General features: G+C 43.4%; 3 protein-coding genes across 9 annotated transcripts; 2 read left to right on the top strand and 1 right to left on the bottom strand.

Annotated features, from left to right (window-relative positions):
* The first annotated feature begins 2960 nt into the window (after positions 1-2960).
* SOX30 (SRY-box transcription factor 30) lies at positions 2961-85092 on the top strand. Of its 3 annotated transcripts, none has more exons than XM_070793926.1 (5): positions 2963-4293; positions 5865-6104; positions 7379-7555; positions 18681-19173; positions 83113-85092. In XM_070793926.1, the coding sequence occupies exons 1-5, from the start codon at positions 3285-3287 to the stop codon at positions 83126-83128; spliced, it is 1935 nt and encodes a 644-aa protein (XP_070650027.1). In that variant the 5' UTR covers positions 2963-3284; the 3' UTR covers positions 83129-85092. The 3 variants fall into 3 exon arrangements, with proteins under 3 accessions (XP_019819239.2, XP_070650027.1, XP_019819238.2); XM_019963679.2 differs by lacking the exon at positions 83113-85092 and adding an exon at positions 44147-45981; XM_019963680.2 differs by lacking the exons at positions 18681-19173; positions 83113-85092 and adding an exon at positions 44147-44391 and having other exon boundaries at positions 2961-4293.
* Positions 85093-89855: 4763 nt separating this feature from the next.
* Positions 89856-181758, top strand: ADAM19 (ADAM metallopeptidase domain 19). 4 transcript variants are annotated; one of them, XR_011567776.1, is made up of 24 exons: positions 89856-90106; positions 92763-92848; positions 97502-97572; positions 124802-124880; positions 130272-130348; positions 140732-140915; positions 141719-141784; positions 148949-149020; positions 154009-154175; positions 156080-156164; positions 156919-157058; positions 158975-159152; positions 160885-160974; positions 163326-163521; positions 164752-164860; positions 166097-166301; positions 167273-167350; positions 167469-167577; positions 168604-168748; positions 169553-169637; positions 169929-170153; positions 177126-177278; positions 178224-180386; positions 181413-181758. XR_011567776.1 is itself a non-coding variant. In XM_019965310.2 (23 exons), exons 1-23 carry the CDS (start codon positions 90040-90042, stop codon positions 178275-178277), a joined length of 2721 nt encoding a protein of 906 aa, XP_019820869.2. In that variant the 5' UTR covers positions 89856-90039; the 3' UTR covers positions 178278-181758. The 4 variants fall into 4 exon arrangements, 3 of the variants coding, with proteins under 3 accessions (XP_019820869.2, XP_070650025.1, XP_070650026.1); XM_019965310.2 differs by having other exon boundaries at positions 178224-181758; XM_070793924.1 differs by lacking the exon at positions 89856-90106 and adding an exon at positions 90210-92628 and having other exon boundaries at positions 178224-181758.
* Positions 181759-182358: 600 nt separating this feature from the next.
* Positions 182359-198242, bottom strand: NIPAL4 (NIPA like domain containing 4). Of its 2 annotated transcripts, XR_002181156.2 has the most exons (7): positions 197918-198242; positions 194513-194752; positions 190962-191018; positions 189231-189321; positions 186465-186625; positions 183232-185080; positions 182359-182742 (listed from the first exon to the last, which is right to left on the bottom strand). XR_002181156.2 is itself a non-coding variant. In XM_019965312.2 (6 exons), the coding sequence occupies exons 1-6, from the start codon at positions 197952-197954 to the stop codon at positions 184452-184454; spliced, it is 1215 nt and encodes a 404-aa protein (XP_019820871.2). In that variant the 5' UTR covers positions 197955-198242; the 3' UTR covers positions 182359-184451. The 2 variants fall into 2 exon arrangements, 1 of the variants encoding a protein (XP_019820871.2); XM_019965312.2 differs by having other exon boundaries at positions 182359-185080.
* Positions 198243-219417: the final 21175 nt, after the last annotated feature.

The raw sequence follows: 219417 nt of genomic DNA, 5'->3' as shown, positions 1-219417 counted from the left end.
CAGACGTATATGCCTACGTATTATGTGATTCCATTTATATGAAATTTCTAGAAAATGCAATATTATAGAGACAGAAAGCATATATGTGGTTGTCTGGGGTTGAAGATGGGAGCAGATACCGTTTGCACTGCTGTCACAGAGGATTGTCAGATCACTTGCTTTAATTTACTAATTCAGACTGGAGTGTATGAACCAGTCTTGCACAAAATCTAACATGATTCATTTCTCTGCCTCTTTCATTAGCCTTTGTTTTGTCAGTGGTTCTCAAAGTGCAAAGCTGCCCTAGTGGTTCAGCTGGTAAAGAGTCTGCCTGCAGTGCAGGAGATGTGGGTTCAATCCCTGGGTCAGCAAGATACCTCATCAAAGGAAATGGCAACCCATTCCAGTATTCTTGCCTGGAGAATCCCATGGACAGAGGAGCTGGACAGGCAACAGTCCATGGGAACATAAAGAGCCTGACATGACTGTGCAACTAGCTTGGTCAAAGTGTGATTTAGGGATGGACTCTTTCAGAGTTCCTGCAAGGTTAACACTACTTTTATAATAAGTCTTAGACAATATTTGCCTTTTTTACTTCATACACTCATGAGTGTATAATGAAGCTATCTAGAGCCTGTATGACCTGAATCACAACAAACTGAATGCAGAAGCAGCCATGAGAATCTAAAAAAAAAACCTAAGTTAGACATTAGATTCACAATTCCACTCTTCTAATTTGGGGGGGAACATAGTTTTATCATGAAAATGTATTATGTTAATATGTAATGGGTTTATTATTGATACTTGAATTGATAACTATTTTTAAGTCCTCCAGTTTTTATTTATAATATGGCAAATATTGATAAATAAAACCACATAAATAAAGGTCTTTGGAACCTTCATTTTTGTGGATATAAAGGTTTCCTGAGATAAAAGTTTGAGAACCACTGCTCTTATCTACTTTCCAGTTGTAAGAACTCCTCTTTGCCACATTTGACGACAGGGTATTAGAAAGAGAGCTGAGTTCAGGTCTTTTTTGACAGCTAACTTGTCCTGGTGACAAAATAATTATCTGCTTCAAGATAAATCTATAGCTTTTGGTCAGGACATCACTTAGAAATGTAACAAATGTTAATACAAGATTTCTTTCTTTTTCTTGGTGATATTTAAGGGAAACAAACACAGCTCTAGATAAAGAAGAGGCAAAAAGAATGCAAAGAACTTGAACCAATGCCTAGATAAAAGTAAATCCCTAATATAGATAGTGATTATTATATTATTAGACTATGCTGCTGCTGCTAAGTCGCTTCACTCGTGTCCGACTCTGTTCGACCCCATAGACGGCAGCCCACCAAGCTCCCTCGTTCCTGGGATTCTCCAGGCAAGAACACTGGAGTGGGTTGCCATTTCCTTCTCCAATGCATGAAAGTGAAAAGTGAAAGTGAAGTTGCTCAGTCCGACTCTTCGGGACCCCATGAACTGCAGCCTACCAGGCTCCTCCGTCCATGGGATTTTCCAGGCAAGAGTACTGGAGTGGGGTGCCATTGCCTTCTCCGATTATTAGACTATGGCAGTCTTTATTCATTCAGCAAGTATTCATGGAATGTCTACTATACACCAGGCTCCATGACCGGCGTTGGTGATTCAGAAATGAACAAAACACAGTCTGTCCTCAAGGAGAATACAAGTCCCCTACACACCAACCTTCAAGTTGCAAAATTTTAAAGATGCAAACGTGTTTTTGCATGTCCAATCACGGAAGTCACAAGTGAAACTGCAGCTTACTCTTTGTCTCCTGTTGCTGACAATACTGCAGTTCTACAACTTCCCACTTTTCCTGTTTATTCCCTTGATGCCAGCCCCTGTATACCAATCTTCACACTGTTCTACCATACTTTTCAAGGTACACTACTGTAAGATTAAAAATGTTTTATTTTTGTTTTATGTATCGTTGGGTACCTAGGATACCTCTGCTGGGTATCTCTGCTGGACTTACAAATTCAATTTATAAAGGTGCTCTGGGAACGTTCCTATGCACGGGGCTTGCTGTAAAGCAAAGTCGGGGAGGCAGGACAATAATGACAAAGAGATACATAATTACAAATTGTGGTAAGAGCTTTAAAAGAAGTGATAGAGATTTGACCTTATTTTCCGAGTCAGAGAACATGTCTTTGAGGAAGTGCTAGTTGAACTATTTGAAATGCCAGAAGGAGATGTTAAGGAGACACAAGGGGAAAATACAACTGAGGGCATATTCAAACATCTCTGAAGTAGTAGAAATGATGAGAGGTAGCAGTAGCTGAAGCTGGAGCTAGAGTGATTAAGTAGGAGAACTAGAGCTCAAGCCATTTGAGGCCTTATGGATTCTGCCAAGAATATTAAACCTTTATTGTCTGACCTGTGGAGTGTCCTGAGATTTTGGGGGGCCGGGGCAGCGAAGGTTATGAGAAGACTAGAGTTGTGTTTTTCAGATTCTTGGCAACTGGAGTGTAGTGGTACCAAAATGAAAAGCAAGAAAACTATTTACTATATACAGCTATAGCAGTATCCAGGTGAAAAGATGATGTAAGATCAGAAAGGAGTAATGGGAAAAACCGAAAGAGGTGGAAGAATTTGGGATGTGTTTTGGAAGTACGAGTGGTGTATTTCTGCCCACAGGATTGGTGATTAAAGTCTAGCACTAATGGTTAAGTCCAACACACTCCCCTGCAAGATTAAGTAATGAGGTTATTGAGACGTTGCAAAATTTGCCCTTTCCCGTGGCATAAATCCAAAGTCCCCCTTGAGGGTCGGGGTCCATGGGTTATTCCGGAAGTGCAAACTGCGTATACAAGGCCAGGATCTCCAGCTCTAGTAAATAACTCACGAGACTTTACCCCTTGGAGGTCAGTGGCTTCGAACAGCTCTGTTTCCGGGCAACGCCATTGTCGGGCGCTCTGGGCGGGGGAGGGGTAACTAAGGACAACGGCCGGAAGAGAACTCCGGAAGAGAGGGAGAGTCAGACGGGGAAAATAGGCAGCACGTGTCGCGGCCCAGGCCATCAAGAGTGATTCGAGGGCTCCGCACGAGAGGAGCGCGGAGGTCAGGCGGGGCCGGAGAACGCCCCTATGATTGGCGGGCCGGGGTACCAGAACGCTTGTGATTGGGCGAGGCCAAGACCAAGGACTGCTTTTTGAACCGCGTAGGGTTCTGGGTAGCAAAGACCTTGGAAGGGTCTTAACTGAAAGGGGTAGGGGGAAGGTCGCCAACAAACGGCTGAGCTCACAATCCGTCCTGGGACCAGGCCGGGGCGTCCCCCTCCCCCCATGGAGAGAGCCCGGCCGGAGCAGCCGCCTCAGCAGCGCCAACTGCCGCGGGCTACCCCGCCGCGCCCGCTGCGCCCTGCTCCGCCCCCGCTGCCCGTCGAGGGCGCCTCCTTCCGGGCAGCGGCCACTGAGCCCTCTCCGTCGCCGCCCACCCCGTGCGCGGCCGCCATTGCGACCGTCGCCTCGTCGTGTGGGGAACCCTCTGCGTCGGGCGTCCAGCCAGCGGCAAGACGGCTGCTGCAGGTGAAACCGGAGCAGGTGTTATTGCTGCCACCCGGGCCACCACTGCCTCAGGCCCGGGAGGAAAGCGCCGCCACCTCTCCCGCGCAGGCGCGGCTGCTGCAGCTGAGGCCCGAGCTGCTCCTGCTGCCGCCGCCGCCCCCCGCATCTGAGGGCATCCCCTGCAGGCCTGAGTTGCATCCGTTGCAGCCCCGAGCGCTGCACGTTAAGGCGGAGAAGCAGGAGCCGGGACCCGGCTTGGATCTGTTGGCTGGGCCTCGGAGGGCCGTCGAGGCGTGCCCTAAAACCTCCAGGACGGTGAAGGCAGAAGGCTCTGGGCCCCTCAACAGCCGCCGAGGGGAGGAGAAGAAGGGCAAGTTGGAGGCGGAGGAGATCGTAAGCTACGCAGCAAAAGGCGAAGAAGGCAAAAGCCTGGCAGTCCTCAGAGAAGGAGTCATCAAAACGGAGGCGCCTGAGAGACTTCGAGAGGACTGCAGGCTCAGTACAGAGCCCGCGTCCAATGGCCTGGCCCATGGCAACAAGGATGTCATCCTGACCCAGCCGTCCAGTGCCTTTGGGCCACATCAGCAAGACCTCAGGATCCCTTTAACTCTTCACACCGTACCCCCTGGGGCCCGGATCCAGTTTCAGGGACCTCCACCTTCAGAGCTGATACGATTGACCAAGGTCCCGTTGACACCAGTGCCTATTAAAATGCAGTCCTTACTGGAGCCTTCTGTAAAAATTGAAACCAAAGATGTCCCGCTCACGGTGCTTCCCTCAGATGCAGGTATTAGACAGCAGGGGAATCAATCTGGTTTTCAGACTTCGTCTATTGCCCATAGCTGACATATCAGCTGTTGAGAAGCCTAAACTAGAAAAATAAAATCATGGATTCAGGGCAAAGTCTGCACAGGTATCACTTCTGACTTGTACATATACCAGTAAAATACACTAACACGTTCAAGATTCCCAAACATTAAAAATAACCTATGTTTTTAAAGGTCCATTAAATGAGATTTAGGTGTGACTAATGCTTATACACAAAAATGGAAATAGTCTTTCTAGGTAAATACAACATTTTCAGTTTATATTGCTGCAGATAATCAACATTTTAAAATGTTATATGATAGTAGCTCAGTGTTTTTACGTGTATTGATAGAAAAAGTTTTAAGAAAAAGGAAAGTTTATACTGGATTTATAAATGATTTATCTTTTTTAAAAACGAAGAGTAAGCATTTTCTAGGAGAAAAGACTACATAATTAATTGTAACAGTATTCTAAAAGCTAAGGACTTACAGAAATACAGAAAATGAAAGTAGAATAAAAGTTTTCAAATAAAGGACCATAATTATAGTAGTAACAATTAAAAGTAGATATCTTATTACTATCCATTATTTCCAAATACATAGCTAGAAAATTCTTTAAGATTTAATTCAGACAGACTATTATGCCTTAAATGTGGAAATTCACATTAATCTTTATATTTTCATTAATTTTATATAAATGTATTAATGTATTCTTATTTTCTTTATTGATTCTTCCTTCCCTCCCCCCCCCCTTGCTTTTCACTTTTAGTAACTTTTAAATTTTGTTTTCATTTTCTAAAGGAGAGAAAGGGAAAACTTTCTTTATAATACTTGTTTCATCCTTTATGCATTTAAAAATTTTATATGTCAAGTAAGCTTAAGATAAAGAGAATATATGAAATTTATAGACAGTGGCTTTTGATGAATTATATAAGAAATGTGACTTTAAACAGCTTCCTTTATTATAATTTCAGTTGCCCCTGTGACTTTCAAAAAGTCATCTTTATTATTTTCCTCTTTTTTCCATGGGACTAGTATTAATGACCCACCTTGGCAGGTGCTTCACTTTAATAATGAAATATAACTAACACTATAATATTATAAGTATTTTTGCTTGAATGGGCACTCCAGCGGCATGTAGGTGAATTCCTTTAAACTTTTAGGGTACACCCACCTAGTGCTAGGATTATAGTCACGAATAAGTTATAGTTCCTGTTCCCCGTTAATAGAATATTTTTAGTGGGAAATAAGCCAAATGTTAATTGTTGTTAGAAGCATTAATATAACTCAAGGAAGTAATAAGACAGCATTTTACAGTGTCTTCAATAATAATAATCTTTCTGAGGAAAAGAACAATCATTCTAAACCACAGTTTAGAATGCTGAGTTCAAGGGTTATGAGGAATTCTGGAATACTGGCAGTTCTTTGGCTATATTGAAGTGAATATTTTCTCCATATATTTAAAAAGTAAATATAGTTGGAGGTGCACTTCACTTTAAAATTGTGTGTGTGTGTGGCACATTAATTTAGTCTTTTAATTTTTGTCATGTAGGAATACCAGATACTCCCTTCAGTAAGGACAGAAATGGTCATGTGAAGCGACCCATGAATGCATTTATGGTTTGGGCAAGGATCCACCGGCCAGCACTAGCCAAAGCTAACCCAGCAGCCAACAATGCAGAAATCAGTGTCCAGCTCGGGTTAGAGTGGAACAAACTTAGTGAAGAACAAAAGAAACCCTATTATGATGAAGCACAAAAGATTAAAGAAAAGCACAGAGAGGAATTTCCTGGTAATCAAATGAAATGAACAAAGCCTCTTTCTAATTTCTTTTAAATTTATTTATTTAGGTAAAGAATAGGTTAGGATGAGATTGAAAGACAAAATGTAATTTTTTTCTGGTCTGATGTGTACAATAGAGAAAATTATGGTTAATATTATAGTAATGATTGAATTGATATTGGACATAGTTTTCTTAAACAGAGCAAAGTAGAACAATATCTGGTCTCATATTTGCCAACCAACGCAAACCTGATCTGGTCTTATATTTGCCTACTAATGCAAACCTGGGGATATACAGTTTTACAGTGGTTTTGATTTAATATAAAAATATAAATTTAATGATGGTGAAGCTCCAGAGTTCTATGCTATGATATTTCAAATATATTAGAAAATGAAGTGTTCAGCTCATAGCAACAGAAAAAATATGCAGTGCACACTGCAGGCATTAGCACCAAGCTCCATTTTAATATTATATGGTTATCAGAATCTAGTCCTGCCTCCTGCCTGATAAATTTATCCTCATCATGACATAGTTTGAAATAAATTCTGACTTTCTCCCCAGCAGTGAAGACATTGTTACTAAGCTTGGTAAAAGCTTAATATGTATTGGTATGACCAACACATTGTGCGTGGAGGGAAAAGAATTTTTTTCCTAAAGTAATAGCAGAGAGATTCAGACTGGGAATGGTCAGAGTAGTGGTTACAGGGAACCAGTGATACTTTTGGTTGTACAGTGGCAAAAACTGCCATAACTCTGTTTTTCTGAGTTTAGAAGGAAACTGGGTGGTTTGTAGATTTGGAGACTGCCAAGTCTAAGAAGGTGACTTTTCCCAAAGAAGGCATAAAAATAGTGACTGGTCATTAATAACCGCTTCATTGAAAGACATAGATAATTGTATCTTACAGAAAGTAAAAGAAATGGGAGGAGACAAATAGCGTCTTACTGGGGCTTTTTTTTTTTTTATAATGGGTAGAGGAAAAACTTTGGAATTCAGACTCAGTGCCTTTAATGTTGATTTTACTGTAAATTCATTATGTGTCTTTGGAGAAAAGACATTTACTCTTGGTCTTCCTTTGAATTATTAGTTACAACACTGGCCACTAGCTAGGAGCCATATGGATAGATATGCTGAAATGCACAAAAATAGTTATCATAAAAGTGGAAAAGATACTTTAGATAACTAAGACTTAGAAGTGTTTTGGACTTTTAATGTGAAAAGAACTATTTAAAGGCTAAATAGGATTTGTAGGTTCAAATTAAAAATGGTTAATCTTCTTCTCTAGGTTGGGTTTATCAACCTCGTCCAGGGAAGCGAAAACGCTTCCCTCTAAGCGTTTCTAGTGTATTTTCTGGTACCACACAGAATATCATCTCTACAAATCCAACAATTTATCCTTATCGCTCACCTACCTACTCTGTGGTAATTCCCAGCCTACAGAACGCCATCACTCATCCAGTTGGTGAGTTGGTTTTATTGTAGATTATAATTTTGTAATGGCTTGTGTGATCATTTTACCTCTCAACTTGAAATTTTGCTTCTGATAGTTTAAGAGTTTAAACAACAATATTAAGAAAAAAATCAAAAGTGAGAAAGTGAAAACATTAAATCAGAGAAGGAAAATTTTCAGTAGACATCAAAGTCCTTGGTTTGCCAGACCAGCAAATATTCCATGTCAGACCTTTTAAGCAAATCAGGATGAGTCCATAGATTATGCAGATAATGCAGGAAATGACTGAGGTAATTCAGTAGGAAATAGGAATATGTTTTTAGTGTTAGCATAAAAGAATGCCTTGCTGATGAGGTATGAGGCATCCTGTTCTGGAATTTAATAATGGTGACTGACCTGTTAAGACCTTTTTTTTTTTTTGCTGCTCTAGAAAAAGCAATGGAAGTAATCTATCTTCTACCAGATATTTGGTTCATTACATTGTCTTTCCCTAAAATTTCTCCTCTATTATCAGTTCTTTACAACATTCCTGTCTTTTGCATTTAAGAACCCCAAATTGAGAATTTAATATCTTAAGAACTTTTATAGGGCTATCCATCATTAGTTTGTTCTTCCAGAGCCTATTTTAGTCATCTCTTAGGCAGAGCTTTGTACATTCCCTGCTTACTATCACTTGTCCTAAAACTGCTGTTCTTTCCAGTTTTAAAATTGACTTATTAGGAACTTAGGCATTTTCGGTTTTTCCCCTGTGTATTATTATAGTCATAAATACCAACAAGGCCACATCAAGGGTATCCAGACTCAAGGCAAAGAAAGCTGATCCTATCACCCTGTTCTTCTCCCAGTACTTTTGCTATTTTGTAGTATCTCTTTTAATTCTGTATTCAAACTGGACTTAATTATGCTTTATTTTTTCAAAAAAGAACGTGTAATCTGTTATGTTATTTAAGATTTATGCTTTTATCATCTGTGTTTCTTCTTTTTACACCTTTTTCTAAAGCTTTTCTTCCATGTCAGTCTATCCACAGTTAAATAAATGCTGTACCTCATATAAAATGGCATAGTATTTGCTTATAACCTACACATATCCTCCCGTATGCTTTAAATTATCTCTAAATTACATATAATACCTCAGTTCAGTTCAGTTGCTCAGTCATGTCCGACTCTTCGTGACTCCATGAACCGCAGCACGCCAGGCCTCCCTTGTCCATCACCAACTCCCGGAGTCTACCCAAACTCATGTCCATCGAGTCGGTGATGCCATCCAACCATCTCATTCTCTGTTGTCCCCTTCTCCTCTTGCCCTCAATCTTTCCCAGCATCAGGGTCTTTTCAAATGAGTCAGCTCTTCGCATCAGGTGGCCAAAGTATTGGAGTTTCAGCTTCAACATCAGTCCTTCCAACGAACACCTAGGACTGATCTCCTTTAGGATGGACTGGTTGGATCTCCTTGCAGTCCAAGGGACTCTCAAGAGTCTTCTCCAATCCACAGTTCAAAAGCATCAATTCTTCAGTGCTCAGCCTTCTTCACAGTCCAACTCTCACATCCATACATGACCACAGGAAAAACCATAGCCTTGACTAGACAGACCTTTGTTGGCAAAGTAATGTCTCTGCTTTTGAATATGCTGTCTAGGTTGGTCATAACTTTCCTTCCAAGGAGTAAGCGTCTTTTAATTTCATGGCTAGGAAGCCTTTTAGAACCATATACAAAGTAATCAAATCTAGGTATTTTTTTGGTTGGCTTTTTTCTTTTTAAATTTCTCTTATTTCTTCTTAGGTAGTATCAGTAAAGATTTGTTTCTTGGACCTCAAATTATAAAAATCATTATCTTTTAAATATAAAATTTTGGAATTCTTTCCCCAGGTATATATATAGTTATATATAGTTACATATATATAATTGTTATACAGCAGTTATGATGAGACTTATTGGCTGTTCTGCTGCCCAATCATACAGCTTTTGAAATATGTTCTTTTAGTTTTACTCATCAGCTTGGCGTATAGTACTTTGAGGAGTTGGTATCAGTTGCAAATTTGGAAATGTCACTGTATATTTTACATTCTAAATCATTTATAAAACTCTTAAATAAGAAAAAATTATAGCACAAATCCCTCAGAAAATCTACTTTTAAAATTTACCTTTAAATGCTCATTATCTACAGATACAAATGTTTATACCATTCCTTTTTTTTTTTTTTTTTGTTCAACCAAGTTTATATTCTAAATATGAAATCATGGTAATTGTGTTTTTCAAACTTGTTTATTTCCATGGAAGAAAAATACCAAATTAGTGAGGTATCAGTTTAGTTCAGTTCAGTCGCTCAGTCGTGTCCAACTCTTTGCAACCCCATGAATGGCAGCACGCCAGGCCTCCCTGTCCATCACCAACTACCAGAGTTCACCCATCGAGTCAGTGATGCCATCCAGCCATCTCATCCTCTGTCATCCCCTTCTCCTCCTGCCCCCAATCCCAGCATCAAAGTCTTTTCCAATGAGTCAGAAACAATTTGCTCTTTTTCTAGAAAGATTTGTATACAAATATATTGTATAGATTTCACCAGCTTTTCAAGTGTAGAAAATTAACTCACCAAACTATGGCTCTCAAGTAAACTTACTATTTCCAAAAACAAGTTCACTACTTCTGATAACCTGGTATTATGTTGACTTTCCAAAAATGCTCTGGATTGACATTTTTGGCAGAGAGACCATTTGTATCTACTTCATCCAATATTTTCTCGTTTCTAACTTTTGAGTTTCTTTAAAGCTCTTAGGTTAATGCCACCTAAGATCTCATATATTCATTTTATCAATTTGGATTAGAACATTCTGTGAACTTGCCATTATACTGTATTTGATGTAATATTTTTAAACTATCTGCTGTGAAAATGAAGTAGGTTCAGATATCTTCTTAAGGTCTTTAGTAGGAAGTGGGTTTTGAGTCTCTCCATTCTTTCAATTGACTTGTACACCGTAATGACTATCCCATTGATTCCATTAAGTCTCTTCTTTCTGTAAAAGTATTTAAAAAGTCACTTACTATTGATTTTAAGGTCCCACAGATGTAATTTCTTCAATTTTCTTTTAAACTGTCTAATTTTTACTTGCATCTCACTTACACACTTTGGCTTCTCTTTTACAGATTTGGACGAGCTCTTCATTTTAAAGACATCTTTCCTTTCTGTGGGTACTCTTTAATTTGGTCAAGCTTCCCTGGTGGCTCAGACGGTAAAGAGTCTGCCTGCAGTACGGGAGACCTGGGTTCAAACCCTGGGTCAGGAAGATCCCCTGGAGAAGGAAATGGCAAACCACTCCAGTATTCTTGCCTGGAAAATCCCATGGACAGGAGCCTGGCAGGCTACCACCCATGGGGCCACAAAGAGTCAGACGCGACTGAATGACTTCACTTTCACTTTGATTTGGTCAGTTAGCCACAACAACTTTTTGATTTTTAAGGCACATTTTTTTCCTTCTAGGTTTTTAGCATTATCATATAAAATAACCTTCATTCTTCTATAAACTTTTTATTTTAGTTATCCCTATCAGCCTTATTTTCCTACCCCATATTTGTAGTCCAAAAATCTAATTTTGTCTCTCATGTTTAATCCCACATATTGAGCTTATCTCCTGTTTCCAGTTTCTGAAAGTACTTACAGCTTAATAGTCCAGAATACTTCTTAGATACTTCCCTTTATCAAATGTCTTTGATGCCAGTTACACCAACATTTTAATTTTATATTAAATTCAATTTGGTTCAGTCGCTCAGTCGTGTCCAGCTCTTTGTGACCCCATGGACTGCAGCATGCCAGTCTTCCCTGCCTATCAGCAACTCCCGGAGCTTGCTTAAATTCATGTCCATCGAGCCAGTGATGCCATCCAGCCATCTCATCCTCTGTCGTCCCCTTCTCCTCCCGCCTTCAGTCTTTTCCAGCATCAGCGTCTTTTGAAATGAGTCAGGTCTTCGTATGAGGTGGCCAAAGTATTGGAGCTTCAGCTTCAGCATCAGTCCTTCCAATGAATGTTCAGGACTGATTTCCTTTAGGATGGACTGGTTGGATCTCTTTGCAGTCCAAGGGAATCTCAAGAATCTTCTCCAACACCACGTTCAAAAGCATCTATTCTTTGGTGCTCAGCTTTCTTTATGGTCCAACTCGCATATCCATAACATGACTACTGGAAAAACCATACCTTTGACTAGATGGACCTTTGTTGACAAAGTACTGTCTCTGCTTTTGAATATGCTATCTAGGTTGGTCATAACTTTTCTTCCAAGGAGCAAGCATCTTTTAATTTCATGGCTGCAGTCACCATCTGCAGTTATGGAGCCCAAGAAAATAAAGCCTCTCACTGTTTTTATAGTTTACCCATCTATTTGCCATGAAGTGATGGGATCAGATGCCTTGAGTTTAATTTTTTGAATGTTGACTTTTAAGCCAATTTTTTCACTCCTCTTTAACTTTCATCAGCAGACTCTTTTTAGTTCCTCTTCACTTTCTGCCATAAGGGTGGTGTCATCTGCATATATGAGGTTGATGATATTTCTCCCAGCAGTCTTGATTCCAGCTTGTGCTTCATCCAGCTTGGCATTTTGCATGATGTTCTCTGCATATAAGTTAAATAATTAAGGTGATAATATACAGGCTTTATATATTTCTTTCCTAGTTTGGAACCAGTCCATTGTTCCATGTCTGGTTCTGACTGTTGCTTCTTGACCTGCATACAGGTTTTGCAGGAGGCAGGTAAGGTGGTCTGGTATTCCCATCAGTTTAAGAATTTTCCACTGTTGTGATCCACAGTCGAAGGCTTTGGTATAGTCACTAAAGCAGAAGTAGACGTTTTTCTGGAACTCTTCTTGCTTTTTTATAATCCAACAGATGTTGGCAATTTGATCTCTGGTTCCTTTGCCTTTTCTAAATCCAGCTTGAACATCTTGAAGTTCACAGTTCACATACTGCTGAAGTCTGGCTTGGAGAATTTTGAGCATTGCTTTACTAGCATGTGATATGAGTGCATTTGTGCGGTAGTTTGAACATTCTTTGGTATTGCCTTTCTTTGGGATTGGATAGAAAACTGACCTTTTGCAGTCCTGTGGCCACTGCTGAGTTTTCAAGATTTGCCGGCATGTTGAGTGCAGCACTTTAACAGCATCATCTTTTAGGATTTGAAATATCTCAACTGGTATTCCATCACCTCCACTAGCTTTATTTGTAGTAATGCTTCCTGAGGCCCACTTGACTTTGCATTCCAGGATGTTTGGCTCTAGGTCAGTGATCACACCATCATGGTTATCTGGGTCAGTAAGATCAGTTCAGTTGCTCAATCCTGTCGGACGCTTTGCGACCCCATGAATTGCAGCACGCCAGGCTTCCCTGTCCATCACTAACTGAGACTCACGTCCATCGAGTCAGTGATGCCATCCAGCCATCTCATCCTCTGTCGTCCCCTTCTCCTCCTGCCCCCAATCCCTCCCAGCATCAGAGTCTTTTCCAATGAGTCAACTCTTCACATGAGGTGGCCAAAGTACTGGAGTTTCAGCTTTAGCATCATTCCTTCCAAAGAAATCCCAGGGCTGATGATCTTCAGAATGGACTGGTTGGATCTCCTTGCAGTCCAAGGGACTCTCAAGAGTCTTCTCCAACACCACAGTTCAAAAGCATCAGTTCTTCAGCACTCAGCTTTCTTCACAGTCCAACTCTCACATCCATACATGACCACAGGAAAAACCATAGCCTTGACTAGACAGACCTTTGTTGGCAAAGTAATGTCTCTGCTTTTGAATATCCTGTCTAGGTTGGTCATAACTTTTCTTCCAAGGAGTAAGCATCTTTAAATTTCGTGGCTGCAGTCACCATCTGCGTGATTTTGGAGCCCAGAAAAATAAAGTCTGACACTGTTTCCCCATTTATCTCCCATGAAGTGATGGGACCAGATGCCATAATCTTCATTTTCTGAATGTTGTGTTTTAAGCCAACTTTTTCACTCTCCTCTTTCACTTTCATCAAGAGGCTTTTTAGTTCCTCTTCACTTTCTGCCATAAGGATGGTGTCATCTCCATATCTGAGATAATTGATATTTCTCCTGGCAATCTTGATTCCAGCTTGTGCTTCTTCCAGCCCAGCATTTCTCATGATGTACTCTGCATAGAAGTTAAATAAGCAGCGTGACAATATACAGCCTTGACGTATTCCCTTTCCTATTTGGAACCAGTCTGTTGTTCCATGTCCAGTTCTAACTGTTGCTTCCTGACCTGCATGTAGGTTTCTCAAGAGGCAGGTCAGGTGGTCTGGTATTCCCATCTCTTTCAGAATTTTCCACAGTTTATTGTGATCCACACAGTCAAAGGCTTTGGCATAGGCAAAAAAGCAGAAATATATGTTTTTCTGGAACTCCCTTGCTTTTTCCATGATCCAGCGGATGTTGGCAATTTGCTCTCTGGTTCCTCTGCCTTTTCTAAAACCAGCTTGAACATCAGGAAGTTCACGGTTCACATATTGCTGAGGCCTGGCTTGGAGAATTTTGAGCATTACTTTACTAAAGTGTGAGATGAGTGCAATTGTGTGGTAGTTTGAGCATTCTTTGGCATTGCCTTTCTTTGGGATTGGAATGAAAACTGACCTTTTCAGTCCTGTGGCCACTGCTGAGTTTTCCAAATTTGCTGGCATATTGAGTGTAGCACTTTCACAGCATCATCTTCCAGGATTTTAAATCGCTCAACTGGAATTCCATCACCTCCACTAACTTTGTTCATAGTGATGCTTTCTAAGGCCCATTTGACTTCACATTCCAGGATATCTGGCTCTAGGTGAGTGATCACACCATCGTGATTATCTTGGTCGTGAAGATCTTTTTTGTACAGTTCTTCTGTGTCTTCTTGCCACTTTCTTCTTAATATCTTCTGCTTCTGTTAGGTCCATACCATTTCTGTCCTTTATCGAGCCCATCCTTATATGAAATGTTCCCTTGGTATCTCTAATTTTCTTGAAGAAATCTCTAGTCTTTCCCATTCTGTTGTTTTCCTCTATTTCTTTGCATTGATCACTGAGGAAGGCTTCAGTAAGATCTTTCTTGTATAAATCTATTAAATTGATCACGTTTATTTTTTTAAAGGTTTCTAGAAATCTGGTAGAAGCAATATTTATTTTAGCCTGGCTTTCAAATGTCAGTTTTATATATTTATGAATTTTCTGGTGAGATTATTTCATTCTTTACATTTTATTACTGAAACCTGAAATGAATTTTCCTTATTACATCTAAACTGAATTGATATCTTTTACTCTTCTGAATTCATACATTTTCTCTAAATTTTGACTTTAAAAATGTTTACTACTATTTTAATTTTTTGGTAGTAGACATATAATATCATTTTGGTTTATCCATCTCTTCTTTTTTAACAGAAATAACACAAAAAACCTCCAACATTCTAATATTTTTGTAATCCAAAAACAATCTTATCTTGTCTTTGTCTAAAGATCAGTTCTTGCGAAGTTTTATGTTCAGAAGAAACAAAGATATGGCTTGAAAATTCCTTGAAAAGTGATGTAGCTCATTATTGTGGGTTTTCTTGTGGAGCAGAGGAGGAGGAATCACATGGCTCAAACTATACTAAGTCTTCTTAGGACTCCTCTTTACCATTTCTCTCCCCAAAGCCCCACCGTCCTTAGCACTTATCTAACTGTTCTTCCCAAGCCTCTATTTTCCATCTCTGTCTCTATGTCTCTGACTCTTAACCCTATTTCTCTCTCTCTCCTCTCCTCCTTTTTCTGCCTCTGTTTCTCTCTTCTTAGCCGTATGCTGGTCTTCCTATCCTTCTTTCTACTTCTTTACAGCTTTTTCTTGTACAGAAATTTGGTCTGTCCTCAGTTTCTGCCATTCTCTACTCCTTTCTGTTCATCCCAGTCAGGCAGCAAAAGCCTGGTTACATCTTTCATCCATTCAGCACAGGTAGTAGAGTGTTCTTCTTTAGGAATGGGTGAGAGGGATTTGTCAAAACTATGGACAGCTATTAATAACTAATTTTTTCCTTTTCTTATCATAGTGTAGTATAGATCTAAGTTTCTGCTCTTTACTTCATGTTACAATTAGATAATGCTAGCTGCTTGAACTGTCTCCTAAACATAATGGTTTAAACAGAATCATGGTTTACATTTTTACCCATGTAGAGTCCAAAATAAATATCTCTGGCTTTCTTCCAAGGGATTCATAGACACAGATTTTTTCTACCCTATGGCTCTTCTGTCTTTGATATGTAGTATCCAAGTGTGCATGAACTTGCAGAAGAGAAAAGAGCATGGAGGATTGTACATGAGAGTTTTTTCTGGTCCAGTCTCAGAAGGAGTATACATTGAACCACATGACCGCTCCTAACTGCAAGGCAGGCTGGAAAATGTAACCTAGCTGTGAGCTAGTAAGAGAGAAACCAAGTGACTGGATAGTCTTTTCCATACCTTATCTACAGTGCGGTATATTAGATCTCTGCCCTTTCCACAAGTCTTCCCTATTCACTGAGTTTATCAGTGATGATTAGGTGTTGGAGGCATTAAACTCTCAGTGTAACAACCTGAATTTTTACATTTAGGACATCTTTATTATACTTCCATATAACTCTCTATGCATCTGATTTTTTACCTCAGGTCAAAATGTTAGTTACTTGGTAAATGTTTGTTTAAGTAAATGAGTGCATGGTTTTATCACCTCATGCTTCACTGGTTCCCCTTATTTTATAAAAAATATCTTTGGTAGAAAAGAACATTTGGTATCAGCTAAAAGACTGAGTCCCTTTCTTCTTCAGTAACTGAAGTAACTACAGCTCCTATAATTTTTTGTTTCCTTTGCCTAAAAAGAGCATATTTCTTTTTTGAGGACTAACAGCCTGGAGGATTGTGCATGAGAGTTTTTTATGGGCCAGTCTCAGAAGCGGTACACAACACTTCTTCTTACTTAACTTCATACTGCGCAGGAAAAGAAAATCTGCATCAGAGGTAGATTTTAGGAGCAGATGTCTTGAGTGCAGTGATAATTCAGTGAATAAAACTTTGAGAGATTTTACAAGTCAGCCTGGTGTAATACGCATTTAGAGGAGATTTTTCTGTACAAGATCAGAGATAGAGGTTCTGTCATCTGTAAGCTTGTTTGTTTTTTCTTTCATCTAGTCATACATAGGGAGAAGGCAATGGTACCCCATTCCAGTACTCTTGCGTGGAAAATCCCATGGACAGAGGAGCCTGGTAGGCTGCAGTCCATGGGGTCGCTAATAGTCGGACACGACTGAGCGGCTTCACTTTCACTTTTCACTTTCATGCATTGGAGAAGGAAATGGCAACCCGCTCCAGTGTTCTTGCCTGGAGAATCCCAGGGACAAGGGAGCCTGGTGGGCTGACGTCTATGGGGTTGCACAGAGTTGGACACGACTGAAGCAACTTAGCAGCAGCAGTCATACATACGTTTCTTAACTTATTAACCAGGTTCTGTGCAAAAGATAATGGGGCTACTACTATGAATTAAACTGTTCCTGCTCTTGAGCTCCCAGTTTTATGGTAAGGGTGGCAGACCTGCAAATTTACACTATTTTTATAATATGTGATAGATTTATAGTTTCTGAAGGAACATGAAAAGGGAGATTACTTTATGCTTGATTAATCAGGAAGGCCTGAAGCCTGTGCCTCACATATGGGAAGGCTAGTCCATTTAACCCCATTAACTGAGAATCATGACAGCTTCATCTGTACACTGCTCTGTGTTGCCTCTATTTCACTGGGTCAGAGGCCATCTTGAAGCAGATGGGTATATCTCTTCATTCCCTACCTCCAGGTTTAAGGGTGATAGTTATTTGACTTACCTGGAGAGAAGGAAGGAGAGGAATGTGTTACCTGGCCAAGACTGAGAGAAGATTGACAATCTTTTTGGCCTCTGACAGAAACATTTCTAACCATAGAGTCTGTTCTTGGACTGCATCTTCTATATTAATAGAGACGTAACTGCACTGAAGTAAACTCGATCATGAATCTATTACTTTGGCTTCTCTCTGTATTTCTTTGGAGAAGGTTAGTTAAATTTAGGCTAAATGTGTCTTTTGAGTAACTTAGTAACTCAGTCAGCGGTCCTTCTTCTTCAGGATCAAAAAGATAAAATACATGATTATTTTAGTTGCCTCTAAAAATTCTGCTATCTCCATCTTGCCATGCTGGAATAATATTCTTTCCTATCTCACAAATTGCTGACCGATGGCAAGTCATAGCCTCTTTTGGGAATTTCCTTATGTATTCACACTGGATGCAATAATATAGCAAAATAATTTTACTGATGGTTTCTTTAGTTTTTTTCAATTAAAAAATGTCATTCAGACCTCCCGCCCCACAATGCAAAGGTCAGCGGTGACGTCATCCGGAGAGCGTCCGGGAGGCGGCGGGCGGTTTCCGCCGCCTCCGGCAGCAGCTCTGCTACCTGAGAGACTGCTGCGGCCGCTGTCGACGCCGCCGCCAAAATTTAAAAAAAAATAAAATAAAAATAAAATAAAAAATGTCATTCATAATTTAGTTTATCATAGAGTATACAAAATTGAAAAAATGACCCATACTGTTATGATGTAACCTCTATTAATACATAAAATTGATATATTTAGAGAATAGAAAATTCAAATGGTCCCAATAGGTATAAAATGAAAGTCTGGCTTCCCATGGCCCTGTCTCCTCTTCCAGATGACCGTCTTTTAAAAGGAACTACTATCAATAGTTTCATATTATTTCTTTTAGAAATATTTATATATATATATTCCAGCATTTGTATTTCTTTCACTTAGACATTTTATTCATTTATTTATTCATCCAAAAATATTTTTTTTAAGGACCTATTCTGTGTCAGGCAGAATTTTGAACCCTGGGGATACAGTAATGAACAAAACAGAAAAGGTCTCTCCTCTTAGGGCATTTAGAATCTAGGTGGGAAAGAGAGACAAGAATGTAAAATAAATGAACAAGATGGCTTCAGTTTGTCAGGATACTATGAAAGAAATAGAGTGGTGATGTTCTTAGGTAAGAAGGTTAGTGGAGGCTTCTGGTTATACAGTTCATTAAGTTCTGCTGAAAAAAGAAAAAATAGTGACTCAATTCATGCCTGACATAGGCTGTTTTTATTTCTGAAGGTGAATCTCCACCGACCATCCAGCTGCCCACACCTGCAGTCCAGCGTCCAAGCCCCATCACACTTTTCCAGCCCAGCGTCTCCAGTACTGCCCAGGTGGCTGTCCAGGCTCCAAGTCTGCCCCTCCGTCCAGCACTCCCACCCCAGCGCTTTGCTGGGCCCTCCCAAGCGGACACTCATCAGCTGCATTCTGGAGTCAATCGCTCTGTGAAGAGACCCACTCCTGTTTCTCTGGAGAGCACCAACAGGATTCCGACTAGTGCAAGTCCTGCCCATTCCAGATTTGCAACCTCAACCATCCAACCTCCCAAGGAGTATCCCAGCGTTTCCACTTGTCCGAGAAGTACTCCAATTTCCCAGGCTCCTCCTATTCCACACTCACACATCTACCAGCCCTCTCCCCTTGGCCATCCAGCTGCATTGTTTGGGACACCACCAAGATTCTCTTTTCATCACCCTTACTTCCTACCTGGACCTCACTACTTCCCATCAAGGTAAATGAATAGTTTATTTCCTTTCACCTGAAAGTGCTTTCACCTTTCACCTAAAACTATTCATTCATAGTTAATGAATTTTTACCCCTGAAAGCCTCTTATTTACTGAAAAAGGAACTTCCTCAATCCTGTTTTGTATCTAATTTAGTTTAGTGGCTAGACAGGGGCCAACCAGTTGATATGAGTATATGGAGGGGCTGGATAGGAGCCAAGGAGAGTGCATGCCCCATCTTAGGGGGCAGTTGCTACTGAGTTCCAGCCTACTGTTGCCACATGAGAATACAGGCTCCAATGTTGTCAGATCTGATTTCTCTCTTAAAAAAAATCATCAGTTGTAAGTGACCTTAAGATCATTTAGTCCAACCCCCTTACTGAATAGTAAGTGTGGTTCTGAAACTTCTGTATGTATATAAATCACATGTGATCTTAATAAAATGAGATTCTGAGTCAGTAGGTGTGGGTTACAGTAGGTTCCTATACAGGGTTACAGTAAACCGGATATTCTGCATTTCTAACAAGCTCCCAAATGATGTCAATTCTGTGGTTTATGGAATACTTTGAATAGCAAGAATATAGAGAGCACTGGCCTAAGAGGTTGAATGACTTGTCCAAAGTTATTTACCCTCTCAGGACCCTTGTTAATAAACCAAAAAGTTTCTTAGGTAAATTATCAGTAAGAGAAATTATTTTCACAGGGATGTATCTAAGGAAAACATTTGTAACTTTTCATTTTGGAGTGATAGAATTTAACTTTGAAAGCATTTTGATAGAGTGGCACTAACCTCTACTTTTCAGTTGCTGTTAAATGTATAAACAGAGGTGGTTTCTGTTGAGACTGTTTAATACCCATCTTTTATTGTTACTTATTTAGAAAGTAAAACTACTGCCTACTTGGGTGTACCAAAGCCTCAAAGAAGTTTTTTTAGCGTATATTATGTTGCTTCAAATCATAGTGGAATTGCTTGCTTTCAAGTCTTTAGTACAGAACTAAAAGAAAGGGAAAATAGAGGATCAGATTAGGAGAAAGGGAGATACTGCTGTTTGTGGTTTGTTTTGTTTTTCCAATGGGCTCTTCTTTAACAGCTTTCAGAAGTCTTTTGGTTCAAGAAGTCAGACTTTAAGAGACTCCTAAGGCTAGGATCCGGAGAAGGCAATGGCACCCCACTTCAGTACTTTTGCCTGGAAAATCCCATGGACAGAGGAGCCTGGTAGGCTGTAGTCCATGGGGTTGCTAGAGTCGGACACGACTGGGTGACTTCACTTTCACTTTTCACTTTCATGCATTGGAGAAGAAAATGGCACTCCAGTGTTCTTGCTTGGAGAATCCAGGGACGGGGGAGCCTGGTGGGCTGCCGTCTATGGGGTCACACAGAGTCGGACACGACTGATGCGACTTAGTAGCAGCAGCAGCAAGGCTAGGATCTCTTCTCATTGCTATCTGTTAGGGTCTGAGATTTTATAGGAATTTTAGAGAATTTTACAGTGTTGTTGTTTTTTTTTTTTAACATATGAGAAGAGTGCTAAGGACATAGCTGGAATTTAATAAATGAGTAGGTTTGAAAGATCATTCTTAGTTAGAACCTTGAGGTTCACAAACTTAAAATTGGTGAAATTTTATCTTTGTTACATAATTCATTTTGTAGTACAAGAAAGACTTGAACAGTACTTACATTAAAGTTGAAGAAGAGGCATCTAGAATAGGTGTATAGCACAATCTTACTTCAGTTGTTGTTGTTTTTTCTTTTTAGCATTTTGAGAACTTGGTATTTTTATCTAAAATTCTCAGAGTAATCCTTTGTTTTTGGCATAATTATCCCTTTACTTTTTCAGATAAAGAAAGTGATCAACTGTTAGATAAATAGCTTTGTTAAGGTCACACCTTTCACTTTCATTCATTGGAGAAGGAAATGGCAACCCACTCCAGTATTCTTGCCTGGAGAATCCCAGGAATGGGGGAGCCTGGTGGGCTGCTGTCTGTGGGGTCTCACAGAGCCGGACACGACTGAAGTGACTTAGCAGCAGCAGCAAAGTCACACAACTGGTAAACGGCAGAGCCAGTAGTCAAACTTAGATTTGCTGTATGATTTTTAATTCGGTGTTTGTTTGTTTTTTTCACTGTATCACTAAGGCTTCTCAATATAATGGCTTCTCTTGCTTGGTAGATGTTAGTTGCTAGAGGAGAATCACATGGAAAATGCATCCTGTATTTTTGAATGGAAAAGTAGTGTAGTCAAGTAGACTTTTGGACAGGAAATTTTTTTTTTTATGCAATAAGTAAATAAAATCATAGGAAATTTATCTTCCTTACTCATGACAAGACTTACAGGATTTGGCTGTTAATTTACAAACCATTGATAGCTTAAAGAACATTTTGGAAAGAAACTCTGGAAAATATGTCATTAGGAGACAGAAAATATATCTCCATCTTGAATGGTATTATTGCTAATTAATAATAATGGTATTAGATGAACCAAATGAAGTGAGTCAGCAGTATTATACTGAATTTTATTTCATGTAAGAATGTCAAAGAACTATGTCAGCTGTAAACATGAAGCCGAATATAGTTTTCCAAAACAAGACCAGCCTTATAAATTATAGTATTGTCTAATTTCCTTTATAACTTCTACCTGTAATCTGTGCAATGGTAATTTCCCCAGGGATATGGGTAATCTTATTTATGTTTGTTTACATAATATACTTCAGTAAAATCCAGTCTGGCTAAATAACAGAATTAATTGATTCCTTCTCAATTTTTCAATTGGCTCTTCTCCCACTAATAACAGGATCATCTATAAAGATATTTCTTCCTTAATCTAATCAAATTACATATGGAATTATTCAGCCATTCCAATACCGTAATTATAATGACATTTGATATATATATTTGGTAAATATATACCAAATATACATATTTGATATTTTGCCCTGTGTATCTAGAGTAAAAACCACGGAGTTTAGGCATTTTAATCAAGGAATCATTTTATGAAACAGAGAGGCACTTAGAAATACTGATCCCTAGGTCTGGGACTAAATCCTCCTGCCTTTGTATCGTAACCATCTTCATACTATGCCTATTAAGACTCTCTCTTTCTGTACTATGTTCAGTTCAGTTCAGTAGCTCAGTCATGTCTGACTCTTTGCGACCCCATGAACTGCAGCATGCCAGGCCTCCCTGTCCATCAGCAACTCCCGGAGTTCACTCAAACTCACGTCCATTGAGTCAGTGATGCCATCCAGCCATCTCATCCTCTGTCGTCCCCTTCTCCTCCTACCCCCAATCCCTCCCAGCATCAGAGTCTTTCCCAGTGAGTCAACTCTTTGCATGAGGTGGCCAAAGTACTGGAGTTTCAGCTTTAGCATCATTCCTTCGAAAAAACACCCAGGACTGATCTCCTTTAGAATGGACTGGTTGGATCTCCTTGCAGTCCAAGGGACTCTCAAGAGTCTTCTCCAACACAATTCAAAAGCATCAATTCTTTGGCGCTCAGCTTTCTTCACAGTCCAACTCTAATATCCAAACATGACTACTGGAAAAACCATAGCCTTGACTAGACAGACCTTTGTTGGCAAAGTAATATCTCTGCTTTTGAATATGCTATCTAGGTTGGTCATAACTTTTCTTCCAAGGAATAAGCGTCTTTTAATTTCATAGCTGCAATCATGATCTGCAGTTATTTTGGAGCCCAAAACAATAAAGTCTGACACTGTTTCCACTGTTTCCCCATCTATTTCCCATGAAGTGATGGGACCAGATGCCATGATCTTCGTTTTCTGAATGTTGAGCTTTAAGCCAACTTTTTCACTCTCCTCTTTCACTTTCATCAAGAGGCTTTTTAGTTCCTCTTCACTTTCTGCCATAAGGATGGTGTCATCTGCATATCTGAGGTTATTGATATTTCTCTCCTGGCAATCTTGATTCCAGCTTGTGCTTCTTCCAGCCCAGCGTTTCTCATGATGTACTCTGCATAGAAGTTAAATAAGCAGCGTGACAATATACAGCCTTGAAGTACTCCCTTTCCTATTTGGAACCAATCTGTTGTTCCATGTCCAGTTCTAACTGTTGCTTCCTGACCTGCATATAGGTTTCTCAAGAGGCAGGTCAGGTGGTCTGGTATTCCCACCTCTTCCAGAATTTTCCACAGTTTGTTGTGATCCACACAGTCAAAGGCTTTGGCATAGTCAATAAAGCAGAAATAGATGTTTTTCTGGAACTCCCTTGCTTTTTCCATGATCCAGCAGATGTTGGCAATTTGATCTCTGGTTCCTGTGCCTTTTCTAAAACCAACTTGAACATCTGGAAGTTCACGGTTCATGTATTACTGAAGCCTGGCTTGGAGAATTTTGAGCATTACTTTACTAGCGTGTGAGATGAGTGCAATTGTGTGGTAGTTTGAGCATTCTTTGGCATTGCCTCTCTTTGGGATTGGAATGAAAACTGACCTTTTGCAGTCCTGTGGCCACTGCTGAGTTTTCCAAATTTGCTGGCATATTGAGTGCAGCACTTTGACAGCATCATCTTCCAGGATTTTAAATCGCTCAACTGGAATTCCATCACCTCCACTAGCTTTGTTCATAGTGATGCTTTCTAAGGCCCACTTGACTTCACATTCTAGGATATCTGGCTCTAGGTGAGTGACTACACCATCGTGATTATCTTGGTCGTGAAGATCTTTTTTGTACAGTTCTTCTGTGTCTTCTTGCCACCTCTTCTTAATATCTTCTGCTTCTGTTAGGTCCATACCATTTCCGTCCTGTATCGAGCCCATCTTTGCATGAAATGTTCCCTTGGTATCTCTGATTTTCTTGAAGAGATCTCTAGTCTTTCCCATTCTGTTGTTTTCCTCTATTTCTTTGCATTGATTGCTGAGGAAGGCTTTCTTATCTCTTCTTGCTATTCTTTGGAACTCTGCATTCAGATGCTTATATCTTTCCTTTTCTCCTTTGCTTTTCACTTCTCTTCTTTTCACAGCTATTTGTAAGGTCTCCCCAGACAGCCATTTTGCTTTTTTGCATTTCTTTTCCATGGGGATAGCTTTGATCCCTGTCTCCTATACAGTGCCACGAACTTCCATCCATAGTTCATTGGGCACTCTATCTATCGGATCTAGTCCCTGAAATCTATTTCTCACTTCCACTGTATAATCATAAGAGATTTGATTTAGGTCATACCTGAATGGTCTAGTGGTTTTCCCCACTATCTTCAACTTAAGTCTGAATTTGGCAATAAGGAGTTCATGATCTGAGCCACAGTCAGCTCCCGGTCTTGTTTTTGCTGACTGTATAGAGTTTCTCCATCTTTGGCTGCAAAGAATATAATCAATGTGTTACTTTCTTAGTTATCCTTTTTACCCCCACCTTTTCTTCTATTCTTCCTACTTCTTGCAGTATTTATACTTTCACATACAAAGGAGATACCTAGAATCTTCATTCTATTGGCCATTGAGTAAATATATGTGTTCAAAAGTGTATTGCGATTAGGGATATAGAATGTATATGAATGATAAATTGGAATTTATTAGCTTGAAATCGGAGAAAGTAATGGCACCCCACTCCAGTACTCTTGCTTGGAAGATCCCATGGACAGAGGAGCCTGTTAGGCTGCAATCCTTGGGGTTGCTAAGAGTCGGACACGACTGAGTGACTTCACTTTCACTTTTCACTTTCTTGCATTGGAGAAGGAAACGGCAACCCACTCCAGTGTTCTTGCCTGGAGAATCCCAGGGACGAGGGAGCCTGGTGGGCTGCCGTCTGTGGGGTCGCACAGAGTCGGACACGACTGAAGTGACTTAGCATAGCATAGCTTGAAATATATAAAACTATAATCAAACATATCTATATATCTTTTAGGGAAGTTAAGTCCAAAAATTCTAAATTTGTGGGAATATATAGCATCTTATCTGTAAGATTTTGGACAAACAGATCAAAAATTACAAAGCAGTTATCCTTAATCCTTGTTTGGCTTATAGACCTATTAAAGAATTTGATTGAGGTTTTGGACCTATTTCCTATTATAATGTACATTTACATACATATACAATATTTTGCCTAATTCTTGTAGAGGATAGAATTTATAGTTCCAAAACAAGATAGATTCAGCTAATATGGAATACCTTCTGCTATAACTATTATAAATGTTGAATTTAAATATGAACAATTTAATACCTAGCTGAAATCAGAAAAAAGGAAAATAAATCCCCCTTTGTCAAAATGACCAATAAGCTGAAAACTTGTACAGTGGTTGTGGGGATAGTTTGCAGATTCAGAAATAGTCTCAGCATTTATAAACTTGGGTTTTAATGCCTACATAAAGAGAGAAAATGAGGTCTTGACTCTTCTCAAGGTGAGGAGGTGAAACTTAAAACCTCTTCATAAAGCTGCTGTTGCTGCTGCTTTGTCACTTCAGTCATGTCTGACTCTGTGTGACTCTATGGACTGTAACCCGCCAGGCTCCTCTGTCCATGGGGATTCTCCAGGCAAGAATATTGGAATGTGATGTCATGGCCTCCTCCAGGGGATCTTCCCAAACTAGGGATAGAACCCAGGTCTCCCGTGTTACAGGTGGATTCTTTATCATCTGAGCCACCAGGGAAGCCCCTTCATAAAGCTAAGACCGTAAAAAGGCCTCTCAACCTTGATAAAGGAATAGAAGATTTTTTTATCACTGATCCAGACAAAGCACAAAGGAAACTTGTTTTTATCCAGGGCTATATATGGAAAAAGGTCTTCTGTTAGATATAAAAACTCCAGATTACACTGCACACTGATTAAGAATCTAAAATCACCCTATCCACTTGATAAACTAACACACAAATTAGTTCTGGGATGACTTACCTGGGACAACTATTCTAAAGGAGATACCTCAACCATTCAAGCCACTTAGGAATTACCAAAGGGAGAGAATTATTATTAAAGGTGAGCTTTAGCATATAGAACACAAGGAAAGGATTCATTAAGAGCAAGAGTCAATACATGCTACAAATAGTAAGAATAATATCCAAGAATCTGAAATAAGTGAATATCAGTTCAGTTCAGTTCAATCGCTCAGTCGTGTCCGACTCTTGGAGACCCCATGAACTGCAGCACGCCAGGCCTCCTTGTCCACCACCAACTCCCAGAGTCCACTCAAACCCATGTCCACTGAGTCGGTGATGCCATCCAACCATCTTATCCTCTGTCGTCCCCTTCTCCTCCTGCCCTCAGGCTTCCCCAGCATCAGGGTCTTTTCAGATGAGTCAGCTCTTCATTAGGTAGCCAGAATACTGGAGTTTCAGCTTCAACATCGGTCTTTCCAATGAACACCCAGGACTGATCCCTTTTAGGATGGACTGGTTGGATCCTCTTACAGTCCAAGAGACCCTCAAGAGTCTTCTCCAACACCACAGTTCAAAAGCATCAATTCTTTGGCGCTCAGGTTTCTTTATAGTCCAACTCTCACATCCATACATGACCACTTTAAAAACCATAGCCTTGACTAGATGGGCCTTTGTTGGCAAAGTAATGTCTTTGCTTTTTAATATGCTGTCTAGGTTGGTCATAACTTTCCTTCCAGGGAGTAAGTGTCTTTTAATTTCATGGCTGCAATTACCATCTGCAGTGATTTTGGAGCCCAGAAAAATAAAAGTCAGCCACTGTTTCCCCATCTATTTGCCATGAAGTGATGGGACCGGATGCCATGATCTTAGTTTTCCGAATGTTGAGCTTTAAGCCAACTTTTTCACTCTCCTTTTTCACTTTCATCAAGAGGCTCTTTAGTTTCTCTTCGCTTTCTGCCATAAGAGTGATGTCATCTGCATATCTGAGGTTATTGATATTTCTCCTGGCAATCTTGATTCCAGCTTGTGCTTCTTCCAGCCCAGCATTTCTCATGATATACTCTGCATATAAGTTAAATAAGCAGGGAGACAATATACAGCCTCGACGTCCTCCTTTTCCTATTTGTAACCAGTCTGTTGTTGCACGTCCAGTTCTAACTGTTGCTTCCTGACCTGCATATAGGTTTCTCAAGAGGCAGGTCAGGTGGTCTGGTATTCCCATCTCTTTCAGAATTTCAGAACTGATTTCAGATTTCAGAACTGAATATCAGGAAGAGACTAAAAACCATATTTCAAATAATTAAAGAGGACTTCTGTACCAGCCAAGATTAGGGCTGAATCTACCCTCATCTGAAATGATTTAAAAAAAAAAAAGGCAAAATATATAGTTTTCAAGACACTGTTTATCAGCAATGAATATGAAGATCCCTGAGAGAGAGAAAATAAATGAGGTAAGCCTTGAAATCTCCCCTGCTTACTGGCCTGGAAACCATGGAAGGAGACATGGAAACAGGAAGGAGAAACACAAGGAGATCCTTGTAGACTTGAAGAGTGGAGGACATAGAACCGAGAGTCCAGTGAAACCAACTCAGCTAGAATTCTTGGGATAGAGTACTTGAGAGAGGAAGGTTGCACAATGCAAGAATTCTGGATCTCTGCATAGGTTCCTTTTTGAGTATTCAGCTGAATGCTGATCAGCTGATGCATGTGAGGAACATTACCCAAGATTGTTGAAAAAACTGTCCAACAAATCAGAGACAGCAGTGCCGAACACTCACACCAGGCTGGGAATATTTCTTTTTCTAACCAAACAAGATTAGAAAACCTTGATGGGATATTGACTACTTGGAGAGTCTTGTTTTAGCTAGATCTAGACTATATGTTGGCTTAAAGCTCATCATTGAGAAAACGAAGATCATGGCATCTGGTCCCATCACTTCGTGGGAAATAGATGGGGAAACAGTGTCAGACTTTATTTTTTTGGGCTCCAAAATCACTGCAGATGGTGACTGCAGCCATGAAATTTAAAGACACTTACTCCTTGGAAGAAAAGTTATGACCAACCTAGATAACATATTCAAAAGCAGAGACATTACTTTGCCAACTAAGGTTCATCTAGTCAAGGCTATGGTTTTCCCTGTGGTCATGTATAGATGTGAGAGCTGGACTGTGAAGAAAGCTGAGTGCCGAAGAACTGATGCTTTTGAACTGTGGTGTTGGAGGAGACTCTTGAGAGTCCCTTGGACTGCAAGGAGATCCAACCAGTCCATTCTGAAGGAAATCAGTCCTGGGATTTCTTTGGAAGGAATGATGCTAAAGCTGAAACTCCAGTACTTTGGCCACCTCATGCAAAGAGTTGACTCATTGGAAAAGACTGATGCTGGGAGGGATTGGGGGCAGGAGGAGAAGGGGACAATAGAGGATGAGATGGCTGGATGGCATCACTGACTCGATGGACGCGCGTCTCAGTGAACTCCAGGAGATGGTGATATACAGGGAGGCCTGGCGTGCTGCGATTCATGGGGTCGCAAAGAGTCGGACACGACTGAGTGACTGAACTGAACTGAAGTGAGACTAAATGTTGCTATGGTTTTATCTAAAAATTCTTAAAATCAAGACCTGAAGTGATCAAAGTTACTGTTTTCAAGTAACTAACTGTATCCAAAACAAAGCTTAAGGATAGAAATAGTATGATACAAGGATAAGAGAGAGGGAGTTTCCTTTCTGAAGTGGCAGCATGAGGAGTTCTGTGAACCTACTCCCAAGCAAAGAAGCATAACTGGTAAAAACTATTTTTAAAGACCAACCACTTAAATTCTCTGGCAAATGTCCTAAGGGCATATTGCAGATAAGGAAACATTTATTCAAGAATACACCCTAAAACTTGGTAAGAAGAGCAAGAGTCTATGACCCTTGGGCCACGAAAAATACTATCCCTCACTGAAGGCAATGGCAACCCACTCCAGTACTCTTGCCTGGAAAATCCCGTGGATGGAGGAGCCTGATAGGCTGCAGTCCATGGGGTCGCTGGGAGTCGGACATAACTGAGAGACTTCACTTTCACTTTTCACTTTCATGCATTAGAGAAGGAAATGGCAACCCACTCCAGTGTTCTTGCCTGTAGAATCCCAGGGACTGGGGAGCCTGGTGGGCTGCTGTCTCTGGGGTTGCACAGAGTTGGACATGACTGAAGTGACTTAGCAGCAGCAGCAGCAGCACCCTCAGTTAACTTGATGGAATCCAACTCTGAGTGGCCAAGAAGATAGCTTTCTCTTCCCTCAGCTCCTAATCAAGAGATACAATATCTTAGAGATGTAGCATTTCTCATCCTCTCCAGCTTAGTTAAAGAGGTTAAATTCATGGGGAGTGTGACCAAGAGGTTGGGGGTTCTTTTGCTTTGTTCAGCACTTACTAACAGGGTAACTGTTCAACTCTTAAGGATGACAAACAGAGAGTACTGTGACCCTGAGCATCCTTGATCCAGGTCACTATTAGAAGAGATGTTCTATGCTGGCAGAAGAAAACCAGAAATTTTGCCTTAAGAATAGAGAGCTCAGAAACTCTCTCCAAAAGGAATTTGACTTTTCATAAACAGTGTGGGGAAGTTCATACATAAGGACATTCTTGAAAACAAGGAGATTCTGGTGGTAAGCAAATAAAAGAGGCATCACTTAATCAAAACTAAGAAGCTAGGGACTTCCCTGAGGGTCCACTGGTTAAGATTCTGGGCTTCCACTGCAAGGGGTAAGGGTTTGATTCCTGATCTGAGAACTCAGACTAAGAATCTAACTGTATGCCAGCTAGTACACAAAAAAACTAGGGAAAGAAACACTAAGAACCCTCCTGCAGTCAGAACAAACCTCAGAGACTGCTCACAATTGACCCCTGTCTGAATTTAATTGGGTCAGACTGTGGAACAATCTCTGCCCCAAGACATTTTGAAACCTTGGAGCAATCAGCCAGCAATGAGTATAATCCTCAAGCTGTATGTAATGGCAAATGAGTCAAAGAGCTTAACACAAAAATCAGAGAAAGAGATAGAGTCCTGCTAAAACCATTATCATCCTAGGGTGACTGTATTCATGTCCAAATCTATGCTCTCTAAGAAGTGACAGTCAGGGTTTACACTGCAGAGGAAATACACTTCACTAAAATTTCAAGTCAAAAAAAACCAAGCAAAAAAAACCCAAACAACTAGACCTAGAAAAGTGAAAGAGAGTTGTCCTGAGTTCCTGAAAGTTATTACTCCTGAGTTACTGAAAATATCCTGTTTTCAACCAAAAATTATGACATGCAAAGAAAAGGAAAGTACCAATCATACATGGAGAAGAAAAATAAGCAACAGAAGCTACCTGTGGTAGGTAGCTCGTATCTCAAATTTAACATAGGCTTCCAAGACTTTATAACTATATTCAAGCAATTAAAGGAAACCATTTTTAAAGAAGTAAAAGAAGTTGTGATGATGATGTCTCTTCACAAATACTATCATTAAAGGCATAGAAATTATAAAAATAACCAAATGGAAATTCTGGAATTGGAAAGCACAGTAACCAAAATGAAAACTTTACTGCTGCTGCTGCTGCTGCTAAGTCGCTTCAGTCGTGTCCAACTCTGTGCGACCCCATAGACGGAAGCCCACCCAGCTCCCCCGTCCCTGGGATTCTCCAGGCAAGAACACTGGAGTGGGTTGCCATTTCCTTCTCCAATGCATAAAAGTGAAAAGTGAAAGGGAAGTCGCTCGGTAGTGTCCGACTCTGTGCGACCCCATGAACTACAGCCTACCAGGCTCCTCCATCCATGGGATTTTCCAGGCAAGAGTACTGGAGTGGGGTGCCACTGGCGCTCAAAAATAAACTTGAACTGACATGAGAATGAATCAGAAACCTTGAAAGTAGACTGGTAATGATTATATAACCTGAAGAATAAAGAGAAAAAAGAATGAAGAAAAATGAACAGAGCATCAGAACTGTCATTATTAAGTGCACCAATGTATATATAAAAGTATCAAAAAGGAGGAGAAGAAAAGCAGAAAGTATTTGAAGATATAGTAGCTGAAGACTTATCATATTTGATGAAAAATATTATACATTTAAGAAAGCCAGGAGATCCACAGAGGGCCACATCATAGTAAAATACTGAAATCTGAAGCCAAAGAGAAAGTGAGAGAGTCAGGCAGATAGACACTCGTATCATGTACAGGGAAACCCCAATAAAATTAACATCTGACTTTCTATCAGCAGCAATGGAGGCTAGAATATATATTTGAAGTACTGAAGAAAAACCCCAGTCAACTAAGAATCTTATATTCGGTGAAGCCATTTTTTAAAAATTAAGCCAAGGTAAAGACATTTCTCAGATAATCCAAAACAGATTGCTAGCACATTTGCATTATGAGAAATACAAAGGGAGTTCTTAAGGCTGAAAGTAAATGATCTCTAATGGTAGTTGGGATAAAAACAAAGTACCGAAGAGCCCCAGTAAAGGTAAAAATACAGTTACAAAAGATAGTATCAGTTCAGTTCAGTTCAGTTGCTCAGTCATGTCCAACTCTTTGCGACCCCATGAATCACAGCACGCCAGGCCTCCCTGTCCATCACCAACTCCCGGAGTTCACTCAGACTCGCGTCCATCGAGTCAGAGTGAACTCCCGGAGTTCACTGAGACTCGCGTCCATCGAGTCAGTGATGCCATCCAGCCATCTCATCCTCTATTGTCCCCTTCTCCTCCTGCCCCCAATCCCTCCCAGCATCAGAGTCTTTTCCAATGAGTCAACTCTTTGCATGAGGTGGCCAAAGTACTGGAGTTTCAGCTTTAGCATCATTCCTTCCAAAGAAATGCCAGGACTGATTTCCTTCAGAATGGACTGGTTGGATCTCCTTGCAGTCCAAGGGACTCTCAAGAGTCTCCTCCAGCACCACAGTTCAAAAGCATCAGTTCTTCGGCGCTCAGCTTTCTTCACAGTCCAACTCTCACATCTATACATGACCACAGGAAAAACCATAGCCTTGACTAGACGAACCTTAGTTGGCAAAGTAATGTCTCTGCTTTTGAATATGCTATCTAGGTTGGTCAAACTTTTCTTCCAAGGAGTAAGCGTCTTTAAATTTTATGGCTGCAGTCACAATCTGCAGTGATTTTGGAGCCCAAAAAAATAAAGTCTGACACTGCTTCCACTGTTGAGATAGTATAGGAAACCTAAAATGATGTAGATATATATATACATATACATATATGTATAACTGTTTCACTTTCCTATATAGCAGAAACTAGCTATAATTTACAAACAACACTGTAAATCAACTATATTCTAATAAAATTTAACAAAAAATACTATAAGCATAAAGGCAGTATGAATCTTCTTTTGACTGGTTTTAAAAGCAATTAATTATCCCAAAGAAAGGCAGTGCCAAAGAATGCTCAAACTACTGCACAATTGCACTGATCTCACATGCTCGTAAAGTAATGCTCAAAATTCTCCAAGCCAGGCTTCAGCAATACGTGAACCGTGAACTTCCAGATATTCAAACTTGTTTTAGAAAAGGCAAAGGAACCAGAGATCAAATTGCCAACATCCGCTGGATCATGGAAAAAGCAAGAGAGTTCCAGAAAAACATCTGTTTCTGATTTATTGACTATGCCAAAGCCTTTGTGTGAATCACAATAAACTGGACAATTCTGAAAGAGATGGGAATACCAGACCACCTGACCTGCCTCTTGAGAAACCTGTATGCAGGTCAGGAAGCAACAGTTAGAACTGGACATGGAACAACAGACTGGTTCAAAATAGGAAAAGGAGTATGTCAAGGCTATATATTGTCACCTTGCTTATTTAACTTATATGCAGAGTACATCATGAGAAACACTGGGCTGGAAGAAGCACAAGCTGGAATCAAGATTGCCAGGAGAAATATCAATAACCTCAGATATGCAGATGATACCATCCTTATTGCAGAAAGTGAAGAGGAACTAAAAACCCTCTTGATAAAAGTGAAAGAGGAGAATGAAAACATTGGCTTAAAGCTCAACATTCAGAAAACTAAAATCATGACATCCGGTCCCATCACTTCATGGCAGATAGATGGGGAAACAGTGGAAACAGTGACAGACTTTTTTTTCTTGGGCTCCATAATCACTGCAGATGGTGACTGCAGCCATGAAATTAGAAGAAATTTCTTGCTTGCTCTTTGGAAGAAAAGCTATTACCAACCTAGACAGCATATTAAAAAGTAGAGACATTACTTTGCCAACAAAGGTCCGTCTAGTCAAAGCTATGGTTTTTCCAGTAGTCTTATATGGATGTGAGAGTTGGACTATAAAGAAAGCGGAGCACCAAAGATTTGATGCTTTTGAACTGTGGTGTTGGCAAAAACTCTTGAGAGTCCCTTGGACAGCAAGGAGATCCAACCAGCCCATCCCAAAGGAAATCAGTCCTGAATATTCACTGGAAGGACTGATGCTGAAGCTCCAATACTTTGGCCACCTGATGCGAAGAACTGACTCCTTGGAAAAGACCCTGATGCTGGGAAAGATTGAAGGTGGGAGGAGAAGGAGACGACAGAGGATGAGGTGGTTGGATGGCATCACCAACTCAATGGAATGAGTTTGAGTCAACTCTGGGAGTTGGTGATGAACAGGAAGGCCTGGCGTCGCAAAGAGTTGAACACGACTGAGTGACTGAACTGAACTGAACTGATTCTTGCCTGAGAACCCGATGGACAGCATGAAACGGCAAAAAGGTAGGACACTGAAAGATGAACTCCTCAGGTAGGCAGGTGCCCAATGTGCTACAGGAGAGCAGTGGAAAAATAACTCCAGAAAGAATGAAGAGACGGAGCCAAAGCAAAAACAGCACCTGGTTGTGGATGTGACTGGTGTTAGAAGTAAAGTCTAATGCTGTGAAGAGCAGTATTGCCTAGGAACCCGGAATTCACTGGTTCATGAATCAAGGCAAATTGGAAGTGGTCAAACAAGAGGTGGCAAGAGTGAACATTGATATTTTAGGAAGCAGTGAACTAAAATGGACTGGAATGGGTGAATTTAACTCAAATGACCATTATATCTACTACCGTGGGCAAGAATCCCTTAGAAGAAATGGAGTAACCCTCACAGTCAACAAAAAACACCTAACGTTATACTTAATGGCAGAGACTGGAGATCAGCAAGATCCAATTAATATCAAGAATAAGATACAGATGTACATTTTTGTCACTTCTATTCAGTATTTCTTTGGAGGTTTAGTCTAGGACCACTGGGCTTCCCCTGTGGCTCAGATGGTAAAGAATCTGCCTGCAATTCAGGAGACCTGTGTTTGATCTCTGGGTTGGGAAGGTCCCCTGGCGAATGGAAAGGCTACCCACTCCAGTATTTTGGCCTGGAGAATTCCATGGACTATACAGTCCATGGATTCTCAAAGAGTCAGACACGACTGAGTGACTTTAACTCTCACTAGTCTTGGACAATTAGACATGAAAAAGAAAAAGTATAAAAGGCATATAGAAGGTATCTAGATTGTAAAAGAAGAAGTAAAATTGTATTTATGTATCACACAATCTTATGTTCAGGAAATCTTGAGGAATCCATAGAAAGGCTATTACAAGTAACAAGAATTCAAGTTTTCAGGATATAAAACCTGTATATATATAAAAGAATTGTATTTTTATACAGTAGCAATGAATAAACAGAAAATGAAATTGAGAAAACAATTCCATTTACAATAAAATGAAGAGTTTAAAAACTTTTGGAATAAATTTAACAACATAATCTCAAAACTTTGCAAAACGTGAAATACCGTTGAGGTAGAATGTTACAAAGAGTTGCACAATGGGGATCTCTAAGAATCTACCTCTCCACTGAAGCAATACTTACATTGGCAAAAACAGTGTCAGAATCATCTGAAGAGGTGTTTAATGAAGAAAGAAGCTGCTGAATTTTGATAAGATAGCATTGTGGAATTTTTGCCACAACCATCCCTGGTTATCTTGTTCAGTGATGGCCAAGGAGATGGTAACTCATGTTCCTCGTGTGACTTGTTGCTATTAGAGGAGGCAACACAGACCTTATTCTTAAAGAGAGCGTTGTGATTATGCTTTTTGACCTGTCTGGTAGCTTCCTGAGGAGTTGGCTCAGGGGGAACCTTAATTTGACTCTCCTAAGAACTCCCTTAGGGCTGGGGTGGCCTCCCAGCTTGTGTTTGTGGAAAATATTTAAAGGTGTAATACTGTCCACAGCTGCCTGGGTTAAGGGACAACGGACAGGACAAGCAGCAGACAGACTGAAAAAGCCTAGAAGAAACTGGGGGAAAAAAATCTTACCTGTAAGAAACTCACTTTATTAAATAAACATGGTAGTGCTCGCTTCGGTAGCACATACACTAAATAAACATGGTACTCACTGAGCAGATTTTAACTTTTTTTGGTTTTGGCCACACTATGTGGCATGTGGAATCTTAGTTCCCTGACCAGAGATTGAGCCTGTGCACCCTGCAGTGAATGTGCAGAATCCTAACCACTGGACCACCAAGGAATTCCCAGAAAGAGACTCACTTTGGATCCAATGACACAAATAGGTTGAAAGTGAAAAAACAGAAACACATATTCCACGCAGCTGAGATGGCTACAATAATATTAAACAAAATAAACTTTATGTTAAAAATTGTTACAAGAGACAAAGTCATTACGTATTTTGTTTCTCTCTCTCTATTTTGGCTATGCAAGGTCTCAGTTCTTTGACCAGGGATTGAACTCAGGCTGCAGCAGTGAAAACCTGGAAACCTAAGCGTTCGGCCACCAGGGAACTCCCATATATTTACTTTAAAACATTAAAAAGATACAGCAATTATAATTACATACATACATGATAACAGTACTCTAAAATACATGAAGCAAAAATTGACAGGATTGAAGGGGAAAATCCACAGTTATGTAATAATTGTTGAAGACTTACTACTTTATTGAGATATAATTGACATTAGTTTCAGGTATAAAATGTAAATTTTTTTTTCTTGTGATGAGAATTTTAAGATTTAATCACTTAGAAACTTTCAAAAATACAATTCAGTATTATTAACTGTAGTCCCTGTGCTCTACATAACATCCCGAGGGCTTACTGATTTTTTAAACAAAAAGTTTGCCTATTGGGACCACCTTTATCCATTTTGCTCACTTACTCCCAATCTCTGGCAACCACCCAACTGTTCTGTATCTATGAGATGGGTTTTTTTGTTTGTTTGGTTTTTGTTTTTAGAGTCCTCTTATAAGTGAGACCAAATGGTTTTTGTCTTTCTCTGACTTACTTCCCTTAACATAATATCCTCAGGGTCCATCCATTTTGTGGCAAATGGCAGCATTTCCTGATAGCATTGTGGTGTTAATTTGTATTTCCCTGATAATAGTGATATTGAGCACCTTTTCTTGGACCTGTTGGCTACCTGTGTGACTTCTTTGTGAAAAAAAAATTGTCTATTTAGATCCTCTGCCCATTTTTAAATGAGGTTTGTTTGGGGTTTTTTTTTTTTTGCTATTGAGTTATATGAATTCTTCATATATTTTGGATATTAATTTTGTATTAAATGTTTTGTATGGTTTGCAAATGTTTTCTCTCATTTGGTAGGTTGTCTTTTCATTTTGTTGATGGGCTTCCTTTTAGTATGGAAGCTTTTCAGTTTGATGTAGCCCACTTGTTAATTTTTGCTTTTGTTGCCTTTGCTGTTAAATCCAAAAAAAAATCACCAATTTGGATGTCAGGAGCTTATTGCCTATGTTTTCTTCTAGGAGTTTTAAGGCTCCAGGCCTTATGTTAAAGTCTTTAATTCATTTTGACTTGAGTTTTGTATATGATACAAGATAGAGGTCCAGTTTCATTCATTTGCATTTGGCTATCTTAATTTTTCTAACACCATTTATTGAAGTTACTGTCTTTTCCCCATTGTCTGTTTTTGTTAATTAATAGCTATGAATTAATTAGCCACATAGGCATGGGTTTATTTATACCTCTCTTTTCTGTTCCACTGAGCTTATGCATTATTTTTATGCCAATACATGCTGTTTTGGTTATTATAGTTTGAAATCAGAGATTGTAATGCTTCTAGCTTTGTTCTTCTTTCTCAAGACTGTTTTGACTATTCACTGTCTTTTGTGTTTCCACAAAAAAATTGGGATGATATGTTCTGTTTCTGTGAAAAATGCCACTGGATTTTAATAGGTTATTTCACTGAATCTGTAGATTGCTTTGGATAATACAGACATTTTAACAATATTACTTTTTCTAATTCATGAGCACAGAATAATTTTTCATTTATTTGTGCATTTTTTAATTTTTTTCATCAGTATCTCATAGTTTTCAGTGTATCAGTCTTTCACACCCTTGGTTAAATTTATTTCTAGGTATTTTATTCTTTTTGTTGCAATTGTAAATGGGCTTGATTTTCTTAATTTCTTTTTCTGGCAGTTTGTTGTTAGTGTATAGGAATGTGACTGATTTTTGCATATTGATTTTGTAGTGTGCAGCTTTACTGAGTTCACGAATTAATTCTAACAGGTTTTTTTTGGTTGAGTTTTTAGGGTTTTGTAGATATATTATTATGCCATTTGCAAATAGAGACAATCTTACCTCCTTATTTCCAATATGAATTCTTTGTGTTTCTTTTACTTACCTAACTGCCCTGGCTAGGGCTTTTGGTACTATGTTGAATAAAAGTAGCAAGAGTAGGCATCCTTGTTTTGTTCCTGATTTTAGAGGAAAAACTTTATAAACTATTAACCATTGAGTATGATGTTAGCTATGAATACTTTATATAACAATGGAAGATCATTCATCTAAAAATGGATGAAGGGCAAAAAGGAAATAGAAGACTCTATGAATCAACTAGATCTAACAGATATATATGGTCTGAACCCAACAACAGGCTATAGATTCTTAACAAGTGAAAATGGTATATTCTGTAGGATATGCCATATGTTAGATCACAAAACGAGTCTCAGAAATTTTTTAAAGTTTGAAACCATACAAAGTTTCTTTTCCAGCTATGATGGAATGAAACTAGTCATCAATAACAGAAACTGAAAAATTCACAAATATTGGAATTAAACAACACACTCTTAAGCAACCAATTGGTCATATAAGACGTCATAAGGAAAATTAGGAAATACATTGAGATGAATGAAAACACAACATACCCAAACTTAAGGAATTATATAACAGAAGCAGTGCTGATAGAGGAATTCATAGCTGCCCTAGCCTACATTTAAAAAGGAAGATCTTAAATTAACAACCTGGTTTTATGCCTTAAGGAACTAGAAACAAAAGAGCAAATAAAACCCAAAGCTAGTAGAAGGAAGGATGTAATAAAGATTAGAGATAAATGGAGTAAAGAGTAGAAAAACAATAGCTTAATGAAACAGAAAAAAAAGTCAAAAAAATTACCTTTTTGAAATGATAACAAATTTCACAAACTTTTATAGCTAAGCTAAGAAAAAAGACATAAATTACTAAATTTATAGTAATGAAATCTATAGAAATGAAATCAGGTACATTATCCTGATCTCATAGAAATAAAAATGATTATAGGATAATAATTATAGAATAATTGTACACCAAGTTAGATGACCTGGATGAAATGGACAAGCACACAAGTTACCAAAACTGCCTCAAGAAGAAATAGAAAATCTGAACCAGACTTATCAAGAAATAAGTCTTGACTAAATATATCAAGAGATTGAATATATTAAGAGATTGAATCAGTAATTAAAAACCTCCCAAAAAAGAAAAACCCTGGACTAGATATCTTCACTGGTGAATTCTACTAAAGTTTTAAAGGAGAATTAACACTAATCCTGCTCATATTCTTCCAAAATATATAAAAGGGAATGATTCTAAGGCCAGCATTACTCTGTTACCAAAGCCAGAAAAAGACATCACAGGAAAGAATATTGCAAGTCAAAATGCCTTTTGAATAGAAACATATGACCAACAAAATACTAGTAAGCTGAATCCAGCAGTGTATTAAAAGGATTATATGCCACGACCAAGTGGGATTTCCCTCAGGAATTCTAAGTGTGGTTTAACATCAGAAAATCAATCAGTGTCATATTCAATACACTTCATTAAAACAATGAATGAGCAAAACCATCTGATCATCTCAACTGGTGCTGAAAAAACATCTGATAAAATCCAGCACCTTTTCATGATAAAAATTAATTCCTGATTTCAAAACTTAGCAAAATAGGAATAGAAGTTCTTCTATATGATAAAAGACATTTATCAAAAAACCGACAATTAGCATTATACTCAATGATGAAGGCCCAAAAGCTTTCCCTCTGTAATTTGGGGAACAAGATAAGGATGTCTGCTTTCACCACTGCTATTCAACATGGTACTGAAAGTTCTAGCCAGAGCAATTAGGCAAGAAAAAAAGATATTCAAATTAAAGACATTAATTCAAAATTACCTCTTTTCACACATGATCCTATATATGGATAATCTTATAAATAGAAAGTCCTAAAAAACCCACAAAAATTTATTAGAGTGAATGAATGAATTTGGCAGAGTTGCAGGGGTAAGATCAATTTACAAAATTCAATTGTATTTTAGTACACTAGCAGTAAGCAAACCAAAAAGGAAATTGAGAATGCAATTACTTTTTATAGTAGCATTAAAAAGAGTAAAATATAGAGGAATAAATCTCACCAACGAAGTACAAAACTGGTAAACTGAAATCCATAAAACACTGCTGAAATAAATTAGACTGAAGTAAATGGGAAGGTATTCATGTTTATGCATTGACAGACTTATTATTAAGATGACAATACTTTCCGAAAGGATTTGCAAAATCAATACAATCCTTTTCAAAATTCCAATGACTTTTTTCCAGAAATGGAAAAGCTGACTCTAAAATTTATATGGAATTGTAAGCGATCTGGAATAGTAAAAAAACATCTTAAAAAAGGAAAACAAAGATGGAGGACTCATAATTCTTTGCTTCAAATTCCACAATGCTATTTAATACTTAGTGTCAAAAAATGTGTTATCAAGAGGATGAGGGGACAAGCCACAGACGAGGATAAAATATTTCTGAAAGATGTATCTGATAAAGGACTGTTATCTACATATACAAAGAACTCTGAAAACTCAAGAAACTGAACAACCCAATTAAAAAGTGGACAAAAGACCTCATCAGGTACCTCAGCAGAGAACATAAAAAGATGACAAACATAGATAAGATGCTCCACATCATGTATCATTAGGGAATTGCAAATTTAAACAACACTGAGTAATCACTATGGTAGTGCTTTTCCCACTACACCACGATGCTTCTGCAGTTATTCATTTTCATCTATGTAACCGTTTAGGATTATTCTTGTCTTTGTTCTCCAGATATAATACTAACTTGTTTTAGCACACCAATATAGCCATGTGATGTTTGCATTACAGCACACTTTAGCACATATCAAGTATATACTACTTGGATTTTAGATTTTTTTAAATTAAATTGTCCACTAAATCTTGTGATTTGGTGTCTTGCCTATACTGAGTCCTGAAAGACTAGTTAGTAGGTGAATTTTTTCTAGCTGAAGAGAAGAAGGCTTTGTGGAGGAAGTTGATTTGAGTCCCCCCTTGTAATATTTGTTAGTTGTTTAGTTGTGTTTGATTCTTTGAGACACCCATAGACTGTAGCCTGTCGAGCTCCTCTGTCCATGAAATTCTCCAGGCAAGGAAACTGGAGTGGGTTGCCATTTCCTTTTTCAGGGGATCTTCCTGACCCAGGGATTGAACCTGGGTATCCTGCATTGTGGACAGATTCTTTACTGTCTGCACAACCAGGGAAGCCCAGAGGTTCGTGACATGTACAGGAGACAGTTAGCAAGACCATCCCTAAGAAACAGAAATGCAAAAAGGCAAAATGGCTGTCTGAGGAGGCCTTACAAATAGCTATGAAAAGAAGAGAAGCGCAAAGCAAAGGAGAAAAGGAAAGATATACCCATTTGAATACAGAGTTCCAAAGAATAGCAAGGAGAGATAAGAAAGCCTTCCTCAGTGATCAATGCAAAGAAATAGAGGAAAACAATAGAATGGAAAAGACTAGAGATCTCTTCAAGAAAATTAGAGATACCAAGGGAACATTTCATGCAAAGATGGGCACAGTAAAGGACAGAAATGGTATGGACCTAACAGAAGCAAAATATATTAAGAATAGGTGGCAAGAATATACAGAAGAACTATACAAAAAAAGATCTTCATAACCCAGATAATCATAATGCTGTGATCACTCACTCACCTGAAATTTGAAGTCAAGTGGGCCTTAGGAAGCATCACTACAAACAAAGCTAGTGGAGGTGATGGAATTCCAGTTGAGTCATTTCAAATCTTAAAAGATAATGCTGTGAAAGTGCTACACTCAATATACCAGCAAATTTGGAAAACTCAGCAGAGGCCACAGGACTGGAAAAGGTCAGTTTTCATCCCAGTCCCAAAGAACGACAATGCCAAAGAATGCTCAAACTACCACACAGTTGCAGGCATCTCACATGCTAGCTAAGTAATGCTTGAAATTTTCCAAACCAGACTTCACAGTTCGTGAACTGTGAATTTCCAGATGTTCAAGTTGGAGTTAGAAAAGGCAGAGGAATCAGAGATCAAATCGTCAACATCAGTTGGATCATCAAAAAGCAAGAAAATTCCAGAAAATCATCTACTTCTGCTTTATTGACTACACCAAAGCCTTTAACAGTGTGGATCACAATAAACTGTGGAAAATTCTGAAAGAGATGGGAATACCAGACCACCTGACCTGCCTCCTGAGAAATCTGTATGCAGGTCAAGAAGCAACAGTTAGAACTGGACATGGAACAACAAACTGTTCCAAATCTGGAAAGGAGTACATCAAGGCTGTATATTGTCACCCTGCTCATTTGACTTATATGCAGAGTACATCATGAGAAATGCTGGACTGGATGAAGCACAAGCTGGAATCAAGATTGCCAGGAGAAATATCAATAACCTCAAATATGCAGATACCACTGTTAAGGCAGAAAGCAAAGAAGAACTAAAGAGGAAAGAGAAAGGGAAAGAGAAGAGTGAAAAAGTTGGCTTAAAACTCAGCATTCAGAAAACTAAGATCATGGCATCCAGTCCCATCACTTCATAGCAAGTAGATGGGGAAACAGTGAAAACAGTGACAGACTTTATTTCCGTGGTTTCCAAAATCACTGCAGATGGTAACTGCAGCCATGATATTAAAAGACACTTACTTGGAAGAAAAGTTATGCCCAACCTAGACAGCATATTAAAAAGCAGAGAGAGATTACTTTGTCAGTGAAGGTCTGTCTAGTCAAAGCTATGGTTTTTCCAGTAGTCATGTATGTATGTCAGACTTGGACTATAAAAAAAGCTGAGCACCAAAAAATTGATGCTTTTGAACTGTGGTGTTGGAGAAGACTCTTGAGAGTCTCTTAGACAGCAAGAAGATCCAACCAGTCCATCCTAAAGGAAATCAGTCCTGAATATTCATTGAAAGGACTGATGCTGAAGCTGAAACTCCAGTACTTTGGCCACCTGATGCGAAGAACTGACTCATTTGAAAACACTCTGATGCTGAGAAAGAATGAAGATGGGAGGAGAAGGGGACAACAAAGGATGAGATGGTTGGATGGCATCACCGTCTCAATGGACATGAGTTTGAGTGAACTCTGGGAGTTAGTGATGGACAGGGAGGCCTGGCGTGCTGCAGTCCATGGGGTTGCAAAGAGTCAGACGCAACTGAGGGACTGAACTTGGTGGAATATTTGTGAAATATGAAGTATTTGTGGAATCCAATAGATGGAGAGACATAAAGGTGGAAGAGCTAAGGAGCCAAGTCATAGTGTTAGTAACTTCCAGTACTATGCATTCAGTACATACATATTAAATTAAAATGCCTGAATGAGGCTGTGGCAGTAAGAATGGAAATCTGGAACGTTTCAGAAGCCATGCTTCATCTTTGTAGTATTGAACCTGGGTCAAGTCTCTAGCTCTGAAGATTTGGGTTAGAACACCACCACTGAAGAAACCCTGCATTTCCAAAGAATTTGAGATTGGAGTCTATTAGTTGTACTTTTTTTTTTTAAAGAGAAGGAAACAAAGTTAACCTTTAAAAGAGAAGTGGGAGCATGAAATGAAACACCCACTTGTCTTGGGTTTTGTTAATGAGCATGGTAATTATATTATCTGTCACTCCTGGAGGAGGAAATGGAAGCCCACTCCAGTATCTTTGCCTGGAGAATTCGTGGAGAGAGGAGCCTGGTGGGCTATGTATATATAGTCCATGATGTCACAGAGTCAGACACTACTGCGCGACTAATGCTTATCTGTCACTAGGTGGAGTCCATGAGTCCAGGCAAATTTTGGATAGTCTTTTCTGTATATCTCTTCCTATGATTCCTGTTTTGTGCCTTTGAAGTGGAGAGTAATACTTAAAAAAAAAAATCGACAAGTAAGCTTGAATGGCAGAATTTTAGATTTGCCTTAAAAGAATAACCATTGGTTTGTAAAACAGCAAGATAATCTTTTCAGTTCTTCATATCCCCATTCTCCAAATTTTTTTCTTTTTTGAGAAACAGTCTGAAAAATTACAGTTGAATATCAGTTCAAGTCATTCTAGTATTGAGTGTTTTTAATATAATTCATTACTGAATGTGAATTTAAAAGTTAAATTTTTATCCTCTGAGTGCCCTCCCTCCACCCCCAAGAATTCTTGGTTTCAACCAGTTTCACATTTCCCACACCATAAGGTTTGTTTCATTAGTAGTAAAAACAATTGTTACACTGCTTACCAAGTGTCAGTTTTTAAGCAAGCACAACAGGTGCCTGCATTTCTAAAACCTTACATGGCATAAAGCGTTGTGAGATAAAGGACCAAATAACTGTTAATAATTTTTCTTTTATCGAGGCTACCAAAAGATACGAAGTCTGAGGCTGATGAGAGATAATAGTTACAAGCTTACTTTGCCAGTTATTTCATGTTAGGGCTAGGCAACATGTGGATGAATACATGAAGTGGTTGCAAAAAATTATCTTGGGAGCTCTGTAAGCTCCAAAGATGGTGTAGTTAAACTTGCTCAGTTAATTTGCACACAAGACAACATGTGGGCAATGTATGATATAATTCCTTTTTTGTCTTTCTGCTACAGCACGTGCCCTTATAGTCGGCCGCCCTTTGGCTACGGAAATTTTCCAAGTTCAATGCCAGAATGCCTTGGTTATTATGAAGACAGGTACCAAAAACATGAGGCTATGTTTTCAGCTTTAAATAGAGACTATCCTTTTAGAGACTACCCAGATGAACGTGCTCACAATGAAGATTCTCGAAGTTGTGAGAACATGGATGGGACTTCTTACTATAACAGTCATTGCCACAGTGGGGAAGAATACTTAAATCCCATGCCTCAGCTGGACATTGGAGCCTTGGAGAATGTCTTCACAGCCCCGACATCAACTCCCTCTAGTATCCAGCAAGTCAATGTCACTGACAGTGATGAGGAGGAAGAAGAAAAAGTGCTCAGGAATTTATAATTTTAAAACAAATATGCACAGAAAATAAACATTTCTTAAATATATTCTGGGTCACTTGGTGTGAGAAAAAAAAGCCTAGACTGCTTTGCTGAGAGTTTTCAGCCATGATTTGAGGAGTCAAAACCAAATGCAATTTATGCCTTCATAAAGTTTTGATTAGTGAAACTGGAGTCTGATGTTTCATCATAGGAATATTTAAGATATGAAGTAGTTTATTTTTATGGCTGAAATTTGCATCAGCATATATTATCATTACTTTATCTTGGAATGTGCAAAATACCGAATCCTCACAATTATATGTGAGAGGAAAGGGAGTGTATAATTTGTCTTAAGTGTGATTTGTATTTTATCTCAGGATGCATTTATTTTTCTTTATATGAATTTTTTGTTTGGTGTTTATGTAATATGGATATTTTAGTTTTTATGTAACATTTTGAAAATATTTTGATAACTTTTAGTAGTAAATTGGGACTCAGTTACTAAATTTAATTTACACTAATAACCAATTATAAGTTGCAAATGTGTTTTAATGGAACCTGATTAATTCCTTCAGCTAAATTAGTCATTTCTGTTCCTAAACATTTTTATCATCTTTTTTGGATATATTTCCATTTGGTGTGCATTGTTCTACTTTTGTTATAATTAAATAAACATAGAGAAAATTGTTCTTGTTGGATGTTTTCTGTTGAGGGTATAGAAGTAAGTAAATGAGTATTTTTCAAATGAGAATGGTGTCCATACCACATGCAGAATTTATTTTTACTTAATAGTCTGTAGAATTGTACAGATCCTATTAGCTTACTTGAAGTTGTATCAATGAAGATGGTGTGCACATATTCTGGTGCCATTTCTAAACTCTTTACAGATTGTACCTATAACGTAAGCGCTCCCCTCAGTGGAAGAGCTCTTCCAAATTTGGTTCAGGCAGTTGTCTTTAAAACCATAGAGTTTATTTAAGAGCACGTGGGATTTGTTTAATTCACAGTGAGTGAAAGAATTCTGTTTGCAGTGTGACCTCTTGGTAAATACACACTTATGAACAGAGAGAACCATATTAGAAGTGGATCAGAACGACCAGAGCTGGGATCAGGGTAGAAGAGATCTATTAATACAAGACACAAAGTGAATTGATGATTAGAAGTAACCACAAACCAATATACCTTTCCCTCAATGATCTGTATAATTTATGCAAATTGAGTTTTTTATTTACTTAAAACTGCTTGGAAGTTGTGTATGGATACCTGTTTTAAGCTTCCAACTTCTTCCTTTGCTAAACCTGTATTTGTCCCTTAAGCAAAGGCTGTTAATGTAATATATTTCATCAACCATAGACTTATTGTATGTAGCATTTCCTTTTCCCAATAAAATTTTTATTTTCATATTTTATATTATTACTCTGTGCAGTGTTATGTGAATGTGGTTAAGGACCAAAACTTGAATTTCTTGGTAGAGAATGAACATGTAACTTCATGTTGGAACTACAGCACATTTAATGTCTACACCTGGCAGATATCTACACCATTGTATGTGAGTTTGAGCCATTTTATCCCATCTCATTTTAATAACACCTTAGTGACTAAACTGGGTTGAGAGTAACTTATTCTTTTTTACTGAAGTATAGCTCATTTACAATATTATACTAATTAGTATTAGATGTACAACATAGTGATTCAGTGTTTTTATAGATTATACTCCATTTAAAGTTATTATGAAATACTGGGTATATTTGTTCTGCACACTATATCCAGTAGCTTATTTTATACATGATAGTTTGTACCTCTTAACCCCCATCCCTATTTTGCCCCTCTGCCAATTCTTCTCCTCACTGGTAACCACTAGTTTGTTCTCAATATCTGTGAATCTATTTCTGTTTTGCTATATTCATTTGTTTTATATTTTAGATTCCTCATGTAAGTGGAAACATACAGTATTTGTCTTTCTCTATTTGACTAATTTCATTAAGCATAATAAGGAATTACCTGACAGTCCAGTAGTTAGGACTGTGGGCTTCCACTCCAGGGGGCATGGATTTGATCCCTGATTAGGGAACTAAGATCCTGCATGCTGCATGGCACAGCCAAAAAAAAAAAAAAAAGCATAATACTCTCCACTTCCATCCATGTTGTTGCAAATGGCTAAATTTCATTCTTTTTTATGACTGCATAATATTCTGTGTGTGTATGTGTGTGCTTGTGTATCCTTATCCATTCATGTATTGACACTTAGGTTGCATCCGTATCTTGGCTATTGTAAATAATGTTGCTGTGAACATTGGGGTACATGTTCCTTTTCAAATTAATGTTTTCATTCTCTTTGGGTACATACGCAGGAGTAGAATTGTTGGGTCATATGGCGCCTCTATATTTAGTTTTTTGAGGAACCTTCATGTTGTTTTCCACAGTGGCTTTACCAGTTTACATTTCTACCAATAGTGTAGTATGTGCTAAGCTGCTTTCAGTCATATCTGACTCTTTGTGACCCCATGGATTGTAGCCCACCAGGCTTCTCTGTCCATGGGATTCTCCAGGCAAGAATACTGGAGTAGGTTGCCATTTTCTTCTCCAGGGAATCTCCCTGACCCAGGGATCGAACCCGCATTGCTTATGTCTCCTGCATTGGTAGGCGGGTTCTTTACCACTAGCGCCACCTGACTAGGGTTTCCTTTTCTGCACATCTGTGCTAACATTTGTTATTTGTAGACTTTTTGGTGATAGCCATCCTGAGAGGTGTGGGACAGTATTTCCAGCAGAACTTGTTCTTAAAAATTGGTTGGGGGAATGCCTTTGTAAGGCAGTGGAATAATATAGAGCATGGTTCAGTATTTCTGAACTATCTGTCTTTAGGCTAGTCCTGCACTGCAAATTCTAACCCCTCCATCTTCATTTTAATGACTGTTGAGTCAGGGCAACCCTTTTTAAATTTTCTCCCTCCTCTTCCTTAATGCTAGGAACAGAAGTCAGTTAGATGGTTTATAGATCTACAGTATAATTTGGGCTGGGAAATATGGGTATTTCTTAGGTGAAACAATATCCAGTAGCAGTTAAGCATGCCTAGAAACAAATGCCCATATCTGCTCATTTATAGCTCTTCAAACCATTGTTAGCTCTGACTAGAGACCCTATAGACAAACAGAGTGCTGCCCTAGGAATGAATTCATTTGCCTCTCCATGTTGTCAGAGTGAAATTCTCCAAGCTGGAAACCACAAGTGCATTCTAATAGGTTTCGATGCCTTGTTCATTCCTATTATAAATTGGAGCTACTTCTCTGGTGTTCAAGTGGTTAAGAATCCACCTTGCAATGCAAGGGGCATTGGTTCAATCCTGGTGCAGGAGGATCCCACATGCCATGGAGCAACCAAGCCCATGCACCAAGCTACTGAAGCCTGCACACCTAGAGCTCATTCTCTGCCACTGAGAAGCCACTGCAGTGAGAAGCCCATGCATCACAACTAGAGAGTAGCCCCTGCTTGCTTCTCAAAAATCTTGCCATGAAGAACTATGTTGACCTCAGTTTATCTTGTGCTTTTCTACCTTAGCTTGAGTATACTTTTTTCTATTTGTTTGTTTTAACATAATGTCTACTAACAGAATCTACTCTGGAAAATGCTACTTATAGTTGGTTGCTTCAGTTTTCAATTGCTGGCTTCCAATTTGGTTTTCTGCATTAACTGGAAAAATCCTTAAATCCTTTGCTGAAAGAAGGTGGTGGCTCATTAAACTGTTTCTGCATTAAGTATCTGATGGTCTTAAAAGATTGAAGAGCTGAAACTTAGAGTTATTATAAATTTCGATTGTCCACTAAACTGGCTTTTTAATGAAAGTTGATACTGCATCCAAAGCTTCAAGTGGACAAACGTATTAAATTCCCATAAAAGTATATTTTTCACAGTGAAAACCAGCTGTCAGATGGATTATTTCTGAGCCAAAAATACAAGTACTTTTGAAAGTACTAGTTTGGAACTTTTATCATTTGATGTCAAAATGAAGTTCTGGGGATTCTATGCACAACTTGCAGTATCTTAAAGAGATATAATTTTGAGGTGAACAGTGTTAGTCTGAAAAAATCTAGCCTATGTGTTAGGATAGATTCTACTGAGGAACATCCTTTTCTAGCATTCTGAATCATCTTTTTAGGATTTTAGATTCCAAGGGCTTCAAGTATAAAACTACTTTTCTGTAAGCAAGTTACTTTCTAATTCTACTTGATGAGAAGTTCCATATCCTCTAGACAGATTTACCCTTTATCTCTACCTTCTTCCTTCTAACTGCCTGACCTAACCCTACATGTCTTCTTTCTGATGCGTAACACATAGAAATCTTAACTTTTCACTAAATGATGAATGCTTGCAGAAAAAGCAAGGAGATGAAGATGTAGGAGGAGAACTGTTTGGTATACTTTTATACCTCTGGCTCCTCTGAAACCACTTCAGGAAATGTTTTGTTTCTAAAAAATAATGAACAGCATTTTATATGTATTGTTTTTTCAAAGGAAGAGCTTCCAAAAGGTATATTTTCGCCTGTATTACATTGGACATGGTCTGTGGAGGCTGATAACCCGTCCTGGAAAGGACCTTTCCTTCTAAGCTGTGCATAATTACTTGGGTCACATAGTGGAAATGTATAGGATGACCAATGGTCCTGGTTTGCTCAGAACTGAGGGGCGAGGTTAGGGGGGAGGGGAGGATCTAGGACCAGTGCTAAAACCAGGAAATTCCTGGGCAAATTGAGATAAGCAAATAAGTGAATATTGGATCATCTGGATCTATGTAGATCTACACTTACTCATGTTGTGCTACGCAGTTGTAGAGTTTGAAATCACTGAACCTCACTCAAAACAGCAGATTATAGCTGAACTTGTGTCAGGCCTATTCGAAAGGCGTGGGGTAAGTGCCAGGATGCATAGAGCCTGTAAGAGAACTGGAGACACATAGCTATTAGTATGGGGTGCTTTTATCAGACTGCTTCAACCTTACTTGGAAGACAAAAATGATCAAAGCTGTACCTTTTAGTGATATTTCACTTTATAAACCAGAGTGAAAGCATTTTTGTGAATATGGAGTCTTAGACTTTTTTACCGTTTCCCCAAGAATGATAGTGGGATATTGGCCAGAGTCTTATGCTGTTGTTCAGTTGCTCAGTTGTGTACAACTCTTGGTGATCCCATGGACTGCAGCACGCCAGGCTTCCCTGTCCTTCACCATCTCCTCGAGCTTGCTCAAACTCATGTCCATTGAGTCAGTGATGCCATCCAACTATCTCATCCTCTGTCATTCCCTTCTCCTCCTGCCTTCAATCTTTCCTAACATAAGGGCCTTTTGCTCCTCCGTCCGTGAAGTTCTCCGGACAAGAATACTGGAGTGAGTAGCCATTCCCTTCTCCAGGGGGATCTTCCCGACCCAGGGATTGAAGTCGTGTCTCCTGCATTGCATGCACATTCTTTACCATCTAAACCACCAGGGAAGCACCCGCCAGAGTCTTTAGTACAATGCAAATCTGGGCTGTTTGGGCACACCTAATATTCTAACTCTATAGTTTTTTAAACTATCTCTGAGATACTAGCTATGATGGTGTTTTACAGATGTGGTCAGTACACTGCTTCCAACAAAATAATTTGGGATCCTTGTTAAAAATGCAGCCATTCCCTATATCTATAGAATCAGAATTTCTCTGGCTAGAACCTGGGAATATTCATTTTTAATAAGCTCTTCAAGTTATTCCTAAGCAGTTTTATCGTTTACACCATGTAAAGTTTGCAAGGTATTTAAAATTTTGCCATGAAAACAATGTAACTGTGCTAAAGAGAATTTTCAGAGAAGAAAACATCTGTAATCCATCCAATAATTGTTTTTATTTTATGATGATCTTTCTATATTTGCCCATATACACACATTTTCACACAATTATAATCACAACACATACACAATTTTTGCAGATTTTTTTGCAAATTTGCGTTTCCTCAGTATTTTATCATGAGCTGTTTTTCATACTGTATAGCTTCATAAATGATGACCTTTCATGTTTGCATAATATTGCTTCAGACAGATATGCCATAATCACATGAAAGGGTTAGGATTGCAGTTTCTTCCAAATTGGTTTCAGTAATCTGTCCTAGTAAGGTTCAATGATAAGATTTCAGAGAGAGCACTTTTACAGACTAGGGGAATGGGTACTCTGAGCAGCCATAATAATTTCAGTGATATGTTGGGTTTTTATGTCATTTTAGAGGTCATTTTACATCAGAGGACTGAATGGCTAAAGCAAGCAGTCTCATTCCTAGATTGGACTTTGGGTCACAATGCAAAGGATGTTGAACAGAGGACATGGAAAGCAAAGTGCTCCACGGTGACCCTTCCTGCAAAGGAAACGCACTGGTACCTCTTTCTGGACAATTTTTGCAGCCTCCCATTTTAATTGCTAATCATTCTTCATATCTCAGTTTCAATATCTGTCAGTTTTCTCCTAATGACTGCTTTTTTTTTCTTTTAAAGTAATAGAACCCTGTAGTTTTAGCTGTGTTTCATCTCTTGAAGCAAGGTGTGGTGTGAAGTACCTAAGATTCTTGACTATAAGATGTCAATGGAACTTTCATGTACAACTTCCATAAAATACCCTCAAAGAGAGACGTTAGCCCTTTCTTTGTCCCTTTTTCGTTTCTACTGGCAGGAATATGCAAGTGATGGCTGGAATCTGAGTAGCCATTTTGGACCATAGAGACTTCATGCTGAGGTTGGTAGAAAAGCAAGAGAGAAGTAAAAACACCATACCAGCACTAAATTACTTTCCTCAAGGCTTTTATGTGAGGTAAAAGTAAATTTTAACTAGTTTAATCTGCTGCAGTGTTGTGTTTTGTATCACATGCTGCTGGACCAAATTCTAGCTCATTCAGAATACTTCCACTCCAGAAAGTTTTCTCTAATCCTCAGAGACTTATTGTTTCTGCTTTATACAACGCCTTTATTTATATCTCCCACTACACTCTAAGTTCCTTGAGAGACAACGAGAGCAAATATTCTAGAAACGAGAAAAATAAATACATGATGGCCAAAAGAATAACAAATACAGCTCTGTATTCACAGCTTCATATTCACGCAAGCATTTTTCTAAGAGGACATGATAGAGCAACTTTACTTTTTTTGTAGAAAGTTTTCTCCAAGAATGTAGCTTTGGAGCCACCATGGCCATGTTCTCTTTATTTTGGGTAAAGCTTATCTTTTGTAGAAGCACATGATGCCAACAGGGAAGTAGAGACAGGATGACATAGAGAGAACCCACACTCAGTTTGGGGTTCCTTTCGCTACAGAGCACAACTTCACACCTGCACTGCTCCTTGAGCCAGTTAGCTAGTTCAAGCTTTTTTTTTTTTTTTTGCTGTGGTAGTGGATTTCTACATTTTACAAATTAGTCCGGACAAACATGGGGACATATAAAGAGGTGCCTTTCTGGGATGCAAGGAGCCATCTAACATCTTGAAACCCAGGGAATACTCTTGACATTGCTCAGTTTTTACCTCTAGTGATGCCATAGAGACTAGTGTTTAAGAATTTCTATCAGTTTTGGGATCAGGCATAATTGGGGAAGAGGCCTGGCTTTGTCACTTTGGAGCTATGTTACATTGGGCAAGTAACTTCACCTCTTTGAAACCTCAGTTTTCTGAACAATAAAATAATAATTGTGTTTTTTATAATAACAATAAAATAATAATAGTCTCATAGATTATTGTTGAGGATTAATGACTGTACTCAGTGATGTGCATGCTCAGTCAGTCATGTCCAGTTCTTTATGACCCCATGGACTGTAGCACATCAGGCTTCTCTGTCCATGGGATTATCCAGGCAAGAATACTGGAGTGGATTACCATTTCCTCCTCCAGGGGATCTTCCTGACCCAGGGATTGAACCCATGTCTCCTGCATTGGCAGGCAGATTCTTTACCACTATGCTACTTGGTAAGCCCATACACAGTGCTGGGTGCATATTATTAGCAGCAGTTGTGTCTTAATGTTTCCTTCTTGTGTTTTCAGCAGCACACAACACCCGCTCCCCATTCTATCTTGTCTCTGGGACATCCATCTTGAAACCTCCAAGTTACTATCATGAGGCCAACTTGGAAAAAATGGGAGAGAAATTAGTTTTATCTTACTCAAGTGTTCACCTGCCTGCCGTGTTTAGCTTTTCTTTTTCCTTAAGATGTGATGATACAATTGTTAGGAGGGGACCAGCCACTTACTACCTCCTCACATTTGTATAAAGCCTTTCAGTACATTTGGATCTCTCCTTTGAGCACATGAAAAACATAAGTTAAAGCTGAAGAAACTGAGACTCAGTGAGGAGCAATTGACTTGTCCCACATCAAGGAGGTGCTCCATTCAAGAGCAGAAATCAAGTCTACCAGGGAATGGTTCAACTTCATACAGAGATAGAGTACATAAATTGGTAGTTATGACGTATTCAAACATTTTCTTAAAATATCTGTAATATTATGATTTATAGCAATAAATATAGATTTTGTTTTTGTTTCTGGCACAGAGCTTATAAAACTCTTGGAGTTTCCAAAGTGATTAGAGCACTAGGAATATCTTTTGGTGCAGTAGTTGGTCTTTGACCCTGGTTCCTGATACAGGGTTCCTGAAACCCTTGTAGTTTCCTGAGTGATAGGAGTGTCTTTGTTCTGATAAAGTGTCTCTGTGTGGGTTCTTGGATGATTCCTGGGTAAGGGCTGGTCAATCAGAAAGACCAAGCCATGATTAGAGGCTTTGAGTTTTCAGCCCTATCCCTGATTGTCTTGAGAAGTGAGAAGTGCTGAAAATGGAGTTAATGATCTATCATGCCTCTGTGATAAAGCCTCCATAAAAAATCCCCAAAGTATGATGTTCAGAGAGCTTCCAGGTTGGTGAATACATGGAGCTTCTGGGAAAGTACCTTGCCTTAAGAGGATGTGGGAGTTCTCTTCTCTTTTCCTCATACCTTGCCTTGTTGCATGTCTTCATCTGGATGGTCCTGATGTATCATTTTATAATAAACTGGTAATCTAATAAGTAGAATGTTTCTCTGAGTTCGGTGAGCCACTCTGGCAAATTGGCTGAACCTTAGGAGAGGGTAACTGGGAAGTTTCAGTCTATAGCTAGTCAGTCAGAAGCACAAGTGGTAACCTTGGCTTAAGACTGGCATCTAAAGTAGGGTGGAAACAGTTTTGTGAGACTGACCCCTTCACCTGTGGGATCTGACATGAGCTCAGGTAGATGGTGTCAGAATTGAGTTACATTGTAGGATGTACAGCTGGTGTCATGGAGAATTGCCTGTTGGTGGTGTGGGCAACACCACCACCCCACCCCACGTTGAACATGGTAATCAGAACCATTTCAATGCCCTAAAATAAAGCTGGCATTTCTTTGTTCTAAATTTTTTTCTATAACAAATTTTACTTTTTTCAGTGAATTAGGAAAACACAAGAAGGCACCAAATCCTAGGACTATCTTTCTGTAACTTTTCTGTGCAAATTTAATTATGTATATATTTTTTTCTTATTCAGTCTCTCAGTCGTGTCCAACTCTTAGTGACCCCATGGACTGACTGCTGTGCATTACATCAGGCTTCCCTGAGATATAAAATTAGAAATATTTTTTTTTCTAATTTTAAATATATTCATTGTCATTTTATGCTTGTAAGAATAATGATTATTGTAAAAATGTATAGCAGTGAACATACTAAAAAGTATAAATCACTGTAATTCAGTCTCAGAATTAATCATAGTTCATCAGTCATTTTGGTTCATATAATTCTGCAGACTTTTCTGACATATACATAGTTACAAAAATGAGATCATAATGGGACTTAAGATGCAACCCCCTCTTTTATGTAATATGCCGTAAGCATTTCCATGATACTAGATTTCCTCTACAACATGATTTTTATAAAGTTAGTATTATGAAAATTTTAAAACTATATAAAAGAGCATAAATGCTATTGTAAATTTTCTACACCTATCACTCATATTCAATAATCACCAATTCTGTACTTCTTATTCTCCTCTGCCATGGAGTTTTAAAAAACAAATTGCAAATATTATATTTTATCCATAAACATTTCAGTACTAAAAGATTGGGACTCTTAAAAAAAAAACAACAAAATTGTGATCATTCATTAATATCACATGCCCACAGTATTCACCTTCTCCAGTTGTCTCATAAATGACCTTTTAAAAAAAAATTGTATATTTGAGTAAAGGATTCAGGATTCAAGGAAAGTCTACCCATTGGATTTGGTTCACATATATCTTAAGTCTTTTTCTCTATGTTCCCATTTGGTCTTTTTTCCTTTCTTGTATTTTTTTCTTGTTGGAGAATAGACTAGATTTGTGTAGAATACTTACATTCTGAATTCTGATTGCATTGCCTTGCTGTCATTTAACATACTTCTCTGCCTTCTGAATTTTCTATAAATTGGCGATTAGATCTAGAGGTTTGATCAGGTTTGAACTTCTTGGTGGTGGGTTATATTTCTATAAGGAAGTGCTAATCTAGAATACATTTTTAATGGTTTACTTGTATAGGTATAATCTCTTTAACCAATCCCTTTCTACTGGAATTGAAATTATTTCTGACATGTATTGTGATTACCAACACTGAGAGTACAACAAATTATTTTCTTTAGAATAGATTTCCTGTAAGTAAATTCAGTGCCAGAGCTTTAAAAGTATGATCTTGTAAAAGTTTCCATGAGGCTCTCTTTTAAGAGGCTCTCTTGGTTCCTCTTGAAATGAAGGTCCTTTCAACGGCCTTTCAAGGACCCTATGGTCCTTGTACCCCATGTCCTCAGCCTGCTTTCTTAGAAAAAGTTCAGCCAAAGAGTAAGTTTTAATCATAGTAGTCATTTTAATGACTTTTCCATAGAAAATGCAAAAACAAAGGAAAACAGTCAAAGGAGACCAAATAATAATAGTTTAGTCATTAAGCATAATCAAGGACATTTAGTTCCTTCTTAAGTGAAAGTGAAAGTTGCTCAGTTGTGTCTGACTCTTTGAAACCCCATGGACTATATAGTCCATGGAATTCTTCAGGCCAGAATACTGGTGTGGGTAGCCTTTCCCTTCTCCAGGGGATCTTCCCAACCCAGGGATCAACCCGGGGTCTCCTGAATTGTAGGCAGATTCTTTACCAGCTGAGCCACAAGGGAAGCCCAAGGATACTGGAATGGGTAGCCTATCCCTTCTCCAGCAGATCTTCCTGACCCAGGAATTGAACCGGGGTCTCCTGCATTGCAGGTGGATTCTTTACCAACTGAGCTATCAGGGAAGCCCCAGTTCTTTCTTAAGGACTATATAATATTCTGAGCCATATCCTGTGAGCTGCCTTATAGATACTGAAACCGTCACCACATGGGAGAAGTTAACTACATTATGACCAGATTGTAACCATGACATAAGCTGTCACAGTTCTGAGAATTGGCCTCAAGGAAATGGGAACAAACAAGCCAGACAAGCTGTACTTAAAACAATCAAGATGACGCTGGTCAGACCACCAGTGACCAATTTCAAGATGACTGTCAGAGCTGACTGTACTGTTTCTACATGTAGCCTGCTTCCCTCAGTCTATAAAAGCTCTAGCCCACTGATTGTTGGGGGAATAGGATGAGTCAGCCTTTGGACAAGAGTCTGCCCACTCTCCCCCAGTTGCTGGCATCTAAAATAAAGCAAACTTTCCTCTCCACCAACCTTGCCTCTTTATTGGCTTTTGAGCAACAAGCAGCTGGACCCCACTTTTGGTTACACTCTGGCTAGGCCAAAGCACAAAAACCCCACAAAGATTGGGTCTAAGGATAAGTTCCATTCTACTGAGGTGGCTCTCACTTGGGTTCACTGTTGCCCATGCCAGTGAGCAGTACAGAGGCTACACATAGAACCAGGGCTCCATGATGGAGAATGAAGCCATTCTCTACCCCAACCCAGGCCTCCCTTCTTCTCAGGCCAGCTGCCCACACATCTGAGTCCCAGCACCTTTATCACACTGAGTGAAAAGACTCAGCATGTGGAGAGAAGGGTCTGCCAGGTCAGAGGAGTGCTCATTCCCCTGGGTCCTTTGTTAGGTTTATAATGCCTTGATTCTGGGTTCATCACTTCTTGTGACACCACAGGTACTGAACTTAGCTCTTCCCACGCGATAACTTGTTTGCCATTGGGCCTAGTCAAGGGGTCAGTGCAACAGGCAAGCTAAGCCTTCCCCACAGATTTTGTTGGGAATCAAAACATCTGAATCATTTTAGAATCTAAAAGCTCAGTTTTTCACCTTGTCCACTGTGGTTTGTTGGAGAATGTAGGGGTAACCTCCACCCCACTACCAGCCTGGGAGTGTTGAACTCTTGTCATATAATTGTGCAAATCTGTACAAGGCATGGTAGGGAAGGTCAGCTTCTGACTCCCCTTGGCCTGAAAAGACAGTACAGAGCCCTGATGAAGACAGAAGCACTTCCCACTTGCAAAGGATCTTACTGAGAAAGCAAGAAGACCAAGCAGGTGACTTTAAGGAGCAGGGAGAGAGGACTTGAACAGAGGCTCTCTACTCCTGCTGCCTCCATGCGGGGTGGGACCACACCTTGTAACAAATGGACAGGTGTCAGAGTAGATCTGGAATTAGGTAAAGATGCTGAATATAAACAAAAAGGGTAAAAGAGACTGCCAATTCAGGACACTGAATTCTGCTGCCTCAAGAGGAACTTTGTAACATTCCAGCCATGTTTAGCTTATCAAACCTGGATGGAGCAAAAGCCTTAGGATCCACTCACTCCATCAGAAACAAGTCTGAACAAGCCAGGCACTGTCCATCAGATACCCATGCATTTTGACAGTCAGTTCTGACCACAAGCCAAATGTAAATTGAGAACTCCAAGTCATCCATCATGCTTTAGCCATGCGTGAAGTCAATATCCTGTCTTTGAGAAGCACACAAAAGACCGTTTGAGTAGGAAAGTCCCACCAAATCCTGCTGAAACACATAGCCCACATTTGGATCATCTTTCTGAACAGTGTCTTGATTTGGAAGGCACAGCTGTTGCTGAGATCGCTGAATACAGTATGCTGTTCTCTGTGGAAGTGAGGGTAGATTAGTGAGGTTAACTTGAGATGCACTAAAGCCCTCCAGACTGCCCCTTTCCCCAGATAGCCAGACTGCTGGCAGCCAGATGCTGGTGTTTGCCATAGTATCCATGTCTGCTAGCCAGTGGGCAAAGCTGGGTGGCAGCTGAACTTTTTGTAGGACTTTAGGAATGTCAACACCCCTCTTGGGAGTTTGGTTCCATTGAACCAAGGCATGGACAGACTCTGCTTCACGCTGGAAAGTTCTCCTTGGAATCAGCACTCAGCACTTCTGTTTTCTAGAAGGATGATGATTAGGAGAAGTCGCCTTCTCTGACTCAACCCCCAGAAGTGTGGTTTTTAGGGACTTCCATGAAACATGAGACATGGACGAAGGACAAAACCAGAATCAGGTTTATGCCTCTAACAGCTGTAGTTTTCAAATTGTTTCACATTGAAGAAGTTCAGACAACAGCTGCAGATTTATTCCTTGTTCTTGGAATGAGAGGTGATGGGTGCAAATACAATGGAAACACAACTGCCATGACTATTTTCTATGTCTGTAAATCCCAAGTCCTGTCTTGGGTTCTGTGAAATTAGTGACCTGTTACAACCTAGCTAAACAGAATACATGGAGTTAGGTACCCCAAACCCCTGTGACTTTGCAAACTCAGACTAATATTTTCTCTTAAAGATGCCCCAGGCTCTTGGAGTTCTAAGAGACCTTAAAGTTATCTAGTCTATATGCAGGAATGGCATGGTCCTCCTATGTCACTCCTCATTTGTATGTCCAGACAATCGGACAGATTGCTTTATTAAGGACAAACGTGTTTTAAAGGCTTTTGATACACACTGACAAATTGCTCTCCAATAAAGCTCCAAGCAGGGGACCAGCAGTATCTGAAAGACTACAATGCAAGTTTTTTAGGACCTTCACTAATGTGAAAGTGAAAGTCATTCAGTCACGTCCAACTCTTTGCGACCCCATGAGCTATAGCCTACCAGGCTCCTCTGTCCATGGAATTCCCTAGGCTAGAATACTGGAGTGTGTAGCCATTCCCTTCTCCAGGGTATCTTCCCAACCCAGGATTGAACCCAGGTCTCCTGCATTGCAGGCAGATTCTTTACCATCTGATCCACCAGGGAAGCCCAAGAATACAGAAGTGGGTAGCCTATCCCTTCTTCAGGGGATCTTCCCGACCCAAGAATTGAACCAGGGTCTCCTGCATTGTAGGCGGAGTCTTTACCAGCTGAGTAACCCATGAGATATCATTACTTCTGTTGTTCTTTTACTATTCTGCTGTCTTATGTTTTGAGTATCAAAATTAGGTACAGAATTCCTAAAAGCAAAAGCACACTTTTGCAGTCCCTGTGGTAAGAGGCATACTGAACACATAATAATAATGAACTAACATTTACTGAACATTTACTAAGTGCCAGACATTAAGCATTAGCTCTTAGGGTTCACAAAAACCCGTTTCATCAGGAAAGCTCAGAACAGCTGAGCCACTTGCCTAATGCCACACAGGGACCAAGCTTGGGTAAGTCTGACAAGAGCCTGCATACAAACTATTTGCCATGCTGCTTCCACATAGTTACTACAAATAAATATTTGTACATAGGTTGATTAATTGGTTGTTTTCTTCTGGTAGGACAGACTTGAGCAACTCAGAAGGGAGTAGCCATAAAAATGGGCCAAAAATGCAATCCTAGTTCTCCTAGTCAGTCCTGACTGGAATAACCCCAGTGGATTTCAGCAATGTTAAGCTGAGTTTGAGGGTATGACCTGAGGTAATATTTTTTATTAAGAATTTCTTATGACTGGAAACTCTAAGAAGGAAGCTTGAATTATCCCATATAAAAATATAGCCATCTAAGATCATCAGTGGCATTTCCTTTTTATAGTGTGTGGTGCTAAAAATAGCCCCAAACTCCTCAACCCATCTTTCCAGCTTTTTAAAAGAACAGTACTTATGAGGCTGTCTGAATGCTTGTGACTGGTAGGATTTATTCCATCCAGTGTTTCCTGTGGCTTGCCTGAAGAAGGTAAAGGGTTCAGAACTGATGGCTATTACAGTCTCTTTGCTGCCCAAGGATCTGTGAGGGGCCTCTGGCTGCCAAGTGAGAGCCAGAGAGACAGCCCTCTAAGGAAGTGAGGCGGGAATGTGAGGCCAGAGGAGGGGAGAGGCCATGAGGGCTTATATGGAGAACTCAGAATTAAGTCAGATGATCCATCCTAGGTTCAGTGGGCTGAGAGGAAAAAACAGACCCCTTTCTCCATATGTTAATAGCTGTCCTGTGGGCAGTCCTGCTCCTGCCAGCTCGGCACTCCATGTCTGATAGGACCTGAGGAGGGACTTCAGCTTCTAGGAGTGTGAAAGGTCAAAGTGGAGAGCGATTTTGTAAACAGAATTAGTCCCTGAAAGTTTCTGGCCCTTGCCAGCTCCTTGTCTTCCACAGTATGTCTACCCTTCCTGCTATGGTGCCTGTGGAAAAATTCACATTTCAAGATTTCTTTAAAAAGTTTCTGGAGGTATAATTTACATATTGTAATATGTGACCATTTTAAGTGTATGTACAGCTCAATAAATTTTGAGTGAAGTGTGCACCCATATGAGCTTCCCATATGGCTCAGTGTTAAAGAATCCACCTGCCAAACAGGAGATGCAGGTTTGATCCCTGGGTTGAGAAGTTCACCTGGAGAAAGAAATGGCAACTCACTCCAGTATTCTTGCCTGGGAAATCCCATGGACAGAGGAGTCTGGTGGGCTATACAGTCCATGGGGTCGCCAAGAGTCGGACACGAGTGAGTGACCGAACAGCAGCAGCAGCAGTGGTGCACACTATAACCACCACCACAGTCAAGATTTAGAACACTTCTCTAACCTCAGAAAACTCTTACCTGCCCCTTCCAAGCAATCCTCAACCGCCGCCCCCACACCCCAGGACACCACTGATCAACCTGCTGCTGCCGTAGCTTAATTTTGCCTTTTTCAGAATCTCGTATACATTGAACCGAAGAGAATATAGTATTTTGCTCCCAAACTTCCTTCCCTCGGCATAAAGTTTGTGAGATTCATCAATGTTGTTGTATATATTAATAGTTCTTTGTTTGTTGCTGAGTAATATACTGTTCTATGGATGTACCATGATCTGTTTAGCCTTTGAATTAGCCATTGTTTGATTATTTTGGATGAAGTTTCTGTGCACATTCATATAAACTTTTGTGAGTGTGTGCACTCATTTCTCTTGGGCAAATACTTAGGAGTGGAATTGCTAGGTCATAGTATAAGTATATGTTTAACTTAATAAGAAACTGCCAAACTGTTTTCTAAACTGGAATATCTGCAAGTTCCGGTGCTTCACATCCTCAACAATACTTGGTATTGTCAGTCATTTTAGAAGTCATTCTCCCTATGATTCTCAGAGTTTCATACTGAGTGAAGTAAGTCAGAGAGAGAAGGAGAAATATCATATGACATTCCTTATATGTGGAATCTTAAAAGAAATGATACAAATGAACTTATTTACAAACAGAAAGAGACTCATAGACTCAGGAAATGAACTTATGGTTGGTGGGGGCGGGAGGGAAGGGATAGTTAGGGACTTTAGGAAGGTCATGTAAAAAAATAAATTTAGTCAATCTAAAATGAATAAAAAGTGGTATCTCACAGTGGTCTTAATTTGCATTTCCCTGATAACCAGTCATGTTGAACATCTTTTCCTGTGCTTGTTATCCATTCATATATCATGTTTTATAAAGAGTATATCCAAATCTTCTGTCCATTTAAAAAGATTGAGTTACCTTCTTTTTATACATTCTGGTTACAAGCCCTTTATCTGATATTTACGTTGCAAATATTTTCTTCTAGATTGTGGCTTGCTGTTTATATCTTTTAATAGTATCTTTTCTTTTAATTGGAGAAGGCAATGGCACCCAACTCCAGTACTCTTGCCTGGGGAATCCCATAGATGGAGGAGCCTGGTGGGCTGCAGTCCATGGGGTCGCTAAGAGTTGGACATGACTGAGTGACTTCACTTTCACTTTTCACTTTCATGCACTGGAGAAGGAAATGGCAACCCACTCTGGTGTTCTTGCCTGGAGAATCCCAGGGATGGGGGAGCCTGGTGGGCTGCTGTCTATGGGGTCGCACAGCGTTGGACACGACTGAAGTGACTTTTCTATACTATTTTTTAATAGTATCTTCTAAAAAATGCAGAAGCTTTTTTTTTAATGAAATCTAATTTGTCAGTTTTTTCTCCTGTGGTTTATGCTTTTGTGTCCTGTCCATGAAATCTTTGCCTCCCTCAGTTGTGAATACGTTCTGTGACTCTTCTAGCAATTTGTAGTTTTAACTTTTAATTTTGGCTCTATAATAAATTTCAAGGTAATTTTTGTATACAATGTGAGGTAAAGGTCAATATTCCCTTTTTTCATACAAATATCCAGTTGTTCCAGTAATTGAGAAGATAATTTTTCCCCCTTCCGTCAAAACTCTCTTAAACACAAATGTGAATTTACTTCTAGTTCTGCTACTCACCAGCCTCATGACCTTAGAGCAAGAATTAGCCTCTCTGCGTCTCCGTTTCCTTATCTGTAAAGTGGGATAATAGTGTTTACTTCTAGGGTACTTTTTTTCCCTTCAAAGGATATATATAAATGATTTGCCCCTGATATATGTATGTATAAATGATTTGCTTGGCTCAGTAGGTCCTAACTATGGAGTGAATACTAGTATCAATTATATATACAAAGCTGTTTCCATTTCTGAAGCACTTTTGAATATATTACTTGGTATGATCTTGTCCAATTCTTCTATTTCATCTTTTAAGACCCTGTAAATAAGACAAAGAACCACAAGATAGTCATCTTTACACTTCATCTGTACTCAGTAGAAGATGTAGCTGTAATTTCCAGAAAGGCAGAGGCTGTGTTTGCTTTACATTCTCTCCTGGTAACTAGGCAGTGCCCAGCCACTACCAAACGGAGTGATAGTGTGATTTCATTTAGTGGGACAAGAATTTATCTAAGTTCTTCTTGAAATCAGTCATGTTTCCAGTCTTTTCTCTCATCTCTTTTTGCCTCTCTAGAGATCTCATGGGTTCTGAACCACCTTTGATAATCAGCCTGTGACTCCCACATCCCACCCTCAGCCTGGCTTGACTGCATCCTCCCTTGTGTTTTCAGCACCCTCACATTCAATATGCCTAAAGCTATACACATTGGCAGTATCTGAATCAAAGCTCTTTTGGTTGCAAGAAGCAGAAACTCATTCAAATTAGTTCAAACAGAAAGCAGTGTTTATTGAAAGCCTGTAGGGGGAGTCTCACACAAATGAAGGGTAGGAGGCTTACAGGAAAGCTTGCTTGACTTGAGTGACCAAGAAGAGTACCATAGAATAATAGCATTTGAAACAAAGTCAGGCCATATTTGAAGAGGTGAACATGGTATAAGACATCTTTTCCAGAAGATGAAACAGCTTGTATAAAGTCAAGAAGATAGGAATGTGTACTTATTCTTGAATTCTGCTTGGTACTGTGGTTATTTGGGAATCCAACTCATTTTTCCAACTGGATTCTGAATATGAACCTGATTTTGCATTTCGTTACATTGCATTAGAACAAAATGATAAAGATTATCACCACTACCACTATCATCATCATCATTACTACCACAACTATTTGTCTACCACATAATGTGCCAGATACAGCACTAAATTCTTTTCTACACTTTTTTCCCTAATCCTCAGAGTATCTTTGAAATTATTTTAAATTAATTAATTTTTTAATTGAGGATAATTGCTTTACAGGGTTTTTTTGTTTTCTGTCAAATCTCAACATGAATCAGCCATAGGTATACATATATCCTGGAGAAGGCAGTGGCACCCCACTCCAGTACTCTTGCCTGGAAAATCCCATGGACGGAGGAGCCTGGTAGGCTGCAGTCCATGGGGTCGCTAAGAGTTGGACACAACTGAGCGACTTCACTTTCACTTTTCACTTTCATGCATTGGAGAAGGAAATGGCAACCCACTCCGGTGTTCTTGCCTGGAGAATCCCAGGGATGGGGGAGCCTGGTGGGCTGCCGTCTATGGGGTCGCACAGTCAGCCACGACTGAAGTGACTCAGCAGCAGCAGCAACAACATACATATATTCCCTCCCTTTTGAATCTCCCTCCCATCTCCCTCCTCATCCCACCCCTCTAGGTTGATACAGAGCCCCTGTTTGAGTTTCCTAAGCCATACAGCAAATTCCCATTGGCTATCTATTTTACATTTAGTAACATAAATTTCCATGTTACTCCTTCCATGCATCTCACCCTCTCCTCCCCTCTCCCCATGTCCATCAGTCTATTCTCTATGTCTGTTTCTCCACTGCTACCTTGTAAGTAAATTCTTCAGGACCATTTTTCTATATTCTGTATATATGTGTTAGAATATGATATTTATTTCTCTTTCTAACTTACTTCACTCTGTATAATAGGTTCTAGGTTCATCCACCTTATTAGAACAGATTCAAAGGCATTTCTTTTTATGGCTGAGTAATATTCCACTGTGTATATGTACCACTACCTCTTTATCCATTCATCTGTCGATGGACATCTAGGTTGCTTCCATGTTCTAGCTATTGTAAATAGTGCTGCAATGAACAATGGGATACATGTGTCTTTTTTCAATTTTGGTTTCCTCAGGGTGTATGCCTAGGAGTGGGATTGCTGGGTCATATGGTGGTTTTATTCCTAGTTTTTTAAGGAATCTCCATACTGTCTTCCATAGTGGCTGTATCAATTTACTTTCCCACCAATAGTGCAAAAGTGTTCCCTTTTCACCACACCCTCTCCAGCATTTATTGTTTGTAGACTTTTTGATGATGGCCATTCTGACTGGTGTGAGGTGATATCTCATTGTAGTTTTGATTTGCATTTCTCTAATAATGACAATGTTGAACATCTTTTCATATGTTTGTTAGCCATCTGTGTGTCTTCTTTGGAGAAATGTCTTTTTAGCTCTTTTCCCCACATTTTGATTGGGTTGTTTGTTTTTCTGGTATTGAGTTGTATGAGCTGCTTGTATATTTTGAAAAGTAATCCTTTGTCAGTTTCATTTACTATTATTTTCTCCCATTCTGAGGGCTGTCTTTTCACCTTGCTTATATAGTTTCCTTTGCTGTGCAAAAGCTTTTAAGTTTAATCAGGTCCCACTTATTTACTTTGGTTTTTATTTCCATTTCTGTAGGAGGTGGGTCATAGAGGATCTTGCTTTGATTTATGTCATTGAGTGTTCTGCCTATGTTTTCCTCTAAGAGTTTTATAGTTTCTGGTCTTACATTTAGGTCTGTAATCCATTTTGAGTTTGTCTCTGTGTATGATGTTAGGAAGTGTTCTAATTTTGTTCTTTTACATGTAGCTGTCCAGTTTTCCCAGCACCATTTATTGAAGAGCCTGTCTTTGCCCATTGTATATTCTTGCCTCTTTTGTAAAAAATAAGGACCCATAGGTGCATGGCTTTATTTCTGGGCTTTCTATCTTGTTCCATTGGTCTATATTTCTGTTTCTGTGCCAGTACTGTACTGTCTTGATGACTGTAGTTTTGTAGTATAATCTGAAATCAGGAAGGTTGATTCCTCCGGTTCCATTCTTCTTTCTCAAGACTGCTTTGGCTATTTAGGGTCTTTGGTGTTTCCATATGAATTGAGAAATTTTTTGTTCTAGTTCTGTGAAAAATGCCATTGATAATTTGATAGGGATCACATTGAATCTGTAGATTGAGTTTGGTAGTATAGTCATTGTCACAATATTGATTCTTCCTACCCAGGAACATGGAATATCTCTCCTTCTGTTTATGTCATCTTTAATTTCTTTCATTAGTGTCTTATAATTTTTTGTGGACACTTCTTTTTTCTCCTTAGGTAAGTTTATTCCTAGATATTTAATTCTTTTTGTTGCAATGGTGAATGGGATTGATTCCTTAATTACTCTTTCTGATTTTTCATTGTTAGTATATAGAAATGCAAGTGATTTCTGTGTATTGATTTTGTATCCTGCAACTTTGCTTAATTCGCTGATTAGCTAGTAATTTTCTGATACTATCTTTAGGGTTTTCTATGTACAGTATCATGTCATCTGCAAACGGAGCTTTACTTCTTCTTTTCTGATCTGGACTCCATTTATTTCTTTTTCTTCTCTGATTGCTGTAGCTAGGACTTCCAGAACTATGTTGAATAATAGTGGTGAAAGTGGACACCCTTGTCTCCTTTGAAATTTTATAACTGAGAAATTTGAGGTAGAGAGGCATGTTCTCTAACTTGTGCAAAGTGATTACTTAAAGGGCACAGGGGAGAGACTGAAATCCAACCTAGGTCTTGTTCCCAAAGTCCTTTAATCTTGGACTTTACTTAGCTTTCAAAAGTTGTCTTAATTCTTGGCTTACTTTTTGAAGGAAAAAGTTTCTATGTGATTGACATTGGAAATTCTCTTCACAGTCATATGTGCATGTGTGCATGCTGTGTCACTTCAGTCACGTCCAACTCATTGCGACCTTATGGACAGTAGTCCTCCTGGCACCTCTGTCCATGGGATTCTTCAGGCAAGAGTATTGGAGTGGATTGCTGTGCCCTCCTCCAGGGAATCTTCCCCACCCAGGGATCGAACCTGTGTCTTACCTCTCCTGCATTGGCAGGCAGGTTCTTTACCAGTAGAACCACCTGGGAAGCCCTCTCCTAGTCATCTATAGCTATTAAACTTTTGTTAGTGCAATCCTGAAACTAATGATCTTTAATGAATACTTTGTTCATCAGGAAGGTTTTTGGCTCTTTGAAAAGAACAGAAACCCATTATTTCTTCTGACTAGCCCTTCTTCAAATGGGATCCTAATCCTTAAACCTTGCAGGAATATTGATGCTGGGAGGAAGTAATTCTCAGCTCCCATTAGTGTTGCTAATATTTGGGAAAACTGCTCCTTTTAAACTTGCTTCTTTGGCTTGGCTTTTCACTTAGAAAACTTTGGTTACAGAGAACATAAGGAAAGGGCCTTGCAAATGATACTGATCAATAAGCTTCAAGAGGCAGGGAGGATATGATAGGCTTAAGTGGTCCCTGGTGATTCTCCCTGAGCCAAATGCACTTTCAAGATATCTAAAGCAGTGACTTTAAAAACCCAGGTCCCTATTCAGTGAAAAAGACTACTTTGTACCTTTGATGAGAGAAAATCTTCAAATCCTCTCATCTCCAGCCACTGAATCATGGTCTCCATATGCCACTGAAATTACTCACAGTCTGTTAAAGAGGAAGTGTGACTGTGGAGGGGGACCCTGGTTCTGGAAATTGTATGAATCATTCCAGTGTGGTGAATGGGGCACCACTGACTGTTGGCATTATATCCCAATTCTACTGTGCCCTCAGCATCCACTGCCCACTCTGGTGATCTGACATACAGTCTCATAAATCCAACTTTTAGTTGGATGCTAACAGCAATTGTTTGCATCTGTGTAACTCTTTGTAGTTTGCAATGCATTTTGAATCACTTACTGATCCTTCCATGTATTCATTCATTCAGTAAACACATAGTAATAAGTAATATGGGCCCACCGTAGGTCAAAGCATTGTGCCAGATATGGAAGCTATAGTGATGATCAAAAGAGTCTACAGTTTTGGTCACTGCCATTGTAGAGCTGATAGAGTAGTGGAGTGTTTTGCTCATTTTAAACACATTTCAGTGAAATCCAGTTGAATTGTGATGTATAGGTATTTCTTATTGTGGGTCATGGTCAAAAATGTGGAAACATACTGGTTTAGTGGAGGCTATCATAAAAGATTGCTCAAAGTATCCTCCTCACAGCCACTGGAGAGTTCATGAAGGCATTTCAGGAGACAGAAAATATTATTACTGTTCTTGCTTATCAATCAGGTATTGTACCTTGCAAGGTAAGCAAAGGCGATCAGACACATTGGTCCTTGCCTTCAATTCTTTGGGGGCTCCCCATTATCCTCAGGATGAAGGCTCAACACCTTAGGCTGATACAGAAGCCACTTCTGGATCATCTGGTCTCTCTGGCTCCCTTTACCACTATTCACATCACTCATTCCCTCCTCCTCCTCAGATACCCTTTTGACGCCAGATACCTGAGAACACCTCCTCACCTTTGGACACTCAGCTCAGGTGCCATGTTCCTCCAAGTGAAACTGATCACTTCTTGTCTCGTCTTTCACTGTCTCCTTTCTTATCCTCCTTCTTCTGTTCATGGCACTCTTTTTCCTTTGGGAAGATCCCCTCTCCCCAACTCTCCATGTGGTGCTGATGACAGGCAAAGTCCATAGAGTAGACTCATGGTCCTGCCCTAGAACCCCATATTCTAGATATCGCAGTTGGTCCAAGGATGGTATATAACCAAAGCAAAGCCAATCACAGCCCAAGAGCTTTTGCATCAAGATGGTTCAAATTGTGTCTCTAAATGATCATGAATGTACAGTCTCTAACTTTATATTCTCTTGTTTTTCTGCAGCTGTCTCCTCCTATCACCTATAAATTCCTCAAGGCAGGGACTTTAATTTAAATAATAGGTATGTACACATTTGTGTATATAAAAGTAACATGTTCTCTATGTAGGAAATTTTTTGCCATTGTCTCTGTAGAAAAATTTTAAAATGCACAAAAAGGTTGTTAAACACTTGTGGTCCTTCCTTCTCTCAGAGGCAATTTAACACCATTTTTGTAATGCAGATCGCTGGTGGAGAGGACGGGGGTTTCATCCCTGGTCAGGGAACTAAGGTCCCACATGCCAAGGAACACCTAACCCTGAGCGTGGCAACTGAACAACAGAACAAAGAGCCTGCATGCTGCAGTTAAAACCCAATGCAGCCAAAATAAAACAATTAGGATATAATAGAACATATGATTTTATAAATCATTTTTTCACTGAGTTATATATTGTGAAAACTTTTGCATGTAATTAGCTATTTCCCCACATGATTTTTATTGGTCATCTATTTTTCTGTCTAGTGGATAAAATGTATCATAATCTATTTATCAAAAATCTATTAGAAATTTGGGTGGTTTCTTCTTTTCATTATTATTTAAAAAGCTGTGTCTGATTTATGCCAGACGTGACACTGCAAAGAGTGGTATTTTCGTTAAATGAGGCTGTTCAATGTGATATCCACATGGTGAGTGTATTAGTTACCTATAGCTATGTAACAATATTCCTGCAAATGTGTACTTTAACACAGTACATACTTATTTTTCTTTTTGTTTTTGACTGTGCCACATGACATGTGGGATTGTAGTTCCCCAACCAGTTCCCCTACCCCTGCAGTGGAAACTCCAAGTCTTAACCACTGGACTGTCAGGAAATTCCCAACACACACTTACTGTCTTAAAGTTTTGTGGACAATACTAAGCTATGTTAAGACATAGCTTAATTAGTTCCTCTGCTTCAGGTTCTTACAAAGTTGCAATCAAGATGTTGTCTATGGCTGCAGTCTCATCAGAGGCTCAACTGGGGAAGGATCTACAATCAAACTCATGTGGTTATTGGCAGAATCCATTTTCTTGCAGGCTGCCAAGTTCAGTTGAGTTCAGTCGCTCAGTCGTGTCTGACTCTTTACGGCCCCATGAATCACAGCATGCCAGCCTCCCTGTCCATCACCAACTCCCAGAGTTCACTCAAACTCACGTCCGTCGAGTTGGTGATGCCATCCAGCCATTTCATCCTCTGTCGTCCACTTCTCCTCCTGCCCCCAATCCCTCCCAGCATCAGGGTCTTTTCCAATGAGTCAACTCTTAGCATGAGGTGACCAAAAGTATTGGAGTTTCAGCTTCAGTATCAGTCCTTCCAAAAAACACCCAAGACTGATCTCCTTTAGGATGGACTGGGACCTCCTTGCAGTCCAAGGGACTCTCAAGAGTCTTCTCCAACACCACAGTTCAAAAGCGTCAACTCTTCTGTGCTCAGCTTTCTTCACAGTCCAACTCTCACATCCATACATGACCACAGGACAAACCATAGCCTTGACTAGACAGACCTTTGTTGGCAAAGTAGTATCTCTGCTTTTTAATATGCTATCTAGGTTGGTCATAACTTTTCTTCCAAGGAGTAAGCGTCTTTTAATTTCATGGCTGCAGTCACCATCTGCAGTAATTTTGGAGCCCAAAACAATAAAGTCTGACACTGTTTCCACTGTTTCCCCATCTATTTCCCATGAAGTGATGGGACCAGATGCCATGATCTTTGTTTTCTGAATATTGAGCTTTAAGCCAACTTTTTCACTCTCCTCGTTTACTTTCATCAAGAGGCTTTTTGGTTCCTCTTCACTTTCTGCCATAAGGGTGGTGTCATCTGCGTATCTGAGGTTATTGATATTTTTCCCGGCAATCTTGACTCCAGCTTGTGCTTCTTCCAGCCCAGTGTTTCTCATGATGTATTCTGCATATAAGTTAAATAAGCAGGGAGACAATATACAGCCTTGGTGTACTCCCTTTCCTATTTGGAACCAGTCTGTTGTTCCATGTCCAGTTCTAACTGTTGCTTCCTGACCTGCATATAGGTTTCTCAAGAGGCAGGTCAGGTGGTCTGGTATTCCCACCTCTTTCAGAATTTTCCACAGTTTATTGTGATCCACACAGTCAAAGGCTTTGGCATAGTCAATAAAGCAGAAACAGATGTTTTTCTGGAACTCTCTTGCTTTTTCAGTGATCCAGCGGATGTTGGCAATTTGATCTCTGGTTCCTCTGCCTTTTCTAAAACCACCTTGAACATCTGGAAGTTCACGGTTCACATACTGCTGAAGTCTGGCTTGGAGAATTTTGAGCATTACTTTACTAGCGTGGGAGATGAGTGCAATTGTGCGGTAGTTTGAGCAACTGCGGGCCTATTTTTTTGCTGCCTGTTGGCCTGAAGCTGCCCTCACTTCATTGCTGCATGCTTCCCTGCATGGAGTAGTTCACAAAATGGCAGCTTCCTTCTTCAAAGCCAACAAGTGAGAGAGAGAAAGAGAGGGACTCCTTTGAAGTTGAGTGTTACAATTTTAAGTACCATAATCACAGACACATAATCACATATATTTTATCACCTTTGCCATATTCTATGGTTAGAAGCAAGTCACAGGTCCATTGTACACTCATGAAGAGGGGAATCACACAAGAACATAAGCACCGGGGTGGGAATCATGGGACTGCTCTATACTCTGCCTCAGTGAGGGTCTGAAACTCCCCCCCCCGCCAGTTTTATTTATTTGTTTGTTTATTTGTTTATTTGGGGTTGCTCTGGGTCTTTGTTGCTGCATGCAGGCTTTCTCTAGTTGTGCTGAGCTGGGTCTACAGGTTGTTGTGGTGCACAGGCTTCTCACTGCCATGGCTTCTCTTGTTGCAGAGTATGGGCTCTAGGGCATGGGCTTCAGTGGTCATGGCACAGGGGTTTGTTTAGTTGCTCTGCAGCATGTGGGATCTTCCTGGATCAGGAATAGAACCCATGTCCCCTGCATTGGCAAGCAGATTCTTAACCACTAAACCACCAGGAAAGTCCCCAAAACTTTCTTGATACATAGCACCTTTAATGTCTCAGTCATTTTTTTTAATGGCAGCCCTAGACCTAAATGTATATATCTAACAATTCTGTGTGTTAAGTAATTAGATCCAAGCAACTTAGTAAGTATTTATATAATATACATAAATTAAAAGAAAAGATAATATTTTATTTTACTTTTAAGCAACCACAATGTTTGCTAATGGACTTGTGCTCCTGTTGGGCACCGCAGACCTTATCAGGTGTTAGAATCTGATTGAAAACCATTACTCTTGTCACCTTTATGTCACAGGAACTTTGAAAAACCCAGTTTTACAAAAATATGATGTTATTGAAGAGAATATAGTACAATTCAATATTGAAACTATGAACTACTTCAACTTAGTAGTTTATATGGTGCCTAATGGATGTCACTATGCTTCACTCAAAAATGAGAAATATCCCATGCCACCTGTGTGAATTTACTGTGGTTCACAAGGGTGACTTGTTACACAGCTTGAGAGCCATGGCCAAATGGAAGAAGTTCCCAGGACCTCTACTTCACACTATAAGCAAAGTCAACTTCAGATAAATTGTAGATCTAAATGTAAAATAAAAAGAGTAAAACTTTTAGAGGAGAACATAGGACAACATTTTTCTGATCCTGGGGTAGGGCTCAAAAGGTACTAACCATAAAAAGGATTGATTAATTTGGATACATTAATAGTATATTAAGAATTTCTTTTCATCAAAAGTAAGTGAAAAGACACTTTGTAAAGTGGAAGCTGATATTTGCATTCATATATTCGACCAGGCAGAGAAGGCAATGGCAACCCACTCCAATATTCTTGCCTGGAGAATCCCAGGGACGGCAGAGCCTGGTGGGCTGCCGTCTATGGGATCGCACAGAGTTGGACACGACTGAAGCGACTTAGCAGCAGTAGCAGTAGCATCCGACCAGGGGGTTGTCACCAAGATGTTTATAGAACCCCTGTAAGCCAATAAGATAAAGACCAACTACTCAGTAGAAAAATGGAGAGTAGTAGACTTGAATACACTTTAGAAAAGAGGATATCCATTAGCTAATAATCATATAAAGAAGTTTCAATCTTGTTAATCATTAGGGAAGTGAAAATTGAAATAATTGATACCACTACCAGATGACTACGTTGTTTAAGAGGGGAAGTATCAAGTTTTATTGAGGATTTGAAAACATCCAAATTGTATTACAAAACTAGTAAGGGTGTAATACATTGCTAGAATCATTTTGCTAAAGTGTTTAGCAGTATTTGCTAAAGTGGATCATATACTCTGACCCAGCATTCAATGGCCAAGCAATGTCACTCCTAAGCATATACACCAAATAAATGCAGATATACAGTGACCAAAAGAATGTTCACAACAGTCTCAGTCCGGGAACTATCCAAATGTCTATAAATTGCAGAATAGACAAATAACTTGTGGCACATCCCAGTAATGGAATATTGTACAAAATGAACAATCTATACGAACAATGTAATAGAATCTGATGAACACAGTGTTAAGCAAAAGAAGCCAGGGCATCCCGATAATCCCCTTCCCTCCCCTAGCTACAAACCACATCCTGTGTGATTCCATTTATATAAAGTACAAAATGAGGCAAAATCAATCTATGCTGCTGCTGCTAAATCGCTTCAGTCGTGTCCGACTGTGTGCGACCCCATAGATGGCAGCCCACTAGGCTCCTCTGTCCCTGGGATTCTCCAGGCAAGAATACTGGAGTGGGTTGCCATTTCCTTCTCCAATGAATGAAAGTGAAAAGTGAAAGTGAATAAGCCCCTCATATTGCTGACTCTCAGCTTAAAGACACGCAACTGAGAGCCTTTCTCCACCATGCTGTCTGCATAGTTCTCCTGTCTTATCCTCTATTTTAGCTGCTTTTGTTTACAAACCCCAATGTGTGATAACTATGTTTTATTTATTTGTGTAGTTGCTTCCTTATTACCATTCTCCCACTGGACTCTAAGTACCACAAAGATAGACATAACATGTGTCTTGTCCACTATTACAGTCCCAGCACCTTACAGAGTGCCTGGGATGGAGAAGGCCTTTATATTAGTCAGACATTTTCAGACTTCTAACTAAGACAAGCTTAAACAAAAAAGAAAATTTTGGTTCATGTAATTGAGAAGTTCCAGGGGAAGGTTCACCTCAGACATAGCTTGGTCCACAGGTTCAAATATTATTAGCTAGCTCCACTCCCTCCCCCACCCTCCATCTTGGTTTTTCTGTCTCTTGTCACTATTTGACTTAATTTTCAGACAGGTTCTTTCCAGACATGGTAGCAAAAGAACTACCCACTTCCTCAAATTTACTTTGGTCACCGTCTCAGAAGAACAGGAAGCAATTTTTGTTAGGGTTGTCAAGAGTCTTGGGAAGGATGCTTATTGGTCCAAATTAGGGCCACATACCCAACAATGAGCCAAACACAATGGGTCTGGGGATGGAGTTGTACTCCCAGGCCTTGGTTCCTTGACTGGTCTCTACAGGGGTAGATGGGCAGGAGAGGAGGCTCCACCCTACTCGAACCATAAGCAGACGTGAACAGGTGCAAGACCACCTGGCGCTGACTTATTTGCCTGTCTCCTAGTTTAGCTTACCACTCGGTCAGCTGCAGAGACTCAACTCTCTTACTGAGTGTATGCAGTCATTAACCTAAAACCAGAATGAGACCTACAAGTAATCCAGCTATTTTCCAGCTAAGTGAGGCCAGCTGAAATTAAGTGCCTCCTTGAACCTTGATTGCCATTTTTAATCAGGCAGTGTGTTGGCATTTCCTGAATACCTTTGCCCTTTGTAATTCATTAGGGGTTTAGGTGGATGTCTGCTCTTTATAACAAATACAGTGATGGAGTTCATATATAATGTTTTCCTCTCTTCCAATCCTCATCCTAAACTGGATCTGTTTATAGCATTTTCTTGATCAATTTAAAGATCACACTCCCACCCTTCCATTTTATCTACCTCTGTCTCCTTTAATCAGATCAACCCAAAGTTGACCGAGCTAAGTGACAAACAGGCATTTTCTCATTGGTATGCAGAGGTACCTCAGATACATAAACTCACTGGCAGCGTTAGTATTCACTGCCTTGCAGACTCATCACTTTAGACTTCCAATTTGGCTCCTCTTTCAGGATTTGTCCATGACCTTGAGGAATTCAATTCCTTCCTTCTGGACCTTGGTAGCTATCACTATAAAATTAAATAATTACCTTGTCTGCTGCACCAGATAGTTTCTGAAAACCCTCTCCCCTGAAATCTCTGATCTTGAAATCACCTTTCCATCCTCCTTAGCAATCTGGTGATGAGAAGGTTAAGATTAAGTGTGGGGTGGCTGCAGAATCAGCCACATGATTTGTGGGTCCTTCTACAAAATGAGAATGCAATTACTCTTGTCCAAATTTATTAAGAACTTCAAGATAGCAACAGCAAGGTATTAAGCAGTATGAGGGCCATTTGAGACTGGAGTCCTATGTAACTGCCTGGGTCATACTTCTGTGAAGTCAGCCCTGGTGTCTGAATTAATCAGAGAGGATTAACCAGCTATGCTCATGCCTGTCCTCAGAAGTGTACATTGTGTCTCCACCATCTTTTCCTGGGATAGGAAATCAAATGCCTTTAAAATAAATGGATGATGTGACCAGGGGAGAATTTAGGCTGATTATTGCCCAACCTTCTAATTTTTGAAGGGAAGCCAGGATCAAGACTTAGAAAAAAGGCTCCTGATTTTTGGGGACTGTTGTTACATAAAGTTTATTGTCTTGTACACCTTTAGAAGTAATATGTACTCATTTATACCAAATTAACAACATGAAAGATACTGGTGAGTGACATGTGATCACACACAGGCCCTGGGCAAAATACATACATTTTCTTGTGTATGCTCTTTGCAAGTATTGATGGATGAGGAAACCAAGGCACACAGAAACTGAATAACTTACCCAGGTTTGTACAGCTTTGAGCCAAGATTTGAACTCAAGTCTGACACCAGAGACTATGTTCTGCATTTCTACCCCATTGTGGCTGCCTGCATGACAGCCAGTCTGAACTCCTGCAGTTCCCTTATTAGCCCAGAGCCTAGCTGCTAGTGCGAACTCAGTAAAGGTTGGTTGAAGGAATGTTTTTTTTTTTTAGTGAAGACTTATTCACACCACTGTGCTTTTATAAATATTACTTTCTTTTCTTGAAACATTCTTCACTCACAACTACTTTGTCTACCTGGAAAATATCTACTGATTCTTCAAGATTAATCTTAAATATTATATACAGTATGAAAAGACTTAACAGAACACTCCCCTTCCTGCATCCAGTGGACAGTCTTAAACACTTTCTCCACATTTTAAAATATTTTTTATGGCATATCTCTTTGTGTATCAGTGATTTTTTTTAATATAAAGAGATTTGTTCTGAAATGGAATAAAGGTTCAGGCATACAGCATGGTGTCACAATTTTTAAAGGTTATATTTCATTTATAGTTATTATAAAATAGTGGCTATATTCCCTGTGTTGTGCACTATAGCCTTATAGCTTACTTTATGTATCGTGGTTTGTACCTCTTATTCCCTTACTCCTATTTTGTCCTTCCCTGTTTCCCTCTCCCCACTTTTCTCTATATTGGTTAGTCCATTTCTGTTTTTTTATATTCACTAGTTTAATTTTTTAGATTCCACATGTAAGTGATATTATACAGGATTTTTCTTTCTCTGTCTGATTTATTTCACTGAACATATTACCCTCCAAGTCCATCCTTGTCGTTACAATGGGAAATTTTCATTATTTTTATGGCTAAGGAGAAATATAAATAACCTCAGATATGCAGATGACACCACCCTTATGGCAGAAAGTGAAGAGGAACTAAAAAGCCTCTTGATGAAGGTGAAAGTGGAGAGTGAAAAAGTTGGCTTAAAGCTCAACATTCAGAAAACGAAGATCATGGCATCCGGTCCCATCACTTCATGGGAAATAGATGGGGAAACAGTGGAAACAGTGTCAGACTTTATTTTTCTGGGCTCCAAAATCGCTGCAGATGGCGACTGCAGCCATGAAATTAAAAGACGCTTACTCCTTGGAAGGAAAGTTATGACCAACCTAGACAGCATATTCAAAAGCAAAGACATTACTTTGCCAACAAAGGTCCATCTAGTCAAGGCTATGGTTTTTCCTGTGGTCATGTATGGATGTGAGAGTTGGACTGTGAAGAAGGCTGAGTGCCGAAGAATTGATGCTTTTGAACTGTGGTGTTGGAGAAGACTCTTGAGAGTCCCTTGGACTGCAAGGAGATCCAACCAGTCCATTCTGAAGGAGATCAGCCCTGGGATTTCTTTGGAAGGAATGGTGCTAAAGCTGAAACTCCAGTACTTTGGCCACATCATGTGAAGAGTTGACTCATTGGAAAAGACTCTGATGCTGGGAGGGATTGGGGGCAAGAGGAGAAGGGGACGACAGAGGATGAGATGGCTGGATGGCATCACTGACTCGATGGACATGAGTCTGAGTAAACTCCGGGAGTTGGTGATGGACAGGGAGGCCTGGCGTGCTGCGATTCATGGGGTCAAAAAGAGTTGGACACGACTGAGCGACTGATCTGATCTGATCTGATCTGAGTATTCCATTGTGTGTATGTACCACATCCTCTTTATCCATTCATCTGTTGATGGACACTTAGGTTGTTTCCATATCTTGGCTATTGTAAATAGTGCTGCTATGAACACTGGGGTAGATATATCTTTTAGAATACGTGGTTTTGTTTTCTTTGGATATATACCCAAGAGTGGAATTGCTGGATCATATGGTAGTTCTGTTTTTAGTTTTTTAGGAGCCTCCATACTGTTTTCCACAGTGGCTTCACCAATGTACATTCTCATCCACAGTAGACAATGGTTCCATTTCCTTCACATCCTCACCAATATTTGTCATTTGTGTTCTTTTTGATAATAGCTATTCTGACTAGTGTGAGTGACAGCTCATTATAATTTTCGTTTGCATTTCTCTGATGATTAACAATGCTGAGCATCTTTTCATGTACCTTTTGGCCATCTGTATGCTTCTTTGGGAAAATGTCCATTCAGGTCTTCTGACCATTTATAAATCAGGTTGTGGGGTTTTTTTTTTTTTTCATACCTATCAGATTTGGTGACTTGAGGTTGTAAATCTAAGGACTTGTTTGTTGTTTTGAATTCTTAAGGGATATTTTTCCCCCTCTCATTCTTTGTATACATGTTGGGCAACACCGTTCTCCTTTCAGCTTCCTGGAAATTAGTGATGGGAAAGCTTGTTGATTTCTTTTTCTTTATTCACTTATGGCTGTGCTGGATCTTCCTTGCTGAGCACTGTGGAGATCAGGAGCTACTCTGCATTGCGGTGCACAGGCTTCCCATTGTGGTGGCTTCTCTTGTTGCAGAGCACAGGCTCTAGACAAGCAGGCTTCAATAGTTGTGGCTCACTGGCTCTAGAGCGCTGGCTCAGTACTTGTGGTGCACGGGCTTACTTGCTCCACAGCATGTGGAATCTTCCTGAATCAGGAATTGAACCTGTGTCCTCTCCATTGGCAGATGGATTCTTAACCACTTGACCACCATGGAAGTCCCAGGTTGTATTTTTGATGTTGAGTTGTATGTGATGTTGAGTTGTATGAGCAGTGCTTGTATTTTGGATATAAATCCCTTATTGGCCATTTTATTTGCAAATATTTTCTCTCATTGTATAGGTTGTGTTTTCATTTGTCGATGGTTTCCTTTCCTGTGCAAAAGTTTTTAAGTTTAACTAGGCACCATTTGTTCATTTTTGTTTTTATCTCTTTTGCATTAGGAGACATATCCAAAAAAAAAAAAAAAATTAATGGTATGATTTGTGTTAAAGAGTATTCTGTCTATTCTTAATGTTATGGTTTTGTAATGTTGATAACTATTGAGAAAAATTATCCAAAAATTGTAAATGAGGCAAAAGGATAATTACAGTTCCTTTCAGTGACATCCAAATACAGTGGCTCTCAGAACGTGCTTCAGCATCAATATAATCTGAGAACAAAACATCAGCAACATCAGCATATGTGTGTGGGTGTATGTGTATCTTTACTTTTCTCCTTTGCTTTTCACTTCTCTTCTTTTTTTTTTTTCTAATTTTTTGGGGGCCCCCACGGCAGGGCACCAGGCCGCGGCCCAAACTGCCGCAGCCTCTGGGCTGCCCCCAAAAGATTCGAAGAGGAGACTCCTTAGCAGTTGGACGCCAAGTTCAGCCGGGCACTTCTCTTCTTTTAACAGCTATTTGTAAGACCTCCTCAGACAACCATTTTGCCTTTTTGCATTTCTTTCTCTTGTGGGTGGTCTTGATCCCTCTCTTCTGTACAATGTCACGAACCTCTGTCCATAGTTCATCAGGCACTCTGTCTATCAGATCTAATCTCTTGAATCTATTTTTCACTTCCACTGTATAATTGTAAGGGATTTGATTTAGGTCACACCTGAATGGTCTAGTGGTTTTCCCTACTTTCTTCAATTTAAGTCTGAATTTGGCAATAAGGAGTTCAGGATCTGAGCCACAGTCAGCTCCCGGTCTTGTTTTGGCTGACTGTATAGAGCTTCTCCATCTTTGGCTGCAAAGAATATAATCAATCTGATTTTGGTATTGACCACCTGGTGATGTCCATGTATAGAGTCTTCTCTTGTGTTGTTGGAAGAGGGTGTTTGTTATGACCAGTGTGTTCTCTTGGCAAAACTTTATTAGCCTTTATCCTGCTTCATTCTGTACTCCAAGACCTAGTTTGCCTATCATTCCAGGTGTTTATTGACTTCTTACTTTTGCATTCCAGTCTCCTAGAATGAAAAGGACATCTTTTTTGGGTGTTAGTTCTAGAAGGTCTTGTAGGTCGTCATAGAACCATTCAACTTCAGCTTCTTCAGCATTACTGGTTGGGGCATAGACTTGGATAACCATGATATTGAATGGTATGCCTTGGAAACGAACAGAAATCATTCTGTCATTTTTGAGATTGCATCCAAGTACTGCATTTTGGACTCTTTTGTTGACTATGATGGCTACTCCATTTTTTCTAAGGGATTCGTGCCCATAGTAGTAGATATAATGGTCATCTAAGTTAAATTCACCCATTCCAGGCCATTTTAGTTCACTGATTCCTAAAATATGGATGTTCACTCTTGTAATCTCCTGTTTAACCACTTCCAATTTGTCGTGATTCATGGACCTAACATTCCACGTAGGGAAAAGAGTATGTCAAGGCTGTATACTGTCACCCTGCTTATTTAACTTATGTGCAGAGTACATCATGAGAAACGCTGGGCTGCATGAAACACAAGGTAGAATTAAGATTGCCGGGAGAAATATCAATAACCTCAGATATGCAGATGATACCACCCTTATGGCAGAAAGCAAAGAAGAACTAAAGAGCCTCTTGATCAAAGTGAAAGAAGAGAGTTAAAAAGTTGGCTTAAAGCTCAACATTCAGAAAACTAAGATCATGGCATCTGGTCCCATCACTTCATGGGAAATAGATGGGGAAACAGTGGAAACAGTGAAAGACTTTATTTTTGGGGCTCCAAAACCACGGCAGATCATGACTGCAGCCATGAAATTAAAAGACACTTACTCATTTGAAAAAAACTTATGACCAACCTAGATAGCATATTTAAAAGCAGAGACATTACTTTGCCAATAAAGGTCCATCTAGTCAAGGCTATGGTTTTTCCAGTAGTCATGTATGGATGTGAAAGTTGCACTGTAAAGAAAGCTAAGTGCCAGAGAATTGATGCTTTTGAACTGTGGTGTTGGAGAAGACTCTCGAGAGTCCCTTGGACTACAAGGAGATCCAACCAATCCCTCCTAAAGGAAATCAGTCCTGAATATTCATTGGAAGAACTGATGTTGAAGCTGAAACTCCAATACTTTGGCCACCTGATGCAACGAGCTGACTCATTTGAAAAGACCCTTTGATGCTGGGAAAGATTGAAGGTGGGAAGAGAAGGGGATGAGAGGGAATGAGATGGTTGGATGGCATCACCAGCTCAATGGACATGAGTTTGAGTAAACTCTGGGAGTTGGTGATGGACAGGGAGGCCTGGCGTGCTGCAGTCCATAGGGTCGCAAAGAGTCAGACAGAACTAAGTGACTGAACTGACTGACTGTGTGTGTTTATACACATACATTATATATATATACATATACTTACATGTAACTGAAATGAATGAAAGCAGTGATACAAGGGAAGAGTTAGTATTACTTTGTTATTATAATGTACTCACGCTACCTATGAAGTGGTATAGTGTTATTTGAAAGTAGACCTGAATTAGCTGTATATGTGTATGGCAAACTCTAGAGCAACCAGTAAAAAAAAAAAAAAAAAAGATAACTGATATGCTAAGAGAGAAAATGAAATCATATCAGTTCAGTTCAGTCACTCAGTCATGTCCAACCCACTCCAGTGTTCTTGCCTGGAGAATCCCCATGGATAGAGGGGCCTGGCGGGCTACAGTCCATAGGGTCGCAAAGAGTTGGATACAACTGAGCAACTAAGCACAGCAGAGCACACTTCAGGTTGAACCATGTTATACTGCCAACATTTGATTCTTTATGACCTTCAAAATCAACAATACCATATGGTTTACCCTAAAATCTCTCATGGGACTCTCACAAGAACTGCATGAGATAATATAGGTACTGTGCTCAGCACCATTTGAGGTGCTTAATACATGATCAGATCAGATCAGATCAGTCGCTCAGTCGTGTCCGACTCTTTGCGACCCCATGAATCACAGTATGCCAGGCCTCCCTGTCCATCACCAACTCCCGGAGTTCACTCACACTCACGTCCATCGAGTCAGTGATGCCATCCAGCCATCTCATCCTCTGTCGTCCCCTTCTCCTCCTGCCCCCAATCCCTCCCAGCATCAGAGTCTTTTCCAGTGAGTCAACTCTTCACATGAGGTGGCCAAAGTACTGGAGTTTCAGCTTCAGCATCATTCCTTCCAAAGAAATCCCAGGGCTGATCTCCTTCAGAATGGACTGGTTGGATCTCCTTGCAGTCCAAGGGACTCTCAAGAGTCTTCTCCAACACCACAGTTCAAAAGCATCAATTCTTCGGCGCTCAGCCTTCTTCACAGTCCAACTCTCACATCTATACATGACCACAGGAAAAACCATAGAGAGAGAGACTTCTCTCTCTCTATCTTAGAAATCTTTGTTTTGGTGAAAGTGAAAGAAAGTGAAGTCTCTCAGTCGTATCCGACTCTTTGCGACCCCATGGACTGTAGTTTACCAGGCTTCTCTGTCCATGGGATTTTCCATGCAAGAATATGGAGTGGGTTGCCATTTCCTTCTCCAGGGGATCTTCCTGACCCAGAGATCGAATCCAGGTCTCCTGTATTGCAGGCAGGTGCTTTACCCTCTGAGCCACCAGGGAAGCCCTTGCAAAGGGCATATAGTAAATGCTGTTGGTTAAGTAAGTGAGTCTGAGAACTTTATGGGTTTCCTACAGGTTAGGGGGATATTTGCATTTTCTGTGGGTAAAAACTCAAAATTAGAGATGAAAACCTTGTTTGGAGCTTTCACTGTCATGGGCCTCGGTTCAATACCTGGTTGGGAAACTAAGATCTCACAAGCAGTGAGGCTTAAAAAAAAAAAAGAAGTACTAATATGTGTAACATTATGGCTGAATCTTAAATGCATTATGCTCAGTGAAAGAAGCCAGACTCCAAAGGCTACATTCTGTATGGTTCCATTTATAGAACATTCTAGAAAAGGCAACACTATAAGGACATGGCTTCTCAGGTGGTGCTAGTGGTAAAGAACCCGCCTGCCAATGCAGGAGACATAAGAGATGGGGGTTCGATCCTTGAGTCATGAAGATCCCCTGGAGGATGGCATGGCAACCCACTCCAGTATTCTTGCCTGGAGAATCCCATGGACAGAGGAGCCTGGTTAGCTACTGTCCATAGGGTCACAAAGAGTTGGACATGACTGAAACGACTTAGCACATATGCACATAGGAGCATAAAACAGATCAGTGATTGCCAGGGGTTAGAAGTGACAGGAGACAGGAGTGTGATCTTGATTGTGGAAGTGGTTATTAGATTATATGCATTTGTCAAAGCTAATAGCCATGTGTACTAAAAACAAAAAAAAGGAGAATGTTAATGTATGTAAATAATACTAGAATAAACTGAACTTAAAAAAAAAGTTGCTGGGAAATGGTTTACAAAGGAAAGCTATCATAGGGCCAACATTATTTTCACAGTAAGGGCCCATGACGACAGTTCTTCTATGAACATCTTGGAAGTTTGTCCTGAACCAGAGTAAAAGAATTATTATTAGTTACTTAATTTATTGGAGAAGGGAATGGCAATTTACTCCAGTATTCTTGCCTGGAGAACTCCATGGACAGAGGACCCTGGTAGGCTATAGTCCATGGGGTTGCAAAGAGTCAGACACAACTGAGCAACTAACACACACATTTAATTTATAATTAACTTAAACATTTATTGTCTGTCTTCCAAATGTGGATGAGAGAAGGAAAAAGTCCAGCTCCTGTTCACAAGGTACTCACAATGTAGTGGATGTGGGGTAAGAAAAAGACAATTATTAATACAGCATAACATGATAATTATCTTTGATAATAATTAAGGAATCAGTATATAATTAAATTCTTCACACATTATACAACTAAAAGCACAAGCTAAACATTATGAGTATGGTCCCCACCCCCACATTATTAACAGTAGAATGAGAATAATTAAAATTAGCATGTGTTAACTGCTTACTATGTGAGAGGTACTAGTCTAAGCACCCATTTCAGCCTCACAAAAATTCTATCGTTTAGGAACTATCATTGTTAGCATCTTTTATAGATGAGGCAACAAAGTCACAGAAAAGTTTATTTGCCTATGGTCACACAGCTGCTAAAGAAAAGAAAAGGGATTTAAGCCATGGAAGCGTGGCCACATTCTAACTATGATATTGTGCTTTTACTGTAGGTCAAAGGTACAGTGACCTGGTTTACCTGGACTCCTGAAATCTGGAACTAGTGAGTCTCACTCTGCCTCAGTTTCCCTAACATCAGAGGAGAGAGTCAAGCTTGTGTAGAGAGGTCAAGTATGCAAAACTCTCTTAATAAGACACCAAGATGAACCATTATTCCTTTTGTGTTTCTTTCCTGTGTTTATCATTTATCCACCCACCCCTACTGCTAAAGTTACACAGTAAGTACATAAGTATTGTAGAAAATAGAAGGGGCGAAACAAAAACAAAAAATGATGAACAAAACCCCCCAAAACCAAACCAAACAAAAAACCCTTCATCCTTCCATAGTCTCACCATCCAGAGGTAACTGCCACTACCATTTTGGCACATTTCCTTCTAGTCTTTTTAAAAACTTTTTCATTTACATAGCTGAGATCAGACTTATATTTGTAATTTTGGACACTGTTTTGTTTTGTTTTGTTTTTCACTTAAACATAACTTTTTCACTTAAAGCATAAACTCTTTGCAAACACTATTCTAAGTGGCCACATAGTAACCCATCATACAAATATTCTATAATTTATTAACTGTCCCGTCACAGTTGGATATTTAGGTTGTTTCCAATATTTTCACTATTATAAATAACACTACTATTAACATTCTAGTCCATAAATCACAGATTATTTTTTTAGGCTAGTTTCCCAGAAATGTAATTACTAGGTTAAATGGCGTGAATATTTTAAAGATTAGGTAGAGATGTAGTATTCTTTATAAATAACAAACACATTCTTTATAAATAAATGGAAAGTCTTATGGGGGGGTCAAAAGTTGATGTGTATATGTTTGTTTCTCTATATAAGTGTGGAAGGGGGTAGATGAGAGACAGAATTGGAAATTTCTTATTTTTTGGTCAGTGCAGAGACCACCAAACTTTTTCTCTCGTGAGCTACCTCCCAATTTTCAGGTACCTACGCTGATGAAATATTGATCAACTGAGGGTCAGGAAATGGGAGCAAATTTCAGGTATGGAGCTTGGATGCCTTTTGCAAGTAGACTGTCCATAGAATGAGTTAGACTTGATCCTTTAGCATTTTTTACCTGGCACAGCACTTTCACTACCATTATCTCAGTAACTTCTCCTAGGTCCTGAGTGAGATGGACTGGGGTGACTATTACCACTGGGCTATTTGTCAGAAACTCAGGCCCAGAAAGGAGAAGTATCCAGAAGACCTACCCAGAGTCACAGAGTTGGTTGGAGAGAGCTGGGTCTAGAATTCTAGTGTCATGTTTCTAGGGCTAGAGCCCCGGTTCTGGACTAAACTGTATCCTCCCCACCCCCATTCATAGGATGAAGCCCTAACCCCAGTGTGACTGTATTGGAAACAGGGCCTATAATGAGGTAGTGAGGTTAAATGAGGCTATACCTGATCGGATAGGATTAGTGTCTTCATAAGAGGAAGATTAGAGCTTCTCTCTCCGCATGCTCACACAGAGAAGAGGCCATGTGAAGATACAGCAATAAGGCAACTGTCTAGGAGCCAGGAAATGAAGTCTCACCAGAAAACAACCCTGTTAACACCTTGATCTTGGACTTCCAGCCTCTAGAACTGAGGAAATTATTTTCTGTTGTTTAAACCACCCCCTGTCAATGGTATTCAATTGTGCAAAGCCCTGGAGACTAATACAGATTTTGGTACCAAGAAGTGGGGTCCTGCAATAACAAATGCCTAAAAATGTAGAAGTGACTTTGAAACTGGCTACTAGGTAAAAGCTGGATAAGCTTAGAGGTCCATGCTACAAACAACCTAGATTGCCTTGAAGGGGCTGTTGGTAGAAATGTGATGTTAAAGGCAATTCTGGTGAGTGTTCAGGAAGAAAACAGAAGTACTACAAAGAAAGTGACTATCATTTTCGAGAAGACACATATTATGAAGAAACCATTGATAGAGCTATGAATGTTAAAGGTGATTCTGGTGAGGTCCCAGATGGAAAGGTAGGACATGTTATTGGAAACTAAATAAAAGTGATCCTTGTTATAAATTGACAGAGAACTTGGTTGAATTGTGTCCTACTGTTTTGTGGAAAGTGACATCGTGCAGGGCCCAATGGGGCTTCTGTGCACAAGGCCTTTCTGGAACCCTATTTCTTTGATTATAGGAAACAACCTTCATTCAGCCTCATGACTTCCCCTGAGTTCCAATGGGCAGATTCAAGCAGTTGTTAGGGAAGGGAGGGGATGCCAGGGCCTTCCAGGTGGTGCTAGTGGTAAAGAACCTGCCTGCCAATGCAGGAGACATAAGAGACACCGGCTTCATCCCAGGGTTGGGAAGATACCCTGGAGGAGGGCACGGCAACCCACTCCAGTATTCTTGTCTGAAGAATCCCACGGACAGAGGAGCCTGGTGGGCTACAGTCCCTGAGGTTGTAAAGAGTCAGACATGACTGAAGTGACTTAGCATGCACACACGGGGATGCCAGACCAGGGAGAAACAAACAGCCAAGAGCAGCCTTTGGGCAAGGTCCTGTTTCCCATCAAGGTGTACACACAGCAATATCTTTGAGCTATTTTGCATATACTGAAACCCCCTCCAGGTGGGAGAAGTTAATGGTATGCTGCCCACAAGCATATAGACCCTAGACTAGTTGGACCTGAAGGTTGATGCTGACTCCCACTTACCTCATTGCTAACCCATCAGAAGAATGTCCACAAGCTGATCACGCCCTCTTTGAACAATTATTATAATAAAACGTCTCACTATCTTTCCCAGGTTGGGACACATGTTTTTGAGGGCATTAGCCGACTGTGTCCCCTTTGCCTAGCAAAGCAATAAAGCTATCCTTTTTTCATTCACCCAAAACTCTGTCTCTGAGATTTGACTCGGCACCCATGTACAGAGAAGCTGAGCTTTCAGCAGCAAAAGTAGAAATTCCAAGCGATGAACTTGGATATTTGGCAAAGGAGATTCCTGAGCAGAAGTAGTCAAGGTGTGACCTGGTTTCTCCTTGTTGCCCACAGTGAAATATAAGAGGAGGGAGATAAACTGAAGGGAATCTAAGCAACAAGGAGCCAAAGCTTGAAGATTTGGAAAATTCTCAGCCCAACATTGCCAAAAAGGAGAACACATGTTCTAGAGAGGATACAGAGAGTGTGGCTGGACACTCACTCTATATGGAGATGACTCAAGCCATTTATCAGCCATCTCTGCAGCTACCAGAAATAGAGATGTGCTTATGCTAGCAGAGACACTGCCAGTTTGGACCAAGGAGAACAGAGATAACACGAGGGCTTTTGAACTGCTGGGACCCATAGGACAGGCCAATACAGCTATTTGGTTGTGAATATGTTTTGTCCTTTAAGAAAAGGGGAGAACAACCTGAAGGTGATTCAGAGAGCATCAGGACTGCCATTCTCACTATTTATAGAGCATACATGCCCAGAGGGCAAAGGCTATTTCTTTCTTGGTTTCAGAGTATGGGACACCCTCTTGGTTTCAGGGAGCCAGTCCTCCCCTGCTCAGTACCTCAAGGGAGGCACAGGGTGGGGCTGCTGCCCAGAGCACAGGGGGCAGGGCCACTGCCTTGGGCTGTGGGGTTGACACTAGTGCCCCAGGGGGCTGGGAAGGCAGAAATCCTGCCAGAGGATTAGTCTAGAGCTTTAAGATCTAGTGGGGACTTCCCTGGTGATGCAGTGGATAAGAATCCACCTGCCAGTGCAGGGGCACATGGGTTCGATCCCTGGTCTGGGAAGATTCCCCATGTCTCAAGGTAACAAAGTACCTGGGCCACAACTACTGAGTCCATGCTCTAGAGCCTGTGAGCTGTACCTACTGAAGCCTGTTGGTTTAGAGTCTGTGCACCAGAACAAAGAGTAGCCCCTGCTCACCACAGCTAGAGAAAGCCCGCAGGCAGCAACAAAGACCCAGTGTAATCAAAATAAATAAATTTAAATTAAAAAAAATATCGAATGGAATCTGCCTTGCTAGGTTTTGGACTTGCCTGAGACTCCTTTCTTCTTTCTCTCTTTTGGAATGAGAAAGTCCTCCTAACCTGTATTTTGGAAGTATATAACTTGTCTGGTTTCACAGGTTCACAGATGGAGAAGAATTTTTTTCTCAGGATGAATCATACCTTGAGTCACCCCATACTTGATTTAGATGATATTTAGACGAAACGTTGGGCTTGGAACTGATGCTGGAATGGGTCAAATCTTTTGGTGTTGCTGGGATGGGATAAATGTATTTTGCATGTATCAACTACCAATTGCCATTTCCCTCTATAAGAATGAAGTAAGTCACTAGCTGGGCTTCCCCTGTGGCTCAGTGGTAACGAATCTGCCTGCAGTGCAGGAAATGCAAGTTCAATCCCTGGGTCAGGAAGATCCCCTAGAGGAGGGCACAGCAACCCACTCCAGTATTCTTGCCTGGAGAGTTACATCGACGGAGGAGCCTAGCAGGCTACAGTCCATGGGATCGCAAAGAGTTGGACACCACTGAAACAACTGAGCACACATGCACACAAGTCACTAGCCACTGCAGCAGCTGACCTTCAGCACTCCCTGAAAGGAGGTAAGGGTGGAGACCAAGAATGAGGCACTCTGTGCTCTGCGAAAAACTGGCAGAACAGGCCTTTAGAGAGATAGTTAGATATTTTTAGGAGAAGATTTTATGAGCTCAGATTCTTGCATCTCCTCATATCTACAAAAGCACTAAAATCATTAAGGTGACATTTGCTCCTCGTGACTAGCAGCAAGCATCTCTCAAAATGTGTGCTTGACTGCATGCACACCACCCCTCCCCCACCCTTCCCTAAAATCATATATAATTCTGACCTGCCCTTTCTTTGGAGCAGCTCTTCAGAGCTACCTGAAATGCTGTCTCCCAGGCTATAGTCCTCATTTTGTCCCAAATAAAACTTAACTCACAACTCTCGTATTGTGCATTTTTTTCCAGTTGATACTTGTGAGACGGACATGAATTTTGGGGACCACAGAATAGAATGTTACAGACTAAACTATGTCCCCAAATTCATATGTTGAAGCCCTAACCACTCAAATGCTGTGTGACTGTATTTGGAGATTATAAAGAGGTAGTAAAAATTAAAGAAGATCATAAGAGTAGGGCTCTGTCTGATGGCATTAGTGTCCTTAAGAAGCAGAAGACAGCAGAGCTTGCTTTCTCCAAACAAGTAGAGAAGAGGTCATGTGAAGCCACAGCAAGAAGGCAGCCACCTATAAGCTGGTAAGAGAGGCCTTATATGAAACCCAACCAAGCCAACACCGTAATCTCAAAACTATAGAAAAATAACCTCCTGTTTTCAAGTCACTCAGTCTTTAGTTTTTGGTTATGGCAGCATGAACAGACTAATATATTTTATTTATGCCCACTGGTTTCAATAGACATACCTACTAATTTTCAGGTATGCCTTTTCCTTCCCAAAACAGCATCTTGTTTTAGCTGTACAACCCTGAGTTTGAAGGAGACAGAGTGGAAGGAATAGATAACAACAGATCTGAGGCTCAGACTTTGCCAGGGATCTTAGGCAAGACAGGTTTGTTTGTTTGTTTGTTTGTTTTTCTGATTATCAGTTTGTATGTTAGTTGCACAATTGTGTCCAACTCTTTGCAACCCCATGGACTGTAGCCCACCAGTCTCCTCTGTCCATGGAATTCCCCAGGCAAGAATACTGGAGTGGGTAGCCATTCCCTTCTCTAGGGGATCTTCCTGACCCAGGGATCAAATTCCGGTCTCCTGCATTGCAGGCAGATTCTTTACCATCTGAGCCACTTGGGAACCCCCAGTTTATTCATCTGTAAAATAAGATGTGCTGTAAGAAGCTCTGGAACTATTCAGATGTGGACTTGAATCCAGCCTCAGACTTTAGCTGTGTGACTTTGAGTAAATTACTTAGCCTCTCAGGTTTGGTTTTCTCATCTCTAAACCAGGATACTGTTAGTGCTTACTTTAGGGGTTTATTGGGCTAATGAAAAGATACGATGTATACAAAGTCCCTGGAAGATTTTAAAGGGCAATAAAAGGTAATTCTTCTAGATTAATTAAATAAATTGACATATGTAAAGTGCTGAGAACGGTGGAACTTAGGAAATGCTGTATAGGTCTTAGTTATTATTTTCTTCTTCTAGCAGACAGCAAACCTTCAGTAAGTGACAGTCATTATTATTATTATTTTCAAGTCTCCTCTCCCTCCAATTTCCTTCAAACCCCTAAATGCTAACCATCCCAAATGCCGGTTTCCCCCAATTCAGCCCATGGGCTTTCCCGCCCTAGTCCGTCTATTTAGGGTTTTCTGCTCCATTTCGCCTCCTCCGGAGCTCAGATCTCATCTCCTCTGGGAATCCTCTCTTCATCACCCTGCTCCTCCCAGTCAGATGGAAAGGATCCTTGATTTGTGTCCTGCTAAGAAAACAACTCCGTGTAGCACTTAGTTCTCTGTGCCAGGTTAACTCTTTCGGAGCCTGCCTCCAAGAGTGGAGGCCGGTGCTGGTGAGCAGCCTCTTGAGCGACACCCAAGGCGTCTAGCCCAGCGTGGGACAGAGAAAATGGGCTGTGCAGAGAAGGGTCCAGTTTAATTCCTACAAACTCGAGCCCCCAACCCTCCTCAGGCAGCGCCCACCGTGAAGAATCCCTACCCTTCCTCGGGCTCGGAGTCTCCCTCCCTTGATCGCCGACACCTGAGCAGTTTCCCCAGCCCCTGCCCCACCCCCGCGCCAGGCTCAGGGGTCGCTCTGGCTTCCACCCAGCCTCCTCCTGCCCCTCCTCCAGCCCCCGGTGGAGCTGAGGGGCGGAGCGAACGGTCAATGGCTGGGAGCGGGCTGGGAGCTGCTGGGCGACCGCGGTGGATTCCAGAAGCGCGGCGGCCTGGTTAGGGGGCTGGCATGGCCGCGTGCTGGTGAGCGCTGACTGCGCGAGGGGCCAGCTGCCACCATGCCCCGGGGCGTGGGCATCGCCCAGCTCTGCCTGCTGGTGCTCGCCCTGCCTGGATGGACGAGAAGTAAGTAGCGGAGCGGAGCGGAGCGGAGGGAGTGGGGGTGGGTGACGGGGGCTTTGTAGGTGGGTGGACTGGGGGACCTGGGTGGACTGGGAGACCTGGGGACCCCCAGCAGCAACTCGGAGCCGCGCCCCTGCTGTCTTCTAGCCCAGGAGCCCCGGCTTTGTTCCCACGTTGTGCGCCCCTGGAGGTGGTGGAGATGCGGGAGATCCAGAGCAGGCAGAAAACAGTGGGTCCCTCCCCGGCTTGCCTCCCTCTCTCTCCTTTTCCTCTGTTTTTCTGGCTTTTCCGCTGCTTTCCGAGTCTCTCCTCTTTTCTCCAGTCTTTGTGTGTGTGCCTATAAATACGTTTGGATAAAATTGGAACCATACCATATGTACGGTTTTGTGTCTTGCATATTCCACTTCACTTTATGAGCATTTCCACATCGTTACATTCTCCAACAACATGGTTTCAATGATTGTAAATTCCGCCAAGAAATCGCAGAAGTACAATTTTCAGAAAGTTAAAAACACGACTCATACAAATATAGGATGGAAGATTGGCAAAGATTGATCTGATTCTTCAGAGAGGCAGTGAATAGAATGGTAAAGCTAGTTTAAAGCACTAGAGGAAAGAGGAGTGATACGGGCATTGGAGACAGTGTTGAAATCCTGTACTGGGACAGATACAAAAGTGGTCAGTGCTCCATGGGACCAAACAACCATAATTCTTAGTTATCTGTCTATTACGCTGGAGTCATTTGCATCTCTACCAGACTGAAAGTTATAGTTAACACAGATCTTCGCAGAGTATGTAGCCTTTAATTACTAGTAAATAAAGGCAAACAAAGGTACATTTCCCTAGATAATTCACTAATCTGTGAAAAGGCCTGCTAACCAATGCTCCAAATGTGATATTGAAAGGACATCCTATTTGCTCTTTTTGCTTTATTTCCAAGGTTTGAACAGTTTTTCTTAAGTTGTACTGTATTTCTCCATTACTGAGCCTAGCTTTCCATAATTTTTGCAATCATAAAGATCATTTCATTCCTTTAAATGTTCTATTAAATATCATAATTCCTTTTTGTTGCAAAGAATCTAGATTTATCAGAGCCGCTAGAGCAGAAACTGTCTTTCTGATTCCCCAGTGAGTATCTGACATCTAGCATAGTGTTTAGCCTGTGGTTAGGCACTCAGAAAATGTGTAAATGAATGCACTGCTTCTCATTTTTACTAATATAATGACACTAATGTAGTCTAATGACTTTTTTTTAGGATATATTTTGACTGAGAATGCATCATATCAGTAATCTGAAACGGAAGTTAATTACTCATCATTGGGCCAGTGTAACAGAACAAATATGGCCATCTTCTATGTAACTCATTATATTCTATGCGATTCATGTGGTTAATTTAGAAAGAATAGATTTTTGGAGTCTTCACTTAGGACCTCAGAAGTTCTATAGATGTGGCCTATTCTTACCAGAGACTAATTTACTTAGGTCTTGAGCAATTACCACTTTATTAAGATTGTCTGCAACCAGTGTTTGAAGTCTGCCCTGCCTAGAACAAGTCTGTCCGCAAACAGATTTCAGTTCACCTTTTCTTCAAAAACAGGAAGCTTGTTACCTATCTCCCAGGGTTGTGCAGAGTACAGAGATCTGGGTGGTGAGAATTATTTGGAAAGTAGGAAGTGCTATGCAAATGCAGCCTTGCCCTTAGGAAGTTCAGGTTAAAGCAATGATGCTTTTGTGGACCGGGAAGCACTTTCACAATAACTCTCCCCATTAATGATGTGAGGTGGGCAGGTGGGTATCATTTTACAGATGAGAAAACTGAAGCACAATGTGAATAATACCCAGGGGCTTGCCCTCCTGATATACCCAGAACCCAAACACTTCATTCCTCTCCACTGAGGTCATTCTAGTCTGAGTTACCAGCAACTCTGACCAGGGCTCCCCCCGCAAGGCTCCATCCTTGCCTTCCCGCTTCTACTCTCACCCCTGCCTCTACAGCACTTCCACCCTTTCAGTCTCCACCCAACCTTCAGAAAGGTCTTTCACAAACTGAATACAGATCATGTTGCTCTGTGTCTAAACCCTCCAGTGCCTTCCAAGTCACAGGATTTATAATAAAATCCAGACACTTTCCATGCCCTCTGTGATAGCAGACCCCCTATCTGTCTTGCTGACCATATCTGCCAATTTCCCCTCTCATTTGCTCATTTCTGGCTACTTCTAACTTCTGCTTATTCCTTAAACAGGCCAAGCTGTTTCTGCTCTTGCTGATCCTTTTTCCTCGGATACTCTTAGACCCCTAGATTGTTGCATCTTCTTTCCGGTCCCTCAAGTCTCAATTAAGTGCTATCCTTGAAGATCATCCTAAAATAGGTACCCCCTCTTCAGTGTCTCTTTATTTTATGACCCTGTTGTACCACATGAGAATATTTGTGTCATCCTCTTCCCATCTCTAGAAAGTAAGCCAGTGAAGTATAAACGGATCTACCACTCTATTATCAGCACCTGGCAGAGTGCCTGACCCATAGTAAGTGCCAAGAGCCTGGAATCCACAGGTCTCCTAACACCCCAATGTGGAGTCTTCCCTGTTGGCACTGCATGCCTGGCTTAGCTAGGGTACAGAGGTCTGGGATTCCAGTGACGTGTTTGCTGTATTGGCAGGAGGAAGTGGGGAAGGCAGCCCCCAGCTGCAGCATGAACTGATAATACCTCAGTGGAAGACTGCAGAAAGCCCCATGAGAGAAAAGGTAAGACTCAAAGCATCTCATTTTCACAGGCAGAAGCTAACAACTCTGTTCTGTGAGGCTTGGGGGTCACCTACTTAACTTTTCTGGAGGTGCTACTGGTTATCACCATTAGTTCTGTTTCTGGCCCACTCTGTCCTCTGTGTACTCCAGTTTTGGAAATCCTCAACGGGACTTTCCTTTACTGTGTGACAACCTACTATAACACTTCCAGATGCCAGTAGTTGAGGAAACGAAAATCCATGTTAATGCCGGCATAAGCTAAATGCAAGTATGTTTCACAAAAATCACTGACTCTCAATTGGGGTTGATTAAATGTCGTTAGTTTTTTTTGCTCTGCATAATATGTGGCTCACTTTATTGATGAGATGATATACTTGGAGAGAAAAATGACAATCCAAACTATTTTTAAAATAAGAGGCAGGGTAGGGCTTCCCAGGTGATTCAGTGGTAAAGAATCCACTTGCCAATGCAAGGAGACGTGAGCTTGATCCCTGCGTCGGGAAGATCCCCTGGAGGAGGAAATGGTAACCCACTCCAATATTCTTGCCTGGGAAATCCCATGGACAGAGCAGCCTGAGGGGCTTCAGTCCATGGGGTCGCAAAGAGTCGGACACGACCGAACAACTGAGCACACATGCAGGGACCTAGTACTGCCTTAAGTCTGTCTTAAAATCCAATAATCTTAAAATTCAGTAGGCTCCTTGGGCCACAACACCAGCAGAATGGATAGGCCTCATCGAGGGGATTGGGAATAAGACAGAAAACATTATCCCGTTCTTGCAGGAAGGACCTGTGCATCTAGGATAGTCTTTGGTTCTGGTTCTTATAGCTCAAGTGAGACAGGAAAGAACTAGAAAGGAAGATGTGTTTGCTGTGAGCCAATAACCAGCTATCGGACCTTTCACTTTCTGAGCGCAGTTTTCTCATTTAAAAAATAGAGCTTAGAGGGGATAAGAAGGAAGAGGACTGGAGAGGAGGGGTGCTTAATAAGAGTGCTTTGGGTTCAAATGGTCAGTGATTTATTGGGCAACATATAACAGCAAGATTATAGTAGGAGAGAGAGGAGAGAGCAGTGTCAGGAAAGATTTCAGACTTCGAAGTCCTTGAGTCTGGAAAGGTAAACGGAGGGTAGAAATGCCCAGAATCTGTGAAATTATGGCTGGAGGAATGCAGACATGTCCAAAAAGTGCTTCAATTTGGAGGAAACTTACAGCAAAAATATTAGGACAAATGAAAGCAAATAATATTTTATCCTAAAGATAATAAATGCATGGAGTTCATTTCATCCAAAACTAGGAGAGACTGAAAATAGCTTCAGGAAAAGTCTAGACAAATTAATGGATGGACATCCTAGGGCAGGTTATTTTTAAAAATTAAGATCTTGGATATCCCAGCCTATCCATTATTGTCCGAGGAATGGATCTGATACTTTTATAGATGCCTCTCTGTTCTCTCCAGATGTGGGATGCCGGGCATCCTCAGGAAGGGCCTGAGAAACAAAGTGGAGCTCAGATCCTGTCTTTGTTCCCAGCCATTGTCTGCCTAGGATCTGCCCAGGTCATTGTCCTTTGTAGGACTAGCCTGGCACCGTAAATATTTGTTGAACAAATGAATGAATGTCAGAGGGAGAGGAGAGGTAGGTCTCAGTCGGGCATCTTATTCTCATTCACGTAATTACTTCATTTAGCAAATGTTAGTTGAACACTACATACTAAATATACATATACTATGTCTTAAGGGGAATGTAGACATGTAGTATAGATTTCCAATACCCTGTACAGCTGAAGATCTATTTAATCTACCTCAAAAGAGAAAGGCATTTAAAACCCTGCCCTGGGGAAGTATAAACAGTGGGTCAACTCCCTTCACTTCCTAGGAAAGGTGATGTCCCCCCTTCCTAGCACAGAGTAGAGTTGCAAAAGAAAAGTCTGAGTAAATCTGGACAGGGAAGCTACATGAATCTTTGTAGTGCTGTTTCATTGTTTTGGTTGAAACATCTCCTGGAAACAGGAACATCATATTAAATATCAGTGTCTGAGCATCTTCCAGACTAGAGAGCAATAGTTTTGGATTAGCCACTTAAGTATTCATACTCAGGCTGCAACTTGTATCTCTTTGGGGGAGAAGTGACAGTGGTTTGATTTGTGTCAACTTTCCTTCTTTGTGTGTGGACTCTAGGCCACCTTCCTCTTGGAAAAGGGAATAGATACAGCTCTATTGCTGTGTGTGTTTTCCTCAAGTGCCCACTTGGGACTGTGTCCCTGATGCTTAATGTGATTGGGCAGGGCCCTTGGTCCATAACTCCCCAGAGTAAAGCAACAAACCAGAAATAGGTATGGGTAGAGCTGAATCCGGGCATCAGAAAATAGAGAAGTGAATTTCTTTTTTTTTCTTTTTTTTTGAGAAGTGAATTTCTTAGTGCAAGTTTTTGCATAAACATCCCTGTCGCTTCCTCTTCCCGTGTTTTTGACATGTCCCTTAAGAGAAGTGAGTAGGATAAATTTGCAAAACAAAGCAAAGGACAGGGTTGCACAAGCATCCGAGATCACAATGTTCGGACCACATCAGAGCCCTTGGTGGCCAAAAGCCTCAGGGATGCCCAGGACCCTAATGGGAAATGGGGTTTGAAGCTGATAAGAAGAGAAATGTGCTTAGAAGAGGCAGGCCCCCCCAGAGGTGGCAAAGCAGGTGACGTACTTGCTCCTACATGCCAAAACTAAGTTTTGAGGCTGACCTTAAAAGGGATAGAGGCTTTCCTCTAGCAAGAGCTTCATGTGAATTGAAAGAGACTTCACGAGTTTATCAGTTCCTTGGTCCCAAATTGGAGAATGTGCATCTAAAACACCCGAAGAATCGATCCTTTTAAAAATGTTTAAATACGTAAATACCCTGTTTTAATTAAATAATTTCTGCCTTTAAGAAAAGTTCAGCTGTGCTAAATTGAACTTTTGTTAAAGCATGAAAGTTTATGGTGACTTGGATTTCTAATGTCTTTGAAATTTTGCACAGTAATTAGATAAAAGGAGATTAAAAGTCCATTTCTGAAAATAAGGCCATTATAAAAACATGGGAAAGTGCACAAAATAAAATTAAATTGAATTATGATCTCACTGAGCTTCTCTGGTGGCTCAGTAGTAAAGAACCCAACCTGCAGGAGATGCAGGTTCAATCCCTTGGTCGGGAAGATCCCCTGGAGAAGGAAATGTCAACCCACTCCAGTATTCTTGCCTGGAAAATCCTATGGACAAAGGAGCCTGGTGGGCTACAGTCCATGGGGTTGCAGAAGAGTAGGACATGACTGAGTGACTAAATAGCAACAAATGACTCACTAACGAGAAGCAACTATGGTAACCTTTTGGTTTATTTCTACTTTTGTCCCTTTATAAAAATATGTATGAATAAAGCATACAGTGTTATGTTTTAAACCTTTGTGCTTAATCGTTATCATGTGTACTTTCTTGATAATCTAAAAATGATTGAAAGCCATAATTTTGAATGGCTGTCTAATGTTTTGTCATATGAATGGATTATTGGTTATTTAACCATTCTCCTACATTTGGATTATTTGGATTCTGTTTCATTAGTTATTATTGTAAGTAATGAGCATCCTTGTGTATAAACCATTGCCTGTGTTTCCATTTGTTCCCTTCAGATAGAATCTTCTATAGGGTTTCAGGGTCTAAACATTTTTAAACTCTTGGTTCATACTGTCAGATTATTTTCTGGTGAGCAGGTATCAGTTTAAATTCTCATAGGTAGGGTGTGAGAGTGCCCATTCTATAGTATACTCTGCTGCATTGGGATTTATGTTTCTGTTTTTTTTTTAATCTTTGTTGCTTTGATTTTTTAAAAGATATCTTAAAAAAATACTTTTGGGTGGGGGGCAGTTACCCGTGATGCTGAACATGTTTTTAATGCTTATCGACCATTTGTATGATACCTTAAATGGTCTATTCTGGGTATCTAGCTACTTTGGCTCTTAGTAAATTTTTTGTGTAAAATGTATCTTTTGGACCTTTAAATCCTTACTTGGAGGTTCTTCCAGTTGTCTCCTCTGAGAGGATTGAGGGGTATCCAAACTGAGAGCCACTGTAAAATGAGTCCATGATGAAGAGGCTTTCCCTGGTATCTTAAGTAGCAGTCAACATGTAACAGGGGCTTCCTGTGTGCCAAGCACTATAATAAATTCTTACGTTTACTTTGTCACTTAGTCCTTACAATATTCCCACAAAGTTGACTATTACTTCTGTTTTACAAATGAAGCTGAGCTGTAGGGAGGTTCAGTAGCATGTCTGATTCCACGGCTGTAGTGTTGAAACCTACACTTGATCTCAGATCTGACTCCACTCAAATTTGCTGTCCAGAATCGCCTGTCTTAGGGTTTGCCTTTACCAGGCCTGCATGCAGGCACTTACACCACATTTAGGCTTGGAGTTTCTTTCCTTTGTCTTTGAGGAGAAGGCAGATGGGGGAGAGAAGTGGGTCCTTCTGGGACTGAAGTTATTTCACATTTGGGCTGCAAAGGCAGTTGACCCTTTCTCATTCACTTCCTGTGGCTCCATCCATGTCAGAGCTCTGGCTGGATCCTCTGCCTCCTCCCTGGGAGCCTCGGCCTCCTTTTCGGAACTGACATTCTTTCGTTGTTTCTTTTAGCATCCACTCAAAGCGGAGCTCAGGGTGATGGCTGAGGGGCGAGAGCTGATCCTGGACCTGGAGAAGAATGAGTAAGTGGACTTCTCCTTTGTCTAAAATGAGACAACCCACTTGTGTGTCAGCGCCGGACGCAGGTGCCACTGGCTTGGAAGGAAGTAGTTAATGAAGTGACCCAGGCTGTCAACCTGTAGTTCATTTATTGGGAGCATTTTTGCAAAGCCTGCACTTCCACCATCTCTTGACTTGCTGTGAAATTACTGGACTGTTTACCGTCTTCCTTGAATTTCCTCAAGCTGGGGAAATTTTTGGGGCCTCTTAGGGTTCACTGTCTGTGTGTGTGTGTGAGAGAGAGAGAAACAGAGAGACACGAAGGAAGGGATGGGCTGGAGGACTTGGGCAGCTGTCTTACTCGCTCCAGCACAGTGCATGGCAGGAAGTGAAGGAGATGAGAGGAAAGCAGCAGAGAGGAGAGAGGCGAGGTGGGGTGTTTGGGGATTTGACGCTCAAACCCTGACTGCTCCTTCTCTTCTGGGTCAGCTACATCTGAGCTTCTGCCAATAAGGGCATGGTCAGCAGTCTCCTGGCTTCATCAGCCTGGTTCTTCCATATCCCCAACCTCATTTGTCTTGGGTGGCTGCCTCGCTCAGAAATATTTCCACATTGATTTGCTGTCAAGCACAGTTGTATCTTGATTGATGTTATTGAGCAGGTAAATAGACATAAGGCATGGCTGCATGTGTTGCCCATTTTTTGACCAATCCCAGTCTGTTTTGGGCACTGGAGAGCTTTCCTTACTTGGCCAGGGCCCTCTGAAGGCTTCTGCTGTCTCCTCATCAACAGTCCTGCTTACATTCTGCCACACAGACCTTGCAGATAAGGCTGCATGGCTCAGCGAACTGCCTGTCTCCTCTTGGCAGCCTGTGGAGTCCCCTGGAAGCAGATGAGTAATCACACACATCACTGCCAAGAAAGGGATAGATAGGGACCTTCCCATATCCAGAAGGATGGGAATGACTGCTCAGCTTGGGTGGAAAGCAAGAATATAAATTATTCCAAATTTGGGCTTTTTGGACACTTGCGGAGGAGGATGCGTGGTGTTGGAAGTGCATTATAAGCATGACTTGAGCAGTGTGTGCAGTGCTCATCCGTGTCTTTTCTTTGCCTCCAGGATGCGGTGGCCTTTAGGAAGCCAGAAAAATGGGCATCTCAGTCATTTTTGCTGCTTTCCTCCTTGGAGTGAAAGCAGTCCTTTCCTCGTGCCTTCGTCCTGAAGTAAAACCGGCCCAGGAATGTGTTCTCTCTGTTCCACTTCCCTGGAATAGACCTGGCTGGCTGTGTTTGCCGAGAGCCTAGGCCCTGTCTGCCTGGGATTTCTCCTTGCATTGTCTTCCTCTGGTCTTGCAGGGAAGTCTCTCAGAGGGTGTGTTCTTAGTCTCTCTCAGGTCCTATTTCAGTTTCGTACAGTCCCAGCCCTCTAGCTCTAAACTAAAGGTTTCCTATTGCTACCTCCATCTCAGCCGTCCTCTCCTGCCTCCATTTAGAGTGTGTGACTCCTCAGCTTCCTCTGAGCTGCCCATGTGATGGGGTTGGTGTCATGGACAAACTCTTGGGAGTTGGATTGGCCAGGCAAGGACCCCGAGACTCATCCTTCCCTCGTATTTTGTAATCTTTATAAGAGGTCATAGGAAGTTAGGGCACAAAAGTGCCTTGGAAAACACTGAGTGCAGCGGTCGTGTGCGTGGGAGCAGAAACTTCAGCTCAGAGAAGGAAAGGAACTTGTCTAAGGCCACAGAGCAAGTAAAGGGGAGAGATGAGATAAGGATCATTTGGGTCACAGAAACCCAGATTCGGCTTACTAGCTGATTAACCCGGGGACACATTGCTGGGTCTTTTGGAGTCTCAGTGTCCTTACTTATAAAGTGAGGATAGTAACACCGGCCTCATAAGCGTGGCTATGAGGGCTAAATGCGGTGATGTACACAAAGTGCTTACAGAACACACAGTAGATAATTGACTACTAGTGTGTTTTTTTTTTTTTTTTTACCATCCCATTCTGAGGTTCCAGAGGAGAGCCCGGAAATGTGGTTCAGTTGTCTGCTGCCGGGAGCAGCTCTCTTGTTTCCCAGTGATCAGCAGTGGGCTGGATATGGTTCCTGGCCTCTTCCAATTGGCAGAAGGCAGGAGGTCTGACAAAAATGGAAGCAGCAGAGCCAAGCAATATGACCTCACCAGGTATCCCTAGGGAAGGCTTCCTGCTATTTTCGTCTAAACTGGGCTTTTTGTTTTTGGACATGTGTTAGCAAGCGGAACTCCAACTGCACACGACTTCCTAGTGTGTTTACTTCCCAAAGCCCTTTCATTCATGGTGCGTGCGAGCCTGGATTCAAAACAGATTGGGGGGGGTGGGGAGGGGTTTGGAGGAGGTGCGGCTTTTCTGATTTTCAAATCTTATAAAAAAAAATGGTAAACTTTTTATCATCCTGTGATATTTGAGGGGAAACTAGGCCCCGTGCTAAGGGATCCTCATGCTCTGATTCTTAATATCCTCAATTGATTCATTCATCTTCCTCATCTCGGATACATCTATAGCATTCTAGGCACCAGAGCAGGTAGTGCAGATCCAGCTGTTGGTAAAATAGGTCTACCTTCTTGGAGCTTGTATTCCAGTAGGGGTGAGCAATAAATAAACAAGCAAATGGTGACAACTGCTATGGAGGAAACAACGAAGCATTAGGGCTCTGAAGAGGGAGCGAGGTGCTGTTTGGAACGGCAGCCAGAGCCAACCTTGGTGGTGAATTGATATTTGAGTCCAGACCTGAAGGAGCTGAGGAAGTGAGCCACATGAACAGCAGGGAGATGACGGTTCCAAGGAGCAGGAACAGCTGCCGAGTTCAAAAACGCTACTAGACTATGAAGGTTTCCCTTCCCAACCACATTCCCCCACATGTTAGATTCTCAGGCCTAGACTATGAAGGTTACCCTTCCCAACCACATTCCCCCACATGTTAGATTCTCAGGCCTCCCAGGAGCAGTGGACAAGGACTCCTGGAACTGTGAGGGCAGGGAGAGGACATTTCTCATTTCTTTCTCATCATCCCGAGGTGTCTGGCCTTCTCTCATTTAATCAAAGTCCAAGTGCTAATGCGTGGCCCAAAATAGCTGTGAGCCAGCCTTTAATGGAATTCACACGTGGAGAGATTGCCAACAATGGTGAGGATGCAGGAGTGTGGGGCTTGGGCCAGGAACCAGGATAGCAAATGGGTCTTCAGCTCAGGCAGCAGACGCCCCAAGGTGCCTCAGTTCCATAGCGTGGCCGGCGGCAGCCTTTTTCCACTGTGAAGCCGCTCAGGATAAACGGCCGACATTCCCACGGGGGACACACACCCTTTCTCCTACAGATTGCAGGTGGAAAAGAGTGACATCACAAGGATAATCTGAATGTGGCTTCCATGTGGGATCCTGACCCTGCCACTTACTAACTGTATGTCCTTTTCAAGCCTCAGTTTCCTTATCTGGGATATAATATATCTGAGTTCCACACTTAGAGCCATGGGGAGGACAAAATGAGATAGGGGCCAGCGTAGTGCCTGACTTGTACTCTGTATACCCTGTAGGAGGCAGCTGCTATTTTTTTCTTGCTTGTGGTTTTTTAATTGCAAAAGCAATGCATACTCATTGTGAAACTTGTAGCAATACCAAAGTATAATGAGTAAAAGAATGAAAGCCTCCTGCCCACAGGGCCCACCATGGACCTGTTCTCTGTGAGTGAGAGCATGCACATAGATACGCACGGGCACAGTCACACAGAAGCACAGCCAGGCTGCTACTTTTGTGATGACTCAAGAGCAGAAATGAGACTGTACTGTACATATTGCTCCACACTTATCTTTACAGACTCAACTGAAGTGATGAAGGTAGTATTCTGCTCTAATAAAATATATGTTCCATTTTGTTGTTCAGTTGCTCAATCGTGTCCGACTCTGTGACCCTGTGGACTGCAGCACTCCAGGCTTCCTGTCCTTCACAGTCTCCCAGGGTTCGCTCACTCATGTCCATTGAGTCAGTGATGCCATCCAACTATCTTATCCTCTGTCGCCCCCTTTTCCTGCCCTCAATCTTTCCCAGCATCATTGTCTTTTCCAGTGAGTCGGCTCTTTGCATCAGATGGCCAAAGTATTGGAGCTTCAATTTCAGCATATGTTCCCTACTGCTGCTGCTGCTAAGTCGCTTCAGTCGTGTCTGACTCTGTGCGACCCCATAGGCGGCAGCCCACCAGGCTCCCCCGTCCCTGGGATTCTCCAGGCAAGAACACTGGAGTGGGTTGCCATTTCCTTCTCCAGTGCATGAAAGTGAAAAGTGAAAGCGAAGTCGCTCAGTCGTGTCCGACTCTACGCAACCCCAAGGACTGCAGCCTACCGGGCTCCTCCGACCATGGGATTTTCCAGGCAAGAGTACTGGAGTGGGTTGCCATTGCCTTCTCCTAGTTTTATGTTTATTCACACCTATACTGATCATTTGCAAATGTTGGTGCATAGCTGTGGTTAGCAGAACCTGACTTGTGACTGGGACTCTGTGGAACAGTGGACAGAGTACTGAGCTCAGAGACAGGTGATACAGAATTGGTCAGCAAGCCAGTTGGCCCTGCTGGGCTTCCACCTTCTCATCTGTTGTATGGGGGTTTTGTCCCATTTAGGCTCTACGAGCCTTTCCTGCACTACCTGTTTAAAGGACACTGCATAAGTGGAAAATGAAAAAGAAGTCCCTGCCTCAGGGCATTTGCTCCCCAGTTCTGGAGACATTCCTGGAAAGAGGGGGCAGTGAGATAAAGGCAAATACCCCCAAAACCACAGAAGCTGAGGATGAACTGCTAACTCAGGACCCATTGTTTAAGCAACATAAACACAAGGAAGAAAATTACAGGGAAGAAATTACAGGCTGCTATTTTCATAACCCACAATTTTGAGGCATAAATCCATAATATTTGTCTTCCGTGTAATTTCCCCCAGACACTGAGGACTGCCTCATCAATCCAGAAACCATACTGGACAACAGCTTGTTTGCTGAAATCAAATGGAGTCTTTCTTCACTGTAGGCATCTGGACATCTGGATGCCTCCAGGAAGATATAGGCCCTGACTCTCTCCCTTCTCACTTTTTCCCCAAAGGAGGGCACACTGAACTGTTGAACCTGCTCGCAGGATGCTCAAGGTCATCTTCAAAAGCAGATAAGCAGCCCAACCAGTGGGCGCTATGCCTAGAGGACCTTCGGCCACCTACTTCTCTCTGCTCATCCCTTAAACACGTTCTGGAACTGTCATCTCTTCATCAGACTTCCTCCCTTCAGTCTAAATGATGCTAAGATTTAGATTTTGGCTTGGGAAAGGGAGAGATCCCTTGGTCTCACCACAGCCCTGTTAGCGAAAGAGAAACAGAGTTTGAACAAGCCTGACTTATAAGAGTGGATATTTGTTGTCTTTTGTGTGTATATCTACCTCCAGACCTCAAGGGGAATAGTAATTGTCAAGGCAGAATTTAGGTATTTGGAGGTTTACTGGTTATTGTACCTACTACTACTTCTGACTTTCATCTCTCCTTGTATCTCTAACTTCTTTTCAGTTCCTCGGAGATATCTTAGGGATGGAGACGTTTTGTTATCCTGGAAATCAAGCTGCAGCCTGGAAAATGAATAGCTGTTCACTGCTAATGGAGTGATCCAGCTCCTTGTCTCTTTTTCTTCAACCCTATTTGAGTTGTATTTAATACTGGAGAACCCAAGAAGGGGAGAAAGGCAGAAGAGGAGTTTTCTCAGCAATAGGTTGGGTGGGTTAGTCACCACTGCTTACCATTGCACTTCTCTTCCAAGGAGGCCTGGTGGTAATACTGATACATAGTTGATCTGGAGCAAAACTCTGCATACCAGCCAGACCACGGACCTCTTCCCGGCTCCCTGCTTCCTTGTGGGTGAGGAATAGAGTTTAACATCTTATCTAGGATAAAGGACAGCTCTCTTTGACCTTCTCTTGTCAGGAGCTTCATTTATTGTTGGCAGAATTCAATTTCCTGGATCAAAGAGAAGCTTAAGAAAGGCTTAGGCATATCCCAGCACTCTCGGTAAACCATGCTTCACTGAAGTGCATTTAAATGAGTCACAGACATATGGCTTACATTTCACTTAAAATACACATGGCTTAAGAAATTGGAGGATATCGTTCTTTAACCAAGTATTTGGCAGATCCAAAGTATTCAAAATGTTTTTCCAAACTCAGCATACAGCTGGGCTCCCCATTCCCTGCAGCTGAGATCCTATAATTCCGTTAGACCAGTGCTGAGGAAACCGTTAGATAGATGGGTGGGGACATCAGAATTTGCAGAGAGCTGCCTCCAAGTGGCTGAAATTTTCTTCAAATATATATATATATATTTTTGAAGTACCAGGAACTGGAATTAACCCTGCTGCATTGACTCTGAGGCAGTGAAGGCATAAGTGGATTTAAATTCTAAGTGCTAGGTTAGGCACCTTGCCCCAGAGAGACCACATAGTCCTGTCTGAAATGTAGCTTCCAACTGTAGCTTTGTAGATGGAGATTGATCTCACGATTCCCATGTTGCCCAGAACCCCTGGAGTTGCAGACTGGATTGCCAGCCAATGTGATGTGGTCTTTCTAAAAGCTAAATTCTCAGCCCCACCCCTTAAGCAGGGGCTCCATTATTTCTGAATCATTAGAAACATGATACTGCTTTGTTAGGGTCCACTGTGTAAACTCAGTCTCAGTAACTGGAAATGGTGATCTGCGTGGATGCAGCTAGACAGTAGCTGGAAGGGAGTATCAGGCAGCACCCACAACTGTAATAACCTAGATGTGTTGATTTTTTTTTTTTTTTAATTTTTAACTGGAGGATAATTACTTTACAATATTGTGTTGGTTTCTGCCATACATCAAAATGAATCAGCCATAGGTATACATACATCCTCTCCTTCTTGAGCCTTCCTCCCACTTCCCACAGATGTGTTGATTCTGAAGGCTGTGAGAACGTAAGGCAAAATGCCTAATCCATAGTAGGATAGGCTTGGGTCTTGGTGCTGGAAAGACCCAAATTCAGTCCCGAGCACTGACACTGTCTGGTTAGGTGGCCTTCAGCAAGTCACTTGTCTTCTGAATGTTGTTTCTTCTTTGGTAGTCACCATAATGCTCACTCATTAGTGAGCATTAACTGAGGGCCACTGACTGTGCAGAGGCACTTCACATACCATCTTATTTAATCCTCGTGGCAACCCTTTTGAGAAGGTATGAGTATTATTCACATTTTATAAATGGGGAGACTCTCAGGCGGAGCCAGGAGTCAAACTCAGGTCCGTTTGCTTCTTACTATACTTTACCTCCACATAGAAAATGAAAATAACTTCATTGTGGGTAAGGTAGGCTGAGAAATGTTCCCTACCCCCCAAAAGACCCACATTCTAATTCCTGGAACATGAGACTATACTGCCTTATGTGGCAAAAAATAATCTTTCTAAGTGTGACTTAATGAAGGATTTTGAGAAGAGATGATTCTGGATTTTCTGAGTGGGCTGTAAATTCAGTCACTAGTATTTGTAAGAGGAAGGCACAGGGAGATGTGCTCACAGACCGAAGAGGAGAAGGCATTGTGACCACCGAGAGGGCAGCGATGCAGCCACAAGCCAGGGAATACAAGCAGCACTGGAGGGTGGGGGAGGCCAGGAATGAAACCTCTCAGACTGAGTCCAGCTTTGCTAATACCTTGACTTTGCATTCTTGACCTCCAGCACCCTGAAAGAATAACTTTCTGTTGTTAAAAAAAATTTTTTTTTCCTGGTTTCTTTTTCATCTTTTTTTCTCTTTTCTTTTTTTGGCTGGGGCAAGTGGGATCTGAGTTCCCTGACCAGGGATGGAAACTGTGCTCCCTGCAGTGGAAGCATGGAGTCTTAACCACTGGACCACCGGGGAAATGGCTAACTTTCTATTGTCTCAAGCCACCCAATTTCTGGTAATTTGTTACGCACTGGGCACAGGAAACAAATCCACTATGTTTGTGAGCCTTAGAGATAATGTATTACGATGTGCTTAGTATCATTACAGTGCATAAGTAAGCTGGTTTTCAGTACATGTTAACTTTCATTAATGTAAAATCATGAGCAGATGTTTTCTAAAGTGTCTTGGTGATGCAAACCATTGCATATGGCCCCTGTGAGTGTTTTCAAGTAAGAATGACAAGAGAAAAACATGTTGAGACATAGCATGTGTGGTTACAGTTTGTCAGCGTTTCCCGAGTTCTGGGTCATGTTGTGTGATGCAGTCTGCCTTCAGGCAGCTTCTGGCTGAGGAATGATCGTCAGAAAGGGATAATGATATCGTCAATCATGGTAACAGCTACAAAGTAGGAGATGCCTTTATAGCAGGCTCTGTTGTGCAGTCTCTACATAGTTCATCTAATGGAATCATCACAGCAACCCTGTGGGTTGTCGTTACCTGTGTTAGTCCTGTTTGGCAGATGGAGACCCTGAGGCATGGGACAGCACGAGTTGGTCACAGTCACCTGGGTGGGAAGGGTAGAGCTAGATCTCTTTGACTCCAAGCCCAGGCTCTTAGCTGTGGCCTCAGATTGCCTCGTGGAAGCCCTGTCCTTACTCAGTATGCTCTTCGATGAACACTTGGTGTTCTCTGATATTCTGCCTGCCTTCTTCCCTTTCCTTCTGCCTTCCCTGGTTGGATTTGGATTTCGGTGGATTGTAATGATGTAACCTCGGCATGTTAGATTCAGAGTCTGGCTCCTTGTACCTACTGGAGGTGTAAGCTTTGACAAGTTGCTTTACCTTTGCAAGTCTCAGTTTCCTCATCCACATGATGGGGCCAAAAGTAGTGGCCACCTTGTCAGATGTGGTGTGTTATTCGATGATGCAGTGCTCTTCGAGGACTTACTCTGTGCCTGGTGCACTGTGAGAGCCCAAGAGTCGCTATTATTTGTATTTTGCAGGATGAGAAAAACATTTAAGAATGTAGTAAGAGGGAATTCCCCTGAGGTGGTTTCCAAATGTAATTAGGAAGACGACCTTAAAGTCCATTGCCCTTGGGAGGAAACTCACTTCTGCTCCCCTGCTGTGCCCTGTTTGACCTAACTGTATCTCCAGAATACAGCTTTGCAGGGTTGTCCAGTCGGCCAAACTGTACCTCTTGTCTCTGCCTGCAGAATCTGTGCCCTCCCTAGGCGAGGCTCTGAACTGTCTGATAAGCAGGTAGAATTTGTTCACCATTTCCGGCTCTATCTCCTTCCAGGGACCTGCAGCCAGGGCTGCCTGTGTAGCCAGGAAGGATGTCCATGGTTTTCTTTTGTCTCAAGCTTATTTCTCCTGGCAGCCCTTCAGCAGGAGCACAGGGTAAAATGAATGGAAGGAAGCTGTCAACTGCCCTGTTGGCCTTAGATGGACCTTTGTCAGAGCAAAGGGAAGCTGTGTATTTGGAGGAAGTCGGGAGTTGATTCTTGAGTTTGAGGAACCCTTGACCATCAGCTGTTTACCTTAAGATAACGATAGCTGACATCCAATGAGTGAACATTTACCATGAGCATACTATTTTACATAGTTTTTTTTAACCCTGTATATATTTCCATGTAAATTTATCCAAATGGGGTCATACTATAGCTTAAGTTTTATTATCTATTTAAAAAACTTTTTTGAAATACAGCATAAGAATCATCAATTATTTTTTTAAAAATTACAGAAGAAATTTTTGGAGTGTTTGAAACTTTGACAATAAAATTCTAGAAAAAATTACACAAGTAATAAAGTTTTGGGCTTCCCAAGTGGCTCAGTAGTAAAGAATCTGTCTACCAATGTTGGAGACTCCGGTTTGATCTCTGGGTTGGGAAGATCCCCTGGAGAAGGAAATGGCAACCCACTCCAGGATTCTTGCCTGGGAAATCCTATGGACAGAGGAGCCTGGTGGGCTACAGTCCATGGGGTCACCAAAGAGTTGGAAGCGACTTAGTGACTGAACAACAAAATAAGGTTTTAAAATAAATGAGATCATACTTTATGTACCATTCGTAATTTTCTTTTTAATTATTTGGCTTCAATACCCTTCCACATTAGCTTATTTATAGACCTATTTCATTCTTCTTAATGATGACAAAGGATTCCACTGAATGGTTTCTCGCTGTTACAAGTAATGCTGCCATAATAGTCTTATGCATAATCTTTAAACATATTTGCAAATATTAGTGTAGGATAAATACCTCACAGTAGAACTGCAAGGTCATATAGCATATATGTCTAACATGTTTTAACTTTTGACTAATTGTGCTTCCCATTCCACAGATTCCTCCTCAAAGGCTGTACCACAGTTTGGGAGTCTCTTATGGATATATTTCTATGTAAATTTATGGGATCATTTTTAATGGCTGTATGATAGTTCATTTTATGTGTATGCCATAATTAACTTTTAAAATTTCTTATGATGATTTTGGGTAAACTCTGGGAGTTGGTGATGGACAGGGAGGCCTGGTGTGCTGCAGTCCACGGGGTCGCAAAGAGTCGGACATGACTGAGCAACTAAACTGAACTGAACTGATGATGGAAAATTATCAAATGCACACAGCAGTAGAGAGAATGATATAATGAATCCCCATATACCCATCATTCAGATTCAGTAAAAATCAGGATGCCATGATTAATTTAATCACCCATTTTGATGGGTATTCAAGCAATTTTTTCCTTTTGTTTCTCCCCCCACCCCCATTTTTACAAATAGTGCTAGAGTGGACACCTTCATGTTCTTTGAGAGGCATGTCTGGAGGATCACTTCCTAGATGTGAACCACTGGGTCACAGGGAATTTACACAGAACATGTGGGCAGATAAAGGCACTTTGCTTTTGGCTTCTGTGTAAGAAACCCACTGCCTGTGTTGAGAGAAGTTGTTTCACATGCTGTCACTAACTGGTTAGTTGCTGAGCTTGGGCAGTTGCTTTAAATCCAAACTTTTTTACCAGCTTTATTGAAATGTACCTTACATACCACATAGTTGATCTGTTTAAATAAGTATGCCATTCAGTATTTGTTAGTTTATTTACAGAGTTGTGCAGCTATCATTATATTCTAATTTCTGAACATTTTCATCACTCTAAAAAGAAGCGATTAGCAGTGTTACAGGTTGAATGTGTTCCCCCAAAGTCATATGTCAGAGTCCTAACCCCTTCTACATCAGTGTCCTTATTTGGAGATAGTCATCGTGGATGTAATTAGTTGGGATGAGGTCATCCCGGAATAGCACCTAATCCAGTATGACTGGTGTCCATATAAATAGGGGAAATTTGGACACAGACGTGCACAGAGGGAGAATGCCATGTGAAGACTAGAGTGAAGTTATGTGGCCACAAGCCAAGGAAATAGTAGAAGCTAGGAGAGAGGCCTGGAACAGATCCTTCCCCAGTATCTTCAAAGGAGCATGGCCCTGCCAATGCCTTAATCTTATGTTTAACTTTTTAGAACTGTGAGATGATAAATTTCTATTTTTTTAAATCTCTAAGTCTGTGATACTTTGTTAAAGCAGCCTTAGCAAACGAATGTAAGCAGTTACTCCCCACGTTTCCCCAATGCCATCAGCTCTAGGCAACCACTAATCTGCTGTCACTATAGATTTGCTTACTCTGGATATTTCATATAAATGAGATTATCCAGTTTTTTTTTTTTTTTTTTTTGGTGACTGGCTTCTTTCACTGTGTAATGTTTTTGAGTTATTTCCATGTTGTATAGCAAGCATCTGTATCTCATCCCTTTTTATTGCTTTATAGTATTCCATTGTATGAATGTACTACCCTGTGCTTATCCATTCATCAGTTGATGGATCTCCTGCCTTTTAAGCCAGAGCTTACTTAACTCCACTCTACAAGTTTGATTTCAGCAAATTAAAAAAAAAAATTGAAGTACAGTTGGTTTATAGTGTGTTAACAGCTGTAGTACTGTAAAGTGATTCTGTTATATATATATTCTATTAATATTCTTTTTATTATGGTTTATCAGAGGATATTGAATACAGTTAAACACCATTCTATATATAATAGTTCACTACTGCTAACCCCAACCTCCCACTCCATCCTTCCGCCAGTCCCTCTCCTTTGGCAACCACAACTTGGTTCTTTGTGTCCACAATTCTGTTTCGATTTCATAGAGAGATTCACTTGTGTTGTATTTTAGATTCCACGTGTAAGTGATATCATATGGGATTTGTCTTTCTCTTTCTTAGTTCACTAGTATGATAATCTCTAGTGGTACTCATGTTGCTGCAAATGGCTTTATTTGGTTCTTTTTTATAGTTGAGTAGTATTCTATTGTGTATGTATATATACCACATCTTTTTTTTCATGTTGTTAACACTTATTGACATACATAGTTCTTTTTAAAATTAATCTTTTAATTTTTTTTACAGTATACCTTGTTGGTTATATATTTTAAATATAGCAGTGTGTGCTACATCTTCTTTATCCATTCATCTATTAATGGACATTAAGTGTTTCCATGTCTTGGCTGCTGTGTATGTATCTTTCTGAATTATAGTTTTGTCTGGATCTGTATCCAGGAGTGGGATTTCTGGATCATATGATAATTGTATTTTTAGTTTTCTGAGAAACCTCCATACTATTTTTCATGGTGACTGTACCAACCTTCATTTCCACCAACAGTGTAGAAGGGTTTCCTTTTCTCCATGTTCTCACCAGCATTTGTTTTTTGTAGGCTTTTTAATAATGGTCATTCCCACTGGTGTGAGATGGTACCTCATTGTAATTTTGATTTTCATTTCTCTAATAATTAGTGATGTTGAGCATCTTATCATGTACTTTTGGCCATCTGTATGTCGTCTTTGGAGAAAAGTCTGTTTTGGTCTTCTGCCTACTTTTGAATTGGGTCGTTTGTTTTTTTTGTTGTTGAATTGTATGAGCTGTTTGAATATTTTGGAAATTAAGCCCTTGTCTATCACTTCGGTGGCAAATACATTCTTCTATTCTGTAGCTTATCTTTTTATTTTGTTTGTGATTTCCTTTGCTGTGCAAAAGCTTATAAGTTTGATTGGGTCCCACTTGTTTATTTTTACTTTTACTTCTATTACTTTGGGAGACTGACCTAAGAGAAGATTGGTATGATTTATGTCAGAGAATGTTTTGCTTATATTCTCTTCCAGGAGCTTATGGTGTCATGTCTTATGTTTAAGTCTTTAAGCCACTTTGAGTTTATTTTTGTGGGTGAGTGGATGTGTTCTAACTTCACTCATTTACATGCTTCTGTCCAAGTTCCCCAACACCACTTGCTGAGCCTTTTTTTCCATTGTATATTCTTACCTCCTTTGTCGAAGATTAATTGATGGTAGGTGTGCGGGTTTATTTCTGGGCTCTCTGTTCTGTTCTGTTGATCCACATATCTGTTTTTGTGCCAATGCCATGTTGTTTTGATTACTGTATCTTGGAAGTACTGATTTCAGCAAATATTGATTGAGCATCTCTGTGTAAAGTCCTGTGCTAGGTGTTCTAGGGAGTAGATGCAAAGACCATATCCTTGCCCTCCAGCTATTTACTCTCTGTGGGAGAGAATATACTCACACAGCATAATAAGAGGCTGGTTATGGATTTATTTAATAGAGTTAAAAGTAAAGCGCCAAGGGAGCCATAAGGAAGAATTTCTGGTTGGGGGCTAGAGAAAGCTTCCCTAAGGAGGATTCCTTGGAACTCTGTCTTGTGGGAGCAAGGAGGGGAGGCTTTGGGTGAAGGAGGGAGGAGAGATGAGTGGAAGAATGAGAAAGGAATTCAGACCGAGAAATTAATATATAAATATTTGGTCTGGATCTAGAGGAACCAAAACCGTAGTGCTAATAAACTCTTAGGAATTCAGTATTCCAGCTAGCCAAATCATTGTATTTCAGAAGAGTGGTATGTGGCAGTGGGGAAGGGGTTTCTTGCCCTTCCACAGTTGGGCTACCTGAGGATTTGAGTGACTTAGAGTTTACTTTTTTTTTTTTTTTGGTCGTCTTATTTTTGACCTTGAGTTGGGTTCTCTCTTGCTTCTGGTAAAACCACATGGTCAGAGAGGTAGGTATGATATTTTTAGGGAAGAGGCTTGAGGTGCAATTTAAAGCTGAGCTGTATTTCCTACACCTCGATGAGTAGAAGCTCTTTCTCCACCTCTCTCCATTGAAGGGAAATTTGGGGTGAGCTGAATGAATGGAGATGGACCTGGTGGATGGAGCCTTGGCCTGAGAGGGGCTGGTCTAAGGCAAATATAGCTTCTTCCACAACTCAGAGTGGGTGGGTGGGGTCTCCTGAGAAGCAGGGCCTGGAGAACAGGATGCAGATTGATGTATGCCTATGCATTTGGATTTGGGGGATGTGCTTAAAGTCCCACCTTACAGACCTAATTTTTCATCAAGGATGTGCCTAGATTATTCATCCAGATTCTGTGTAAGCTGGAGGATATCTCTGCTCTTCAGCATTTGTGCTTAGGAAATGGAACATGATTATCTGGAGAAGAGTTCTCCTCTATGGGAGGAGGAGGCCAGTTCTGAGGCTTCTGGACTGGTTCTGTCCTGAGATTTAATCTGATTTTAAGAAGGTAACCTTTACTCTTTCTCTATTTAGAACTCAGTGACATACACACACCTTTGGTTAATACCTTGAATACTGAATGAACAGGCTTTTGGGTACCCTGGAGCAAATTGCAGGTCTTGCTCAAACTTACCTGGAAGCAGTTATTGGGTCAGAGAATCCCTGGTTTTACTAACAAGAGTCTCCAGTGTATTGGGCTTCAGTTATGGATTACTCATTGGGAATTCTTAACTTCCTGTCTCTCTTACTTTCTCTTCCTTCATTTAACAAATACTGTGAGTACCAGCTATGTGGCTGGCATTGGGCTAGGTCCTAGGTGTTCCTGGAAGAGTAACAGCAAGCAAGACACTGTCTGCTATCTTGGTGCTTGCTCAGTGGAGGAGAAAGATAAGCCAATCATTACTGACCAGTGTGGGGCATGCTATGATGGGGGGAAGTAGAAGGTACTGTGGGAGCATGGGGAAGGGGACCCTACCCTGGCTCAGGGGTTGGGGAAGCCTTTGAGGAGGCAGTAAAGTAAAAGGAAGAAGTAGGGTGGTGGTAGAGGGGTGGTAGAGTTGGTTTATACAAGGGGGTGAGTTCCACCCAGGGCCAGTAGCAAGAACAAAGGCCTTTGTTGATGATGAAATTAGAAAGCAAGAGGAAGGAAATGGTCCAGGTGGGTAGGGGAGAGTCCTTGAAGGGCCTTGTCGCCTCATTAAAAGGGTTGGTGTGTATCTTGAGGGCAACAGGAAGCTGACAAAGACGATTTTAATAGCCATATAGTGACAGCATCCAAAGCATGTAAGAAAGATTACTTAGACTGAAGTTTGGAGGATGGATTGAAAGGGGCAAGACTGGCAATAGTAATCAGACCTATTCAAAAAGCTTAGAACCTGAGGGGGAGATGATGGTGATCTAATTTAGGGAAGAAGTTGCAGATACAGGCAAAAGAGGTCAAATTCCAGAGATGTTTATAGGGTGGCATCATGGAGACTGAGAGATGGCTTGAATATGAGCTGAGGAAGAGGATGGCTTCCAAGGCCAATCTGAGGTTCCTGACTTGAGAAAGTAGCAGGACAGTGGTTTGAGCCCCAGGGTTTGTCCTTAGCTGGGAGCAGAACCTTGGATAAGCCACTTCTCTTCTCAGATCTTTAGTTTTCCCATTAGTTGAAGGTAATAACCCCTAGTCATCAACTTTGAAGGCTTGTGGTGGTTGGGAATCCACTGATAAAATCTATGTGAAAAGTAGCATCCTATACTCTTTCCATGACCCTAAAAGTCCTGGCAGAAGCGAAGTATGTCCTTACCCTGGTTATCTTTATAATTTGCACTCTTTGTATATAGACTTCCCCCCTTATCTACAATTCTAAGCACTTGGTCTCCCAGGAACTGGTAAGGCTTCGCTGAGGGCCTCCTTGTGGATTCTCAGATTGACTTTTGCTGAAAACAATGATATCATTGAGTGGGTGGAGCTGAGCCAGACTCCTCAGCCAGTTTAAGGAGAATTGGGGTCTTTATGACTTCTGTACTTATGGCTGTCTTCCAGGCCCCTCCGTAGCACCCATGTGCCCCACTGCCCCCTTTTCCTCCTCCTTTCACCCTCCTTGAGGTTACGGGTTTGCAGAAAACTGGCAGTCCCCATGTTTTCTTCTCTTGCATCAGTCTCCCTGGAGAGAGATCCAGATGGGCCACGGGGTAGAATGGCTGTATTATATCAGGCGTGGTTTCTCTTTCCAAGTCCCCCTTCCTGGGAAAGGAAGGACGAGTCTTGGGAAGGGATTCCCTTGGAGAAAGACTGAAGTGCTAGAGAAAGAGGGGCTCTAAGTGTTGGGAGAGATGTTAGATTCCTTGTATGCTAAAAGCTCTTTATCTGGCTTTAATGCTGGATTGGGGGCTTCGGTAAGAATGCAAAGGTAAAACTGGCCTTTCCTTTGTGTGATGACAGGAATATGGCTGTGGAAAAGGAGACCAGCAGTGTTGAGGATGGTGAGTCCCTGACCCCTAGGCAGCTCTTCTTCTCTCTGCTTTCCACACACCCACACTCGTGCACAGGCACCCCTCCTCCAAAGCTGTAGGCAGCTTGTTAGGGGAAATTGGGAGTTGATTGCTGCTCTGGTTTGCAGTAGTTCTAGCAAGGAAGGAAGTTTTTGGCCAGCCCGATAGGTTGTAAAACAGAAACTTGGTTTCTAGGGACCAACTAGTAATATCTACCTTCTGTGTGGCCTGTTGGTGTTTTCAAAGTACTTTCACAGATGGCATTGGAAAGAAAGAAAAATCAATTTCTGACTACCTGTTCAAGTTCTCAGCTGTAACAAAAGAGATTAGCAAGAGAAAAACAGAAGTTTATTAAAGTGTATACATGGGAGATACCCAGAGAAAAATAAGCGGCAGTTGGCAGTCAGGATTCTGTAGCATCTTCAACAAAAGACAATAAGTTTGTAGAGAGATGGTAGGAAAAAGGAAAGAGGTTTTAGGCTTCTAAAGGCAGTTAACTGTGGGAAGGTAAACATTTGGGAAATACACGGTAGATAAAGGCTGGTTTGTAACATTTGTTGTGTAGATTGCTCTGGTACCGTCTCCAGGCTGATGGGGCCTAAAACTGTCTCGGATTAGCTTTTGTCTTTCCTGGTAGAGGACCGAGAACTGATGTCTCGTTTTTTAGGCAAATGGAAGGAGGACAGGGAACTTTCCTTGTATCTGCTTCTTCTCAGTTGCCTTCAGCTCAAAATGATCCTTTCACTAAAGTTGCACATCCGGGCTGCCATGATCTGCCACCCCTTCAGCCTCCTCTAATCCTCATGAGCGAGTTGCCACGTGGAGGGCAGGAAAACAGTGCTTGCCTCCTCTGCATCACCTAGCACAGTGCCTGGCACATGATTGGCCTCAGTACATATTTGTGGAATGACTGTTCCAAAGAGGCCCTGCAAGTGCGTGGCCTGAGGTTCTGAAGAGGTACCAAGAGTTCAGAGCAAGTACATGATGAATTCAAGCCGGGAGGGACTTGGCCTTCCTGCGGTCATGTGCCCTGTAGTTTGTACCATATTATGCTGCTTAATAAGCATTCATTGATGAGATTTCATGAACATCCTTCCTCTCTGCCTCCTGGCAGTGTCTGGATGGCCCAACTCTTGGATTATCTACTGCTGACGATTAGCTAACTTTATTTAGACTGATGAGTTTTGAAGCAAAATACAATTGTGTGATGTTGGTAGGTTGCTTTTGTTCTTTTTCAAATTCTACATTGGTGAGAGTAGAGGGTGGGGTGAGGGGAAGCACTGAACAGAGAGCCTGATTATATAAAGATTTTTTTTGTTGCTGTCTGAAATTTATTCACCAATCCCCCTCCTCTCCAAAAACTGCTTTATGAGCAGGGTATGAGGCAATAGAGTGAGGGAGAAGCTGAAGAAGTAAGGCTTGAAAGGGTCTAGGAAGTCGGGTGGTCTCTTCTGGTGCCACCAATGGTGTGTCTCAGTTCCAGTCATTTTCACCAGGTGTCACTCATCTTGAAATTCAATGAAATGAGACCTGAGTGTCCTAGTTTGTTATGACTAACTCCAGGTGACCCAACTCAGCACGCAGCAAGAGGGGAATATTTCTCTAAATGCAAATTTGGCACTGTTTTCACAGGAAAATGGCAGAGATACTGGGCAGTCTAGGATGACACATGTCCACTGTGATCTAGGAAGACTTTCCAAGTTCAAACCTTCTTGACGTGTACATTTGCTGTGATTTGTTCTTTAGCATGCTGAAAAACACTGGGCAAGGTTTATCAAAGTTACTGGGATATTTAATCAGAGCCTAAAAGGGACCAGGAACTCACATTTAGGGCAGGTGCGTTTGTGGTCTTCACTTTTTGTTTGTTTGCTTTTATTCATGGGATGTCCTATCTACTCCCTTTTTCTAAGCATATTTTCAGAGGTCCTGTGGTCTTAGAGGTTTCTTTTCTTCTCTTGCCCCATGTCTTATCCCCAAAGTTTACTATACAGTTTAACCATTGCCTCTTGCATTGACTTCCCTTTGGGTTAATCTGGTAACTATGGTTATTTACCAGAAACTGTTTGCTAATGCACTAGTCACTTTTTTTTTTTAGCTTTCTCAGAAGTGGTAAACTTCTGAGTAGTACCCCATTTCCCCGAACTCTTCTTATCCAGTTCCCTAAGTGCCTGTATGGGTACTTTACGGGACACTGCAAAACAAACTTATAAACTCTTCTTGAGTGAGCCATGCTGCAGGCCTCTTAGGTCCCTGACAGTTAAGCATCCCCACCCCAAGAGGTCAGCCCTGTTTGCACAGACAGGTTATTCATCGTGGAGGCAGCCAAGAGTGAGGCCTGAAGAGGATTAAATGAAGGCCCTGCTGGCCAAAGGAGTAAACAGTGTTCATCCAAACATCCTTCGGTCAACAGCACAAAAGCCAAACACAGGACCAGGAGCTGGTCGGAGGGTGCCAGGTCTTGTAGGAACTGGGAGAAGATGTAATGAGATGCGATCCGTGAAAAACAGTGTTGATTTAATGCATTCTTTGGACACTTCCTTAATAGGAGGAAAGGCAACATGCTTTGGCTTTACGCCAGGCTTGTGGGTGGCACCATCTTGCTTTGTGGCACTGCTTCTGGAGCTGGCCCTCTGGCAGCCACGATGCTTGATCCAAGTGAGTGAGTGCAGTAGAGGAGATCTCCTACTCTTTACATCAGAAGCAACCTTTGAAGACCCCCCTTCCTTGGTTTTCTGTTCCCTCAAAGAGAAACACCTCTGCTCAAGGAGTGCCTCTGCCTGTGGGCCCCTTATTTGGCTTTAGGTCCTTGCCTTTGGCATGTTGCTTTGTTTCCATTCCTTTGGAGTCAGAGGTGAAATGAGCACTGCTTTGGAAGTCTTGGTTCTGAGACAGATCGAGCTCTCTCCTCCCCTTTTATTTCTTGCTCTTTGAAAACAAAAGACAACAAAACACTACTTACTGAATCTGTTATTTTGCCCCAAATATGGACACTAGCCATTATACTAGAATATCACTCTCTGCTTTTCAAAAGCTCTTCCCAATGTGTGCCTGTCCTGGGTATCACCATTTCCATTTGAGAGAAAGGGAAACTGAGGCTGGGGAGCTTGTGACGTGCTTATTATTACCTCTCTAGTTAAAAAAAATATGAATATAGAAATTTCCAAACATACCCAAAAGGAGAGAGACTAGTATTATTAAAACCTCAGAAACTCATTGTCTTGGTTTGAAAATTACCTGGTTTTACTCCATGTGCCCATATATATGTGTGTGTGCACACAGTCACTTAATTGTGTTCGACTCTTTGTGACCTCATGGACTGTAGCCTACCAGGCTCCTCTGTCCAGCCAAGAATACCAAAGTGGGTTGCCCTTTCCTTCTCTAGATCTTCCTAATCCAGGGATTGAACCCAGGTCTCTTGCATCTCCTGCATTGGCAGGCGAATTCTTTACCAACCGCACCACCTGGGAAGCCCATGTGCACTGCACAGAGCTCAGATCAGATCAGGCGCTCAGTCGTGTCCGACTCTTTGCGACCCCATGAATCACAGCACGCCAGGCCTCCCTGTCCATCACCAACTCCCGGAGTTCACTCACACTCACGTCCATCAAGTCAGTGATGCCATCCAGCCATCTCATCCTCTGTCGTCCCCTTCTCCTCCTGCCCCCAATCCCTCCCAGCATCAGAGTCTTTTCCAATGAGTCAACTCTTCGCATAAGGTGGCCAAAGTGCTGGAGTTTCAGCTTCAGCATCATTCCTTCCAAAGAAATCCCAGGGCTGATCTCCTTCAGAATGGACTGGTTGGATCTCCTTGCAGTCCAAGGGACTCTCAAGAGTCTCCTCCAACACCACAGTTCAAAAGCATCAATTCTTCGGCCCTCAGCCTTCTTCACAGTCCAACTCTCACATCCATACATGACCACAGGAAAAACCATAGCCTTGACTAGTCCTGGAGAAAATGTTAGCAATGATATCGGTAGAAACAAATACTTTATACTTTTGCTTTTGTTCATTTTATTAAGCAGATATTCATAGATACTTTTCTAACTTTGTATAACAATTCTATGAAGTAGATTCTATTATTTCCCCATTTTATAGATGAAAAAACTGAGACTCAGAGAGGCTAACTGCTGCTGCTGCTGCTGCTAAGTCGCTTTAGTCGTGTCCGACTCTGTGCGACCCCATAGACGGCAGCCCACCAGGCTCCCCCGTCCCTAGGATTCTCCAGGCAAGAACACTGGAGTGGGTTGCCATTTCCTTCTCCAATGCATGAAAGTGAAAAAATAAAGTGAAGTTGCTCAGTCGTGTCTGACTCTTCGCGACCCCATGGACTGCAGCCCACCAGGCCCCTCCGTCCATGGGATTTTCCAGGCAAGAGTACTGGAGTGGGGTGCCATCACCTTCTCCTAGAGAGGCTAATTAATTTGTCCAAATTCACAGAACTTAAAAATGTCATAGCTAGTATTTTGAATGTATTTTCTCATTTGATCCTGTCAGTGGGGCTATGAGATCATAATTATCACATTGTTTATTTGCTGTCTAGGAAACAGAGTTTAGGTGGCTCAAGTGAAAACATTTCTTTTTTTCACTAGTGAGCATTTGTCTAAGTTTTATTTATCTAATTAATGAGGGAACCAACAAAATGATAAAACTGGTTTAAAAATTGGATAGATAAGGGAAACATGTATGTGTATATATACATATATATTTCAATAGTGGACAGAGAATGGTGAGATAACAGTGCTAAATTACATATAAAATTGGTTAATATCCTAGGGGCAATAAAATCATAACCTTGAGGGTTATCTTTTCTGTTAGGTGGAAATCCTTTGCATCGATGTTGTATCTTATTAAGTTTTTACAAGTTAACATCTACTCTTACAGGGTTTTACAAGAGCTGCCTTAATTAATTGTAAATAGTCTTTCAAAGCTACATTTCCCCCCACGGAGTCCAAAGAACCTCAGTCAGGCTTCTCAGAGTCTGCAGTTTGTCAGTGCTCTTGTATAACATTGAAAGGCACCACCGTGATCTTTTGCCTCATTTTCAGGGTTTGAAATGACAACTGGAGAGTTCAACTGGTACTGAAACCAACCCTGTCTGGGCCCTGGACTTGCCCTCTAGGCCGGGCTGGTGTCATCTTTAGATTTTGAGAGGGTGCTTTAGGAGGCTAGAAATGAGAAAAAGAATTAAGAATGTTAAAATTGGTACAATGGAGTAGAATTCCCAGAGCCTGAAAAAGCATCACCTGGAAAAACTATTAAAAATATAGATTTCTGAGACCTTCTCTAGAGACATAAATTCCCAGCCTGGGGTTTTATATTTGTCCACAGCATTTCCGGGTGTTGTTGTGTTACTGTGGCGAGTCCCATAATGACGGCATTAGGAATATGAGTGAGAAATGAAAGAGCCTGTGTTATCAGCACCACAGGTGGATGGGGTAAGGGTGCAGCTCCCCCAGAGAGGAGAAGAGGGGCCAGCACAGCTTACCTCCCAAGCACTACCAGTGTATAAGTGCCCCAGTACTCCTGAAAGAGCCAGATACGAAACGAGACCTGGGAGAAGGAGGTGTCAGTAAAAACAGCCACTGGGATGAGCAGACTAATATTTGTTTATGCTGAGCTTGTCTGGGTAGCTTGTTTTTCAAGGTAGTTTGGAAATTGTTATCACTTTATCTTCACTGATTTGCTTATCTATGGTAGCAAGGTAGGGGGATTGAACTCAGGAAGATGTTTTGCAAATTTGTTTTAGTCCTGTCACTTCTCTTTCCCCAGAAGGAGTTTTAGAGAAACTTAGTTCTCTAAGTTTCTAAGAAGAAGTTTCTTAGAAGTTTCGAAGAAGCATTTGAAATTGGTCTGACAAGTCCATAGCCTTTAAGGGCTTCCCTGGTGGCTCAGTGGTAAAGAATCTGCCTGCCAAGCAGGCGATGTGAGAGTTTGATCCCTTGGTGGGGAAGATCCCCTGGAGAAGGCTACTCCCTCCAGTATTCTTGCTGGGAGAATCCCATGGACAGAGGAGCCTGGCGGGCTGCAGTCCACAGGGTCGCAAAGAGTCTACACAGCTTAGCGACTAAACAATAACATATAATCATTAAAGGGACAGTTCTGGATTTGAGGGCTGTGAGCCTTGGAAAAGGTGAGTCAGGGCTGTTGCAACTGCAGCGTGTTTGGGGTCTGGTCGAGTGTACAGTTTCCAGGCCACCATGTGCAATTCTGTTGTCCTTCTCTGAAGAGTGACCTTACATTTTATGTCCAGTAGTTGGAGGACAGTTTATTTTCCCAGTTGGGTTTCAGAAGATGCAAAGAGTCAGGAGATTGCTTGAGGACTTTGGGGCCAGGGCAGCCAGGGTTCCTCCCAAAGTGAGCACTGTAGTGAGCCTTGGGATGGTGTGTAATCTCTGCCTGCCAATGGGCTTGTGAGCCCCGAAGGCAGGGGTGGGAGGCACTTCTTCAGAAACTGCTTTTCCATCAAAGCCAGAAAAAGGAGGGGGCGGGGTGGGAAATCTTGGACAGTCCTTCTCTCTTCCTGGACGCACATCACTCACAACTCGTTTCCTGAAAAACCTAATACACTCCAGTGGTGAGAGACGGCTTCCTGCAGATCTGCTGAGCCAGCCCCTTGTCAGAGAGGAGATGAGAACAAGATGTGGTTGGAGAAGAAATGGCTGGGCTGAGCTGGGCTGCTCAGGGGCTCTGCGGCCCCGTCTCTGAGGGGATCGTCTTTGGTGCTTAGAGCAGTGCCAAGGTACCACCTGGGCATGGGGGCATAGATGGGCCTAGCTTGGGGGCATTGGGGAGCATTTAAAAGCAGGGTTTTATGAATCAGTACAATTGCACAGATGGTAGTGATGAAACATGACCCTTCCTTTTGCTTCTAGAAGGAAGGATGACCTTCCTGGCTAATATTGCAACCCGATTTGGGGAAAGGATTATTGAGAAAAAAAGCAACTGAAATAGCGCTGAAGTCCTTACATGTCCATCCTCTTTATCTTGCCCTGTGCTTTGCTACCCCTTTTCTCTTCTCTGCATATATTCTCACATCTAAGAGCCAGGAGCCTCCTTTTTGTGGCATCACATGTTCTCAAAACTGCTGTCATCACCATGAAATTGTTCCTTGGACTACTGCTGACAATGTTTTCATTTTATGCTTCTGCTTTCTAATATGCTTTTTCCTCCCTTGGAGAAGGAAATGGCAACCCACTCCAGTAATCTTGCCTGGAGAATTCTATAGACAGAGGAGCCTGGCAGGCTACAGTCCATGGGGTTGCAAAGAGTCAGGCACGACTGAGCAACTATCACTCAGCTATCACTTCTAATAGAGACAGAGAAGACAGCTGCTTAAAAAGTGGTCTGGTCGAACAGACTTGGCTTTGAAACCTGCCTCTGACACTGTGCTGTGACAGCTTGGACAAGTTACAGGTCTTGAGGTCGCAGTGTCCTCAGAGGTATGTTGTGAAGGTGAAATGATTTCATACTTAAATAAATACACATGAGCTATTTTGATGGCAACTTTTTGGGGTTTCTTTAGCTCAGAAAGATACAGGGTGTGATGGATGAGACAGGTGGATATTTCTGAAGTTTGCCTGCCTTAAAAATATGTTGCAAACTTGCGGTCTAGGGTAGTGGTTCTGCATGAGAATCATTCAAAGAGTTATTACAACAGATGACTGGGCTCCAGTATCAGTTTCTGTGATCTTCAGGCCATCTGGGATGAGGCCGGGCAATCTGCATTGTTTTTTTTTTTTTTTTTAAACAATCTGCATTTTAAACTAGTTCCTAGGTGATGCTGATGCTGTTGATCCTGAAAAGGGCAGTTAGGTGGAAGAATTGTTTCGTGTAGACTCAGAAGACAGAATGAGGCCAGTGGGTACAGATTACAGAGAAAGGTAGCTTTTGGTTCAATGTAACAACTTTCTCTAACTACTGTATGTGGTCAGGAATGGAGTGGGTGGTCTGGAGATGTTCAGTGCAGGATGGCTATTTGGCAGATTTCTATACAAGGTAAAGGATTCATTTGTTTGTTCATTTATCCATTCATCCACTTTTTCACAGAATAAACCTGCCTGGTGCTAGGAGCTGAGGAGAAGCCTTGAACAAGGCAGCCGTGTGCTCCCTGCTCTCAAGGAACACATAGTCTAGCCAGTTTGGCTTAATGATTCTTGAGGTCTCTCTCAATGCTGAGGCTCTGAGTGACAGAGGCAGAACCTCAGAACAAGGAGGTGTAGAAAGATGCTCACCGTTCTGAGGACATGTGGCTGAGAACCGACAAGAATTTGGACTCCTCTGAGGTTGTCTGGATTGCTCTCTTTTTTGGATCATCCTGGTGTTACTAGATGAACATTCCACCCCACCCCTCAACTCCCAAGATGTAGAAGAGGCTGAGGATGTGTTTCAGGAGTGCACTTACTGTGGGAACATTCACGTCTGGCACCGGGAATGAACCATTAGATTCTGAACTCCTGACTGGCCGTCCATTATGCAGTCTGTGAAGTAGACCACAGAAATGAGCTGCAGGAATGAGCTCATTGTTTTCTCGCCTCTTTCAAGTGATACACTGGGGAGTTAATGGCTGGGGGGAGTTGGAAGGAAATAGGTAAATTCCGCCAGTTTTTCTCAGTTCTTCCCATCACAATCCCTGTTGAAAGCAATTGTGATAATCACTAACGTTTCCTGAGCTCCACTCTGAGCCAGGCCTGATTTTAAGTTCTTTTCATGCATTATGTCATTTTACTCTGATGACAAGTCTGTTGAGCAGAAGGGTTTTTGCAGAAGAGGAAACAGAGGTTCAGAGAGGTAAAGTAACTCCCTCCTGGCTATAGAGATAGTAAATGTCAGAGCAGGGGCTGAAGCTTAGTCTCTCAGATTCCACACCATGCCCTAAGCTCTTAGCATGCTCAGTGACTACCTCCTTCACTCACTCATTCATTCATTCAGTAATTAGTTAACACATCCTTCCTTTGAGTAAATGTTAAGCATCGGTATATACCGGTGAGCAAACAGCTTGGCCTGTGTCCTCCTGGGGCTTAGAGTTTATCTCCTTCAGACAAATGAGTGACTCTTCCCTTAGATCCTTGGCTGGCTAGATGTTAAGGAGAAAGAGGAAGAAAGAATCTGGCGATTTAGCTACTGACCCAAACTTGCCATGTAAATTGGAGTTTCTCTACACAAACTAGGTTTTCTGCTTTGCTTTGTTTTTACATCTCCCTGTTGGGTTTCTTTTCTTCTTGTTCAAGGCTGGATGTTGAAGGGCCTGATATTGTGCAGGAGAAGATCTTTGTGGCATTTGCCTTCTGACTGTGCTCTGGGGGCGGAGGGGAATCTGAGAGTCTGGAGTCCCAGAACTTAGAGCTGGAAGTGACTCTGGAATGACCCTAGAAACCCTCTTCAGTGACCCTGTCTTGTGGGAAATGTCACCTCTTACAAAACCAGGGTGGTCCCTGAGGATTCCTTTGGCTTTCTGTGCTGGCATCAGCTTGTATTTTTTTCTTTTTTAAAAGGCAGTTTCAAATTAGATTTTCCATTTTCAAAATAAACACATGATAATTATTTTTTTAAATCAACCAGTTTTTCAGAAATATACAGCTTACATTGTGAACATCTTCTGTAATCCCCTGAGATCACTACCACTACCGATAGGCATGTCCTCGTCCAGCTATTGTCAATGCATGCCCTAGGGTATACTGCTATTAGTTTTTCATTTAAAGGGATTTTAAAAGTACATACTTTCCTGAAATTTTTCTTTATCTGACTCCATTTTAAACATCTTTCCATAGTAAAAGATATAGATCCACTTAATTCTTTTTTGTTAGACTCCAATTTTTAATGATGCCTTCCATTAAAAACCATTTTGCTTTCTGACCTCGATTTTCTTTCGATTCATTCTGCTTTTAATGTGGCTGAACTAGTTGAAGAATCCATTTGGCATTTTTAGTTCTCTTTTAACTTTCAGAGAAATTCTAAAGCCTTATTCAGGGGTCACCTTGCCTTGGGCGAGGGATTCTTAACCTCAGCTTCTAGAGGTCTGTAACAGGAGAGAAACCAACATCCAGTTTTAGAAAGGAAAAAAAAAGAAATATTGAAAAGGCAACACATAGTACCAGGTCACAGGAAATCTGAACCATTAGGTCTCATAAAAGATGGGCAAAGGAAACTTCCAGAATCCTTGTAGCAGGAACAAGGAGCAGATAAATAGCTCCCATCTGTTACGTTCTTGCAGCATTACTCCATTGGCTTGGCTTGCACAATGGGCCAAGGCTAGGTAAAATTCATTGATTGTCAGTCTTAACAAAACCTGCAACAGGGAGGAGGGATTCCCTTAAAGAATGGTTGGTGTGCTGATACCAAAAGTTAGTGGATGTGCTGGGAAAATAATCAATTAAGGTATACAGTAGGGTCCATAGACCCTGGGAAATTCTGTGAGTGTGTTTGCACGTGATCTTCCCAGGACCCAGAACAAATTAAGATCTAATATCACTGCTTTGGTGGTCAGCAGCATCTGGTTGTGGCTGAATTAACTGATGATCCCAGTGAACACAAAATTCATAACAAACTTCATTCTGTTTATCTTTTTATTCCTTAAGCCCTTCCATAACGCTGCCCTATTCCTTCTGCATGGAGATGCTTGGGGGTGGTTCTACCAGGTTCAGTTAGAATCTCTGGCTACTGTTCACAGGAGGGTCAAGTCTATCTTCTAAGGAGACAAATGTCTTTTTTTATTCTATTCAGGCACCTTTTTGCTCCAGCCTACACAGAAACGTGTTATACTCCAAGTGGCGATGCTCAAACCACCACCCTGAAATCCGAGGTAAGTTCAGATCAACACTTTATCTCCCAGGCAGCTTCCCTGTCCCAACCCCACCCCTAGGAAGCCAGGAGAGAAGCTCAGTGGAGACAATGCCTCCTCTTAAGGAACTGATTCCCTGATTGAGATCCAGGGAATGAGCAGGAAAAACAAGATATGAATTTGTTGTTTCATGGATTTATAACGCTTTGCTGGCTAAAAAGGTGAAATAAACCATATTTTAAGCTTATTGCATTTGATTAAAATTGATACAAATCACTGTATTACCCACTTCCTAACAAAAATATAAGTAAAAGAAATGATTTCCCAGTCAGGTGTTAGTTGCTTTTTCATATGGGTAGGTAAAGTTTTGTGATCTGCTTTGTCAGTGTGAGTTTAGGATGTGAAGATTTTCTTATTTTGCTGCTATTTTCATATTCGCTATTTTTCTCCCTCAAAGTTGAATCTGGGTGTTAGTACAGAAATTTAAGGAAAAAAAATTTTTTTTAATTCATTTATTTTTAGCTGTGTTGGGTCTTAGTAGCAGTGTTCGGGCTCTCTAGTTGTGGTGCGTGGGTTTAGTTGCTGCCCGTCATGCAGGATCTTAGGCTTCCCTGGTGGCCCAGCAGTAAAGATTCCACCTGCAATGCAGGAGACAAGGGTTTGATCTCTGGTCTGGAAAGATCCCCTGGAGGAGGAAATGGCAGCCCACACCAGTATTCTTGCCTGGGAATTCCCATGGACAGAGGAACCTGGTGGGCTGCAGTCCATGGTCTTGCAGAAGAGGGGGACATGACTTAGCAACTAAATAGCAACAACAGGTAGGATCTTAGGTCCTGGACCAGGGATCGAACCCACAGCCCCTGCATTGAAAGACGAATTCTTAACCACTGGGCCACCAGGGAAGTCCCTTGCACAAAAATTTGTCATTTAAAAGCTGGTCTTTCAGTTTTAGTCTTTTAGTTTGCTTCATCATGCCATTTGGTCACCGGTGGACATTTAAGCTCGTGAATCACACACATTTCATGATTTGCTAGCTTTTCCTAGAGGGGACCTGTTAGAATTTGTAGGATTAGAGTCAGTTCAGTTCAGTCAGTTGCTCAGTCGTGTCTGACTCGGATAAGAGTAGTGGTTCTCAATTAGGAGTGATTTTGGTTTAAGTCATTTCTTAAAAACCTTTGTTGAATATGTTGGTAACTAACATAATAAAGCAAGGAAAATATGCTTCATGATGATTTATACCAGTTTTAATTAGGTGCAAATAAACTAAAATGTTCTATTTGTTTCTTTGACCATTTTAGCCAACAAAGGATGGGAGGCTTGGCAGTGTGTGGAGATAGTTTGGATTGTCATGACTGGGAGGTGACGGCTACTGTCTGGTGGGTAGGGGCCAGGGGTGTGCCAGTTACCCTCCAGTGCACAGGCATCCCTCCACAGCAGTTATCCTGTCTCAAATGTCAGTGGTGCCCAAGTTGAGAAATTCTAGATTTGAGTGATCCTTCTCAGACTCTATTCTTGCCTGGAGAATCGATAGAGGAGCCTGGCAGGCTACAGTCCATAAGGTCACAAAGAGTCGGACACGACTGTAGCGACTTAGCACTCTCAAACTCTATGCCAAAGAGCAGGGGTGAAGGAGAAGAGAAGATGGATGCAGGCAGGAGGGGCAGTGTCTTTTGCCTCTGGGATCGGGCATCATGGGCTTTCATGGGTGCAGACCTGGGAGGTGTGCTGTGTAGGCAGCACAGTGCCTCAGTGCCCCTCCAACAGCTTCCTGTGGAACCCGAGATTCCCACATGACTCTGTCTTTAAAATAGTCCTGCCAGTCTTTAGAATAGCCTAGAAAACAATGATAGCCACTGTCAGTTGTTAACAGCACAGATGAGTCGATCAGATCACCCTTGAGTGAGGAGAGGGACCCAGGACAGTTATGCTTCGGTGGGGTCTGTGAGGTCTGAAGTAAGTAGGTACTGCGGGGCTATGTTGGATCTTTGGATGTCAGGATCAGTGCTGCCTTCTTCACTGAGACCTTCCTGGATGGGGAGGGAGTGGCCAGTGCCTGCAGCAAAGTAGCCCGTGTCCTTTCATCTCTGGGAGAACTGGCCAGCTGTGGCTCTACACCTTTTTCATGGCCCCTGGTTGAAACTTCCTCCCTTCAGACTTCGGTTCTCTGTCTCCAGCGAGATGGGAGGGGACGGACAAGCCTCGGAAGCCCCTCGCCATTATGACCTCACAAAGCACCCTCCGCTGAGTTGGGCTCTTGCACTTCTGTACCCAGAGCGGAAGAATGGGTCTCAGTGCATGAGTTTGCCATGAGCTCATGCTTCCTGCTACGAAAGCCCCCTCAGGGTGGCCCCCTCAGGCCGAGAAACTGAGAAGGAATGCGATGACTTCATGGCTTTTGTGTTCATGTGCTTGTTCTTTGTGCTCTCTGGATTGGGCAGAGATGTTGTGAGGGCCTTTGACAGAGGGCAGTGAGAGAACTTCCCCTCCCTCCCAGACAGCCCCTCCTTCCCAAAGGTCTTGTTGACCAGAGTGCATCCCAGCTAAAGTAGGGGTGACTCTGTTTTCTTGTTTAGTACATCCCCTCCTCCTGGGCTCTTGCAAAGCCCCCACCCAGTCCCGGGGGCTACCAGTCAGTATTCTTATTTGGGAGCTGAAGACTCAAAGAGAAATGGGAATGGAATAAACCACTTAGCTTCAGCTGACCCAAGTGTTGTAGACCACACTCTCCCGCAAAACTTGGCTGGGGGTAGTGGGAGTTCTGGGAACCTAATCCTGCTCATTGCCAGGCCCGTGGGTTCCAGCCCTGATCTAGGTCAGGTCACTGGGGGAATGGTGTGTTCCACTAGAACAAGTTGCAGAGTTTGGGGTCTGAAGCCAGGGTTTTAGTCTTGGCTTTAACCAGCTGTGTGACCTGAAAAACCCTTTCAGCCTTGTTAATGTTGAGTTTCCTCATCTGAAAATTGGATATGCTAAGATATGACTCTCAGGGATATGGAAGGGTAAGATGAATCACTGATTTTTATGGGAATTTATAAGCATCTCTTCCAACACTACATTTTACAGATGAGGAAATTGAGAGGAGATGGGAAAAAGGAGCATGCCTTTTTGCTTGCTGTCAGTGAGCAGCAAGGCTTAGACTAACACCTCAGTCTGGGTCAGTGTTGGAAGATAATAGAGCTTTTTTTTTCTTTTTTTAATATTTATTTGACTGTGCTGGGTCTTAGTTACAACATGGAAACTCTTAGTTGCAGCATGTGTGATCTAGTTTCCTGACCAGATATTGAACCCCGGCCCCCCCCTGCCTTGGGAGTATGGAGTCTTAGCCACTGGATCTCCAGGGAAGTCCCAATAATAGAGCTTTGACAAATTAAGCCCATGTACTTTGCTGGGTCTGCTTTTGCTAAGATAGGCTGAGCATGGAGCCTGAAATCAGGCTGCTGGGGTTTGCATCTCCACTTTGCACTGTGGCCCTGTGAATGACTTGAAACCTCTCCAACTTTAGTTGAGAGTGAGAATAAGAGTATCTACCTCATAATACTATGATCAGAATTAAAGGAGAAAAAAAAAATCTATGTAAGTTGTTTATCCAAGAGCAGTAGCTGGGTAGATGTTAGCTCTTGTTGTTAATAACAGTAAATGGCAGGCATTATTATGCCACACGGTGATGTGTATGAAGACCCTTTATATATTTAAAGCATGTTACACTGCAGTCACACCTAGAGCTGGCTGGTACTGGAACTGGAGAATGTAGACAAATGGCTTACTTAGCTGTCTCCTGGTTCACATGCCTGCCTGCTGGGGACCAGGGAACAACCGCAGTCAAGTGTGGTCCTGGTGATGGCTCACTCAGGCTGTTGTTATGTGGGTGAATGCCGGACATTCCTGATTGGCCCTGCTCACAGGACATTGGTGGGGAAAGATAAGGCTTCCGTATCTGCAACTGCATAGTTTACATCCTTTTTAAGACCTTAGAACCAGACTGTGCTCTGGGGATTTTACCTTTTTTCTCTTTGCTCCAACTTATCTCTTTTGACCTATTTGGGACGAAGTTTATAGGAATGTGTCCCTTGTTATCACCCATAGGTCTGCTGAGGACAGCCCTGGTTTGTGTCTGTCTATCTGGTTTAGCGCTTTATCACTCTCAGCAGAGTCCTGCTTTGCCTCATAAATACTCTGGCTACCCTACTTATCAAACATTCTGCTGACACCTCAAACTTTATTTCAAGCCATTCTTTATGATTTGTATCTTTGTATGACTTTTAAACTACGACTGGCTCTCACAAGACGCTAAGTCCGGCGAAGTCTGGACTCCACTCACTGTTGTGTCTTAGGGAGGGCCTAGCCCCGGGCCCGGCACATCGCAGCGTGTAGCCAGGAGGAATCCAGCTGGGTTGGGAAGACCAGATGGCCGTGACATATGCCCTGGTGAGAGCACAGCAGCAGACCTGTAAGTGTCCATGGACACAGGTGCAAAATCAGGTCTGTCCAGGTGTGCAGGGGATTCAAGGGAGGCAGGGAAGATGCGTGAGAGATCAGTTTCGTAGGGCCGCTGAGCAAAGTACTGTAAACTTGGAGGTTTAAGACAATTAGAAATGTGTTCTTTCACGTCTCTGAAGGCTAGAAGTTCAAAACCAAGGCCATGCTCTCACTGTAGTCTCTAGGGAGGGATCCTTCGTAGGCTCTTGCAGCTTCTAGTGGCTCCTGGCCGTCCTTGGCACCCACTGGCTTCTAGTTTCATGACTCTAACCTCTGCCTTCAAATGACCTTCTTCTTGGTGTGTGTGTATCAGTGTCCTTTTCTCTTTTTGTAAGGCTTCTAGTTCAGTATTGCCTCATCTTGATTTAATTACATCTGCAAAGACTCTGTTCCAAGTAACGTCACATTCTGAGGTTTTGAGTAGATGTGGATTTTTTTTGTCTGTACCACATGGCCCGTGGGATCTTAGTTCCCTGATAAGGATCAAATCTGTACCCCCTGCACTGGAAATGCAGAGTGGGTAGACGTGAAGTTTGGTGGGAACACAGTTCAGCTCTCACAGGGGGTGGTCACAGAGGTGACTCTAGTGGTGAGGCAAGCTTTTCGGAAGCCAGTGTTTCCTGTGACCAGCATCATGTTATAGAAAGAGATCTGAAATCCTGGCTTCTTCAACCAGCAGAGAGACTTTCAGCAAATCCCTTTGCTTCTCTGAGCCTTGGCTTCTTCATCGATTCAGTGGGGATGATGGCATCTGCCCTGTTCCTCCTCCCAGGAATATCATGAGGATCAAATAAAACAGTGGCTGGGAAAGCTCTTTACAGATCTAAGGTTATGTACACCTAAGGTAGGTGTACAGTCATCCCTGACTGTCTCAGGATGCCAGCATGGCTGACTTGTCGGTGTCCTGTGGTCTGACTGCCGCTCTCTCCTTGCTAGGATCACTGCTTTTACCACGGGACAGTGAGGAAGGCGGAGCAGTCCAGTGTCATGCTCAGCACCTGCCGGGGAATGAGGTAAGAGGCCCTGACAGTGCGAGGGGCACCTGGCTCTCTCCCCAGGAATGGAGTGTTTAGGACAAGTGGGGCTGGCTTTGAGCAGGGACTTTGAGAAGCTGTCCATAGAGAATGTGTGCAAGCCAGCTCTGAGAAAGGCTGAGCTCGGGAGGGATAAGGGAAATGATAATCCTTCATGATGATGATAAAAATAACCCACAAATTCACTGGGATTGAGCATACTCTTTCCTGAGGAACTTGAGGTTTTATTATTATTTGGGTATGGAGAAGCCAACAGAGTAGGAGACAGCTGCCATTAGAAAGATGGTTGTACTCAAGATCCCAAGAGGTTGGGGTGTGCCATGCTTGGTGGGGGGCCCAAGGGTCACTCAGGAGGCAGAGGGGGAGAAGGGAATATGGGCAAGAGTCTTTATTATGGTTTTTATGGGAAGGAACAGGCAAGGTGGGGTAAGCAGTTTAGGACTGGCTAGTTTGAATAGTTTCAATGGGATCTGGGGCATGGGGCTGTCGCTAGGTGCCTGGTACCTGGCCCTGGGGTGAACAGGCAAGGGGGTGGTGGCCCAGAGAATGAGATCCCCATTGGAACAGCACGCTGTGCTCACTGGTGAATTCTGTCTCAGGGAATTGGCTAACCCTGGGGGCAGGGGCAAGGCCCCAGATGTCAAAGCACCAAAGTACAGGACATAAAGGAAATGGTTCATACACTTGAAATTGATGAGTTTGAGCATTTATTTCCACTTCTCCTTTGCTCTTCTCCAGTAGAAGTGCTTATAAGCAGTAGAAAGGGAAATGGACAGCTAGTGAAAAGAGCAGGAAGATAACGGAGGAGCAAGGATAATCTTCAGGACAGGAAATGAGGTGAAAAGTTCCATCTAGGTGGCATGTTGGAAAGAGAGTTGACTTCATTCTCTGAGCCAGACAACCGGGCTTTGAGCCAATAGCTGTTGACCAGCTGGGTCACTTGTAAAATGTGGGTAAGGGAAATAGACCTCTGTCGTGTTGTGAGGATTGCACATTGAGATAGCACAATAGCATAGATTGTGCTAATAGAAAGCTAACTGGCCCGTACATACGGGCACTTGGTCACCTCCCAGACCCTTGCTTCTTAGGTGAGGCCCACAGAGGTGCATCATCATCATCACCTAGGAACTTGTTCAAATGCAGTATCTCAAGTCCCACCCAGACCTACTGGATCATAACCTGTATTTTACCAGGATCCCCAGATGACTCGTGTGCAAGTTATGGTTTATACCTGAGCACGTGTGTCCCTTGAGAATATGAATTCTGTCTCAATATCTGTTTCTCTCCTCCAGCCTACCCTGGTGCTTTGCATATAGTAGGATTTATACGTCTATTGAAGTAATATCATTCATTTATACTCTTCCCACCCTCCCTTCCTTTTGGAAAAGGGATGATGATTTGAAAAACCTAATTGTCTATACTAATTGCCTCAGTTTTAATTGCCTATACTATGTAGTACCTGTACCCAGTGTGTTGGTACACTAGCTCTGTGAAAACAAAAACAGAAGAAAAGCCCTTATTTTTAGCATTTGCCAATATAGTGATAAAAATATTCCCACCATGACCAATTCAAAGCTGTCAATGTGATGTTACTAAAGGCATCATTGGGAAGATTTATACATGTTCGCTCTCATGAGCCCGAAGGAGGTGTTTCTACGTGTACCCTTCCTCTCTCTTGATTCAATAATTGTTTCTTTTTTTAAATTAATTTTTATTGGAGCATAGTTGATTTACAGTGTTTTGGGTTAGTTTCTGCTACACAGTAAAGTGAATCAGTTTTACATATCCACATATCCACTCTCTTTTAGTTTCTTTTCCGATATAGATTACTAGGGAGTATTGAGTAGAGTTCCCTGTGCTGTGCAGTAGGTACTTATTAGTCATCTATTTTAAATACAGTGGTGCATATATGTCAATCCCAATCTCTCAATTTATCCCTTCCCCCACTTTTCCCCATTGGTAACCATAAGTTTGTTTTCTGCATCTGGGACTCTGTTTCTGTTTTGTAAATGAGTTCATTTGTACCACTTTTTTTTTTTTCAATTCCTTATGTAAGTGATATCATAATATTTATCTTTGACTTACTTCACTCATTATGGCAGTCTGTAGGTCCATCCTTGTTGCTGCAAATAGCATTATTTTGTTCTTTTTTATGGCTGAGTAATATTGCATTGAATATATATACCACAGCTTTTTTTATCTGTTCATCCATCGATGGACATTAATTACTCCTTTCATTCAGCAAGTTAATATCGGCTGTCTGTTCTCTGCCAGTGCCCTACACAGGTGGAGGGAAGGCAGGCATATAAAAGTAATTTCCTGAGCCCTCAGTCTCTTGTCTGTAAAGTAGGCATGGATGATAGGCATGGTGGAGAATGCTAAGTGCTAAAGCATGAAGACAGGATTATTATCATCTTGCCACAGTGAAGCCATTCTGAGACTAACCCAGGCTTACATGCCAATGTGAGGCCCATCATGCTGCTGATCCCACGTGTTTGTTTATAAATCAAGCCATGTCTCTTCTGTAAGGCTTCAGGCTGAGTTGGCCGGAGGGAATTAGGCAGGAAACAAGCTTTGGCTGGGAGGCCGTAACAGTGGCCCCAAATCCCCTGTTCAAGTGACCTGATTGAGCCCAGCCAACTCCCAGTGGTGTTTACAGGCCCAGCCACCGCCACCTGCAGCCTGCAAGTAAACAACGTCTGTCCCAAGGAGGACGAAAGGGAACATGCAGGTGCGACTCACTTCTCTCTGCCTCTTCCTCTGTCCTCTTGGTCTGCAGCAGTGGGAACTTGGCCCAGACTCTTATAAATCACTCCCACAGCCGTGCTGACAGGGGAGAACCGAGTGAGCCATCCATGTGTTTCTGTTTTGCACGCTTACCTCTGGTGGGGTCCACCCACCTTATTTTCCCAGCCTTCTCGCTATACACATTCAGAAACCAAGGGTGTCTGTGGGCCTGACTGATTTAAGAGCTGGAAACGCAAGCCAGATGGCTCAATTCAGACTCTGGAGAAGGAGCAGCTGCAGCAGCAGCAGGCTTCAAACCCATGTAGCCCTCACGTTGTCCCCCCACCAAGGCTCATAAAGGGATGCTGCAATGGAAAATCTCCATAGCAATTGTGCTTCTCTCCTGGAAACAAGCACTTTGTGATTTGGAGAAAGTAGGTAGGATTTATACCAAGTAGGATCCTCAGGGTGATGATCCAAATCCAGAGGAATTCAGCTGAGTTTCTAGGCTGTTGCTGGGTCCCCTCTTCTCCCCCAAGCAGTTCTTTAGTCTAATTTAACTGAAGAAGTAATACAGGATCATAGTAAAAATAAATTCAAATAATACAAGAATGTACAGTGGAAAAGGTCTCTTCCTGTTTCCTGAATCCCTCTCCCCAGAGGTAGTCATTATTAACCACTTGCTTGTGTTTCCTTTTAGAAATACTCCTTCCAAAAAGGAACATGGATATGTGATATATAATGCTTTGTAATCTTGTTTAGGCCACTGACCCCTTTGAGATTTGAGTGGCAGCTGTGGATACTTACAAACTACACCAAAGAAAAGATGTGGCACATCATTTCTTAGGGATGTTTAGTATCCACTGGAGAAGGGCACGGCAACCCACTCTAGTATTCTTGCCTAGAGAATTCCGTGGACAGAGGACCCTGGTGGGCTACAATCCATGGAATTGCAAAGAGTCAGACATGACTTAGTGACTGATAACAGCATAGTATTCACAGTCCCCACGCCTGTCTTCTATGAAGGACTCATCTTCTAAATGTCCTGCAAAGCATCTTGTGTGCACAAATGCTTTGCAGATTCACACAAAGTAGAAATGTTAGGAGCAGTGATTATTTGTGAGGAAATCCAGGCATTACTGGGCTGAGATGTCCTTGGCTGAACCTGTGGGATGTGGTAGACACTGTGTGTGCTTGTGTGTGTGCCCACGTGTGTGTCCCCAGCTTACCCCGCTCACTGTCTGTCTGTCAGCAGGAGAGGTATTGATTGCAGTAAAAACGTTTTTTTAACCTGAATGATCAGTCTATTTGTCAAGAAAATACTCATTAAAAATGATCATTATATAGCTAATGGGTGTGTTAAACATTCAGTTAACACAAAGAGCGTAAAACTAAACAAAGTGAAAATTCTTTATCCTGTCCTGCCCTTTCAGTCAACCTCATTTCCCATCTGTAATCACTGTTGGAGGGGTATAGTGTAGTGCAAAGTGCAGTTGCTCAGTCGTGTCCGACTCTTTGCGACCCCATGGACTGTAGCCCACCAGGCTCCTCCATCCATGGGATTCTCCAGGCAAGAGTTGGACTGGTATACATAATTGAAATACATAATCGTGTATGCTAAGTCGCTTCAGTCGTGTCTGACTCTGTGTGACCCCATAGACGGCCTCCTGCCAGGCTCACCCGTCCCTGGGATTCTCCAGGCAAGAACACTGGAGTGTGTTGCCATTTCCTTCTCCAATGCAGGAAAGTGAAAAGTGAAAGTGAAGTCGCTCAGTCGTGTCTGACTCTTAGTGACCTCATGGACTGCAGCCTACCAGGCTCCTCCATCCATGGGATTTTCCAGGCAAGAGTACTGGAGTGGGGTGCCATTGCCTTCTCTAAATCGTGAGATATATGATTTCTTTAATCCAAATGAGATTACCCTGTACATACCATTCTGTCAGTTTTCCCCCCCTCAATTTAACATTATGTTTTAGACACACATAGATCAAACTCATTCTTTTAAGAGTTGCATAGTATCTTATGTACTAATGCCTGGCAGGTTTAATTACATGTAAAGTTTCTCAGAGACACAGTAGATCATCTGTGGTCATCTGCTTGATGCATCGCTCAGATTATAGCAGATGTGTCCTCCGTGCTCTGGGGCCCACACTCACTGTGCTTGTACCTTACCCCAGCTCCCTGGACTCAGACTCTGTGGGGGAGGGTACGAAGCTGAGAGTGAGCACAGGAGGATGTGTGTGAACGTGTGTGTGATGGCTTAGAAAGAGCTCACAGTTCAGAATCAAGAGATCTGAGTTTCAGATCTCGCCTCACACCTCTTGGCTGTGTGATCTGTTGAGTGTTTCTCTCCCTGCTGGATTTCATTTCCTTCTGGCTTTACATTGGCCAGGCTGTTGCCTCCTATGAGCCTCACTCAGCCCTCTAGATGGTGCCCATGGTGCAGGAGTGGGTCCTGGGTGGGGGGCTGAGGGTGGCGTCAGGGCCCTTGGGCACGTTCCTGTGTCTCTGGGTTTTTGTTCCTCTTGTCTGAGAAAGGAGAGTAGACCAGACCATGAAAAGGATCCTTCAGTGTCGGAAGTTCTGCGCCACAGGGAGAGTAGGCAGAGTTTTGGGAGGCGGGTCGCCTGGGACAGAAGCCAGTCTGTGCCTGTCTGCCCCTTTGCCCACCCGGCCTTCCTGCCCACCTGGCCATAAGGCGGCCACCTGTGTGTCAGGCACCGAGTAAACCCTCACAGGGTGGCAGCAGGTTGTGCCAGGTGTGGATTCTGGAGTCAGGCAGTTCTTGCTTTAAAGCCTGATGCCTTGCTTCAGATCTCTCGCATTAGTTTTCTCATCTATAAAATGGGAACAACAGTAGTGACGTCATCGGTGGGTTTACACTAGATGACGAGTGCAGCCTCCTTGAGAGCAGGCATTTTTTTTTTTTTTTTTCTTATAAGCCTGCTGCATCCCCAGTGCCTAAAACTGTTCCTGGCACACATTAGGTGCACACGGCACACATGTGTTGAATGGCGACTGATAAGATGCCTTGTACCAGTCCGGTGTGTAATACATGCCCAATGACTGTTAGCTGTCCTTTTAAAATACTACCCTAATGGTTAGTAAGCACTGCCTATGACTTCAGTTTTCATAGCAGCCTTGTGAGAGGGCAGTCTTGTTGAGTGCCATGCCCCACAGCTAGCACACAGCAGAGCCAGACTTTGAACCAGGTATGTCCCCTCTCCGAGCCCAGGCTCTCCGCTTGTGCCTTGCCACCCCCATCCCGGAGGGATCACATCACCCATGTGCCTTCTTGGCTCCCCTCAGTGCTGCCTTTGAAACTCCCTCCTTCTCACTTGCACGTACATTTTGAGGGAAGGAAAGAAGGGTGATGGAGTGCTTACCTCTTAAGGAAGCTCTGGATGTGGCCTTGTAGGCTGTGTCCCCTTTAGGTTTAGCTCTGAATGGACTAATTCCCAAGAAGCTGTTCTCAAACCTAGGTCCTGGAAGGATGCATTTGGGTGAGCCCAGCAGTCATTCAGGGGTTAAATCCACTGCCTGCCTGACCTGCCCTGCCAGGCTTCCTCTGTACAATTTGATTTGTATCAAGCTCTCAACAATGAGGAATAGGATGCAGAGCAGAGTGGAGAATTGCGTGTGAGGTCCTGGCCACCCGGCCTCCTGGGTCCCCCTCCAGAGCCCCCACCCCCACCCCCAGGCGAAGCTCTGCCAGTGCTTACATTTCACAAATTAGATCAACAGAGATGTTTAGGAGGAGAAATGACTGGGGAGTGCTCAGGGAAGGACAGTTAGCAGGGCTTGGGGGAGGTGAGACGGGAGGCCCCTGGGAACTAGGTTCTCACAGGTCCCCCCACTCTCAAAGCTGGCTTCCCTGTGACATGCTGGGGCCCCTGCCTGCCTCTTCTCCACCCTAGGGAGTAGGGGGATGGCAGCTGTGACACAGGCAAGTTATGGAGGACCGCATGAAGGAGGGGCAGAGAGCAGCCATAGAGTCCTATTGCTCAAGGACCCTCAAGGTCACTCTGAGCTTGTGTTTCTCCAGTGGTAATCTGCCCACTCCCTGGAATAGGATTGCCTGGAGCTCTGTGAAAAGACGGGCCCCTCCAGAGCCTGGGCTCCAGGTCAGAGCTGCTGAGTGTGACTGTGCAGGGGATTGCTTGGGGCTTGCTCACAGTGCAGATTCTCAGACTGCAGAATCTGCATTTCCTAGACTGGGCCTGGACACAGGCTCCCCCGCTCCCCCTCCCCCCGTGCTGCACAGTAGGTTCTCATTAGATCCCTGTTTTATATATTGTATATAATTGTGTGTCAATCCCAGTCTCCCAATTTATCCCATCGTCCCCTTTCCCCTCTGGTGTCCATATGTTTGTTCTCTATGTCTGTGTCTCTATTTCTGCTTTGCAAATAGGGTCATCTGTACCATTTTTTCTAGATTCCACATATATGTGGTAATATACAATATTTGTTTTTCTCTTTCTGACTTATTTCACTCTGTGTGACAGTCTCTAGGACATAGACATTTTTAATACATTCTGTAGAATATTCTAATGGATAGCTCTGGGAGCTGTTATCCTGTTATCTCTGACTCATAGGTTTGGAACTCACTGGTAGAGGCAGATAGCACAGAGGTTAAGGGCGTAGGGTCTAGACTCTGCCAGACCTTAAATTTTTGGCCACACTATGCCCATGAGAGTTTGTTAATTAATCTCCCTGAGGCTCAGTTTCCTTATCTATAAAATGGGAGCCATGATGGTGCTTTATAGCATTAATGTGGGAATGAAATAAGAACAATTGTACGCAGAGCCCTTGGCATATAATTGTGTGCTAAGCCACTCCTTTGTGTCTGACTCTTTGTGACCCCATGGACTGTAGAGCCTTCCTGGCTCCTCTGTCCATGAAATTCTCCAGGCAAGAATACTGGAGTGGGTAGCCATTTCCTTCTCGAGGGTATCTTCCCAATCCGGTAATCTAATCTGCAGCGCCTGCATTGGCAGGGGGACTCTTTACTCCAGACTCTTTACTCTGGGAAGCCTGGCACATAATTAACTCTCCCCAAAATGGTGTCTAAAAAGGAAAAGTAGACAATGCCTCTCCCAGCTGGTGTCTTACTTCAGACAAGCGAGTTGGGTGATGGCCAATCACACCTCAGAGGAGAGTTGCTGATTTTTGTCACTGATAGCCACTCTACAGGGCTGTTGTGACAGAGGCAGTGTGAGGTCATGGTTAAGATCCCAGGACATAGAACCAGGCTGCTTAGGTTCTTCTGGTCTGTGTGACTTTGGTCAGTTAATTAACCTCTCTGAGCCGTAGTTTTCTCATTTGTAAAATGAGGATAATATTTGTAAGAATCATAGAAGTTTGTATGAATAGTAAAACACTTAGCACAGTGCATGGTCGATAGCAGACTCAATGATTTATAGCCATGATTGCTGCTCACTCTGCACCAGAATCCTGTGTGGTCTCTGTCCTATTTGGCCTAGAGGCTTGTTCAGGCGATGCCCTGTCAGCTACACCGGGACTTTCCACCCACTGAATTATTTCCATAGCCACAGCAGAATGCAGACAAAGCCGTCACCTGGTTTGTGGTCAGGCCCTTTGCTTCCAATGTTTGCAGCCTTTGGGGGAAACTCAGGGGTCGGGAGGGGCCTTGGTCAGCCGAGATGAGCAGATAGCTTGGGAACAGGATGCCCACAGCAGCTCTGCCCTCTGCCCTTTCCCGTCTGGACCCAGGAGTGGATGTGACCCTTGGTCTTTGCTCCATCCCCACCCCCAGCTGCTCAGGGAGCACCTTAGGTGTCCCGCTGGGGGCTGGCTCGGGATTGCTGTGTCAGCCTGGGCGAGGCAGCCGGAAAGTCGTCAGGCTCCCTGGCACTAGAACGAGGTCAACCAGGGATGGATTCCAGGAAGGGCTGCTGCTGACTAGGACCTGGCACTGTCTCTCGAGAGCCTCGCAGGCTCTTCCCAAAGGGCAAAACCTGGGCAGGGATCTGGAGGGGTCCAGGGTGGGGATGGAAGCTGAGACAGCCTAAAAGAGGTCCTGCCAGGTCCTTTACCTTCTGAGATTTCTGGGTGGATAGAGCCTGAGGTTTTGGAGCACACAAAATGCTATGGGACTCCTGGGATTCATGGCTGGGATATTCCTTCCCCAGGACCCTGGTCACACTCTTCATCTTGTAGTGTCAAGGATGGTAGATACCTGCTACATGGGCCTCTGCTGTCCCTTCCATTGATATTGGTGATAGTGATTGATAATAAGTCATGGCACTCTTTCTCACCGAATCCAGATAAAGGGCCCAGAAGCCTCAATGATGCAGCATTCCATGCAGCTGTGTCCAATCCATCAGGGTTAAGGTTGGGGAAAGCTTTTTGTCTTCTCTGTTACATGCTGCTGCTGCTGCTGCTGCTAAGTCGCTTCAGTCGTGTCCAACTCTGTGCGACCCCATAGACAGCAGCCCACCAGGCTCTGCCGTCCTTGGGATTTTCCAGGCAATAACACTGGGGTGGGTTGCCACTTCCTTCTCCAAGGCATGAAAGTGAAAAGTGAAAGTGAAGTTGCTCAGTCGTGTCCGACTCTTCGTGACCCCATGGACTGCAGCCCACCAGGCTCCTCCGTCCTGGCAAGAGTACTGGAGTGGGGTGCCATTGCCTTCTCCACTGTTATATACTCTTAGTTCAGACTCTAAGCTCCATGAGGGCAGGCATCTTATCTGTCCTGTTTACTACTCCATCCTTAGCAACTAGCACAATGCCTGACATAACAGGAAGCATTTGTGGAATGAATGTCTGTCTGTCCCCCAGTGGAATGTGAGTTACTCAAGGACAAGGATTGTGTCTAGGTTACATCTAACACAGAGTAAGGACTCAATGAGTGAAAGAATATAATGAACAAATGTACATCTTTATTCAGAGTCCAAGGTTAGCATATGTAACCCAGAGGAAAAAGTAGTCATATATGCTTGGTTGTGGCCACCACCTCACCACAGAGCTGCGTTGCTGATCCAGGGAAACTGGGGCTGGTAGCTGACGACTCTAGCTTTGGCTTCCAAAAACAAAGATACTTGTCTTTCCATTTAATCGTCCCAGGAGTCCTGTGAAGTTAGAAAATTAACATTGACATTTGCATCTGGGGAAACTGAGGCACAGAGTGATTGAAGAAGTTTGTTGAAGAGCATTTGGCAATTTAATATTGAAGCTAAGATTAGAACTTGGGTCTCCTCTCCCCTAGACCAGCACTCTTCCTGTTCTCAACATACTGTCTCTTTCTCAGCCTGTAAAGTTCTGACCTGTGATTTGCTGTATGCCATGTTTGGGATTGGGAGGCTTTTTGGAATTCTAGCCCTACCATCCTTTACAAGTCTTAACTGTCTCTGTTCCAGCCCTTTTAGAACCTTCGAGTTTCTCCATGATAGGCTTTCACACCCTGAAACTGTGCACCACATCTCATGTCCACATACGTTTCTCTGTAGAGGAGGTCCGAGTTTGCATCAGATTCTCACCAGGGAGTGCATGACCCCATAATAAGATTAACAAGCACTGATCAAAACCAGCTGTGCCATTTTGCATATGGGGAAAACAAGGGGCTTTTCCAGGACCATAGTATTTGACCAGAGATTCCAATTCTCTTGTTGACAGAGGACTGATTATAGTGAGCAGTAACCTCAGCTATATCATCGAGCCCCTTCCTGACAGCGAGAGCCACCACCGTATTTACAGATCCGAACATCTCAAGCTGCCTCTCGGGAACTGTGGATTCGAGCCCACCGCCAGGGACTGGGTCCCCCAGTTTACAAACCAGACCAAGAAGCGACCTCGCAGGGTGAGTTTCTCAGTACAAGAGTCAGCCGGGAGATAATCCCTTCTGAGCACCCTTTCCATGGATCCAGAAATATTTCTAAATTGAATGGAGATGGCTAAGAAGGAGGCAATAGCTTTTTCCTTTTGTTTATTTAAAAATAATTTTTTGGCTGCACCACATAGCATGTGGGATCTTAGTTCCCTGACCAGGGATTGAACCTGTGCCCCCTGCATTGGAAGCGTGGAGTCTTAACCACTGGACCACCAAGGAAGTCCCAGCATTTTCCTTTTAGTCTAAGTCATTCTTGAGTGTGAGAAACCCTTGTATTTGATAGAATAACTGCTTTGGGGGAAACATTACTTCATTTAAAATACTCTAAGGTGCTGATTTCAGAAACTTTAAAATGTGAGAAAAAAAATATATGCCTCCCTTTTTGAAATAGCCACTTAACCACATGCACAAAATGCTTGTATTTATTTATACCAAAAATAGAGGTACGTGGTTTAAATATTTTTGGGAATTTGATTGTCAGCATGTTCCCTCACAGTATGCTGGCCTCTGTTCTGTCTGCACTGGACAGCCAGCTCATTATTTTTGGAGACTAAAAAGCTGGACCCGGTGTCCCAGAGCAGACTCCAGTGATAACCAAGATGGCGGGCAGAGGGTGTAGTGAGGGTGATGGTGAGACGATCATAGCTGAGTTGTCTCTGCAACCTGGTAATGAGGTTCACTGCTTATTAACTCCACCGCTTCTGAGCAGTGTTTTAAAATGAGGCCTGGTCCACCATTTCCATAGCTCTGATGTGCTTATGTCTCTTCCTTAGATGAAAAGGGAAGATTTACACTCCATGAAGTATGTGGAGCTTTACCTTGTGGCTGATTATGCAGAGGTAAGGAGGGGGAGTGGGGTTTAGCAGAAAAATCACTTTCTTAATTACTTCCATTCCAGCCTTCAAACTGCTTTGGGGAAATGCTAAAGTGCCAAAATGCTGAATGGGGGAAATGATGAAAAAAATGCATCTTTTTTCAGTTTGCCATGTAATTTTGACCTTAAATCTGACCAAAGGCTCTTTTTGCTATTTTAAACATAGTTGGGGAAAAAATCAAGAAGTCTGTTCAAGCTCAATACATTAATCAGAAAATCAGGACAAAGACTGTTATTTGGATTAACACTCTTGGACCAGATCTGGGAGATCCTTAGGTTTTTGTGCTTACTCTTTGGGAGTCCATGAATTCTCTATAGAAATTTAAAAAAAAAAATTTTTTTTTTTTTGCAAAGATAAGGAGTATATTTATCTGATTGAATACAATTTCCTGCTAATGTGTGGTCGATTTTTATAATCATGTTGGTGCCAAATGAGTACCTAAGCTGGAGTTCCCTAAATGTGGTCCCTAGCCCAGCAGCGTGAGCAGCACCCAGAAACTTGTGACCATACAGATTCGGGGGCTGCACCCAGATGTTCTGAATCCCCAGATGTGGGGCTGGGGTCTAACAATCCATGTTTTAACAAGCCTTTGTGTGATCCTGGTGCGCAGGCAAGTTTGAAAATTACTGACGTAAAGGAGTAGCTGTTTGGCCTTTAATTCCATATTCTTCAAGCTAGGTTCTCATGTGCCTTGGCTTCTAAAATTTAATAAACACTCATTTCCCTCACTCTTTCATTTCATTTAGTCATTGATTTCTTGATTCTCTGTTATGTGTCAAGCACAGTGCTTAGATCCTGGAGATACAGACCTGCCCCCCACATGGCAGAGTTTACAGGAGCAGCACAAAAACTCTCTAGTTCCAAGTGTGATGACTGCTCATTGGAGAGGACTAGAGCACAGATAATGGGACCCAGTGTGGTCTTGGGAACTGGGGGAAACCTTCCTGAGGCGGTGGTGTTGAAGCTTGCTGGGGTCCAGCCCCGGTGGGTCCAGGGAATTCGAAGCAGGGACAGCATCGGCGAGGATCAGGAAACAATTGCTTAATTAAATGTTAATTAAGGATATAAAGAGTGGTGAAATAAGGATAGCTCAGCGAAGAAATTCAGTGAAGAAAAGAGGCTGAATAAAATTCCAAAGCAGGGAATTTACGTCACCTACGAAGGCCGCAGGCGTTCTCCCGTTCTCCAGAAGGAGAGGAGACACTAAGGCCTCCCCGGTCAGATATTAGAAGCCCAGGCAAAATTAGTAGGCTTGACGAGCTTCCCCACCTCAGAGGAAAAATTCAGCTAGAAGGTGAAAGAAAGAACGACATGGGGAGACCAAATTTCGGTGAACAAAAAACGGGTCGTACTTTATTTTCCAAAGTAGTTTTATACCTTAAGTTGTGCATAGAGGATAATGGGGGGAGGGTTAGAGTCATGCAAGGACAGCAGTTCCTGATCCTAATCGAAGCCAGGCTTTCAAACTTATCATATGCAAAACTTTAGGTGATTTACATCATCTTCTGGCCAGGAGGCCTGTTAACATTTTAAGAAACTTATTTTTCTCTAAAGGTGATTATTCTAAAGTCAGGCGCCATCCTCTAAAAAGCACTGGATAAAGTTGCATTCCTATAGGGCAAAGGTGAGGTGGGCTCAATCAAGAAAAGAATTAACTCAAGGGTCCAAGGTTACAAACATTGAGGCTACTACTTACATTTCTATACACCCATTATATCAATCAATACACTGCCAAGGACACAGTAGGTAAGGGCTATGGAGACTTAGCAGCAAACATTGGCCCAACAAGTGAAAAACCCTTCACCAATACAATTTCTAATCAGTCTTTTAACTACTCAAGGGAATCTGTGTTTAGACAGTTTAGAACATCTCCTGCCTCTCACAGTTGGGAGGCTCTGAACAATCACATGTGGCCGGAAAAAACCTATTCAGGCAGGCTAGAGGACTTCCAAAGGAGTTTGTAGGTTGAAACACTGTCACACCCAGGAATTATTAACTGGAGCTGTAAGCTAACTCTTTTTTCAGAGAGAGGTAGTGGGGGACAGCCCCCTGTAAAGTCAGAGGTGTAGGTGAAGCACAAAGCAGAAAGTAGGCAGACTCTGGTTTTGGGGGTAGATGCTCGAGAATTTCCAGGGGGACTCCTGAGGCTCGATCCCGCCTTTGCGTATGCCAAGCCTCCTTCCTCATGACCTTTGTCATGGGTGGAGCTCCTCACACTGGCTCCCGGCAGTGATAGAATTCCAGTTGAGCTATTCCAGATCCTGAAAGATGATGCTGTGGAAAGTGCTACACTCAATATGCAATATGCCGGCTCCCGGCAGAAGCTGACTCCTAAAGAGCGTGGTCAGACCTCAGGTTCGCCTAAGTTAGCCGTATTTTACCTCATTCTCAGTCTATGTAGTAGCTCAACCACATAACTGACATATCTTTCAGGCGCGGAAGGTGAGGTGAACTGATCGCTCCCTAGTTCTAATGTTGCACCTCACCTGAGCCTCCCTTTGACAGCGTTCATCAAACTCCTGTCTGTCACACTACATCCAGATTGAACCCGTTTACCTCAGACTGGGACTTGAACCCAGACAAAATCCAGTTTGGGACTTAAACCCACATGGCTGGGACTCGAACCAAGCCAGAGCCCTGCTTGGGACTCAAACCCAGCCAAAACCCACAGTACCTGGTTTCAGGACCCAGTGAAGCTCAGGTTCTTGATGTCTCATCACAGAAAGAACTCAGTGAGAGAGAAAGTGATAAGTAAGAAGTGGTTTTATTCAGATGCAGAGAGAAGCACACTCTACAGACACAGTGTGGGCCATCACAGGGTGCGAATGCCTCCGTGAAATTTGGTGTGGTTAGTTTTTATAGGCTGGGTAGTTTCATATGCTAATGAGTGGGAGGATTATTCCAACTGTTTTGGGGAGGGGGTGGAAATTTCCAGGATGTGGGCCACCGCCCACTCCTTGGTCTTTTAATGGTGGAACTGTCACGTCACCTCTTGGTATGTCATTTCACTTGTCGATTAAGGTCTAGTCTTGTCTGCCATTTTGGCCCCATTTGATTCTGATCGGTTTGTGTTGTGTCCCTGGGCTATGTCATTCTTTCAGAAGTTATGCCCTGCTGGTTTACCTCCTGTTACAAGTTGGGCTCCTGACCAGCTCCCCAGAGGCTTATTCTCAGGTGGTTAGTCCAACAGCACAGGTCCTGGGGGCTGTATGGGGTTGGGGAGAATATTTGGCTTCATGCTTGGGGAGCTGCTTTCCAGTGTTGGAGGCAGCAGGAGGTGGCCCTTCAGTGTCTGGGAGTTTACTGGGCAGAGAAGGAGGTGCTGGGCCCTCCAGACCGAGGGAACATCTTGTTCTGCTTTGAGAGGAGTTTTGCTTTTTAATTGATGTTGTTATTGGTTGTTCCAGCAGCCTTTTTTTTTTTTTTTCTTTTTTTCCCTTCTGTTTTCATTTCCAGAGACTGCTGTGTGTACAGGTTGGGGGAGTGACTTGGGGAACAAAAGCCAAAGGAGATTTGAAAGCCGCAGCTATGCAGTCTGGGAGGGGCTAACGGCCCTGGCCCCTGACTCACAGACCTGCCCTAGTGGGAGGGTTGCTGGTTTAAACCTAAGCTCCTCTAGGGTTGATTTAAATCAGTAGCTTTTGATTATTTTTGTTTTCCTGGTGGGACTTCCTTTTCCACTGTCTAATATAAAAGTCCACAGACTTCTCCAAGCTGAAGCAGGGGTGAGGACCCTCTTACACCTAAGGTCATCTAATATGGTGGTCTCGAGCCATTTTTTTTTTCCCCTATTTTTTGGCCATGCTGTGTGGCATGTGGGATCTTAGTTCCCCAGTCAGAAATCAAACTTGTGCCCCCTGCAGTGGAAACACAGCATCTTAGCCACTGGACCAGCAATATCCTTTCTTTTTTGAGCCACAGAATCTTTGTTCAGGTGACAGCTCCTGGGACCCGGATAATTAAGAGTGTAGAAACACAGCTGCTCTAAAGCAAAGGTGTGGTGAGGCTGCCCTTTGGCCCTGCAGTCTCCCCAGAGGACTCTTGGTGCCGGGTTTTAAGATTTCATTGGGTGTGAGTCTAGAAGCTGGATAAGTGAGGGCCAGTTAGGGATTGGGGTCTTTAGTCTCCTGACCTCCAGAGTCACAGCAAAATCCCTGGAGGAAAAGTGTCGGCTCTGGGTGCCTTCAGGACTGTGGTGCCCTGGAGAACTGTCTCCTGTTCTAGAAGACAGTGCCTCCACCAGGAGCCTCGCAGGTGTTGCCACAGGCCATGATTCTTGCCACTCTGTGGATGGTGGATAGGCTCTGTGCTAACTTCCCAGGTCCCGGCTTTGGCTGATTTACGACAAGGGTGGATGGAGGATATGAGAGCCCAGGCTGGGCCCACAGGCTCACAAATCCCTGCCCCCGTCACCTCCTCTTCCCCCACTCCCTCTCCAAGTGGCCTTATATCCTCCACAGGCAGCAATGTATTCCTGACAATGAATTAATCTGAAAGGACGGAAAGACAGGGACGGGGCGGGCTACCTTATCTGTGATTTATAACCTGGTGCTGAGACAGGCCAGGCTTCTCCTGGGCTCTGAACTTGGCATCGGGAGTAGAGACAAGGATGGCGTTACTGCCTGGAGAGAGGGTTTTCAGCAGAAAAAATGATCAAGCAGCTCCCTGGGCTGGAGAAGACAATGGCACCCCACCCCAGTACTCTTGCATGGAAAATCCCATGGGTGGAGGAGCCTGGTAGGCTGCCGTCCATGGGGTTGAGAAGAGTCGGACACGACTGAGCGACTTCACTTTCACTTTTCACTTTCACGCTTTGGAGAAGGAAATGGCAACCCACTCCAGTGTTCTTGCCTGGAGAATCCCAGGGACGGGGGAGCCTGGTGGGCTGCCGTCTATGGGGTCGCACAGAGTCAGACACGACTGAAGTGACTTAGCAGCAGCAGCAGCAGCAGCAGTTCCCTGGGCCTAGTTTGGAGCACTTGGAGTGGTTTGTCTTTTGCTTTTTTGTTTTTAGAAAGGTAGAGCAGGTACTTTTTTTTTAAAGCTTTTTGTTTTATTTTTGACTATGCAGTACAGCATGTTGGATCTTAGTTCCCTGACCAGGTATCGAATTTGCTCCCCTTGCTTTGGAAGCCCAGAGTTTTAACCACTGAACTGTCAGGGAAGTTCCCTGGGGTGGCTTATTCATTCCTTAGGTAAAGCGGGAGACCTAGGCAGGGGAAGAGCAAGATGGGATGTTGTAGGAGGAGACTGGGTAGCTGTGAGAACAGATGTGCAAGGACTTTCAAGACACAGACAGGACGTGGGCCAGCTAAAGACCAGCTGATGCACTGTGTGGTAGTGTCTGTGTCCACCCAGAAAGTGTAAAGGGGAGGCACTGTTTTCTTTACATCAGAGGTCTGTGAGCTATAGCCCATGGCCAGATCCAGCCCACTCCAGGGTTTTATAAATATTTTCTTAAACACATCCATGCATGTATTGTCCATGATTACTTTTGAGCTAGAATGGCCAATTTGAGTACTTCTGGTAGAGACAGTATGATTGCAAAGCCTACAATATTAGCAACCTAGCCATTTAAAAAAAAAAGTTGACTGACTCCTGCCTGAAGCTCTTCAGGACAGCATGATACTTTCCTTAAACTGTGGTGGTATTATCAGGTAGCTGTTTGAAGATAGGATTAATATATTTGAAAGACAATGAAGTCTGCCTCTGATGTTCTAATGAGTATTCACTAAATGCTGCAGCACTTGCTGTGCAGTGAGACCAGTTTAAAAATGCAGTGATTCAGTAAAGAGAAGCTTCAGGATTGACACCTTGGAAAGGTCTGAGTCCCAGAGTCTTACATGGAATTTAACTGTGTAAAAAGCAGTGATGAAAATGAGTTGGTTGCCATTCTGATGGAGGAGGCCCAGGAGGGTCCCAAAGCAGTGGGAGAAGAGGAATCGGGTTTCTCCCTGTATCGAGGCTGAGACACACCCCTATCCAGACAAATACCCCAGGGTGTCTGTTCTTTTTGTTCTTGAATATTCTTGTGGGATTTTGTGGAGGAAGGATATGAAGGTTTGAAGTAACATATATTCATGTATATCCAGAGTAATTCAGATGGTAACACAGTAATTCTGTGTTACCACGGTAGTGTGTGGGACATATCTATTCTTTTCAAATTTAGGCTGCAGTTGTGGCCAATCTTATCTTTATGCCATGAAGCATTCCTTCATCATTGCAGCTGAATATGATATATCCTTTTGAAGCAGTTATGATGAATGTGAGGCTACCTGTGGAAATGTGCTCCTCCTGGTACCCGTGGCAGACATTTCTGATCGAGCACAGCACTCTTTCCTGCTGAGCCCCTTGCAGCCTCAGAATCCTTCTTGATATGGAAGGCACTTCCAGTTGATCTGAGTGATGCGCCAGATTAAGCCTGTTCGCCAGGATCTTATGATCCTCATTGCTAGCAGTCATTTTGTGTCATTCACGTGGCCTCTTGTTGCAGTTATTTCTGTGCAGGTTTTCTCAGCCCATTTCAATGTCATACTCCTTAAATACAAAATCTGCCTTCGTTGTTATTTCTGATCCCCTCTGTGTTCTAACTGAAGCTCCTTCAAGGTTAGGGCCAGGACCTCATACTTTGTGTCCTGCCCAGCACCACGTGCAGTGCCTTGCACACTGGGGGTGTTCAGCAACAGTTTGACCATGCTGACTGATTACCTGCCTGGAGACCTTGGGTGATCTCTGTGATGGGGGCTTCGTGTTGGGGTGATGACTGTGGCAAGGACTGGATTGGTCCCTCTTCTAAGCCCCAGTGGGAGTTTGCAGAAGGCCTTGTAATTAGGGGGACAGGAGAACAGGGTCGACCTCACAGGCTGGAGGAAGACAGTTCAGTTCACTACACAGCTACTGCATGCCTACTGTGTGCCTGACACTGAACTGTTAGCTGGAGATACCAGGATGGATGTGACTCAAGTTCTGCCTTTGCCGAGCTGACACTGTGGCAGGGAGATAGTCCTAAGGAAATGACTGCTCACAGAAGATGGGAGAAAGTGAAGGAATTCACAGACAAGTAATGGGATACATGAGGGGTCCTGGGAAGATTCTGGGTTCTCATCTACTTCTGCTTGCCCCATTTAGTTTCAGAAGAATGGACTGGACCAAGATGCCACCAAACACAAGCTTATGGAGATCGCCAATTACGTTGATAAGGTGAGACCAGGTGTGTACTTGTGGGAAGGGTGCCAGCGCCTTAGTGGAGCTGCCCACAGGAGCTGACCTGCCTCTTCCTGGAGCAGCTGCCCTGTCAGCTTCCAGGAGGCAGTAGCGATGCTGCAGGGCCTCGGTGCTCACAAGTCATCAGCTGCATGGACCTAGCCAAGTAACTTGTCTTGTTTGGGTTGCGGTTTTGTTTTTTAATTTACAAAATAGGGTTGATTTAAACCAATAGCTTTCAATTATTTGTGTTTTTCCAGTGGACTGCTTTTTCCAATGTCTAATATAAAAGTCCAAGGAAAAAGCTGAAGATAGGGCTGAGGACCCAGAGCACTGTCCTCTGACACCCTCACCCTCACCCCTGCCTTAAAGTTGAAGAGTGGATTGCTTAGGGTCAATCTGTGTCATCTCCGCCTGTTAAACGGTTCTAAAATTATTTGGTTTTGTCTCTTAGAAAGGCTGAGCAGAGGGTTAACTTTCCTAGGTCAGGCTCTTTTAAAACATGCTCTTAGGAAATACCCAAATTCTTTAACTTGACCAGAATAGGCTGGTCTGGGACTTGGAAATACTTTGTTTATATGAAAGAATGCAAAACGAAGTAGAAGAGGTAACCTAGAATGGCAGTGACCTCTTGATAGGCAAGTAGTAAATAGTTTTTAAAAGTAGATTTTAATCATCTGGTATTGCAGGTCTCTGTGAGAATCTGATCACATTTATTATACAGTCTCAGGGCACTCAGAAAATCTCTGAAGCTTAACTCTTGGTCTGCTAGGGATTCATAGATCCCAAGTCTGAAGGGGGAATCATTTTTTTTAAATATTGGAGGATAAGCAAGAGAACTTCAATATTTTTAGGGATTTACAAGCAAATTTGGTAGTGTTCTGGAGTCATTGGATGGGAGGGTCTATGCCCTCTATTTTTGCTTCAGATGACTCTGGAATGCTGGTCATTGACAGGTGAAAGTTAAACACAACACTGGCATTTCCTGGAAGGGAGGACTCCAGGGACCCACTCCAGTCCTCTCTCTAGCCTTCAACTCCTCAACAATAACATCGAAATGATCCCACAGCCCGAACACTCAGCATCTGGGAAAATAAGAAAAGCTGTTTCCCGGGGTAGACCCTGTTATCACCCACGTGATGTCTATTGTTCTGGAGACACTGCAGGTGGGAGACTTGGCTGGGTTTCCTTTGTGGACTCTGCAGCTGGTCTGGGTGTTAGAACTGGGGGTGCTAGTGAAAAGTGGAAGGAGAAGAGAGGCGCTAGCCAGCCCCATCCTTGTTGGAAGTCCCCAACCTTGCCTGCTGGTTTGTTCTGTGAAGCAGCCTTGGTTCTCTCATCTGCAGCTGAGGTTAGTCACCCCTGGCTGGGGTGAGGGCAGGCAAGCCCATTTCTCTCAGGCTTGCTGACCCAGCTCCTTCAACTGGACTGTTACGGAACTAAAACTGGAATGCACTGCACTCATTTGCCGAATCATGGACCTAGTCTAGAATGTTTTTCCTTCCCTATGAAAAAGCCAAGTCAAGTCCTTGAAAAGCTCCCTAGTGAAGCAAGTTTGAATTGGAATCCAAACCCTTCATTTTCTGGAATGATTGACCTGGCACAAAACAGGGAAATCACAATTTCCATTGAAATCAACTGATATTTTGCTGAATCTGGAGACCATTTACACCACAATTTCCTGGGGGCAAGTTGATTCCCTGGATGGGTAGACTCTGGGGTCTAATAATCCAAGTCTTCATCCCAACTCTGCCAGCTTCCTGCTGAGAATTCAGCAAGTTACTGAACTTCTCTAAGCCTCAGTCTTTAATATGTAGAAAGTGCTTGATAAACATTGATGCTATGATTGTTATTTTTACCAGGGGCTGTACCTGCCACTTTTGGATTGAGATGACATCTCCTGCTTACATGACCTAGGTTTAGCTGTGATGACTTTTTTTTAGGCCAAAGCATGAGGCATGCAGCATCTTAGTTCGCTGACCAGGGATTGAACCCGTGCCCCCTTGCATTAACCACTGAGCCACCAGGAAAGTCCCCATGATGACTTTTTTTTTAAGTTGCTGCCTCAGTATTCTCTAGGGCTTGGCCAGTCAGGGAATTTCTGGTATCTACGCCTTCTAGTACTTAGCTTTAAAGTAAACCTTCTTCCTACTACGTGTGTGTGAGATGAAAGATAGCGTGTAATAAAGGTTAGATGTAGCTCTAGCCTTAAGGAGCCCAAGAATCAGGTCTCATTTATAGAATTTCAGGATCTCTGGATTGCGCAAAATCATGAGGATTATCTGGGACGTTTACAGCCTCATGCTTACAACCTGTTTGTGGTATCCTTTACAAAACCTGAGAACTTCCCGTGATGGGGAAGGAAATTTCGAAAGTAAGCACATCTCTGTGTATATATTATCATTTATACCCATTTACTTCCAAAATGAGTGGGAGACATCTTTCAGTAAAGTCATATACAATTTGGTATATCCACGGCATGGAATACTGGTCAGCAAGAAAAAAGAAGTGGCAGAATGATATAGACAGCAAGATGGACGAGACTCAGAACATGCTAAATGAAAGAAGACACACAGGACCACGTATTGTATAATTCCATTTGTAGACTATATCCAGAAAAGGTAAATCTGTGGAGATAGAAAGTAGATTAGTGATTACCCCTGTCTAGGGGTGAAAATGGGCAATGATAGTAATGGACATAAGGTTTCTTGTTGGTATGATGAAAATACTCTAAAATTAAGAATACACAGAAGAACTGTACAAAAAAGATCTTCATGACCCAGATAATCACGATGGTGTGATCACTGACCTTAGAGCCAGACATCCTGGAATGTGAAGTCAAGTGGGCCTTAGAAAGCATCATTACGAACAAAGCTAGTGGAGGTGATGGAATTCTAGTTGAACTATTCCAAATTCTGAAAGATGATGCTGTGAAAGTGCTGCACTCAATGTGCCAGCAAATTTGGAAAACTCAGCAGTGGCCACAGGACTGGAAAAGGTCGGTTTTCATTCCAATCCCAAAGAAAGGCAATACCAAAGAATGCTCAAACTACCACACAATTGCACTCATCTCACACGCTAGTAAAGTAATGCTCGAAATTCTCCAAGCCAGGCTTCAGCAATATGTGAACCGTGAACTTCCTGATGTTCAAGCTGGTTTTAGAAAAGGCAGAGGAGGCAGAGATCAAATTGCCAACATCCACTGGATCATGGAAAAAGCAAGAGAGTTCCAGAAAAGCATCTATTTCTGCTTTATTGACTATGCCAAAGCCTTTGCCTGTGTGGATCACAATAAACTGTAGACAATTCTGAAAGAGATGGGACTACCAGACCACCTGATCTGCCTCTTGAGAAATTTGTATGCAGGTCAGGAAGCAACAGTTAGAACTGGACATGGAACAACAGACTGGTTCCAAATAGGAAAAGGAGTTCGTCAAGGCTGTATATTGTCACCCTGTTTATTTAACTTATATGCAGAGTACATCATGAGAAACGCTGGACTGGAAGAAACACAAGCTGGAATCAAGATTGCCGGGAGAAATATCAATAACCTCAGATATGCAGATGACATCACCCTTATGGCAGAAAGTGAAGAGGAACTAAAAAGCCTCTTGATGAAAGTGAAAGTGGAGAGTGAAAAAGTTGGTTTAAAGCTCAACATTCAGAAAACGAAGATCACGGCATCCAGTCCCATCACTTCATGGGAAATAAATGGAAAACAGTGGAAATAGTGTCAGACTTTTATTTTTCTGGGCTCCAAAATCACTATAGATGGTGACTGCAGCCATGAAATTAAAAGACGCTTACTCCTTGGAAGAGAAGTTATGACCAACCTAGACAGCATATTCAAAAGCAGAGACATTACTTTGCCAACAAAGGTTCGTCTAGTCAAGGCTATGGTTTTTCCTGTGGTCATGTATGGATGTGAGAGTTGGACTGTGAAGAAGGCTGAGCACCAAAGAATTGATGCTTTTGAATTGTGGTGTTGAAGAAGACTCTTGAGAGTCCCTTGGACTGCAAGGAGATCCAGCAGTCCATTCTGAAGGAGATCAGCCCTGGGATTTCTTTGGAAGGAATGATGCTAAAGCTGAAACTCCAGTACTTTGACTATCTCATGCCAAGAGTTGACTCATTGGAAAAGACTCTGATGCTGGGAGGGATTGGGGGCAGGAGGAGAAGGGGACAAGAAGAGGATGAGATGGCTGGATAGCATCACTGACTCAATGGACGTGAGTCTGAGTGAACTCTGGGAGTTGGTGATGGACAGGGAGGCCTGGCGTGCTGCGATTCATGGGGTCGCAAAGAGTCGGACACGACTGAGCGACTGATTTGATCTGATCTGATCACTTTACAACTTGGTAAATTTACTAAAAAATATTACCCTTAAAATGGGTGGATTCTATGATGTATAAATTATGCCTTAATAAAGTTGTTTTAAATATTCATATACAAGAAAAGTTTTTAGATGTATATAAAAATAAGGCCCATGAAAGGAATTGGGTGTGGTGATTGTACCAGACACATGAGCCAAGGGTAGGTACTTGTTACAGATGACAGTGAGGCTTAGCTCTTGACCAGCTTTGAAAGTTTCTTCCTATTTTAAAATGAAATGTATCTTCCTGTCTGTTCTGCCTATTAACTGAGCCCCACTTTAGGCTCATGTGTAATAGCACTGGTCCTTTCTCCACTAAGAGCCCTGTGCATGTCTGAAAGCAACTCTGTGTCCTGTCTCAGTCTTCGTTTCTCTCAGCTAAGTCACCCCAGCTCTGCTACCAGAGGCCGAGCCTCTCTCAGGATGTTGTGCCTCTCTCAGGCTGTCTCCCTTCTGAGAAATCTGAAGAGCAACACCTGTCCCCTCCTCCCCTGGAGGCAGGTAGAGAAGAGGAGTCTGGAATCTGAGCTCTGCGCACTTGGGCTAGGAAGGGGTTCATACTCTCGCGTGGTGCCGACAGATGACGCTGTGACTTTTCCGTGTGTGTTTTCAGTTTTACCGATCCTTGAATATCCGGATTGCCCTCGTGGGCTTGGAAGTGTGGACTCATGGGAACATGTGTGAAGTTTCAGAGAACCCGTACTCTACCCTCTGGTCATTTCTAAGCTGGAGGCGCAAGCTGCTCACCCGGAAGAACCATGACAACGCGCAGTTAATCACGTAAATAGCCTTTTCCATGTGTGTTGCCTTGCCCTTGGCTGCCAAGCCCCTGCTCCCAGCGCGTGTGCCGTCTGTCCTTTCTCCCCAGTGTTGACAGTTGGCTGGACTAAGCTATCCTGACTCTCCGTTCCAGTACCCAAATATTCCTCAGGCATGTGCTCTGTGCCCAGTATATTCAGGAAAATACTAAAAAGCCCGAGTCATAACAATTCCAAGAAGTGTTTACAACCCAAATTAGAAAATTAGTGCCTTAGACATATTTAGCTGAGTCTCTGAATCAACTGGATGTGTATTTGGGAAGTGACTGACTGTTCGTCGTGGCTGCTTTGAAACAGACTTTCTAAGGGGCTCACCCTGATCTTCATGGTGCTTTGTTCTAGTGCAGGAGTTGATCTCCCCATGCAGGCCCAGAAGAGGGGCCTCCTCAGCTTGTCCTTCATGTCATTCCCAGGGTCTCAGGGCCAACTGCGAGGTAGTCAAGTGGCAGATGATGCAGGAATAGTGTGTTTGAGGGGAGGGAGACATGGGGTGAGAGAGTGGTTGTGTTGGAGTTTGTTCAATCCCAGAAAGAAAAGGACAGAAACTGATGGGGGTCATGGCGGCCTGTGACAGTCCCCTGTGATGACAATCTGGTATTTATTAGTGCTGACTTCCAAAGGTATTCTGAGGAAGTTACAACAAAAAGCACATACATAATAAAGCCATTTTTTCCTGTTCCCTAAATATCTCTGAAACAACAATCATTTAAACCTTTGTTTACACTTTAAAAGAGACCAAGGAAATAGCTCTGCTAAAAGCCTGAGTTCTTGCTTCTTGATGATCTTTGAAAGTCTGGTGTCCTGCTTTGGGCAAGACCTAGAATCCAGTTTCCAGTATAACTTCCTCAGTGCCATGTCTAAGTTTATCAGACAATCAATAGGGCTTCCTAGAGATTTGCATGTATTTTTTTTTTGCAGATTATTTCTCTAAAGATAAATCTGCATTGAATTCAGCGAACATGTGTTAAGCACCCGCTGTGTGTCTGATTCTAAGCTAAGTTCTCATGATCCCAAAATAAATAAGATAGTCTTGGCTCTCTGAGATGTCATGGACTATATAAGAAGGCAAACACAAAGATATGAAAGCATGATGTAATAAATTTCCATGTAGATCCTTTAAATAAATTTCATGGTTTGTGGCATGCACAAAAACACCGATATTTTATTCATTCCTTTGCCCCTGTGCTGGATGCAGACAGCTGAGAAAAGAGTGTATTAAACTAGGGGAATGTAGCTGGCTGTTGGCAGATTAGGGTCACAGTCGCAAAACAAAGGCAGAAACAGCTCATCCTCGCACCCAGCTGCACTCTATCCTGATGGGACACATCTGTTTCCTTGGCCCCAGAGTGATTCAGGAATGAAACATCAGCTCCCACAGCTGCTGCCCTGACTGCCCCCCCACCAACCCCCCCCCCGCTCCTCTGCCATACACATACCACAGAGCCAGGGATATGGTGGGGGACCTTGACAGCTGGCGGAAGTGGGCATGATTCACTTCAGCAGTAGAACCTGTGCCACCCTTCCCTCATCCCCACCCTCTGACCTTTTCCTCTGCAGCAGGAATGGGATGCAGCTTTGCAAGCCCTGCCCATTTCCTTCCAGGGGATGGGATTATGGCCGTACTGTGGGAAGAAGTGACCTTTTGCTTTCTTTTTCTGTTTGTCTAGAGCGGTGGGAGAATAGGTGAGAAGAATTGAGAGGTGTGGTGACCTGGGAATTGTTGCGTTGGCTTAGAGTAGCAGGACCTCTCCCCTTGGGAATGATCTGGGACTGTCAGCAGGGCCAAGGAAGGCCATGATGGCTTCTGGGCACATGGGAGCAGCCCCCTCAGCCCCTACCCTAGTCACCTCTCCTTCCTTCCCTCAGGGGCATGTCCTTTCATGGCACCACCATTGGCCTGGCTCCCCTCATGGCCATGTGCTCCGTGTACCAGTCTGGAGGAGTCAACATGGTGAGTCTCAAACCATTATTAATGCTGCAGAAAGTGGAAAATTGCCTTACAAAATAGGAGACCATCTTCTAAATATATACCTGTGGCGGATTCATTTCGATATTTGGCAAAACTAACACAATATTGTAAAGTTTAAAAATAAAATAAAATTAAAAAAAAAATATTGTGTAGGAAGTATTATAGGAAAAAAGGTTGGACATAAAGAAGGGAAGTTTTTTTTAAATGAAGGTATTAAGTTCTAAGAGGTGGAGGTACTAAGGGATGAATTTTCATTTACTGTCATTTATTCCCAGTTCTCAAACTCAGGAGAACCCTGAAGCAATTACATGAATCATACATCACTACATCTCTTATATGGTCCAGACCAGGGCTGACAAATTATAAGATACAGAGATAAAAATGATTTTGTTTCAAGCCTTGGGTTCTGTGTATCTTTATGGAGCAAGAGCCTATCTCAAAGTCACAGTTAGGAAATCATTGCCTTCTTTTGAAGTTCTCTCTGAGTTTGTGAGAATGTTCGTGCTATTCGTTTCTGGCCTGTAAAGTAGACAGCAAGGAGGCTACTGGGCATTTATCTGCCAACCTCTCTGTCGACCTGTGCTTACTGACAGATGCTGCAGGGTACTTAAGATCATGGACTTTAGTCCCTGAGCCTGTATGCCCAGCAGTTGTGTTATCAGTGGAGAGCTTGGCTAAGGAAAAGGCAGGGCTGCAGAGGGGAGCTGTCTTTGACCTGAACTCTCTCCCCGAGCAGGACCACTCTGAGAATGCCATCGGCGTGGCCGCCACCATGGCCCACGAGATGGGTCACAACTTCGGCATGAGCCACGATTCCGCGGATTGTTGCTCAGCCAGCGCGGCTGACGGTGGGTGCATCATGGCTGCTGCCACCGGGTGAGTCAAGTGGGAAGCTGAGGATGGGGAAGAGGGCAGAGTGCGAGAGGCCAGTGCAGACCAAGTGTTGCTCCGGGCCCAGGGAGCCTCTGTTATACTTCTGACATGGGCCTTGAAGAGAGAAGGGGAAGAAGACCAAGAAAACAAATGTTGGAAGCAGCACATGTTTCTAGCAGAAACTTTGGTGTGGTAGAACCTGTTGTTATTGTTTAGTCCAATTCTTTGTAACCCCATGGACTATAGCCCACCAGTCTTCTCAGTCCATGGCATTTCCCAGACAAGAATTCTGGAGTGGGTTGCCATTTCCTTCTCCAAGGGGGTCTTCCCAACCTTGGGATGGAACCTGCATCTCCTGCATTGGCAGGCAGATTCTTTACCACTAAGCCACCAGGGAAGCTGATGAAACTTGAGATTCACTTAATTTCTGCCTCGGTGGTCTTCAGCTGTAAAATTGGTCTGACCATATGTGTCTTTTCCACTTCATGAATTTTTGGCTGAGAACCCATTTATAACAGTCACAACCCTTCATCCCTTCATGTGAAGGAAGTGTGATTAGGGCTGTCACACCTAGCCCTGGAAGCACTGATGTTGCCTCCAGAACAAGGAGAAAGAAGGACAGCAACCCCACACCCCACAGTGACTCCTCAGGGGTTTTGCAGGCTGCATTTACCACAAGGAATGGGGACAAGGCAGCTCCATCTCACTGTAGTTCTGAGGGGTCTTTAAACCAGAGCCTTTTAAAGAGAACTCTGAAGTTGCTTCAGAGGACTTAGAGTCAGTGTCTGGACTCACACAGCAGAGAGCAGCAGGTTCTTCAGGGAACTGAGTCACTCTTCAGAAGGCATCATGGTGGGAGCTTGTGTTCCTCCTACGGAAAGCCACTAGGGCCGGCTCATGCTGCTCAGGGAGTGGTGTTGCTGTGTCTCTGAGAGGAGATGCAGCTTGCTTGGTGTTCCAGTGTCTTCTGCTCACTTCGTGGAAAAAGTGTCACACAAAGGATGATGTTGATATGAAAGAGACAGACAGCTCCATGGTTCGTGCTCAAATCTCTGCTGTTTGAACAAGGTTCAAGCTCGCTGTTAAGTCCACCTCTTTCTCTCTCAATCTAAAAATCTTATTCATAGACAGGTGGTTGAGAGAGTTATGTTAATTACTACAATTTGTTTTAAACTGTTCAGACAATTTAGTAATTTAACAATTTTTAGTGACAAGCTTTTTGTGACATTCCTGACAACTGAAGGAAACCCTCCGGTGTCTAACCTGTACTTGGTTTAGGTAATTGGGATCAGGATAACTCTTCCTCTGTACACCCAGATCATGGTACCTACCTGTCACCAAGGAGTGCATGACTTCTGATTCTTTTCCCCAATAGCGGGATGTAGGGCCTTTCACACTCTTGCGATACAGACCATGTGTTTGTGAGTTGGGCCGTTGAGTTTGGAGCGCTGCCTGCATCGTTAGAACAGAGATCAGATCACTGGCCCAACAAAGAAATTAAACCCATAACTTGGCCTTTTTTGGCCTGGTCTTCTGTTCTAAGAAAATCTCCATCTAATATCAGCTTCAGGAAAAGTTTGGGTTGGCTGGAATTTTATTCCGCTCTAAGGCTCAAGAGACCTATTGTAACATACTAGTTATCCTTTATTTATTGCAACTCCTTCATGGAAAGGGCTGAAATCATTGCTTCGGATTCTCAAATAAATCCTCCATGGAGAGAAAGGGGAAAAAAAAAAAAAACATTATGTGGTGGTTAATATTTCTTAGTTCATAGAAAGTTAATGTACAGGTGATGTTCTCAGGGGGCAGAATGTATGTGCATGGGCCTGTGGGGGTCTGGATCCAGCTGGAATCAGACTCATGGGCGGCAGCTTGATGCTCAGACCCCCCAGCTGATTCCGCCCTGGCTCTCCTCCCAGGCACCCCTTTCCCAGAGTGTTCAACAGATGCAACAGGAGGGAGCTGGACAGGTATCTGCAGTCAGGCGGGGGGATGTGTCTCTCCAACATGCCAGACACCAGGACGCTGTATGGAGGCCGGAGATGCGGAAATGGGTACCTGGAAGATGGGGAAGAGTGTGACTGTGGGGAGGAGGAGGTAAGGTGTCATGCCATGTTAGTGGGAGGGGAAGAATTTACAGTGACTTCAAATCTCAAGGTCAAAGAGCATGTATCTGAAAATTAGTCATAGGCATTTCCTACATACATGTGGAGGTCAAAGACCCTATCACAAATAACATGTGGGGAGTAAGCCTTAAATATGGACCATTTATGTAGATTCTCCCAGTTTGAGGTTGACAGTATCTGTGTCCAAAATGCAGGGGAGTTCTCCTTGTGAGCATCTGATCTATACAGAAACCACAGTCTTGGCCAGTGGAGCTACAGATGGCTTCCTTGGCTGTCCACAGCTGGATACGTGAACTTGAACCTGGGCATTATGAGGATACTTAAAATAACAAGCTCATGCTCTTTGACCTGTAGAAGAAATGACTGAAAGGGGCTTCTAGGAGGAAGAAAGAGCAGAATTGATGGTGTACAAGCCCTTTCCTTCCTTCTGATCTTCAGGATGAATATAGTAGGCATATCATAGCTCTGTCACTTCTGACAGATGCTCGCGGTTCTACAAAAAGCAGAACTGGATAGTTTCATATCTATTTTATGAAGCATGAAAATATGAACGTTAACGTGCAGAACAGTTTGTGGGAGAATGTGTCAGTAGTCTATGCATTCAGAATAAACTCTGGGGATGAGATTGAGGGTCTGTATATGTGGGTAAAGACTATTTGCTTTTTTAATCTTCTCTATGGTTTGACTTTTTTAAAATGCCAGCACATAACTTTAATAAAACAAGAACCATTTAAAGGCTTCCCACCAGCACCAGCATGAGTTCAGAGAGATCGGCCCAGACCCTTCAGAAAGGAGAGAGTTGTATTATCATGGAGGGCCCAGTGAGGTTAAGGGGCCCACTCCTGAGTGGGCTTGGCCAATGGCTTATATTCAGAGCAGTTTCTCCTTCAACAAATGAGTATGTGATCTAGGTCATGTGCCAGGGATAGGAAAATAAATAGGTAGAAAAAAATAGGCATGGTCCCTGTCCTTATGGGGTATATAGTCCAAAGCCAGAAACACACATTGACCAGATAGCTGCAAAAATGTATAAATACAACTGTGGTAAATACCAGGAGAGCCAATAGCATGATGCTAGGAGTGTATGTAACGTGAGGGGAGCTGCCCGACTCAGGTGGGGGTGGACTCTGACCCTACACTCGAGGGCTGAGGTAGGAGTTAGCGAGGGGCACGAGGACGGGAAGGCACACTTTAGCTAGTGGGAGAGCTGTGCCTTGGGGTGGGAAGACGCCTGGTGCTCTAGAAGGGGAGGAGCACAGGTCCGCCTGGATCCCAGGAAGACATGGTCTCTGGATGTTGGATTGGGGATGAGAAAAACAAATCATGACATTTCCTTATAATGTAGTACTATGCTAAAAATCACATTTTAGACGAATCCATGATTGCAAGGAAAAGTGGGGGTAATGTGTTAAGTTTAAAAGCAGTATGGATACTGTGATTTTGTAAAATAACTATATGTTTATAAATGTGTCAAAATGCAGTTGTGTCTGATGATTCTGCTTGTGTATATTCTCTACAATATATACATACTATCTTAATGATAAAGCTATAAAGTGGTGTTTTGGGTAGAGATTTCCCAGGGAGCTGGAGTTCCAGGGGCACATAAGGTGGGATAGGAGGTAAAGGCCCCTCCTCCTGCCTTGTCTCCCATCTCCCTGCTTTGCTGCCTCTGAGGCTCATGCCCCCTCTTGCTGCCTCCCCAGGAATGTGAGAACCCCTGCTGCAATGCTGCTAACTGCACCCTGAGAGAGGGGGCCGAGTGTGCGCACGGCTCCTGCTGTCACCGCTGTAAGGTAAGGGGCCCTCCCCACCCAGGGTTCTGACCTGACAGTCTGGGGCTCTGCAGGGGCTGATGGCCAGGATTCAGCCTCAGTCCTGGGGAAGTGGTGGTGTCAAAGTTAGCCAGAAAGAGCCTTTGAACAAAGCTTCCCTTTTTCTGTATTTGACCTCACTGGGTTCAGATTATCCCAGAAGGCTGTGTGGGCCTCCTGGAAAGTGGGAAATTAAAAAAAAAATGTCCAGAGAGAGTAGGCTTGATTTTATTTGGCATTCATAATATTCCTCATTACAGTTTTGATTAACATTAAGGGATTGCTTGTTAGGTGCCAGGCACAGTGCAGAGAATTTTATATGTGTCATCTCATTCAGTCCTTATAGAACACCTGTGGGGTTTATGTTAATATCCTCAACTTAAGATGTAGAGACTGAGGCTCAGAGGGTATAAGTGACTTCTCCAGGGTTAAACAGTGAGGAAGGGGCTGAACCAGGTTTCTCTGACTCTGGAGCCCACATTCTTAGTATTGATTGGAAGAGCACACCATTTTTACCACTAATGTTACTATAGGTCTGCATTCTCTTATCTACAATTCTGAAATTCAGGAAGTTCTAAAAACTGAAAAAAAAATTTTTTTTAACTCATTTGGTGGCTAAATTGGATCTGAATTGACATAAATCTAATTATAGTTTTTTTTTTAAATCACACTTAAAGCAAATAGTGTATTTCATTGCAAAAACATTAGTGTGTTTGATTATAAGGTATAATCCTAGGCCTTGATGCTGGGTTATGTAATATACATATGTCATGTGTATGTATATATAGAGAGATATACACATATACATATGTATGTACATCTGTGTAATGTCTGCTTTCTCAAATCTGTGAAGTCTGGGGCCCATCTGGTCCCAGGGTTTTAGATTGGATCGTGGACTGTGCTTCCACATACCACATGCTCAGGGCTCATTATGTTCCCCATACTGTTGAAGTGCTTTACTAGAACATTCTTTCTAGCATGACCTTCTAGCAATAACCACGAGAGGGTTATTGTCCTCATGCACGCATGAGAAAGTGCATCAACAGAGGTCTGCTGCCTAAGGCGCTGGGATTTGAACCCAGGCAGACTGGCTCCAGGGTTGGTGGGTCTTTTTCCCCTCCATCCTGCTGCTGGGTGGGGAGATGCATCTGAGGCCACCCTTGCTCTGAGACTGTCAGCAAGCTGCTCAGCTGGCCCGCTCCCACCTTCCTCCTGGGATCCCTCGTGGGTGGTGTGGAGTCACCCAGGAGTGTGGCGGGGTGCTATTCTCAGACATAGCTCTCTTTGCCTGTTCAGGGGAACTCCCATGCCGTCTGTATGATTTAAGACAGACCCGGCATCCCTCAGAGAGGCTGTGCTGTGTCAGGTCAGGATCTCAGGCTGAGGCCTGAGAATGAACGTAGAGAGCACTCGTCTCCGGGTCCCAGGATTTCAGCTTGGATCTTGGAAAGGCTTTCCCTGCAGAGAAGTGTGTGGGAAAAGATGAGCCCTGGAGTCTGAGATCTTCATTTCCAGCCCTGTGTGTGATTGGGGGCAGCTATTACCCATCCAAGCCTGAGTTCTCTATCTGTAAGATGGGAAGAGTACTAATAACACTGACCCCACCTAGGGAGGCTGGAAGACTCGAACAGAAACTCAGACTTACCAGTTGCCCAAGGTGTGCTATTTGATCAGGTTATTTCATCTGCAGAATGGGGCAAATAGCAGTACCTAGCTCATGGACATTGTGAGGATCTCATGAGATGAACATGTGCAACATACTTAGCCTGGAGCTTGACTCCGTAATTTGGGTGTATTATTGCCAGAGTGCTTGTGAATTCAAAGATGCATGAATGCTAGTTTGTGTGTGAGTGTATCTATACATATATACTAGTGGGCTTTGCTCTTCTGCCACTTACTAACCATGAAACTTTGGAGACATGCCTCAGATTTCCTCATCTATAAAACAGGGATAATTATATTACATAGGACTGTCATGAAGACTAAATGAAATATTATTTGTCCTGGGCATTTAAGTAGGAGCTCCATAAAGTAGCTGTTATTACTAAAGCACTTAGTGAACTGTAAATAGTTGCATAAATATTATTTCTTACCTGATCTTAAGACTGCTATGTAGAGTTAACATTTGTAAAACCACCTTGAAACTAAGTGTTAGATGTTTCATGTTAGATGATTTATGGTGGTTTAAGCTAATGAGGTCATGTAAAAAGTGCTCTGAAATAATGGTAAGGGATTTTCTGTTCCATGGGAGTGATGCTCATGAGCCCTTGCTGGGAGGATTGAGGACAGGTGGGAGATTGACTTTATCCCCCGCTTCTTGTTCCTCGGCTCAGCTGTTGGCCCCGGGCACGCTGTGCCGTGAACAGGCCCGGCAGTGCGACCTCCCGGAGTTCTGCACGGGCAAGTCCCCCCAGTGCCCCACCAACTTCTACCAGATGGACGGCACCCCTTGTGAGGACGGCCAGGCCTACTGCTACAATGGCATGTGCCTCACCTACCAGGAGCAGTGCCAGCAGCTGTGGGGCCCTGGTAAGGCGCTCCCCAGCGAGCGGACCACCCTCCTTCCACCCCGCTGCTTCCTACCCAGCCTCCCCCTTCAGACACTCTGGATTGCTTAGGATCAGGCTTTACAAGAGCATCTCCAGATATTACCTTTTTTTATCGCCTTGCCTCAAGGCGGACTTTCAGCAGGAGGCAGTAGACAGTATTCCTCCTAGTTCCTTGATGCTTTAAATTCTCACAGTGAGTGAATGGATAAGAATAATCCAACACAACAGGTGGACGATGGAGCTGTGAGCAAAGTATCAACCATGAGATGGGATTTTTTTCCCATATATCATATTGGAAAAGAGTGAAAAATTAATATGATAAGTTGGCATGATAATACTGTAACAAGAATAATAGTATAGTTGTGGAGAAAACCATATTATACATGTGGGGAAACAGATGTGTACAACCCCAATGGAAAGCAGTTTGGAGATACCAGAATTTTAAGTGTACCTGTCATTGGACCCATCCATACTACTGCTTAGGAATGTGTCCTATGTTTGTATTTGGCCAAGTAGATTTACAAGGATATTTATTACAGCACTGTTAGAGCAATAACAACCCATAAATACTTCAATAAATCCTATCAGTTAAGGTAAATCTCGTGCACCCAAATACATTGGGACTCCATAAGCTGAATAAAAGGACGCAGCTCTCTATGTACTAAGTAAAAAAAAAAAAATGTGAATAGACTATGTGGCCATTCCTTATTGGATAGATTATCTCTAGAAGATACACAAGAATTGTATCTAGAAGGTAGAGATAAAATTATCTTTAGAAAATACACTATTAATTGATTGCTTCTCCAGGTTTTAGGGATGTGGGAACTGGAATGGCTAAGTAGAAAAAACAGAAAAACGTATTTTATTCTTAAAAATCTTCTGCAGGTATCACCTTTATTAAAAAAAAAAAATAACAAACACCTGAAATGAGAAAGGGCTTCTTCATGAGAAAGAAGGCTTAGCACACAAACCTCCCATAGATATAAAACCTCAATAAAGTGTAAAGAACTGATATAAAACCTTTTTTTATGAGTAGGTCTTGAGAAGGTGGGGGTGGACCAACAGATAGGGATAAAGATAAGGCTGAATATTCCCTTCCATAAAACTTCCTTACTTCCTGATTTTGCCAGGGGCTAGCTCTGTCCTTTGGGGGCTTCTGACTTCTACTAAAGTTGGCTAGTGTGCTGATAAATGTTTCTTGCCCACCCAGGAGCCCGGCCTGCTCCTGATCTCTGCTTCGAGAAGGTGAATGTGGCAGGGGACACCTTTGGAAACTGTGGGAAGGACATGAATGGGAAACACAAGAAGTGCAACATGAGGTGATGACCATAAGGCAGACCCCATGAGATGAGGATGCCAAAGCAAGTCCTGCTCTTTCGTCACTCCCACCCACTCATCCGCTTGGCTGGCCCTAGAGTGGGCCCTTCAGTAATCTCTTCCAGGCCCTTTTGACAATGCACCATTCAGCCCTAAGGAAGTCAGAGGGAGGGTGTGGATGCAATGCTTCCTAGAAGGCTGGTCACATTTCCTTTTGGGACCTTCTTATACTAGGGCAGCCCATCAGCCCTCTTGGGTCATTTCCGCAGGGTACTAATTATACCCTCATCTGAATAGCCTGTCATTCACCCAGTCATTCATTCATTTCAACCATCCATCCACCTACCCACCCATCCACTATCTATTGTGGATTTACCATGTGCCAGACACTGGGCTGAGTACATGGAACTTAAGAGGATAGTGTAATAATGGAAACATGGTGGGAGCCACCCAACCCACCGTAGTGGGCTGAAGTGGTTTCCCAGAGGAAGTTATGCTTAAGCTGCGATCTGGAGAAAGTATCTATTTGAACAGGATGAGGAATGGTGCTGGTACATGGTAGAGTGTCCCAGGCAGAGAAATGAATAGAGAAAAGCTGGTGGTAGGAAGAATTGATAGCAACTTGATATAGTTAAAGTATAATGTTGGGGTGCAGCGGGGTGGGGGTACGGGGTGCGCTACTGAGAAATGAGCCTGGCTAGTTGAGCAGGGACCACATCATGAGAAACCTTGAGTATATGGCTAGGGGAGTTTGGACTTTGGCTTGAGAGCAGTTTGGAAATTAGGCCCTTGTAGGGCAAGTCTGGAGCAGGGAGACCAGTTTCCTGGTGTCCAGGTGAGAGAGGATGGTGGTGTGAACTTGGGTTGGTATATAGGATGGAGGAGGGAGGTCAGGGATGACACCAGGCTTCTTCTGGCTGCAACACCAGGGTGCTTGGGGGTACAAAGAGCATAAGGGGTTAGGTTGCTCAGGTCAGGCAGTTGTTCTTTCGGTAAAGGGGACTTCCCAAGGCCAGCCCTCTGGCTATATCTACTTGGGAATAAAGATATAGCATCCTATCCTTAGTCTAAGACCACACAGAGGAATTCTGGCTGAGTCCCTACAGCACACTCATTGCCTTTTGCCTCTCCCCCATACAAACCTGCTGTCCCAGTCGAGAAAGACTGAAGCTCTTTGGTGTCCCAGCTCTTCCCTGTCTCTGATTCCATCTCCTTCCCTCCTCCTCTCTTGGGCTCAGAGATGCCAAATGTGGCAAGATCCAGTGTCAGAGTTCCGAGGCCCGACCCCTGGAGTCTAATGCAGTGCCCATCGACACCGTCATCGTGATAAATGGAAGGCAGATCCGATGTCGGGGCACCCACGTCTATCGAGGTCCCGAGGAGGAGGGTGACATGCTGGACCCCGGCCTGGTGATGACCGGGACCAAGTGTGGCCATAACCACGTAAGTTCCTTCCTCCAGCCTCACTTAGCCTCTGGGTTGCAGAGGGTAGTGATTGAAGTGGGAGTCTGGGGGAGGATGCCTGGGTTCAAATCCCAGCTTCCCCAACCTCTTTAGCCCTGTGGCTTACATTCTTTATAGAGCATATTATTAAGAGCAAGACCCACCCCGTAGAATTGTCGTGTGGATTAAATGAGATAATCCCTGTAAACTGTTTAGAAGGATTGTCTATTATATCTCTTTTGTCCTCATCATTAATTATCATATGAATTATGAAATGGTCTAAACTAGGAGTCCGGGAAGCCTGGGCGGCTATCTGAGAGTTAACTCTGAGAGTAACACTGTAAAACACATCTGAAGCACTAGGTGTAGTACCGGCACAAAGTAAACAGCTATCACCATGGTCATTATTTTTAAGTATAATGTTTAAATTAGTACATATTAATATGCAATTAAGTAACATAGAACCAATAGTAATATAGAATGAAATCACACATATTTCTTATATGGGCTTCCCAGGTGTGGCACGGTGGTAAATAATCTGCTTGCCAGTGCCAGGAGATTCAGGAGACTCGGGTTCAATCCATGGGTCAGGGAAATCCCCTGGAGAAGGAAATGGTAACCAAGTCCAGTGTGCTTGCCTGGAGAATCCCATGGACAGACGAGCCTGGTGGGCTACAGTCCATGGAGTTGTAAAGAGTCGGACACAACTTAGCAACTGAGCACGCACACACATTATATTATTATATTTTCTTAGAATGTAATATTTGTTGTTTTCTCCCTCATCGCAAGAGAAATAGCAGAACTTAGTTAGTTGTCATCCTGTCCTTGAATTTTTAGGTTGTTTTTATCACTATAATAACCTGAAGCAGGCTGCCTTTTTGAGTCCCATATGTTCTGAAAGCAAAACCTCAGTCTCCTAATCGCCAACCAGTGTCCCTTCTGTTGTACTGACCGGTTTCTTCTCATTACAGATTTGCTTTGAGGGGCAGTGCAGGAACACCTCGTTCTTTGAAATGGAAGGCTGTGCGAAGAAGTGCAACGGCCACGGGGTACGTATGCTGGAGGTTCTGGGGCTCCTCTGCGATGATGTCCATAGGGGCAGGCACTGTGGGAAGCCAGAGCTCTCTAGGGTGCTGACATCTCTTCCCTGCCCTGCCCTTGCTCCAGGTCTGCAACAACAACCAGAACTGCCACTGCTTCCGGGGCTGGGCCCCACCCTTCTGCAACACGCCAGGCCAAGGGGGCAGCATCGACAGCGGGCCCATGCCTCCTGAGAGTGAGTGGCCGGCCTGCGTGGCTCCTGCCCACCTTTGTGAGGAGGGATGGATGGCATAATGCAGAGGAATAATAAGTCAGCACTGTCATCCTGATTTTTATAGATGAGGGAACAAGAGGGGCTGAGTGGGAGGAGTGGCCCAGGCTAGCAGCCTGGTGTGGGGTCCAGCTGGTTGCTCTTCCTCTGTCTCTGTCCCTTCTGTTGAGGAGCCTGTTCCTGCTTACAGAGAGATTAAGACAGACCACAGGTTATTGAATAATCCATTCTATCTGGGGGTCAGTGGTAGCAACTACCCCTTCTCAACCACTTAAAATTAATCATGGACCTAGGGCACATTATAGTGACTCAGATGCCCTTTGATGGACAAAGCTTAAAATGAGGAGCTGGAAATTCAGAAGTGTATTTCAGGGATTCTAGCTCTTTGGTTTCCAAACTTTAAAAAAATAATAGCAAAAATTTTTTTTTTTTTTGAGCAAAATCTTTCAAGGAAGAAACCTCTATATAAAGCAGTTAAAAGTAGTGTGTCACTGGTCTATATATATTTTGTACATTTAGATTTATAATTCATGAGAACATTGAGGCGAATTTGGTGAAACCAAATGTGAAATTGTGGATTATGCTTCTAATCTTAGATCAATCTATATGTCTCAGTGTTTTGTGGTTGCTTTGTGTCCAGGAAAATCATGATTTAGGCAGAAAACAAGTGGTAAATAATAATAGAGCTGGAATAATAGAGCTCCTTGCCTTATATGAAAAGGAATGCTTTTCAATTAAGCAGAAGTAGCTGGAGAAACTTTACTGTGAAGTCCCTGCCAAGCAAGTTGACCTGATTATTGAAGCTAGTAATATTAGTGACTTCCCAGTGGGACATAGTATGTGTTTTTTTGTTATAGTTTTTAAGTTAAAATAAGTAATACAAGGTAAATGAAAATCAAGGATCTGAAGAGTATCTGGAACATATTATTTGAAATCCACTACTGAAGCCAACTGCTTCTAAATCTGCCGCTTGGGTTCTGTTTCTGGAAGGCGCTGGTCCTGTGGTCGCCGGAGTGTTTTCAGCCATCTTTGTGCTGGTGGCCCTGATCATGATGTATCGCTGCTGTAAACAGAACAACAAACTGGGCTACCTCAAGTCCTTAGCCCTCCCTTCCAAGCTGAGGCAACAGTTCAGGTATGACGGGGTGCCGTGAAGGATTTGAGGTCTACTTGGGGGTCACAGCTTTCTGAAAGCAGTGCCTGGTTTTAGAAGAAGAAGGTGGTGGTGGTGGGTCTCATTTAGTTGGAAGGCAGATGCCCAGTGCACGTCACCCTCTCCCCTTCTGCTACGATCCATGACCACGGCAAACATTACTACTTGATTTTTATTGTAAGCAAGCTTGATTGAGCCTGGTCATCACTTCAGAAGCCTTCTCAGCAGAATGCCCCCAACCAATTCAAGCTGGAATGTGAAATGAAGTCTATCCTGTATCTAATGGATTTCCTCCGCATCTTAGAGCTCAGAAAGTGAGGCAATAGAGGAAAACTATCTCAAGTCAGTCTACAGAGAGTAATTTTTGTCCTAAGTAATTCATTCCTGTGGGTATTGAAGATGTATAGTCTCCAAGTCCTCTGTTATAAATCATAATTTTCCCAGAGGAGATTTTTAAATCCCAGGTCCTCCTGGAATGATGCCTGAGGGAGATTGGTTGATGGCTGGTAACATCCTTGTCTTCTTGGGGGAGAAAGGTCTTAAAAAGGGTGACGAAAAGATACTGAGGCACACTGTGCTGTATATGAGGCCAACTCTCTTTCCTTGGGAGTTTTCCACTGGCCACCGTCTCCGTGCCGAGGGAGCTGGGCTTCAGGAGGGCCAATCCCACTTCCGCTAGAGCAGATTCAGGGATGACTGAGCTGCTGGCTGGCCACACCTGGGTCAGAGCGAACTCAGGCAGTAACCTTCAATGAACAACCTGTGCTTCTCCTTCCTTGTTACTAGTTGTCCCTTCAGGGTGTCTCAGAACAGTGGAACAGGCCACGCCAACCCAACGTTCAAGTTGCAGACACCCCAGGGCAGGCGAAAGGTAAGAGCTTTGCACCATGAACATTGCTACTTTGACCTTCTCTCTTAGGACTGTGCTAGATTTTCCCATAAGCACCTTTGTGGGCCCCTTGGGATTCGTAATAAACGATACTTTCTTGGCCTGAGAGATGGTCAGCTGGTTCTACCATCCCCTCATGACTTTAAAAGTTGCATTTGACCTCTGGGATCCGAGGTCTTTGTTCGTGCCAATGGGACACCCAAGGCCACCCTCAAGTTTTTAAGTGCATTAAGGGTTCCTGTATCTCAGACGTTCCTCGTCTTATGCATACAGGTGACCAACACTCCTGAAACCCTGCGGAAGCCCTCCCAGCCTCCTCCCCGGCCCCCTCCAGACTACCTGCATAGCGTGTCACCACCTGCGCCATCGCCAGCACACCTCAGCAAGGCTGCTAGAAACTCCCCAGGGCCCAGACCATCAGTAGAGAGGAAAGAATCATCCAGGGGACCACCCCCAAGCCGGCCAGTGCCCCCCGCCCCTAAGTGCGTCCTCTCCCAGGTAAGTGGCTTCTCAGCAACCCTGGATCAGGAGCATCACTTGTCAGGCCATCAGCCATGAGGAATGAGGAATGATGGAGGCTGGGAAGAGAGAGCTTGCTGAGTCCTGGGCTGGCTGCCCTTGCTGCATTCTGGTCCATACTGGGCACACAGAATGTGAGGTGACGAGATGGGGAAATATGCTACAGAGCACTTCCGCCCTGGCTGGCGTCTTCCTGACAAGCCGGCGCCCATCTTCCACCCGAAATGTGCATGTTCAGTCAGTGTTTCAGTTCCCCGTGGTCTTTTCCTCTCTGCTGGGCCTTTACAAATGCTGTTTCCTCTGCCACATACACTTTCTTCCCTTTGCACCAACATCTCGTGTTCATTCTTAGGTCTCCTGTTAAATGCTGCTTCCTCCAAAAAGCCTTCTCTGACCCCCAAGCCCAAGTTTGGTGTCCCTGCATTTCTCTCATCATAGTACTTATTCCACCATGTTGTGCCAATCAGTACCTTGCACTAGTCGGGAGGTCTTCCTGAGGGATGTAGGGTGATGCTTTGCTCATCTGGGGGGCAGGTCAAGGGGCCCGGCCTCTGGGAGGGGTGGGCAGGGTCTGGGCTATCCCCGAATCACCGGTGTTCTTTAGAAGCAGAGCCATCCTGCCCGACAGTCTGTTTACCCGGCGTGTCTGTGCTCTGCTGGCTCCAGCTGTACCTTCCGGCAGGAGTTCCTACAGCACAGACACAGATGTTGGGTGGTGGCCAGGCGTGGTGCCTTCCGGAACCACCTGTGTTTTACCCTCAGTTGGGGTAGGGGACTTGCCCATTTTCCTCCTGGGACTGTTGTTCTTGGGCATGGTCCAGGGGGCCCAGGCTGTCCCTGCCCCTAAGGACTGTTGGCTCTAGGTCCTGGGGTCTCTGGGACGTGGCAGTGTCATGGTTCAGCAGAGCCAGGAGCAACAGGTTTGGTTCTCTGATGATGCAAAGCTGCTGCAGTGCGTGCTCCAGTGCTCAGTCATGTTCGACTCTGTGACCCCGTGGACTATAATCCATCAGGCTCCTCCGTCCATGGAATTTCCTAGGCAAGAACACTGGATCGGGTTGCCATTTCCTTCTCCAGGGGGATCTTCCCAGCTCAGGGATCAAACCTGCATCTCCTGAGTTTGGCAGGCAGATTCTTTACTCCTGCGCCACCTGGGAAGCCCTGCAAAACTGCTGCTCTCCTGTTTTCCTCATCTGGGGCAGGAGTGGGATAGAAAATTGCATACAGAAAGAGAAAAGAAAGACTGACAGGGAGAGAAGAGGCAAGAGAGAGGAGAGCAGAGGACAGGGAGAATGTTAGGCTCCTTGGGCAACTGTAACTGACACCACAGTCTGGGGGTGGGGTGGTGCCGAAACCACAGAGAAACTACTTACTTCCTGACGGTTTTGGAGGCTGGAAGTCCAGCAGGTTTGTTTTTTCTGCGGCAGCTCGCCTTGACTTGCAGGTGACTGCATTCTCCTGTGTCCTCGTGTGGTCTTTCCTTTGTGCGTGTGTGCCCCGACGTCTCTGTGTGTCCACAGGGACAGTCAGATTGGATTAGGGCCCACTCTAACGGCCTCATTTCAACATAATCACCTCTTTAAAGGCCATGTCTCCAGATACACTCACATTCTGAGACACTGGGGTTTAGAGTGGCCACATGTGAGTTTTGAAGGCCACAGAAGGAGAGAAAAAGGGAATAAGGGGGGAGAAAGCAACCGTGCGCAGACGAGGGTGTGAGGGGGGAACAGAGGAGGAGGGAGGGAGGGAGCAGTCCATGAGACCAGTGTTCCAGAAAATCTTGCACTGCAGGCTTGTTGAATGGAGATGGCTTCAGCCTGAGCCCAAGGTGCTGAGCAATAGGTTGGGGGAGGGGCTGGGTAGTGGACTCCAGCTGCATTGCCCTGGAGGCTGCTGGCAGGAATCCAGAGCCCAGAAGGCCCCTCCACCAGTGGCAAGTACCCCAAAATATACACCCCAAGCATGGCTTCAGGCCCAAACAGGGATTTCTCAACAGTGCTGAGGGCAGGCGGCAGGGATTCAGTCTGGGCAGACGCCCTTCCTGGGACCCATCTGAGTACTGAGTCTCTGCTGCCCTCAGTTTCTGTTTGGGGGAGCTGTCTCACAGGGTTGAAGGGGCCAGGCCAAGGGGGCAGTTTGTAAGTAGAGTAGCCAGGACTTGCACCTAGGGCTGACTCCAGACCCTCCGCCACCCTGTGTGTCAGGCCCTGGGTCGGCTCTGGGGGCATCCACACTCTCAGGTCTCAGCTCCACAACCTCCTAGCCTGGTGACTGGACCACTCTTGAGAGGTGGTAGGCAAAGCTTTGTAACCTCTTCTGCTCTCTCTGCACATGTGTGTGAACTTTTGCTTTGTACCTGGCACTGGTGAGCAAAGCAGAAGCCATTTCTGCCTCCTGGAGCTCACAGCCTGCTGGGGAAGACACTGGTATGTGTGTAGTTACAGAAGTGGTAAGTGCTATGAAGGAGAGGTTCAGCTTGCTTACAAAGAGAGTTATCGGGGACTTGATCTAGTCTGGAAATCTGGGAAAGCGTCCCTGAGGAGGTGACATTGGAGCTGAAACCTGAGGGGTGAGCAGGAGTTAGCAGGCTGTGAGGGGCAGGAGAGGTTCTTGGACCAGGGACCTGTTGGTGGGGAAGCTTTGTGATGAAGAGAGCCCCCAGATGGAAGGAGCTTTAGAGCCCCTTTGCCTGGGGCCCAAGGAGCTATGATAAGAAGCTGGAGAGCCAGGAGAGGCCAGACTGTGCCATGGGCCTGGATTACAAATTGGATTTGCATTCAGTGGGAACAGGGGGGCAGTGGTGGGATGTGGGTGATGTGATCAGATTTGGTTTGGGATCTCTGTTTGTGCTACATTTAGGGAAGAGGGAGACACAGTGCCTAAGAGAGGGCCCAGAGATGTTTCTGGGGCTATTAATCTTCCTTTTTTTTTTTTTTAAACCTGGGTGAGGATTACGTTAGTGTGTTCATTCTGATAATTCATTTGGTTGTATATTTATGACTAATGTTTTTTATGTATATTACACTTTAATTAAAAAGTCATTTTAAAAAATGAAAGGCCTACTATGGTGGCATTTGATCAGAGGGGGATGAGGCTGAATGCACAGACATTATCAGTTACAAGGTTTAAACTGTGTCTGGGGGAGAGGCGATGGTAGCATTGACAGGGTGAAGCCCATGAGGGGTGTATAGAAAAGAAAATAGACAGGACTTGGGGAACAGTTACTGCTGAGGGTTGGGAGGGGATGATCCCCGCCTGCACAGCTGCCCAGTGTCTGGTTTGGTTTGTGCAGCTTGACTGACAGGGGTGCTGCTGCTGAGGATGGGAGCATAGGGCCAGAGCAGTTCAGGGACTGTTTCCACCCCAGAAAAAGTGTTGGGTGAGGCCTCCGGTAGAGCCGAGCTGGGTTGAAGCAGACGTGGCCAGTGGCACAACCCTGCTCGGGGATGCCCAGTGTTGCCATGCTGATGAGGTTCCTGCCCAGATCACCTCTGTTAGCATGCATGCACGCGCGCACACACACACATACACACAAACACACACAAAGTGTTCATTCTGCACAGCAAGCAGCCAAGAGAGCACAGCATTTCCCCACTGCATCCTGACATCTGCACCCAGCTGTTGCTTCCGCCAGAATGTCTCTGTCCTGGCCTCCAGGAGCCACTCTGGTTTGGCAGCTGTCTGGCCTGGAAGGGTGTGGGATCTCTGGGTCCTTAGGGGAAGGAATGGAGCGGGTCAGCGTGATTTTTTGGTCCCAAGAATCTGCTGCTTTTACTCATTTCTGCTCCCAGTTTTCTGCTGACTGAAAAGCTTCTTGCAGAAAATCTCTGATTTACTCCCACCCTCTCCCCATGCTTGCCATTTAGCCATTTTTATGCTTGCTCATGACCTCCACAAGAAGGGGAACCATCCAGGTCAGCAGGCCCTGAAACCCTCACTTGTGGAATCAGCTTCTCTTGTACCAGCCTGGGGATCTGTGGGTGGTGGCATGGTCCAGTCTTTGCCCCTTAAAATTTGTTTTTTGATCACAGAAGAAATACAGTTATTTAAACTTTTCTGACTAGTGCAGAGTTTTATTTTTTTCAACTAACTGAGTGACTGAACTGAACTGAAATGGATGTTGAGTGCTCACTGTATATGAGTCCCTGTTCAGGAAGCTTGAGCTGTATCCCTGAATCGGACAGAAAAGGACCTCTGGTCCTCTTTCTGGTCTATTGGGGAACAGAGAGAGAAAATAAAAAATAAGGGAGTATACAGTGGTGGAATGGGGTGATATATACCAAGAAAGAAAAAGTAGATTAGGATAAAGGGGTCTGGGAATGCTGAATGAGGGGGTGCTGCAGGTTTTTCAATCTTATTCCCTTTTATTTTTATTATCTAAAAAAAATTTGGCTGCCCCATGGGGCATGTCGTTCCCCAACCAGCAACTGAGCCTGCACTCCCTGCAGTGGAAGCACAGAGTCTTAACCACTGAACATCCCAGCTGTTGTAGTTTGAGTCTTTAGACTTTTCTATATATAGTATCATGTCATCTGCATATAATGACCACTTTACCTCTTCTTTTCCAATTGGATACCTTGTATTTCTTTTTCTGATCTTGACTACTGTGGCTAGGACTTCCAATGCTATGTTGAATACAAGTGGTGAGGGTGGGCATCCTTGTTCGGGATTGTAGTTGGGAAGGCTTTCAGCTTTTCACTGTCAAGTATTATGTTGGCTGTGGGTTTGTCATAAATACCTTTTATTATGCTGAGATATGTTCCCTCTATACCCACTTTGATGAGTTTCTGTTATGAATGAGTGTTGAATTTTATCAAATGCTTTTTCTTCATCTATTGAGACAGTCAATGGTTTTTGTCTTTTCTTGATGTGGTGTATCACATTAATTGATTTGCATATGTTGAACTCTTGTTGTGACCCTGGGATGAATTCGGTTTGGTCATGATGTATGATCTTTTTTATGTGTTGGATTCAGTCTGTTAATATTTTGTTAAGGGCTCTTGCATCTACATTCATCAAAGATATTGGCCTGTAATTTCCTTTTTTGATGATTTTTGTCTGGTGTTGCTATCAGAGTGATGGTGGCTTCATAGAATGACTTAGGGAGTGTTCTCTTCTCTTTAATCTTCTGGAGTTGTTTGAGAAGGATTTGTGTAAGTTCTTTGTATGTTTGGTAGAATTCTCCAGTAAAGCCACTGGTCCTAGACTTTTGTTTGCAGGGAGTTGTTTTTTTTATTATAGGTTGTGTCACACTTCTAGTAATTAATCTGTTCAAAGTATCTAGTTCTTCCTGATTCAGTTTTGGAGGGCTGTATGTTTCTAGAAACTTGTTCATTTCTTCTAGGTTGTCCAATTTATTGGTATAAAATTGTTCAGAGTTTTCTCTTATGATTTTTTTTTTTTGTATTTCTTCAGTGTCTGTGGTTGTTTCTCCTCTTTCATTTCTTGTTTTATTTGGGTCCTCTGTCTTTTCTTCTTGGTGAGTCTGACCAGAGGTTTATTGATTTTGTTTATCCTTTCAGAAAACCAGCTCTTGGTTTTATTGATTGTTTTCTATTGTTTTTTAATCTCTGTTATTTGTTTCCTCTCCGATCTTTATTATTTCCTTCCATAAATTGACTTTAAGTTTTGTTTGTTTTGTTTGTTTAAACCAAACTGCTTTTTCTAATTCTTTTAGATGGTAGGCTAGGTTGTTTGAGAGTTTTCTTGTTTTCTGAGGATGGCCTGTATCACTATGAACTTCTCTCTTAGGACTGCTTTTGCTGCATCCCGTAGATTGTGTATGGTTGTGTTTTGCAGAGTGTTATAATTTTAAATAAGGCCGTTGCTACTGCTGTTGCTAAGTCGCTTCAGTCGTGTCCGACTCTGTTCGACCCCATAGACGGCGGCCCACCAGGCTCCCCCGTCCCTGGGATTCTCCATGCAAGAACACTGGAGTGGGTTGCCATTTCCTTCTCCAATGCATGAAAGGGAAAAGTGAAAGTGAAGTCGCTCAGTCGTGTCCGACTCTCCGAGACCCCATGGTCTGCAGCCCACCAGGCTCCTCCGTCCATGGGATTCTCCAGGCAAGAGTACTGGAGTGGGGTGCCATTGCCTTCTCCAAAATAAGGCCATTAGGGAAGGCCTTATTGAGAAGGTAGTAAAACATGAAGGTAATGTGAAAGTACAAAGGACAGAATTGTGCCACCCACAGACAACCAATATGGAAAATATGATTTCTTCTTTTTAAAAATTTTCTTTGCACAGGTAATATACATATGTATACTCTTGTTAAAAAAAAATTGAATGTTCACTTGGATGACCCCTCTCACCATGCACAGCCCACTCTTAACCTCTGACCTGTTACCAGTTTGGTCTTCATCCTTTCTGACTCCCCCTGTACCTTTGGATTTACATTGGTAGGGGACTGAGGGGGGTGACTTGTTCCTCTAAACTACCCTCTGCAGCTTGTACCACCTTGCCGTTCCTCTTGGTCATCTTTCCACCTCAGCACTTATCAGCCTACTTCATTCCTTTAAAATGCCATGTCATATGTCACTGTGTAATTTTAGTAATTTGTTGATGAAAATTTTAATTATTTCTAATTTCTTTTGCTGTCATAAACAGTGCTTCGAGGAACATCCTTGCAGTTTCATTTCTGTGGCCCTGTGCAAATAGTTCTCTAAAATGGGTAACAGGAAGTGGAATCATGTATTTAGGTCAGAGAATGATCACTTCTAAATTGAGTATGATTTCTGATTTTAATAGATACTGCCAACTTGCTCTCCAAAAAGGCTTTTTTTCCTGAGCAGGTAAACATGTACGCACACAATCTGTTTTTATAAATGGGACCATTCTTTTTAAATGGTATATCCCTCTTCTCATCTGCTTTTGGCCTGTAACATACTGAGGACGTTTTCTCTTGAACAGGCGCTTCTGGCCTTTGAATGAGGCTTGTGGCTTTCTCCACAGGATGTCTCCAGGCCTCGGCCGCCGCAGAAGGCGCTCCCGGCTAACCCAGTGCCAGGCCGCAAGAACCTCCCTAGGCCGAGCGGCGCCTCCATCCTGCGGCCCCCTCCCTCCGGCCCTCCTCAGACCCGGCCCCTGGTGGCACCTGCCCCAAAGGTGAGTCTTCAGAAACCCTTGAGGTAAAAGCTGAGAGCAGAGGGATCCAGGGGGCAAAAATACGGCTGAGAAAACAGACCAGTTCATGCTTCTTGGGTAAGGCTGAACTTCCAGAACAAAAGCCAAGGACAAAAAGCTTAGCCTAAATGACTGTCCCTTAAATTGGTGATATCACCCCCTAGTGATAGAGGTGTTTTAGTTCCACATGAAAGCTGATGTTAAGGAGGCTGAGCTCTGGTACCTTCAGACTAGCTCTGCAGCTGATGAGCTGAGTGGCCCTGAGCAAGTCACTCTTGAGTCTCCGATGCCTTATCTTTTTTGTTGTTTGTTTGTTTTTATTTGTTTTTATTTTTTTAATTTTTTTAAAATTTTATTTTATTTTTAAACTTTATATAATTGTATTAGTTTTGCCAAGTCTCCAATGCCTTATCTTGAAAGAGGTTTTAGGAAGCAGCAGTAGACAACCCCCACCCCCACCCCCACCCCAGGTTGCTGTGAAGGTCAAGGCAGTTAATTGTCATTAACTGCCAGCCTTTGGTAGGCTGTGCACAATGGCCTTTCCTAATATATCTTCCTTGAAGCTGACGTATTCTGTGTGGCCAGTCCTGGGGTCGGGGCAGACAGGAGACAGTGAGGAAGCTGGCTGACTGCCCTGTGTTCCCACGAGGTCCTGCAAACTCTGCAGACTGAGGCACAGCTTTGTTGAGAGGGAGGAGTAGGGATAGCTGATCAGCTGGGGTCAGGAGCGGGGTGGGGGGCGCCACGATGCCTCTCACTGGAGAGCTGATGGACAAGAAGACACGTGGATAGACTTCTGTAGAAACCGTCTTTCCCAGCTGTCTGTCTCGTCTGCTCACCTGACACAAGCAAGAGGACAGTGCCCCATGATTCCATTAATCCGCACGGATCTGACGTTTCTCTCCCTCCTCTCTTGTTTTCCCTCAGTTTCCTGAATACAGATCACAGAGGGCTGTGGGGATGACTAGCTCGAAAATCTAGACTCGTCTAAAGGGGCTTCTCCCTTCCCTTGAGGACTTTGAATACCACGGAGGAGCCGTTAGCCATGGGCTCTGGAAAAAGCATGTCTGGCCGCCTCCGAGCTCCTCCTCCCCAGCTCCCCTCCTCCTGTAACCAGCGCATCTCTGAAAATCTCCTTCTCGACTCAGTGCCTCCTCGGCCTCCTCAGGGGCCCAGAGTGACTACTACCCCATGGCATCCAAGTGTTGTTTTGTGCAATATCCAGCCCCAGGTAGGAACAGGAAAGCAGAGGAGGACGAATGGCTGCTTCTCCCCCATCCACCCTCCAGCTGGGCCGTCCCCCAAGAGGTGCCAGTCCATCTGGTGCCAGTGGTCCGAGCTGGAGCCCAGCTGGGAAGCTGGTTTCGACCTTCAAGCCAGGACTCAGCTTGGAGAAGCCATCCATCCACATCTGGGTACACGTGAGAGCTTTCTATTGCTTCTGTCTTCCTCCATGGTTCCAGGCTGGCTGGAGGTGGGCACTTAGCCTCCCTTTTAGCTCTGGGATCGAGGGGTCCCTCCCACTGCCCAGGGCTTGGTCAAGGTCATAACTCCTGGCTCAGTGGTCACATGTGAACAAATCAAGTCTTCTCCTTACCACCCCCCACCACCCCCAAACCCCTACCTACCCATATTCCCACGGGTCACTCTGACTCAGACAGGTACTATTTGTAGGCGTTTAGACAGCAGGGGGAGCATAGCCTGGGCCCCTCTGAGCCGTCAAGCCAAAGGTCGCCATCTGCTTGCCATGATTCTTGCTTGCTCTGTTTTCTCTTTTCTGCACTTCGCAAGTGCCTCGTGCTTTTGATTTCTTTCCCTGCTTGGACCTGCCCAATGTGTGGTCCTGTGGAATGCGATTCCCCAGCAGTCCCGACTTCCTGGGACCTGGTGCTGTGACTTGCAGGTCAGAGTTCTGCCTGACGGTTGGCCCCAGGATTTCCTGGTTTCTCGAGAGTGATGACTGGCATGGCCTTGGGCCATGGCTGTGAGCACCTAGCTTTACTGTCCATGGTTTTGTGACCTCAGCAGAGTGCAGGTCTTCCTCTCCCTGCCCTGAATCTGAGCATGGTCTTCAGGGATGGCGGCAGGTGTAGGGAAGGGAGCGGATGTCCTGGGAACCCCATCTATCCCCAGGCTGATCAGCGACGAGATAGGACTGTTGTCCTTTGAGCAGAGAGCATACCTGTAGAGCTCCCTAGAGAAGCAGCCTTGATGGAGTCTGTGCTGGGACCAGCGAGATGATTCCTTATCCACTTCCTTGTGCTCTTTCCTCTGGTCCTGTCCTCCCCACAGGGAGCGGGGCTGTGCGGTGCTCTGCAGGCTGGGACAATTGTCAGAGTCACCGGCGAGGTTCTCTGGGACTGTCTCCCACCCCAGAAAGGTGCTGGGCATCTGGGGGCTGCCCACCTCCTGCAATGAACAGATGTTTGCTCTTGAAAACCTCAGTTCAAGGAAGAGGCTTGAGTTCTCACCCCAACCACTAGCCCAGGGCCCCATTCTAGCTCTCCATACACAATGGGTGCTTAATCGATGTTCTGGGTTTGGAGACAAGTGGGAGATTTGGGCTGTGCACCTGGTGGACTCTTGGGGTACATTTAGAAAGAGCTCAGGAAATGAAGTTCTCCTCCCTCAGGTAGTTAGGTAGTTGTGATGTTGGTGATATTCACACCTCTGTCTTGCTGACAAGGGTCCTGGTTGCGCCCCACACCCAATGTCCATCATCCTCACTTCCTGGTGGGGTCAGGGGACAGCCTTCCATTTAAGCATGCTACTCTAGATGCCCCAGGCCTCACGGCTGGGTCCCAGAAAATGAAAGGCTAAAACACTTCCCCCACCAAAATCACCCTTAAGCCCAACCCCATGCCTCACCAATGATCCTGTGGTTCCGTCCAGCTTTCCTCCCCCACATCAGGAGGTGGAAGGCTGTGAGGTGTGAGCCTCTTGAATCTGAAATCCACCCTCCCTGGAACCAAACCGGAAAGAGACCTGGGTTGTTGCTTTCTTGTGTGTTGTTTTCCATTATTTTAGTACCACCTCCACGTGATAAAAATTGTACTGTGAACTGGAAGATGGTCGAATTTTTAAAATCTGGTAAGACTTTTGGCAACCTGTTCTATTTACTGTTTCTCTCCTGGTTCTGTTCAGGGAGGCAGGAGGCACCATTCTGGAAGGCCAGGGAGGCTGCCCGGGGGGACAAGACTGGCTACTGTGGCCCGCTTTTCCCCTCCTGTGTCCATGTGCTGCTTTGAGGTGATGAAACCCAGTATGGATTTAGGGAAGGAAGGACTTTACTCACAGGGATTACTGCAAGACTGGGGAAGGGAATGTTGAGTCAGGGGCACCAGGCAGTTGCTTTAGGAGACTGCTTGGATGAGCTGAGTGGCTGCAAGATCTGTAAAGCATCTCACAGCTCAGAAGGAAGAGGCCTTTTATAGGAAGGAGTGAGCATGGCTGGAAAGAACCACATTCAGGGACACACTTTGTGGTCAGCCTTTGGGGGAGGGGCTGATGCCGGCTCTGGCCAAGGGCAAGTCCATGCTCAGGGTCTGATGGGGAGGAAAGGAGCTTAACTGAGGCTTGGTGGAGTGACTTAACCAGCCTTCTGTTCAGATGGAGACTATGTAAATCTTTTTAGAAGCTAACTTAGCCTCCTACCAGTTTTTCAACCCTAGACTTGTTTTCCTTAAGAGCCTGGAAGGCATCTCTGAAATGTAAACCTCAAGGGATCTCAAGGGAGCTTGCACTGGCTCTCCTTGTCTCGGTGGGTTTTAGCCCAGGCACTGGGCTCCAGTGGTAACTGCCTGCTTACCTTCGGTTCTTTTTAGCCTTGCTTACTTCTCCCTGTAGAAGAAAAGCTCCTTTCTGTCCCAGCTCTGAGAGCCTTGCAGATCTTATAGTGTCTCGTTGTAGATCTTACAGTGATGTCATAGCCCCATCCACTATGGCCATGACCCCTCTCCATCTCTTGCTGTAATCCTTTAGAACAAAGCCTCCTCTTACCCATGTCAGAATTTGTTTTTGGTTTTTGTTTTTTGGCTGGGGGTATAGAAGATTCTCATGTTTTAAATTGGAGACTGGTTTTAAAGTCAGAGATTGCATTAAATGTATGTACAACAGCTCTGCAGGACACCCAAGAAAATCAAGACTATGCCAACTGGAATGGTGCCCCACCCCTCCCTAGGGAACCTGGTAAAGGAGAGGATCTGTAGAATCCACACCAAGTGCCCCCAGAGCCACCCACCCTCTCTCACCACCCACTGTGTGTACGTACGTATGTGTCTGGGATCCAGGGCAATGTGAATTTTCTTTTTATTTGGGAGATTGTTCACGGAAAACAGATCCTCTTTTCTCTCATTCACCTATTAATTGTTTACAATATTTGTATATCTATGCAAAATACTTGAAGGGGCTATGGTGCCTTTTTTCCTTGTTTGTATTTAATTAAATTGTCATTTGAAATGTTGGCTGGTTTGACAGCTCGTTTGTTTGTTTTCATGTTGTATTGGCTAGCCTGGATACGATCCATCCCTGAGGATTCCTCAGAAGAGTTCCCACAGGGACCATCCACCCAGCTTGTCAGACCACCATGGAAGAACCTGAGCCACAGAGAAGCCTGGGGTCTTTGCTTGTCTTGGCACCTGGACAAAAGCTGGTCTAGTTTAAATAGGTCTGGGGTCACTCGGGACATGAGTGATACAGACCTACCTTGAGGATTTGTGAGGGCTTAAAGTATTCATGGGAGGCTCTTAGCATTGTGATTGGTTCCTCTTAAGGGCTCAGACATTAACAAGGGATGGTAAAAACAAACCAACAAAAAAACAAGGGATGTGCAAAGTCTTTAGCGGACTGTATTCCCCAGACAACCTTTCCCTCTCTAGTGAAGGCTGGACTGCAGAAGACACTGGAGGGACAGGACCTCCTTGATAGCCACAACTCTCCAGAGATTGGGGCCTGGCCTGGCCCCCGACCCCAACCCTACCCCCCACCCCCCACTGCTCCGTCCACCAGCACTAGAAGAACCAGTTTAATTAGTCCATGTCCAAGGAGGGCCGAGATGTAAGCATCAAGTAAACACACTCAGAGGTCTTTATTACTGACCCTGCAGACCACACTCTCAGGGCCCTCAGATCACGGCCATTCTCAACATCCAACGGGTTGCATTGATTTTAGTTAGAGAAATCCACAGTCGTTCAAAATTGGGGCTTTGAGGCTGGAGTGCGTGCAGAAAGCCAGCCTGTTCATTGGTGCTCTAAGGCCAGCAGGAGTTTGGCCTGGGCTTGGCTGTACTGAGGGCCCGGGACATAAACACAGGCACAGGTATGGAGTTACACAGGGGGGCTCTACACCAGCTCGGGGGGCTGAGGGCCAGGGCTTCCTTCTTGACACATATACTGACTCCCTTACCTCCGTATCAATGATCCTTGAATCGACTGTCACATTCTCACTGCTAGAAAGAAGACAGGAAGGGAAACGATATTAATTCTCTCTCTCCAGCTGCTCTTGGTTTTTTGACTGCCTCCAGCCAAATGTTGGGGGACCACAGGCAGTCCCCAAAGCAGGTGGTGGTGCAGCAGTTGTGGCACACCGCCTCCCAGGGTGGGCAGCTCGTCAGTGGACTGGGGACTTGGTGGCAATCTGGTCCATGGCCAGAATGACACCTGGTACCTAGCTTATACCCCCACTTGGTCACTGAAGTTCAAAGCTGATCCCACTGGCCAAGCCTCTAGGGCTTCAGCCCAGAAGTTACCCAGAGGAGACTTCCCTAGCAGCCCAGTGGTTAAGACTTTGAGCTTCCACTGCCGAAGGGGACTTCCCTGTGGTCCAGTGGTTAAGACTCCGTGCTTCCACTGCAAGGGGCATGGGTTCAATCCCTGGTCTGGGAACTAAGATCCTGCATGCTGCATTTTAAATACACACACACACACCCAGAGGTTACCTTTGCCGCCTGGGTTCTTGGTCAGCCACCAGAGTAAACACAGGTTAGCCTCTGGTTTCCAGAGAGCTTGTGTCTGCTCTCTGACAAATCCTGACTCTGCTCCTCACTCTTCTCCCCATCTCCCCAAATCATATTGTGGTTTACTCCTTGAGGAAAAGGAAAGTGCATTCTACTCGACAACCAGGCTGCTTTTAAGAGTCGTGAACTGCTGTTCTCTTAGAGCGAGGCAGAATGAAACTCTGGGCTTGGCCAGCAGAGCTCGGCTGGGAGGCACCTTTTGTTGTGGTTGGTTGTGTTGTTTCGAGTTCTTGGACAACCACCTGAATGTCTCTGTGACCAGCTCCTTGGGGTGCATCTAGAGAGGGAAGGGGCCTTTCCAGGTGGCACTAACAGTAAAGAGCCTGCCTGCCAATGCAGGAGACATAAGAGACGTGAGTTCAACGCCTGGGTCAGGAAGATCCCCTGGAGGAGGGCACAGCAACCCACTCCAGTATTCTTGCCTGGAGAATCCCATGGACAGAGGAGCGGGCTTGCAAGAGTTGGGCATGACTGAAGCAACTGAGCACAGCACAGAGGGAAGGGTGGGGGTGAGGAGGATGGAAGCAGATGCTAAGCTCCAGGCTGGCTGCTCTGGGAATGGGGCTGGTGGCAGGGTTTCCCTGAGACATCAGGCGGCTTTCACAGTAAGAAGGTCAGCTGAGGTCTTGTTTCCGTGTCCGAAAATGAGGTGGCAACAGCAACAAGACATTTGACAAGAGTTGTGTGTCTATTAGTTCCAGACAGGGGGCATGGCGAGTTGCTCTCTGGGCCCTGGGGAGCCAGGTGCACTTCAGCCTTGGACTCGGGAACAGTGAGTCAGTCTCAGGAGGGGAACTTCCTGATGACCAGCATTTCAGGGAAGTTCCTGGCTTGCGCTACATTCAATGGGTCAAATCCGATCTTCTTCCCCACAACACAGGAAACAAGTGGGAAGGGAGGTCCAGGGGACCTGCTGGCACCAAGTAGTGTGTTTGGTCACTGAGGCTGTGTTTCCAGGAAGTGAAACCACCACTGCTCACTGAGTAGGGATTTTTCTCCTGGAAACAGCGATGAGGTATAAATGGAAGTCTCAAGAAAAGAGCCCATTGGTACGAGTTGTGTTGGAAGTAACCAGGTGGCTCTGAAATCAAGCCGTCAGGCTGTACCACAGGGCTCATCCTCTCACTTCTCTACTTCAGGCTTTACGAATGGGCTATAAACACTTTGGGCTTCTCTTCTGGTGATGGGGTGCTGGAGAGTTCCATGTTGTCCACCAGGACATTCTTGTCTCCAAGTCTAATGACACTGGGCTCTGGGGCAGGAGTGGCAGGTGGGTTTTTGTGCATGTGGGGCAGGCTGCTCCGGCTGATGTCCAGGTCTTTGAAAGCATGAAGCATGAATACACCCAGGATGATGGTGACAAAGCCAGAGAGGGTGCCCACGATGTCCACAGCCGACATCCTGTACCACTCCTTGAAGAGGATGATGGAGGAGGTCATCACCGTCGTGGTGAAGAACACGTAGTAGATGGGGAACACCAGGGAGGTGTTGAAGATGTCCAGTGCCCTATTGAGGAAGTTGACCTGAGTGCTGATCGAAAGCGCCAGCATGAGGGACAGGATGTAGGGGAGAGGGTGCCGTACAACCGGCAGCCCCTGGAAGAAGTTCCTAATGGTGATGCCCAGGCCCTTGCTGGAGGACACGGAGAAAGCCCCGATCACAGAGCAGATGGTGATGTAGATGAGGATGTTCCTTTGTCCGTAACGTGGGGCGACGACAAAGATGAGGATGAGGCAGGACACCAGCAGAAACACAGCAAACACGATGTACCCTTTGAGGGGGAGGGAGAGAAAGGACCTGAGCTGGGAGGATGCCATCAGCATCTAGAGCTCCCCACCCCCCATGGCAGCGGGATGTCACATTAAGAATCTGGGCACCGGAGGACTTCCCTGGCAGTCTAGTGGTTAAGACTCTGCACCTGCAATGCAAGGGGCGTGGGTTTATCCCTGGTTGGGAAACTAAATCTCTTCAGCTGTGTCTGACTCTGCGACCCTGTGGACCACCAGGCTCCTTGGTCCATGGGATTCTCCAGGCAAGAATACTGGAGTGGGTTACTATGCCCTCCTTCAGGGGATCTTCCTGACCCAGGGATCAAACCCACATCTTTTGCATCTCCTACATTGGCAGACAGATTCTTTACCACTAGTTCCTCCTGGGAAGCCCTTTTATATTATGCATGCTAAGTCACTTCAGTTGTGTCTGACTCTTTCTGACTCTACCGGGCTCCTCTGTCCATGGGATTCTCAAGGCAAGAGTACTGGAGTGGGTTGCCGTGCCCTCCTCCAGGGGATCTTCCCTTGCAAGGGATTGAAAGCAGGTCTCTTATGTCTCCCGCATTGGCAGCACATTCTTTACCACTAGCGCCACCTGGGAAGCTCGTCTTGTGGCATGGCCAAATAAAAAATAAGTAAAAATAAATAGAGAAATAAATCTGTGTTGTTAAAAAAGGAAATCTAGGCTCTGGAATCAAACATGGGTTCTGGTCCCAGCAACACAACTTTTTAATAACTTGTACAAGTTATTCATTAAACCCCTAAAATCTCAGTTTCCTCTTTGTAAAATATAAATAATAATAGGACCTTCCCTATAGGAGCTTTTTTTTGTGAGATTAAATGAGATAATATACTCAATTGACTGAATGCCCCCTCCCATTCATATATTGAAACCTAATCCCCTAATGTGACAGTATTTGGAGGTGAGGGTTTCAAAGGTGATTAAGTCGTAAGGGTAGAGCCCTCAAGAAGGGATTAGTGCCCCAGGGGACTCCAGAAAGCTCCCCTGCCCCTTCCACCAGGTGAGGACACCTGGTGGTGATGTCTATGAACGAAATCTATAGGGCTTGAACAAGGACTTGATGATGGCTTCCAGAACTGTGAAAAATTCCTATTATTTATAAGCCACCCAGTCTATGATATTTGAACTAAGACAGTACAAACAAAGCATTTAGAACAGTACCCATTACATAATAAACAGCATCAATACCTATCAAACTGGGACCCTATAAACTAGCCTTAGTACCAGCCCATCAGTTTTCTTCCCCAAACTTGCTTCCTCCTCCTCCTCCAGGTGGCAGCACCTGAGACGGTCATAACCCAGTCACCCCTCCCCAGGGTTCACCCCCAGCACCTTCCTGCTCAAGGGGAGCTGGAACCTACCTGTGTCTTTCATCTTGGCAGCCATCTCCATGATGGTGCTGATCTTCTCTTCCTCGGGGGCGTGTATCACCATCACTGTGCTGCCAGCCACGCAGATCACACAGCCCAGCTTCCCCAGGAGGTTCAGACTCTCCCCCAGGAAATACGAGGAAAAGATGGCACTGTGTGCAGAAGAGGAGAAAGGGCTCAGAGTAGCCAGGCTGGCCCCAGCATCCTGGAAAAAGGCCAGGGCAGAGCGAGGGCTCACTGCTTTCCCACGTGGGAGCTTTTCTGGACCCCTTGAAAATGTCTGAAATAGAAACTTACTTATGAGAGGGCTACAGTGTAGGCTGGAGGAATGGACAACAGCCACGTGAATTTCTTTCATTTTAGAGACGGAGAGTATCCCCAAACAGAAGAGTTGGAAGAGTCCTTCAGAGCCCTCTTGTCTAACTTCCTACCCAATGAGCACATCTTCTGTAACACTGCAAACAAATGTGAAACACTTTCAGCTTTGGCTTGTATATCTCTTGTGGCAAACAGCTCACCCCTTCACAATGCAGATGAATCCATTGTAGGTTCATTCTATGAGGTATTACCCAAATGTGGTAATTTCTACTTGTCCCATATCTTATTCCTTGCACCATACACAACAAATCCATTCCTTCCTCCATTTGTATATGCCAGTATAAACAACCATCATGACCATTACAGGCACTGTGTCTTGAGCACTTTATCAGCATGCACTGCATGTGTGCATGGGCAGTTGTGTCCAACTCTGTGACCCCATGGACTGTAGCCCACCAGGCTCCTCTGTCCATGAAATTTTCCAGGCAAGAATACTAGAGTGGGTTGCCATTTTCTACTCCAGGGGATCTTCCTGGCCCAAGGATCAAACCTATGTCTCTTGCATCTCCTGCACTGGCATTATGCTAGGAACTTTCTATTTATTACCTCGCTAACGTCTTACAACTCTGAGAAGTAAAAAATATACTTATGCCCATTTAATAGATGAGAAAACTGAGTCCCATAGAAGCTTAAATGGTGGCAAGATCACACAACTGGTAAGAGACAAGCCAGAATTTGAGCTCAAATTCTGTCTAATTATAAAGCCTATGGTTTTTCCCTCTACATCTCACTGAGGAGAATTGTGACTTGAGTCTTTTCTGGGCAAAATACCTCCAGTTCCTTGCTGTTCTTTGCTGATATGACTTTCATTCCTCCAAATGAGCTGGCAAAGGTGAGGTAGGATGGGAGGGAAATGGGACAAGACAAGTATGATCACTGGGGTGCGCTTCTGTTTCTTTACAAGGGTGGCATTATTTTAGGGTAAAAATCTGTTGGCTGACCTAAGGTCACCCAGTAAGCTTCATGAGTCCTGCTTAAAGAGATCAGGAAAGAAGGGACTATTGTCTAAGCTCCTCTAAATGTCTCCCATCTCTCCTCTAAAACTGCCAAAAGCATCTTACCTACGATGCCTTTTTACCAGCATTTGGTGGCCTTAGCAAAGGCAGGGGTCACAAAGTAAAGGGTTCCCTGCCTCTCCTAACTACCCAGGATGGGAATGTGTAAACTAACCAGATATGCAATCGTGGTATCACAGCCACATCAGCCAACTATGCAGTGTGAGTCATGGCTCTATCTGGTTTTTGACTATAGATGTTGCAAGATTATCTTCAAGCTGGTAAAACAAAACAGGAAATTACAGGTATGGGTGTGGTGGGCTGGCACTTACCAGGACTCCATGGTTAGGGCAACAATCAGAGCCAACTTCAAATGGGACTCAGGACCCCCATGGAGGAGGGGTCTTGTAGCTTGGGAGGAACAGGGCAATGGGAAGCACACATGTGTAATAGCAGTTATCTTTAAAATCATCAAACATTTTCCAGGAAACATGGCCTAGTGATTAAGCATCCAGACTCTGAAATTAGACTGCCTGGGAGGGAATCCTGGCTCAGTCTCCAGGGATCTGGGTGACCTTGGCCAAGATGCTTAACCTCTCTTGGTCTCAGGCCTCCCCTCCTTTCTAATTAGTAGGGATACTGTGAGGATTAAAGGTGGCGCACTGGTAAAGAATTGCCTGCAATGCAGAAGACTCGGGCTCAATACCTGGGTTGGGAAGATCCCTGGAGAAAGAATAGGCTACCCACTCCAGTATTCTTGCCTGGAAAATTCCATGGGCAGAGGAACCTGGCAGGCTACAATCCACGAGGTCACAAGAGTTGGACACGACTTACTGACTAAACAAGAACAACAACAAAAACCCTAAACACGTGTTAGCCATGGTTATTCTTCAGTGCCGATTCTGTACTGTGCACTTTCTGTGCATTATCTCGAGGCCTTGAAGCAGTGCCTTCAGGCAGGCCTTATGAACATCCCCACTTGGGAGATGGGAAATTGACGCTTAGAGTAGTTAAGTGACCTGCTGTGTACTGTAACTACAAAGTGGCAGAGATAAGGTTAGAACTCAGGACAGTTAATCTAGGGCTTGTCCTTTCAATGTGTGTGCTGCTTCTACTATGGCACCAAAACACTGGCATGAGACCTTCAGCCTGGTGGCAGGGACAGCCCTTTCCCTGGATGGGGCTTGGCCTGCCCCTTCACTGCCCAGGCGGTCTAAGGGATGCTAGAACAATGGGCAGCACGCAATCCCCAGTGCAGAGCCTCTTTCCGGGAGCTGGGACTGACCCAGGTCCCTGACTGCAAGTAGCGATTGACCCCATATGGCAGTTTCCGACATCAACTGAAAACATGAAGGAGTCAGAGAGAGCAGGAGAGGTGACTAACCTAATGAGGATACTCAGCGCTCCCAGAGGGGTGACGACTGTGGCAGGAGCGAATGCGTAGGCCCCGAAGTTGGCAACTTCCCCAGCAGCCACTAGGAAATGAAGGGTGAGAAGAGGTCACAGTGGCTCTGACCCACCATCTCCAGCCCAAATGAATGTGGGTGGAGACAGCTTCATTCGGTGTTCACCCGTTCACAGAATCCCAGACCAGCATTCATCACAATCCCGATCCTTACGCTTTCTCCCTGCAGAATCTCATCTAAAGGTCAGGCCCAGACCATCCTGACCAAATCCTCTCATTTTAAAGATAAGGAGATGGCCTAGAGTCCAGGGTCATATGGCGCCTTCTTGTTCTAGAGGTCTCTTGGCTTCTAGCCTAAGCACGGTTAAGGGTATCTCAGACCAATGATTGGTCTGTATGATTAAAGTAAGTTCTAAAAAGTGGGGCAGCAAGGAGATCAAACCAGTCAATCCTAAAGGAAATCAACTCTGAATATTCATTGAAAGGACTGGTGCTGAAGCTGAAGCTCCAATACTTTGGCCACCTGATGCAAAGAGCCTACTCATTGGAGAAGACTGCGTTGCTGGAAAAGATTAAGGGCAAAGAGGAGAAGGAAGCAACAGGATGAGCTAGTTGGATGACATCATTGACTCAGTGGACATGAATCTGAGCAAACTCTGGGAGATGGTGAGGACAGAGAAGCCTGGCATGCTGTAGTCTCTGGTGTCGCAGAGTCAGACATGACTTAGTGACTGAACAACAACTAGAAAGTGTTAATTATCAAATAAAGAAACAGCCACAGTCATCGATTTTCCAGGTACCAAATGGTCCATGGAGCTGTCTTTCCCAGAGTAGTTGTGGATAGTCGTAGACTGACAGGCAGGGGGTTAGACAGACATTCCCAAAGGGTCTACTTCTCCCCAAGTGAGTTTCCAGTTTGCAGACTCCTGCCTCTCTGCTCATAGAGAATGACCTGGGTCTGCCCTTTGAAAGCAGGTGATGAATGTGATCACTCTAGCTGAGACAGGGATCAAAACCTGACTTAGGGGATTATAAACAGAAAGCTCACTACTTCTCCATCCAACCTAAAGAATTAGGGTTTGAAAGCCAGACAGGGTGGTGGAAAGTGGGAGGAAATGTGTGAAGGTGCAAGTTTGGACAAACCTTAGGTGGCAGACCAGTCACATCCTAAGTGACTCAATAACTGCTGTGGAATGGGACGGCTGAGTTAGGAGTCCTGGGCTGTGCCCTGTAGGAGTCTGGGAGACTCTGCCCAGCAGTCATAGCTCCCTGCCTTTCAGGGGAAGTTGAGAAATTACACCTTTATCATGACCAGTTCTGTACAAACCTCTCTGGGGACAGATGCTTTGTGGATGAAAGACATCACTGTGGATGGAGAAAGTAACCGGAGGGGCCAGGTAAACTGTTCTACCTGCAAAGACTATCAAGCTTTCCCCCTTAGAAATCTGGGCCTTGGGTGCATATTTTGCATAATAGAGACATCTGTTCCTTCTTTCATCTCTGCCTCTATCATCAATAGGGCAGTGTCCTTAGTAGCAAAGAATCCTCTTACAAGGGACTTCTCTGGTGGTCCAGTGCCTAAGATGTTGAGTTCCCAAAGCAGAGAGCCTAGGTTTGACCCCTGTTTGGGGAACGAAGATTCTGTGTACGGCAACTAAGACTGGGTACAGCCAAAAAAAAAAAAGAGAGAGAGAGAAAGGACCTACTTACTCGTGAGAAATCCAGCCCACCACATTGAGTCCTTCAGGTAGCCATAGCCTCCATCCACTGTAGAAAGGAATGGGCACTAAGTTAGAGGTTGGCCACACTTTCCCGGGACCTTTCCTTCCCTCCTTTCCCTCCCCAGCCTCCAATGGTTCGGTATGCAGCAGCTGTGGTGCATCCTCCAGGCTTCCTTCTGGGCCCTCTCCTGAGCAAGTGCATCCTATCCAGTTTTAAATTCCATCTGGACGCTCATGTCCCTAGTTCATGTATGCATCCTGATCCTTTCTCCTGAGCCCTGATGTGTATCTGGTTACTTACTCGACAACTCTTGGGTCTATCACAGGCATCTCAAACTCTGTCCTAAATGGAACTCTTGATTTTAAGATGCTCCCACCCACCAAATGAGGGCTTCCCAGGTTGCTCAATGGTAAAGAATCCTGATAAAGGAGATGCAGGTTTGATCCTTGGGTTGGGAAGATCCCCTGGAGAAGTAAACGGTGACCCACTCCAATATTCTTGCCTGGGAAATCCCATGGACAGAGGAGCTAGGTGGGCTATAGTCCATATAGTCGCGAAAGAGTTGACAAAACTTAGCGACCAAAACAATAACCCGCCAAATGAAACTCAGTAAGGGGACCTCCGAGTATCTAGTTGCTTGATCCAGAAACCAGGGAACCACACTGGACCCTCCCATTACTCCATTGTCTAAATACAGTCCATCCTGGGCATTCTGTCTCCAAAGAGCATCTACGCGGGTCCACTCCACTGCCACCACCCAACTCCCAGGCGCTATTACTTCTGGCCTGGGAGGAGGCAAGCGCCTCCTAGGACTCCTCCAGCTCAATCCTGTCCCTTTATAATCCATTCCTTTCATAGTAGCCAGGGGTTTTTAACAATTATGTCACTCCTCAGCTTAGAGCTGGCCAGTGGCTTCAAAATACTCTTAGGATAAAGACCAGAATTCCTAACAAGCCTGATCCTAGTTCTGACCCTGCTCACCTCTCCAAAGGCATCTCCCACCACTCTTCTTACTATAGTCCAGCCACTCCGGCTGTCTTTGTGTTCTTCAAAAATGATGAGTTTGTTTTGGCCTTAAGGGCTTTGTGTGTGTTTTTCCGTGTTCAGAATAGTCTTCTTAACAATACTTGCCTGTATCTTTACCTACTCTACAGGTCTCCACTTGACGTTGCTTTCCCTTAAATGCCCTCCCTTGGGTTTTTCTCTCATCACACTCAGTTCTTCTCTTTAGTGACACTTACTGTCTATCATTTGAATTTATCTATTTCTTTTCTGGCATTTCCCCTACTAAAATGGAAGCTCCATGAAGCCAAGAATTGTGTCTGCTTTGGTCACATGATGGACTCAGAGCCTGGCACATAGTTAGCTCAAGGTTAGCAATGAGGAGGAGGAGGAGGTTAGCGATGAGGAGGAGGAGGAGGAGGATGGGTTTTAGACTGTTTTGTCTAAAACTTGAATGTGGTTTTTTTGTAAATGCCCATTTTTCTAAGATAGCCCTTAGCTTTCATCAGGTTCTTAAAGGAGTCAGAATCTCCCATAAAAGCTAAGAGCTCTGAGAGCATTTTATTGAGTTGAAATCTCAGAAGGTATTGAAATAGCAGATTGGAGAAAAAAACTCATTCCAGGAAAGCCGCCTTTCTGAATGATCAATGATACTCGCCCTGCTCTCTCCTGAGTGCAAGCAGCTGGTTTTCTGGTACTTTAGGAGGTCTCCAGCCTTTGAACACTTGTCCGGAAGTAGAGATAGAGCAGCAATGACCGCTGACCCCGACTTTATCCCCAAATCTCACAGCTCTCCATTTTTAGAGCACATCTGACTCTAGTCCTGGGTATCCAACTGTGTGTCAGGCCCTCCCACTTAGATCACAGTAATACTAATACTAGTGCTCAGTCTGTGCCAAGTATCTCTCTAAACACACTGCATATCTCCACAACAATCCTTTAGCCTGGACTATTCCTATCCCCAGTTTGTCAGATGAGGAAGCCGAGACACAGAAAAGTGAGTTTTCTTGCCCAGGATCACATCACCAGGAACCAAGGAGCTAGAGCTGGTACTCAAAGAGTCTGCTTCCAAAGCTCAGTGTCCCGCAGAACATTAAATTGCACACATCCAAACCTGAACACATCATCTTCCTATAAACCTGCTCCTCCTGAATCCTTTATCTCAGAAAATAGCACCATCATCTTCTCAGTTGTCCAAATTGGAGAGTTCTGAGTCATCCTGACTCACTTTTTCACCCTCCCTTTGGAGCCACTCAGTCTTGTCCAACTCTTTGCAACCCAGTGGACGGCAGCATGCCAGGCCTCCCTGTCCATCACCAACTCAAACTAATGTCCATCGAGTCAGTGATGCCATCCAACCACCTCATCCTCTGTCGTCCCCTTCTCCTCCCGCCTTCAATCTTTCCCAGCATCAGGGTCTTTTCCAATGAGTAGGTTCTTCGCATCAGGTGGCCAAAGTATTGAAGTTTCAGCTTCAGCATCAGTCCTTCCAATGAATATTCAGGACTGATTTCCTTTAGGATTGACTGGCTTGATCTCCTTGCAGTCCAAGGGACTCTCAAGAGTCTTATCCAACACCACAGTTCAAAAGCATAGATTCTTTGGGATTCAGCTTTCTTTATGATCCAACTCTCACATCCATATATGACTACTAGAAAAACCATTTTCCCCATGATAGCACTTAACATGCTACAGAACCGTTGCTCATTGACTTGCCTATCTCTCTCACTCAACCCAATGACCCACAAGGGCATTGTGTCCCCAGGTCTAGCATCGCACCCAACACACAGTAGGGACATAATGAATGATGATTAAATGGCGAGATTCTTTTACATAGGATTCCTTTTCTCAACAACTGTTTCATGGATACACATCTTATTTTCCAAACAAGCAAATCCCAGTGGACAGAGACTCAGTAATTCTTTCGTAGCCTATAGAGGAGCTCAGATTGATAGTTAGTGAGGACACATTACTGCCTGACACTGTTATGGGCAGAAGTTTTATATTCCCATCTTTTATGGAAGTTATGCCTTGCCTACAATGACACAACCAATAAGAAATAAAGCCAGGGGACTTCTTTGGTGGTCTAGTGGCTAAGACTCCATGCTCCCAATGTAGGGAGCCTGTGTTTGATCCCTCGTCAGGGAACTAGATCCCACATGACATAGCTAAGACTTCTCATGCCACAACTAAAGATCCCGCATTCAGATCAAAGATCCCAAGTACCGCAACTAAGACCTGGTGCAGCCAAAAACAAAAAACAGAACTAGACGTGGGGTTTCGTAGTCTTGGCCCTGGGACTTTTCCCTGTCTTCACCCCAATTAACTGATCATGTAGTTCTCATGAACTACTGGATTATAAAGGAGGGTCTCCTGCTGGTGGGTGAGATTCCCAGTGGGACTGACAGAAGGCCTTTTGTGCCCGTCTAGGACCAGCTCGCAAGCTGCTCCAGTGGGCCCACAAATAGAGGCTCACAGGGCTGGCTGAGGGCTTGCCACCTAACACCCCATCCACACCTGCCCCCTCAGGAGCCTACCAGCCCGCGTGGCGCCCGAGGCCACCAGTCGCTGTAGGCCCTTCTTCTTGAGGATGATGCTGCTGCCGACGAGGAAGCTGGACAGGATGGCCAGCCCCAGACCGACGTAGAAGCTGTAGTTCTTCCTGAACCTCTCCTGCCAGCTGTTGGAGGTGACATTGCTGGGCACCTCGGGCTGGAGGTCACTGATGATCTGGCACAGGACTTTTTGGGAGGAGCAGTACAGGCTGATAAGGGAACCTGGGAAGAGCATGGTGAGAGAGTCAGGTGGGGACATCTGCGTGCTTTAGAAGCACTGGGACTGGCCACTGTTTCAGACTCCATGCTTCAGCTACTACCGCATTCCATCCACATCCCGGGCTCCAAACTAAAAAGGAACAGTTAAGGTTCACCGAGTGCTTACTCCAGACAAGGGACTTTATGAACTCAAGTCCTTCCAACCACATGTCAGATAAGCACTGTATTTGATTCCCATTTCATAGTTGTGGAGATGGAGGCCATGAGAGGTCAGGAACCTTGCCTAAGAACACAGGCTGTCTAACTCCAGAGCTCCAGCACCTCATCACTAAGCCAGAAAGATGCTCCCACACACCAAACAGGGTCCCCCCAGCTCTCAGGCATCACTGAATCCAACCTCCTGGCCTCCACAGGAAACATCTCCCACCCTCCGGGCACAGAGGCCTCCAACAGCTCAGGAGCACACATATTCTCCCCTTCCAGAGGCTTCTTCACTTACATATACTTAACTCCAGCCACAACAGGGAGTCCCTACAAGTAACAGGAGGGAGCGAGGCTGGAGTGCACAGCCCCTCTGAGGCCTGAAGGTGATGAAATACCAGCATCCTTGTCTATGAGAACCAACCATCCCAGGTCTTACTTCGAAGACCTCTGATGCACATGGTCAGTGGCTGGGGCCTCCTTCAGGCCTCAGAGGAATCAGGGTCCCTGCCATCCCACACAGGCTTTGTCTAGGCTCTCTTTCTAAGTCCCTGAGTCTGCAAGAGTCATCAGTTCTCATGCCCTTCAGCTAGCACACTCTTGCTGGTTCTTCTGGCCCAAACAGCAAGGACAAGAGGACAAACCTGGGCATGAGAGGCAGACCCTTAGTCAGTAGAATGAAGCTGCCCAAGTTCAAGGAATCAATACAAAACACAGGCTGAGACTCATAGGGCCCACCGCTCCAGAACTTTCCAGGAGCATCTTTGTCATGGAAATGGCACAGTGATGATGTCTAGGGTTTTACCTGAAGAAACTGGGGCCCTGACAAGCTCGGTAACCTGGGGCTACATTGGCGATAAGCAGTGAAACCAGAATTATTTCTCAAGTGAATAGAATGCCAAAGTCCATGCTCTCAGTCACTACATACCCTTCTCAAAGCAGGCGGCAAGGGGGCTGGGTTTCACTCAGCCTCTTGAAGGTTATCTTAAAATATGAACTCACTACTAACATTTAAAAATCAGGAGATTTCCCACAAAAACTCCACTTCAGGGCTGCCTTTGCTTACCTCGCTGGGTATGCGGTCCCATAGGCAACCGCTGGCCACAGCTCAGCAGGGTTTTTGTCCCTAGATAGGACATGATCTTTGCGATTGCCCCGAGTCCATACCCAGCTCTCTTCAGTCATCATTGTTTTGTTCTCGGCCCCTTGAAGCATCTGAGTTTGTGACTTTTGGTGGAGAAGGTCTTTTTCAAACTGTGTGTCACAAAGACCCAAGCTCCCATGCCAAGGATATAACGCTGGGCCTAGCACTTCCCCTTGGGCCAAGCTAGACCTCTGGGCCTGCACTGGAAGAGCCTCAAAGCCAAAAAGGTGAGGCAGCTTTAGCTCTGGCACACCTGGAGCACAGAGTGGCATTTTGGTGGAACAAAGGAAGGGTGATGTTGACCTTGCTTCCACAGCAGAGAAAGCATGGAATAGCAGCAGCCCATCTAACTGTCTTTCTTCTCAGCTGGGAAAACGGAGGCCCTGAGATGGGGAAGGATTTGCTTGAGTCTCACAAAAGCCTGGAGGCAGAACTGGGTCTGGAACCTAGCAGAGACACCCAGGCATCTTTTGCAGTGGGAGACTTCTCTTTCCCACACCTGTGTCACAATCCAGAGAAGAGGAGATGAGAAACCATCTGGGTCCTTAATCAGACTTGTCCTGACTGCTCACTCCTGTTCCTCCACTTGGACAGGAGTCAAGTCCTGGGAGTTCCCTGAGCTCAGGAAAAGAGCCAGAGCTGGGAGGATGCTGGCCAAGGAAGGCAACTCCTCAGAGGAAGTCCAAGCCCACCCCCACGCCCTTCCTCTGCCCTCCTGAAGGTACACCTCCAGCAGGTGGAGCCAAAGGGTGGGCTTAGCAGTTTGGGCCTGAGGCGCCCATGGAGCTTAGTGCCTCCATCAAGTCAAGTCTTCCCAGAGAGGGGCAAGAAAAGGAGAGAAGGCTGAGGGCCAAAGGGAACCCAATCCTGAGGAGGATGCGCAGCTGGCCAATGGATGCTGGGCCAGATGATCCCTACCTCTCCCCTAGAATATGCTAGGACTGGAACATATTTATCCCCAGGGGAAGGTGAGGCTGAAAATGGACTGCATTGTTGTTCAGAAAACCAAAGACAGCCAACACCCAACAGGCCTGTTTTGAAAGCTTCACTGGAGAAGAGAAGTTAGAAAAAACACGGATATTCCATAGGCTGCAATACCAGGACAGGTAGAAAAATGGAGATATGCCAGAAAATGGGGTGAGCACAGTGGTGTGAGCACAGTTTTTGGAATCCAAGAGCCCTGGTTTTATATTCCATATCCCCACAGTATTACTTTGAGCAAGTTCATCGGCCTTTTCAGAGCCTCAATTTCTGTCTGTGGAATGATGACAGAGGTGGTAATATCTACCTGCCTTCTAGAGCTGTGTTAAGGATTAGTTGGGATAATGCAAGTGAAAAGCCTAGCTCAGCATCTTTCCTTTTCCTTTCCTGGGTTGTTCCTTTCCTCTTTTTCCTAAAAGGTGGATATGGGTTTGAGGGTGGTGGGGCTCTGTGCCCACTCCCCTGTCTCTGGTGAGCCCCAGGGAGACAGGCCTGGGCAGGTACTAATATCCAAAGCAACTATACATAAAAGAAACCCCAACACGCTCCCCTCAACCCTTTGGATGGACCAGCTCCAATCAATCAAGCCACGCCTCCTTCTCCCACTCCCCGCTCTTCCCCCTCTCCCTGGCCCCTAGGTCCAAAGAGGGGGAAAGTCAGCCAGAAGCCTGCTCCTTCCTTAGACGGGCCGAGAATTGAGGTGGGGTGACAAGTGCGGACCCCCTGCCCCGTTTGGGGTCCCCTGGTAGGAGAGGACGCGGAAGAAAGGAGCAGCGCGAAGGAAGGGAAGGCAAAGCGCAGGGTGCACCGGGTCCCCGCCGGTCCCCGCCGGCTCCACGCACCGTTCTCGCAGCTGCTGTTGCTGGCCGGCAGCTCCATGGGGCTCTGGGCGCTCGCACCGACTCACGGGCTGCCGGCACCCCGGCTCCCCGGCTCCCCGGCTCCGGAGCAGGTGGCTGAGAACTGTCCCAGCGTGGCCGGCGTGAGAGGAGCCGCTGGGGTCGGGACCCGGGGGTGGGGAGAATGACGCGCCCCAGAGGGGGAGGGTCCCCGGGGAGGAGCCACCCGGCCTCTTGGGCAACGCTCGAGCTGCCCGCGGAGGGGTGCATGCCCTCCTGGGGTGCGGAGGCTGCCTGGCACACTGCGAGGGATCACCACCGCACACCACAGGGTGCGAGAGGGCGGCCCCCGGGCGCCGCCCCGCCGCACGATGCCGGACGACACCCAGTTCCGTCCCCGATGACAGTTGATGGGCTGCAGCCTGGCTGCAGAGGGAGCAATTTTCTGGCCGAGGTGGAAGTGGGAATGTGGGGGTGGAAAAGGGGGCTCTGCTGCCAGCTGGAGCCCTCTCGGGCCAGGGGTGTCTGGGACCCTGATTTTTTTTTCCTTTCTGCCTGCCTTCCCGCCTCCCTGCCTTATTCGTTCATTCTACGTACCTACGATGGGCACAGGGACATTAATAGGTAACAGGTACACAAAGTAGATACTCAACAAATGGTCCATACATATATGTGGAATGAATGAGGGGTAGAAACTTGGTAAACTGAATGAGAGAAGGGAATGAAGTACTTAGAGATCAAAATGAATCAGAAATATTCCCTGTCCCCTAAGAACCTTATAAATCATTAATAGGAGAAACAAAATGGGATCAACTCCCCAGAGACTGGGGCTTTCCAAATCACCATTAAAAAGAAAAATGGAGGTGAGGGAAAGTACATTTGTTACTGTGGGGTCTAGTAAAAAGTTCAAGAAACACTGAGCTAGACCATAAAAACACGTGGGCAGTCCTTGCTTATGGGCCAGTCACAGCTGTTAGTGCTGAAAAGTCCCCAGTTCATTTAATCCTCGTGACAACCTTACTTGTAGCTTTATGATTTAAAGAAAGGATATCGAGGCACAGAGAGATCGAGCAACTTGCCCTGGGGTCCCAGCTAGGAAGTGCAAGAGCCCAAATGAAATGCATGCTCCTAGCAGCCACACCAAGCCTGGCATTTTAGGCCAAAATAATCTTGTGCTCCCAAGTAGCGAGGACATGGGACTGCCATGTTGTGGTCAGTTCTGTTAGGTCACTGGCCTCCTGGAGGAAATAGCTTCTTAAAGTAGTTATTTATTGAGTCCTCACTTCCAAACAGGTACTAAAGCCTTACAGGCATGTTTTATTGAAGCCTTCTGTGAGGTGGATGCTACCCTCCATGGTATAGATAAGGGAAAATTGTATAATTTTTTGATTATGAAATAATTTTGAATTTACAGAAAAGTTAAAAAAATATTACAGAGAGTTCCCATACCTGCCACCAGTTTCCCATAATAACATCTTATATAGGAATAGAAAAAGTCATATTTTAAATACGGAGAAACACACCCCTCCCAACACCACAAGGTCCCATAGCTAGTAAGTGAGGGTGTCAAGAGTAAAAGAGTTGCTGCGCCCCGAGCTGTCTCCCCAGTCACCACCCTCCATCCTTTAATGGTGGCCTTCTAGCTGGGCCTCAAAGGATGGGTTCTTCCAGCATGTGGCTTCCCTTAACTTACTGAATGACTTGAAAAAGTTACCTTGTCTCCAAAAGGTTCTGTTTCCTTACCTGTCAAATAAGACAACCCTTTCTGCTCCTTTCTGTCTGTGTGTGTGTGTCTGTGTGTATTCATTATCTGTAAACTTTACCATGGGGTCTAGGGTAGGGTAGGTAGGGCAGAAGTCCAGAGATTAGAAAGGAAAGGGAAGCAACAGATCCAAGTTCATATGTCTTTACCCCTAACATCCAAGCTTGTCCCTAACCTTGGAGGAATGTGGCAGTGGGGTCCAAACGGAGGTGAGTACTTCTCAAGACCAGCATGAATTGGAATGCACAGCAGCCAGAAACAGATTGGCCCTCCTGGGAAACTTCAGATTGGCCCTCCTGGGTACTTCGTTACAGAAAAATGAATGAGTCTATGCCACCACGAGGGAGAACATGACAAGAGAATTTAGTTTGTCTTTGCTCTTACCTGGGCTTCCCAGATGGTGCAGTGGTAAAGGATACACCCGGCAACGTAGGAGATGCAAGAGACACAGGTTCGATTCCTGGGTTGGGAAGATGCCCTGGAAAAAGGAAATGGCAACCCACTCCAGTATTCTTGTATGGAAAATCCTGGAAAACAGAGGAGCCTGGCGGGCCACAGTCCATGGGGTCGCAAAGAGTTGGACACGCCTGAGCATGCGCACACTCTTAGCTAAGCATTTCTGCCACTCAGATCCCACCTGTGCTATAAAACAGAGTCCATCTCTGAGGCTGGCCAAGGTACAACCCTCAAACTCTCACTGCATTTTTCCAAGGACACAGGACAAGAGAGATGGAGTGCTTCGCTTTAGCCTGGGCTTTTTAAGTCACAAGAGAAGATCTTGGGTTATCACTGCCTTATGCCAGAGCTGAGCCTAGATCGTGGGAGACAAATACATGCCTGCTCTTTAATACATTAACTGTATACATGCTTGTGATTTGTGGAGCTGCTAAATTTCAGACTATGGGTTAGGGGCCCCCTTGCCCAGTTTAAGGGCAATACTGAGTTCACCCTGTGCTTTGAGGCAGGGCTTCTCAGAGTTAGATGGATTTCATGTTTTAGGGCAAAGGGCTGAGGTAGAGGGAACTGGGATCTATTGGAGGGCCTTCTACACCCTCTCTGGGCCTCCAGGTCCCTGTTTGTTCTAGGAGGGGGTGGAGCCTCCCCAGGCTGGCATCTAACATCCCGGGAGTGCAGACATGAAGGGCCCCATTGAACTGCAGGCTCCTCGGCTGCTGTCCTGACAAAGCCCTTTTCTCCCTGAGCCACAATAGCCCTGTCAGGTAGGTAGCAGGGCCTGCAGCATTGTCTCCCCAGAAAAGAACAACAGGGTTCACTGTCCATCTGAGGCTCAGTCTCCCAGGGGAGGGCGGGTAGCTTTGGAAGAGTCTAACCAGTCAGAGACAGATGGGCTCTGTCCTTAGCCAGCCAGGGATGGGCGAACCAGCTACATCTCATTTGGCCACTTATTCAGGGAGGAGCAGGAAAACAAATTTACTAAAACCCGAATTCCTAAAAATTTGGCTTTTTAAGTACATGTCCAAATATTTGATGTTATAGAGCTGCACTGTCCAATACGGTAGCCACCAGCTCCATGTGGCTATTTAGAACTTAGAAAGCAGCTAACCTGAACTGTGCTTTATGTGTAAAACGGGAACTGTTACCATCTGGGGCCAGATAACCCTCTGTTGTGGGGGGGCTGTCCTACGTACTGTAGGGAGTTTAGCAGCATCCCCAGTCTCTGCCCTTTGGATGCCAGTTGCACACACATACCTCAGCCTGCCATCCTCTACCCCTCTTGGTTCTGATAACCAAAAATATCCCAGACAATTGCCAAAATTGCCCCAGATCAAGAATCATCCAGATTTCAGAAACTTAATAAGAAGAAAAGGTATACAATATCTCATTCAATAATTTTCTAGTATTGATTACACGTTGACATGATTATTTCTTGGATATACTACATTAGGTACAACACGGAAGTGTGGTGCTGGAGAAGACTCTTGAGAGTCCCTTGGACAGCAAGGAGATCAAACCAGTCAGCCCTAAAGGAAAGCAACCCTGAATATTCACTGGAAGGACTGATGCTGAAGATGAAACTCCAATACTTTGGCTACCTGATGTGAAGAGCTGACTCATTGGAAAAGATCCTAATGCTGGGAAAGACTGAAGGCAGAAGGAGAAGGGAGTGACAGAGGATGAGATGGTGAGATAGTATCACTGACTCGATGGACATGAGTCTGAACAAACTGCAGGAGATAGTGAAGGACAGGGAAGCCTGGTGTGCTGCAGTCCATGGAGTTGCAAAGAGTAGGACACAACTTAGTGACTGAACAGCAATCAATTATTAAAACTACTTTTCTCTACTTCTTTTTACTTTTCATAAAGTGGCTACTGAACAATTTCCAATTATTGGGTTGGCCAAAAAGTTCATTTGAGTTTTGCCATATGATCTTACAGAAAAACCCAAACAAACTTTTTGGCCAACCCAATATATATAGAATGCGGCTCACATTCTTTTTCTTATCGGACAGTACTCTTACAGAGGAAGAGACTGAGGGCCAGAGAGGAAAGATGACCTGTGGTGGTTTACAGAGCAACACAGAGGCAGAGGCAGAGTTCCAATCAGGTTTCCAGACTGGCACCCCAGACCAATGCTTCTAGTCCCACACAGTTTCACAGCAGAAAGGATATCCTAAAATTGATATATGGGATGTTTCCAGTGTGGTGTGGCTGCAAAGCAGTGGAGGAAGAATATAGAGTAAAGACATGAGTAATAGAAATGTTATTTATAGAGGGCTTGCTATATATTTTGTGTATGCTCATTTAATCTTTGCAACAACCGTGGGAAGCAAAGGTTTATTATTTTCCAGTCCAGTGAGGACACAGCCTGTAATGTGAGAAGCCAAGAATTAAAGGCAGACACTCTCTTCAATACCACACACACTACTTACAGTCCCAAGTCTAGTACCATCCCATGAGACTTGGGTAGGCCACTTTTCCTCCTGGCATCCTATACCAGGTAAAGGGGCTGGAAAAGATGCAGCTTGTGGTCCTTTCCAGTCCTGGAGAGCTGGTCTTCAGGGCAGGGAGGGGATGGACAGAGTGCTGTCACCTCCTCCAGGCTGACCTGGAATCATAGGAATCTCGACGATAGGTATGCAGAGGCCAGCCCACTCTCCTCTGGGTGGTTCCCTGTGATGGTTGCTGGCCTCAAAGAGAGCTTTACTGTCTTACACTCATAAAGTGCATAAGAAATAATGCTTAGAATGGACACCAGTGCACTCAGACTGGCCCGAAGAATGAGCACTGTGCCCAGAGATGGGGTCCACAGGCAACTGGCATCAATCATGATTATTAAAACAGCACATCAAATCCTTCCTCTCTATGGTAAGCACTGTGCAGGCACTGGGCATCGTAATTCCTGACTCTGGGTACTGGGTACCATTTTAAGTCCCATTTTATAGATGAAGGAACTGAGGTCCAGAGAAGTGGTGGGAGGACTTTGCCAAAGTCATACACAGAGGTAGGGACCAAATTTCAAGCTGGGCTTGGGCATCCCCAGAGTAGTGCTCTTAACCCAGGCACTGGTTTAAGGAGCCCAGAGACTTCTTCCCAGACCTCTTCCTGGCTGTTTTGTATGGGATAGCTGGGAAGATTGGCACCATCCAGAAACTATATGGAGCAGCCATACAACCTTCTCATCAACCATCCTTCAGAGTTAGAGATGGAAGGGCTCAATGAATCCCACCTTCTGAGTTGGCAGATGGGGAAACCGAGGCACAGAGAGAGGTAAGGTCATGCCCAGCATCACTCTGTTAATTAGTGGCAGAATCAATGCTTCACCCACAGTCACTGGAATCCCAATCCAGTGACTTTTATCTCCTACTAAGCTTTCTTTCTGGGCTGAAAGGGCTGACCTGAGGGCAAATAATAACAGGTATTACTTCCTGGCCAATTTTTAAGGCTGAGCCAGTGCACTGAGACGTTCATACACATTATCCCATTTACTCCTCACAGTAAACCTGAGTTAGGTACTGACTGCTATGATTCTTATTCTAGAGATGAGAAAAATGAGGCTTAGAAAGGTTAAATAACTAGTCTGCAGTTAAATAGTGGGGCTAGGATGAAACCCAGAAGCCTGAACCTAGAGCTATTTCTCAACCGCTCTTCTCAATCTGATCACACCAGTTATGGGGTCCTCCATCAGAGCATCTGCCTACAGGTGGAAGGAGTTCCACATTACAACAGAGGGCAGAGCTCACTCCAAGGAATGCTATGTGGAAGGGCAGCATTGCTTGGCCTTGGTGTGGGTGTGCAGAGAGCCTAATGCACTTCATGTATGGCAATGCACTTCAGATCTTATCAAAGTTTAACCAACTGGAGTTAAATAATACTGATTTAAACTCTTACTTGCTGCACGGCTTCGGTGCTGCAGGTTCTTTGCATACGTTACCCTGTAATCCTTACAGCAATCTCACGAGGTACATGAAGTTCTTCTAGGTTTACGCCTGATGACAGTGAGACTCTGAGAGGTCTGGGGACTTGCTCAAGGTCGCACAGATAAGAAGTGGCCAGGCTGGGGTTCAAGTGGGTCCTCAGAGCACTGGCTGTGGTCTCATCCTCATTCCTGCCTCTCGGTGGTCTGAGTCACTGCTCAGGTCAGCAGTGACCTGATCCCTCAGGGTGAGGGAGCTGGGGGACTGTGGTGACACTGGTCCCCTGTGCCTGCTGGGATCTGTAGCACCTGGCACATGGGAACACGGAGGGTAGGGGAGCAGTGAGCTTTGTGGCCGGAGGGAAGACAGATCCTAAAGTGGGAACAGTCAACTAGAAAATGAAGGACACATTTAAGCTGTTTTCCCCTTTTGGATTTTAAAAAATACACCCATCTTGGACTCTGATGCCTGAGAGGCTGGTATTAAAGAGTCAGGCCATATGAGTCCTGGTCCCCATTCTATCCCTAACATGCAGGTCTCAGGTTCCTCATTATGTGCTATGAAAATAAAAGATCTTTAGTATTTTTTTTTTTTTTGGTGGTGGTGGTGGGTGGGTGGGAATCAAAACCATTTTTCTGAAGCTGCATGAAAGGACAACAAATAAACCTCTTTAAAAAGGAGCTTCTCTTATTGATTCAGGGCAAGAGCCTGGAAACTTGTCCCTTGGCCTCCATGCTGTCTCTCTGCTGGTGAGACTCTTGAAGGGATGCCCGTGGGTCATCTCAGGTCTCTAGGGACACTGGTCAGAGCCTGGGGACACAGGCACAATGCTCCAAGTGGGTAGTACCACCTGAGTTTCAGGGGAAATTCCTATGTACTCCCAAGTGGTGAGGAATGGGAGGTGTGAGGTGGGAGAGGGGTTTCAAGCTGGGGACTAGCTCAGCCTCCTTCAAGGATCCTGGGAGGAAGAGCAGGTTAGGGGTGGTATTAAGCATCTGGCCTTATTAGGGGAAAGAAAGTGAAAGTGAAGTCGCTCAGTTGTGTCCGACTCTTTGCAACCCCATGGACTGTAGCCTATCAGGCTCCTCCGTCCATGGGATTTTCCAGGCAAGAGTGCTGGAGTGGATTGTCATTTCCTTCTCCAGGGGATCTTCCCAACCCAGGAATTGAACCTGGGTCTCCCACATTGCAGGCAGACGCTTTACCGTCTGAGCCACCAGGGACTGCTTATTAGGGGAACCACTGGCCAAAACCATCCACCCTGGCCAGGGAAGATAGTAATCACTTTCATGACTTATCTTACAACAGGAGGTCCTGATAAGGAATGCAGAACTAACAAGTTACCACCAATTGGAAGAATTCAAGGAAGGTCAGAAGGAGAGAGGAGACGCCAGTCCGTATGTCCTGCCAACCTCCCTTTAGAATCCTCCTCTATGAAATCTATCTTAGCCTGGTGATGCTCATACCACCAGGAAGGACCCTGAGTCAGACTGATTGGACAGAGACAACCCAGAAACCGACCCCATCACCCAAGACTGCAAGCCAGATGGCAGAGCAGTCCTCTTGGGTTCTCTTACCCAACTGCTCTCCACCTGGGTACCCCTACCCAACAAAGTCTCTTGCTCTGTCAGCACCTGTGTCTCCTTGGACAATTTATTTCTGAATGTTAGACAAGAGCCCACTCCCAGGCCCTGGAAGGAGCCTGCCCCCCCACCCCCACCCCCCCACTGCCCCTGCAACAACCTGGCCACACAGGAGAGCTGCGTGGCCTTAAGCAAGTTATTACCTTTCCTGGGCCTCAGTTGTCTTCTCCGTAAAATAGAGACAATGATAATGATAATAATAAAGTTACCCCTTACTTAATACTTGCTGTATCCAAGGGCTTCTTAGGTATTATATCAGCAAACCCTTATAATACCCTTTTGAAGTAGGTGTCATATTCTCCATTTTGCAGACATGGAAACTGAGGCACAGAGGAGCGAGGTAGCTTGCACAAGTCCACAAAGCTCCAGCTATTAAATGGCAAAGCTAAGTAAGAGGCAAACCAAACTCATTTTTGTCTGACTCCAAAGCTAGTATTTTCACCTACAATATACCACCTTTTAAAATTAAACCTGCCTCAACAGGATGTGTTGAGAATCATGAAAGACAACCCAGGTCATAAGCACAAATCCAGCACAGTAAATGGGTTCCCTTTCATGTCTCCACACTAAATACCCCATCCCCTACAGACCTGAAGGGGTCCATGCCTGTCTATAAGTCCTTCTCTTTGCAGAAAGTGAAAAGAAGGAAAGAGAATTCTGTCTGATCTAAGAAAAATTACCTTTTTCTTATAAGAAAGTATCTCTTATGATTGACAAGGAGTGAATCATGGGAATATCTGGGGAAAGAGCCTCCCAGACACAGGAATGTCTAGTGCAAAGGCCCTGAGGTATAAGCAAGCTTGATTTGTTTTTGACAGTGACAGAAGGAAGGCCCTTTTGCCAAGGGGTGGGAGAATGGTACAAGATAAAATTATCACATAACCAAGAGGAGAGAAAACAATTGTGCACATAAAAACTTGTATACAGACATTCACAACATTAAAAATCAGCATTATTCACAAGAGCTCCAAAGCACAAAGACTCTAAATGTTCATGAACTGATAAATGGGTAAACAAAACATGGTACATCCATTCAATGGAATATTATTTGGCCATAAAGAGGAATGAGGGCCCGACACCTCCTGGTACAACGTGCATGAATCTTGAGAACATTATGCTAAGTGAAAGAGGTCACATATTAAAGGCCAGATATTATATGATCCCATTTCTATGAAAGGTTCAGAATGAGGTAATGAAATAGAGACCAAAAGATGAATGGCTTCCGGGGCTGCAGGGATGGGGACAGGGAATCGGGTGTGACTGCTAATGGGTACAGTATAGGTATCCTTTTAGGGTGATGTAAATGCTTTGAAATTAGAGGTGATTGTTGTACAACTTTTTGAATATACGGAAAATCACTGAATCGTACACTGGAAAGAATAAACCTTAGTAAATGGATTGTATCTCAATCAAAAAAAAAAAAAAAAGAAATCAGAGGACTAGGTAGGAGCCTGCTTCAAAGCGACACGGAAGAATTTAGGGCAGGTACTCCTGTTAGACCCATATTACAGGGGAGGGTCCAAGCACCCAATGACAGCAAGCAACTGGCCCTCTGGCCACACAGCTACAAAGCCACAGAGCTGGGAATCACACCAAGGCTGTCCGGATCGAGTCCATTCTGCCATGTAAAGCTTTTATTTAGCACAGAGCTGGCATTCACCCACCAAGCACTCAGTATATGCAAGTGACAAATGTATTTGGGGTTGGGTTTCAGATTCTGGATTCCCCCCCAAAGGGCTCTTCCTCCCATACTGGCCTCCAGTCTCTGAGCTGCATTCTTCCCATTTGCTTCTCACCCAGGAGAGAGAAAGAGGACCGAATGCCTTGCCCTATGCCCTTGGATAGAGCCACTGTGGTGAGAGCACTCAGTCCTCATAGACTGCTAATTAACTTACTGCCAACACAGGCACACTGGAAATTCTGGTTTGAAGTTGGGCCTAGATGAGAGTTTCCTAAAGAATCCAGAGCGTGGGTTAAGGTTTCCTTATGGCTTGTCAGGTGGGGCAGGGCTTAAGTCACCCATCTACCTTGGAGGACCTCTGCCCTGATGGGGATGGAGGGGTTGGGTCGGGTCGGGGTACAGAGCTGTCTGACTCTGGACTGCCTGCAGGCCAAGTCACTGGGCTAATGGAAAGCCATGCCTTTTAAAAACTGAACTAAAAACTGACTAGAGTTAATTATCTACATTTTGCTGCCCAAAGAAAAATGTCATTGTTTGTTTTGTGACAGGTCCGATAAATATATTTATGCCTCTTCAACTCCATCTTGCATTTCCAGAATGCCTGGTCTGCACAAACTGGTCTGACCTTAAGTAAACCCCAGCAGAACCAGGAGCAAGTGATCCTCATTTAGAGAAGGACCTCACTGGTAATTTTTTACCTTTTAAGGCCCCACATCCCTTTAGGAATCTAACAACAACAACAAAAAAACTGTGAACATTTTGGCCCCAAAAGACACACACACCAACCTACACATACCACTTTGCACTGAATTTCAGGGGCAATCAGGTTAATAACTCTTGGCTTTTGGCCATAGGAAAAAAATCCTAAATTTTTGAATGTACATTTTTATTGCAGCAACACCTCATAGGTGAAAGTCGCTCAGTCGGGTCCAGCTCTTTGCGACCCCATGGACTATACAGTCCACAGGATTCTCTAGGCCAGAATACTGGAGTGGGTATCCAATCCCTTCTCCAGGGTATCTTCCCAATCCAAGAATCGAACCGAGGTCCCCTGCATTACAGGCGGATTCTTTACCATCTGAATCACCAGGGAAGCCAAGAATACTGGAGTGGGTATCCTATCCCTTCTTCAGCAGACTTTTCCGACCCAGGAATTGAACCGGGGTATCCTCCACTGCAGGCGGATTCTTTACCAGCTGAGCTATCAGGGAAGCCCTGACATCTCATAAATAGTGCACAAATATTAAAGTAATGTGTGAAGATCAATGTATTTTTACATATGAACATACCCTTGTAACTGCCATCCTCAGAAGAATACAGAACATTTCCAGCCCTTGCAAAGCCCCAAGGAAATACTGACACCTTGATTTTAGCCTAATGATTAAGTTGGAAGACTTTGACCTTCTGATGTCCATGATTGTAAGATAATAAGTTTGTGTTGCTGTAAGCCACTAAATTCATAATAATTTTTTAAAGCGGTAATTATACAGAGCTACAGCCTCTGTCATTTATACCAAGAGATTAGGTAGGTGTTTGATTCCCCAAATCTTTCCAAACACTGTGCTAAGATAATGCACACATACTATCATTTGGTTACTGCAGTAACAGCAGAAATAGGTATTATAACTGTTACTATTCTTATCCATAAGGAACTTGACGTTCAGAGAGTAAGTCAGAAAGAGATAAACAAATACTGTATATTAACCCATATAGTGGAATCTAGAAAAATGGTATAGATGATTTTATCTGCAAAGCATAAAAAGAGACACAGAACAAACATATAGATACCAAGGGTGAAAGGGGGTGTGTGGAAGGAATTGGGAGACACATATACACTATTGATGCTGTGTATAAAATAGACAACTAATGAGGACAGACTGTGTAGCACAGGGAACTCTGCTTAATGCCCTGTGGAGACCTGAGTGGGAAGGAAAGCCAAAAGGGAGGGGATATATATATATATATATATATATGTATCAGTTCGGTTCAGTTCAGTTGCTCAGTCGTGTCCAACTCTTTGTGACCCCATGAATTGCAGCATGCCAGGCTTTCCTGTCCATCACCAACTCCCGGAGTTCACCCAAACTCATGTCCATAGAGTCGGTGATGCCATCCGGCCATCTCATCCTCTGTCATCCCCTTCTCCTCTTGCCCCCAATCCTTCCCAGCATCAGAGTCTTTTCCAATGAGTCAACTCTTCGCATGAGGTGGCCAAAGTATTGGAGTTTCAGCTTTAGCATCATTCCTTCCAAAGAAATCCCAGGGCTGATCTCCTTCAGAATGGACTGGTTGGATCTCCTTGCAGTCCAAGGGACTCTCAAGAGTCTTCTCCCACACCACAGTTCAAAAGCATCAATTCTTCGGCGCTCAGCTTTCTTTACAGTCCAACTCTCACATCCATACATGACCACTGGAAAAACCATAGCCTTGACTAGATGGACCTTTGTTGGCAAAGTAATGTCTCTGCTTTTCAATATGCTAACTGCTGCTGCTGCTGCTAAGTCGCTTCAGTCGTGTCCGACTCTGTTCGACCCCATAGATGGCAGCCCACCAGGTTCCACCGCCCCTGGGATTCTCCAGGCAAGAACACTGGAGTGGGTTGCCATTTCCTTCTCCAATGCATGAAAGTGAAAAGTGAAAGTGAAGTCGCTTAGTCGTGTCCCACTCTTCTCGACCCCATGGACTGCAGCCTACCAGGCTCTAGGTTGGTCATAACTTTTCTTCTAAGGAGTAAGTGTTTTTTAATTTCATGGCTGCAGTCACCCTCTGCAGTGATTTTGGAGCCCAAAAAAATAAAGTCTGACACTGTTTCCACTGTTTCCGCATCTATTTCCCATGAAGTGATGGGACCAGATGCCATGATCTTCGTTTTCTGAATGTTGAGCTCTTAAGCCATTAGCCAATTCATTTTACTGTACAGTAGAAACTAACACACTGTAAAGCAACTATACACCAATAAAAATTAATTAAAAAAAAAGAATTCTCTAGTTCTTAGCAGAGCTGGGTTTTTAAGAACTGAGCTTTTGAACTACTTACTTCTTTTTGCCCGCTTTATTGACTAAGGAGGATCCTAAGAAAGAGAAAATTATCACCACCATGAACTGCTCTCAGCAGACCCTGTCCCCATGCCTGACCCCAGACTCCATGCCCATCCCTTACGCTGTTTCTTTCTAGAGTCTGCCCCCCTGCCTCTATCCTAACTCTAGTCCTCCCTATTGCCCTATACAGTACAACCATCATCCCCATAGTACAAACATCAGGCCCATGATCAATTCCAGATAATTAGTCCTTTATTCTCTTTTACAACAGCTGCTGTTTTAAGGCAGACTAACTTGTTAATTGGAGAAGGAAATGGCAACCCACTCCAGTATTCTTGCCTGGAGAATCCCATGGGCGGAGGAGCCTGGTGGGCTGCAGTCCATGGGGTTGCAAGAGTCGGACATGACTTGCCGACTAAACCAACTAACCAGCTTGTTGACACCAATTACATGGCAAATTTTTTTGAGGGGATGGGCAATTGATGCAATCAGCAGACAGGTGAAACACTTTAAATGTATCACCTGCTGTTTAAGGCACAGGGTCTATGGTGTTGAGCAAGACAGACAAAACCTCTATACTCATGAATTATATTCATGAGATGGTCACACAACACAGAAATATAATTTTGATTAATAACAAGGTCAAGTACAGAATGCTCAGAGAGTATTTAACAGAGCACATGGGACCTAAGTTTCCAAGAGGAAGGGTATTTTAAGTGAGGCTTGAAGGATGATGGAAGGTCTGAGACTGTGAAGAGGAGGAGGTGCGGGTGAGGCAGGGGTGCATTCTTGACAGACAAAGGCAGGTGTAAGCATCTCAAAAGGGACAAGGGGAGCCTGGGACTCCAGGGTGAACTGAAAAAAGCCCTTGGTGTGGTTGGTTGTTTAGCTTCTACTGCTTTCTGAGCCTGGATCTTTGAGTATTGGAGGGGATGTTGATGACAGGGGGAGGGAATGAAAGAATACAGGGCAGCTGTGGATGGGCTGAATCCAGGCGATCAGCCCCTGCCCCACTGCAGCCCCAGTGAGTCCCACAATCTTCCTCCAGCTCAGGACTGGGCTCCTTGCCAGAAGTGTTTCAGAAATGCCCCAACCAGGGGCTCTTTGATATCCCCCTTTCATGTTGGTCTGAAACTCCAGAAGGCAGAAATCCCTGGGCTTTATTCTAACTAATGAGGGTGGAGCCTAGGGACCGTATATTTTTAGCTCTGATAGCATCTCACAACATACTTTCCCAGGGAAACCCTCTGCTTTCCCCATTCTGCCGGAAGCTCTGGGCGAGCCAGACAGCACATCTGGGAATATGGAGAAAAGGCTGAGAGGGGAGTGCAGACTGAGAAAATCAGAGTAAATCAAACCAGATGGGGAGGTGGAGACTGGCTCTCCTCCTCACCCAGAGGGAAGTGTGTCTTTGTCCTTTTCCCACCTCTGGCTTATTCACTGTAGGGGAACTGAAGGCAGAATCTGACCTGGAGGGTCAGGGGCAAAAATACCACATACCAGATGTCTTTAAATAAGTAAGAATTCTTAAACTGTTATAAAATATGCTCTGTCATCCTGAAGATAAAACAAACTTTTATAACACAAAATAAGGTATATATAAAGTCATGGGTTTTATATGACTGCAAGTTGGTAAAAATACCAAAGATGACTGAATTTAATTATCACTGCGTATTTCTGGGCATTTTGTTGTTGGACAGTGATGTTTGCTTGGTGAAAATAAAGACATGATATTCTTAAATTAATATGCATTTATTCTATAAGATTTATTTTTCTTGCCTTCATTTTAACATTGTTATGTTTTTATAGTCAAGATTCCCACACTCATGCACCTATAATCAATTAATCTAAACAAAGGAGGTAAGAATACACAATGTCACTTCAATAAGTGGTGCTGGAAAAACTGGACATGAGATTAGAACATTTCCTCACACCACATACAATGGGTTAAAGAGCTAAATATAATACCCGAAACCATAAAACTCCTAGAAGAGAATATAGGCAGAACACTGTTTGACATAAATCGAAGCAATATTTTTTTTTGATCCATCTCCAAAAGCAAAGGAAATGAAGGCAAAATAAACAAATGGGGCCTAATTGAACTTAAATGCTTTTGTACAGCAAAGGAAACCATTGACATAATGAAAAGACAACCTATGGAATGGAAGAAAATATTTGCAAACAGTATGACCAGTAGGGGTTAATATCTAAAATACATAAATAGCTCAAACTACTCAATATAAACAACTCAATCAAAAAATGAACAGAAGACTTGAATAGACATTTCTCCAAAGAAGACACATAGATGACTTAACAGGTACATGACAAGATGCTCAATATCAATAATTATTAAAGAAATGAAAACCCAAACCACAGAGATATCACCTTACACCTGTCAGAATGGCTATCGTTAAAAAGTCTAAAAATAACAAGTGTTGGTGGGAATGTGGAGAAAAGAGAACCCTGTACACTGTAGGTGGAAATGTAAATTGGTGCAGACGCGAGAGAAAACAGTATGCAGGTTCCTCAAAAACAATGAAAATAGAACTACCAGCAGTTCCACGTCTGAGTTTAAAAGATACGTGCACCCCAATGTTCACAGCAGCACTATTTAAAAAGCCAAGATATGCCAGCAACCCAAGTGTCCATCAACAGATGGATAAAACAGGCACGGTGTGCACACACATGCACACAACACACACACGCATACACATAATGGAATGTTACTCAGCCATAAAAAGGACGAAACCCTGCCATTTGCAGCAACATGGATGTACCTAAAGAACATTATGCTTAGTGAAGTCAGACAGAAAAAGACAAATACTGTATGATATCATTTACATGTAGAATCTAAAACTGAAAACAAAGAACTGTGTGTGTTCAGTCGTGACTGACCCTTTGTGACCCCACGGACTGTAGCCCGCCAGGCTTCTCTGTCCATGGGCTTCTCCAGGCAAGAATACTGGAGTGGGTTGCCATTTCCTCCTCCACGGAATCTTCCCCACCCAGGGATTGAACCCACTTCTCTTTCATCTCCTGCATTGGCAGGTGGATTCTTTACCACTTTAGCCACGTGGGAAGTTCAAACAACTGTATATAGCCAAATAAAAAACAGACTCACAGGTACAGAAAAAGAAAAAAAAAAAAAACAAAAATAAAAAAACACTGGTGGCTTCCAATGGAAGAGGGAAGCAAAGAAGGGCAAAATAGAGTATAGAATTAAGAGAGAGAAACTACTAGGTGTAAAATACGTAGGTAATAAGGACACATGGTATAGCACAGTGAATTACAGCTACTAACCTGTAAAAAGTTTTAATGGAATATAATGTAAAGATACTGAATCACTATGGTATTCACTTGAAACTAATATAATACTGTAAATCAACCATGTTTTTTGTTGTTTAGTCACTGAGTTCTGTCCAACTCTTCTTGCGACCCCATAGACTACAGACTACCAGGCTCCTCTCTCCGTGTGATTTTCCAGGCAAGAATACTGGAGTGAGTTGCCATTTCCTTCTCCAGGGGATCTTGATCCAACCCAGGGATCAAACACATGTCCCCCTGTCTCCTGCATTGCAAGTAGATTCTTTAACACTGAGCCACCAGGGAAACCCCCAAATCAACTATATTCAATTAAAAAAGAATCCCCCTGGAGAAGGAAATGGCAACCCACTCCAGTATTCCCACCTAGAGAATCCCACGGACAGAGGAGTCTAGCAGGCTATGTCCATGGGACGGCAAAGAGTTGGACACAATTAGCAACTAAACCACCACCATCTTCAAGGTATTAGTCATTTTTACATTCACCTGTTCATTTTAAAATCCTTTAGTAGATAACAAAGTTCATCTTCCTAATGACTTATAGGGTTTCTACAGTGATGAACAAGATTTGGATTAAACAGATCAGTGGTGGGGGGGAAAATCGAATAAAACAGAATTACTTATTTTGCTTTCTGAAGGACTGAGTGTCTGTTATACATAAAAATATCATATGTCAGTGATAATGACCTTTAATTAAGACTTTTTCAGAGATGTCATTTTAAGGGGTCTAAATCACCACTGAATCTGAAGCTCATAGAAAATGTAAAATGAAGCCAAATAGGTCTAAGAATATACCCGCATAAATTATTTTTCTTTACTGAGGAATGTAAACCTTCAGTGTATCTCTCAGACACCCTAGCAGTGCTCACAGAAGGTGCTGGCATACATTTGATGTGCCGTCCCTCTTGTTCTGAATGTCCGTTGTTAAAACCAGAAAATAAGATGGAAAAATGTATCTGGGTGGAAATGTCACTCTGTTGATTTTTGAGCTATAAATGTTCACCTTTTAAAAATAATATACATGCATAAACAAGTGATTAGTATTTAAGTTGATACAGCAGCAAAAACAAAACAAAGCATGTGAGCCACCCTGTACTTTAGTTGTTGCTTTAATACCGGATTTGCACAGGTGGAAAAAAACAAAACAAGATTCCCCCTGCCCCTACCTTTATCAAGATAAAACTGAAAACAAAAATGTTACATATTCAAGGTGTACAAAATGATGCTTTGATATACAAATACATTGTGAAATGACTATTACAGTCTAGTTATTTAAACATCCATCACCTCACAGTTACCTTTTTAATTATTTTGGTGTGATGAGAATACAAAACCTATTCTTTATAATCAAGATTTTTATCTAATTTGTATTCTCTTGTCAATAATGTCAAATGAGACAACTTTTCTTGAGTCACTGTAAATCAGAGAGCTTTAAAATTAATTTCAATAGTAAGAAATACCTGAAGTTATCAATAAGATTTTTAAAGCAATACTTAGATTCAGAAAAGAATCAGGCATTTTATATATAACATTCAACTATTCTTGGGGTCACATATAAATATTGTCATTACAGAAAGTATCATACACTCATATTTTATTATATAAATTTATTACATAAACATCCCTTACATTACAGTTCTCATTGTCTTATAAAGCAGTATCTAGAGCCTACAGTATTTTTTGAATTGTTCTTTTAAATCTTTCAATCCTGGAATATTATGAGGAAACCTCCCTAAACACAATATGTGACTCAATCTGTTGTGATTTCCCTCAACTAAGAGTATATTTTGTGGAGGAGGAAATGGCAACCCACTCCAGTTTTCTTGCCTGGGAAATCTCGTAGACAGAGGAGCCTGGTAGGCTACAGTCCATGAGGTCGCAAAAGAATCAGGCACAATTTAGCATCTAAATAACAGCAAGACGTACATGTTGTGTACCACGAACGAACATAATGTTGCAGTTCAATTATACTTCAAAAACAAACACATTCGTGGAAGAAGAGATCACATTTGCAGTGAGAGGGAACAGAATGAAGCAGGCCAAAACTTATTACAAGATAAGTAAGTACTAGGCATGAAATATACAACATACAGTTTAACTGTTGTAAGTTACATACAATAGTTACTGGGAGTAAATCCTAAGAACTCTCACCACTAAGAAAATTTTTTCTATTCATCTTATTTATATATATATATATACGTATATATGGTGATTGATATTCACTAAATTTGTGAATATTTCCTGATGTTAACATTTCACAAATGATGTTAACATTTCATGATCTATGTAAATCAAATCATTATGCTGTTTAGCTTAAATTTATTCAGTGCTGTATGTCAATTATATCTCAATAAAATTGGAAGAATGTTTTAAAATAGTAAATGATACTGAAAGAGACAATAGGTACAGAAAATAATGAAGATACGCTTCACATCAGGTTTATTTTTTTGTGATTCTAACTCATAAAAATAAAATAAATACTAATTCATAACTATATTTTTAAGCTAAAGAATGAGACTATATTTTGACCTATAACAGCTGAAAAATAGTTTGTAAACAAATCAGTTTGGGATTATCCACATGTGAGTCTTCTCAGTCATGCAAAATACTTAGTTCATTGTTTGCACGTCTTTATATTTCACTGGAAGACCCTTTCTCTAAAATTTATAAAGATATTCTTTGATCCTCTTAGACAAATTTAGATACCTTTGACTTTTTGTAATAATAATAGCAGGAAATAGTTCATAGTGAGTGTTGCTGCTGCTGCTAAGTTGCTTCAGTCGTGTCCGACTCTGTGCAACCCCATAGACGGCAGCCCACCAGGCTTCCCCGTCCCTGGGATTCTCCAGGCAAGAACACTGGAGTGGGTTGCCATTTCCTTCTCCCATGCATGAAAGTGAAAAGTGAAAGTGAAGTCACTCAGTCATGTCCGACTCTAGCAACCCCATGGACTGCAGCCTACCAGGCTCCTCCATCCATGGGATTTTCCAGGCAAAAGTACTGGAGTGGGGTGCCATTGCCTTCTCCGTTGTGAGTGTTAGTGACTACAAATTCAAAGTTAATTTTTGCTTCCCTCCAAGACAGCTCATTCTATTATGATCTTCTGTGATTTGACTAAACTCTTCCAGTGTTTCTTTTACCTTATCTAAATGAAGTCTAATTACTTTAACAGAATTTTGTTGGCAATTCCATTGAGTGTGTGAAATAGGTTTTAATAAGAAACCTGATATGTTTCACCAAATGTTCTATTTTTTAACAGCTCCATAAAATATTGTACATAATCTTTATACATTAAAGGGACACTTGCAACCATGTTTCCTAGTAATAAATTCAAACTATTTGCTGTCCATGGCCCAAAAATTACTCAGGAGTTTTCAGCTAAAAATGCCATCATCATAGGCTAGCCCTCTTTTCTCTTATATACATACCTCTGTTTGAAGGCTTGAAAAAAGTGTTTAAGAAGTATTTCTCAAAGCAGTGCATGCCAGCCTCAAACAGTCCAGGGCCCCAGAATCAGCATCTTTCCCAGATTTATTTTCTTCTTCATTGTTGCAGGCTGAGTTCCTCAATTGATACGAATTTCATTCAATTCCTGTGTTGAAGCCCTAGTCCCCAGTACTTCAGAATGAGTTCTAGAGGAGACAGAGCTTCTATTGAGGTAACTAAGGTAAAATGAGGTCATAACCAATGGGCCCTAATCCAATGTGACTGGTGTCCTTAGGAGACTCTGACAGAGACACAGAGGGAAGACCATGTGAAGACAGGGAGAATATAGGCATCTGTATTCAAGGAGAGAGATATTAGGAGAAACCAACTCTTCTGACACCTTGATCTTGGACTTCTAGCCTCCAGAATTTTAAGAAAACACATTTTTCTGTTGTTTCAGCCACCTGGGCTGTGGTATTTTGTCATGGCAATCCTGTGTAACTCTGTATTCACACAGCAAGTGAATACACACAGTTGTGCTATATTCTGTCCTTTGTTGTGCCTATCTTTGCATAAAATGTTTCCTTGGTATCTCTAATTTTCTTGAAGAGGTCTCTAGCCTCATCCATTCTATCGTTTTCCTCTATTTCTTTGCATTGTTTACTTAGGAAGGCTTTCTTATTATTCCTTGCTATTCTTTGGAACTCTGCATTCAGATGGGTATATCTTTCCTTTTCTCCCTTGCCTTTCAGAAGAAGGCTGAGCACCGAAGACATAATGCTTTTGAACTGTGGTGTTGGAGAAGACTCTGAGAGTCCCCTGGACTGCAAGGAGATCCAACCAGTCAACCCTAAAGGAAATCACTCCTGAATATTCATTGGAAGGACTGATGCTGAAGCTGAAGCTCCAATACTTTGGCCACCCAATGCAAAGAGCTGACTTTTTAGAAAAGACCCCGATGCTGGGAAAGAATGAAGGCAGGGGGCGAAGGGGATGACAGAGGATGAGATGGTTGGATGGCATCACTGGCTCAACGCACATGAGTTTGAGCAAGCTCCAGGAGACAGTGAAGGACAGGGAACCCTGGCGAGCTGCAGTCCACGAGGTCTCAAAGAGTCAGACACGGCTAAGCGACTGAACAACAACAACCCTATGTTCTTCCATCATGAAAATGCTTCCCTTTTCCACCTGAATTCCTTCAATACTTTGTCAAGTCCCTACTTCTCTTCCCACTTGGATCCCATTGCCCAGGTGTCATGATTGCCCATGTATAAGTGGTTCTTCTCTAGTGGGAATTTAGAAAACTATCTTAACATGGATATCCACATCCTGAGCCCAATGGTTTTAAAAGAACGTTCCATGAGAGAATCATTAGTGTTGCAGAGAAAGGAGTGTCTAAGGTCACAGCCATCTGGGAGACGTGGTGTTAATCCAGGCTAATTATGTTCTACTAGACTCCTCCGACCACTGCCCATCTTCAAGAGGGGAGAGAGCATGACACATTCCCCAAATTTATTTGACCATGCAATCTTCTTTTCATTGGATCTAGCCCAATGACGCTAGATCAAATATACCAGCCCTAAAGATGAGAACCCTTGGAGGTGATATCACATGGCTGAGAAAGATTTTGAGTCTGTGAAGTTGTCAGGTCCCTCAAAGTACACCAGTAGGAAATGACCTAGTATGGGGATAGCAGAGCTGGAAGGAACCTCGGGTTATTTTGTCAACCTTGAAGACAAGGAAACTGAGGCCCTGAGAAATTCAAGGGTAGCCCAGACTGCAGCAATGAGGGGGGTCACTAATGAATTCTCTAGGACTCATCTCAGTGGTTGGCCTTTAGGAAATCTGTGAACATTCAGTTCAGTTCAGTTCAGTTGCTCAGTCGTGTCCGACTCAAGGAAACCTGGTGCTGTGTAAATCTGGGAGCTGTGATGCTCCCAGCACCAGTGTTGGTCTTAAACACATCTTTCTAGTGATCTTCTAGGACCAACCTTTCTGATGAGTGCAAGAAGTCCCCAGGTGCCTTCAGCCTGAGAACTTCCCTTACACTAGGCTGGACCTCTCCTTATAGCTGGTTTTGCTCCATTTTACATGGCATCTGGTCCCATCACTTCATGGGAAATAGATGGGGAAACAGTGGAAACAGTGTCAGACTTTATTTTGGGGGGCTCCAAAATCACTGCAGAGGGTGACTGCAGCCATGAAATTAAAAGACGCTTACTCCTTGGAAGGAAAGTTATGACCAACCTAGATAGC

Source organism: Bos indicus, chromosome 7 (assembly GCF_029378745.1).
Source record: "Bos indicus isolate NIAB-ARS_2022 breed Sahiwal x Tharparkar chromosome 7, NIAB-ARS_B.indTharparkar_mat_pri_1.0, whole genome shotgun sequence".
NCBI classification, from domain to species: domain Eukaryota; kingdom Metazoa; phylum Chordata; class Mammalia; order Artiodactyla; family Bovidae; genus Bos; species Bos indicus.
The sequence above is the reverse complement of the archived record's forward strand: the minus strand, read 5'-3'. Positions and strand labels throughout refer to the sequence as shown.

What these genes read in the sequence shown, in the direction of transcription:
- ADAM19 (XM_019965310.2), top strand. Translation starts at nt 90,040, where the DNA reads ATGCCCCGGGGCGTGGGCATCGCCCAGCTCTGCCTGCTGGTGCTCGCC. An exon ending in CCAGCAGCTGTGGGGCCCTG is followed by an intron (nt 163,522 to 164,751) that starts GTAAGGCGCTCC and finishes TTGCCCACCCAG; the next exon opens with GAGCCCGGCCTGCTCCTGAT. An exon ending in CACCCCAGGGCAGGCGAAAG is followed by an intron (nt 169,638 to 169,928) that starts GTAAGAGCTTTG and finishes TTATGCATACAG; the next exon opens with GTGACCAACACTCCTGAAAC.
- NIPAL4 (XM_019965312.2), bottom strand. Translation starts at nt 197,954, where the DNA reads ATGGAGCTGCCGGCCAGCAACAGCAGCTGCGAGAACG. An exon ending in CAACAGCAGCTGCGAGAACG is followed by an intron (nt 194,753 to 197,917) that starts GTGCGTGGAGCC and finishes TGCTCTTCCCAG; the next exon opens with GTTCCCTTATCAGCCTGTAC. An exon ending in GTGGGCTGGATTTCTCACGA is followed by an intron (nt 189,322 to 190,961) that starts GTAAGTAGGTCC and finishes TTCATTTCCTAG; the next exon opens with TGGCTGCTGGGGAAGTTGCC.
- SOX30 (XM_019963679.2), top strand. Translation starts at nt 3,285, where the DNA reads ATGGAGAGAGCCCGGCCGGAGCAGCCGCCTCAGCAGCGCCAACTGCCG. An exon ending in GCACAGAGAGGAATTTCCTG is followed by an intron (nt 6,105 to 7,378) that starts GTAATCAAATGA and finishes CTTCTTCTCTAG; the next exon opens with GTTGGGTTTATCAACCTCGT. An exon ending in CGCCATCACTCATCCAGTTG is followed by an intron (nt 7,556 to 18,680) that starts GTGAGTTGGTTT and finishes TTATTTCTGAAG; the next exon opens with GTGAATCTCCACCGACCATC.